This window comes from Crotalus tigris, unplaced genomic scaffold (genome assembly GCF_016545835.1).
Source record: "Crotalus tigris isolate CLP2741 ecotype Arizona unplaced genomic scaffold, ASM1654583v1 scf7180000024310.2302065, whole genome shotgun sequence".
Taxonomy (NCBI): domain Eukaryota; kingdom Metazoa; phylum Chordata; class Lepidosauria; order Squamata; family Viperidae; genus Crotalus; species Crotalus tigris.
In genome coordinates, this window is record NW_024100482.1 from 1 (window position 1) to 287,824 (window position 287,824).

At 41.2% G+C, this 287,824-nt stretch overlaps 4 protein-coding genes across 8 annotated transcripts; 2 read left to right on the top strand and 2 right to left on the bottom strand.

The window, feature by feature from the left end:
* Nucleotides 1–2,357: 2,357 nt before the first annotated feature.
* On the bottom strand, nucleotides 2,358–120,213 carry EPS8 (epidermal growth factor receptor pathway substrate 8). Of its 3 annotated transcripts, none has more exons than XM_039324907.1 (14): nucleotides 119,982–120,213; nucleotides 40,288–40,366; nucleotides 35,589–35,662; nucleotides 24,015–24,082; nucleotides 23,667–23,828; nucleotides 22,611–22,760; nucleotides 18,354–18,436; nucleotides 16,899–17,035; nucleotides 15,623–15,696; nucleotides 10,930–11,056; nucleotides 9,008–9,096; nucleotides 7,417–7,491; nucleotides 5,975–6,123; nucleotides 2,358–3,801 (listed from the first exon to the last, which is right to left on the bottom strand). In XM_039324907.1, the coding sequence occupies exons 2-14, from the start codon at nucleotides 40,347–40,349 to the stop codon at nucleotides 3,552–3,554; spliced, it is 1,500 nt and encodes a 499-aa protein (XP_039180841.1). In that variant the 5' UTR covers nucleotides 40,350–40,366; nucleotides 119,982–120,213; the 3' UTR covers nucleotides 2,358–3,551. The 3 variants fall into 3 exon arrangements, with proteins under 3 accessions (XP_039180841.1, XP_039180843.1, XP_039180842.1); XM_039324909.1 differs by lacking the exon at nucleotides 119,982–120,213 and adding an exon at nucleotides 119,166–119,305; XM_039324908.1 differs by lacking the exon at nucleotides 119,982–120,213 and adding an exon at nucleotides 92,950–93,005.
* Nucleotides 120,214–147,443: 27,230 nt separating this feature from the next.
* Nucleotides 147,444–152,257, bottom strand: LOC120299771 (zinc finger BED domain-containing protein 5-like). 3 transcript variants are annotated; one of them, XM_039324917.1, is made up of 2 exons: nucleotides 151,992–152,257; nucleotides 147,444–149,400 (listed from the first exon to the last, which is right to left on the bottom strand). In XM_039324917.1, the coding sequence occupies exons 1-2, from the start codon at nucleotides 152,248–152,250 to the stop codon at nucleotides 147,581–147,583; spliced, it is 2,079 nt and encodes a 692-aa protein (XP_039180851.1). In that variant the 5' UTR covers nucleotides 152,251–152,257; the 3' UTR covers nucleotides 147,444–147,580. The 3 variants fall into 3 exon arrangements, 2 of the variants coding, with proteins under 2 accessions (XP_039180851.1, XP_039180852.1); XM_039324918.1 differs by lacking the exon at nucleotides 151,992–152,257 and adding an exon at nucleotides 151,475–151,519; XR_005554478.1 differs by lacking the exon at nucleotides 147,444–149,400 and adding an exon at nucleotides 150,514–150,571 and having other exon boundaries at nucleotides 151,992–152,126.
* Nucleotides 152,258–152,260: 3 nt separating this feature from the next.
* On the top strand, nucleotides 152,261–167,063 carry LOC120299772 (serine/threonine kinase receptor associated protein). The gene is made up of 10 exons (XM_039324919.1): nucleotides 152,261–152,527; nucleotides 155,835–155,970; nucleotides 156,118–156,199; nucleotides 156,396–156,468; nucleotides 157,594–157,690; nucleotides 160,145–160,282; nucleotides 161,201–161,337; nucleotides 163,526–163,675; nucleotides 164,810–164,875; nucleotides 166,093–167,063. Exons 1-10 carry the CDS (start codon nucleotides 152,416–152,418, stop codon nucleotides 166,152–166,154), a joined length of 1,053 nt encoding a protein of 350 aa, XP_039180853.1. The 5' UTR covers nucleotides 152,261–152,415; the 3' UTR covers nucleotides 166,155–167,063.
* A 3,855-nt stretch (nucleotides 167,064–170,918) lies between these two features.
* On the top strand, nucleotides 170,919–224,303 carry DERA (deoxyribose-phosphate aldolase). Its single transcript, XM_039324930.1, has 9 exons — nucleotides 170,919–171,074; nucleotides 174,306–174,403; nucleotides 177,453–177,600; nucleotides 178,949–179,044; nucleotides 180,913–181,047; nucleotides 190,503–190,631; nucleotides 214,619–214,731; nucleotides 220,534–220,683; nucleotides 223,898–224,303. The coding sequence occupies exons 1-9, from the start codon at nucleotides 171,044–171,046 to the stop codon at nucleotides 223,952–223,954; spliced, it is 957 nt and encodes a 318-aa protein (XP_039180864.1). The 5' UTR covers nucleotides 170,919–171,043; the 3' UTR covers nucleotides 223,955–224,303.
* The last annotated feature ends 63,521 nt before the right edge of the window (nucleotides 224,304–287,824 follow it).

The following is a 287,824-nucleotide window of genomic DNA, read 5'->3' on the forward strand; positions in this document are numbered from 1 at the left end:
TTTTCTTGGTAAGAACAAGACATTTTGTAGGCAATACTCTGAGTTAGAACACATTGATATTTTTCCGCCATTCGATCATGGTACACACGAGATGTCAATAAAAAAATAAAAAAGGAAAGCTAGAAAGCTTTTGCACTGGTAAAGATGGGTTACAATCATCATATACTATTAGTGTGGTATGATTAAGAGAATTTATGCTTATTTCTTTCTCCCATCCAAGAATCGAATTGAATAGAATAGAATAGCATAGAATGAGGGAATAAGGGAATAGAATAGAATGAGGGAATATAATATAATATAATATAATATAATGTAATGTAATGTAATGTAATGTAGAGTAGAGTAGAGTAGAGTAGAATAGAATAGAATAAGAGTAGAGTAGAGTAGAGTAGAATAGAATAGAATTAAAACAGAAACAGAATTGAATTGAATTAAAACAGAAACAAAAACAATATAGAACACAATAGCTTTATTTGGCCCAGTGTGTTTAGACACACAAGGAATTTGTCTTCGGTGCAGCAACTCTCATTGTATATGTGAAACATAGTTCCCCAATTCTCAGATAATCTAGAATGTGGATGGGAAGTATGGTTGTTTCAGTAGAAGAGACAACCACACCTTAAGGGAGCAGGTGGAAGAAATCTCATTCAAATGTTGGAAAATCTGTGTGTATTTGAATTAGGAGCTCTAGAACTGCAACTGTCCAGGTCTCTTTCCTATCAAAACAAATAGCAGACGTTCATCATCTTGACGTCACTAAAAAAAAAATTCTAATACTTTTTTGAAAGTATTGTGAAACCTAGCAAAGCTCTGGAACTTTTGGGGTTGTGTGTGTGTGTGTGATAGTTAGAAGATTTGAGCTTGTGTTATCTAAGACTCTGAAAATATATTCTACAGTTTGATAGCTCTGTATTAAACTGCATCAAGCCACTAACAACAACAACAACAACAACAATAATAAAGTTGGAAGGGACCTTGGAGGTCATCTAGTCCAACCCCCTGCTCAGGCAGGAAATCCTATACCATTTCAGACAAATGGCTGTCCAGTCTCTTCTTTAAAACTTCCATTGTTGGAGCATTCATCGCTTCAGGAGGCAGGTTGTTCCACTGGTTAATTGTTCTAACTGTCAGGAAGTTTCTCCTTAGTTCTAGGTTGCTTCTCTCCTTGATTAGTTTCCATCCGTTGCTTCTTGTCCTACCTTCAGGTACTTTGGAGAATAGCTTGACTGCCTCTTCTTTGTGGCAGCCCCTGAGATATTAGAACACTGCTATCATGTCCCCCCCTCACCCTTCTCTTCATTAAACTAGACATATCCAATTCCAGCAGCCGTTCCTTATATGTTTTAGCCTCCAGTCCCCTAATCATCTTTGTTGCTCTTCTCTGTACTCTTTCTAGAGTCTCAACATCTTTTTTACATCGTGGTGACCAAAACTGGATGCAGTATTCCAAATGTGGCCTTACCAAGGCATTGTAAAGTGGTATTAATACTTCACGTGATCTTGATTGTATCCCTCTGTTAATGCAGCCTAGCACTGTGCATCTACTGTAAGCAGTATTATTACTCAGCACCTACCCCCAATGACGCAAATTCAGAACAACGTTCTTCCTGCCCATCAAAATGAATGAATAACTTGCTGCAGCTGTTCTTAGAAATGAATAGAATATTAAGGATTTCTTCCTCACCAATAGAAATTGGATAACCATTATCTATCTAAATGTAATTGCCTTTGAATTGGCGTCACAATCAGGCAGCTTGAACAAACACGGCTGTTTTAAAATTCAGAATAATTTACCTATTTATATAGTAAGCATTTTCAAATAAATAATACTGTACTTATATTATTCCTGCCTCTCATTTCAAACCTTGCCAAGCTTATTTTTTATTTACTAATTTATTTGTAAATAAATTTATTTATTTTATCCTGCCTTTATTATTTTAATAAATAATTAAAGATGAAGAAAATACAGAATACTCCTTCTTCCTCCTATTTTCCCCTTGTATTTTCCCCACAAACACAACAACAACCCTGTGAGGTAAGTTGGCTAAGACAGGGCATGAATTCACAGTCTTCTGCTTTCTATCCTGGTGCCTTAACTACTAGACCAAACCTATGGGGGAAAGAGATCTTAAAAGCTTGCAGAATAACAGAATTGGAAGGTCTTCTAGCCCAACTCACCCATGTAGGGGACCCTATACCAGGGGTCTTCAAGCTTGGCCCTTTTATGACTTGTGGACTTTAACTCCCGGAATTCCTCAGCCAGCATGCCTGGCTGAGGAATTCTGGGAGTTGAAATCCACAAGTCATAAAAGGGCCAAGTTTGAAGATCCCTGCCCTATACCATTTCAGACAAATGGCTGTCCATTCTCTTCCTAAAAACCTCCAGTGTTGGAGCACCCACAACCTTTGAAGGCAAGCCGTTCCACTGATTGTTTTATTATGAGATTTCTCCTTAGTTCTAGATTAGATCTCTCTTTCATAGGTTTTCACCCGTTACTTCTTGTCTTGCCCTCAGGTGCTTTGGAGAATAGGTTGACTTCCTTTTCTCTCTGAGAGCCTCTCAAATATTGGAAGACTGCTATCATGTCCTTCTCATCATCAGAGACTTCATCAACATCATCAGCAAAAATCTGACCATAACCAAGTGTTTTAGATAAGCAGAATATGGAGCCCATTAGCCCCATCCTGATTATAGCTTGGAATAAAAATGCTTTATTTTTTAAATGCATAAAAAAGCAAAATTGCCTTCTAGTCCAGTTCAAACCCTGGCAACCCATATGGATGCATCCATGAAGTTTTCTTGGTTTATGTTTGTCTTATTGGGAATATTTTTTTCAACTTCCCAATCTTGTTTACAGTCCTGCATCAGCTCCATCCCACCCGTTCTATCCCCGTACCACTCAAGGCTGCATGACTTCTCAACCAAGCTCACTTAACTGACCTTAAGACACAAATAAATAAGTCTGAGATTAAACAAACAAACAAAAACACACTGTTTTCTCCCCCAGAGGGAGAAGAAATGACTAAGGGAGGGAGATGATAACAGGTTGCTCTGCCTTGTCAGGTTGAATTTAATTTCCTTTTCTAACCCTGTCAAAAATAACTGCCCTGTTCGCTCTGAAGGAGGTAAGCACATTTACTTTGGATTTTAATCATAAACTAGGCTTCTCAGCTCAGTGCCTCCAGACACACCATGCTTGTTAGGTCGCAAATTCTCAATGTGCTCAAAAACTGTAATCCATCTAAAAGGTGTCAGGCTGCAGAAAGCTCCCACAAAACATCACACAACGGTCTCAAGAGATTCACAAGACAAGCCACGCATTGGCATATTGTCACTCGTCAGGTAGCAGGTGCTATGGCACAATACCATGTGCTGGAGTGAGATTCTGAAGACTGAGAAGGGCTTTTTTAATGACTCAAACCTCAAGATAGTTGAGCATTCTTGCCAGAAATCTTGTGAAGACTTGCAAGGTTTGGTGGCCTTCTGATTTATATAATTTTGGGATTCCATAAATGCCATCCAAGGGGTTATTGTAAGTGCCACACTGTTGCTAAATTGCCTGTTCCTGACATAAGCCCATCCTGCAGATGAGAACAAAACATATTGCTTTCCATACCTCTGTGGACAATCTTTTCATCTCTTGCTTCCTCTGCTGTTCCGCCACGTTGGCCACAGACTCGGCTAACTGGTTGAGTTCTTGCTCATTTGGGGCTCCCATGAAGCTCAGCAAAGGAGGCTCCCAGCCATTCCTGAATCGTGGCATGTAGGGTGGGATGAAGTGGTCCTTGGGCCACTCAGCTCTGCGATTAAGACAAAAATAACACCATAATTTAAAACCTTTACACTAGCGGGGATAAAGTGACAGATTACAAAACAGCAAACCACACATACATTACATTATACAAAGCATTGTTCTTTTTTCATGATGACAACCTTCCCTTACCGGATGCTCTCTAAATGTGTTGGACTACAGTCCCTGTCACTTCCAGCCATTAGTGGTCATGCTGGTTGGGTGTGGAGAGAGCATTAACCCAAAAGATCAGGAGAACATCAAGCTGGAGATAGCAACTCTACTCATCCTATTTCCTACAGAGGACTCGGACCAAGAGATAAGGGGATTCTGAATTCAAGCTCTCTCACATACACAAAGGACTGGAGACATGAATTCCAGCCTATCTGAAGCTCCAAATAGTATTTTGGAAGCAAGCAAGAGAACACTAAGGAGACTGGCTCCAATTTCTTATTACAAATGTACAGGTAGTCTTCGACTTACAATCTTTCATTTAGTGACCATCTGACATTACAACGGCACTGAAAAAAATGACTTATGGCTGTTTTTGACACTTAGGACCATTGCAGCAGCCCCATGGTCATGTGATCAAAATTCAGCCATTTGGTAACTAATTCATATTTATAGTGGTAGCTGTGTGATCATCTTTTGTGATCTTCTGACAAGCAAAGTCAATGGAGAAGCCAGATTTGCTTACACACACACACACACACACACACACACACACACACACACACGTGATATGGAAAGAATTTAGCAAGGACACCTCTGTGACTGAAGTCTTCCAATATTACAAACTCTATGCACCTCTGCTGTACTATATCATTAGATATTTTGGAATGGAATGGAGCTTGAATGCATTGGAGCAAAAAATACAGGATGAGTCGAGAATGTATGCTGATATTCATTCTCAATTTATGGGAAAAGAAAATGTGTACAGCCAAAAGAAAATGTCTTTGCTTTTAGAATGGTCCCCTTAAAATGAACTTTCAATCTGAAGGTCTCAAAACAATTCAGATTCTCCCCTCAATAATCCACAGCTGTGTGCATATCCTTCAGCAAGGCCTTCCCTAACAGACAGGTTGGGACTGCAACTCTCCAAATTCCAAGTGCCACACTAGCCTGGAATTCTGGAACATTCCAGATCAATGTATCTGGAGGGTAGAGGTTGGGGCAGTTTACCTATCCTCCCCCAATGAGGATTTCTGCAGGATCTCTCTGTATTATGGACAGTATTCTGGCCAGTATTCCATGCCTTTTCCTCTCAGGGGATGTAACTTGGCAAGCACATGGACAATATAACAGTGGATTTTTTTTTTTTTTAAAAAAAGAAGCATTATAGCAGTTCGTTTAGTGCAGGGGAAGGCAACCTTGGCTCTTTTATGACTCCCAGAATTCCTGAGCCAGCCATGCTGAGGGGAAAGGGAAAGGTTTCCAAGCTGAGCCATGCTGACTGAGGAATTCTGGGAGTTGAGGTCCACGAGTCTTAAATTAGCCAATAGAATAAAAGGGAGTAGCACAGCTAAGGAAAAGGGAGAAAAAATGGCGGATTGCGTTGTTTGGCGACCCTCGTGAAATGGTCGTTTGACCCCAAATGGGGTCCCGACCCACAGGTTGAGAACCACTGTTTTAGATATCCTCTTATTTTTTTTCCTCTACAGAAAACTTCATACGTTTTCGCCCGTGTTTCTTGTAATCATCAGTGTCAAGAATGGATCTATTTACAACACCCTCAATCATTTCAAAATTTATTAAGGGCTATAATTATGCATGGATAATTATCTCTGAATGGGCGTGTTTTAATGCAGGCTGACAATCATGTAATTAGGATCACTGATTTGTGTCACTTTTCAGCCAACCGGATTCACTCTTCATTATAGAAGCTTTCATCATCAAAGCTGCTCAAAATGGCTATTGACTTGTAGGATCAATTAACCAATAATGGCAAAGTATAAGCAGCCCTTTCCTACTGAGAGGCCTTGCCAAGAGTCTTCTGAATTCTTGCATCAAGGAAAAAAAAACAAGGAAACTGAAACATGAATAACTGAATACAAAATCCAAGAATATAAAAATTTTCTTGAGCTTATACAGGAAGTGCACATTGGTGGAAATAAACCAACATGGAAGGTACGCCCATGAAGTTTAACACAGTTCAAATATAAAACACTCAACTCAAATGTTACCTGGCTTTGGTCCATGCGTTGCCTAGGGATACCCAGAGTTGTCCTTCCTCACTTGTGACAATGCAGCGTAAGAACTCAATGGTGTCTTTTGTCAAAAGAGGGCTGAGCACTGTGCTGGCAAGCTCGGGGCCTCCTGTTGTTTGAACCACCTATGAGAACCAATAAATGCACACTGAGATAACATGGTCGCTTGCAGAATAGAGCTGGTAGTGGTATGCAGTGAGAATCAATGCTGTGTTATTTAGCATAGGCCAGGGGTAGGCAACCTTGGCTCTTTTATGACTCATGGACTTCAACTCCCAGAATTCCTGAGCCAGCCATGCTGAGGGGAAAGGGAGAGTTTCCAAGCTGAGCCATACTGGCTCAGGAATTCTGGGAGTTGAAGTCCATGAGTCATAAAAGAGCCAAGGTTGCTTACCCTGGCATAGGCAATGGGGTAGGATTAATACCATTTCTGGTTCCTTTTAAAATCTATGTGCATCTATACAGATTATATAGCCGTGGTGGCGCAGTGGTTAGAATGTAGTACTGCAGGCTGACTCTGCATTCCACTGCCAGCAGTTCGATCCTGACCGGCTCAAGGTTGACTCAGCCTTCCATCCTTCTGAGTTCAGTAAAATGAGGACTCAAATTGTTGGGGGCAATTTATAGCCCTTAGAGAGGGCTGTAAAAGCACTATGAAGCGGTATATAAGTCTAAGAGCTATGGTTAAGTGCTACTAAAATTATAATTTTTGTACATTTTTCCATGTATACAGGTAATCCTCAATTTACGATCGGTTGTTTAATGACCATTTGAAATTATGACAAACTCCAAAAAATGTTACTTACATACAACCTGTCCTCGAAGTTACAACTTCCGTACCACCCACTATAGTCACATGATCACATTTTACACTTTTTTTCCGGTAAAAATCACCTATTGGATAAGCTGGATTCAGACTTACAGTCACGTGATTTGCTTAATGACCAAAATGACTTGCTTAACAACCATTGTAAAATGGTCATAAAGTTGACTCCGATCACTTGATGACTTGACTTATCACAATGACCTATGACTGAAATTCCAAGCTTATGGAATATTCTGATTGATGACCAAAATTCCAAAACTCAAGGACTATTTGTGCTCTGTAGATTAAACATGCATTTTGAGCTTTGGAATCTAGTGTAACTCCTTCTTGATTGACTACTGTGGGACAAATAAAATAATTGGAATGGATAAAATTGATTAAAATAACAGCAAGGTTTTTAGAGCAGATGGTGCTTTTTATTTCAATATGAAATGGAGTAAGCTAGCTTTAAGGAAGCTAATAAAAAGGAAGTATTTTTTTCTATGATACACACCCTCTACTTTCAACACTGTGAATTCATCATGGATTAAGTTTTGATGCACTCAGAAAAATAAACTGAGCCCCTAGATATTAAATAATATTTCAGACTTACCATATTTAGAGGAGTAAACAGAAAATGAATCAGTTCAGGTGCACTGGGATTCTGGATGTGTGACTTTAATTTAGCCTGTAAAAGGTAAAATAGAGAGTATGGAGTATGAGAATACAGTTCAGCAATTCAAAATGGCATTGAAATATCTCAAACACAGTTCATGCCATAACCCAGTTATTAATAAAAGATAATTGCATTTATATAATGATGCCAGCTAAAATCCCAAAAGTTTAAACAACATTTTAAACAAATTTTGTTATAAATAAATAAATGAGAGATAATAGATAGATAGATAGATATGACTAATCCTCTAATCAATCTAATCTACTCAATCTAATCAAACAATTTCTTAAACTAAATAAGGATGCATTTAAGCCATAGTTTTCTGAACAAACCAAAGCCAATCTTTTAAATGAGCAATGAATGCAGTCATGTCCTGTTCATTGCTGATGTTTTTTTTCCCTCCCTTTATTCTACATTATCCCCCCCAAAAAAAAATGAGTGGGTAAAAAGAACTAGATGTAAGCCACAAATAAATAAGAATTCTTGACTTATATATGAAGAAATGAATGGCTTGTGCAAAGAAACATTCAGAAACTAACAAAGGCCATTTGGGGGTCATATCATCGTGATGCAATAAGTATGTTTTAGGGTCAATTTCTTAATAAACATTATTTAAAGATTTATTTATTAAATTCAAGATTTTATTATAAAAATGTTAAAGATTTTTCAAGAGTTAGTCCTGGTGTCTCCCTTAGCGTTCCAGGTTTTTTGGTATCCATCCTGCAAATTCTAAATTAGGCATTGACACATAGATTAGAAGCAGCAGATGTCTAAGATGATGCAATCATTGTGACATTACTAAAATAGTCTCCTTTCTAACTATTTCTATGCTCTAGAACAGGGGTCTTCAAGCTTGGCCCTTTTATGGCTTGTGGACTTCAACTCCCAGAATTCCTCAGCCAGCATGCCTGGCTGAGGAATTCTGGGAGTTGAAGTCCACAAGTCATAAAAGGGCCAAGCTTGAAGACCCCAGCTCTAGAATCAATAACATAGTTATTCAATCAATAATCATAGTTTACATGCTATGATCCGTGTGTCAACCCGCCCACCCCCAAATGGAGTTATTGGAAGCTTGCAGAAAAAGGAAGAAGAGAGCGAAAGTAGGAATATATAAACACATTCCTGATATACTGTCTGAAGATTGTCCTTAGCATCCTAGAAAGATTCTTGTGTTTGTAACTTGAAAAAAATCCAGCAAAATCATTACAGTCCTGGAAGTTGCCATACTTTAGCTGAGTGTGATGGGAAAAAAAAACTTTTAACATATCTCTAAAGAAAGTGAGCTATAATGCCACTATTTGATCACTCTCTTAGTTCATTTCCCTTTTGTTCTAAAACAAACAATTCAGAACAGTTTGTACAACTGCCAAGTGTATTTAGTTAAGGAAATCTAAGTTGCAATTTACAGGAAAGCTGGTGAAATTCACAGTAGCAGATTGTAACAACAGATTTTAAAAAACAGACCATTGATGCCAAGCTTCAACAAAAACCTGGAATTGCTTGGAGTAGCCAGCTCAGACTCACTTACCAAAAGGTTGAAACCATGCTTAAATTTTTGCAAACAGTCCACAAATTCATCTGCAGATGGAGGTTTTGCACGGAGAGTTAAGACCCCCTCTGGTGAAAAATAGAACAGTGAAACCAAAATCACTTAGACGAGTACCTATAGAAATATTTTCATCACTGGCAAAGGAGGAGGATCAGATTCTACACTGACTCGGATGTATAAATGGGCTGTATAGCTTCAAGGATCATTTTGAATGTCCTCAATAAATTATAGAAGCATGGGTCCTAGCTCAGTTCTTTGGCTAATGGATAAAAGTGTTATCAGCAAGAAACTTTTAAAAGTTGGTGGCCTTTTCTTCATGTAAATTTATTCTCCTGCAATTCACTCTGTAGAATGCTAATAACCAATCTGCCCCCAAAGTGTTATGCTCTAGGTCAGGGGTTCTCAACCTTGGCAACTTTAAGACTTGTGGACTTCAACTCCCAGAATTCCTCAGCCAGCTTTGCTGGCTGAGGAATTCTGGGAGTTGAAGTCCACAAGTCTTAAAGTTGCCAAGGTTGAGAACCCCTGCTCTAGGTGCATTGAAACTACATCTCCCAATTCCCATGATTGTCATATTCCCCAGTCTCAACACATATCCACTCTTGAAGACATAAGGAGAGAGGGAGAGAGGGGGGGAGGGAGAGAGGGAGAGAGAGAAGATCAGCCCAAGTCAATCCAACAAAGGATGAGGGTCTTTTCATTGAAGATTATGGACGTTATCCATTACAGTGTTTCTCAGCCTTGGCAATTTTAACATGTACTTCAGTTCCCAGAACGCTCCATGTACTTCAGCTCCCAGAATTCCTCAATCAGCATGCTGGGCTGGAGATTCTGGGAGTTGAAGTCTACATAGCTTAAAGTTACTGGGGGTTGAGAAACACTGATCTACCACACGGGACTAGTGTGGGATGATAGATAAGTAATTTTCCACTTTGGTCTGTGGCTAAAAGTGAATGATTGGCAATTAGCACCTTTGCATCAATCTCCTCCATCCTGTACTTTTGCAATAGTAATAACAATAGCATTTAGACTTATATACTGCCTCATAGTGCTTTACAGCCCTCTCTAAGTGGTTTACAGAGTCAGCCTCTTGCCCCCAGCAATCTGGGTCCTCATTTTACTGACCTCAGAAGGATGGAAGTTTGCGTCAACCTTGAGCCCTGTTAGGATCGAACTCCAGGCTGTAGGCAGAGTTTACCTGCAATATCGCATTCTAGCCACTACACCACCAGGGTTCCCACACCAGTGGTTCCTTAACCACAATACCACACTGGTTGTCTCACACACACACATGGGGGAAAATGCCTAATACATCAAGATGCAAATTATTTTGTTCTGAAATTTTTTGCAAATCCCACTTCAAAAGCAGGAAACACAAGCATGTGATGGGCTGTTTCAAACATTTTTGAAAATGTAGAGTTTGAAAGAGATAATAATGTCTGTTCCCGGCTCAAAAAGAATACTTCCAAAACACTTGAAAGAGCCCATTTTGCACTTGAAATGGAACATTTCACAAGATTTCATACTCCAAACTAACACACCCTTAATCCAGACAAAAGAATTAATTGACTCAAGACGCCTGCCTTACTGAAATTCCATTTTTTTAAATGTTGATTCATACTCTTTTCTTTGTTCTACTGAGCATGTATACAAACGAATGACAGAATAGAGAAAAGATCATCTGCCTGTTCTTGTCAACATTAGCCAAACATTAAAACATAAATCTAGCCCAAAACATGACTCGAGTGTAACAAACAGAGAATGACTGAATGGTAAAGTTTGTTGAGCTCTGTCCAATGCAAACTACTTATTGAACTGAACAGAGGAACTCTTAACAGTTCAGCGAGTGAAATGTGATCAGAAAATACTGGAAAAAAAAAAGAAATGGTTCTGATTCTTACCACCTGGCCCTTTCTTCTTATTTTTCTTGCTTTTCTTCCGCTTTGAAAGTTCTGAAAAAGCTTCTGCTGCTTTTTGAAGCTTGGTGACAAAATATTCAATGTCATCCAGAATATGATTCAGGATTTGCTAAAGGAAATAGACAGTGGGTGTCATTTATGAATGTAAGGAACGTCACCCAAGATGTTGTATTGTTAGTTACGAAGAATGGGAATCGCTGCAGAGAACCTGTGCATTTATCTACAAAAAGTGACGCTTTGTAAAATGAATTAGGCTGTTATTACCATATCACTTGGGTCTATGTTTCCCTTTGTTCTCAAGCTAGCATCAGTAAATGCTCTGTGCTCGGTAAAGATTGGAGCACAATTATTTGAGTAAGGTCTTCCCACACAAGATCTTGGCTTAACTTTGTTCTTTCTGGAGTGCTAGGGAAACCTTTTTTTTTAATAATTTTTTTTTTATTTTCCATTTATTCAACATACAAAATACAATTTACAAGATAAGATAAATTCATAACCATTGGTGCCGCTTGCCCATTCCCCCCAGGCTGCGTCCACCCTCTCTAATACCTTCCTTACTTCCCTCCTCTTTCTCTCCTCCCCTCCTACTCTCTTCTAGGGAAACCTTTTTTTAGCCTTATCTTATAGCAAGCAATTATGAACTTATAAAACTATTTCTGCTCTAGTTCCTTCCCCCCCCTCCCCCACAATTATGAAATGAGAGTCTGGATCCATTTAAAGTATTTTTAGCTCTTAGTACAAAGAGATGTTGAGGGCCAGTTCCAAGGTACGTCCAAATATAGTCTTAAAGTTACGACTCCGCCTTCTTTATTTTCATTCAGTCCTGAATTAAGCTTCTATAGCAGTGATTCTCAACCTTTCTAATGCCGTGACCCCATAATACAGTTCCCCATGTTGTGGTGACCCCCAAGTGGGTGTGGCCACCAATAAGAGGGAGTAGGACAGCTAGGGAAAAAAATGGTGGACAGCATGGTTTGGTGACCCCCGTGAAATGGTCATTCGACCCCAAATGGGGTCCCAACCCACAGGTTGAGAACCACTGTTCTATAGGCTCCAAATAGCTATCTCAGCCTTAGTCTATCAATCTCCTTTTCTGATTCATGACCCTTAGTAGGATAAAGGTCAGAGGAGGAGAGAGGATGTGTAGCCTTCCAGATATTGTTAAAATATAATGGTCAACTAGGCTAAAACTGTTGGGGGGTGGTTTGGCAAGGCCTTGATAGACACTCTTCCTTATTCCTAAATCCAGAAGGTCCTAATTGGCTGAGCAGGTTTATGTTCATCTTTAGATCATCCAGGAAGCACAATGTGCATTATCTTGAATGTTATTTTTTAATAGCTAAGGAAGTTCTTATGAGAATAAAATGGAGGGGGAAGAGGAGCTGGTGAGGAAAATATTCCCTGTAATCCTAACAAAATGGTCAGTAACAACAATGAACTTCTTCAAGAATAATATTAGTAAATAATATTATTAATGAGCAAAGATAGTACCAATAGCAATAGGTGTAATCCCAGAACAACTTGAACACCATCAACACTGATAGAAACTATCATTAATCAATTGCAAAAGGCATGTTTTACTTGGAGCAACTTACATCCTGTGATGGTCCCTTTAATACAGTGTTTGTCAACCTTGACAATTTTAAGGCATGTGGACTTCAACTCCCAGAATTCCACAGCCAGCAATGCTGGCTGTGGAATTCTGGGAGTTGAAGTCCACATTCCTTAAAATTGTCAAGGTTGAGAAACACTGCTTTAATAACAAACATCTGCCTATCCCAGGTCCTTGGGAAGGACTCAATAGGTGGATAAAAATGCCAAATCCAGTCTAAACATCTGGCTGACTTTGCAACCAGCCAACCATAATAATAATAAGGCATCAGGCGAGGATTTGGGAGATCATGAGTTCTATTCCTGCCTTAGACACAAAGCCAGCTAGGTGACCTTGGGCCAGCCACATGGAAAGGAGGATATGGCAAACCACTTCCTGCCGAGAAAACTGCAGGAACTTGTCCAGGATTCAAAAACTGACTTGAAAGCACAAAACAAAGGAAACCAAAAACCCCACAAATAAATTGTACCATGCTGTTCCTTAAGGCAGTAAGTTTTCAATTGTTGTTGTTGTGGGAATCCTATGGAACTTTGAACATTTATCAGGAATTTTTTTGAAGTACGGTAAATAATCAGTAATAATTGGCCATTTCCCCCCCCCACACACAAACACTATACAGATCTTTTTCTGAAATCCACATCTGCAAAAGGGAATTGTTATAAATCATAGATTGCATTCCCAATTCATGTGGCAGCACCCTAAGTATACAAAGGTTCCCAGTTCATCTTAAGTACACAAAAAAGAACATGATTCCAGGATTATCAGCAACATGCAAAAGTGTCAACACTGCTAACATTGGATGTTCTTGCTTTGACAACAGATGAAAATGTAGCCATCTTTTCTCTTTCACTTTTAGAGTTAGTTGATGCTGGGAGGGGGGAATGTGGATGAGAGTCCAGCTAGTCATAACAATAATAACTCAGCCCTGGGAATCCAAGCTTATTGTGCCCAGAGTTGATAAAGATTTGGCAGGCTGGGGAGAAAGCCCACACTTCAAGCTAATTGGGGAATGTGATTTATGACTGTAAATTGGAGGAGGGAATTGTGCTTTGCTACTTTGTGCCCAGGGGAGGGGAATTCAGTTTTTGGCTTCAACTATTTTGTTTCTCGAATAAATGATTCTTTAAGGAAAACAATGCCTCAAAGTTCTTTTGAAGAGATTCATCTGTCGGAACCATGACAAAAGACTTCCAGGGCAGATGCTGGGGAAGATCCTTGTGATAAGCTCTGATATGAAAACCAAGGTAGAACATACAGTAGCTATCTCAGTCTTAAAGAACCTTTTTTTCAATATGCTCTCATAATTGTTTTTGTGCTACAAACTTCAAGACCACTTCCCCTTATGTTAGCCTAAATAACGTCAGATGTTATTTTAGCTACTTGTCCAGGGGAAAGCACTACACTACACCAACCTATTGTGTGAAGTGGAACTCTTCAGACATAGATGTTCTCCTTAGATGCTGTTAGTGGGAGTTGAACCCTCAGGTGTTGCACTTGTTGACTATGCAGGGCATTTTGTGGTCATGTGGTGCCTCCTACTGGTCAGTAGTTAATATAGCATCTTGGTCTTTCCACTTCTAATACCCTCTGCACCAGGGGTCCCCCACCTCCGATCCACGGGATGCCAGAAACTGGTGGCATGCAGGCAGCCCGCTCTGGTCCACGGCAAAACTCTCTCCACGGAACCGGTCCCTTGTGCCCAAAAGGTTGGTGGCCTCTGCTCTACACATCCTTGCCATGCTTATAATCCTCCACCTCACTCTTCCCTACCTCTACTAACCCCCTCCAGGCAGCCATTTCTTAGTTCTGAGAGGGTGCCAGACAACCACCTTGCAGTTGCTAGGCAACTGAGGGATGTATTTCTCATCTGAATCCCAGGGTTGCTTCACACTTTATGAAGAAATTATGGCAGGGGCAGACAGCCTAGTAAACATAAAACATGAAAAGCAGACACACTTTCCCAAACTTAACCAGAAATTATGCAAATCAAGATTCCACGCCTTCTTTTTTTTTTTACACACTTGACTGCTGAAAAACTCAGCTTTAATCAAAATCAACACAAATCATAATATTGCCTGCTGTTGGACTTTTCTTGCAATCTGGGAAGAGATCGCTTGCCTCCCATTGCTGGCCAGAGCTTAATGAAATGGAATCGGAGTATAAAAACCTCACCGGGGCAATCATAGGCCAGCAGGAGATGCTGGAACTGATTGAGAAAAATAAAAATAAAAATAAGGCATGTTGCTCATTAGGGAAGAGGCAGGGAAGCACCCAGGACCAGTAAATGCTGAGCAGAAGCCAACATGAAGAAAAGGAAGAAGTGGCAGGTGTTTATTAAAACTCCTCTCCATAACTGAAGTATTGGGCAGATGGAATTCTGGAATAAATGAGCGTAGTTGATGGATCTGGCCTGACGTGGTCCCTTAGGAAATAAATACTCTCGACTCCATTAGTAGCAAAAAAATTACTTTTACTAAAGATCACTAAAAGCCAAATGGTTGCAGTAGAGCAAAGCCAGAACTAAGAGTTTGCGCACAAAGATTCCTTAGTTAACTTTCCCTTTCCCATTCCACCCCACCCCTCTATCTCTCCATTGTCCAGTTATATTAGAATAAGATGTTTTGGTAACTGTCCCTGCAATAGTTGGATAGATGGAGAGGTGTTAATTTCATTCCCAGATTCTTGATCTCAGAATGTCTCAGGACGGCATAAAGCTTCCTTTTGGTTTCCCTCATCTTCCCAGAGATCCTCCCCCTATAGCTTATGACAGACTGGCATCTAGAGAAACATAGTTGGGAGCGAAGGATGGCAGCTCTGACATTCCATCTTCCCACTGCTCCCTCCTCCCCATAGCTTAGGGCAGACTGGCATCTAGCAAAACATAGTATCCAGCAAAGGATGGCACTCTGACATTAGTCATCATTAAATGTTTTCTTATTTCACAGCCCTGAAATTTATTACTGGGAGAAAAAATTGTGAGTGGAACTTAATGATAATATCAACTGCTCCACCAAATTTGAGGAACATCAAAACCTCTCACAAACAATCTCTTTGGCCACTTACAACATCTCGGTCAATCTTGGCTGCCATCATTTCAGCTGTTTCTTCATGCTCATGATATTGCTTTGGTTTCTCACCTAAAGAAAGAAGGAGATGAACAGAAGCTTCTTCAGGGGAGAGACACAGTGGCTGTGATTAGACCACCAATTTGAAAAATGTAGTGTTCATATTTTCACAACATGTTAAGATTGATTGGTTTTCCTATGAATGAAACAAGAAAGTCTGTTGCATTCAACAGCCAACAAATAATGCATGATTTTGAAGGTATTTTTTTTCCCAACTGTGTTGTGATTTGCAGCTTCTTCCAGCTCAATAGGTCATTGTGGGTTTGGGTATCATGGAAGTTTTCGTCCTTGAATTTTTCAAGGCCATCGTTTTGATGAAATCTTGGCCACTAATGCCAAGTGTGAAAAATGTAATGACTTGGCTTAGGATTTTGTGAGAACCCAGGTGGTTGGGTAAGCTTAACATTCAATCTATGGTGAGAATTGGAAACCCAGTAATGAATGAAACAGTGTGCCTATGAAACCTGAAACAAAACATCAACATTTATATATTTGGAAAATGCAACACAGTTGCCTGGAATTGGAAAAAGAGAGCAGGGTCACACCATCCAGAATATATACCCCTTATTTAGAGGACTATCATGATAGAGGCCCTTGGTCCTATTATACCTCCCAGGGAACCTCAGATATTGGAGGGATACAGGAACCATTGTACATAAGGACCTTGTAATCATCTTGAAAAAAATAATAGCAACCTATTGTCAATTCAAAATATGTACTTAGCTTGCTAAGGCTACAAGCAACTGTCTTGCTAATATTCTTGCAAAGAAATCCAAACATTTCTATCTTTTAAACATGAATTGGAATGATGCTCCCATTATTTTGCTAGAAACCCAATTTTAATCTCTTTACGGCAGGGGGGGGTCAAACTGCCGGCCCATGGGCCGGACGCATCACGCGGAAGCTGCGCCCATCCCATTACCGGCAATGGCAAAACCGTCCCGATACGTTGTGCGATGTCATGTGACATCGCGAGTTTGACATGTCTGCTTTATGGAGTGACCTCCCAGATGTGGGTCAAAATATTTTTTTAAAAAGTAAACTAAAACAATTGTTGAAACATAAGCTAAATGAGAGTAGAATACCTTCAATTTATTCTGCCAGGACATTTACTGTAGGATAATGAGTCATATTGCCCTAAGGCAAGGCTCAATAATGTCCAGAGCAGAACACTCAGTCTTTGAATCATATCTCAAAATTTCAGCAATACTCACAATCTCCCTGTTCAGCTGCCCACGCGGACCAAGCTGCCACCCGGCTGCGGACATCCACCTGTGTAACAGTCCCTGGGGGGACAGGAGCTGGGGCTCTGGGAGGTGGAGGAATGGCACTCTCTGATCTGGAAATCATCCTAAAACAGGAAAAAAAATGATATAACACTGAAACACCAAGAAAACACAATCTTCTATTTCAGATGTTTATTATTGGCCAGTTTGTATTGCCATGCCTCGCCGTCGGAAGTGGCATATAGCAACAGCGATCAATTGTAGTCTGTCCATCTGTCTGTCTGTTCATCCACCCACCTTGTGGTGAAGCTGAGTTTTACCAATAGCTATAGGATTTAGGCTTATATACTGCCCCATAGTGCTTTACAGCACTCGTTGGGTGGTTTGTAATGAAGAAGCATTATTTGCAAGTTGCCTGCAACAGTCTGGGTCTTCATTTTACTGACCTCGGAAGGATGGAAGGCTGAGTCAACCTTGAGCCCTGTCAGGATCAAACTCCAGGCTGTGGGCAGAGTTTTCTGCAATACTACATTCTAACCACTGCGCCACCAAAGTTTATATGTTCCATAGTAGAACCATCTCAGCACAAAAATATAGAAACCGTTTAATTTGATTTGAATAGGTATCAAGGTTTGGTGTCAACTCTTTGTGATCACAAAAACAAACCTTCTCTGTGATGAGAGAGAGAGGGGGGGGGGTAATGTAATAATTTTGTAAACCTCTGGGTTCTCCCAAGTGTGTTTCTTAATTAGTTACTTTTGGACATATCTAGAACATAATAAGAGCCATCAGGAATCAGATCAAAAATCTATTCATTTTAGCATTCTATTTATGTGACCAATTAGGCACCGATAGGAAGCCGACATGCAACACCCGAGAACAATATATTCTCCTATTCAAGTTCTTAGCAAGTAGGATGAAAGATCTACAGCTTCTGTTACTGGAGGTTTTACATACACCCAGGATTGTGTGAAGCTCTGAAGAATTGCCAGTTTTTGATGAAACTTTGGATCAAACACTATTCAAAGCTGCTTCAGCCCTGGTTGAAGTGCTCCCATGCTGAGTTGCTTCAGCAAATGCTCAGCAGCTTCAGTGTGCCCAACTGTGTGGCTGTGGCACACATTGCTACGTGCAGACCCAAAGCTATGCGCAGATTTGGAAGCACTTCGGCCAATGCGTTGGGGAAAGGATTGAAGCCAGCCTTCTGCCACGCTACTGATCTGAAATAATTGGAGGCCAGCTGAATTCCTTTATCGAGATAAATGGGCTGATCTCTTCGCTCCATCAGAGCGAATCATGTTCCCTTCACAGCCTGAATCACTTCATCAAAGTGAATCTGTGTCACTCTGTGCAGGCAAATCTATGGCCCGCATGACCAGCTTCTTAATGCACGCCCTACCCAAACACTAGGAAAGAGTTGCAAGACAAGGCTCCCGCTTTTACCTGAGGGTTTCAAGTCGCTGCTTTGGTTTCCCTCCTTTGCTATCGCTGATGGCACTTTCAATATCTTCATGGATAAAGTTAGCCTGAGCAGAAGCAGAAGCAATTAATTTGATGCACTGCTGAACGCTTGAGCAAGCCATCTATTGAATGCAACGAGGCTTTACAGGCAGAGCTGCCACCTCGTCGTATAGCAGCAAATTCCACAAAACTTTCAACTTTCCACCTGTACTTTCTTCACTCCATTCAGAGTGAAGGCCAATCAACTTCGTTAGATGATTTGGGAATTTAAATAACATAAGATGCAGCAAAAAAAATCTTCCCTTTCACATTTTAGACAATTAAAAGATGGCTACCCAACGCTTTTTTTTTTCTACCCAGGTTGAGTTATAGCCTTCAGTTAGTGGATTCATATGGAGGAGTGCAGTGATAAGAGCACACAGCATACAGTCAGGTACGATTCCAACTCAGAGGAACACATTCAAATGATGAAAAAAAAATCTCAGTCTAACACAGTGGTTCTCAACCTGTGGGTCGGGACCCCATTTGGGGTTGAATGACCATTTCACAGGGGTTGCCAAACAACACAGTCCTCCGTTTTTTCCCCCTTTCCTTAGCTGTGCTACCCCCTTTTATTCTATTGGCTTTTGAAAGCCAATAGAATAGACTCTCTTGAATAGAGTCTAATTCTATTGGCTTTCAAAAGCCAATAGGAATTGTCCAGGCTGCCCTGCTGAGCCCGCCAAAAGTCCCATTCTGCAAACGGTGCTGCACCAGTTAAGTAGTCCTCGACTTACGACCGGTTGAGTAGTCCTCGACTTACGACCGGTTGGGGGGTCGCGGCATTAAAAAGGTTGAGAACCACTGGTCTAACAGTTTAGGGATCAAATCAGGGCAAAGTGTAATAAGCTAAATGGATATGTGTTACCAGTTATGGCAAATTTCTGTGCTAGCTAATTGGAAGGCATGTGCTCGGTGCCCTACAATATGAGAACACAAGGAAGCCTTATTGAAGCTAGCCAACAGCCCCCTGCCCCATTATTCTATGTCCTACAGTGTCCATGTTAATGCATTCACATAAAAAAAATAACAAACGTCTCAGTTAACAACAGAAATTTTGGGCTCAGTTGTGGTCGTAAGTCGAGGGCTACCTTTTTTGTTATTGAAAGCCATCTTGAGTTTATATAGCAGCAGAAGAAGGGAAATGAATTTAATCATCACCACCATAATCTAAATTGGTAACCCAGCCAAGGCCATAGTAGCCAAATCCTGAGGCTATCAATTTCTTGCACAGCATAAAAAAAATTACTTTATTTTCCCCATCCTGAATCTCTCAGCATTTCGTTTTGTTGGAGGGCTCCTAGTTCTAACATTACGACTAACCCCCCCTCATCCAAAAAAATCATGATTTTATATTTCTAGCGTGTCTCTCCTTTTCCCATTTTTGTTCTGAAGTAAACAATTCCACTGCTAAAATCATTTTCCCTAATCACTTTGGTTGGCCCTCTTTTTATATACTCTTTTTTATCACTGTAAAATCCTTTGGGGAGTGTAGCCTCACCACGGATTTATATAAAAGCATTAGAGGTGTTATTTTTAATTAACATTCTAATGATTCCATGCATACATTTGCCTTCTTTACAATTGTGGCACACAAGATTGATACTTTTGCCAAGATTTCCATCCTGAGTCCCAGGTCCTTTACTGATCAGTCACATTACTGTGATTCATTATCTTTTACTTCCATTTCAAAATGGACTTCAGGGAAAACTAATTGCTGGCCAAGCTTTTAAGGAATTCCTCCACATTCATTTTGGAAGGGTTCCACTGGCTTCTAAAGACCTACTTATTTAATATTTGTATTTCTTTACAGAGCTCAATTATACTCCAAATGCCACTCATTGCTCCAATTCATTTATGCACTAAGTTATCACAGGAGGATTATTATGCACAGAAATCCATAATATTTATGGATGCTGGTTGGCAGGAAGTCAAATACTATTCAGGATTATTGGCCATAAGCAACAACATGGGCATTTGTATTTCCAAATACAGGCAGAATAACTATTCTTTTTAAAAATAAGAATTTGAATATTAAGTCTGCTTAGGAGCTGAAATTATTACATGGCCAACTAGACCTTTAGCATCTCAGCAAGCAAGTCATGTTCTTAAAAGCCAAATCTATACATCATTATGCTTTCTCTGGAAAAGAAAACTGTGGAAATAGGTCTCCAATTGCAGCATCCTTATCAATTCCCCGCTATTGTTTAATCATCCTTTTATTTATGTGTCACTGAGCCACCGCAAGCATTTTCAGAACAGCTTTTCTCAAAACGTTCCTGAAGTGTCACACAACAAGCTGATTAAGTGTAACCTAATGTTATGAAAAGCTCATTAATTATACAAGGATGATCATAAATGCTGCTATCAGTTTCCTGCGAAAGGCAATTACTGTGCAAGATGGAGGGTGATCACGTAATCAATCAGACAAACAAACAAACAAATGTATTTGCCACCCACCTTGTGATTCAGGACACGCTGAGAAGCTTCCCTCAGGATAAATGACATATAACCATGATTATACATATGAAAGTGAATTAAAATTACAAAAATGGCAAGGAGTTTAAAAAAATAAATAAATAAACCAGGGGTATAGAGGGGAGAGGTGGGATGCCTCCTCAATTAGTGCCTCCTCTATTTGTGTATCAACAAATACGGCAGCTTCTCCTTCAGGACCCCATGCCAGCTGGCATGTGAACTGAAGAAGCTTCTTGGAGGAGAAGTGAAACATTTTCAAAGGGGAAAAAACACCCATGGAAGTCCAGTTGCCTTTTGGAAAAAAACACCTTTGGGACAACCATGACCTGGATGATTGGGAACCTCCATAGATAGGTTTAAAAAAACTTTCTTGAAGACTAATAGAGAAGGGTTGGATCTCACCTTCTGCGGTAAGGTGTTCTAGAGTGCAGGAACCCTCATGGCCAAACTTCACATGCTAAAGACATACCTAACAGTTATTAAAGCAGGCTGCTAAATAATGCCTATGCTTAGAACTCTGCTTAGAACTCTGAGGGGACAAACATACCAACAGAAGAGACTATTTGGAGCTCAGGGTTGAAATAAGGAGTCCTTGCTGATCTCTGAGGGTTGTTTTATTACCCAACCAGGTCGCATCATCAGTGCTTGGCACTGGTTAAAGGTATGAAAAAGATTTTGTTCAGTTCTTATATATCAGTGGTTCTCAACCTGTGGGATGGGATCCCATTTGGGGTCGAACGACCATTTCACAGGGGTCGCCAAACAACGCAGTCCGCCATTTCCCCCCCCCCTTTTCCTTAGCTGTGCTACTCCCTTTTATTCTATTGGCTTTTGAAAGCCAATAGAATAGACTCTCTTGTATAGAGTCTAATTCTATTGTCTTTCAAAAGCCAATAGGAATTGTCCAGGCTGTCTCTGCCCTGCTGAGCCCGCCAAAAGTCCCATTCTGCAAACGGTGCTGCACCAGTTGAGTAGTCCTCGACTTACGACCGGTTGAGTAGTCCTCAACGTACGACCGGTTGGGGGTCGCAGCATTAAAAAGGTTGAGAACCACTGTTATATATGAGTGGCATATTTAAGTTTTCCATCGCCTACCAATGATGGCGAACCTTTTAGAGACTTGAGTGCCCCAAAAAACCCCGCCCCCACCCACCACTTTTCTGCCCCCTGCCTACCCACTGCCTCCACCTTGCCTACCCACAGGGCCACCCACTGCTTCCACGGCCCACTGCAACAGATTGCTCAGGCAGCCCTGCAGCACCATGGTGGCCACGCCCTCCACCTGCACCCTTCAGCATCTCCGCACGACGGGGTGAGGGCGGAGTCTTGTCCTTGCTGCCTGGCTGCCATGTTCTTGGCTGCACTGCTCCACACGGGCTGCGCCCAAGACGACTCTCCTCTGGGGGAGGCTGCTGGTGAGGAGGGGCTGTGGGGGGAGGCAGGGCTCGGGCAACAGTGCGCGTGCCCACAGAGAAGGCTCTGAGTGCCGCCTCTGGCACACGTGCCATAGGTTCGCCACCACTGGCCTACCATCTTCCTAGTGCACTGATGCTACAGCTCCTAGAATTTCCTGCTAATTCAGAATTTAAGATCCAGCAGGTCTAGAAGGTGACAGATCGAAGACAGCAGGGTAAGATTATGGGACGAAATAAATAAGTAAGCAAATAAAAAAGAACTCATATATTCCAGCTCCATGTGTTCAGCTGCAGTATTTTGCCCTACCTTCACTTCATCACACTGGAAAAGATGGAGATCTGCTTTGCTCTGGGATGGCTCTTTGCACACTAGAGCAAGGATGGAGTCGTAGTTGCACGAATTCATCACCGCCTGGCAATGCTGTATGGTGTTCAAGGGGAAGTTCTCAAGTTCATTCTGAAAGGCAAACGGGAGGAAGAAGCGGGAAATACAAATCTTCAACATGGTTAAAATCCTTCTCTTGCCTCCCCAATATATTGGTACCCCCATATATACTATGGCTCAAGATGTGTCAACAGAGAAAAAAGGAAAAATAATATAAAACTGGTGGCCAGAAGGATGGATTCTCCTGATTTCCCCCCCTCCATTTCTCATTGTTATTTCATAAAGGAGAATTAGCTTTTGACAATTTTTCAAAAGATCGGAGGCTGGAGAATTTCTTCTTCCCTGGTGAAATTGAAAGAAATTGTCCATAAATCCAATTTCCCTGCTCAGAAATTGGTTGGATAACCTCCATCCAGTGGTGGCGAACCTATGGCACGCATGCCAGAGGCAGCACTTGGAGTCCTCTCTGTGGACATGCACAGTCATCACAGCCCCACCTCCCCTGTGGCCCCCTCCTCACCAGCAGCCCCCCCGGAGGAGAGTCACCCCCCAGGTGCGACCCACGCAGAGCAGTGCAGCCAAGGACATAGCAACCGGGCAGTAGGGATAAGACTCCGCCCTCGTGCCCTGTCGCATGCAGATGAAGTTGCAGGACGCGGGCAGAGGGTGTGGCCGCCATGGTGCTGCTGGGCCACCTGGGCAATCTGCGGCGGGCCGTGGAGGCGGTGGGTGGCCCTGTGGGTGGGTGGGGTGGGAGTGGAGTGTGGGGCAGGGGACAGGGGGCAGAGCAGGGGCGGGAGGGGGGTGGGGAGGTTTTGGGTCATTTGGTTTCTAAAAGGTTTGCCATCACTGCCTTCATCAGTTAATATGTGCCAAGCTCTAATCAAAACTCTGAAAATGGTCTCCATTTTCTCCCCACCTTGCTTAAGACCTTCACCCAACTCTGCCAACACGTCAAGCTTATCACTGAGTCTTTACCTTGGATTCTAAGTCCACTAGTCTGACAGCTTTGTCATCCACATGAAGAATCATATCTTGTGTCCAGACCTTGCCCTTGGCATCCAGGAGTTTCAGCTTCCTTATTCCATCATCAACTGTGATCATGGCTTCTTTCCGATCCAGAATAAAAGTGGTCAGGTGCTGAAAAGGTTGGCAAAAGAAAAGAAGATGTGTGTTTACCAAAGAATCAGCAGAGCAGGTACTTATACAATTTGGAGAGATTATTTTTGAAAAAGCAAAACACGTTGCTTACAAAATAAAATGGAGAGAATAGAAAAACCAACTATATCTGAGGTACATAAATAAAATAATAAAAAAAAATCTTACCTCCACATGATATTGTGTTATTTCTGAAATGCTGCTGATGCTGTCTCGTGCATAATTCTTCCTTTGCTCTGATTTTTATCAAGGATGGAAAAAGAAGATATTAGAATATTTAATTTATTTAAAAATATTAAGTACTAGGTACTTTAAGTATTAAAAACACAATACTAGGCTGCATTAACAGAGGGATAGAATCAAGATCACGCGAAGTATTAATACCACTCTTCAATGCCTTGGTAAGGCCACACTTGGAATACTGCATCCAGTTTTGGTCACCACGATGTAAAAAAGATGTTGAGACTCTAGAAAGAGTACAGAGAAGAGCAACAAATATGATTAGGGGACTGGAGGCTAAAACATATAAGGAACGGTTGCTAGAATTGGGTATGTCTAGTTTAACGAAGAGAAGGACAATGGGGGACATGATAGCAGTATTCCAATATCTCAGGGGCTGCCATAAAGAAGAGGGAATTAAGCTATTTTCCAAAGCACCTGAAGGCAGGACAAGAAGCAACGGGTGGAAACTAATCAAGGAGAGAAGCAACCTAGAACTAAGGAGAAACTTCCTGAAAGTGAGAACAATTAATCAGTGGAACAGCCTGCCTCCAGAAGCAGTAAATGCTCCAACACTGTAAGTTTTTAAGAAGAGACTGGACAGCCATTTGTCCGAAATGGTGTAGGGTTTCCTGCCCGAGCAGGGGGTTGGACTAGATGACCTCCAAGGTCCCTTCCAACTTTACTTTACTATTATTATTATTATTATTATTATTATTATTATTATTATTATTATTATTATTGATAGGTGGGGATCTGTGCTGGCACTGGCTGCCTATCCCTGAATTAAGATTATAAGATAATAAATATCACTCAATAGGCTTGTAATCTATTGTAACTGATTCAAATTTAAACCTCAGACAATGGACTGATTCACCAGCCATAAAGTGGTTACTATGGTTTTGGCTTAGTATGTTAAGCGAAATCAGTCATGATGATAGTCACTAGTCTGAGATGGTATAGGTTCTCCTGCTTAAGCGGGGGGGGGGGGGAAGCTGGACTAGAAGACCTCCAAGGTCCCTTCCAGTTCTATTCTATTCTATTCTATTCTATTCTATTCTATTCTATTCTATTCTATTCTATTCTATTCTATTCTATTCTATTCCATTCCATTCCATTCAGATGTGTTGACTTCAACTCCCAGCATTCTCCAACTAGTATAGGAATTCTGAGTTTTGGGAGTTGAAGTCCACATATCTTAGAGTTGCCATGGTTGAGACCTGTAAACTATTCAGAACTTAGCATAATGGCTAAACCCAACAAATTGGGGCATATTCAAAAACTCATAATTAACTAAGCCACAGCTTAGCCAGATGTGTGAACTAGATCGCTCTGGTTATCTATCGAACTTCCTGATTGACTTAAGGTGGTAAACCAAATCTCTGGCTATACTCTGCAGATTGTCTGCATATCTGAGTTTGCTTGGTATGGACAAAGTTGGAGCTGTCCATTGTGGCAGGCAACCAATTATATTCATGATGAAGTTCTTCTCCTTTAAATTTCCTCATGCTATTACAATATTCCCATTACAGGTAGTCCTCGACTTACAACCATTCATTTAGTGACCCTTCAAAGTTACAACAGCACTGAAAAACAAGTGACTGGTGACCAGTTTTCACATGACCAGTGTGGCATCCCCTATGATCAAAATTTGAGCACTCGGCAACTGGCATGTATTTATGACAGTTGCACTGTCCCTGGATCATGTGATCACCATTTGTAACCTTCCCAGCTGGCTTCTGACAAGCCAAGTCAATGGGAGAAGCCAGATTCATTGAATGACCACCTGCTTCACTTAATGACTGCATGGATTTGCTTAACAAATGGGAGCAACTAATTTAACTGCCTCGCTTAGCAACAGAAATGTTGGGCTCAACTGTGGTCATAGGTCGAGGTCTACCTGAAAGAGCTTTCGGAAGTGGACAATGATAATTAAAATCCGCCTGCTAACTTTTTCACCAGATTCCAGAGTAGATTTCATCTGGTTTCCAGGCACCTGCCTTATGAAAACAACTTATAACAGTGTTTCTCAACCTTGACCATTTTAAGGCATGTGGACTTCAACTCCCAGAATTCCACAGCCAGCATTGCTGGCTGTGGAATTCTGGGAGTTGAAGTCCACATGCCTTAAAATGGTCAAGGTTGAGAAACACTGACTTATAATGATATCTGCTTTGCTTTAGCAGTAACATCACACCATGCTCCTTCAGAAAGTCCCGGGATTGCTTCATATACAGGAGCTGTAAACTGATTTAAAGGGCCAATTTTCCAGGTATCCTCTTGCCCCTTAATCAAAAGCTAACAGCTCTCCAGATTCAGAGATAGGCAACTCAGCCTCCCAAGATCACTGCCTTTACATAAGCAATGAAAATAGCAGTCTTCGCACACATAGCACATAACTTGAGAAGAAACACTCCATTTGGGAGGGAAAAGGCAGAAGCAAATGACACCGCAAGCCAATCACTTTTACCATTTTATCTGAAATCACACCACACACTTAACCCTAATCCTAAATTAACCAAGCACAGTTGCTGGGCCTGCATAATATACTATGCCCAAACAAATACATGTAAAGCATATATCACTGCTTAATAGAAATGCCCGATTCACACAATCTGCCATTAGCATTTCTCATAACATACTGAATCACAAACCATCATGCCTCATTTTAAATTAGGGTGTGATGAGAAGTCAGCCTTAACATTAAGGGCAAGGTTGCAAATTGAAAAGTTTAATATCATAATATATATTCTTTTTTGCTTCCTTACGGTGGGAAAAATATTTTAAGTGGGAGACTACAACTGCAGTATAGCAGTCAAAAAAATGCCAAGGTGCAATCAGTCAGACTGGTCTGTCTGAAAAACTTTCTGTATATACTCCCTTGACTCGGCTGACAAACAGGGGAGGAGAGCCGGGTGGTTAATACAACTGCCTAGCATGTAGGCTGCCTAGGTTCAAATCCCATAAAGGATGTGGCTAGCTGATGAGGGCTAATGAGCCTGAAATAGCTATACTAGTCTCCCACTTAATTTTCTAACTCTATGTGAGCAAAACGAAATCTGAATTTGTAATGTATCGCAGTAGCGACTTGAGCCTGCTTAATGCCCCTAGTATGGGGGGCTGCAAGGCAAAAGACCTACATACAAATACCCGCAAAAACCTCAGAAAACATATATATATATATGGCAAAGAATAAAATGAACACCAGGGTAAAGATAATACCATAAAAGTTTAATTAAAAAGCGCCAAGATCTTCAGGATTCACATCGCGAATCTCCCCCCTCCGTCTTCCCCTTCGTTCTGATCTATTCTTTTCTTTCTCCCCAATGGCATTCACGGGTCCATCGCTAGTTACACTTTGCAATTCCCACTGTTTTGCGCACGCCATGCTACGGGTAACCGGTCTGGGGGGGGTAGTGGTAGCGAGACTACATTCCCCTTGGTTGCTACAGTACTTTTCTCCCATTTTCCTTTTCTTTCCTACGTTGCTGGTGTCTACGCAAGTCTCACGGAGGTCTTCGGGGTTCACAGATGGGGGGCGTGATGGTCCGGTCTCTTGCACCTCGTCGACCTCGCGAATCTCCCCCCTCCGTCTTCCCCTCCGTTCCGATCTATTCTTTTCTTTCTCCCCAATGGTATTCCCGGGTCTATCGCTAGTTACATTTTGCAACTCCCAAAACAACTAAATACAACGACAGCTAGAAAACCGCCCCCCCCCCACAATTAAACAACTTACCTCCCAACCTCAGACCATCATTATGTCACATTCAACTCGGAATAACTTACAAGATCACCCGGATGAGAGTTGTGTAGAAAGTGAAAGCATTAAAGCCAAAAGAGAAAGTCACCGCAAAAGGAGCAACTGGGTAAAGGATGATTGTGAAAAGAACATGAAATGTATATTGCCATCTGAACCCGGGGGGAAGGAACTAAAGCATAGAGACCACCGAAATAATAGAGACTCTTATCCATTCACCCCAGGGTTAAAAGAAGGTAGGATGGACGAGGAGAGACACGTAACTGAAAGGAACAGGAAAGAACAGACCAGCTTTGTGCAATTGAATCAATCTGGCCCGGTGACGAGGTCGAGGAGCCGCGCGCAGGCTCTGACATACCTATAAAAAGACTCTCACACTTCCTGGCGCACTAGCCCTGAGGATTCCGGCAGGTGACGGCGAAAGCTTGGCGCTTTTTAATTAAACTTTTATGGTTTTATCTTTACCCTGGTGTTCATTTTATATTTTTTACTATGAATATTCCCAGGGCTCATGTTTTTAATTTTCTTAGTCGTGAATATATATATATATATATATATATATATATATATATATATATATATATATGTTTTCTGAGGTTTTCGCGGGTGTTTGTATGTAGGTCTTTGGTTGTTCGGGTTTTCTCCCGCGTAAAATTGGAAGTGTCTTGGCGACGTTTCGACGAAGTCCCATTCGTCATCTTCAGGCTGGTGTTTTCAGCTTTGTGCTTCGAGCAGCAATGTGTGGTCTTAGCTGTTTCTTCCTTTTCACTGCCAGTGGGGGTATGAACTGATTGGGTGGGAGCTTGGCTGTGTTCTGATTGGGTGGAGGTGTGTTCTGATTGGTTAGGGGCTTGGCTGTGCTCTGATTGGCTGGGGGGTTGGCTGTGCTCTGATTGGCTGGGGGAGTGTTCTGTTTGGTTGTGCTCAAGTTAGTCTGAGTTGCAGAGGGGTTTAAGATTTTTGGCTGCCTTGCTATTTTTTGGCTTCGCGTTTGTGGTCGTGCCTCATTTTCATGGAGGGTGTCAGTTTGCTTCGTGTATGGATTGGAGGGCTTTAAAGTGGCTAATGATGCAGCTCTGGTCTGGCTTCTGGTTTGTGGTCGTGCCTCATCATCGGTGTGGCTGTGGGTTTGCGTTTTGCGTGGATGTGTGGTGGTGACATCCTGGGTGGTTTTTGTGAGTGTGGGTCTGGTATCATTTTTTGTATTAGGGAGTCGTTTGTCAATAAGGGCGGGTTTCCAAATGGCTGGTAGGCGGGAGGTATCATCTCTCTTGTTCATGCTGTGTGGGCGTTTTTCTATCTCGATGGCTTCTCTGATTAGTCTGTTATTAAAATGTTCACTTTTGGCAATGGTTCTGGTATTTTTAAAGTCAATTTCGTGTCCTGTGGCTTTAAGGTGTTGGACCAGGGAAGATGTTGGTTCCTCTTTTTTGACTGAGTTCTCATGTTCTTCAATGCGTGCACTTATTCTTCTGTTGGTTTGTCCGATGTATGTGGTGGGACAAGTGGTGCATGGGATTTCGTATACTCCCTGATTTTCTAATTCAATTTTATCTTTGGGGTTTCTAAGGATGGTGGATATTTTTCTGTTTGTGCAGAATGCTGTTTTGATGTTGTGTTTATGGAGGATCTTACTGATTCTGTCTGTGGTGCCTTTTATGTATGGAAGGAGGGCTTTGCCGTTTTCTTGTTCTTTGTCTTGGATTTTAGTGGGGGTTTCTTTTTGGATTAGGTTTGTAATCTTATTTCGATGGAATCCATTGGATGTTAGTACATTGGTGAGAGTGTGTAGTTCGGTTTTTAGGTGTTGTTCGTCAGCTAAGCGTTTTGTTCTGGAGATGAGTGTCTTGGCCACAGAGTTGATCTGTGCTGGGTGGTGGTGTGAGAGAGCGTGCAGATAGCGGTTTGTGTGTGTTTTCTTCTGGTAGATGGTGTGTCCTAGGGAGCCATTGGATTTCTTGTAGACTAAGACATCAGGAAGGGAAGTTGGTTGTTAGCTTCTGTTTCCATGGTGAACTGTATTTTGGGGTGTAGGCTGTTGAGGTGTGTGAGGAAGTTGTCCAGTTTTTCTTTCCCATGTGGCCAGATTATGAAGGTGTCGTCTACGTATCTGAGCCAGAGTTTGGGTTTGTGATCCGATTTTTCTAGAGCTTGGGTTTCAAAGTGTTTCATGTAGAGGTTGGCAATGACAGGTGAGAGGGGTGATCCCATGGGTGCTCCTTCTGTTTGTTTGTATTTTTGTCCGTTATAGATGAAGTAGGTGTTGGATAGGCAGTGGTTGGTCAGATCTAAGATGTGTTTGGGGGGGTTATATTTGTTTTGAATAGCTGTCAAGGCTTCTTTGATAGGCACTTGGGTGAAGAGGGATATGACATCAAAGCTCACTAGTAGGTCACTTGGCTGTAAGTTTTGTTTCTTTATGATCTCTATAAACTGGAATGAGTTTTTTATGTGTGAGGTGATGGATTCTGCATAGGGCTGTAGTTGTTTGGCGAGAAATTTGGCTAGGTTTTGTAGAGGTGAGCCTATAAACTCATTCCAGTTTATAGAGATCATAAAGAAACAAAACTTACAGCCCAGCGACCTACTAGTGAGCTTCGATGTCATATCCCTCTTCACCCAAGTGCCTATAAATAGAACTGCAGTATAGCAGTCAAAAAAATGTCAAGGTGCAATCAATCAGACCGTTCTGTCTGAAAAACTTTATATATATCTCAAATGTTATTAAGCAAACAACTAGAGAAAACTTTAAGCAAAAGACACTGATTTATAAAGTATATATTCATTGTCTGCATGTGTATATGTGTGAATATGTATATGTGTTTCTCACAGAACACCCAGAACGGAGTTCCGGCACCTTTTTTGGATGGAACCTTGTAGGGTAGGCAAGTCGGGTTGTATGATGTATGTGAGTTCCGGCATCTTTTTTTTTTTTTTTTTTTAGAAAAAAAGCACTATGTGTGTGTATGTATGTCTGTACATATGTATATGTACACCTCATTTTGCAGAATTCAGACCTTGAACCTGGGCTTGTCAGCTTCCAGCTGACAAGCTTAGCATCTTTAACTGAGCCATCATGCCCCTATATATGGAGTATATGAGCGTGTGTGTGTATTATATACATGAACACACAGTATGCATGTGTTTGTGTATGCATAAATGCTCCTATATAAGCCTTCAGTGAAGTCTAGCCATATTTCATTACATGATCCATGCCTACTGAAAGTTAATAAATGATTCTTTCACCAGTTGCTATAACATCAATTTTGCAGGCCTTAACCCTAACTCTTACTTTGTTATTTCTGATCCATTAGTTCATTTATTAAATTTATCACATCTTTTCACCTCAGCAATCATAGCAATTAATAATAAAAACAGGTCAATAGTGGAGGATACGTTCACGCAGACAAAAGACAGGGTTTTCCTAGATATTTTCAAATTAAATTTGCCATAATTGAAATGGAGGGTACTAAACAATACTCTGAGAAACAATGGGTGATGACAGAGGAAACCGTCTCCTAGTTTCTTTTCAATATATTAGAAGGCAATGACAAGAACCCATCAACAATTCTGTTGACATGTGAATCTTACCATGTCCAACATTTTTAAAATCTTCATTTTCCTCCTAGATGAATAATATAACTGAAGTACATCTTTCCAGGAAATAGGTACTTATTTTTTTTTTTAAAAAAAACAGCCTAGTGAAAATAATTTCCATCACAAAAGCTGAATATAGATAGCATTTAAATGTCCATTACTAAAGGTGGTATAATGATTTTCTAAAAATGACTTCCTTCCTGTCTTGGGGAAGTCAGTTAGTGACAGTGAGATACAGATAGTCCTCAACTTACAACCATTAGTTTAGCTACCGTTCAAAGTTACAACCATATTGAAAAAAGTGATTTACAATCATTGTACCATCCTCATAGTGACCTGATCAAACTTCAGTTGATTGCCATTTGCGGCCTTCCCAGCTCACTAATTAAAAAAAAAAAAAAAGTCAATGAGAGCAGCCAGATTCACTTAACAACATCCTGGCTTGTTTAACAACTGCCTTGCTTAGCAATGGAAATTCTGATATATATGCTTTCCAGTCACATGCGACCTGAATATTGTGCTCTTTAATTCATTCTATCAGAAATATTTTTACAGCTTTTTTTTAGCTCAGTTCTTAAGGGGTGCTATATTGCTACCTTCCCCTCATTTCAGTTAGGCATTGAGATATAGCCACTTATCCCAAGTGCCAAAGAATGCCCATATGTGTGGTATTCACATTTTCTAAATGTAAGATGGCCATAACCTCTTCATACTTTATGAGCTTCTAGATTTTTTTCATAATTTACTGTCCTAGATTTGTTTAGCTATAATTCTCTTCTCTATAATGCTCTTCTCCAAGTATAGTATGGCAATAGCCCCCAATCTTTTGGGCACCAGGATCCAGTTCTGTGGAGGGAGGTTTTTCCAAGGGCTGTGTGTGTTTGTGTGGTTTTGTACACTGCCTGGATCTTGTGCATGCACCAATGGGGCTTCGCTTGCTTGCTTTGCTCAGTTCCTGGCAGGCAAAGGACCGTTGCTGGTCTGTGGCCCTGGGGTTGGGGACCTCTGTAACATAGGATGTGATAGCAATTTATATTCAGATCATAGCATCTGATCTGGACAGAATGTTCTTGATTATTATTTTCTGAAAAGTATGGCATGCAAAGGACTTAACATAAGCTTCCCCTACCTACTCACTGGTGGTTTACAAGAGCTTCACTATCAACATCCTTTCCTGTCTCACAGATACATTTTGGAAGCCCAAATGTGTCCCATTGGAAAGTACCTCAGTTATTTTTGTGTCCAACAATCCATTACTAAACATTGGAAGCATTTGATTGTGTCAACATATTGATATATTTTCACTTGCGCAGCCTTTTTTTTCACCCTAAAAGATCCGTACTGAAAATATGCATGCATACACGCTCGTGCGCGCATGCACACATGTACATACACAACCAGAACAGCAAAAGCCTGTTGTCATCCGCTACCTTTTTTGGTTTTTTGCTTGGATGACGATCTGAAGAAATAAAACCCATCTGCTCTTGAGAATTATTATTTTTCAAAAGAAAAGAAAAGAAGTAACATTTAGATCAATCCTATACCCAGTGATTACTTCCATTTGGGAAGATATCAAGGCAATAGTGTTGACATATAGACTTGCAATGAAAAATTGGCTGTCACACAGAATACTAAAGAACAAAGAAAAGAGAAGAAATAAAGAAAAGAAAGCAGAGCTTTATTAAATGCAACATTCAGACACAGGCTTTTGATAAGGATCAGTTTGCAGATCAAATAGAAATCAACCTGTGTTTGCTAAAAACTGTGCAGTCAACAAAACCGGGGGCTCCATAACTGATTTGACATTTCCTGTCTTTTACGAGTCATTACATTTTTATCTGTCCTTTACAAAATGTTGCTTGTTTTGAAATGGAATAGCCTATATATATATATGCATGAAGCCGAAAGCACCAGCCTGAAGATGACGAATGGGACTTCGTCGAAATGTCGCCAAGACACTTCCAATTTTACGTGGGAGAAAACCCGAACAACCAAAGACCTACATACAAACACCCGCGAAAACCTCAGAAAACATATATAGACACACATATATATGTCCTTAATGGTTGTAAAAATATGAATCCCGGGCATATTTGTTCAATGATGCAATCTTCGATCTCCGGGAAGAGTATACCCTACAGATGCCCCCCTTCATAGCTGCCTATAATCCATTTGCTCAGCTAGTAGCAAGACTGCTCAGCAGTTTCCTATCAATGTACACAAGATCCCCAATTTAGTTCTTCTGTTCCATTTTGTCTAGATTTCTGAAGGTTGGGAAATAAAAGGCAGCATTTGAACTTTCATCTATATGCACGTAAGGATCTAACATCAAATCAGGAGAAAAAGGGGCAAAGTTATCTGCTTATAAGAAGTCTTCCAGGATCAATTTAGGCCTGGTTGTTCCTTACAAAGCCCTATATAGTCTAGCATCAGGGTAAATCAAGTAATCTCTAGCCAAAATTAAATTCATCTGTCTAGTCTCATTCGTCTTCAGAAGACCTGCTGAGAATTATCTCCCGATCCAAGAAGTGTATGAGGTATGGGCTAGATCAGTGGTTCTCAACCTTTTTAATGCCGCGACCCCCGACCGGTCGTAAGTCGAGGACTACTCAACTGGTCGTAAGTCGAGGACTACTCAATGGGTGCAGCACGGTTTGCAGAATGGGACTTTTGGCGGGCTCAGCAGGGCAGAGACAGCCTGGACAATTCCTATTGGCTTTTGAAAGCCAATAGAATTAGACTCTATTCAAGAGAGTCTATTCTATTTGCTTTCAAAAGCCAATAGAATAAAAGGGAGTAGCACAGCTAAGGAAAAGGGGGAAAAAATGGCGGGCTGCGTTGTTTGGCGACCCCCATGAAATGGTCGTTCGACCCCAAATGGGGTCCCGACCCACAGATTGAGAACCACTGGGCTAGATGGTAGACTACTGTTGTGGGCCTAAAGTACCTTTAGCTCTAATTAATTGTTGGATGGACACTCATCCTGTGAATGGGAGAAAGAAGGAGGTAGATTAAGCTTCCTCTTGCTGCTATGTATTCAAGATGAACAGTGATTAATATGTATATGTATTTATATGTAAGGGTGTAGGTATATATACATGTATGTATCTAGAATGCTGTATGTTACACCCTGTTACCCAAATATGGGAGAGAGAAATCTTTTGGGCAACAGGGTGTAACATACAGCATTCTAGATAACTCCTCCCCTGTTTCTTCCCTCCCTAACACAGCTGGCAAAAGTGAGACAGAGCCTATGGCCTAGAGGTTATTACAGCTGCCTAACATGCAGAGAGCCCAGGTTCGAATCTCAGAAGGGTATGTCTGGTTGAAAAGAGCTAAAGAGTTTGAAATAGCTATTCCAGTTCTCCCTTAATTCTTTGCTAGCAATCCAAATTTTAGACATGTATGTATATAGCATGTCTATATACTGTATGTGTTATGTGTACACTTTTGACAGCAGGCAATGGAAATTCATTTTTAATGTGTGCCAGTGTGGCCACAGTACATGACAATAAAAGTTGTCTTTGTCGTCTTGTCTTGTCTTGTCCTGTCCTGTCCTGTCTGTATGCTTTGTATATTTGCTGTACAGGTAGTCCTCGATTTACAACCACAATTGGAAAAAGAATTTCCATTGTTAAGAAAGCTGGTGATTAAGAGTGTCACTCATGATTTTACAATCTGTTTTGTCATGGTTGTTAAGTGAACCACTGCAGTTGTTAAATGAATCTTGCCATCGTTAAGAGAATCTAGCTTTCTCCAATGATTTTGCTTGTTGGGAAGGTCACCAATGATAAACATATTGTATTGGCTGTCATAAATACATGTGGTTGCCAAGTGCCCAAATTTTGAACATGTGACCATGGGAACAGTTGTAAGTATGAGGACTGGTCGTAAGTCACTTTTTTCAATGCCGTTGTAACTTCAAACAATAGTAAATGAATGGTTGTAAGTTGTGGACTACCTGTACACAGTGCAGGATCTTTAAAATGGCATGGGTTAAATAGATAAATGAATAGCAACTTAATTTCTAGATCACACATGCAGATTATATAGAATACAGTGGCTGATGGCTCTAAATCATTTCTCCATTAAGTTCAGCTCACCTAGCTTAATTAAGACTTTGCATTCATGATCCAATTATAAGCTCAGTGTCAACTAGTGAATCTTACCATACAAAGCTTTTGCACTTGTCTTTGAACTCTGATCCTTGTCCCTTGAAGAAAAGGTTGGTGATCCATATCCACTGCAAGGCAAGAAACAGGTTGCTTAAGTGCACATTTTTCCAGAAAAGTCAATCAATATACAATCAAGCTTAAATTGAAAGACTAACTGCACGGAGTACAGAATTCAGGAATATAAGGATTTTGGCTTTCCCGTTTCTGGTTCATGTGGATCAGCTTAGTAAGTGTGAAGGAATCTACACAAAGTGGTTGGTGAGCAGAAATTCCAAAAACTAGGAATTATATGTTGCCATTCAGCTAGTTTTAAAAAATATGCAAATGAGTGGGTTTGCAGACTTAATCACCAGACAATTTAAGGATCAACCCACCTTTAGAGAGATAGATGCATAATGTGCCCTAAAACTTATTTTGGATCTGGAACTGGAAAGAAACCTAAATAAGGACAATGAGCTATAATTCCTCTGATATAATCTGAAACAAACTATATTTTCTAAATGGTTCAAAGTCAACTAGAAGTCAGAGTTGGGGAGCAGTCAAAAATGCTGAATGAAGTGAGAAGTAATTCTAGAGGTCATCAGAATCTAAAAACCTACTTCAAATATCTCAGTAACATTAGATTGCCTAACAACTGTTCTATTTTTTCTTTTCAAAGTCAGGCACCTACACTACTACTTCACACACTCTGTTTGGAAGCCTTCTTGTTTCAAAACAAGTTGTCAAAGTAATGGCTGCTCTTGAGAAGTCTGTGCCCCTTTGGACTTCTCAAAGAAGGTGACCATCTTCTTCAATCTGGCATGTCTAGATTGAGAACTATGGATGTTGAGGACCAGCAGATAGAAAATACTAAGACAGCCACCTTATATACTAAATGATATTTAGAATTTACATGGCTAGTTTTAGAACTAAGTGGGCCTATCTGTCTTTAGTTCTGTCTTTGAAAAATATGTATCAAATAATTGGAGGATTTCAGATGCTCTTTATACAACATTTTTCATAGAACATGGAATCACAGGGGTCTCAGAGGTCTTCTAGTCCAACCTCATGCTTAAAGAGACCTTATACCATCCCGATCAAGTGGTTGTCCAGTCTATTTTTGAAAAACTCCAGTAATGGAGCACCCACAACTCTGGGAGACAAGCCATTCCACTGATTAATTGTTCTCACTGTCAGAAAACTTTGCTTTCCTTCTACGTTGGAGCTCTCTTTAACAAGCTTCCACCCATTGCATCTTCTCTGGCCCTCTGATGCTTTGGAGAATAAGTCAACCCCCTCTTCTCTGTGATAGCCCCTCAAGTACTAGAAGACAATTGTCATGTTCCCTCCTAATCTTTCTTTTTGATAGATTAGACATACCTAGCTCATTCATCATATGATTTAGCCTCCAGACATAAACTTGAGAAATTCACATCCATATGTCACGAACAATAGCTTTGCAGATTCTGAAACTATTAATAGAATCTCTTCCCCAACACTCATGATAATAGAGACCATACTTTGGCATTTTCCACATAAATTTACAAATAACTGTTGCTGGTTATTTAAGCGAAGATCAAATAAGTTTTGTTTGAGTACGCTTCTAAGCAGCTTGGAAATGTGTTTAACATTAGACAATCTGAAGTTCTTCTTTTAAACCCAATTAATATATACAGATAAACCATAATTGCTAAGCCAGCATTCTAAAGTTTAGCATGAGCCACCCACATATGTCCATCTGTTCTTGTTTTCTGTGTATAAGGAAAGCTTCTCACAATTATGGCTGTTGTTCAAAGAAGAAGAAAAAAAAACAAAAGCCCATGCAGCTTGTTCTGCTAAATGCATAGAAACAATACATGTAATAATCATATACCTGAAAGAAAAAGAATCTCAGCTTTCTGTTTATTTTTTATTTGTAAACAACTTTTCCTCTGCTTCATGAAATACACAAATAAATTACATATGGCTTTGGCTTCAACAAACATCACCGGTTTCATTTATAAATCTGTTCAGATGCCAAAAATCAGCATTAGATCTCCCCTGTTTAATGAAAAGGAAAAAAAATAATCTTCTGGCAGTTTTCTAAAAAGTAGGAAGTTGCCATCAGCAACTGATAGCACGTTATCAATTGCTATCCATCCAAGTGTACAGAAACTAGTAAGGGAGTTGTTTCTTTTTATCTATCAATCAGAATAGAGCTAGAAGAGATCTTGGGAGGTCTTCTAGTCCAACCCTCTACTCAAGCAGGTGGCTGTCCAGTCTTTTCTTAAAAACCTCCAGTGACCAAGGCAAGCTGTTCCACTGGTTAATTGTTCTCATTGTTAGGGAGCTTCTCCTTAATTCCAGGTTGCTTTTCTCCTTGATTAGTTTCCATCCATTGTTTTCCCCCCCCCTTCTGGTGCTTTGGAAAATACATCGACCCCCTCTTTTATTTTATTTTATTTTATTTTTTATTTATTTTTTATTTTACTTTTTTTATTTTCTCTTACTCTGGAGATAGCATTGCCCAAATCCTGGCATGAACTGTTGTTTCTCTTCCAGCTTTGAACTCAGCTGCTAGAATTCAAAGCCGCAACCGCAAATGATGATCACCCCCAATCTTATCTGATCCCTTTTTATTCTTGAAAACCACAGAGGATTTAAGCACCTGGGTCAGTCCTCCAGTTGTAACTTGATAGACTGAGCTGAACTTCAGTTCCTTATCATATCTGCCTCTTTGCTGTGTGTAAGATGGTTCTTTGACTTTCATTACTACAACGAGATCAGATGACAATACATACGATGAAATCTATAACAGGGGCATGAAAAAATAGTGGGTCTCTAGACTTACCAATTGGTAAGTATACTTACAACCTGGTAAGTATCTGGTATCAGATGTGTTGTGGCTACAAAAATCAGTACAAACATTCTGGAAATGTTGGTCCTAACATAGCTAGAGGCCACTAATTGGTAAGGCTGGGTTAAAGGAACAGTGTACATGTGGATCTGCATAATATGATATTTGCATACACAGTTTGTGGAATAAGGAAGAAAATGTTTGATTAAATATCTGGGATTTACATATTTTTGCTACTTGCTTGTGACCATGACATATCATTAAATTGCACTAACATGGTTTTATCTGATGTTATAAGATACGTTTGAGATCCTCAGTTGACTGAAAAGGTAGAATATAAAACGGTTTAAATGAATATAATATTAGGTACAATAATGAGAAATTAATCTCGGGAAATAGTGGATAAAAGGACCGGAAATATGTACTTTTTTTTTTTTTTAGAAAAGAAAAAAATGTATGAAGAACAACTGGAGAACTATATATGTTTAGCCTGGAGGGGGAAAAATACTGTGAGGCAACACGATACTATCTTTAAATATTTAATTTGAAATTTAAAAATTAAATTTAAATTTTCAAATTTTTAAAATTTGAAATGCTATTCTATAGAAGGTGGGTATTATTGTTCAGAACTGTAATAGAAGATAGAAGAAAATGTGTTTTATTTAAAGAAAGTAGTTTCCAGCTAAAAACCAGAAAGTAAATAGTGATAGTTGTTCAATGATGGACAGACTTTCTTGGGAGATGGTGGACTCTACTTTTCACTGTTAGAGTTTAATCATGGCCATCTGTCAGGAATACTACAGCAATGGATTCCAGCACTGAGCAAGCCAGTTGGGGGACTCTGGGAGTTGAAGTCCACACACCTTAGAGTTCCCAAGATGGGAAAACACTGAATTAGATGTTCTTCAAAGTCATTTCCATACATTACGTTGTAAATTGAGTTCCATGGAGATATTATCAAAGAAAGCTCATAAGAGATGGAATCATATGCCACAACATACATATTCACAACTTTTGCAAACTGGTCCAAACTTGCTCAGGAGCAACATCGCGTCAACCTTAGCTAATCATAAAAAGCGGAGTGACAACTGGTTAGACCAGGGGTAGGCAACCTTGGCTCTTTTATGACTCGTGGATTTCAACTCCCAGAATTCCTGAGTCAGCATGGCTGGTTCAGGAATTCTAGATATTGAAGTCCACAAGTCATAAAAGAGGCAAGGTTGCCTACCCCTGGGTTAGACATAAGAGAATGATCTCAAGCACATTCCCAGGCCATCTTACCACAGGGTAAATTCTGGGTGGCTTATAATCATAAAAGATATACATTATTGTATGCGATCCAATTACAGATGGGGAGGGTGGAGGGGCCGGTGGGGGGAAGAGGTGGGATATGTTGTTAATCGATCAATCATCTCCACTATAATGCTCCTCCATTGGGCCCGCAAGCTAGCTGGCAGAGCCAGGTCTTTAAGCCCTTATATGGAAGGTCACGTGGCTTAGGGCCAAGCTCATACTGGGGGGCAAAACGTTCCATATGGCAGGAGCAACCGCAGAGAAGGCCCTTCTTCTGGACTCTGCTAGCCAGAATAATCATGCCTCCTCTGCCAGCATGGGTGGCACAGCCAATCCCAGATTGAAAGTGGTCAACAGCAATCCATTTCTGTAATATTGCTAAGAAAACTACATGGATGTGATTGTGAAGTCACAAAGGATCAGCCTTGACTGAAGAGAGAATTTACTTACTTCACTTCAAATATCAACTATTTGTAGGACGTATCTTTTTTTTAAAAAAATTAAAGGACAAAGAAAGTACACAGTATTTTCCCCCCCACCATTTTATTTTTGATAAATTTAGGACAGAAGGTATACAATACTTACTTTACTTGAGAAGGATAATTTCCGTATACATTGGGATGGGTGTTTGAAATATGCCCATTCATTATGATCACCACTACTTCTGTGGGAATAAAAACAGGGAAAGGATGGGAAAAAGAGAGAATCATTTAAGACATTCCGTACAATAATTCCAACAAACACTTATGAAAGCCTACAGAATTAGCCAATTATGACTGTGGGAAAACAGAGACCTTTTCAAAATAATGGTTTGCGAGTAATTTTCCACAGTATGTACACACACAGGCATGCCTGTACACACACACACACACACACACACAGAGAGAGAGAGAGAGAGAGAGAGAGAGAGAGAGAGAGAGCGCCAGATAGCATTCATTTGCTATCTCAAGGAATAACAGTTCCCCCAGCCAAGTGTGTTTGTCAGAGTGGGAAGCAATTGTGAGATCAGATCCTGCTGAATTCTTCTTTATTTTACCTCCAAAATCAACATGATTACCAACTAATATTTATCATTCCTACTATATTCACACTTTTATAATCAGACAACATAGCTGAGTTTACAAATGTCCCTCCCAGGTACAGGTAGTCCTGACTTATGACCACAATTGAGCCCAAAATTTCTGTTGCTAAGTGAGACAATAGAATAGAATAGAATAGAATAGAATAGAATAGAATAGAATAGAATAGAATTATGGGGTAGAGTAGAGTAGAGTAGAATAGAATAGAATAGAATAGAATAGAATAGAATAGAATAGAATAGAATAGAATAGAGCTGGAAGGGACATTGGAGGTCTTCTAGTCCAGCCCCCTGTTCGAACAGGAGATCCTATGCCATTTCAGAAAGTGACTGTCCAGTCTCTTCTTAAAAACCCCCAGTGATGGAGCACCCACTGTCATGGTTCCAATAGAGGAAACCCTTCAAAAGAACTTCAAGGCATTGTTTTCCTTAAAGAGTGTTTTATTCGGGAAGCAAAGTATCGGCACTATATAGTTGAACCCAGAAACTAAATTCCCTTCCCCCTGATACAAAGTAACAAAGTGCAATTCCCACCTCCAATAAACTGCCATAAATCACATTCCAATTAGCTTAAAGCCTGGCCTTTCTCCTTAGCTCCACAGCCCGCCAAAATGTTATCAGCTTGTCCTTGGGTTCCCACCACAGCGTTATGTAATGCTAGCTGAGCTTATATTCCAACCCCCCCTTGCTGCACCTGATCTCTAAAACAAGAAAAGCATTGTAAAGGTACAGAGAAAATGGCTGCATTTTCATCGGCTGTCGAAGCGGGAACATCCAATGTTAGCAGTGTTGACACCCACAACTTCTGAAGGCAAAGCTGTTCCACTGGTTAATTGACCTCACTATCGGGAAGTTTCTCCTTAATTCCAGGTTGCTTCTCTCTTTGGTCAGTTTCCAACCATTGTTTCTTGTCCTGCCCTCTGGGAAAGACCTTTCTTGCCACAACTGTTAAATGAATCTCTGCAATTGTTAAGTTAGTCGTACAGTTGTTAGGTGAATTTGGCTTCCCCAGTGAGTTTGTCAAAAGGTTGCAAAAGGTGATCACATGACCCCGGGACACCGCAACAATAATAAACATGAGTCAGTTCCCAAGTGTCCAAATTTTGATCACGTGACCATGGGGATGCTGCAATAGCCGTTAAGTGTGAAAAACAGCCATAAGTTACTTTTATCAGTGCCGCTGTAAACTTTGAACAGTCACTAAACGAATTGTTGTAAGTCGAGGACTACCTGTACTTAAGAAGCATCTCTCCAGAAGATCTTCAAGTTCATCAAGTTGATGGATTGAAATTCATTCTCTTAATTAACTACTAAGTGTCTTCATGCAGCTGATCAATCAGGTACTACATGACCATTTATACAAAGGGGTTTTGGTGTATCTTGATGACATCCCGCTGTTCTTTTATATACAAGGGCTTAGCCATCACATTGCTACACTTGTTTATATTATGATTCAAATAATAGAATGCTCAGAGTCACTGGGAGTTGGGCAGCAAATAAATTTAATAAATAAATAATAAGATCCCCCTTATGTGCTAACAAAGATGAAAAATTGCCACCGTTTAAAAATGAGCAAAACCAACTGTCACGTAGATTTTTATTTTCTGTGAGTCAATAAGGGGAATCAGGGGAGATATAACAGGATCCTCTCAGGAATAACTATGTCTTTAAAAAGGCTTGTTAGTGTGTGTCACCCATAGGAACTGTTAAAAATTTATGAATATTGATCTACCAGTCCTGTTAGCTTAATATTGTCTGCTTAGCACAGACCCTTGAGGAATTCAACAAAACAGCCTTTACGTTTTTCTTACTACTCAGTGACTTTTCAATGTCATGGCTCTTCAAATGTGAATAACTGTACAGTATATAAACCAAAACAGGATGAATTTGCACAGCATGTTTAAAAACAAAAAAAACATGTTAGCTTAATATATCACACGAAGGAGGTATTATCATTTTTGCTAGATGTACCAGTCTGGGGTTTGAAATCTGCTAGTATTCTAATGGTCAAATGGTTTAATACCATCTATGTTCCTTTTAATTATTATTTTAAATATTATTTTTAAATGTTTTTTAAACAATTAGCTTTCCCGAATGTTTGCAGAAGAGCAAAATGGTAGAAATCAAAATAATAAATACATTTACAGACAAAGCTTTGCTGTTCCATGAAATCTCAGTCCTGGCTGACATGACTCTTAAATCCATCAAAGTCCATGTTTTTCAAAATAATGAGGATGCCCAGAAATTGCTAAGTCATGTGCTCCCTTTATTTATTTTTATTTGACAATACATGCTAAACTTTAAGAGGATTTTTTTTTGCTACATTATGCTCCCAGCTATGTCCAAAAGCATACTCTTTAAAAATATTGGATATGTAAACTGTTAATACAGTTGCTAAAAATGATGCCAATCAAAATTTGTCAACTGAAAATATTACCAATGAACCCATACAGGTAGTTCTCGACTACAACCACAGCTGAGTCCCAAACTTCTGTTTGCTGAGTGAGTTTGCCCCCATTTTACCATCTTTCTTGTCACGGTTGCTAAGTGAATCCCTGCAGTTGTTAAGTTAGTGATACTGTTGTTAAGTGAACCTGGCTTCCCCATTTGACTTTGCTTGTCAGAAGGTCACAAAAGGAGACCCCATGACCTCAGGCTACTGCAACTGTCATAAATATGAGTCAGTTGCCAAGAGTCTGAATTTTGATCATGGGGATGCTGCAACGGTCGTAAATGTGATAAATGGTCAAAAGTCACTTTTTTCAGTGCCGTTGTAAGTTTGAATAGTCACTAAATGAACTGTTGTAAGTCGAGGACTACCTATACTTTACTGGAGACTCTGTTAGGCCAATCAACAGCCAGCGATGGTCTTTGATTAAAGGTTGTCATTAAAACGAAATAAACCCTCCTTGCTGATCCTATTATTTAACATGGAATTATTTGTTTTATTTTGGGCAACGGTGCATATAATCTTTGGAATGAATTGTCCTAGTGGAAAATCACTTAAATATGAGCCAGCAGTGTGCTGCTGCAACTGCCAAAAAGGCCAACACAGTGCTAGGCTGCATTAACAGAGGGATAGAATCAAGATCACGTGAAGTGTTAATACCACTTTACAATGCCTTGGTAAGGCCACACGTGGAATAGCCACACTTCGAATACTGCATCCAGTTTTGGTCACCAAGATGTAAAAAAGATGTTGAGACTCTAGAAAGAGTGCAGAGAAGAGCAACAAAGATGATTAGGGGACTGGAGGCTAAAACATATAAGGAATGGTTGCTGGAATTGGGTATGTCTAGTTTAATGAAGAGAAGGACAAGGGGGGGACATGATAGCAGTGTTCCAATATCTCAGGAGCTGCACAAGAAGAGGGATCAAGCTATTTTCCAAGGCGCCTGAAGGCAGCGACAAAAAGCAAGGGTGGAAACTAAGCAAGGAGAGAAGCAACCTAGAACTAAGGAGAAACTTCCTGACAGTTAGAACAATTAACAGTGGAATAACCTGCCTCCAGAAGCGGTGAATGCTCCAACACTGAGGTTTTTAAGAAGAGGACTGGACAAGCCATTTGTCCGAAATGGTATAGAGTTTTCCTGCCTGAGCAGGGTTGGGACTAGATGACCTCCAAGGTCCATTCCAACTTATTTATTATTATTATTATTATTGATCATCGCACAGTCAGCAGATGTTCAGACTGGATTTGGCATTTTGTCTACCTATCGAGTCCTTACCCAGGACCTGGGATAGGCAGATGTGGATGTTTGTTGGTATTACAGATATCGTCGCAGGATGAAGCAGTTCCTAATAAGGCCGCCTTTTGCAATTGACTAATAGCGAATAGTAAGTGTGGCACATTTGTCCAAGCCAAACTCCATTACAACATCTTGGCTATATATACGGACAGTGTTGAGCAGCGATTCTATTTCAGATGATGTTTTTCCATACAGCTTCAGATCATCCATGTAAAGGAGGTGGGATAGTCTGGCAGATGTTTTTGATGTTTGATAGCCATGTCCTGAGTTATTCAGTATTGTTGACAGAGGAAACAGTGCAATAACAAATAGTAATGGTGATAATGAATCTCCTTGAAATATTCCTCTCTTGATATTAACCTCTCCCAGCTCTCACCATTGATCTGCAACTGTGTCTTCCATTGTGCCATCGATCTTTGCACAAATTTTCTGATGTTTCTACTGACTCCTGTTATTTCTAGGCACTTATTATCCAATCATGTGGCAGAGAGTCAAATGCCTTTTTGTAGTCAATCCATGCCACATTCAGGTTGGTCTTCCTTCTCTTGCAGTTTTCCAAGATCATTTTGTCTATTAGGAGTTGATCTTTTGTTCCTCTGCTATTGGGGCGGTTTCCTTTCTGCTCAGGTGGAAAGAGATTGTTTTCAACTAGATGCTGTTGTACTGCATCAGCTACCACACCAGTTAGTAATTTGAAAGTTGTTGGTAAGCAGGTAATTGGCCTGTAGTTACCTGGTGTTGCCCCTTTTGCTGGATTTTTCATTATTAGGTAGGTTTTCCCAGTTGTTAGCCACTTTTCAATTTCTCCTCCTTGTAGTATATTGTTGAACTGCTTGGCAATGAGTGGGTGTATAACAGTTAGATGTTTCAACCAAAACCCATGCAGTTCATCTTCACCTGGTGCTGACCAATTTTTGATTTTCCTTGCTCTTTTTTCTACCATTTTTGTTGTTATTACTAGTTCTTTCATTTCAACTTCTGTTTTATTTGCATCCACCTCTTTTAACCAAGCCGCATCCTTGTTGTATTTCTTTGGGTTATCCCATATCTGCTTCCAGAACTGCACTGTTTCTTCCTTGTCAGGTACTGACTGATTCCTTGTAGTTTCTCCATTGATGGATTGGTAGAAACATTTCTGATTGGATTGAAATTGGAGGTTTTGCCTATAGTTTGCAATTCGAGCTTCATATCTACTGATTTTCCTGGCTATAGCTGTTATTTGTTGCTTTATTATTTCCAATGCTTCCTTGATCTTCCTTGTTTCTAAGTGGTATTTCTTGATTAGGTATTCTTTGGTCTTCTTGTTCTTCAGCTTCTTTTCTTTCATCTGTTCTAGCTTGCTTGCATGTGATCTTAACTTGCTGATCTTATTTTCTAGTCTAACCTTCCATTTTTTGGTGCACTGTTTGTTTGTTTTTCTTCTTTGTTGATTTTGCATCCCAGGTATTCAGTTATAACTGCAGCTGTGCTGTACATTAGTTGGTTTGTTTCTTGCAGTGAATTGGTGCTTATACTTGCTATTGCAGTATTTGCATCTTTTAATGCTTGTGCTAGCTGTTTCTTTGAAACAAGCTTCAATGCAGGCAGCCTTAGTCTGTTGTTTTTGTGCTGTTCTAGATGCTCAGTTATTCTTTGTTTCAATTCTTTTATTTCTTTAGTTAGAAGGTTTTGTTCTTCCTGAGGAATAGGCGCCTGGTTTCCAAATGAGAACAGTTGTATATCTCTACTGGATTCTTTCACTGCCAACTCCCCCTGGTTTGCCTCTACATTCTGAATTACTTCTTGTAAGGCTTTGATTTCTTTGCCCTGGGTAAACCTTTGCAGTTCGTCCAATTCTGTTTCTGTAAATACTTTATTTCGTGTTATAAATCGGCGTTGATCTGCTAGTCTCTCTTCTGTTATTTCTGATTCTGGATGTTGTTCTTTCCAGAACTGGTGCATTCGTTTTAGATATCCTCGTCTGTTGGACTTGATCTGTAGTAACAGATCATTATTTCTTTGTTTTCCATCACTGTGTATCTGCGACGGGTAAAACACCTTTCTTCCAGTAGTTTCTGCATGCTGCTGGCCCTGGTTTTGCTCAGCCAAAGTCCTGAGTCCTGTAACCCATTTTTCACCAGAGATCCAGGAACTCCAAGATCTAGCGCGGATCTTGTTAACCCGGGTCACATCCGGGCCGGTATGGCATTCTGAAATTTAAGTCTCACCATATTTTTTTATGGGAGAGACACTCTTTGTCTGACTCCTCTGATGAGACCTGTCCAGTATGGTTGAACCTCTGGCATAGCTCTCATCTTCCTCAGAGTACACAAGCCCCACAACCACGTCAAGGTAGTGCCTCACTGGGGGTTATTATTATTATTATTATTTACAAATTGTGTTTTGGAAAAGAGAACGAACAGTAGCTCTCTATTATTTTAGTTATAAAAGTAGCCTTTTACTTTCAACCAGCTGCGTAGTGATGGTTCAAAGTTACAACAGGCCCCTCCCAAGGTACTTATGACCTGGTTCCAAAGTTCTGAAGGCCGAGTCACGTGCTTAACAGCCAGCAGCCATTTGCAGCATCCCATAATCCAGTGACTACGATTTATGATGTTTTTGCCAAAAAATGTTTCCTTTCAGTTTTCAGCAAAAAATGCCCCATAGCAAACAATGGATTCGCTTAATAACCATGACAATCACTTAACAACTGCCACAAAAAAAATCATAAAATTGGGTTGGCGGCATGATGACCAGCTTTATGACAATATGTTACTACTTGTGACTTTAATGGGCAGGTTTCGTTACAGTTGTGAGTCAAGGACTAACTGTAATACCTTTTTCAATTAATGTGTCCGGTAGAAGTTAAGGACTCAAATTCCAGAATTCTCAGGATTGGCTGGCTGGGGTATTCTTGTAGTTGAAGTCCATACATTTTAAAAGTTGCTAACTGTGAAAACCACTGATCTAGATAATGCCCAAGCTGGAGGAGATATCTTCATAGAATATCAGCAGATTATGGGGCAACTGAATGCAACATAGCTTAATGCAAGGCGAGGTTCCTTTATTACAGTGAAACTGGGCTGAACAATAGCATGGCTTCATAAAGATAATTTGGAGCCCATGGAATAGGGAAGAAGATGCAGGGGAAGGAGTGGCAGAACCTGTGGGCGGAGTTAAAAGAGGGAGCAGTCTAGAATCCCTACATAGCCACAAGGGAACTAAGTCCAGCCCCCCTTGAATTCCATTGACCCTTATCTAACTCTTAGCACTTGCTAACTGTTAATTGACAATATTCCTGTGCATAGGCATGAATGGCAATGAATCAGTTTAATTGGACCTTCACTGTGGATCTGATCTTTCCAGTCTGTCAGAAGGTAATAATTTTGAACTCTGAAGGCTGCTATTTTTTCAGAGTGAGAAGGAAATTGCACTAATATAGAAGGTCATTCAAACAAGAATTCAAGAGACAGGATTCTGACAGCCCAGACTTACATGAATTCCTCTGAAAGCTGTCACTGAATAATGTTTAATAGTCTAATGTAAAACTCAAGAAGGGGGTGGTAATAGTGCAAATCTTAGAAGCAATGGGGAATATAAATCAATCAACATGTTCATAAATAAAACTGAAATAATATTGCTAATGTCATTTGATGAATTGAATGTGATTTGATTTTCAATTTCAATTAAATCAAATGGAGCTATCTCTCTGTGTATTTTTTTTTTTTAATCATAGCCCCATGTAGGCATGTCTGCCGAGGGCAAGATGGCAGTCAAAACAGTGTGACTGAAACTCTGCCTCTTTTTTATGTGCAATGCCATAATAAATGGGCAGACCTTGATCATACCATTATGGCCACCATCTTGTCTCTTTTGACCATACTTTGTCGACACCCCTGAAAGCTCTTCAAAGCAAAATGCAGTCCTTATTTGGAAAAGCTAACATACCTCTGAGCTGTACTGGAGACAGTAATAAGGAGTATTACAAATATGTATCTTGATATATATTAGAGCAATTTGTTATAGAGGTTAAGGAGACTGTGAGTTCCAGTCCCACCTTAGGCATGAAAGCCAGCTGGGTGACTTTGAACCAATCACCAAGAGACTGTGAGTTCTAGTCCCACCTTAGACATGAAAGCCAGTTGAGTGACTTTGAACCAATCACCAAGAGACTGTGAGTTCCAGTCCCACCTTAGGCATGAAAGCCAGTTGGGTGACTTTGAACCAATCACCAAGAGACTGTGAGTTCTAGTCCCACTTTAGGCGTGAAAGCCAGTTGGGTGACTTTGAACCAATCACTAGGAGAGAGACTGTGAGTTTTAATCCTGCCTTAGTCATGAAAGATAGCTGGATGACTTTGGATCAGTTTCTGTCTCTGTCTCTGTCTCTGTCTCTCTCCCCAGCCCACCTCACAGGGTTGTTGTGGGTAAATGGAGGATGGAGTAATATTAGATACCGTATATGCCGGTGTACAAGGCGACCTGGCATATAAGACGACCCCCATCTTTGTCGCCGAGACGCATTCCTAGAACGTCGTCTTATATTCCGGAAACTACCAGTATTTCCGGCATATAAGACGACCCCTGTCTTTGGCGCCGATTTTAACGCTTGCGGAAGTCGCCTTATACGCCGGCATGTACGATATGTTTGCCACCTTGAGTAATTTTTAAAGATAATAAAAGTGGGATAAAAATAATCTAAAAAATATGGTTAATAGAATGCATTAATGAATCTTAAAGATGAGGTGATGAGGATCTTTGTTCTTGTTTGGGTTGTTGGCCCAGGTAACAACTATAAAGGGCCACGTGTATGTCCAGATAAGGTTGTACTTATTGTACATAGTATTGTCAAAGTTTCTCAAGGATTAACTTGCCTACTCTCAACCTTGTTATTATGTACACATTTCATCACAAAATAAAGCAAAGAGGAATACTATTATGAGGTCCTTTTAGGAATTTGTATAGTGCCTGGCAGAACATTGAGTGATATGTCCCATTCAAGCAAGCAAAGAAGGCAGCATTTATTAACTATTCAATAAAACCACCAGCTACATAATTCACACTGCAGACTGAAATTTCAATGTTGTCTCAAACAACACTACAGCCCATGTAATCCAACTGGGGTGCCTTTTTATGACTTATAGAAATTTCCAAGACAACTAACCCATTAATACTTGGGTTTTGTATATCATCATTGGTGCTTCATTGGGAGCCATGCCTACATTGTAGCTTTATGAGTTATGATTCACAGAGCACCACAATGTGTCCTTCACATGCTCTTTTCCTGGGGAATTTTCCTCTGTGCTGGTGTTTCTCAACCTTGGCGGTTTGGAGATGTGTGGACTTCAACTCCCATAGCTGGCTGGAGAATCCTGGGAGTTGAAGTCCACACATCTTCAAACTGCCAAGGTTGAGAAACATTGCTCTATGCCATAATTTAGTAAAAACTACTCTATCAAAATTTCTCTCCTAATTTCCCTTAAGGTCTTCTTTCATTCTAAAAGACTTTTTTTTTTTGTGACCTGTTGCTTTTGGAGTTCTTTTGGTGATGTAGATGAGTTACTTTACTGACAAGTGGTACAGGCAATCCATGACATATACCCGGTTGCTTAGCAACCTTTGAAAATTATGACGGACCTACCCTGGGGCTACTTATGACCCTGACTTCAAGTTTCGATGGTCCGTCCCCTCCATGGTAAATAGTTTGCTATTGTAGGACTATCTATATGGCAGGGGTCTTCAAACTTGGCCCTTTTATGACTTGTGGACTTCAACTCCAGCCAGGCAGGCTGAGGAATTCTGGAGTTGAAGTCCACAAGTCATAAAAGGGCCAAGTTTGAAGACCCCAATCTATGGGGTTTCTAGTTTAGTCCTCCATTGATTTTTGGGATGTGGGGGGCTTAGTCAGGTCCCTGCAGTTGTCTTGGCAAGATTTCAAAAGTGGTTTGTCGTAGCTTTCTTTCTAGGGCTGAGAGAGAGCGACTGGCCCAAGGTCACCCAGCTGGCTTTGTGCCTAAGCTAGAACTAGAATCAGGGCCTCCCCAGTTTCTAGCCTGATACTTTAACTACTGCACCAAACTGGTCTCTAACCCTTGATTGCCAATCTTTTAAAAGTAGCCAGCTTCTTATTTGAACCAGGTTACAGATAAAGAGTGCAGAAGTTCTGGAAAAATCCTTTTCTTTGCAGGTTTTAGCTACTCATTGCAATGTGCACCCTGTATCAGGGCAGAACAGCTGAACTGCAGAATGAGATTTTTTTAAAAAAACAACAACATTTTGTTTTTTTAAAAAGGAAGATTAAAAACTGATATAAATTAATGTAAACCAAGAAAAAGATAGAAAGAGAAAGCTAAAAGTGCAAGAAAGGGGGGAAAGTGAAAGAGTCCAAAATCAGAAAAGGAAGAAGAAGGTTATAAGAAGTGGCTCCTTTACGGCATTACAATTATATTATTATAACAATTATCACTTTAATTTTTACTCTGTGGTTACAGTATAACTCTCTTCTTTCTATAATCCATTCTGTCTAATCATCACAACCGTAAATCATAAATTCATTTTCTGTTTCACACACACACAAAAATATATAAGGAATTTCCAGTTAGCAATAAATATAGATAATTGTCTTTTCTCTAATCAAAAAATAATAATTTAGCACCTCAGCTAAGTTCTGCCTTGTTTACCAGCCATTCCTCCATTGTGAGTAATGCTGAGTCTTTCCATCTTTGTGCATACAATAATTTGACCGCAGTTATGACGATTGACCTAAAATCTCTTTTGTTATTTGGATGACAAGTAATAGTCAAAGAGCATTTTATGGCTCAGCTCCTGGGCACGATGCCAAGGCTGCTGGCTCTTGTTCAAATCAAAATGTACTCTTTCCTCGAGTAATTAAAAATCATTTGCTAAATAAGGCTGGAAGCATTCTGGAATAGAAGTCCAGCAGACCTTGGAGTTTCCATAATAGCACATTAAGTCAGAAAATTACAGCCATTTAGTTTGTCATCTCTCTATCCAGGGCAAGAAGAAATTGCAGGGATGGGCTAAACAGAGAGGACACAAATAATTTTAAACTGTAAATCTGTAGTACAAGGTCGGGAACCCAGCGTGGCTTGAAATATTTCAAAAGGGAAACATCTACAAGTACCATTTCTCAAAGCAAGATGAGAATCTTTCTAGGGAGTTCCCATTAATCCCATTGCTGGGCAGCAGATTCGCTGTGTCAAAACTATCAACTGTTGGGTTGACTCTTTCGTGAATCAACAAAAAAAACCAACCAGTTTTTAGTGATGATGGACCAGGTTTTGAACCCCATCCATTATATCTCCTGAACTCTTTATAAAGTACTTAATCTGTAAGATGTCAGAAAGTGGAGCTCCAGTTTTTTTCTGAATTGTTTCACTTTATAATTGTAATGGGACAGACTCTCCAATCTGAGCACCTCTACTGGTACGTCCCTCAGCTTCCAAAATACAAGAGCCATGCCAGTTGGGAAGCTGAACCCATACATCCGAACTATATATACTTCCATTCAAGCTGGATGATTTAGTTGAAGACCTGCATTTTTAAAGCATGTTTCTGATTACAGGTAGTGCTCAACTTACGACTGTTCGTTCATCGACCATTCAAAATTATTATAGCACTGAAGTGACTTGTTGTCCTTGCTTCAGGTTATAACCAATAAGGCACCTCTACAGTCACATGTTCCAAGGGTGCTTTTTTCTAAGAAAAATGGTAGGACCAACAGCAGCAAGGAGAGTAGACTTATTTATAGCGGTGATGGGTTCTCCTCTTGAACCCTTGAAAGACTTAGGTTGCGGATAGATTCCTCCTGGAGAAAAATCTGTCTCTTGATGGCCCATAATAAATCAAATCAAATCCAAGAAAGAAAGAAAAGAATTCCTTCATGTATATGGACAATAACGTCAACATTGCACTCCCTTGGCACAACCTTTAATTTGCACAACTTGTGCTTGAGATATTTATTTTACAATTCTGATTTGAAGTAATAAAATACAATAGAATAACCAAGCTTCCTTAATTTAAAAGATTCTGACTTGCCCAAAACGGCAAAGTCATGATACCTTTATTCCTAAAGTGTGTCCTTGAATTCAGGAAGTACCAAGCAAGCCAGCAATTTGTGGTTAAAGGCAGTACTTTCCTGCTCATAAGTATGCTTTCAAGTGTTTCATGCTCTGTGTTCTTCAGAGGTGAAGTTACCCTTGGAGTTCCTTATTTGTTGTTTAAATATACTGGATAGTAGTGCACATAATTTAAACTGGTCAGGTAAGTCTATAGGATCTAGAACAAGCTGGGTTTTTCAGCTCTTTTCCAGGCTGAGAAATGCTTGGTTCACAACACAAGAGAGGCAACTGGATTAATAAGATGCCATATTTAGCTCTCTGTACTAATTAAAGATTATTACTGTGAATTTCCTGTGCCTTGATGAGTAGTAGTCCCTGAAACTCAAAGTGACTTACTGTTAGGTAAATGTGAAATCTAAGGGTGGACTTAAGGGCACATTAAATCCCAAAGAAGGTCTTCAGAGGTGTCTTAATGGCCCAAGCAAATGCATGCACCTGCACAACACATGCACACACATAGAGAGAGCAAAACAAAAGACACAGCTGCAACTCATGAGAACAAAACACAGCTTCCTAGAAAACCATCTTCCCCCAAAACCCACACATAAGTGCAACTTCTGCATAAATGTCTCTCCACTGAACTATATAATATACAGATGGGAACTTAATTATACACATATAAACTCTCTCACCCATTTATCATTTGTCTGGTTTTTTCTCTCTCTGGCTCCTGGTATCCTCCTACCAAGAGGATACCCAGGAACAAGCTACAAGGATCCCTGTAAGATCTTGTAAAGTCTCATTCACTGGATTAGAGCAGACATGTCAAACACAAGGCTCGGGGGCTGGATGCGGCCCGTGAAGTGGTTTCATGTGGCCCACAAGCCATCTTGGAAACAATGAGGGAACGGCTCCTGCTGCCTTGGCCCTGGCTCAAGTTGGCCGGGAACCAATGTACAATTTTGTGCTGGTCATTTTGGCACTTGCCCCGGCGGACCATGCCTTGGCACTTGCCCTGATCCCACCCCCTTCTGCCAGAGACCCTCAGATCTGTCCCACTCCTGCCCAGGCACCCATAGGCACCCTTGATGTGAATGATGAACTGGCCACACCCACCCAGTAGGCCACACCCATTCCATCCACGCCCACCCAATAGGCTGCATCCACTCAGGGGTGGGACCAGGGCAAGTGCCAAGGCATAGTACACCGGGGCAAGTGCCAAAATGGCCACCACAAAATTGTACATTGGCTCCCGGCCAACCTGAGCCAGGGCCAAGGCAGCGGGGGCCGTTCCCTCACTGTTTCCAGGATAGCTTGCAGGCCACATAAACCACTTCGCGGGCCGCATCCGGCCCCCGGGCCTTGTGTTTGACATGTCTGCTCTAGGCTGATTCCTCTCGACTTTTACCACCAGGCTCTGCCCCTCCTTCTCCTACATGTATCCATTAATGCACTTTTTATAATTCTCTTCGATTCAAACATATGGAATCCAAATATGGAACAATGTGAGTGTTGTTCCTTTTTTGAGATCACATTCATGACAGACATGTTTAGAAAGATAGAGTTGTGATTTTTCACATAAATAATATCCCCACACCAAGATTGCCATTCATGGTTTTTTAGTATTTTAATAGTTCTAGGAAGTAGCAGCTGTACCTCTGAATTTCAGTTTTTGGTGGCTGCCAAACAAAAGCAGGATTGGCTTAATATCACCATCTGTTGAATAGTACATGTAGGAAGTGTGTCATCTCAATAAATATAAAAGGGCTTGCAAAAAATTGAGAAATGATTTGTATCGGCTCCAGTTTTATGTTACTCTCCACATCAAACTACATGTATAATCTATATAAATAAAAATGTAAATGTTCATTTGTTCAAAATCTTAAATCACCGAAAGTTCTTCACCAATTGCTTTGAAATTTTGACACAACGTTGCATTCGAATATGTGCGTGTTTTTATGTACCTATATTATATAGATGTCACACCTGTGACAGGTAAAAACATTCTTTTTTTGAAAAACAGGTAAAAACATGCTTTTTTGAAAAACAGCGTCATCTGTTGGACGTAATCTCTATATCTGAGCATACAATGGAACAACAAAAAATATTGTATTGTGAAATTAAACATATTACAAACGTGTGCTTTCTCTTTTCTTTCTTGAGCCACAGCAACGCGTGGCTGGGTACAGCTAGTTAAAAATAAAACAAAGCATGCAACTCTGCATACAGTACTTAATTTTTACTCTATTCAACAGGAGGTTCAGGAGGAAATCTGGAACTCCTTCAAACATGTAAACCAGTGGTTCTCAACCTGTGGGTCGGGACCCCATTTGGGATCGAACGACCATTTCTCTTGAATAGAGTCTAATTCTATTGGCTTTCAAAAACCAATAGGAATTGTCCAGGCTGTCTCTGCCCTGCTGAGCCCGCCAAAAATCCCATTCTGCAAACGGTGCTGCACCAGTTGAGTAGTCCTCGACTTACGACCGGTTGAGTAGTCCTCGACTTACGACCGGTTAGGAGTCGCGGCATTAAAAAGGTTGAGAACCACTGATGTAAACGATATCCTTCTGTCCATTTTAAGTGAGAAGTATTCCAAAGTTTGGAATACTTGTGGAATTCTGGGAGTTGAAGTCCACATGCCTTAAAATTGTCAAGGTTGAGAAACACTGATGTAGGGCAATGCTCTCCCTTCCATCCAGATCTGAAGCAACCCAAACAAAAGTCTCTCAAAATAACAGAGAAACAAAGAAAGGACAAGAAGAACAAATTCATGCAAGAGTCAAAAAAAAAAAAAAAGAGTGGGAAATGTATTTTGATGCTCTAATTACTATTCTTATTAGTACATCTTTTTTTTTAGCACAGAAAATAGACAATCTACAATCTGTAGGCCACAAAGGGCCCTTATATATCTTTTTTTCTGAAGACCCTAGAACAGGCATATCAAACTCGCAACATCACATGACGTCGCGTGACGTATCGGGACTTTTCCCCCATTGCCGGCAATGGGGTGGGCGCAGTTTTGGTGTGACGCATCCGGCCCGTGGGCTGACAGTTTGACATGCCTGCCCTAGAAGTTCCATGTTTGCCTTGCTCCTTTTTTCCTGATTTTAGGAAAGCCCCAATACTGACATATGGACATATCTTTTAACATCTCAGAAAATAAATATAGTAGGTATTCAGTAATTTTGAAAAACCTTCTTCCAGATCCTCAGAATGATGCCAACAGCATCATGCCTTCCTTATACTCATTTAGCATTTAATTGCTGCTTTAGCATTATAGCTAATATCCAGTGTCTGGTGCCCCACAAGCATCACTGAAAGTATGTTCACCTAAGAACAGATACGTGTAAGAGTTATTTTATAGCCCTGTGGTTCAGTTTTCCTGAGACTTGGAATTGGAGATATCTGGAAGGCACTTAGCTGGGAGTTTGAAGAACTCTAGTCTAGTCTAGGCCCTAAGTTGGTCTGTAGACAAATCCATCAAAGAACAACACCTCAACATCTGTTTTGTTGCCACAGCAGCTAAATTAAATCCACATGTTTAGAAAGAGGATAGCTGATTATGAAATTAAAACATTGAAAGGCCACTGCCTTTGTGCTTCCATGGCAACCCATGGATGGAAAGAGTTGGGCCTTGATCTAAGCCAGGGGTAGGCAACCCAAAACACTCAAAGAGCCACTTGGACCCGTTTCCCACCAAAAACAAAACACTGGGAGCCGCAAAACCCTTTTGATATCTAAAATGAAGATAACACTGCATATATCCTTTCTAACCTTTATTATAGGTGTGTGTATGTGTGTGTGTGTGTGTGTATGTGTATATGTATACACACACACACACACACATACACATTAAAAATAAAAGTAAAAATATGACTCTTGGGAATATCCATACTATTAAAACAATGATCACCAAGAGAATGCTTTCAGAGAATAAAATTACATACCCACACAGGTAAAAAAAGGATATATGCAGTGTTATCTTCATTTTAGATGTCAAAAGGGTCTCTCCCTCCCTCTCTATCTGCCCTTGGTCTGCCACTCCTCTTCCCCCACTCTCTCTCCCTCTCTCTCTCTTTCTCTCTCTCTCTTTCTCCCCCCCCTCCTATCTGCTGCTCACCTGGCAAGCTTCAAGCTGTTGTCCAACAACCTCCGGGTAGGCAACCTCGTCTCTTTTATGACTCATGGACTTCAACTCCCAGAATTCCTGAGTCAGCCTAGCTGGGCTAGCTAGCTCTCTCCTGCCCTTCCTGCTTCCTGCTTCCTTCAGAGACGCAGCAAAGGGAGAAGCTCCGCCCAGAAAGCTTTTCAGCTCCTCGGAGAACACTGTGAGTGCACTCTCTTTTACACACACACACACACACACAAAAAAAAAAAAACACACACACACACACACACACACAGAGAGAAGCAGGGAAGTGCAATTGCCTCTCTCTGTCTCTGTCTCTCTCTGCAAAGGCAGAGGAGGCTGGGAGCCACAGGGGAAGGCTCAAAGAGCCGCATGCGGCTCCGGAGCCGCAGGTTGCCGACCTGTGATCTAAGCCATCAAGGCAGTTCTTAAAAGCTTTGGCATTATTTGTAAATCATCATTTTGCCTTGAAAAAAAATCAGGGGAGGGGAAGACTGATTGGAATGTCGGTAATAGAGATCCACTATAGGCCAAAAGAGGTTGACATTCAAGCGGGACAAATGAATAACACAACCAGCTATGCCTTTAAATCAGGTTGGCAAGGCTGGCCAGAGACTATCTCTAAGGTTTTTGGAGGACAAAGAGATGCAGAAGGAAGGCTGATGGCCTGCAGAATAAGCAGGGTGCGTGAAATATGTGGAAGAGAGCTGGTATGGTCTAATGCAGGGGCCTTCAAACTTGGCCCTTTTATGACTTGTGGACTTCAACTCCCAGAATTCCTCAATCAGGCACGCTGGCTGACGAATTCTGGGAGTTGAAGTCCACAAGTCATAAAAGGGCCAAGTTTAAAGACCCCTGGTCTAGTGGTTAAGGCACCAGGCTAGAAAGCAAGAGACTGTGAGTTGAAGTCTCACTGTAGCCATGAATGCCAACTTGCAGACTTTTGGCCAGCCACAGCCCAACCAATCTCACAGGTTTATTATGAGGAAAAGAGGAGGAGGAAGGCATGCTGGATATGCCTGTTGCCTTGAGTCAGTAAAATAACAAAGGCAGGATACAAATATATAAGAAATAGACTCTTCTGGTTCAGATGGGGGGGGGGGGCTCTTGGTTGTTTTATAGGCCACTGTTAAACCCAGTGGTGGGATTCAAATATGTGAACAACCAGATCTCTGTGTGGATGCCGCTTCCGGAAGTCCATTCTGGGCTTGAGCAACAAAAAATTAGCTACCGATTCTGCCAAACTGGTGCGAACCGGCTGAATCCCACCACTGGTCAAACCTATTTTAGGCTGCCATGTCTTTCTTACTCAAAACATTAGGCAATCAACCCACAGGTGAAAGAGTTCCCTCAGGCCATCCAATGGGAACTTGGAAGCTGCAAAAAAAAACCAAAAAAAAAAACCATGAGAGCTGTAAGCCGAGAATGGAAAACATCCTTCTATCACCACCGCAAGTGTTGCGTCTTTCAAGGCATCCATTTCTCATGGTGTAACATTCATTGGTGAGATTACGAAGAGCAGGTCTGTTTACCCTTGTCATCGTGATTATCTCGAATTCAGAACCAACACTGAACAGAGGCTGCAACTTCCTGAAGCTGTTCAAACGGATACCACTGTGACGGGAGTTAATATTTGGCTTAGAAATAATTTAGTTATGTATTTAGTTATGAGACTTATATACCGCTTTTAAGTGCAAGCACTCTCTAAGCGGTGTACACCAGTAAGCAATGTTTATATATATTTACATTGCCCCCAACAATCTGGGTCCTCATTTTACCTACCTCGGAAGGATGGAAGGCTGAGTCAACCTTGAGCCGGTGAGATTTGAACTGCTGACCTGCTGAACACAGTCAGCTAAAGTGGCCTGCAGTACTGCACTCTAACTGCTGCGCCACCTCGGCTCATATATGTCTTTGTCCCTCAAATCCAGTTCCACAGCTCCAATCCAGAAGGAAGATTTTCATATTTTCTTCATATCTAAATAGCGGCTTTGTGTTTTCTTTTTAAAAAGTCTATTTTTCCTACTACTCTGTGCATAGAGACTTCCCTTGATCCAACTATGGACGTTAAGCGGCAAGGCCCTGTCGACATATTGCATTATCTGTTTCCGTAAGCTTTTTTTCTGTTTTTTTGACTCTGCTTTCTTCTGCTCCCCAAGTGATTCCAACTGCCATTTCCTAAGGCTGGTTTTTAAACATTCATTGGACGACAGGAAATAATTAGGCTTCCCCCACAGATCATTTCACTCAAAATAGCAGAGGAAAAAAGCCAACTTAAATCTCGTGTATTTATATCCATAATGAAATTGCTACAATGAAATGCTCTGAGATTTCTCTACAAGGGAAAGGCAGAGAGCTTTGATAGTGAAAAGGTCCTAGGGCTGGGAAGTGAGAGAAGAGAGGTGAGATGGGAAAAGATTTGGGACAGATGTTGCATCGATGCCCTGAAATAAATGCTAATTGCTCAACATCTTAGGCATTTTCTCTTAAGACCTAAGCATAGGTGTTAGATCTTTGATGCTTCACAAGTACAGGTCTAGGTACAGGTCTAATCCCAGTCCAGAAAGAGGTGGTAATGTACACATAGCATGCCTTCGGGAAGGAAAAAAGTCATTTAAAGAAAAAGCAAGAAGTCACAGCAAAGTTCCATTCAGAAATGAATGTATTTAGTCAACTTTTACAAAACGCTAAACCCATCTAAACACTATCATTGAAAGGCAGGGGAAAAAAAAATAAAAGAGAGTTTAATTATTTGTTCGCATGTGAACAGATCTGCTCATAAAGATGGAAAACCCATTTGGATTCAGATCCGATTTCATGCAATTCACTGAAGACTGAGCAGGCTTATGGAAAACTCTTATATATCACACGGAATAGTGGAATTGCCCCAACACAACTGGAAGACACCAGCAAGTCTTTTTTTTTTTTTCATAAAAGCCAAAGGTTTTACTAACTTAAAGCACTTCTGTGACCCGACACCAGGAATACTAGTAACACCTTCTGTCAAATGTTCTGACCTGCCAATGTTCTCCAAGAAGATAAGATCAACCACAATCCTTTATCTGTATTCCAGATTACTTCCTAAAAAGAGTCACACTTATGACTGGCTCAGCTTATTGTTTTCCTGAGGCAATGGAAGCTGCCCTGACATTTGTCTCCTCTGTTTCATTCTCTCTCTGTCTCTCTCTCTGTGTATGTATGTGTTTTTTTCCTGGTTTATTTGTTTTGCACACTATTCCTCTTCCTCCAGCTCTGAAAAATTATTGTGCTTAGTAAGCTTAGACCGCAGGGCAAAACTGATCAAGCTACCAAGATTCTTCTACAGAAATCCTGTCAGCACTTTTAACACCTGCCCTCAACTTCTCCAGAGTACAGCAGAAAGCCTGTATGCATGGTTAGGCTTGTTGGGGGAAATGTCGCAGAAAATCCCAGCAGCCAGAATTACAATATAGGGCTGCGTAGGCAGCGATTGGAAAACATGTAGTAGTGATTGTAACAAACAAACAGTAGGAGTGGATATGCCAACATCTATTCCACACAATTGGTAGTTTTGCTCTAAGTAGAAAGAAGAGGGTAGCAAGGGAAGTCTCTGGCGGTGGAATATGTCAGTGGTGGCGAACCTATGGCACGGGTGCCAGAGGCGGCACTCAGAGCCCTCTCTGTGGGCACGTGCGCCGTCGCCTCAGTCCTAGGCCTTCAGCTGGGTTTTATAAAATCTTTTCGCTTTAGGCCTCCGCCACTGTGTGCAAAAAAAAAAAAAAAAAAGGTTCAATCAGTCAATTTCAACTTCTTGCGGGGGAAAAAAAAGATCTTGCAAAGTTGGAATTCATTGATTGAACTTTTTAGTCCCACCCAGTCTGCCATTACCACCGCAGCCACACCCAGCCAATGGGCCACACCCAGCCAATGGGCCACATCCACCCGGCACTCGACACTGCATAAGTGGGTTTTGGGTTGCAGTTTGGGCACTCGCGATCACTGGAATATGATGTGGGTTGCATTTCCATAGGGACAAATCATGAGAGACGTAATGGGAGGTGAGTGAGAAAATTGTTCCAGCTGATGGACGACCTGCAATTTGGTACCATAAGCAAATGCTATGGTCAGAAGCTCTGAGGTGCTTCTGGATTGAAAGGATTAGCCGGTGATTTCAGTGTTGCCCGGGGGATGCCCAGTTGGGGGCTCCTTTCATGTCCCTGGCAAAAGCTGGAGTGAAGGACAGGAGTGCAACCCCACCCCACGCCAGCACTCGGATCTCAAACGCAGGATCGCTAACCCCCAACCCAGCATCCTAACCATGCAAGCCACTATGCTCCTTTTGCAATTTGGTAAGGTCTATCTTTCTAACCCACAGCCTCAATCTGTCGGTCAGGGTACAGGATTGCTGTTTGCCATTACCTCAAACTCCTCACCATGACCTCAACCTTCACAGAGTTGTATTCAATAAGATTTTGTTCCTCCGTGATATGGAGTAAGTGGTTTTGATTTCATTGGACAAGAGAAGGGATGCACTCTCTCCTCTAAGTTTTCCCATCAGGACTTTGGTGGCCTTGATACCAGGGCTAGGGTGATGACTGCTTGTGAGACTCTGGCTGTGGACACAAGCGTTGCTTCTGTGTTGCATTAGGCTTTAGAGACAGGATGAGCTTGCCTGATTACTGCAGTAAGTTTTCCTGAACTCCTGGATGTTATAAAAATGCTGGTGGTGAATCCCTTACGTCTTAGTCTCCCAACCCTGGAGATCACGATCTGGATGGGCTTGGGAGCTTGTAGTATCCATGGTAGCCATGTTGTCTGCCCCAGATTTTAGGAACAATGCATGTTTACTTCAGGTAATGGAGGGCATCCTCCTCAAGAGGATTTTGTGGTGTATCTGCAAACTTGTATCCAAACTTGTTCAAAGAACTGTAGCTTATTTGCTTATTCTGCTTATTTCCCCTGCAGGTTCCATGTCACATCTGCACAATTCCTTGCAGATAAAACCTTTGGCATGCTTTCAATATTGAATACCACATTGTTTAGTGTCATGAGACAAGCCATGGTTACTTGAGATTCTTTTGAGCATGAGGAGACTGGAGATGTAGCCAAGGCTCTCCACGACAAGATGGAAGCTCAACTCATGCCACACCTTGCACACGTGGACAGAGTATCTCTGGCTAGATTCAAGGAAATGATTAATACCTGTTTGAAATATTAATCATTTCCTTGATTAAGGAAATCTAAGCTACGCTGACCTCTGCAGGGGACACCTCTTGATGCAGCCATCTTAAACAGCTACTGGCTAATTCTCACCCTTTCCTTTTCAGGAGAAGATTTTGGAGAAGAACTTGGAGGAAAGAGATTGTCTAGATCCCTTCAAATCAGGAATCAGACCCAGGCATGAGATTAAAACAGGAATGGCTGCCTTGGGGTATTACCTCTACTGCAACCAGGATGGAAGATGTATGTCTTGACTAGTTCCACCAGTTTTTGATACTATGGGCTATGAGGTCCTACGGAACTTTCTGTTAAGAATTGGGATTTGGCGTCACAGCTATGCAGTGATTGTGCTCTTAAATAGGAGTGCCCACATACCACTACAACCCCATCCTATGAATTCCTGTAGAGAAGGTCCACAGAGGATCTGCACCCTGCACAAGGTAAAGAAACAGAGGGCCCAATGACATGTCTTCTCCGTGATTGCAGGTATACTTTGCCACACCTTGTCTCTCACCTAGCCACACTACCTTTAAAACTTGGCTATTCCGCCCACTCCATTGCTGGCAATCGCAAAAAAGTCACGATACGTCGCAACACATCACTTGACATTGCCAGTTTGACACCCCTGCCATAGAGGAACTGGACAAAATCATATCAGGGCTGCCTTTAGTTGTTTAACTAGTGCAGTGTTTCTCAACCTTGACAATTTTAAGGCATGTGGACTTCAACTCCCAGAATTCCACAGCCAGCATTGCTGGCTGTGGAATTCTGGGAGTTGAAGTCCACATGCCTTAAAATTGTCAAGGTTAAGAAACACTGAACTAGTGGAAGGTTCTTTATATTATATACCATATATTATGTTTTCTATGCAGATATGTTTTTGCTTAATTCTAAACTGCTTTAAGTCCCAAAAAGTAGGCAATATATTTTTAAAACCAATAAAAAAGACACTGAAAATGAGAGCTTCTTTTTGTTCTTCTTTCCTAACACTTCTCTCTAACGTCTAATTAATTCTAAAATAGTCCCTCCTTCTCTCAGAACATTTCAGCCTTTTCCAACCAATCTACAGATATCATATTTTCCCATTTAATACAGCAATGGCCTAACTGCATATTTTACGTATTGGGGTTCGCGGCATTGAAGCGAGACACAAGTTGTTAACCAAGTTCTTCCTTTATTCGTTCCACTGTACTGCTCAGCAAACAAACAGGCGCGCAGGCCTTTTATAGTCTCCTAAGCTCAACCAATCACAAACCCCCTTTTTTGCGCCTTGCGCATGCACGCAAAACCGGCGCCAACCAGTCTAGTCCCAGGCAGCTTTTAGGTCGCCCGGGACCATTTGCAACATTTCTGCCCCTTAATTGTCTGTCTCATTTGTTTAAATGATAAATTCCGCACGAGGATTTTTATTATTTTTAATCTGAGTGACTTCGGTCCCCAATGCAAAAGATCAAAATGAAATTCAGTTTGCAACCTTGAAACATTCCAGAAATGGAACTGCTTATCCTCTTATCAGCTGTCACCATCATCTGTTTATACAGCGGTTTTTATTATGCAAAACTTTTCAGCATCTTTCCCACTGTGGGTCTCCAAACAGGAGGCTGCTCATGAACAATCTCTGCTCTTTGCAAATCCTACATTCAAGCTCTGGAAGCAGTTTAAAACAACACAGGTGGAGCTGTGTTGTTGTAAAGTCAGTAGCTAGTCAACACACACACAATTAAAACACACCTACACAGGACTGCATTTCAACCTTATTCAAACTGAGTGCGAGGGATTCAAATTTGGGAAAGACAAAAGCAGGAGTTTGATGTGGATTTCTTGTATTTACATCCTGCATTTCTTACATGATACTCACAGAGGAAAAAAAATTGGAATATTGATAATACGGAATATTATCAAACTTGGGACTTATTTTATTAATGGCTAGAGGAAAGAATAAAGGATTAAGATTTAAATATGTATTAGCGAATGTAAACTCAGACAGCCGGTTGGTTGAAAAATTATTACTGAATGTACAGGAAAAAAATTAATAAAAACTTTTACAAAAAAAAAAATTGCTCTCCTCCAGCCCTTGATTTTAACCTTTGCACTCCTCGACCTTTTTGGACTTTGAAAATAAGTTGGTTGGTTGACTGATTGATTTGCCACCTTCTTCCCTCCAAGAATTCAAAGTGGTTTCCAATTCAAGGAGTTCCCCCTTCCTGTAATCCCCATCTTGCTACTTCTATAAGATGGGCTGGCCTGAAAAAGACAGCCTGGCCCAAACGCAGAATAACAGAGTTGGAAATGACGGTGGAGGTCATCTAGTCCAACCCTTTGCTCAGGCGGGAAACCCTATACCATTTCAGACAAATGGTTGTCCAATCTCTTCTTAAAAACTTCCAGTGTTGGAGCATTCACCGCTTCTGGAGGCAGGTTGTTCCACTGATTAATTGTTCTGTCAGGAAATTTTCCTTAGTTCTAGGTTGTTTCTCTCCTTGATAAGTTTCCCCCTATTCTTCTTGTCCTGCCTTCAGGACAATAGGTTAATCCTCCTCTTCCTTTTGGGGGTTAACCTATTCAAATATTGGAACCCTCATCCATTTGTAAATATCCTTGCCAAAAAAAATTGCCACTCTGAGGGACTGATAAAAAGTAACACTGAATTACAAAATACTTATTTATCACAAAATGACTTACTATTGCCTGCAGTCCAAACATTATCCTTTTATGGGCCTACTTTATTAAACTCTGATGGTTTTTTTGGGCAAACTTCTAAACACAGCAATGGATTACAACCATCCTTCATTCTTCACATCTAAGAAAGCTTTGAGGACTACATTTGCTTTGTAGCATATCTACTTTTCTTTTCCTTTTTTAAAAAAGAAAAATAATGGTAAAACCTCAGGTAGCACAGAAGCCTGTTAGTTGCCATGGTTACTTTGACATCCCTCAATATCACATTTGGGGCCTCGGGATTATAAAGTGAAAGCTGATTAGTGGTCCAAGACAGCTGAATAAGCTTTCTGGTGAATGAGGAACTGAATTTAGGCTATAGTCCTAAATATAGGATATAGGTAGTCTTCAACTTACAACAGTTCATTTAGTGACTGTTCAAAAAAAATGAGTCATGACCGTTTTTCACACTTATGACCATTACAGCATCCCCATGGTCATGTGATCAAAATTCAGATACTTGGCAATTGACTCATATTTATGACGAATGCAGTGTCCTGGGATCATGTGATCATCTTTTGCAACCTTCTGACAAGTAGAGTCAATGGGGAAGCCAGATTCAGATAGTAACCTTGTTATTAACTTAACAACAGTGATTAACTTAACAACTGTGGCAAGAAAGGTCATAAAATGAGGGAAAATGCATTTAACAACTGTTTCACTTAGCAACAGAAATGCTGAGGTCAATAAATCGAGGACAACCTATAGCATACATGTCAAACACAAGGCCCGGGGGCCGGATGCGGCCTGCGAAGTGGTTTCATGTGGCCCGCGAAGCCATCCTGGAAACAGGGAGGGAATGGACCCCACTGCCTTGGCCCTGGTCCAGGCCGGCTGAAAGCCAATGCACAATTTTGTGGTGGCCATCTATGCTGAAACGCATTCAGTCTTAGCTCCATAAGCCCTCCCCCTGCATGGCCTGAGAGGAACAGTGAGGCTCTTCCAGTGGACCATGCCTTGGCACTTGCCCCGGTCCCACCTCCTTCTGCCAGAGACCCTCAGATCTATCCCACTCCTGCCCAGGCCCCCACAAGCACCCTTGACGCGAACGGTGTGGAGCTGGCCACACCCACCCAGTAGGCCACACCCACTCCATCCTCGCCCACCCAGTAGGCCGCACCCACCCTGGCCACACCCACCCGGTCCCCTGAGGGCAACCACAATGCTGATGCAGCCTTCAATTAAATTGAATTTGACTCCCCTGACCTATAGTTTAAGTGGTCCAGGAAAGGTGACAATGACTAGGAAATTGGCCAGTTCTAGTATCAACGTATTTAGAGGTTAGCCAATTGGGAAAGACCATCCCTATATTTTTTCCAGATGTTCAGGTTGGGTGATGTCATGATGTTTCACTCATTGTTGATAATGGCATTTTCATAGTTTTAGAGAGGGAGGCGTGAATCTGATCCCAGGGATGAATGGAAACTGAAATTGAAAACATGCAATAAAGAAAAAGAAAAGTGACACAAGGAAAGCAAAAGGAGGGATTAAAAAAAATGAGCCTGGAAAAGTTCACTCATACACATTTGAAACGTGCTACATTGAGAATAAGTATGAAGGGGTTAAATAAAAGAGCTGGTAGAAAAACTTCTAAGGAAGCATTAGAAGGAGAAAAATGCTCCTAGATATATATCCAGGAAGAGAGTTCTCAGAAAAAAAAATCTTTTTCTTGGGATTGAGAAAAGGCATCTGTTGGACAGCTGTGGACAGCAGTGAAATGGAGGATACAAGCAATGACATATGAGGAAGGACGGGACAGAAAATAAGCTGGAGCAAGGAAAGCGAAGAACTTGAACAATAAGAGACAGCAACACCCCTCAGGTTAAATTGAACAGAATCTTTGCAGTTTTCTTGGCAGTATTATGGAAACAACTTCCTTGTCTTTCCAGCAACCAAGTGGATGAATAGGAACACGATTCAAGCTCTAACCAAAACCAACCAAGATCAGAGATCAGCCAGGGTTAGCTAAGAGCAGAGGCAGATTTATGCCTAAGAAGAAGTTTTCCAGTTGGTAATCCTTAAGCATCTCAGGCCAGCAAAATGGCGACTTGTAAAAGCTTAACACAATCTAAAACTGATAGAATGAAGAAACTGCAAAAACAGGCCCACTTTTATGGACTTTGAATTATTGTAATAAGTGTTTTCTGGTGAGACCATCTATCAGGGCAACCTGGTCTACCCTAAATATGGGACGGAGCATACTAGTTCTGCTTTCAGCCCCAATCTAGGAGCCTTCACAGGCAGTGAAGTGTGTCTCAAATTTAAATTTACCATCAACAAATTAAAGGGAGACTAGTATAGCTATTTCAAGCTATTTGGCTCTCGTCAGCTAGCCACACCCTTCTGAGATTTGAACCTGGGCCACTTGCATGTTAGGCACATGTATTAACTTATTAAATTATTGTAATACTTAACTACATAACTAGTTAGAAGATTTATAGGAAGTTCAGGAATGTTGTCAGATTTTCCTCTGCTTAATTTACGTTAATTTTACTTAATAAATATAAACAGGGCATAAACCTAGGTCAGCCTAGCGTGAGACTCTTCCAAAATGCTGGATTGAAACTCTTAATCTTCCTATTTATGAGGGCCTTGGGGGATGGAGGGGATGAGAATTACAGGTGATGTTGACTTACAACAAGTCATTTATGGACCATTCAAAGTTACAGCGGTACTGAAAAATGTTTTACAGACTTACGACCGTTGAAGCATCTCTACAACATGATCAAAATTCAACTACTTGGCAACTGACTTATATTTATGACACTTGCAGTGTCCTGGGGTCATGTGATCCCCTTTTGCGACCTTCTAACAAAAAAGGCAATGGGGAAGCCAGATTCACTTAACAACCATGTTACTGATTCAACAATTGCAGTGATTCACTTAACAACTGTGGCAAGAAAGGTCGTAAAATGGGGCACAAGCCCCATAACAAACATCCTGCTTAACAACAAAAATTTGGGGGTCAATTGTGGTCATAATTCGAGGACTATCTGTATAGTCCATTGTAGTTGGGACATGGTTGAGTGGGGACAGGCTACCTTAATGTTTTATGGAATAACTATACAAGGCAATAGAAGTCATTGTTTCAACATGTTACTTGTGAACAGTACAAGATGTTCTTTGATCAGAGATAAGTAGAAACTTGAGGATGGGGAATAAGTATGACAGGAGGAATTTTTATGGCAGCAAATTCTCAAGTATGATGGACTTTGTTTTAAATTCAGTACTGAATTATTGCTGCAAGCAGTAATAAACTAGAGAATCAATTAAGTAACTGAAACGTCATTGCTGCACGTCATTAAAATTCAAAGATCTGGGTTTTTAAAAAGGTTTACACAAAGATCATCTCAAAAGGAATAAAAAGAAAGAAGAACCAATGTATCAATTGCTATGTCTGCTGGAATCACAGAAATATACGGACCTCTGAGGTCTTCTAAACCAGGGCGTTTCAACCTTTTCACCCATTGTACCACTTTTAGGATATGGCAATATCCGAGTACCACCAGTCGCCTAGCAAGGTGTCAAAAACTTAATGACCCAAAAAAAAAAGGAAAAAAGTGATAAAGTACAGGTAGTCCTTGACTTACAACAGTTCGCTTAGTGACTGAAGTTACAATAGCACTGGAAAAAGTGCCCCCCCAAGGCACAGCCGAGCAAGACACCTGCCTGCGGTGCTCTTCCTCCTGTCCGAGGTTTTCATTGTTATGAGGCATTTCTGTTGAGGATTCACAGCGGAGGTGGGGTGGGAGGGTGTTTGGTTTTTATTCCCCCCATCTGCTGGGTGGTTGCAGCAGGTTTTGGTCACTTCACATGACCCTGGGACACTGGGACCATCATAAATATGAATCAGTTGCCAAGCATCTGAATGTAAATCACAAGACCCTGGAGATGCTGCAACATTCCAGTTGATTGGTGCTTCTTCTGGGCTCAGTGGAAGCGCCAGGATCAGTGCTGCTTTCCAGCTGATCAACGCTTCTTCTGGGCTCAGCAGAAGCGCCAGGATCAGTGCCGAGCTCCAGCTGGAGCCTGGGGGTGATCCTGGTGCTTCCGCTGAGCCCTGACAGCCCCGAAGAAGCATCGATCAGCTGGAAAGCGGCACTGATCCTGGGGCTTCTGCTGAGCCCTGTCAGCCCTGCAGCTCCAGCCATCTCTCGCTCAGGCTTATGCGGTACTGCCACCAGTTCAGCTCATTCCCCTCCTCCGCTACCACTTTTCTAGGATGGTTGCGTACCACCTGCCAGGTGCCAATGTACCACAGGTGGTACCCGTACCACTGGTTGAAAAGCCCTGTTCTAATCTAACCCTCTGCTCAAAGCAGGAGCCTTATATCATTCCAGTCAAATGGTTGTCCAGCCTACCATTTGTAGCCCATTTGAAAGCAAGTCAGGTCTCTGTCCTGCAGTATGGAATAAATTAGAACTGTAAAGAAATGAAGGCATGATGAGATTACTGGATTTAAAAAAAGAATAATTATTGGGCAAACCAAGAAGGGAGTTAGCTCCATAACTGTAAGCAGACAAAATTATAAACTCTAGATCAGAGGTCCTCAACCTTTTGGGTACCAGGGACCGATTCCATGGAGAGAGGTTTTTCCACGGACCGGAGAGTGCATGGTTTTGTGTGCTGCCTGGATCCTGTGGATAGGGCTTTCCTTCTTTGTGCAGCCCGGTTGCTGGCATGCCACAGCCCGGTACTGGTCCAAGGACCTGGGGTTGGGACCCCTGCTCTAGATAATATGTTAAGGCTGCTGCATCTTGTGGGTGAAGCGATCCTTCAAATCTTTCAGAAATTGGGATGTCTCTTATAGAAAAACAGTGACTGGGCACATACAAAAATATATGTAGAATATCTCTGCTAGCTGTAGTTCGATGAAAACTACACCTTAAAGGAGGTGATAAGAGTTTGGGGATCATTATTTGATTGGCAAGACTTCCAATATCTCAGGGGCTGCCATAAAGAAGAGGGAATCAAGCTATTCTCCAAATCGCCTGAAGGCAGGACAAGACGCAACGGGTGGAAACTAATCAAGGAGAGAAGCAACCTAGAACTAAGGAGAAACTTCCTGACAGTGAGAACAATTAATCAGTGGAACAGCCTGCCTCCAGAAGCAGTAAATGCTCCAACACTGGAAGTTTTTAAGAAGAGACTGGACAGCCATTTGCCCAAAATGGTGTAGGGTTTCCTGCCTGAGCAGGGGGTTGGACTAGACGACCTCCAAGGTCCCTTCCAACTTTACTACTATTATTATTATTATTATTATTAAGACCTCTTTTGCTATAACATGTTATGTGAATATTAAGCCACAATTAATTAAGCTTCCTACTAAGCCATAGGTCTTTGCAATGAATTCTTTATTGAACTTCAAACGTTTGGTTTTTTTTTTTCGAAGGACATAATTTGATATGAGGACATGGACAGAACTGATGAAGTTGCATGTCTCCCAAATTATTGATACTGTGAATCTACAGTCCGTGTCCAGTCTGATTTAAATCTGATTTATAGGACAAATGCAAGCCACAGTGAATATGAAAAAAATCTAGTTGAGTGGAACATGCTGTGGGAAGAAACTCATGCTGATCCAAAGCTTGACTGCATAACTCCTTGATTTATTTAATGCTGGATACAAACTAATCGATTAAGTTACACAATATATTGTTAAAAAGGCAGAAATCACAAACAGCTAAGGACCACTTGCAATACCTAAACTGTATTTGGAAAAAAAAACGAAAGAAAGCCTGGGACACATATCCAGCAGAATTACAGAGTAATGGATTTGTAAGGGACCTTGGAGGTCTTCTAGTCCAACCCCCTGCTCAAGCAGGAGACCTTATACCAGGGGTAGGCAACTTTGGCTCTTTTATGACTTGTGGACTTCAACTCCCAGAATTCCTGAGCCAGCCATGCTGAGGGGAAAGGGAGAGGTTTCCAAGCTGAGCCAAACTGGCTCAGGAATTCTGAGAGTTGAAGTCCACGAGTCATAAAAGAGCCAAAGTTGCCTACCCCTGACCTATACTGTTGAGTCCTTGGCGAAAAGCAGACGCGAGAAGCAGTTGTAGTTCTCAGGTTTCCTTTTATTCTGTGTTCAGCTTACAAGTGAAGGCTTCAGCAACGCCCAAAAGCTCCTAGTCTCTTATATAGGCAGTTCCCGGGTAATTGTGTTACTTTTCCCGCGCCAGCACCCGCGCATGCGCACAGGTGCTGGCGACAGCCTGTCTGGTCCCGGGCAGCTTGCACCTGCCCGGGACTGCCCGCAAACGCCCCGAGCCCGTTTGCAAGGCTCGGGACATAACATATACCATTTCAGACAAATAGTTGTCCAATCTCTTCTTAAAACCTCCAGTGTTGGAGCACCCACAACTTCTGGAGGCAGGTCCTGATTAATTGTTCTGTCAGAAAATTTCTCCTTGGTTTTAGGTTGCTTCTCTCTTTGATTAGTTTCCATCTGTTGCTTCTTGACCTGCCTTCAGAATAAGTTGACCTATTTTCCAAAGAGTGCAAGGCACAATAATGAAGATGGGTTTTTCAAAACTCCTCTACTGGACTTCTTGTAACAATAATAACAAAAGTTTTCAGACAATAGCTAGGATAAGATTTCCGTCAGATATTTCTCTTTGCAGAACTCGGTTTATATGGAGAAATACTGAAAATCAGAAACATTACCAACTATAGACGAACACCATTTTATTCCCACTTCCTACTTGCATAGCTGAAATCTAAAATCGGATATAACAGATTTAATACGTTGTAGCATGTTAAATAGGACCAGGTTAGATATTATATAGACTTCAAATGATGAAAACCTAATATTACAGAAAGAATTTCAACTCAAAGGAAAACAAAACGTAGAGTTACGGGTTGCGACCGAATAAATGGCTTTGCTTCTACTTCTTCAGATTTTCACTTCTTTGAAAGTCAAAGCAGATGCACTATCCTTGTTCAAATTCACTGTGTCGAGGTCTTAGTCCAATTTTCAGGTCAACAAAAAGTGAGGAAGAATGTTCCCCTCCTGTGGATTTACAATTTTCAACACTCCTTACTGATGGTAGCTTGGCATTTCAAGTCTTACCTCCTACGTGGTCGCATATAGATAAAATAACCTTCCTGCCTACTAATAGGCTTTTAAAGGTTTCTTTGCACTGGTGCTTGGAGAGTATTTTAACAGGTTTTGGAAGCACCTTGCTCTGGGTAATCAAATGTTATAATTGCCAGCATGTCTCTATATAACAATTTGAAAAAAGGTGAAGTCAAGCAAGTCGCAATTATTAGTGAAGGCTCACCAAGACCAATAACCTTGCAGAAACAGATTGAAAAATGAATATTTCATACACCCTGCTGCCCAGTCTCTTGAAAAATTAGCATCTAGGTGCAAAGGCAAGGAGTTTTGAATAAGGTTACTACTTCAGTAGAAGATCTCCAGAAAATCTCAGGGTCATAGGCTAGACTGAGAACTGGTAAAGCATTCCAAAAGAAGTCCATTTGCAAATCAACTCCAGATTATTGCTCCAAAAACTCTATGGAGGCATTATGTATAAATGAGTCTTAAATTCAGGATCCAATCTGGGACAGTCACCGAGACCAGTGGTTTAGTCTTCTGAGCTTTCAGACTTGTTCTGGAGCCCATCCCTGGGTAATTTCTCTCTAGAAAAATGTGTTAACAGGTGTTCTGGAATGTGTTACACACATTCTGCTAGAGAGAAGTTCCCTGAAGATGGGCTCCACAACGAGTCCAAAAACTCAGAAGATTAAACCTCTGGTCCCAGTGACCGACCCAGATTGGATCCTGCAACATTATTCCGGGACACGTATATTAAATTCAGTTTGAAGGAGATGCTATCCTCTCTTTTTCTGGTTACAAAAACACATCAGAAACCTGTGCAGGGAGCCTGTGAAATTCCACATTTGGTTAACAGTAAATATAAATAGAAAGACTATACAGGTAGTCTGTGATTTATGATTGTTCACTTGCCAATGGTTTGAAGCCAGGGGTCTTCAAACTTGGCCCTTTTATGACTTGAGCACTTCAACTCCCAGAATTCCTCCACCAGCATGCCTGGCTGAGGAATTCTGGGAGTTGGTCCACAAGTCATAAAAGGGCCAAGTTTGAAGACCCCTGGTTTGAAGTTACCATGACTTACAAGCTGTCCTCGAAGCTATATCCCTTGCACTATCTCCACAATCATGTGATTACAATTCAGACGCTTGGCAACCGGCTCAGATGTATGACAGTTACCGTGTCTTGCAGTCACATGATCATCATTAGCGACCTCAGTTGTCTTCAGACAAAATTCAAACAATTGAGGGAGCTGGATTTGCTTAACAACTATGTGACTTACCGAACAACTGTCATAAACAGGTGGTAAGAGCCGTGGTGGCATAGTGGTTAGAATGCAATATTGCAGACTAACTCTGCCCATTGCCAGGAGTTCGATCCTGATGGGGCTCAAGATTGACTCAGCCTTCCACCTTTCTGAGGTCACTAAAATGAGGACCCAAATTGTTGGGGACAATATGCTGATTCTGTAAACCAGAGAGAGGGCTGTAGAGCACTATGAAGCGATATATAAGTCTGAATGCTATTGCTATTGCTAAAAATGGTTGTAAAATCAGGCTCGGTCACATGGTGTCTTGCTCAACAATCACATCATTTAGGGACAGAAATTCTGGTCACAACTGTGGTCATATGCCAAAGACTACCTATATTTAGAGACCTATCCCGACCTTACAGCAGGATTTCCCTCTGCCCATAAAATGGTTAAGGGGAGATACAAAGAGAACTCACTGTTCCTGAAGTGTAAATACAGGAAATACTTGATTTCCACTACAATGTGCTACTTTTCAAGCTGACTGATTTATGAAAAAAATATATATACTTGTTAAAAGCAGATCATTCAAGGACATCTCCCAAGCAGAGGAGGGATCCTATGAGACTTTGGAAGATTGTTTTTCCTCTTTGTCAATGAGAGTAAACCTTTTTATAAATGCTTATTATTTTTTCCATGGTGAACTGTCAATCAACCACAGCTTATATTACTGATTTGTATTTTAAATCAGAGGTCCCCAATCTTTTGGGCACCAGGGACTGGTTATATGGAGAGAGATTTTTCCGTGGAATGGAGTGGGTGTGGTTTTGTGTGCTGCCTGCATCCTGTGGATGGGGCTTTGCTTGTTTGTGCGACCCGGTTGCTGGCATGCCGTGGCCCGGTATCAGTCCACAGACCGGGGGTTGGGGACCCCTGTTTTAAATAATCATGTTACCATAGTAATGGTATCGAAAAAGCAAGAATTCTGGTATCAGCTTAAGGTAAATGCAAAACTTGTAATTTTCTTTGCTTCCAGCTATATTCTCTCCCACCCACAATTAAATTGTATGCAGAAAATGGCAATTTCCTGAGATGGAAATTAATTAAAATACAGAAAGAACTCACTTTAGCCATGACTTCCTTTGCTGCTTCCTGTATTATTGATATATTTAGGCTACAAATTGCTCATGATAACTAAATCCCGCATTTGGATGTGTGATGAGCAATGCCATATTAAAAAAAAAAACTCCAGATAATAAACAGGGCTGGGCTTTGAAGAGCTGCTTCCATCTGACAGTGTTTTGAGCAAAACAGCCCTTTGAAGTGGTTTTGCAAAATAGTGCGGACTCTTCTCTGAACAGCAAAGCTAAACTAAAGGTACCGCGCCCTTGAAGTATTGGAGAAGTCTTCAGAAGGCATTCAAAAGTGTCCAGGGAGCTAAATCACATCACTGCCATGCCTTGCGAGTACCCAATAGATCAGTGGTTCTCAACCTTTTTAATGCCGTGACTCCCAACCAGTCGTAAGTTGAGGACTATTCAACCGGTCGTAAGTCGAGGACTACTCAACTGGTGCAGCACCGTTTGCAGAATGGGACTTTTGGAGGGCTCAGCAGGGCAGAGATAGCCTGGATAATTCCTATTGGCTTTTGAAAGCCAATAGAATTAGACTCTATTCAAGAGAGTCTATTCTATTGGCTTTCAAAAACCAATAGAATAAAAGGGAGTAGCACAGCTAAGGAAAAGGGGAAAAAAATGGCAGACTGCGTTGTTTGGGGACCCCCGTGAAATGGTTGTTCGACCCCAAATGGGGTCCCGACCCACAGGTTGAGAACCACTGCGATAGATAAATGTTCACATTTACACATCTCTGTGGGATTCCATTTGTCAATGGAAATGAAACAGTTCGAAACCCCTTTGAATTCATAGAGCAATTGAAGATGTGGGTGATGAATCTGAGGTCAAAGTCAAGAAAACCTGGTGTCAAATACTAACTAGGCCACTAATCCAATGGGATAAATACTGTATATAATGGGATAAAAAGCAACAGAAGAGGAAAACTTGAGCAAGGCATTGATGCATCATAATGTGTCATTCAATGGCCAAATGTAGTTCAGAAGTTCACTAAGGTTTTCTACTGTCATCTTCCAGTAAACATGTATTGAAACATGTGTCCCTGGGAGGAGAGGCCAAGGACACAAGCGCCACCATGTGCATCATGGTGTCATCATTCAAATGGTATGGACTGGGTAGTTTTATATAATTCATACCATTTGTAATTTACATTAAAATTACATAATTCACATCATCAAGTATTAGTTATATAATTACTGTTGAGTTATGATATGAATGCCCATCATGTCTTCTCATGGATGCTTGTGTGTATTTAAGATGCACGGTCTTAAACTGCCATCAAGAATAATAACCATTAATCACCCAGCTCCTTTTCAAAACCAACTGAAATTGGTGCTTAAATGCCAATTTAATGATAACAATGGTTTATGGCTTAGCCAAATGCATTAGCTAAGCTAAATCAGTTTGGTATGTGGTATAAACCCAGCCATTATCTCTCTGCCATTGGAAAATGAAACATGAACTAAATCCACTGACACCTTAGAATTCAAGATAGGATACAAAGATCCACAATAATATCACAAATTTCTCCATTCTTACATTGAGCCTCAAGTCTCCCTACCTTTTTCCTTGCTGCCAGGAACTCCAGTTAATCCATCTTACAAAAACAATTTTCAGAGCTCTATCAAGCTCTCCTGCAATTACTTTTAGGTAAGTAACTATTTGAAATGATTCTTCTCTTTAGCTTCCTGGATAGTTCTAGGAGAAAATCTTGATTACCTTGTGGTGCCAGTGTTGCATAACAGCTCATTAATGTCAAAGCTCACCTTTTGTTCAGCAAGACAGCCTCTGCCCAAGAGTCAACTTTGGTATTCTTTGCCAAGGAAACTATCAGACTGAGAGAAAACAAGTCCCTTGAGAAGCAGTGAGGTAGACACTGTTAACCAGAGGCTGAAAAAGGACCAGCTTAATAGATAGCAGAGAGGTGTGTCCGTCCAGATTCTGACATCACTTGTCATCCCATAACCCACATCATCATCAAGAGCCTGGAATTTGCTCCTCTCTCTGGCCAGCAGTCCTGCATGGAACGGATCTTAGTCTTCCAAATAGCTCAGATCTTCTGCTTGGGGGGAAGTCTTAGTATCAATTTTTTCACTTCCAGTTAAAGAATCTGGCTGCTAATGACGAGAAACAGTTCTGCTGAAGAATGTGAAGAGTTACCACACAGTACCTGACTTGATGGATAAATCAATAATAGTGAACTAAAGAGGTAAATTATCTGATAAGCTTTAAAGCTGTTATGCTGGCATACTTAGCCCTGGATACTGTCAGGGATAACTTACTTGAAGCTGGATTCCATAACATGCTCAATTCAAGATCTACCTTCTAGTTTCCTGAAAGATTTCTAGCTCCACTAAACAGGCTTATGTATTTCTATTTTGGTCTTGGATACTCTTGACTAAGAGCAAAAACTCATTGTTAGGGCTTGGAATTTTCTTTCCAGAACAAACCACACTAACTGTGGATAATTTTTTCTTACATAACTTTTTTAGAACAAGGCGTGCTTTCCAGTGCTCTTGATATGGTCCACTCCAGGAACAGAGTTTTGCACAGTCCTATTCTTGAATAACTGTAGAATTTCCTTGGGTGGTACTATTTGAATTTGCTTTATTATTTCACCAGGGTGCTGCTATGTTTCTTATTACATATCCTTCTCCCAACTTACATTCACCTGGACTGACCCTGCTTTCTGATCTGAAAAGAAAAAAAACCCACAGGAGGACTCCGTTTAGATTTAGTAAGGTGGCAAGTCCAGGAGGTTAAGAATGCCAGAGAAATGATTATATAAGGAAAACATTCTCACAAAAGTCTATGTATTATGGTCAATTCATGTGGTTGCAACCTATTGTCACAACAATAAACTGATTAATTGTTGCTATGGTCAACGCACTCGACCTATGAGTGTTGGACTTAGACATACTTCTCCTTTAAAAATAAAAATTCAGTAGCCATTTATTTTTCAGCACGTTGAATGGGATCAGTGAACCATGCCAAAGCAATATTCAATCCAGCAATAAGGAAGTTGTTTCATCTGCTTTAATTTTAGCCTTCTTTCTGCCATTTTCTGCTAAAAGAGGAAAGGAGCAAAATGCCAGGCGAATCACAATACTCTTCCCTACTTTTTTTAAGCATTCAAAATCCAGCTGCAAACCTCTTTGGATTGGGGTCGTTATATTTGTGGGAATGCACAGCAGTACAATTACAGAGTAGACCAACAGAATGTGTTAACGTATCAGGCTGCTGAACAGAAGTCTCAACCCTTAGCTAACGGTTGCAAATTGGATGAGCTCTCACTTCTGTTTTTCAGACTGTCATTATATGGACGGACGCCATGGTTTAGTATATTTTCAAGCAGTTAATCCGGAATAAGGGTGATGAGTAGGGGGCTTGTACAGGCAAAGCCAGAGATCCCTGACTTTAGTGGTCTTTCAAATGTCACTTCCCCTTTGGCTGCATGGCGTCACAAATAGGCTAGGTCTGCATTCCCTCTCTGCAAATCTGCACACACCTACTTTCTGAAGCCGGCTTGTAAACTAGCTGAGATGCACAGACTGCAGTGCAAACTAAGGCAATCTCTTCCAAGACATGACAACTGAGAAGCCGATACACCATGCCCAAGGGCCATTTCATAATAGCTTTCCATATTAGATCAAAGGATTCTTATTTTACAAGCTTCTTTGGCTCCATAATTTATTAAGTAGGGATTGTTTCAGCATATAATATGAAGGTGGTAAACACAGCTCCCATTCCAAACTTTTGAAGGACCCAAAGTTAATGAACATTGATAGATTTACCTCTTTTCAAGTGCTTCAGGTAGCTGTATTCCACCAGCTGTTGCAACATCTTCTATCCTTTGGACTGACTGGCTTGCGTAATCTTGTCTTAAAACTCAGCAGGTCTTCCTCTTCAAGCAATATTTGAAATTAAACTCCTTGGAAGTATGTGCTATTTTATTAATATTTAATTAACTTATTTTGATCCTTTGATTGAGCCAGAAGCAACATGAAGCAAGAGGCATCCCCTGAAGGTTAACTACGTGGTAGATAGAAATGCCTAATGAATTTGTTTGGGCTTTTACTGCAACATCAATCTCCACCCTGTAGCAGAATACTCCTTTTGAAGGAGTCAACACATAAAAATGCTTCTACCTGTATCTGAGCTGCATAACAGAAAATAGAAGCAGAAGTACCAAGAATATGACATTGGTCATCATTGTCATCTAAGAAAAAAAATTATCTAATAAGAGCAGGTCTTGAGACTAGGAGAGGGTAATGGAAAACCACTTGGGTACTGTTATCAAGAAAATGACAGATGTGTACAAGAAGTCAGGAGGAATCTAGCTCAGCTTGAAAAAAAAACCCCTCTTTTACAATCTATTGCAATTGCTGCCTGAGACTCTTATGGAAAATGTGACATTTCCATTATTTGACTGTTTTTATTCACCTTCTCTAGGATTTCAAAAGTATGGCGTCTACTTAAGAGATCAATGAGCTTCAAAGGAACTGATCTCTCACATTTAAAGTACTGCAACAGAAAGCCACAGTGGCATGTGCTTCAAGGTCTCCAATTATACAGTAGACCTTGGCTAGTCTTGTTCGTGAGTCACAAGGATCACAATCACAAACACTCTTAAAACCAAAAATGTAAAACTACTGATTCAAGGCCCTGATACTTGAATGCAAAATATCACATATGATTTAATCTTGTCATATTTAGGTCTTGAACATTGATTTGCGGGCTTCTAAAGATACATACATCACTGTGTCACCAGGAGCCCTGGTGGTTAGAATGCAGCATTGCAGGCAAACTCTGCTCACAGCCAGGAGTTTGATCCTAATGGGGCTCAAGGTTGACTCAGCCTTCCATCATTCCAAGGTCAGTAAAATGAGGACCTAGACCCATGGTGGTGAACGTATGGCACGCGTGTTACAGGTGGCATGCAGAGCTCTCTCTGTGGGCATGCATGCTGTTGCCCCACTCCTAGGCCTTCATCTGGGTTTTATAAAACCTTTTTGCTTTAGGCCTCCACCGCCATGTGAAAAAAAAAGGTTCAATCAATCAGTCAATTTCAACTTCTTAAAAGATCTCGCAAAATTGGAATTGATTGATTGAACTTTTTAGTCCCACCCAGTCTGCCGTTACCACAACCTCGCCCACCAAATGGGCCATGTCCACCCAGTACCCGACGATACATAAGTGGGTTTTAGGTTGCAGTTTGGGCACTCAGTCTCTAAAAGGTTCGCCATCACTGACCTAGACTATTGGAAAGCAACATGCTGGTGTTGTAAATTATCCAAAGAGTACTTTCAGGTGGTAGATAAATTTAAGTACTACTGCTATTGCTATAAATATCAAAATATGCGTTTAATTTAATTAAAATTACAATACACTGGAATGTCACTGTTGCTTGGGTTATCTTTTAAGCACAGACAATATTCAAAAGGCCAATTCCTATAGCCTAGATTACTACAGTAGCTCATTGCAAAAAAGATCCAAATCGCTACGGTGGACACCATAATTAAAACAGCACAAAGTTCCATTTCTCTGAATTCTTTTATTATTCCATTTGCCCAGTTGTGGCTATTGTTCCCATTGCCCTGATCAGGATGGCTGGAGGAGAGAGGTGCAAATACCTTGCTAGAACAGCAGGTATTCGTACTTGCATAGAAACCGACGTTGATCAGTTCAGCCTTTCTACTCAAGAGAATGAAGACGTCACATGTACAGGAGCAGCTCATTCAGCCCCATGGCAACCACACCAAACAAAAGGGCAAATCAATTCAAGGAGTCCTGTTCTTTCAATGAAAAGGACAGGAGGAGGAAGTCTCTCTCTTCCAACACCATCCTGTCCAGCACTGGCTACCATCCCATAATGCTGGATATCTTGGCTGGCCTGCTTGGGGAGGGGGGCGGTTAATGTAGTGGGATTCCTGAGCTGTAATTGCAGCTGTCAAGCAATCGCCATTTGCCAAATGCACGTTTATTCGATCAAGGGAAGGCGATACAGCCACCTAATAAGATTTTGGGTTAGTGGGCTGTTACTGTATTACACTGACCTGATTTGCAAGGCATAAGGTGGTTAAGACTCTAAAACCAGGCTGTAGGTTCAAGTATGTGGTTAAAACTTGGGGACTGTGGTTTGTGGTAAGTTTACTCGCCTACATCACAGTCATCCCAATTCAGATGGTCAATTCATTTCCCTTTCCGGTTTCCTGATTGAGAGATGGGGAGAGGCAAAGCTGAAGACTGCATTTATTTCTTATTTGGTAAAGCTGCATTCCACATTTTCTCTAGAAAGTTAAGAAAGCATCAATCCTGTGAGGTCAACTTTGCTGAGAGCAACTAGCCCAAAGTTATCTGGACTTGAACGTGGATGATCCCAAGGCCTGGTTCCAGACCTTCACTGCTATATTACAATGGTTCTTGATGGTACCATCTAGCTGCAGGATGGCCACCCTCCCTTGGTATTTACTTCCTCGTCATCACAGCTTCCACAAGTGTGTTGAGAGTGAAATTTCCAAAATGTCCAAACAGCACATCCTCTGATAGGTGAGCATTAGGCACTGTAGCGAGTGGTGGCGCAGTGGTTAGAATGCAGTATTTCAGGCTAATTCTGCTCACTGTCAGAAGTTCAATTCTGACCGGCTCAAAGTTGATTCAGCCTTCCATCCTTCCATGGTCGATAAAATGAGGACCCAGATTGTTGGGGGGGGGGCAATATGCTGAATCTGTAAACTGCTTAGAGAGGTCTGTAAAGCACTATGAAGCAGTATATACCGTACTTTCCGGCGTATAAGACAACTTTCTAAAGCGTTGAAATCAGCGCCGAAGTCGGGAGTCGTCTTATACGCCGAGTCATCTTATACGCCGGAAATAACGGTAGTTTCTGACGTATAAGATGACTTTCTAGGCATGCAACTCAGCGCCGAAGTCGGGGGTCGTCTTATACGCCGGGTTGCCTTATACGCCGGAAAATATGGTAAGTCTAAGTGCTATTGCTATTAGGCGCTGTGGTTCCAACACATAGAGATGCTGCCAAGTTGAGGAAGGCTGTGTTAATACTTAACTCTGTGCAATTGTGCAATTTCCTTCTGAATGAGAGCTTGGAAAATCTGGTTAGCCTGATTATTGCTTCACAGATATTGCCGGAGACTATGATTAAAAAAATAAAGGTGAAGTAGAATGTTGGCTAAAGCCAGCAAAGAAAGGTGTGAATTTAGGGTAGGAAGGTGAGGGAGCATAGTATCTTATGACTGCTACTTACAACAGACCTTAATAAACACATTGTTCTCTACTCCATGCAAACCAAATATTATTTTGCCTTTTTTTTAAAAAAAATCTTTTTTTTAAAAAGAAAAAATCTTTTAACAGATCACCTGAATCACAAAGCTATCAGCTACTGCTTCTTTGTAAGGATGGAGACACTCAAGTTAGTGAATTACAGGATTTGCTGCAAAATCTCACTTCTAGAACGGAATTGCACACCCACGGCCAATAAAAGTGTTGTGCTACTAGGCAGATTCATTACCTGCAACATATCCTTGGTACATAACCTACAGACAGAGGGCAAAACTTTCTCTTTTTCTCCTCTAAATGAAGCAGCACTTTAGTATGTCTCCTTATATAGCAAAAACTTGGGAGCTTGTTTGTGTTTGGCAAGAGACAATGCCAGAAAGCGCAATTGTGTACAGGAGGAAAAAGATAAAGGAGAATAGCTAATGATGACAATCAACAGTAGCCTGTACAAAAGTTTCATACATGCCTTGAGATGTTGCGCTGTGCAAAGAGAAGGCGGAAACTCTTGATTTGGGTAATAATACAACTTTATTGCCTAGGAAGACATTTGCCTCTGTGAAGTCTTTATAGCTGTTAATTATGTGTGTGTAACATACTAGAAGCCCAAGATCTTCCCCTTGAGGGCATTTATAGCTTTCTAAGTTCCATTTGCTACTCTAAGTGGTAAATATAACAAGATTGACCAATATTTCCCCTTACAAATGTGTGCCTTTGAACTAGTTGGAGTGATAAGGACATTCTCTCTCTTTTATTCAGACATGTGCTCTCCACCATTGTATAAATAGATTGGTATTTATGTTGGTTTGTTTATGGAAGAAGAAAAAATCCAGCAGCCAAATTCCTTCGTGATACTGAATGAGGAAGAAGAATGATTTAGAAACCTGTTATTCAATCGGAATATTTTTTCTTCCTCATTCAGTAGCAAGAAAGAATTTGGCTGCTGGATTTTTCTTCCATAAACAAAGAAACAGACAAACATAAAGATCAATCTATTTGTGGTCATAAGTTGAGGACTACCTATAGATCAGGATAAGGCAAAGGAAATCCAAGAGTCAGACAAATAAACTAGCAAGGTATGTCTGTGACGCAGTTAGATTTAAGTGGGGAAAGTCTTTAACCAAACGAGAAGCAAAAGAGGCAGGTTCGACATTTGTTTTCAGAAATCCAGGGTTTCATGGAGAACCAGTTAACTCTCTCGAGACCAATTAAGCCAATCCCAAATCACGTCCAATAGAGCTGGAGTTTGTTTATACATCAACAGTATGCTCTTGTGTGTGTAAAAACAAACACCTTTCCTGGCTGCTTGATTTTGCTAAATGACTGGCAGAGCGTCCTTAAAAGGCAAATATATCTGGAGACTTCCCGTGCATATCAAAGAGGAAAAGCTGAAAAACCAACTTTTACCTTACGCTGTTCTGCCTTTCATATGTTCAGATATGCCTATTTCTACTGAATTTAGATCTTTCTTCACAAATACCTTATGCGGGCCAGAAAGAACGACTATATCTTTTTCTCCACAGGTGCAAACCACAATCCACACGCCAAGCTGAGAGGAAACCCACCAAGTTGCAGGTGGACTTGGCTTAATGGCTGCCCTGTTTAGAGACTGTTTGAGGTTATGATGGCTCTGAAAAAGTAACTTTACAACTCTATTCTCACACTTACAATTCTTGCAGCATTCCATGGTCATGCAGTCGCCATTGGCACACTTCACAAGAGACTTCCAAAGAGCAAAGTCAATGGAGAAGTCACCAGTGAAATTGTTAGTTTTGGTCCTATGATGTCTCACTTAATGGCTGCAGGTGTTAAGTGGAAGTGAGGTCATAACAGAATAACAAAGTTGGAAGGGACCTTGGAGGTCTTCTTGTCCAACTTCCTGCTCAAGCAGAAAACCCTATGCCCTTTCAGACAAATGGTTGTCCAGTCTCTTCTTAAAAACTTCCAGTGTTGGAGTATTCACAACTTCTGGAGGCAGGTTGTTCCACTGTCGGGAAATTTCTCCTTAGTTCTAGGTTGCTTCTCTCTTTGATTAGTTTCCATCCGTTGCTTCTTGTCCTGCCTTCAGGCGCTTTGGAAAATAGCTTGACTCCCTCTTCTTTGTGGCAGCCCATGAGATATTGGAACATTGCTATCATGTCCCCCCTCGTCCTTCTCTTCATTAAACTGGACATACCCAATTCCAGCAACTATTCTTCATGTTTTCGCTTCCAGACCCCTAATCATCTTTGTTGCTCTTCTCTGCATTCTTTCTAGAGTCATAAGACCATTGCAATCATGTGATGCCTCAATCAATAACTGTGTCACTTAGTGAGGGACTTGCTGGTTCCAACTGTGTTTGTGAAGTGAGAACTATCTGCACATTACAGCTTAGTGCAAGGCATGTAGCCATGAGCCCATCTCTTTGCTTACCAAACCAATACAGTCAGGAAAACTTTGTTTGACAAGACTTTGCTTGATGCTGAGGTTGCATTAAGCTAGGCATGAAACATTTTTGTGGCCAAATGCCACATTTATACATTCAGTGGCTGGGGGCCAAGAGTTGCAAAAGTGGCAAGCGTATTTCTTTATCAATCAATCATTAGATTTATATTCTGCCTTTATTTTCTACAACTCAAGGCAGTGAACGTTATGCTCTCTCCCATTCCCCCCACAGTACCAATCCTACGAGGAGGATTGGGCTGAGAAAGAGGGACTGGCTGAAAGTTACCCAGGTAACTTCCATGCCTAAGGAAGAACTAGAATTCAGCCTCCCAATTTTTAACCCAGCACCTGAACCACTACACCAGGGGTGTCAAACTCAATTTCATTGAGGGCCGCATCAGTATTGTGGTTGCCCTCGGAGGGCTGGGTGGGTGTGGCCAGAGTGGGTGCACCCTACTGGGTGGAGTAGATGGAGTGGGTGCGGCCTACTGGGTGGGTGTGGCCAGCTCTACATTGGTCGCATCAAGGGTGCCTGTGGGGGCCTGGGCAGGAGTGGGATAGATCTGAGGGTCTCTGGCAGAAGGGGGTGGGACCAGGGCAAGTGCCAAGGCATGGTCCACTGGGGGAGCCTCACTGTTTCTCTCAGGCCATGCGGGGGAGGCTTATGGAGCTATGACTGAATGCGTTTCAGCATAGATGGCCACCACAAAATTGTACATTGGCTCCCAGCTGGCCTGGGCCAGGGCCAAGACAGTGGGGGCCATTCCCTCACTGTTTCCAGGATGGCTTCGCGGGCCACATGAAACCACTTTGCAGGCCACATCTGGCCCCCAGGCCTTGTGTTTGACATGTCTGCTATAGGTTGTCCTCGATTTATTGACCTCAACATTTCTGTTGCTAAGTGAAACAGTTGTTAAATGTGTTTTGCCTCATTTTATGACCGCATCTGGCCCCCAGGCCTTGTGTTTGACATGTCTGCTATAGGTTGTCCTCGATTTATTGACCTCAACATTTCTGTTGCTAAGTGAAACAGTTGTTAAATGTGTTTTGCCTCATTTTATGACCGCATCTGGCCCCCAGGCCTTGTGTTTGACATGTCTGCTATAGGTTGTCCTCGATTTATTGACCTCAACATTTCTGTTGCTAAGTGAAACAGTTGTTAAATGTGTTTTGCCTCATTTTATGACTGCATCTGGCCCCCAGGCCTTGTGTTTGACATGTCTGCTATAGGTTGTCCTCGATTTATTGACCTCAACATTTCTGTTGCTAAGTGAAACAGTTGTTAAATGTGTTTTGCCTCATTTTATGACCGCATCTGGCCCCCAGGCCTTGTGTTTGACATGTCTGCTATAGGTTGTCCTCGATTTATTGACCTCAACATTTCTGTTGCTAAGTGAAACAGTTGTTAAATGTATTTTGCCTCATTTTATGACCGCATCTGGCCCCCGGGCCTTGTGTTTGACATGTCTGCACTACACCAAAATGGTACCACATTTATAAGAGTTCCCAGTAGAAAGAGAAGTAATTGGGGTGTTCTTGGTCTGATTTTTCAATTCAAATATCCCTATTTTAGGTTATATGCTAAAGTATCCTAAAACCAGCTCAAAATGGCAGGAAATTTTGCTGTTGTATTTTAGCAATCATGACATCCAGACTGGGGGTCTTGGGGTTTTGGGCTTAAAAACTGTCCTTGATTCTGGGGCCTCAAATTACCCATCATGCTTTAAACCAATTTATTACAAAGCCCAAATTTTAAACCTGCTTCAAATTAGAGGGCATATCAGAGTTTAAGTAACTCTGAACTATGATTGAAGCAATGCCGACCCATGCCTAAGAAAAGTGAACGACTGAGCTAGTTAAGCATTGCACTTCAGTCATATTATTATACATTAACCTGGGATCGGACAGGCAATTGTGCTGCTGGTTTTTCAAAGTTCACTAAAATCACAACCAATGCTTTCTGTCAGAAGAATGTCCCAGTGTTCAGTTTCAAAATTGTACGAGGATGTTACAGATAGTCCTCGACTTACATCCATTCATTTACCGACCATTCAAAGTTACAACGGCACTGAAAAAAATTGATTTCCAACAGGTATTCGCACATACGACTATCACAGCACCACAAAGCCATGGGATCAAAATTTGGCTGCTTGGCAACCAGCATGTATTTATAACCATTGCTGCACTGTGGGTCCATCTGATTGCCATTTGCAAGATTTGTTTAATGAGCCAGATTTGTTTAATGACCGCACAATTCACTTAACCACTGCAGTGATTCACTTAACAACCATTGTGGTGGTAAGTCGAGGACTGCCTGTAGTTAACAACCAGGCTTGGATTTCAAGAGGAAAAGAGATAGCCCTTCCCTCTGGTAACCAGGCTTGTTTTGGAAGGACCGAGAGGATGAAGGTTTAGTACTGGTTTAGTAGAGCATTGAGGAACAAAGGGACAGATTTCATTCACGAATGTGGGAGACAGTACACATTTTTCTTGATTTCCTTGCCAGTTGCTCTGGGTGTGGAAGACATTAATGTGCAACGGCTTGCATGAGCAAACCACTAGACAGCAACAAGGAAAAAGGAATAAAACTGTGTGGGTTGCTTGGCTTAAACATGGTATCCTTCTGGAAAGTTGCTAACTTGCATTACATAATGAGAAACAGGATATTCTCAGAGTAGACGGATGCAAAGATATAGTCCTGTTTCAATTAACTCAGAGGGAGCAAGGCACCAACAGAAACTTTTAAAACTGTGACATATAGAATACATGGTCACAAAAGAGGTATATTTGCATTTGGGGACATGGTGATAGCAAGTCAGACCACAGGCAATAATCCAGCAGAGCAGTATTTTTCAAACTTGGGAACTTTAAGATGTGTGAATTTCAATTCCCAGAATTCTGAGAGCCTAGGCCCAGGGCAGGGGTAGGCAACCTTGGCTCTTTTATGACAGAGCATAGCTGGCTCAGGAATTCTGGGAGTTGAAGTCCACAAGTCATAAAAGAGCCAAGGTTGCCTACCCCTGCCCTAGGGCATTCTGGGGGTTAACATTCCCGTATATTAAAGTTTGAGAAACCTGGTTCTAGAAGCGGCTGAAGTTGAAATTCACATATCTTAAAATTGCCAATTTTAAAAAATACCAGAGACACCCTGTATCTGGACAGACAAAGGAGGACATGGACAATTGGAGAGGAGGACAAATGGAAGGAAAGGAGGACACATAAACTTTTTAACTTTAAGATCTGCAACAAAAATTATAGTGCAAAACTGCCAAAAAAAGAAGTACTTAGGCCGGCGCGTATATGAAATTATTTCTTCCTCTCTCTCCAGAAGGACTGATTTTTCAATCACAATATTTTTCCAACAGATCATTATTTTCAAGAACGTATGCGAGCAATAGTATAGGCTCAATGAGGATGTGCTTTTCAAATTTCACCCTTGAAATGTGCAATGAGTCATGAGATCTACAGATTACAGTGACTGTGTATTTGAAGGGGCTAGATCAGTGTTTCCCAAACTTGACAATTTTAAGGCATGAGGACTTCAACTCCCAGAATTCCACAGCCAGCGTTGCTGGCTGTGGAATTCTGGGAGCTGAAGTCCACATGCCTTAAAATTGTCAAGTTTGGGAAACACTGGGCTAGATTGAAGCTGATTGCTGAAATCAGGGGGATAAATAATGTAAATCGAGGCTGTTGAATCTGCTGACAATGGAGGAAAAGAAGGAAGCAGGCCATTTACAAGATCTCCAAATGTGAAAGTTTGAATCACTCTGAAAACATTCCAAATAAACAGCAAGACACTCAAAGAACCAGGCAATATCCCATAAGTTAGCCAGATGGAAAACATGAGGATAAAACAGAGGACATGGCCTCCTTTTGCCAAACATCTGGTAATTCTATCTGGAGACACCTCACCCACCGCCCCCATTTCTCGAGGGGGTTCCCCTGTTCCTCCCTCATTCTCATGGGCTTCGTCTCCACCTTCTATCCTCACTTTCTTCCCTAAACAGACTGGGAAAAAAAAAATCTCTATATTTAAACATTTCAGTGAGTGTTAATGTTCTACAGAGCAAATCTGCTAATGTGCACAGCATCTTTCTCTCTCTTCTTTAAATGAATTATTGAGGGACTCCAGGTATTTCTTTAATTGGAGATAAAAGTGGAGCAAACTAGTAGCTTTTGCAAGCTTTGGATCCTGCAAGGCGTCACTGAATTGGGAAGGATTTATTGCACAGAAAAGGAGTCACACACTGACTCCAAGCCTAAAGAAAGTAAAACTGCTTGCAGATGTCATTGCCAGGATTTCAAAATGCACTTTATGTTCAAAATAAGATGCAACTGCAACTGAATCTGAATGAAAGATTAAGAACCCGAGAACTACATTCTGCCATCACCAGAGGCTGAACTTTTTGGTTTTGGATTAGAGTCAACAAAAGCCAAATGCAGTCTAAACACATTTACATTAAGGTTTATTTTTGCAAACACTATAGAAAGTTTGCATCAGTAAATATGGGTGATTTGCTGCCAAATTTCTTAAAGCAAACTTGCAGTATTCCAGGGTTCACAGAAATGAAGCTGTGTGTATAATATGTACAGTAGCCCAACAGTCATAAGCTATGTTTGCTAACGGTGCAAGCAACAAGAAACTGAATCAATTGCTTATGCTTCATTAAGCATTTACAGGTATTCCTTACTTATTTACAACCACAGCTGGGACCACTATAAGTCACTGTGGTCATAAGTCAAATCAGACTTAACTTTTATGACAATTTCTACAGCAGTCAGTAAGCATGTCACGGTTATTTAGCAAATCACACAGTTGTTAAGTGAATCATATGATTGTTAAGCAAATCCAGCTTCCCAGTGTTTGCCAGAAATCAGCAAAACAAGGTTGAAAATTGTTAACAGGTGAACAGGACACTATAACTAGTTGTAAATGCATAGTTGCCAGGGGTCTGAATTGTTATCACATAACCATGGAAGGTGATATGACAGTAGTAAGTACACATTGTAAGTCACTCTTTCCAAGGCCAGTGTAACTTTGAACTGTTATGAAACATCTGGCTGTAAATTGAGGACTACCTTTATACATATTTACGCTGTAGGAACCATGGACAATAAACCAATTGCAGATTCATTATGAAATAGCATTTGCATCTTTAAGACTTCAATCTTACCTAGAAAAGATCTGAGCCTGTTGTTGCTTCTTTCTGTGTGTGTGTGTGTGTGTGTGTGTGTGTGTGTGTGTGTATAAGAAAGAGAAAGAGTGTGTGTGTGTATGTGTGTATGTATGTGTGTGTGTGTGTGTATCTATATCAGGGGTTTTCAAACTTGGTCCTTTTATGACTGAGTGCCTGGCTGAAGAATTCTAGGAGTTGAAGTCCACAAGTCATAAAAGGGCCAGGTTTGAAGACTCCTGATCTATATCCATCCTTGGTACACAGGGTCATAATATAATAATTTGGAATACTTGATGATGATAATAACTTAGACCACATGATCCAGGTATACTTGCTTTCTTCCAAGTAATCAAATCTCTTGATTTAGTTTATTGTTTCAAGATTCCCATCCTTTCAATTTGTCCTATATAGGAATGTATTTATTGCATCTGTACTCATTGGCACCTCATCTCCATTTACCATTATTCATTCCATTGGTATATCCCGAATTTTCCAAGGACCCCACCTATTTATAGACATGTTTCAGGCATAAAACATCTACAGTAAGTAATAAAACAGCAATATGCCAATTAAGATACTGCAAAAATGACAACACTCATAATGCAAAAAAATATTGTAACAATCAGGTCATCATCATATTGCCAGAGCAATCATTAACCAACATAATAAATTAACAATGAGGGCAATATGTTACAGAGGACGTTTTCCCAGCAATAAATCCCATCTCTATCAATTTCTCTGTTTACAGGAGGAAATGCAGGAGTGCCCATCAAGAAAAAGCTGCTGAAAGAGAAAGCTCAGAGGCAGCAGAATTAAACAATAAACTTTTTGTTTCTCTGGTGTAACTCAGGAGGCCGATTCAAGAAGCACCCATTTGCATTCCAACTGGAAGGCAGAGGAAATAAGATTTCAAAGTATAACCTTTCTCTCTCCCCCAGTCAATTTGAAATATACGTCCTGAGGGTTGCTCTATTAGCATTTTACTTTTAGACATCAGTGTGTGTCAGTAAATTTTCAGTGGCCTCTTGCTAAATCCCATAATCGCTGCCAGTGTCTTAATTCATTGATTCTTTTGCAGACACAACTGGGTTTATCTATGTCACAAAGGACAGATTAAGGTCAAAACACATTTTGCCAGCACCACTGATTAATTCGCTGCTCACATGCTAACATCAATATGAATCCTGTTTTTTTTTTATTTTAAACTTTTTAGGTTTTTTTGTTAAAAGATGGCTTTGATCAGCTCAAGAGAAGAGCAGTTATCAGATTGGGAATGTAATCCAATATTAGTATAAGCGAGAGTTTTTATAGTATAATAGTGAGACTTGATATGTGCAGAGAAGAACAACAAAGATGATTAGGGGACTGGAAGCTAAAATATACAAGGAATGGTTGCTGGAATTGGCTATGTCTAGCTTAATAAAAAGAAGGACTAGAGGTGACATGATAGCCGTGTTCCAATTCTGTGGGGGCTGCCACAAAGAATAGGGGGTCAAGTCAGGACAAGAAGCAATGGATGGAAACTAATCAAGGAGAGAAGCAACATAGAACTAAGGAGAAATTTCCTGAGAGTTAGAATAATTAATCAGTGGAACAACCTGCCTCCAGAAGCAGTGAATGCTCCAACACTGGAAGTTTTTAAGAAGAGACTGGACAGCCATTTATCTGAAATGGTATAGGGTTTCCTGCTGAGTAGGGGGTTGGAATAGAAGACCTTGAAGTTCTCTTCCAACTGTTATTACCTGCATGTTATTGTGTTATCTCTGGATAGATATCATCTGAGGATACAAAGTATGCTCCAGTAATTAGCAGGGATCACATAGTGCATTTAAATGCATTATATTTGCATCTCTCTCTAGTTCTATTTCTGTATAACAGAAAACAGCAGTCTCATCACATGTTGTCTATTTTCTTTGCAGATGTCATCAGAGTGACATTGGGAAGGGAGGAGGGATCATTTGAGGCTGGCTCACATCTCTGGATTCTGGTGGCATATTAACACAAGGAAAACATTCAGAAATAAAATAAAATACTGCAGAACATTACATCAAATTGAGATGAAGAAATTTCCTGATAGAACAGTTATTCAGTGGAATGTTATGGGTACTCCATGATTAGAGGTATTTAAGATGAGATTGACAGCCATTTGTCTGCAATGGTATAGGATCTCCTGCCCAAGCAGGGGGTTGGACTAGATTCTAGAAGATCTCCAAGGTCCCTTCCAAATCTTTTATTCTGTATTCTATAAAAGACTTTTGTACAAAATCTGCATTGGTAAAGTTACCAACGGGACTGTTTTAAAAGAGTCCTTCAGTTCACTGACACTTTGATCGAATCTCCTTCCTTGAAGGATATTTGGAAATCAAAGTTGGGACGTGCGTCAAAGCAACAAATTGAATTAGTTTATTTTGGAGTTTTACAGATGCAATGGCTTTCTGGGTGTCTTCCAAGCAATATGTAATGCTGCAGCTTCAATTCCATATTTGGAGAAAGTTTTTTGGCCATGAAATTCTCTGCCTTCCAAAGTCTTCACGGCATTGGTTTGAATCCACTTTCTCAACTCTAAACGTCAAGAAATGTTAATGTAATGATACATGTTGGTGTTGGTTTTGACAACACAACACCTACAGTTCAGCTCTCAGAATTCTGCATATGGCCTCAATGCAATACCTGCTCTGGGTTCAAACCTTACTTTTAAATTCTGTGTAATTTGAGTGAACTTAAACCTCTCAACAGTGAGTGAGTCAGTTTGCTAATGCTTACAAGAGCTGCTTGAAAAACAAAAATAGGGGTGACGAGTGACAAAACTCCAAATGATTTGCTCTGTGACCTCGCTGTTTATGACACTGGTCCCTTCTGATAGCTAATAGAATATGGCCAGCAAGTCAGGATCCTGACACAAAACAACTCCTGCCGGTGATGAAATGGTCCTTTCCAAGAGGGACCAACCTTTCAAATAACTATGCCAACCTTCTGGGCCAGTGTTTCTCAACTTTAGCAACTTCAAGATATATGGACTTCAACTCCCAGAATTTCCCAGCCAGCTATGAGTTGAAGTTCACATATCTTAAAATTGCCAAGGTTGACAACATTGCTCAGGGCACTTCAGAAACCCCAGAGATCAGAGGAAGTAAAGTCACCAGGGCAGGTCAATGAGCATGCTTTCAAATCCTGCTCCGAATAGACCAAGATTTACAATGGATTCTGGCAAGCTCAAGTCATTCCTAGCAGGTACCTACAGTTTTTCAATGCAGAATGCCTTGGACTCAATTCATAACACTTTAGCCTGATGTCATAGTTGTTACATAGCTTACATCCTGTAGTTCCTCTGCATTACTATTTCAGCATGGGTATATGCTCACAATATCACATGTGCCTCTCTTTGCAAGGATACACTAGAATCCAATTGCTAATCCCAATGGAATCTTAAGGAAGGAACTTTTCAATATACAAAGTGAGAAACTATGTTGATTTGTGCAATGAAACAAGAGGAGGACAATAGAAGTCTGTCTGTCTGTCTGTCTCTCTCTCTCTCTCTCTCTCTCTCTGTGTGTGTGTGTGTGTGTGTGTGTGTGTAATAGGCAGATTTTCTCTTTGACTAATACAAAAAATAAGACTATTAAATTATTTCTGAGATGCTTTTGGAAAGACTTAAAGGATGGCTATCGGTTATAGGACATAGGAATATCTTTGTATCTGGCCAGAACACATTTCCATCAATATTTATTAACTATATCTAGTGCTCATAAATTGGAATTTAGCAGCCAGGAGAATTTCCATGAGAACTGAGCTCCTCCCCCCCCCTTATCTTTAAACATGAAATGCATATACACCAATCATAACTTTGCACAAAGCATTACATTCAATACTTTTTCTTGTTTGCTTTCTTTTAAATAAGAACAAAGGGAAGAAAAGTGGTCAGGAGTGCTGAGAAATGGAAATTACAAAAACATTCATCAGGCAAAAGGTAAAAACAGACCTTCAAAGAAGAGCTCAGCTGTTCTATCAGGTTTCACCTGGTCCCGTGATCGTTATGCAAACTAACTTTGTCGCAACAGGGATTGATGCACTGAGGAAGTTTACACAAGTCATGTGTTTCTTGCACAGCAGATTCAGGAATCTAAGTTCAAGTACAGAGGCTTGGGAAATCAGAGTGCATTTTTATGTGCAAGTGCAGAGGGGGAATCAAAAGTCCTTGTGTTTTGTTTTTTTTTAAGGAGGAAGAATTTTTCTAATATTTGAAAAACTTTCTTCTCACCTAAGGTGCATGTATTGTATTATCACCTGGTCCAAGGCTGGGAGAGAGAATGTTTCTTTGAAATATTTATACCTACATCACCTACAGCACTACATCACCTGTCTTCATACTTTTAAGCCTAAATTCAATCCCTGATAACCTCGACATTCAAATATGTCACTTGATAGGTTAAAAACATTCTTTCCCACAAGAATGAAACTTCAAACACAATGGTGTTTGAACTCAGAGGTTTTCTATAAATTATGTCAGTGGTGGCGAACCTATGGCACGGGTGCCAGAGGTGGCACTCAGAGCCATCTCTGTGAGCATGCACGCCGTCGCCCCAGTCCTAGGCCTTCAGCTGGGTTTTATAAAACCTTTTCGCTTTAGGCCTCCACCGCCGTGTACAAAAAAAAAAAAAAAAGTTCAATCAGTCAATTTCAACTTCTCGCGGGAAAAAAAAGATCTTGCAAAGTTGGAATTGATTGATGGAACTTTTTACTCCCACCCAGTCTGCTGTTACCACTACAGCCACTCCCACCCAATGGGCCACACCCACCCAGCACCCGACAATGCGTAAGTGGGTTTTGGGTTGCAGTTTGGGCATTCAGTCTCTAAAAGGTTCGCCATCACTGAACTATGTTTTAGGGCAGGGGTCTCCAAATGTGATAACTTTAAGACTTGTGAACTTCAATTCCCAGAATTCCTCAGCCAGACATGCTGGCTGGGGAATTCTGGGAGTTGAAGCCCACAAGTCTTAAAGTTGCCAAGTCTGAAGATCCGTGTTCTAGGGAGCAAACTCTAGGCCAGGGATGACAAACTCACTGTGTCACGTGACGTGTTGTGACGTATCATGACTTTTTTCCCCTTGCCGGAGCTGGGGTGGGCATGGCTTCCATGTGACGCATCCGGTCCGTAGGCCAGCAGTTTGAAACCCCTACTCTAGGCTTCTTCTTCACAACCTTCCAAATTAAGGTCCTTTGTGGCTTTCTTGAAGGACTTGAGAGGTGGCTGAGAGATTTTCTGTAACGGCTTCATCTAATTTAGGAACCATTGGTTTCCGCCTCACCAGTCTCATCTCCTTATCACATTCATGTCAGAGAGCTAGTCATAACTATGAGCTGTCATATCAGCTCATAGTTCATACTCTAAATCAGGGAGAGACAACCTTTTTGGCAGGTGGACAAACTAGAAATTTGGTAACATCTGTGGCTGCACTCAGAAGATGGATGCCACTGAAGGCCATTACAAAACATCCATTAACCAGGAAGTAAATTAATAAGTTTTACTATTTACTTTTTGCAGTTTGTTCTGGATAGAGGGAAACAAAGAGAATTCTAAGATATATCCAGCCACAACTTTTATTAGATATCTCTAATAAATCTATCTCTAAGACTATCTATCACCAGAATATACAGCAAATATGTTAACATTTTCCACTGAACACTTAACTCTTCCTGCTCTGAACTGTAGGATGAAATTGCCATTGAATTAGTTAAAACTTTTCTTTCAATATGCCAAAGCTTTCATTCCCCAGATATTCTGAATGTGCAAATATTTCATTTTTGTTCATTCACTTTAACTGACCTAACACTTCCAAGAAAACCCACACTCTGGCCATCACCAGGACACATAAACCACAAACACATTTTGCAAATAGGGATGAAACAGCTATTGTAAGAAAACATGGAGTGATTCGGATTAAGCATAAGGAGAACATAGGTCATCACCAGCAGGGCAAAAATGCAAAAATGGAAGAACATATGTTAGACCTGCTCTCCACCATGGATTCCCATGATCTTTAATGACCCAATACTAAGATGATGAGGTAATATGTGCCACGATGTTCCGAGAGATTCATAAAATTTCCTCTCCAACTGTTTATCGTTTCAACTGAGCATGTCAAATTGGAATGAGACAGAAGAGGAGAAAGGACATATAAACAATGTATCCAGAATGTTTGGTCACTGTATCCCTTTCCTCAGCAAATATAAGTTAATCCAAGGCCAGGTCCTAAGAGAGAAAAAATAAATAAATCCTGAATCTGTCAACAAGGTTTTCAGAACAAACTTTGCTAACCCAGAAACCCACTACAAGGCTGATATATGAGCCTGTCACCATTTGAATGTCAAACAATTTAACATTTCTAAACAGTAGACAGCCAGTTTTGTCCAGTGGTTAAGGCACCAGGCTAGAGACCATGAGTTCTAGTCTGTCCTTAGGCATGAAAGCCATCTGGGTGATTTGGGGCCAGCCGCTCTCTCTCAACCTAACGCACCTTACAGGTTTATTATGGGGAAAATAGGAGAATGAAGGAGAAAAGAAGGTGTGTTTCGTGGCTTGAGTTACCATACTTATACCAAGTAATGAAGGTGGGATAAAAGTCTAATAAATAAATATGGCCATCAAAGATATATGGCCATCAGTGTATATGCACAAGCCCTCCAACAAGTTCAGATCTTGGCTAAGGGAGAGAGACCGTGGTTCGGTGTGCAATATGCCACGCTATCATATTGGGGAGACCCGGGTTCACATCCACCCTTAACCATGGCAATTCATGAGTTGACTTGGGCCAATCGTTTATTCTCAGCCCAATTAACTCACAGGGTGGTTACAGAAATAAAATGTAGATAGATAGATAGATAGATAGATAGATAGATAGATAGATAGATAGATAGACAGACAGACAGACAGACAGACGGTAGATAGGTATAGACCAGTGGTTCTCAACCTGTGGGTCGGGACCCCATTTGGGCTCAAATGACCATTTCACGGGGGTTGCCAAACAATGCAGTCTGCCATTTTTTTCCCTTTTCCTTAGCTGGGCTACTCCCTTTTATTCTATTGGCTTTTGAAAGCCAATAGAATAGACTCTCTTGAATAGAGTCTAATTCTATTGGCTTTCAAAAGCCAATAGGAATGGTCCAGGCTGTCTCTGCCCTGCTGAGCCAGCCAAAAGTCCCATTCTGCAAACGGTGCTGCACCAGTTGAGTAGACCTAGACTTATGACTGGTTGAGTAGTCCTTGACTTACGACCGGTTGGGGGTCGCGGCATTAAAAAGGTTGAGAACCACTGGTATAGACAGACATATCACTACACATTTGATTAAAAGGTGTTAATTTTTTTAAAATTGTCCAGACCTTTGCAATAAACTTTTCTAAATTGTGCTCCTTGAATGCATATCAAATCAGAACATAAATTAGAATCTCAGCCACTTTGACTGGATAGAGGACCAAAAAAACCCACCTTCAGGTGGATTTTTTCCAGGTGCTTTAACAAGAGACTGAAAGGGAAGAAATCTTGTGTGCATACCGTGCTCTGTAATCCTGCACTAAAGCATTTTCTCTATAGCTTCAAGGATTTTTTAAGCCATTCATTTGGTATGGTGAAATATTAAGGTTTTCCCTTATAACATCAAGGATTTTAAAGCCATAAATTCAGTATGGGGAATTATTAAAATATCCCTTATCACACAAAGGATTAAATGGCTGAATGCACCACCCTTTAATCCATTCCCCTAAATATAGGCCTTGCAATCACATCATGGAACAGAACGGCAATGAAACGTATGGGGTGAGGAGGGGAAAAATGACACACTTTTCAGAAGGTTAAATGTTAAGCCAAAAACAAAACAAAACAAAAAGAATCAGGGATACTTGATGCTTCTCTTCCAATGCAGGAGCAGAGTGGATGTCCTGTTATAAACTGAAAGATAACTGGTATATATGCTGCCAAAGCAAACACCAAACTTTACAAAATACAAGATAACAGAATTGAAAGGGACCTTGGAGGTCATCTAGTCCAACCCCCTGCTCAAGCAGGAGACCGTATGCCATTTCAGACAAATGGCTGTCCAATCTCTTCTTAAAAACCTCCAGCAATGGAGCACCCAGAACTTCTGGAGGCAAGCCATTCCACTGGTTAATTTTTTCTAACTGTCAGGAAATTTCTCCTTAGTTCTAGGTTGGTTCTCTCTTTGATTACTTTCTACTTATTGCTTCTTGTCCTTCCTTCAGGTGCTTTGGAGAATAGCTTGACCCCCTTCTTCTTTGTGACATCCCCTCAAAGATTGGAAGACTGCTACCCTGTCATCCCTATTCCTTCTCTTCATTAGACTAGACATACTCGGTTCCTGCAACCATTCAGCGTATGTTTTAGCCTCCAGCCCCCTAATCATCTTTGTTACTCCAAGAAGGAGAATTTAATTTCAATTAAATAATTGCACCCTGCCTTAGATGGTTATATGCATTATGGCAGATAGATGAATAGAAAATTAGGCAAAACACTGAAAAAGACAAAAGTGCAAATAATGACTGAGTAACATCCAGAAAGTCTGCAGGTTCTGGAAAGTCCAACTGAACTGGGTTAAATCCAGGGGAAGAGACAGCAAAATTTGTTTCAGTTCCCCCTAGCAAACAATTCCTTCCAAGCTCAGGTTAATACATCACAAATCAAGCAACTTTGCTTTCAGATATCGAACTGATTCAAAGTTCCCAAGCTTCTTGGCTCTCTTTCTCCTGTCCTTTTGCTGCAGAGAGATGCCAATCGCTCCTCACAAGGTCGGTCAACCTGCACTTGGGTGTTGCTTATGTAACAGCTCCATAATCAATGTGGAAAACCCACTTTTACACACAGACTTTGCCCTTGGAAAACGCCTGGCAGAAACAACATGCTACTCAAAGCAGAATTAATTAGAAATTAATACCACTAGGAAGGAAGCTATATTCAGCCCCATTAGAGAGGTTTGTTTGAGAGCTTTTTTGCATTAAAGGAGTGTTAAAGCCCTTCCATTCCTTTCCTCCCTCCCTCCCTCCCAGGAAAGCACTCAGTAATAAGAGGACAAATAAGGGTGTGACATTGTCATTGAACTTAAGCAGGTCACCAACTGCACAGATGTTCTTCTCTATCCCACCCCACCTCGTCCCACTCCACTACATCCTATAGTCATTCCTAACAGGTAGGGACATGTTTGGGAAGAATGCATTTGCCTTCTTCCTGTTCATTTCCACCAGACGTTTGTATACGAAGAGACAAAATACTCATACAATATTAAAACTTGCTCCAAGGAAGTGAGAATGTATTTGCACTCAAACCCATGTGCTACATCTTGCAAATTCCTAATTAAGGCTATGTGAAATACTGTTCGGTTTTGGTCAGAGAATATTGAAAGCAAAGGATGGGGAAGGGAGGAGAAGGGGAGGAAATAAGATCTTCTTTACCACTCTAAGTACAATAACAGGGAGTGGGGGGGGGGGTCGCTCCCCTCTCCCAAACTTCCTTTGGCCTCCTTAACCACGGAGAAGCTTTTGGCAAGGACGACAACTGACAACACACACAGAAACAGGGATTCTTTCTGGATTAAAGATGCCACTGTCTTTCTAAATTTAACAAATGTGAATTAGCAAGGTGCTTGACATTCACCTTTCCATGAGCAGAGCCAAAATAAGATGGAAAAGTCTGTAATGCAATAGTTGACGTAAGGATTTGGAAATGCCATGATCTGAAAATTGGACTTAAGGACTGAATATATGACAGGAAGAACAGACTATCTGTAAGCTTGTCTTACAAGCTCAGCATTTCTAGAAGATTTCCAGGGTACAAACCTTTATTTAGTTGTTTGCTATTTGTTCAATTTATATGACCACCCATCAGTGATTTAATCAAATCATTCACACCCCTACCAGTCTCCTTACACTTTCGATTGTGGGGGAAAACCAGCCAGAGCCATTCTGGAACCAGGTGACCCCCAAATCTAATGAATAAAACAGAAATAAAATAATACAATAAAATAATACCATTCCTGCACCTCTAACGGTGGCATCCAAATCAGAAATTAAGCCAACCATACTCACTGCCATTCTCTTAGAAAAACATCACTACTGCTAGGGTTTTTTGAGGTTCAGGCATTTTCCACTACAATCACCAGACAAATAACCTGCACAAAAAAATAACCCATCTGCAACTGTGCATGTGCATTTATCATTGCTTTTAACCCACATTTCATCTAGAATCTCCACAACCACAGTACAGTTGCCAGATGCTATAGATCAGCGGTTCTCAACCTATGGGTTGCGACCCCATTTGGGGTCGATCGACCATTTTACGGGGGTCGCCAAACAAGGCGATCCGCCATTTTCCCCCCTCAGGGGGCGGCGCCGCGCATGCGCGGCATGTTTGTGTGACAGGGGTCGCCGTCACACAAACGTTGAGAACCACTGCTATAGATGTCTTTAAGCTAGCATTGCCTCCTGCAAAATTAATTTATCTACAAGCTGAAGAAACTGGCAAATTAACATGCATTTGCTTATTGGAGTTGAGGTTGTTGCATTCTTTCTGGAGAGCCTTGGGTTTAACGGGCCTCTAATCTCCCTGGCTGTTGTGTTCTAACACAGAGTTAAATTAGCTTTGTAAAACCGCAGGTCACATTTTACTCTTCCACTCTTCCATCCCATGACTTGGATAATGCTGGAGGTACTTCTCTCCTATAGCATTCTTTGCTGGGTGAAAGGAAGACCCAGGATATTTATTTAAATTAAATAAAGTCCTTTATTGCTAGCCCCTTTACTCCTTTGCATTAATTCTATGCATTTGCCTGCATGCAGCTTCGGATCACCTATGGAGATGATGCTAATGCTTAAATACAGCACTGGAGTTAAATGTTTAACGCTTCAGCCTTGCAGTGTCTCCTTTCCACTTCCCCCCTCCTCTGAAGTTTCCACTATGAGAAAGATTAAAGGCTAAGCCCACAACTTGCTGAGCCTGGAAAACAACTGGCAGCCAGCATGGAACTTTCAATATTAAGAATGACACATAAGATAGAATAGAGTAAAATAAGCCAGTAACTCAAAGAGGCACAATGTGTGCGCTCCCCATAAAGATTTGAAGGTAGCTCCCCTCAAGCCCATTAAAGAATTATCACCAAATATCACAAGGCAGAGAAATAATTAACTACATGGGGAGCTAAAACGTCAACGGTATGATCATTAATTCGGTTTTAATTCAGCTTTTAAAATAAAATAGGTTTTTCCTCTTGCTGGCCTCACCCAGTGCCAAAGCACACTTCGTTCACAAATGTTGCACTTACCTACAAAAAGCTTCTCCTTGTTGCCATAGGCAGGCAACTCATGTTGGCATTGGGCAAATATCATCCAGCACCTGGGTGTCAACTGAGAGCAAACTGAAGCAGATGCTAAGGGATTCCTATTAGCTTTCCATTCTAGGTTAGACAAGGCCCAGTTACAGTACAAAAGTGATCCTGGCTTGGCAGGGGAAACCTCACAAGGCTACCATCCCACCTTGGAGGACCCCCTCACTTATCCCTGTTTGACCCTTCCTGTTCCCCAGTTTCAGTTTTATTTATTTAGTCCATTGTTGGGGCTGCCCAACTCTTCAATAGCTCTGGGTGGCTTACATACAAGAAAGAAAAATCATATATGTATATATCTATACATGTAAAAAAAAAACCTGGCCAACTGAAAGAACAATACAGGTAGTCCTTGTTTAGTGACCATTCAAAGTTACAACGGCAGTGAAAAACGTGACTTAGGAATGTTTTTCACGGTTACGACCTTGGCAGCATCCCCATGATCATGTGATTAAAATTCAGATGTTTGGCAACTGGTTCATATTTGTCTGAAATAGTACAGGGTTTCCTGCCAGAGCAGGAGGTTGGACTAGAAGACCTCCAAGGTCCCTTCCAACTCTATTATTCTGTCGTTCTGACTATGCCCCAGCTTTTTATAACATCAAACGGTTTGCAAAGGTATCACAAAACAACCCGGAGCAAAAAAAGCATGCTTAGAAATGCCGAAATGCAGGGGAAGAAGACCACAGCACAGATAAATTTTGTAACACCAGTGAGGAAGGAGAAACAGTTGGCAGATCTGCCCAGCTTGCTTGAGTCAAGACAGCAAGATTAACATGGTAGCCAGCGTGCTGAAAGAGGACTAAATGGATCAAAGTTCAAATCCCCACCTTGCCCCAAAGCTTGGTGACAGATTTGGGGTCAGGTACTCTTCTCCCCTCTTGCAAAATAGTTATGAAGATTAAAGGAGTACAAAGAACTACACACTAACTATCACAACGAACCACATCTGCAAGAGGAAGGAAAAGTAAAAAAAAAGTCAAGATGGTGGAACCACATCTGGATGCATTCCCCCACCCTTTTGTATATACACGGACAAAAGGAACAAGGTTAGACATGCATCGCAGTGTTGATCTTGACTTTTTTATGGTTTCCTGTGGTTCCAACTCTTTGAAAAGTAGAATTTCGGGATAAATGAAATCAGAATCTGCAAAAAAGAGTTGCATTGCTATAGCTAAGTCAGCCCTTCAAGACTGAGCCAGACACTATTTTGACTAAGGATTATTGAAACTGAAGTCCACAATATTTTTTTTAATCTATCTGGTTGGGGGAGGACGATATAAATGAATAGGCATTATTATTCTCAGGAAGTAACCTTCTCTATACAGTACAGTATCCATAAAGAAGATATTTACTGCTAGGTCACAACTGGGCACTGACAGATTATAGCAGAAAGCCCCCTTAAGCTGGCTCTTTAATCATGACTTCTAGAGGATCGATTTAAGTATTTTTTTACAGTTAACATTATGGCTTTCATCCAGATGTCCAAAATAGCTCTAAATTAGAAAGAGAGAGTTTTCAACACTTTTTAATATTCTGTACGTATATTTTAGCATGTGCTTCTCAGATATCAAACCTTTGAAATACAACACTTCTTATCAGTCATATGTTTTTCTATTCTTTTGGCACCTTCTATTTTTTAGTGCTGTAAATCTAATGCTGAGGTAGATGAGTGAAGCTTAATCATTCTCCTTGTTACTGATTCGGGAGTCCTTGACTTACAACCATTCGTTCAGTGACTGTTCAAAGTTCCAACGGCACTGAAAAAAGTGACGTAGGATGGTTTTTCACACTTACGACTGTCACAGCATCCCCATGATCACATGGTCAAAATTCAGAAGCTTGACAACTGCTGTGTATATATGATGGTTGCAATGTTCCAGAGTGATGGGATCACCTTTTGTGACCCACTGACCAACGAAGTCAATGAGCAAGCTAATTTCACTTAACAACCGTGTTACTAGCTTAACAACTGCAGGAATTCACTTAACAGCTGTGGCAAGAAAGGTTGTAAAATGGGGGGGGGGAACTCATTGAACAACTGTCTTGCTTAGTCACAGAAATGATGGGCTCAATTGTGGCAATACATTGAAGACTACAATTGTAATGTAGAGCTTCCCAAGGCAAAGGCCCCAATGCAGGCTGTCAGTTGTTGAACTTAGGGATTTCGGTGTGCAACTCTCTGTTCCTGCTATGCACTAGTACCAGGGGCAGGCAACCTTGGTCTTTTATGACTCATGGACTTCAACTCCCAGAATTCCTGAGCCAGCATGGCTCAACTTGGAATCCTCTCCCTTTTCCCTCAGCATGGCTGGCTCAGGAATTCTGGGAGTTGAAGTCCACGAGTCATAAAAGAGCCAAGGTGGCCTACCCCTGCACTACTGCAATACACTTGACTTCTAATAAAACTAGTAATGACTCGAAACTGATGAAAGAAAACTATACCGTTTTCAACAAATGGACCCAATGATCGTTTCTATTTAGAGCAGGGATGTCAAGCTCAATTTCACTGAGGGCCGCATCAGCACTGCGGTTGCCCTGGGGGGGCCGGAGGGGGGGGGCTGAGTGGGTGCAGCCTACTGGGTGGGCATGGCCAGTTTTACATCATTCACGTCAAGGGTGCCTATGGGGGCCTGGGCAGGAGTGGGACAGATCTGAGGGTCTCTGGCAGAAGGGGGTGGGACCGGGGCAATGCCAAGGAATGGTCCACTGGGCCAAGTGCCAAGATGGCCACCACAAAATTGTACATTGGCTCCCAGTTGGCCTGGGCCAGGGCCAAGGCAGCAGGGGCTGTTCCTTCACTGTTTCCAGAATGGCTTCGCGGGCCACATGAAACCACTTCGCGGGCCGCATCCAGCCCCCGAGCCTTGTGTTTGACATGTCTAATTTAGAGGATTAGATGGAGGCACAGGCTAAGAATGATCAAAACTGCAGTTTACCATAGCTTTGAATCTACCTAGATTGTTAAAGCCAATTCTATTGTTAAAATGAAACAGCTACTTGGGGCAACAGACTGGAAGAGGTGACAAATTAAGGACTAACCTTCTTTTACTGTGTTCCAAGCCTTCTATGAAGAACAATGACTAAAACTGTTGAGTCCTTGGCGCAAAGCAGATACGAGAAGCAGTTGGAGTTCTCAGTTTTCTTTATTCTGCGTTCAGCTTACAAGTAGATGGCTTCCCTTAAACTTCCCAAACGCTCGCAGCCTCTTATATAGGCAACTCCCAGGTAAATGTGTTACTTTTCCCGCGCCAGCACCCGCGCATGCGCACGGCGCTGGCGACAGCCTGTCTGGTCCCGGGCAGCCTTGCACCTGCCTGGGACTGCCTGCAAACGCCCGAGCCGTTTGCAAGGCTCGGGACATAACACCCCTTTCCCCCGGGCTGAAACTACTACCAACATATAATCATTTGTTCTATACAGCGTTCCGCTCCCCAGTACTTCCACTGTTTGCTGGCTTTTGCCTTGCCAGCAATGTTATATAATCCTCTAGGTACTTAGGAGATTTCTTTGCTCTCTGTGACCTTCTCAGCTCTGGTTTACTAGCAGGAGTTCCCTGACTGGAGGGAGATGTGAGCCTGTTCTCCTTATTTTGTCTTGGTGCCTTCCAAGGGCTGTGCCCTGATGCCTGGCCTGCTTGCTCGCCCACCGGGCTCGTCAGGCCAGGGCTTCTGTCACTTTGTGACCTGGTTGACCTGCCTAGCTGTAGACCCTCGGGCCCCCTGAAGTGATAGCCACTGCTGGGCGTCTCTGTTGAACCTCCTAGGTCCGTCCAAGACCTGTCAGGAGGTTGTCCATTCCCTGAACCCCGTTCTGTGTCCGGGCTTGTGTGGGTTTCTGTACTTTCCCAAAACTCAGTTACTCCCTGATTTGGGCTAGAGGTGTTGTAGTCGGGACTTGGTTCCTCGACCACCTCCCTGTATGTTTGACCCCCTGTAGGATTTGGGGTAAGGTCAGGCCAACCTTGGGGATTGTGTGCCAGCTCTCTTGCGGGGAATGATTTGTTGGGATGCCCCCGGGTATCCTCCGTGACTGGAGTGCTGTGTGATATGTGTGGAAAGTGAGTATGCCCCCGGGGTGACTCCCTGGCTGGAGTAGGCGTGGATGCCTGGTAGTTGGGTAGGCTCATAGAATTCTTGTTCGGAGCTCTCGCGGAACCCTGGAATGGGCCGTTTGTGGCTCCATCAGTGGAGATGGGCAGCAGCTCGTGCCCTTCCCTTTGCTCCAAAGGGTCCCCCTCCCCCCCTGGAAAAGACCCAGGAGTCTCAGCTGGAAGATGCCGCCTAGGGCGGAGTTGGTCGATGTGCCTGCGCAGGACACGACCGTTGTCCAGAGCTACCTCGTAGGATAGAGGACCCGTGACCCTGGAGACAGAAGCGGGGACCCATGTATGACCAGGCCCGTAATTGCGAGTCCAGACCGGGGCACCCTCAAGTAGTTGTCTAGGTGCCCTAGGATGTGAGGTAGATGAAGGCAATCTGTCCGGATGCAACCGGTCAAGTTTAGTAGTAAGTTGACGCCCCCAACGAAGTTCAGCTGGACTTCTCCCTGTAGAAGTGGACGGTGTGGTGCGATAAGAAAGGAGAAAGTCAGCCAACCTGTGATGCCAGTCCCCGTAGGTGAGTCTTTTCAAGGCGTCCTTTGTGATGCGCACCATGCGTTCAGCCATACCGTTGGTGGACGGGTGGAAAGGCGCAGACGTGGCATGACGAATCATGTTAGCCTGTAAAAAAGCTTGGAATTCGGAGGAAGTGAATTGAGGGCCGTTGTCGGACACAATGACATCTGGCAGCCCGTGTGCAGCAAAAATCCCCCTCAGTACCTGAATAGTCTTTGCAGTGGTGGTGGATGAGACAGGTACAACCTCAAGCCATTTCGAGTGGCTGTCAACAAGGACCAAGAAGAACTGGTCCTGAAAGGGCCCAGCGTAGTCAATGTGCACCCTAGACCATGGGGACTGTGTTTCCTCGCATCTGTGCATGGGAGCTTGGGGCATCTCTGGGCGAGATCGTTGGCACAGGTGGCATGCATGCACCTTAGCCTCAATATTTTTATCTAAACCAGGCCACCATAAGTGGCTGCGTGCAAGAGCGTTCATACGAACAATGCCAGGATGACCCTCGTGGAGGGATTCCAAGACCCTAGTCCTCATTGAGGTGGGAATGACAACTCTGTTTCCCCAAAGCAAACAACCCTGAGAAAGGGACAGCTCGTTCCTTTTGGACCAGAAACTCTGAAACTCAGGACTAGGGCAGTGCTCAGGCCACCAGACAAAACCCAGGAACGGACACGTGAAAGTGTGTGATCTGTACCTGTTTCAGCGGCAACATCCCTGGCACTAAGAGGGAGCTCGGGCAAGGCTTGGATTGATAGAATGTTGACAGCTGGCGCAGGGTCAGCTTCTACTACTGGCAGAGGCAACCTACTGAGGCCATCAGCATGGCCCATTTCTTTCCCAGGCTTGTGGAGTAAGAAAAATCATATGCAGACAAAAAAATAGACCACCTAAGCATTCTAGGGGAAATGATTTGGGGAGTCTGCTTACGTGTGGTAAACAGTCCCAGCAGAGGCTTATGGTCAGTGAAGACCGTGAACTGCCTGCCATATAGAAAATCATGGAATCTTTTAATTCCCGCAACAACAGCCAGAGCCTCCCTGTCTATCTGAGCGTAGTTGCGCTCGGCAGAAGACAATGTTCTTGAATAATATGCAACAGGAACCTGAGTTCCATCAGACCTGAGGTGGCTCAGGACAGCCCCAACCCCGTAAGGGGACGCATCACACGCGATGCACACAGGAAGAGACTCGTTGAAATGTGCAAGTACACTGTTAGAAGTGAGCAAGGCCTTGACTTCGTTAAAGCAGGCCTCATGCGTCTGTGACCACCGCCACACAGCTTGCTTGTCTAGTAGCCTGTGAAGAGGCTCAGCTACACTAGCTTTATGTGGAAGAAAAGAATTGTAGAAATTCAGGAGACCCAGGAAGGCCTGAAGTTCGGCCTTGGACTTTGGCCTAGGTGCTTCTAAAATGGCAGTTAGTTTGGATTCAGCAGGGTGAATTCCAGCAGCATCAATTTTGAATCCCAGAAATTCAGTAGAAGGCACCCCAATTTTGCATTTGTCTTTTTTGAGCTTGAGGCCTGTTTTCCTGAACCTTAACAGAACAGCCCTTAGCCTTTCAGCTAGAATGTGTGTGGAGTCTCCTGCAATTAAGACATCATCAAAGTAGGGGCAAACCCCCGGTATGCCCCGTTGTGTGTTTTCCATTACGCTTTGGAAAATCCCAGGAGCGACATTCACTCCAAACTGTAGCCTTTTTACCTTAAAGGCTCCCCTGTGGGTCACAATAGTCTGAGCTATAGCAGCATCATCATCAACAGGCAGCTGTTGATATGCTTGAGCTAGGTCAAGCTTTGCAAAAACGCGCCCCCCTTGAGGGAGGCCAGAATATGACTGACCACAGGAACAGGATAGGCATGTTGCTGCAATGCCTTATTCAGAGTGCATTTGTAGTCAGCACAAATGCGAATGTCCCCATTTGCCTTTAGAGGCGTGACAATGGGGGTCTCCCAAGGACTGGAATCAACAGGTTCTAGGATTCCCTGTTGAATCAGTTTGTCTAACTCAGTGTCAATTTTACTCTTTAAAGCAAAAGGGACCCTTCTTGCTTTAATTCTAATGGGAGTGACAGTGGGGTCTAGCTTTAAGGACACAGGGGGTCCTTTGAATGTGCCCAGCTGGGGGCTGAAAACATCTGCAAATTCTTTGCAGACTTCCTGTAGGTCGAGTGTTTGTAAACTGTTGAGTCCTGTGACGTGTATTCCCAGGGCCTCAAACCAATCGAGTCCTATGAGACTCGTTCGTTCACCCCCTACTACTAATACGTCTAGTGGACCTTCAAAACTCTTGTATTGCACGTTAAGGGTGGCCTCCCCCTTAACACACACTCTTGAATTTTGAAAATCTGTTAACACAATGTCAGAAGGCCTTAACTTGGCCTGAGTTCCACTACCGGAACAAATCTTCCTAAATGTATGCAAGGAGATGATTGAAAGGGCAGACCCTGTGTCTAGTTCCATAGTTAATGGAACCCCTTGTAGCTTCACCTTGAGTGACAGCTTTTTCTTAATGGGCTTGTGTGTGCCTGTCCTAAGGATGCTTCTTCGCGAAGCGCAAAACCCTACCCTATTCTGGCTGGGGAATCTGGTACCTTTCAGGCGCAGTTCTTCCTGAGGTTGTACCTTTCGTCGGCCCAGACACACAGCTGCAATGTGTGCTTGTTTGCCGCATGCCCGGCAGGTAGCGGAGCGGAACTTGCAGTCGGTTCTCCTGTGGCGACCTCCACAGCCGATGCACTTGAGCGGAGCTGAAGAGCTTCCCTTCTGATTTTCTTCCTTCGTGGGGTGGAGACGGTCGACTTCCTCGTCCGGATCCTCCTCGGAGTTTCTTTGGACGTCTTCCTGGTGCACGGATGCAACCTCTGGACTGTTTCTGATCGGCCGCATGTTCTTGACAGCGCCGCCTGCTGCTTCTTCTGCGGTGACTTCCCTTAAGGCATCTTGGTAGGAAAATTCTTCTTTAGCGAACAGTCTCTGTTGTAGAACTCGATGCCTTAACCTGCACACAAATCGGTCCCTCAGTCGTTCTTCGAGGTCTTTGAACTCGCAGTGCTTGGCGGCCTTCCGTAATGCGGCGATGAATTCTTTGGCCGACTCACCGGGCCGTTGATCCCTCTGCTCGAAGGTGTGGCGCCATGCAATGACGGACATCTTGGGGTGGAAGTGCTCCTTCAATAGCTTCTTCAGATCTGCGTAGCTGACAGACTCTACTGGAACAGGTGCTGCAAGGTTTTCTGCGATGTCGAAGGTGTCTTGACCGCAAACACAAAGCAGGGTGGCAGCCTTCAAGCTCTCTTCCCTCACTTGGTTTGCCTTGAAGTAGTTCTCCACCCTGGCTACGTATGACTCCCACCGCTCTGGATGTGAGACGTCGAATTCCGAAAGCCTTCCGATTTTCGCCATCTTCAGGAGACGGGTCTATCAGCCAGCCTACCCCCGAATGCACACTGGATTGGCGGGTAGCTGCCGAGTCGACGCCGTTCCGCCGCTCAGGACTCACTTGGGTAAGCTTACACTTCTTCCTTTCCAGGCGGTGTAAGGCAATCCCACCCTCGTCACCAGTGTTGAGTCCTTGGCGCAAAGCAGATACAAGAAGCAGTTGGAGTTCTCAGTTTTTTTTATTCTGCGTTCAGCTTACAAGTAGATGGCTTCCCTTAAACTTCCCAAACGCTCGCAGCCTCTTATATAGGCAACTCCCAGGTAAATGTGTTACTTTTCCCGCGCCAGCACCCGCGCATGCGCACAGCGCTGGCGACAGCCTGTCTGGTCCCGGGCAGCCTTGCACCTGCCCGGGACTGCCTGCAAACGCCCGAGCCGTTTGCAAGGCTCGGGACATAACAAAAACCATCATTGCTTTGATTCCAGATCAGTGTTTCTCAACCTTGTCAATTTTAAGACAGGTTGACTTCAACTCATAGAATTCTGGGAGTTGAAATCCACCTATCCTAAAGTTAAAGTTGAGAAACACTGCTCTATACTTTTCATTACAGGAAGAATGGTGTTTCAGACTATGCCAGAAAGTCCCTCTAGCACATCCCACCATCAGTGGTAGCATCAAATAAGCGAGGAAACATACATCTTTCACAAGTCATTTTCAGACAGTTGGAAGATCAGCCATTTCATGCTCAAGAACTTCCTTTACAAGGACTTCTGGAGACTGTTTACACCAGGTGAAACTCTTCATTATATGACTTCCTGAGAGTTGTGGACTTCAACTCTTAGGAATTCTGGAAGTTGAAGTCCACAGGTCATAAAGGGGCCATAGTTGCCCACCCCAATCTAGACTGAAGCATTCTAAATGTATAAGCAGAGGGCATAACATGGCAAAATCTTCTCCAATACAGGGGGGGAAAATCCTCATGTAAGAACTCATCAAGAGAAATTGGCTGAGTAAAAATTCTCCCCAACATATAATTTTCTCAAAAGATCCTTTCCCAGAGAGGTTTAATTCATGCCAGACCTCATTTCCAGTTCAAAGTATATTATGAACAGGCACAAAAGTATGTGATGGGATTCACAGTTTATGCTAATATGTAATTATTTTTAAAAAGATTTATTGAATATAAAGTATTGGTTGGGTTTATACATTATATGTATAAAAGTCAAAAGTCACGTTATGGTTCAATTTATTATACCAACCAAGCCACTGTGGCCTAGATCAGTGGTTCTTAATCTTTTTGAATGAATTGCCCCCTTGAGCCAATGAGGAAGTTGTCATTGCCCCCCTCCCCCAACATAACCTCTCAATCACAACATAGGAAATAATTCTTCAATTTATGCAAACACTTTTTTTGTTTTCTTTAAAATTGTCATCAGGACATATCGATGCAAATAATTTATTTCCAGTCTTTCCCCCCATATCTCTCATATTCTGGCCAATGGCGTGCTACTGTATGGGTAGAGGCTGCTGCGCAATGCGCATGAAGATAAGCAATGCGTCTTCACATATGTACGGCGTTCTGTACTGAAGCTAGCTGGAGGAACATTTGAAAACACAATTCAATCCACTAATAGCGAGCGATCTGATGTTTTTGTACGACAGATATACAACGATTCACTGTACGAAAAAGTCTCAAAAGTGTCCCCAAAACCTCTCGCTCCATCGCCCCCATATTGCCCCCTTTTCATTCCTTTACCCCCGTGTCTCCCCTTTTCGTTCCATCGCCCCCCTGAAAAATGAAATTGCCCCCTGGGGGGCAATTTCGCCCAAGTTAAGAACCACTGGCCTAGATGACCAATAATGACCTAACATCTGCATGATTTTAAGTAAAGACTAATCCATACATACAACATACTAAAGCAACCACAGTACATTGTCATAGAGTGATACTTAAAGTGGGTGAATTTACACATTAAAGTAAGTCATAAATCATGACTTACAAACCATAAGAGGTAGCTCATAAAAATAGTGTTCTGATTTGCATCCTGCACCAACCCATGATTTTCAGGGTCACCTTTTATTGTAAACTGAGCTCAACTCTTTTCTTCCTTGTTCCTTTCCATTTAATATTTCCGTTGACTTCAGAAACACAAATAACCACTTCAGACTTCCTTCAAAATCAACTTGTCATCTTCAGTTCCATTCTTTAACAGTGACAACTGTTCCAAAGACATATCTTTGTATTTGATATGTCTATCTTCTTTTCTACTTTTTTTCAGGTCCAGGGATTCAAGTTTTAGGGTGAGAAGCGGTGAGCACTCTACAATGTCAGCTAAGCCAGCATAAGCAAATGGGTTGGCACAGAACCAAAGCTAAACTTGCATCTGTATTTTATCTAAATTTATGCACATTATATATGGAGAACGTGATTACCTCCCCATCTACTTAAGCATTTTCTCCTCCTGTTATGTCAATGTTACACTTCAGCATTTGGTTTTTGAGAGGCTTTGAAAGTCACTTTCAAAGCTTATATATGGGAATGACATGCAAATCAAGGTTTTAGGTTGAGCATCAGTGTTAAAGATTATTTACCACGGTCAAATTTCTGTCCTATCTCTTTATTTTGTATCACTGAAAGGCAGGCTTTTCTACCCAACAAGTCTTTTAGACTAGATCTCTGCAATTTTAATAGAAATAGCACCAGCCTAAATGAGGGATGTTTGGAGAAACAAGTTAACACACATAAGCACACAAAGTGATCATCACAAAATCTATTTCCAAACTAAGAAAACAGTGAACATACAAACAGCGAACAAAAGTGCTATTTATGGCCACTGACCAACTCATCTCCATGCTGTTTTGGACAAACCACATTCATCCAATGTTGCTGTACTGGACTGATAGGGAGGCTGGCTGCATGAAAAGGCCTAGTTGCATTCAGACTCTGGTATCTGCCACGGCTGTATGCTTTGTTGATAAGACAACACTGCCCTCTTCTCAGGGATCCTCTGCCTTGGAGAGTTGATCACTGTATTTCTCAGAATTGCAAATGATTTTGTTGTGCTATAAACAGTCTAGATGTTTCCAGCACAATATACTTGGAAAGTTAGAGCTGTCAATCAAAACAATTATATTCCAATAGAAGTGAATATTTGCAGCTTAGAGTGGAAGTGTAAAGTTCTAGAACAGGGGTGGGGAACCTTGGCTCTTTTATGACTCGTGGACTTCAACTCCCAGAATTCCTAAGCCAGCATGGCTCAGCTTGGAATCCTCTCCCTTTTCCCTCAGCATGGCTGGCTCAGGAATTCTGGGAGTTGAAGGCCACAAGTCATAAAAGAGACAAGGCTCCCCACCCCTGTTCTAGAAGCTCTCAGAGCTTGGTTGTTTGTCTGCAGATGTTTTGTTACCCAACTATTTAACTCCATCAGTGTTAACTGTGGGATGTGTTGCACATCCACCCTAATATTAACTAATTGGGTAAAGAAACATCTCCAGGTAAACACCTTAGCTCAGAAAACACCAAGAACTTCACAACAAGTTATGTACGTATCACATAATCTTCAGGATTTTTCTTTCATGAAGAATTTTGAGTGAAAATGTTTCTACTGTTGCAGAGAAGTCTGTTTAGGGTCCCTTTAAAATAGCCGGAAAGCTTGGTACTGACAACTCCAGAGGACACCAAAGCAGCTCAAAGCATTATCTGAATATCAGTTGGGTAGATAAGCTGTTAAGTGTGTTCTACTGCTATTCAACTACAATGGTCTAAACCAGTGGTCTTCAAACTTGGCAACTTTAAGACTTGTGGACTTCAACTCCCAGAATTTCTCAGCCAGCGTGCCTGGCTGAGGAATTCTGGGAGTTGAAGTCCACAAGTCTTAAAGTTGCCATGTTTGAAGACCACTGGTGTAGATCAATGTTTCTTAATCTTGGCAACTTTAAAATGTATCAATTTTAGCACATCTTAAGGTTGCCAAGGTTAAGAAAGACTGGTCTGGACACATGTGCCATGGACTACACTCTTTCCAATAAAACAAAAAGTCACCCTGGGCCATCAGCAGAGGGGTTGAGAATGTGTGGAGAACCTATGGTCATATGTGGGCTTCCATGTAGCAGTTGGGACTTTCCAGGAACTTTCTACACCAAGATTTCATGTTATACTTAATCAGGGTTGGTCAAATGAAACACACTGGATGCGGTCATACAGCATGCTAGGTCTCAAGCTATGATCTACAAACAACAATAGTCCAATTTGTGAATAGTGTTGAAGGAAAAACAAAGAAACCGCCCAGTGGCTTTGCATGTTTGTGAAACTAAGCTTGTCTTTAGATGATGGACTGATATCAGCTTTTTGAAAATTTTTACATAAAAGAACGTGGAAAAGTGGAAACACAATTCATAACATCAGTTCCTCTCCTCTCCACCCACCATCAGCTAAAGGAAGTTTCAAGTCTCCTATGAGATTCAAATTTTGAACTGGGTTTGTATTTCATAACCATGGTATGTTTACATTGTTAAACAAGCCACAATTGCAAAATGCAAAACCAAAATAATTATAATGTATAATATACGTATAAAGTGTGAACTAATCCTAACGAAGTGGGGTAGTAAATTGGACATTGAACTTGAACAACAGCGATGCAGACTGGGTTCACCTATAAAATTAAGCCGTGGTTTGCTTAATCATATTTTACCCGGTTAAATGCAATAGGCTAGGTTTATACAATACTGGTATAAAACTGATCTATAAACACAGCGGCTGTGTGTGCATAGTACACTGAGCTAAAACCAAACCAATTATGTTACTGTTTATTTTGGCAAGAGAATTAGGATTTGTTGTTCTCATTCATATGGAAACAACGTGTACATGGACACTCAGATAGACCCACACCTAGATTCAACTTCTCCCACCTCCAAGAGAAATCAACATGTCAGAAATATTGAATTTCTAAAAGACCAGGTGAATGCTTCGATAAGGCAGACCTCGTTAACACAATGCATCCTAATTGCTTCTGAAAATAAATCCATTTCCTTCACATGTGTGACCATAGCTCAGATTTCTTTCTTTTTTTTTAAAGGCTACAGCCGATGCCACTTAAAAGTTGACATTCATTTCTCCGACCCTGATGGAGGAGCCTGCTGGCTCCAGAGATATCCGTGGATGTCCTCTTTTGCTTTTTTAGTTTTGTTGCTCAGAGCTGGGATGCTGATTTGGAACAACCAGGTTAAAGAAAAGAGCTATACCTTCAGAGATAAAAAGCAGACATCATTGTCAAGAGGAGTGGGAGATCTTTGCTCAATTGAGCTAAACTCCAGAAAGAACCCCGGAAAGAGATACCCCTGAGAAAAGGGGAAAGGAAATTAGAGAAAGGGCTGTTGTAGTAGGAGTTACCACTGTTGCCATGGTCATAAGAGGATAACTTGAAGTAATGTTTCTCAATCTCAGCCACTTTAAGATGTGTGGACTTCAACTCCCAGAGTACCCCAGACAGCCATGCTGGCTTCAGTATTCTGAAGTCCACACATCTTAAAAAGGCTAAGGTTGAGAAACACTGCTTTGGAGACTAAATCCAGGCATGTCCTATTCCAAGAGCTCCATGAAAATCATCATTCTCTTCCACTTTGCTCATGACAATCCAAGCAAGTCTCGCCCCGTAGTCTCAGAAAGCCTGGATGAGGAGCTTCTTCCGGGAATGGGAAACAGCCAAATAAATCTCTGTATTAGTCAAAATGAAAACAATCTTCATGGAAATTTGTTTCCAACAGCTCTACAGTAGGGTGCAGGAAAATCAGGTTTTGAACAAAGTACTGACATTTCCAGTATTAAAAGAACACCATTGCTCTGGCAGAAATGTTCCTTTTCAAATAATGTCAGCACATTTTATCTGTCAGTTTAGATCAGTGGTTCTCAATCTTTTTAATGCTGCGACCCCCAACCGGTTGTAAGTCGAGGACTACTCAACCAGTCGTAAGTCGAGGACTACTCAACTGGTGCAGCACCGTTTGCAGAATGGGACTTTTGGCGGGCTCAGCAGGGCAGAGACAGCCTGGACAATTCCTATTGGCTTTTGAAAGCCAATAGAATTAGACTCTATTCAAGAGAGTCTATTCTATTGGCTTTCAAAGGCCAATAGAATAAAAGAGAGTAGCACAGCTAAAGAAAAGGGGAAAAAAATGGCGGACTGCGTTGTTTGGCGACCCCCGTGAAATGGTTATTTGACCCCAAATGGGGTCCCGACCCACAGGTTGAGAACCACTGGTTTAGATTATACTCATATAAATCAACATTCTACGTATTTCTCTTGTTTAGCCTGCTCTGTTCTTCATGTGGGTAAAATCTTATATAGTCTTCAACTTACAACCATTCGTTCAGTGATCATTCAAAGTTACGGCACTAAAAAAAAAAAGACAACTGCTTCTCACATATGCAACTGTTGTGGTATCCTCACAATCAACAGTATCCTCACAATCAACATGATCAAAATGCAGGCGCATTTATTTATGACGTCTGAGGTGTCCCAGGGTCATGTGATCACCGTTGGTGACTTCCCCAGCCAGACTCCGACAAGTGAAGTCAATGGGGGAAGCCAAATTCGCTTAACAACTGCCCGATTTACTTAACAACCGCAGTGATTTGCTTTACAACTGTGGCAAAAAAGGTTATTAAATCAGGTATTACTCACTTAAGAGCCATCTTGTTAGCAATGGAAATTCTGATCCTAATTGTGGATTTCAGGACTATCTGTATAGGTCAGGGGTAGGCAACCTTGGCTCTTTTATGACTCATGGACTTCAACTCCCAGAATTCCTGAGCCAGCCATGCTGAGGGGAAGGGAAAGTTTCCAAGCTGAGCCATGCTGGCTCAGGAATTCTGGGAGTTGAAGTCCACGAATCATAAAAGAGCCAAGGTTGCCTACCCCTGGTGTAAGTGTTATGTGCTATACCTAACAAAACAAAAACAGAAACAGAAAAAGGAGAAAACTGCAAAGGATGGATAATTACAGGTATATTAAAACTACCCAATTCTTTTAGAAATACTGACTCTTACCTTTTGGGAAAAAATAAAGAACTGGCTTCAAAAGAACTCAGTTCCCGCTCTTTTTCCCCAGAAGAATTGGGTACTATTTGCAAGCTATCTGGCACTCAACAAGTGGAGATGAAAAGTGCCATATTACCCCAAAATCAGTATGGAGATTTTCAAGCAGTGCTCCTTCACTGATTTTGTTCTGGAACAATCATGACAAAAATTGCAGCAATAGCATCTCTTCTTGAGGAACAGCTGCACCATATTTCAGAGGGACTGAATAAAAGCTTGTGCAAAAGAAAGTGAAACTACACAAGGAAGATTCCCCGTTGATGGATCTGAGTTGTTGGGACTGGTCCGAAATAGAATGGGACAATAGAATAAACCTCACAGTTAACGGAACTCTTATCCAAAGTGAAAATTAAGAGGGTGGGATGGGATGAATTTTTTTATGGGAAGTTATAAGAAATACCAGCTCTGGAGGTTAGCCGCTAGAAAGTTCAAGAAGGACACCTGAGAAGAAGGCATTATTGCATTATGGTTATTTTCTTACTAATATGGATACTTCTGTGCAGTCTTAAGAAGATGAACTCAACTCAGAATTTACTTGCTTCCCTTGAGTGGACAGCAGAATTTTAGGCAAAGATAGTTGGGGTGGGCAGAAAAATGCTTTCATAGATAATAGATTGCAGGCACTATTCTATTCATGGTCTCTTTATTATAAGAATCAAAATCAAAAGCGTTAACCCTTGGCATTTCTCTACGGACTCAGGAGTCTAACATATGGACAACCCTTCTCCACCATGGACTGAAGGTCAAATGTACAAGGTTGATCTTTTTGAAAGGCAGCATACATAAACAACAAAAAAATATCTTTTAGAAGCAAACAAAAAGTTTTGGAAAACAAGAATACAACAGTTCCCATTCAATCTGGCGGATCCGAAAGTTGTTCAGCCTTTCAAAAGGCTACGTAATAACTTCTTGAGATCTTTCATTAGTGCAAGGAAGCAGAGAGACTGTGATGTTCAAAACGACTCAAAAGCAAGGCCGTCAGTCTAGCACATAAAGGAACACTCCATGCAGATTCCTGTTAAATGTCTCTATGCATTTATTTTACATTCATGTGGGAACCAAGGAATCCATGAAACATTTATCCACAGTAATATTCTTCCCCGGAATATTTATTTATTTAAATTAATTGGTTGCCCAATTCCAACCCTTCAGCATTCACAACAGAGCACCAAGCCGCAGAAGCTGAATTAACAGGGCGATTGATGTAGCGCTGATGTAAGCACCATTTCTAAAAATGGGGCAAGAAAGCAAGCTGATGACAGCCAGTTTAACAAGAAAGATGATAGAAAGCAGAAATAAGCAAACACATAGAACCTCCCTCCCTCAATTTACTTAAAGTAAGTCAGGTATCAACAGGGGTGCAGACAAGGGTCACTCAACAGATATTCTAAACTTGGATCCGCAGAACACCTTTCACAAAGTGTGAAAGGCATAGAATCAAGATCACGCGAAGTATTAGTACTTCTTTATAAAACCCTAGTAAGACCACACCTAGAATACTGCAACCAATTTTGGTCACCATACTACAAAAAAGATGTTGAGACTTTGGAAAAAGTGCAGAGAAGAGAAACTAAAACATATGAAGAACGGCTGCAGAACTTGGGTTTGGCTAGTCTGAAGAAAAGAAAAAATAGGGGTGATGTGATAGCAGTATCCCAGTATTTGAGGGGCTGCCACAAAGAAGAGGAGGTCAGATTATTCTCCAAAGCACCAGAGGGCAGGACAAGAAACGATGGTTGGAAACATATCAGAGAGAGAAGCAAGCTGGAATTAAGGAGAAACTTCCTAACAGTGAGGACAATTAACCAGTGGAACAGTTTTGCCTCCGGAAATCGTGGGTGCTTCATCACTGGAAATTTTTAAGAAGAGACTGGACAGCCACTTGTCTGAAATGGTATAGGACAGGTTCTCCTGCTTGAGCAGGGAACTGGACTGGAAGACCTCCAAGGTCCCATTCTGTTCTAGTCTAGTCTAGTCTAGTCTCTCAGCCATAATGGAATAAAAAGAGAAGAGTTCCCTTGAATTAAAGAGTTTGGTGTAGTGGTTAAGGCAACAGGCTAGAAATTGGAAGACCGTGAGTTCTACACTCAACTCACTTTAGGCATGAAGCCAGCTGGGTCAGTCCTTCTCATTCAGCCCCAGGAAGAAGAAGACAAGGGCAAACCACTTCCAAAATCTTGCCAAGAATACTGCAGGGACTTGTCCAGGAAATTGCTAAGAATCAACACTGACTCAAAAGCATGCAGTTCTCTTTGATTGGCAACTGCAGATAAAGCAGGAAATAAAAGGAATAAATGGACAACTGTCATCCTGATAAGAAGTGGATCCTTGGGATTAGCCCAGGAGAAGGCAACAAGGTGCTTGTTGCAAGTGGGTGTGGTGTCAGACCTCTTTAAATGAAAGGTGCATTTTTCTGGGCTCCCACTGCAACTTACCAACCAGTACAGTATGCAGTGCATACTCGCAATCCACTTTTCAAAGTCAAGCACCACACCTCCCTAATAGAGAAAAATGGTGTTTTTTTTTTTAAAAAAATTCTTGTCTCATGATTTAGAACTTGGGGTCCTCCCTTGAAACTGCAGGAAGATCGAGGAGTGACGGAAATACTTTTTCAACCACAGCATAAATTAAACTGTCACATTGGCTTCCAGGAATTGTAAGAGTTTGGAGGATCAGATTAATGCATGATAACTAAGGGCTGTTTTCTATCTCTGGAAATACTTTAAATACAGACTGTTGAGAAGCAATGATGATGAAAAGACGCTACTTGGTTCCAATCCAGGCCGGTAGAGATTGGTTACAGAGTGAGCCAGCAAAGAACTTCTTCAGATTTTGTAAATTTCCAAGACATCCCAAAGACGTCATCCGATCGGGATTCCCATGATAAAATGGGATGGCAAGATTATCTCAGTTAAAAGATGGGATGGAAGTAACATAGAAGGGCTGGCTGGGAATTTTGAGAATTGAAGCCCACACATCTTACAGTTGCCAAGGTTGAGAAACACAGCTCTAAGGCACTGTGCAAGTTCAGCAATTGTGATAGAAAATATGTGCGTTAAGAGAAGGGTCTAGTTATACTGTACATACAATTATCATACCAATTATATCTGTACATACCAATTATTGTACATACAATTATATTATCAGTTGAAGTGTTGTTTTTGTTTCCTAATCACAAGCCCTTACATAGGAGACAAAACACAAAAACCTCACCCATAAATAAGGTTTATTATGACAACCCTCCAGGCCCTACTTCACCAGTCGTAGAGTATATCTGCACAACACAAATAGAATTCTACCCATTTTCTGGATCTATACAACCCACCAAAGCATCACCTATTTATACAGATGGGAGTTCACATTGGGCAAAGCTAGGTTAACTAGCTTGTGGTTTTGTGAGCTGTACATACACAACCAGCATCAGCTTTGTGGCTGGATGAAGTGGGACTTGCTATTCAAGAAGATGGGTGGCATATAAATTTAATACGTAAATAAAGTCAGATGGATGTTTCTGAAATTGGGAGATAGTCTCGTATTTAGCCAAACAAGAACACTGAGATCCAGTTTATATTGTTGCAAAACCACACCATGTGCCAGTCCTTAATTTCAATAAACCCACAATTGGCAATACATTAAGCTGTTAAACAGGGTTTGCAGACCATAATGACAGAATTCACAAAAAGCAATAAGCCCCAAACCAAAGAGATCCAATGAAAACTTCACCTGTTAGGGTATTCCAACCTTGTTACCCGCCTCTAACCCAGATTAGTTGTACACCAACCACGCTGGTGAAAGATTAGGGGAGCTGAAATTCAGCCCCCCCCCATGGGCAGGAGTGTCAAGGGGGCCGGTGTATCAAGCCACAGCGCAAAGCCAACCCTTTCTTTGCAAGAAGAAGAGAAGAAGAAGAAGAAGAGAGAGAAGAAGAAGAAGAAGAAGAAGGAGGAGGAGGAGGAGGAGGAGGAGGAGGAGGAGGAGGAGGAGGAGGAAGAAGAGAAGAAGAAGAAGAAGAAGAAGAAGAAGAAGAAGAAGAAGAAGAAGAAGAAGAAGAAGAAGAAGAAGAAGAAGAAGAAGAAGAAGATCGAGTTGGGAAGACCAGCGACAGGAGTGACTACTGAATGCTCAGGTTACAGAACAGAAAAGCCACAGGTAGAAACTCCCACAGATTCTGGCTTGAGAAACACACACACACACACACACACACACACACACAATCACCCCCCCCACACACACACACTCTCAAAAATACCCCCATCCCGCAGCTCATCGACAAAAGCCCAGGTGAGAATCACCAACAAATGTCCCCCCCCTTTTTTCACCCATGAGAATTCACCATCCCCCTCCTGCTGCTTTCGCCCGAGGAAATCGGAGATGGGATCGAAATGGGGCCATAGGATTCAGCGCAGCCGCCCCACCACCACCATCACCATAGGGCGCCCGCGCGCGCGCAGAAAGCAGCCTTCAACCCGCGGGAGGGGGGGGCTGGTCTCGCTGGAGGGGGGGGCTTAGGGGCAACCCCCGAGCCGCGCCGCAGCCTACCTTTCTCGGCTCCCCTGTTGCGCTTCTGCTCATCCACAAGGCTTTTTTTTTTTTTTCGCCCCCCGCGGGAGGCGGTGGGTGCGCCAAACCGGAGGAAGGCTACCAAACCCCGCCGCTTCTGGGCCGGGAAGTGCGGCTGGTGCGCCTCGGCGAAGCCCTTCGCTTCCCGCAGGTCATCGGAGCCAAGCGGAAAAAGCCGCTACCGCCGCGCAGGGTAAGCGAAGTGCAGCTTCGCCTTCCAAAGTGCCCGCCTCTGCCTCGGCCCCGGCTGTGGCTCTGGCGCTTTCGGTGGCGCCGGTCTCCCTCTAGCGACCCACCTGGGCTTTGCTCGATCAGAAAAGGCTGCCGGCCACCCGGTTCCCACGTGCCTCTGACCCCAGTCGGGTGGATTCCCCTGCACGACGCTGGCGGGTTCGAGTCCCTGTACCGAGCCGCTAAAGCGGGTGTTTCGTTTGGCGAAAGGGGTGGCTTTGATCCCAGGCTTCGTGGGGTTTTTTTTAAGACCGTGTGCATTATGTGTTGGCGCTTTGTGGGTGAACCGAGTTGTGGTGGGTTTTCAACCAGCTGGGATCATGGCTTAGCCAGATTGGGCGATTTCAGTCGATGTAAGCCAAAACTGTGAACTGACCTGTAACTTAAGTCGGTGTCCATGCAGGGGTTCTCAACCTTGGCAACTTTAAGACTTGCGGACTTCAACTCCCAGAATTCCTTTGCTGGCTGAGGAATTCTGGGAGTTGAAGTCCGCAAGTCTTAAAGTTGCCAAGGTTGAGAACACCTGACACATGGGAGTAAAATTCCTTCATTTCCATTCAGCTTTCTTCTGAAACTGGGCTTCTAATTTCATCACGTCCTTGCTTGTTTAATCATAGTTGCCTTGTGTACTGGGCCATCAATCATTCACAAACCATAGTTTGTGCCCATAGCTATAGTTTCAAAGCTAGCCAGGTCCTCTTCCTGCCTTCCTGCTAAATAAAGGCTTTGACCAACATCTAAGTTAAAAATCAAGCAAGCTGCTTTATAGCAATGGTATCATATATTTAGTAAATCCAGTTATTGTAGTTTATGCTCCAAGAGGTATAAATTCAACCTGTGTTTTTTTAAAACCAAGATGTGTATATTTGAGTGTGTTGTGTATGTGAAGCTGTGGAAGCTTTATATATAAAGTCAACACTATCCTTTTGTTATCCCCAAATTTGGGGAGCAATACACACACACACACACACACACACACACCCCTTAGCTCCAGAAACTGGATTATTTTCCTTTTTGTGGTAAGTTTAAGGAACAATATGATCATCTGTGATGCTACCATTATCCTCTCCACAGGATCAAAAAATATTAGCTTCCCCCATTTTGGTGATACCATATTTTTGGCTCCAATTGCCATCAAAGTCCAAATAAAAATGCAGAGTTTGGTCACAAGAAAATTGCCCCTCCCATCTTCAGGAGTATGAATGTTTCACTTTGGATCATTTGAACCCATGCATAGGAGATCAAAAATAAAACATAGGTGATTCTCCTAAATTCAGCATGAGAAAAGCAGGCAGCAATATGCACAGAGAAAGTTTTTAAAAAGCCAAAACAGTAAAATATGCAAAAAGAGACAGGTCTTGGATTACACAGCTGCAGCTGACATCTTGACTTTTTTCTTCTTATTACACCGTTTTAATTTATTAATATAAAACAAAAGTTGTACATTGCATTATCTGGATACAGTTATATTTATACAGTGATATGTATACAGTGTTGACTGGAGGTTATTAATAGTACTCTGATGTTTAAATAATTTAAACCGTTAAAAAAAGTTTGCCAGTATTAACTATGATTTCTATTATTTAATGTTGATAAACTTAAGGTGGCTTCAATTTTACATCTAAAGCAGAATGTGGCATTGATAAACAAATGCAGAATACATTAAATTATTTGTATATAGTAAAGGTTCCAATGTTTGAAACAAGCTTGGAGAACACACTGCAGAGAAAATCTAAAAACCGAGCTACAAGTATTTTCTATTATTTCACAGTTCCAATGTCTCTACTGCATTGTTACTGATTGTTGTTTATGCATGTTAAGAAAAAAATAATAGTAATAACAGAGAAAGTTTAAAAGGCCATTTGGTTTCTTAACATCTCCTCCTGTTCCCTTCTTAGTTTATTCTCTTCGTCATTGTTTTTGTCTTGTGATGGTTTCGTTTTTTGCATTGTTATCTGTGTTTTAAACATTTTAACAATTATAAACTACCCAGAATCACTGGAAGTCAGGCGGCATATAAATTGAATAAATCATTACTATTATTATTAAGATCTGCCGCAACAACATGAAGTCACGGCTGCCAGTTCTTTAGCTGGTATTGACCTTCATTTGCATTGAGTTCTTTCTAGCCTGTCATAATGTATTAGCATAATGTATGTGTGGATCCAAGCAGGGTGGCCTTTTGTGATTGACGGATGGAAATTTTGTCAGTCAATGCGCAGATTTTTCTAATTGCAGTCCAAGATTTTTTGGTTGTTAGTATGGTTCATCGCACAGTCAGCCAGGTGTTTAGACTAGATGTGGCATTTGTGTCTGCCTATCGAGTCCTTCCCAAAGACTTGGGATAGGCGGATGCAGATGTTTAATGGTGTTAAAAGTATCATCACCGGATATAAGCCATTCTAAGTAAAACTGCCTTTTGTAATTGACTGATGGTGAATTAGTCAATGTCAATGATATTATTTAGTTATTTATTTCTTGGGACTCTAGCAGTTTGCAGTGTTTATAACATTTAGGCCCCTTTGCAAACCAAACTATGTTTACATGGCAAGTATAAACCATATTGACTTTTTTGTTTTAAATCTCCCCTAGGGATACTCATGACAGAAAACTGCCTTCAGTTGAGTTAAATATTACAACTGGCTCTGGTTTAGAGCTAGTAATATTTTGCCCTCAACTATTTTAAACATATACAGTGTATGATCTCTTGGCCACCAATGGCTCATAAAAGTTTTGAAGGTACTGAAGAATTTTTAATCCTTACCAAAGTGTAACTATTAATGAGATAAATGGGGAAAAACCCATGTATTTCAGTACAATAACTATAGTAACTGCATTGACTTTAGTTTGATTCTCATTCATCTGAAATTCAGTAGCACCAAATTCAGCTTTTGTCCTGGCTTTGTCCTTCTCTTATATAACCATGCCCACTTTGGGAGCATGTGACATCCTTCATATACTGATTGGCTTAGGGCAGAGGTCCCCAACCCCTGATCCCTGATCCAGTGCTGGACCGCAGCCCATTCAGAACCAGGCCGCAAAGTGGTGGGCAAGTGCATGTGTGTGTATGCACACGGGTGACACTCCATTTGTGAACGCGATGTGTGGGAAAACATCCCGTTCCCCACCGCCTCCACCAGTCCGCTGACCCTAAAAGTTTGGAGACCACTGGCTTAGGGTAGGGGTCCCCAATCCCTGGTCCGTGGACAAGTACTGGTCCATGGCGTGCCAGCAACCAGTCCGCAGAAACAAGCAAAACCCCATCTGCAGGATGCAGGCAGTACATGAAGCCTCCAGTCTATGGAAAAACCTCTCTCCACGGAACCGGTCCCTGGTGCCCAAAAGATTGGGGACCTCTGGCTTAGGGTACCCTGGCAGAAAACAGTTGCGTCCCCTCTCATCTAATGCAGGGTTGTCTATGGAGAATTAAAAAATGAAGCTGAGACACACTGTGTTACAAAGAGTATTTCTCAGAACGAAAGCAACTTTTCTCTGCAACATTTCTAAAAGATTATTATTGTGGAGCATTAAGGAAAAGATGTTTTTGAAATATGAACTTTTTATTTTTGACTGTCTCCAGGAAGAGTCTCTTGGACATGATCCAGTCTTTCCACTCCCTTCTTACCCCCATGAAATGTACACAAAGTTCCGGCATTATATATATATCTAAAAACTGGTTTATTTATTTTTTTTAAAAAATCCAGAACAAGATATTACTCAACAACAACAAAAATATAACATAACACAGTGTCTTCTTGAACGCAAATACTATTTTTGACTTCAAACTCACAAAATGTTCTCAATAGTCTCCAACTCCCTCAGTGATCCAATCCTGCCAGGAAAGCATATTTTATGATTTCACATAACTTGGGTTGTACTCTGTCCATTTTTCTGCTGTGTTAAAATAAACCAACTGTTTGGTCTGCTGTCTTCTTCAACTTTTAAAATGTAGTGCTTGGTGAAACATCATCTCGTGGGGCTCAATACATTGCATCGTTTGAATTTCCCACAATGCCGTAGTAAAAAAACTGCCATGGGGCATTATGGGAAGCGTTCTCATGCTACCAGCAGAAATTGAAGGTGGATATTGAAACCAAATCTAGAAGGTTTATAAAAGGGCTTGATCAAGGAGAGAAGCAACCTAGAACTAAGGAGAAACTTCCTGACAGAACATTTAACCAGTGGAACAACCTGCCTCCAGGAGCAGTGAATGCCCCAACACTGGAAATTTTTAAGAAGAGACTGGACAGCAATTTGTCCGAAATGTTATAGGGCAGTGGTGGCGAACCTATGGCATGTGTGCCAGAGGCGGCACTCAGAATCCTCTCTGTGGGCACGTGCATCATGCCCGGGAGATGACAACCATCTCTCTTCAACCAGCCTCCTGCTAACTCGCCGAGGTCTCACGTGGCCAGATGCATCCCGGCATGGCTGGTTTCCCTCCCTCCTGTACCATCCTTCTTGATCTTACATGGTCTCCTTTTCCTGGGCACAACCCACTGCATCGCATCCTCAGCCGTTGGCCAGCCATCCAGCTCAGAGGTGGCTTTTTTGAACTGCTAGCAGAAGGTTGTGTAGCCCTAGAGTGTGCTGACTGAGGGGCCGGCAAGCTGTGGCTGCTGACGGACACTGTCGGCCCCCATGTGCTCGCTGGCCTCTGTTTGCGGGGTCCGATGGTGTCTGGCAGCAACCACCCCAGCCCTTGCCTTGCCCCATGGCAATGGCACCCTGCCTCACCTCACCCCATAGGACAAAGCCTCCTGCCTACCGCCCCACGTGCCAGAGACCCTCTGGATCTCCCCCAACCCTGCCCATCCCCCACAGGCATCCCTCCCCATGAGCAACATTGAGGTGACCATGCCCACCTTGGCCACACCCACCCAATCTGCCATGACCACCACAGCCACACCCACCCAGTGGGCCACACTCACCTGGCACCTGGCAATAAATAAGAGGGTTTTGGGTTGCAGTTTGGGCACTCAGTCTCTAAAAGGTTCGCCATCACTGGTATAGGGTTTCCTCCCTGAGCAGGGGGTTGGACTAGATGACCTCTAAGGTCCCTCCAACATCATCATTATTATTATTGTTATTATTATTATTATTATTTTATTTTTTCAATCCTGCAACAGAGGAAGGGGAAATATTTTTGCTGAAAAAAAACTGTCTAGCGATGAATTTGTAGTTTTCCTTCTAATCTTGAAGAAACACATTACCATGCTTAAGATCTTAAATGCAGCTTAATGCATTTAGACCCTGTTAGACTCCAAACTGCAGGGAGAGAGAGACCTCTTTAGTTGGCAACGAATATTGTTCCCTCGTTTCCTTTAAAATATAATCAGCCAAACTCACTGTGGTGGTAGGAGATTCACCTTGGGAGTGAATCCTTGGCCTTCTGCACAACAGCCTTTTCTGATGTCACCCTGCATGATGGATACAAATCCAGTCAAGATGGTTTCTGTAAAGGTTTGTTGCGCTACCTCATCCCTCCACGGCAGCAGCAACACAATCAAATCAATCCCTTGAACTATCCTTCTCCATTCATGGTCCCCAGGCCCACTGACAAAATGGGCCTCTTGGAAAAACAACAGGGTGGGAGTCAATCATACCTGGTGGAAGGAATAGAGAAGACACTAGCAGTGTGAAGGTCCTTTTCTGTGGTCCCACCAGATATAGGTAGTCCTCAACCTACCACCACAACTGAGCTCAACATTTCTGTTGCTAAGTGGAACAATTGATAGGTGGAGTTTGGCCTCATTTTACCATGTTTTTTGCCACAGTTGTCAAGTGAATCACTGCAGTTGTTAGTAATATGGTTGTCAACGCTGCAAATATTGTATATTCTTGCTTTGACAATATGTAGAACTGTCTGGTATTTTGGGGGCTAATAAAGAGCAGAAGGGGGGTGGGGGTAAAGCCCAGGAGAGAAAGAGGAAGGAAACCTTTGACCTTCACACTAATTGGATAATGTGATATATGACAGCTAATTTAGGGAGGGAACATGCTGATAATTTAACTGCTCAGAGGAAGAGAACTTAGATCTTAGCATAAACTTCGTTATGCCTGTGCCGACATTTTGAAGCAATAAGACACTTTTAGGGAAATCAATGCCTGGAAGTTCTTTGAAGTGTTTTATTAGCCGGAACCATAACAATGGTTGTTTTAGTGAATCTGGCACTGACATTGCTCCTCATAAGGTTGCAAAAGGGGATCACATGAGGCCCAGAACACTGCAACCTCATATAAAGATGAACCCTTTGCCAAGCATCCGAATTTTTATCATGTAACCATGAGGGTGTTGCAACACTTGTAAAGTGTGAACAGTGGTATAAACCACTTTTTCCAGTGCTGTTGTAACTTTGGTCCCTAAATGAGTGGTTCTAATTTGAGAACTACCTGTACATCCCTAATGGACGGGATCTGCAACGCGCCCTGCTTTCCTATCCAGGTGGGTCAGGTGGATGCAGTAAGGGAGAGGCAGCCCTTCCCTGGCCTGCCCTCAAGTCATCATGCAGGGCTTTAAAAGTGACAATCAGCACTTTGAATTGTACCTGGAAGCAGACTGGCAGCCAGTGCAGCTCCTGCAAAAAAACGGTGACCTATGTATAAGTCTAGCAGATATAAAAATAGTCTGGACTGGTTGAACGACACACCTTCAGCCTAACTGGGTCCCTTGTTCTCCTGCAATTGCTGGAAAGTCCCAACAAATCCACAAATGTTGGCTGAAGTACCAGATAGTTATCAGTATAATAACAGCACCTCCAGTGGCTATTTGCTTTAATAGATCTGTTCACAGCTCAATGGGAAATAATTTCCTTTGCCTGCAGAAAGTCCCAGGGTGAATTCCTAGCTGCGTCAATAGAACATCATATCTTCCAAATAAAGAAAAATGCAGGCCTGGTTCACGCAAAGCAATAGTATCTTATTTTTATTTGATAAGTGTTTATACCAGCGGTTCTCAACCTGTGGGTCGGGACCCCATTTGGGGCCGAACGACCATTTCATGGGGGTCGCCAAACAACGCAGTCCGCCATTTTTTCCCCCTTTTCCTTAGCTGTGCTACTCCCTTTTATTCTATTGGCTTTTAAAAGCCAATAGAATAGACTCTCTTGAATAGAGTCTAATTCTATTGGCTTTCAAAAGCCAATAGGAATTGTCCAGGCTGTCTCTGCTCTGCTGAGCCCGCCAAAAGTCCCATTCTGCAAACGGTGCTGCACCAGTTGAGTAGTCCTTGACTTACGACTGGTTGAGTAGTCCTCGACTTACAACCAGTTGGGGGTCGCGGCATTAAAAAGGTTGAGAACCACTGGTTTATACTTAAGTGTGGTACAAGCAAACAAAACAGGAATCTTAACATGTATAGTTTTAAACCAATTATGAAGCTCATGCTATAGTGATATTACGATATTACACAATATTTTTGGAGTATTAATGATAAGTATCAACCTCATCTGAAACTCAAGAAAATCTGACTGATACCTCTATGGCCACTCTGTTCATACACTGTATTAAAACATAATTGACTTACTTTGTTTGACTGATTATTTTGCATGAATGCCATCATTGTAATTTGTTAGCTATGGCCTAAGTGTGTCATGGGAACCGAATTGTGCTTTATTTGTAATTGATGTAAACCACAGCTTAGCATGGTACACAGTGTGTGGCTTGCTTGTTTGAGCTTTAGTATGCTACATGAGACGTCACCCTGCCAACAAAAGTGCATATAGTCAAGGCCATGGTTTTCCCAGTTGCAATGTATGGCTGTGAAAGTTGGACCATAAGAATGGCTGAGCGCCAAAGAATTGAGGCCTTTGAACTATGGTGCTGGAGAAGACTCCTGTGAGTCCCCTGGACTACAAGGAGATCAAACCGGTCAGTCCTAGAGGAGATCAACCCTGACTGCCCTTTAGAAGGCCAGATCCTGAAGTTGAAACTCAAGTACTTTGGCCACCTAATGAGAAGGAAGGACTCACTGGAGAAGAGCCTAATGCTGGGAAAGAGTGAGGGCAATAGAAGAAGGGGACGACAGAGAATGAGATGGCTGGATGGAGTCCCTGAAGCAGTAGGCGTGAGCTTAAATGGACTCCAGAAGATGGTAGAGGACAGGAAGGCCTGGAGGAACATTGTCCATGGGGTCGCGATGTGTCGGACACAACTTCGCAACTAACAATAACAACAATGCTACATGAATCCAACATGCATGAACCCAACCATGCATTAAAAAAAATAAAAATGTAAATATTTCCCCTGTCCAGTCATGTCTAGGGGATGTTGTTTATCTCCATTTCTTAGCCGAGGGAGCCTGCATAGTCCAAAGATGCTTCCATGCTCACATGGCCAGCATGACTATATGCCAAGATGCGTGGAATACCCTTACCTTCCCACCCATTTATAGTGATGCCTATTTATCTACTTGCATTTGCATGCGTTCGAACTGCTAGAGGCACGAATGGGAGCTCACCCTGTAATGTGGTACTTGGGTCTTGAACTGCCAACCTTCTGGCTGACAAGCCCAAAGTCTTAGCTACTAGACCAGGGCTTTTCAACCTTTTTACCCATTGTACCACTTTTAGGATATGGCAACATCCGAGTACCACCAGTCGCCTAGCAAGGGGTCAAAAACTTGATGACCAAAAAAAAAAAAAAAAGGAAAAAAGTGATAAAGTGCAGGTAGTCCTCGACTTACAACAGTTCGCTAGTGACTGTTCGAAATTACAATGGCACTGAAAAAAGTGCCCCCCAAGCCACAGCCGAGCAAGACACCTGCCTGCCCGCCCAGCGGCGCTCTTCCTCCTGTCCGAGGTTTTCATTGTTGTGAGCATTTCTGTTGAGGATTGGCAGCGGGGGTAGGGTGGGGGGGTGTTTGGTTTTTATTCCCCCCATCTGCTGGGTGGTTGCAGCAGGTTTTGGTCACTTCACATGACTCTGGGACATTGTGACCGTCATAAATATGAATCAGTTGCCAAGCATCTGAATGTAAATCATGAGACCCTGGAGATGCTAAAACATTCCAGCTGATCGGCGCTTCTTCTGGGCTCAGCAAAAGCACCAGGATCAGCGCCAAGCTCCATCTGGAGCCTGGTGCTGATCCTGGTGCTTCCACTGAGCCCTGACAGCCCCCCAAAAGCGCCGATCAGCTGGAAAGCAGCACTGATCCTGGGGCTTCCGCTGAGCCCCAACAGCCCTGTAGCTCCAGCCCTCTCTCGCTCAGGCTTATGCGGTGGTGCCACCGGTTCAGCTCACTCCCCCCCCACTACTTTTCTAGGATGGTTGTGTACCACCTGCCAGGTGCCAATGTACCACAGGTGGTACCCGTACAACTGATTGAAAAGCCCTGCACTAGACCACTGTGCCCTCTAACCATGGATTAATAACCATTTATAAACAATGACTTATGTTTTACAGAATTCTGTGGTTCCAGTAGTTGTGTGCCAATTTGCCCACCTAAGAAGGCATCTCCAGAGGATGCTGAAATTTCAGCCCAGCATTGCTTTGGGTTCCTAATTTGCCCATTGTCTGGAATTCCTCTAATGTCCTTAACAGAGAGCCTTGAAGATGCTCAGACAGAAGATGGGACAGGCAGATTGCAAGGAGGCTCCTGATGATCATATCCAAACCAGACACATTCAGGGCTATTCCTCTTCTTCATAAGCAGATTCTGCTTCAGCGAGCAAAGCAAAAGGGCATGGCCTGCAGTTTCCCTGTGTCTCTTATCTGTAAGGTGACCAACTTTTTTACAATGAAAAGGAGGACACAAATAAATTGAAGAAAAAAATATTGTAAATAAAAGAAACATTTTATTCATTGCAGCAATAATATAGACAACTTGCATGTGCAAAGTTTGCCAGCCGGGTGTTTTGGCGTGCTCAGCAGCAATTCCTATTGGCTTTCGAAAGCCAACAGTGGGAGTAGCACTGCTCATTCAAAAGTTGAAAACAAAACCCATCAAAAAAAGGTGCCGGAACGCCATTCTGAGCATTCTATGATGGGGAAAAAAAGCCCTGCAGCTTAATCTTCAAATATTGAAAAGGAGGACATGAAGGAGGACACTTTTTGAGGGAGGACAGAACTTACAAAAGGAGGACTGTCCTCCCTAAAGGAGGACGGTTGGTCACCTTATTATCTGGGCTCAACTGAAAAAGGCTGTTGAATTATTCCTTGCCCTGCCTTCCATTCTCTTCCCTTCCTGGGTCCTGAAAGAGATTTTTTTTTTTCAGTTTTTAGGGCACATTTAGCATTCCTTTCCAAATCAGTATGGCAGCTCTGGAATCATAAAACAAGAAGAGTTAATTGAAAATTGTTTTTGTCAGGCAAAGAACTCCAGGCCAGAGAAGGTGAAGCCTCCCACTCCATGGTTTGATTGAGGTTCTGTCACATTTAATATACATATGTTAAGTTCCTGCTTCCTGCTTCCCTCCTCTCTCTCAGTCAGAGGACGCAGACTCTTGTTTCTTATTTGTTTTTAATCATCACAGCTGTCATTCTGATGGTATCTGTATCGCAGTGAATTGCCAGGTGTAGAACACAAAACTATCTTTAACGAAAGCAACTCTAAAATATGAAACAGAGATTATGAAGTTGGAAGAATGCATGAGGAGGAAATGAATAACAATTTAGACCGAAAGAAATCCAGAGCAGTTTATGTCACAATCTGTTAAAAATAAGTCTTGTCAAGTTCAGAGGGATCCAGGCTCTGATTTTACAGGATGCAAATGGATTCTTTTGTTTTTCTTTTAGGCTTGGGGCATAGTCACCAGCTGTACTCATACCGCACACTTTTCCATAATTAACTTTAGAAAATTAACCCATTTTTTTGTAACCCATGGTTCATGTTATCCAGAGAATTATAAAGCTAAGATCATGGGATGGATTTACCCTGAACATACTAAGCTGAATATCTTTGGCTGGTTCAGTGGATCTCAGGAATGCTGCTTCACTGTAAGAAACATGTCAGACATGGTTTCGCAGATCATGCCCAGTTTGCTTAATCATATTTTACTGAACAAACCGAAGCTGAGTTGCCACATCCCATCAAGCCCCAAACTATAATTTACAAACCAGTATTGACTGAATGTAGATATCGCCCTAAGTCTAAGCAGACAAGCAAAGCAAACAGTGGCTTAAGTATAGGCCCAATGTTTAATTCCCCATGACAGAAAAATGGGTTCTTGAAAATTTCTGGGGAGGAAGTCAAAGCTAAATCACTGCAGGGATCATCATCTAAAACACGGGTGTCAACCTCGATTGTGTCACGTGACGTATCATGACGTATCCCGACTTTTTTGCCTTTGTGGAGCTGGGGTGGGTGTGGCCTGTACGTGACGCATCTGGCCCGGGGGCTGCCAGTAAAAGACCCCTGACCTGGAAGACCTAGAAGACTATACAATAGTGGCTAAAATTGTGGAAAGCTTTTGGGAAAAGTGTACAGTAGAAATGCCACCTTTGGTTAAGATTCCACCAATTTTTCTTCTCCTTTCTTTATAACTGTAGCCTTGTTCACTTAATAATACTATTTTACATCGCTTTCTGGGCAACCAGTCAACTCTTTGCATCATTACTTTAATTTTATTACGTTTTACAAGCTCACTAAATGAAAGAACACAAAAAAACCCCAACCAACTTGATAGCCATCACATAACACACTGACAAATGTCCTCCTCTCAGCTTCAGTACATGACATCAATCCCTGAATCCTACTGTGATCTGATTGGCTCATTGCCAAAACAAGATGACACCTGATTGGCTCTCTATACACTCATGCTCATTGGCTACAATCAGATGAAGGAAAGCTACCTGATATCAACCTAAGCAAGTTGTGCTTCCTTTTTCTGGTTATTTGGCTATAACTTTTCTTGGAATACAGTGCAGATAATTGAACAAACTATGTTGCACTACATTCTTGATTAAATTATCTTTCCATTGATATATAATTTTATGGTAGTACTCCCCCAAAAAGTGGTGTTATTATCCATCAAACCTCAAAAATACACTTTTCCCAAAAGGTTTCCACAATTTTGGCCACTACTGGAGTGATCCATAGCAGATTTGCTGAGGAGGGTGAGAATGAGGAATTAAAACTTTGATCCAAGCTTCTCTGCCTGAGATCTTGCCATATAGTATTTTTTAAAAAAGAAAATACAATAGATGTAAAGAACATATATTCACAAGTTACTGTATTTACCCAATGGCAATTTTTTTTTGAAAGGACAAACAAACAAAACATGGAGATCAACTCAACTTGCAGCAGAGGAATTTCAACATGCCAATTCTCTATTCCTCAAAACTAACCACCTTTGTTCTTGTCCTTTTGAGTTATCTCATTACCTTTCGCCTTGGTGTTTTCACCACGTTACAAAGTGGGAGGACATCAGGACCCTGGACAGCTCCAACAACTTACCTGCTGCCTTCTATCTACTGCAGGGGTCTCCAAACTTGCCAACCCCTGATCTAGTGGGCCAGATATCTTTTCTTGGCTCCAACTTATTTTTAATGAACAACAGAGTCTCAATCTTAAAGGGACAGTTCTCCAGTCCGAAAGCCTCCACCCTTCCACTTTGCACTGAATTCCTGGGAAGTACTGTGTATTCTGATGTTAAACGTTGCAGAGGAACCTGGGCAAGCTGGATCTGGATGTGACAGATGAAAAGTAGTCCACGGGAAGAGAGACCCCAGCTTGATCAGCCACCTCAGTAGCAGGTCTTTGAACCAATAGCTTCTTCAGCTCTTACAGTACATCACAGTCCTGACTATTGCTCAAAATCAGATGGCAGCCTCTTCCTTGCAGGAAAAAAAAAGCTTGATTACAGCAATCAGTGAATATCTGAAAACTCTTAGATTATCACAGACAAGGGGGGACATGATAACAGTGTTCCAATATCTCAGGGGCTGCCATAAAGAAGAGGGAGTCAAGCTATTTTCCAAAGCACCTGAGGGCAGGACAAGAAGCAACGGGTGGAAACTAATCAAGGAGAGAAGCAACCTAAAACTAAAGATAAACTTCCTGACAGTTAGAACAATTAACCAGTGGAACAACCTGCCTCCAGAAGCGGTGAATGCTCCAACACTGGAAGTTTTTAAGAAGAGACTGGACAGCCATTTGTCTGAAATGGTATAGGGCAGTGGTGGTGAATCTATGGCATGGGTACCAGAGGCGGCATTCGGAGCCCTCTCTGTGGGCACATGTGCCGTTGTCCCAGCCTCGCCTCCACTCACGACCCCCTCCTCTCCAGCAGCCCCCCTGAAGGAGAGTCACCCCTGAGCGTGGCCCACATGGAGCAGCGCAGCCAAGGACATGGCAGCCAGGCAGCGTAGGCAAGACTCTGCCCTCACATCCTATCGTGCACAGTTGATGCTGCAGGGCACAGGCAGAGGGTGTGGTCGCCATAGCACTGCTGGGCTGCCTGGGCGATCTGCAGCGGGCCATGGAGGTGGTGAATGGCCCTGAGGGCAGGCGGGGCGGGAGATGGGGGGGTTGGGGCAGGGGCAGGGTAGGGGGTGGAGTGGGGACGGGGCCAGTTTTTGGCACTCGGTCTCTAAAAGGTTCACCATCACTGGTATAGGGTTTCCTGCCTGAGGAGGGGGTTGGACTAGATGACCTCCAAGGTCCCTTCCAACTGTATTATTATTATTATTATTATTATTATTATTATTATTATTTGCAAGAAAACTGTTTTCAGCTAGGATGGGCATTGATTGCTCTTATGTCCATTCCAGGCCTGTGATTTTCGAACTCTTGTGACACTAAAATCATGGGAGACTTTTAATCCCCTAAAAATTCATCACCAAACACTGATATCCACCAAAACAAAAAACAAAAAATCCCGACACACACAACAAAACCAACCACCAAAAAAGGCAAGTACTGAAAATGGACAGTCTCTAGAGATGTTTTTGGAACTGTTTACTTTTTAACTTATCAGATTAAGACAATTTGGCTATTAAACAGATTAGCTTAGCCAAATTTCAACATCGTAACCACAATGCATTCTTTCCATGGCCCTAAATAGTTTTAACTAAAGAAAGGAAGCAGTTTATGAAATTAGCTCTTAAATCCTTAAGAAACAATTCTGAAAATCTAATGTTGCATAGATAATATTTATATATTATTTTTTCTGTTCCTGACCCATCTCCTTTTAAAAATAGAACAAGCACTCAGAGGAAAAATACAGGAAACAGAATAACAAATGCATAACCACTGCTACAGCATAGGAAAAAAAGTATAGCGCATGGCTGGATCTTATCCTAAAACTGTAAGGGGACCAAGAGAAAGAAAAGAGTAGAATGAGGCAAAATTTGATTTGGTTGTAATTAAAATTAAAAATAGACTATATTGGTGGCAATACTTAACTGACCTCATTTGATCTGAAAAACTAAGCAAAGTTGGACTTAATTGACCTTGGGAAAACAGGCCACCAGGGAAACTGGACCATTGGCTGGACTAGGAAATTGGGAAACATTTAAAAAAAACAATATGAAAAAAACCCTAAAGCAATAAAATCATTTAAATGTTAAAAACTTGAAAAATGAGATTGAGATTTGGGAGGATTTGCTAAATATTAAGGAAATAAAGAGCAAGTAACAAGTCTGAGGGAATAGAGTGTATGTATGCATGTGTGTGTATGTATATGAGTATGTACAGTATGTATGCATGTATGTATGTATGTATGTTCCAGCAAGATGAGATTCTGCCATTGGGGGAGCATCTTCAGGAAGGTCTCACTTGTAGATCTTCGTGGCTGGGGTAATTCATAATGGGAGAAGCAGTCCTTCAAATACTCAGGCCTTAACCAGTTTAAGACTTTCAAGATCAGGAAAAGAGTCTCCTTCAAATTGAATTCAACTGCTGGTGACTTCACTTCCATGTAGATTTAGTTTGATTTAGTTTGGTTCTGCAACCATATAACACTAGTTTTCCATTGCCTTCCTCTGGGGGAGATATATATATATATGCTGGGAAATTTGCATAAAAATACGACTCCTGGGCATGTCTATGGTACGAATAAAATATGGTACGAATAAAATTATCCTGGTGTTCGTATTTTATTCGTACCATATATATATATATATATATATATATATATATATATATATATATATATATATATATATATATGTTTTCTGAGGTTTTCGCGGGTATTTGTATGTAGGTCGTTGGTTGTTCGGGTTTTCTCCCACGTAAAATTGGAAGTGTCTTGGCGACGTTTCGACGAAGTCCCATTCGTCATCTTCAGGCTGGTGCTTTCAGCTTCGTGCCTCGAGCAGCAGTGTGGGTTTTCGTGGGTATTTGTATGTAGGTCTTTGGTTATTCGGGTTTTCTCCCGCGTAAAATTGGAAGTATCTTGGCGACGTTTCGACGAAGTCCCATTCGTCATCTTCAGGCTGGTGAAGCTGAAAACAACACCCTGAAGATGACGAATGGGACTTCGTCGAAATGTCGCCAAGACACTTCCAATTTTACGCGGGAGAAAACCCGAATAACCAAAGACCTACATATATATATATATATATATATGTATATATGTATATATGTATACGTATGTGTATATATATATATATATATATATATATATATATAGAGAGAGAGAGAGAGAGAGAGAGAGAGAGAGAGAAAGAGAGACTTCACAATCTCACATCTATTTCCAAGTATTAAACAGATCTATCTTGCTTTTTTTTTTTTTTTAGATCAGCCAAGTTTAGCTCCATGCTGCCATCTAGCGATACTTAAAGCTCACTACCAATATGTCTGCGGAGATTCTCAATCATCCAGGTCATGGTCATCCCAAAGATGCTTTTTCAAGAGACAACTGGACTTTCCTGCTTTTCTTTGAAGATGTTTTGCTTCTCATCTAAGAAGCTTCTTCAGCTCTTCTTCAGAATTCAGTTGTTGTCATGGTTGTCCCACAGGTGCTTTTTCAAAAGGCAACTGGACAGTTCAGAGCTGAAGAAGCTTCTTGGATGAGAAGTGAAACGTCTTCAAAGAAAAACAAGAAAGTCCAGCTTTAAATACTTTAAATTCTGCCTGTAATACAACTGGCGATCAGTATGGATCTTTCCTGCTAGACATCAGGCGATCTCTGAACCTTGCACAGATGTTTGCATTGCCACTTGTTGCTTACACACGGAACTTACATATTTACAAATGTGTATGTATAGTGCAGCCCTAAGTGTAAACATGCCCCTCCCTGATTCAAGGTTTCTCTGTATTTGCATGACTAAGAATTCAGGATGTGACTGACTAGATCAGTGATGGCGAACCTTTTGGAGACCAGTGCCCAAACCACAACCCCAAACCCACTTATTTATCACAAAGTGCCAGGGCCGCATTGCATTGTGGTGTCCTCAGGGGGGGCATGGGGGTGTGACATACTGGGTGGGCGTGGCTGTGGTTGTCACAGCAGACTGGGTGGGCATGGCCACCTTGACATTGCTCATGGGGGGATGCCTGGGGGGGGCGGGCAGGGTTGGGGGAGATCCAGGGGGTCTCTGATGGGTGGGGCAGTGGGCAGGAGGCCCAGCATAGATGGGGGAAGGTACACAATCCTAGCTGGGACTGGGGGGCCATGGCACCCATGGGGATCTGGCTTTCCCTGCTCGGGGTGGCCTTTGGCTTGCTGGGTGTGGGCTTGCTCTACCACCTCTACTTGAGCTTGCTAGCTGGCTGCTTCGCCTTTGTGCTGGGTGGGGCTGCCGCTCTGGGCAGCAGCCTAATGGACCTGCGCAAGCTGCTGGCAGCGGCAGCACACATGCCCACAGAGAGGGCTCTGAGTGCCGCTTTTGGCACGCGTGCTATAGGTTCGCCACTACTGGAATAGATGGTCAAATCCTGTGGTTTGAAAGAAATACAGATGCCGCCTTTTAATTTGTTGCTGAAAAGAGAAATAAGAGTCAATTCATCATATTCAAGTGATGAACACTACATCGGTGTACAATAAATCCCTGCTCACAGCAAGTACAGGTAGTCCTCAACTTACAACAGTTCATTTAGTGACCGTTCAAAGTTACAGCTGTCCTGAAAAAAGTGACTTACGATCGTTTTTCACACTTAACGACCATTGCAGCCTCTCCATGGCCATGTGATCAAAATTCAAAATTGGCAACCGACTGATACTTATGACGGTCACAATGTCCAGAGGTCACGTGATCCCATTTGGCGACCTTCTGACAAGCAAAGTCAATGGGGAAGCCAGATTCACTTAACAATTGTGTTACTTACTTAACGACCGTGGCAAGACAGGCCGTAAAGTGGGGCAAAATTCACTGAACAACTGAAATTCACCTAGCAACAGAAATTTTGGGCATAAGTCAAGGACTCCCTGGATCTTGGGTCACTAATTTTTCTCTGATTTTTCGCAACCAGTTGATTAATACAACTGGCTTTGGCTCTAGCTTATGGTCATTTGTTTAATGACCATTTGAAATTATGTCGCTGAAAAAAGGGACTTACCATCAGTCCTCGGAATTACATTTCTGTAGTCACCTGATCAAAAGGTGGGTGCTTGACAACCAGCATTAATTATGAGGATTGCAACTTCCTGGGGTCATGTGATTGCCATTTGCAACCTTCCCAGGGGGCTTATGACAAGCATATTCAGTGGGGGAAGCCAGATTCACTTAAGAACTGTGTGATTTGCTTAATGACCAAACAATTTGCTTAAAGACGGCAGCAAAAAAGGTCATAAAATCAGGGGTAATTCGCTTAATGACTGCATTGCTTTAGAAATGGAAGTTCCAATCCCAATTACAGTTGTAAGTCAAGGACTATCTGTAAGACATTAAATAATATTCCACTGAGGAAATCAAGGAAAGCTACAGGCCTTTAGAGTAGATGAACATAAAGATCCCTTTTTTCCCTTGAGCACATAAAAAGGGCACACAACTCTTGCTAAACAAAATAAAACAAGGAGGGCTTTTTCAAAATTGTTTGTGCAGATGAGAGCTTGTCCCCCATACAATGACATTCTTCTTCCAGTAAAAGCACAATATGATTTTTTCCTCCCGCTTCCTGTTTAGATTAGAATATGCCCATGGTTTGCTCCAGCCCAACTCTTTCAATGGTGGCACCAATGATGGAATCAGCTGCAACAGAAATAAAAAAAGGCCAGAATGCCTATTTCTCAACTTTCTCCATTTACTTCAGCCTATCACTGGGAGAGAGAGAGAGAGAGAGAGAGAGAGAGAGGGAGAGAGAGAGGGAGAGAGAGAGGGAAAAGAAGAAGAAGAAGAAGAAGAAGAAGAAGAGGAGGAGGAGGAGGAGGAGGAGGAGGAGGAGGAGGAGGAGGAGGAGGAGGAGAGGGAGGGAGGCACGCAGGCAGGCTCCATTTACTTCAGCCTATCACTCGGAGAGAGAGAGAGAGAGAGAGAGAGAGAGAGAGAGCGAGAGAGAGAGAGAGAGAGAGAGAGAGAGCATCTTTTTTGTGATAAGGTGACCAAAATTGGCTGCAGTATTCCAGGTGTGGTTTTACTAGGGTTTACATTTACAAGGGTATGTTACTAGGATAATGTTACTTACTAGGATAATGTCGCAGGAGCCAATCTGGGACCATCACTACGACCAGAGATTTAGTCCTCCAAGTTTTTGGCCCCCTGCTGGAGCCCATCCTCAGGTAACATCTCTCTACCAGAGTGTGTGCTTTGGGTTATTCTATGTATGGCATTTATATGGTGTCTGTTGTGTGTGGCTTTTAAAATGTTGATTGAGTCTTAATGGCTAGCTATTAAGTCGTTAGCTGTTGTTTCCTTGTGAAATATAGTGGAATATATGCTAGCATTTGTTACCCAGCTTGGGGCTACAGAGTATACTAAAATGAAAGCAGACAGCTACATTATGCACTTACGTAGTATAGGAAAATAGATAAAAGATATATCATTATTTGATAGTGCTTGTAGCTGAGAAAGGAGCCAACTGTCAGGTGCAAAGGTTCAGGATCATATGTTGTTGCCGTTCAAAAAATGTATTGCTCAAGCCTCTACCCGAGAATTTGATTAACTAAAGTTCAATATTATGCTGGCGCCAGATAAGAGTCAACAGAATTCAGGAGGAGTTGGCTTTGGGCTGTTTATGGCAATGTAACAATTCTAAGCTGATGGCACACTTAACTCTGCCCCCAGCTCTGCCTGCTGTTTTCCTACATCAGCTGATGGAAACCCCTAGCATACTGTACACCTGCCTAAAGTAGGCAAGCAAGTGAAATGAACTCCAGTGATAAAACTGGAGGAATGTGAAACAAATTAGTATGCCCTGAATAATTTGATTCAACCTATACAATCTTGTTAGTCAAGAGGAAGACCAAGTGTATGACTTCACACTGTAGAGAAACTACCTCCCCACCATCCTGGCTGAATAAAAGTTATCTGCATGCAAGATGCCAAGTTGCACAAGACACCAAGATGAAAGCCTCCTTGTCTTTTCTCCTATTTCAGTTTTCTCTGCAGAGGAACGTGCCTTGCAAAGAGGTGCAATCAGGCAAAACTCAAGATGCTGTTGCATCACCTTATCTATAGCTAGTATCAGTGAGGCATAAGGACCATATGTCTGTTAATGCTTCTTGCTACAGCAGCTGTCCTTGCCCATTACAGAGATTAATGGTGCAGAATCTCTGAAGCAAAATAGCTCAGGCTTTCTAGTGCAATTATCTTGTGAGTATCTAGTGCTAATCACCACTGGAAAGACAGGTCCTAAGATAGACATGGCTGTAGGGAGTGTCTTCTATAACTGAATGGACACCATCATCATCATCATCAACAACAACAACGATTCTACGATAAAATCCTTACTTTTCAGTTTGGGGTCAACATATACTGCTCAAAAAAAATAAAGGGAACACAAACATATAGGATCCTATACATTTGTGTTCCCTTTATTTTTTTGAGCAATATATTTAACGAATTCCTCCCTGTGAATGTTTGGTGCCAGCCTTCCCCATTCACATCTATCCAAATTCCCAGATAGCCTGGCTATTGGCATTCTCAGGCCAACATTCCAGGAATTGCATTTCCAACAGTATAAACTGAATAGAATCCTATCTATCCTTTTTTTTTCTCTCTCTTTGGACGAAAAGCACCCCTTGCTCTAAGAAACAAGGAGACAAAGAAGCAAAAAGAACAATATTCTCTCTGTCTCCCTAACCTGAACCCAGAAGTTCTCTATTTGTATCTATCTTGCATCACACTAGGAACAAAAGTTTAACCCAGTGTTTCTCAACCTTGACAATTTTAAGGCATGTGGACTTCAACTCCCAGAATTCCACAGCCAGCAATGCTGGCTGTGGAATTCTGGGAGTTGAAGTCCACATGCCTTAAAATTGTCAAGGTTGAGAAACACTGGGTTAACCAAATGAGGAGCCCTATTATTGGACCTGTTCAGCAGAGAAAAAACTCCCAAGCTCATGTAGTTGGTGGTCAACAAGGCAAAAAAATAAATAAATATCCATCTAGTGGCAAAATGTGGAAATGCAAGTATATTACGAATATTCTAACTAGAGAGCCAACTTGGTGTAGCAGTTGTTAAAGCATCAGGCTAGAAAAAGGGGGATCAGGAATTCTAGTCCCACTTTAGGCCTGAAGTTGATGGCTTGTCCTTGAGCCAGTCACTTTCTCTCAGCCCTAGGAAGGAGGCAATGGCAAACCACTTCTGAAGCTTTGCCAAGAAAACTGCAGGGACTAGTCCAGTTAGCCATCAGGAGTCAAGACTGATTGGAAGGCATCAGCTTCATCATCATCATCATCATCATCATCATCATCATCATCATCCTAAACGCTTCTTTGCAGTTTCTCCGAACAGTAACTGCAAGGCGACCAAACCGGTCAGTCCTAGAAGAGATCAACCCCGACTGCTCTTTAGAAGGCCAGATCCTGAAGTTGAAACTCAAATACTTTGGCCACCTAATGAGAAGGAAGGACTCACTGAAGAAGAGCCCAATGCTGGGAAAGATTGAGGGCAATAGAAGAAGGGGACGACAGAGAATGGAGTGGCTGGATGGAGTCACTGAAGCAGTAGGCGTGAGCTTAAATGGAATCCAGAAGATGACAGAGGACAGGAAGGCCTGGAGGAATGTTGTCTATGGGGTTGCGATGGGTCGGACATGACTTCACAACTAACAACAACAACCGAACAGTAATTTCCATAGGAACAAATGTAATAGTGGACATTGGCTGTGGCTATGGGGAAGTGAAGGGGCTGGTAAAGATTGGTGGCAGATGGACTGGTGGGATGCACGACGCTGAGACCTTAAAGGATAAAAGTATTAATGGGATTAAAATGAAGAAGAGAAAGATTTGGAACATTATGGGGGAAATGAGCAAAGGAGCCAGCTGTATATACCATACCGTGAATTTTTCAGTTGGAGGAACAGAGGGGGGCAGTGCATACTTAGCTTTGCTTTACTCATTGATGCCGTTAAGGTAACAGATGCACATTTTCCACTTGAGTCGATTAAACTGAGAGTTTCGGGTATTTGAAAAGCTACGTTGAAGGAGACAAGAGTCCTTAGAATGAATACACAGATATTTCAATTTACCCAGGAAAAAGGAGAGTTGGGCTCTGGCTGCAATTCCATCAGACAAAAGTCACAGAAGACAAACAAGGGGGGGATAGATAGTCCATTGATTAAAGCAGAAGGAAGGTAAGCCTCGCCAAGGATAACTTTAACAGGAAAAAATTATTTAAATGAATTGAGATAACCTCTGGCCCCAGGTGGCAAGATATAGCCCTACTCTTAAGTAGGATGAGGTGTGAACCCACATGATGGATCTGCTGTAGGATGGATGACCTTTGTTAAGTTTCAAAAAAAGGGAGATCCCAGGCCCATGGTCAAGAAACCTTGATACCCCTTGACAATTCCTGGTGGGATTAAAAGGACTGGATTGGAAACAATTGATTCTGATAGAAAGTCATAAATCTCTTCATTTCTCATCGTGTTTTTGCTGTCTCCCTCTCTCCCAAATTTCGTTCCTGGATGAAATATATCACCAGAAGTGGAATTTTTAGGGCTATATGGATATGCTATTTCTGGAGAAAACCAACACAACATGTCAAATGATTAGCATTAAGATTGTTGTGTATTGTTTGAGGATAGTTAGAATCTTAGTATCTTAGATTCATCATTGAAGGATGGATGAACCAGCTGAGAAGCTCAACATCTTTAGCTGCTGAACCATCCTGCCCTCTTTGTTTTCTAGTAGAATTACTTTATTTATACGCATTTCATTTGCACATTACCTAGAAACAATTAGTTGTACAATTTAATTTATCTTTAAATATATCATTTATTGAGAGATGTTACTTGGTCTGTTTCATGGAGTAGATACTTCCTTTCTATGCTGACCAGAATTAACTATTAGACATAACAGAGTTCTAATTTCTGTCTGAGCAAGCAACCTAGAACTAAGGAGAAACTTCCTGACAGTGAGAACAATTAATCAGTGGAACAGCTTGCCTCCAGAAGCAGTAAATGCTCCAACACTGGAAGTTTTTAAGAAGAGACTGGACAGCCATTTGTCCGAAATGGTGTAGGGTTTCCTGCCTGAGCAGGGGGTTGGACTAGATGACTCCAAGGTCCCTTCCAACAACTTTACTACTATTATATATAATAATAATAATAATAATAATAATAATAATAATAATAATAAGAAGAAGAAGAAGAAGAAGAAGAAGAAGAAGAAGAAGAAGAAGAAGAAGAAGAAGAAGAAGAAGAAGAAGAAGGAGAAGAAGAAGGAGAAGAAGAAGGCTGAATTTGGGAGGCCTTTTATACTATGGATTCTAGACCTTGCTCACTGGTCCAACTCTAAAAGAACTTACTTCCAAGTAAGAATAGAACTGCAGCTAAAGTTCAGGTCCCACTCTTAACGAATCAAGTCATTTGCGGCAGGCTCTCTGCCAAATTACCGTAGATCCAAATCTCGACAGCTGTTTGCAAAATTGCAAAGAGGAATCCTATCAAATTAAGCAGTAATAGCATCATTTTAATAGGCTGAAATTAGCTAAATAGGTGTGGGGTTTACTGCATAGCTCAATGTTAATAGCCCTGATATCTCCAAGGACTTTGCCAGCTCTAGATTTCCAATGTCTTTGTGGTATTTATGACTTTCCTTTAACCATTAGAATGTTTATGTCTCCCCAACTGGATATCAACTGGATTTGCTTTGCATAAAGGGCAACTTATAGGCCAATTGTATAAAAAAATTAAATTAAAAACTGAGAGCAGGGAACAATAAAGTGAAATGCTTCTCAAGAGCACAGCTTGTCTGTACATTTCCATGGCTGTTCAAGCTGCATGGATATTATTTCATTAAGCATGGTCCAACTTTTTCTACAAATCCAACTTTCTTCCAAGGTTTTTTACAAAGTCAACTCTGGCGACCTTGGATTTTATTTGTCTTTATCATGGGCTGTACCACCCAATCTTTCCATCACAATCAATTCAGGAGCCTTTCAAAATAAAAATAAAACCAGTTCTCTTAGTTAAGTCAGATGAAATGCTCCTTCAAATTAACAAAAATAGATTACTTTTGCCAAGAAGCTCAAGAACGCACTGGAAAGAAAATGCTTCCAACATTACACAATAAATACTAGATGATAATGGAAAGGAAAGCTTAAATATATTTCTTATAGCAGATTGCCACTCAACTCTGTTCAGAAATGAATTACAATGAATTAATTAATTCCAAATAGACAGCGGACCATAGCTTCTTAAAGGTACAATTTTAAGATGACTACAACAAAAATATTTGCAATACTGTCTTGCACAAAAATCTGGTAAGAACATTTTAAATGGAGCACAATAACAAAAAATATAAAGACTTTAAAAGTTATATGTATTCATTGCCTTTATTCAGAATTTTCTTTGAAGATATACAAGTGCCTAAACTTAAACTAATAATAATTAGAATAAATAGAAGTATTTCCTAAAATGAAATGTTGTAGTAGACATGTTTAACCCCATTCCATCTGGTGTCTGATGATCATGGTGTCTTTTGATTCTAGGCTGTTCTATAGATCAGGGGCTCTTCAAACTCGGCCCTTTTATGACTCATGGACTTCAACTCCCAGAATTCCTCAGCCAGCATGGCTCAGCAAGTTATGAAGGAGCCATTGTTTCCCCATGCTGGCTCAGGAATTCTGGAAGTTGAAGTCCACGAGTCACAAAAGAGCCAAGGTTGCTTACCCCTGGTCTAGGAGGTTCACCGCTTAGAACAGGAGCTCATGGCTCAGCTTGGAAACCTCTCCCTTTCCCCTCAGCATGGCTGGCTCAGGAATTCTGGGAGTTGAAGTCCACGAGTCATAAAAGAGCCAAGGTTGCCTACCCCTGATCTAGGACTACCATAACTTACAAAGTCCAGGGGACCAGTGGGTAGAGTATCTCTCTATCCTGATGACTTTGAATTATTTGAATGATCTAGGAAATGTGTCTTCTTTGTTAGGGCATCTGTCCTTTGCAGTAGCATTGCTTCAGAGATCCATAAGACTCCCTTCCTGACGATATTCCCAAGGTATTTGAAAACCCGGCTGTTATCCCAGGCTTTGGGGCAGGGTGGCTGTTCAGTCCTTATAAATCTTTTTTCGTTGTTGTTATTTTTTTTCTGGATGTCTGTGATGTTTCTTATTTTTATTCTGCTAGCTTTTCAGGCGCAAGCTGCCCAGCATCTTTCGGGGGTCAGCAGCTTCTTAAATAAAGACAAATTGGCAGCCTAGTCTATATTCTATTAGATTTAGTAGGTATAATTGCCTATATCACCATTACTGGTAAAGTCACATGTTGTTGCTATTGTTATTATTAGCCTGAATCTGCAAGATGCAGGCATGTTCATTGAGGTTTATGAACTATAATCTACTTTTTAGTCTAGGGCTAAGAGAGCAGGATTGGCTCACACTCAGCCAGCTAGCTTCCACGCTTAAGGGAAAATAAAATCTAGGTCTCCCTTTATCAAATAATTGGGGACAATCCCATACTGGGGACAATCCCTTCATTTGCAGTGGTGATACTATATTTTATCTAATTTCAGATTGCAGGTTACGGATCACATTTGAAAACAATTTGAGAAATCTTAAGAGACAAATCTTCCTCCCATGACATACTTATTAATTAGAAGTTTGGAACAGATAACCACCATTTTGGGTTTGTAATCCCCCACTTATTGATGCAACAGTTGCTGTAATTGGGTATGTCTAGTTTAACGAAGAAAAGGATGAGGGGGGATATGATAGCAGTGTTTCAGTATCTCAGGGGCTGCCCCAAATAAGAGGGAATCAAGCTATTCTCCAAAGCGCCTGAAGGCAGGATAAGAAGCAACACATGGAAACTAACCAAGGACAGAAACAACCTAGAACTAAGGAGAAACTTCCTCACAGTGAGAACAATTAACCAGTGGAACAACCTGCCTCCAGAAATGGTGAATGCTCCAACACTGGAAGTTTTTAAGAGACTGGACAGCCATTTGTCCAAAGTGGTATTGGGTTACCTGCCTGAGCAGGGGGTTGGACTTGATGACCTCCAAGATCCCTCCCAACTTTATTATTATTACTACTACTACTACTACTACTACTACTACTACTACTACTACTACTACTACTACCATCATCATCATCATTTTTAGGCAAAAGATAAATTTGTTCAGTATGAGGAGTGGGAACAACGTAAGTTTTAAAGGATTAAAAAATTTGTTATTGATGGACAATCTGTTACTGCTGAATAATATGCTGGTCACAAATTTGTTTGACATGAGAAGAAAAGTCAAACTTTTGTTTCAAATGAGATATGCCAAATAATTCATTTGTACAATTAGCAGATCTTACCAAATATGACCATATTAAGCCCAGAATGTTTTCTTGAAAATCGCAGGCTCTGGAAGGAACATTTTGGATTTGATCTTGAAGATTCTTGGTAAAATGCTTTTTAAACACATTTTCACACATTATTCACAACTGATCAGAAGATAATATGCAGATGTCACAATTAGCATACATTGTCATTTTCTTTGGTGATAACACCAAATTAATCATTTGTTTTGGTCAAATATTTCTGAAAAAATCCATTTCCCAAAGATATATATGGCTCCTATTCTCTAACACAGTGTTTCTCAACCTTGACCATTTTAAGGCATGTGGACTTCAACTCCCAGAATTCCACAGCCAGCATTGCTGGCTGTGGAATTCTGGGAGTTGAAGTCCCCATGCCTTAAAATGGTCAAGGTTGAGAAACACTGCTCTAACAGGTCGAGAAGTTCACAATACATGGCTCTGCTCCCAGGCTTGGGGTTATATTTTTTTGTGGAGCATTTGTTGGGTTTATCTTAATATTATTTTTTGTTATCTTGTTTGGGCAGTTTTGTTATGTTTTTAACAGTCTTTTCAATACATATTTGATCGTTTATAAACCACTCAGAATCTTTTTGGAGCTGTGCAGCCCTGACATATCTAATAATAAAGAATACAAGAAAATCACTTACTAAGCAATCTTTCATAATGAACCTTTGTGCAATTAACTATTAATTAACAATGATAATTTGAATTTACTGTCTACTCCAGTGGTTCTCAACCTGTGGGTCGGGACCCCATTTGGGGTCGAACGACCATTTCAAGGGGATCGCCAAACAATGCAGTCCGCCATTTTTTCCCCCTTTTCCTTAGCTGTGCTACTCCCTTTTATTCTATTGGCTTTTGAAAACCAATAGAATAAACTCTCTTGAATGGAGTCTAATTCTATTGGCCTTCAAAAGCCAATAGGAATTGTCCAGGCTGTCTCTGCCCTGCTGAGACTGCCAAAAGTCCCATTCTGCAAACAGTGCTGCACCAGTTGAGTAATCCTCGGCTTACGACTGGTTGAGTAGTCCTCGACTTACGACCGGTTGGGGGTCGCGGCATTAAAAAGGTTGAGAACCACTGGTCTACTCATTCTAGGGACCTAAATCAATAAAACATGAGAAGCTTATCCAAACTATTTGATTCAATATATACCTTCATTCGTTATGACTTCAAAATACTGGAAAACTAAACTGCCTTTTTGTTGTTACTATAATCAGTAAGGCAGTGGTTCTCAACCTTCCTAATGCTGTGACCCCCAGCCATAAAATTATTTTCGTTGCTACTTCATAACTGTAATTTTGCTACTGTTATGAATCGTAATGTAAATATCTGATATGCAGGATGTATTTTCATTGTTACAAATTGAACATAATTAAAGCATAGTGATTAATCACAAAAACAATATGTAATTATATATTGTGAAATATTTATTTCTAATTACAAATAAATGAAATTTTGTCTTGAAGCATGGTGTAGCAAGGGTAACAGTCTTAATATAACAACAGTAAACTACATTGCCACATTTTGCGACAGTATGCGTAAAAAACCAAAGTCAGTGCGAAGGTTGAGATTGCTTCTTTCTCACCAGATCAGAAATTCTCGGGGCAGTCTTTGCAAGAGCACAACGAAGATCATCTTCCACAACAAGTCTACTTCTGTATATAGACTTGATAACCAACAAGCTGGAAAACCCTGTTTCACAAAGAGATGTTGTTGGAAATGGAAGAAGAAGGCGCAACACAGTCTCAGACAGAATAGGATATGACTGCAAACACTTGATCCAGAATTTTGTAACTGGCATTGTAGAGAAATCAGTTCTTGCTGCATCACTGTTAATAAGTTCAATGAACTCCTCTTGTGCTGTCTCAGGAACATTTTCAACTTTGACTGTGAATGGGTTTCTGGCAAGTGCAAATGGAGTATCAGGTAGATTTGGAAAGTACGATGAAATTTCGTCTGCAAGCATGTGCAAGTGTTCTTTCACAGAAATTATCATCGTAATCTTTTTGTCTGGTTCAATGTCATGTTCCTCAAAGAAAGCAGATAAGGTAGGCAACATGTAAATTTTATTTTCATCCAATTTTTTTTGCCAAAGCTGAAGTTTCATTTGGAATGATTGGATCTTTTCAGACAAATCGAGGCACGTTGCATTTGGTCCTTGCAGTGATAAATTTAACTCATTCAAGATGGCAAAGATGTCAACCAAGTAAGCTATTTTCTGCAGTTCACTTTTATCGCTGTAAAGTGCTTCAAACTGTGGTCTTGCTTTCTGATTAAAAAACATTTTGAGTTCATCACGAAGCTCAAAAACACGTTTTAAAACTTTTCCTCTCAACAACCATCTCACTTCAGTGTGAAATAGCAGAGCATTGTTCGGCGCATCCAACTCGTTGCACAATTGCGAAAACAGTTGACTGTTTAAACTGCTCGCCTTTACAAAATTGACAGAACTTATGATGCTTTTCATTATTTCTTGTAACTCTTGTGGCAGTGTCTTTGTTGCTAATATTTGCCGATGAATCATACAGTGAGTTCCGATGACTTTTGGTGACTCATTCAGTACCATATGTTGAAATCCAGATCGACATCCTAGCATGGCTGAAGCACCATCTGTGCAAACACCACAAACCTTTTCCCAAGAGATGTTATGCTCTTTCAGAAATGAACCAACTGTGTCAAATACATCACGTGCAGTAGTTGACGTTTCAAGAGGTTTGCAAAAAAGAAATTCATCTTTAAATTCGCCATCATTAATATACCTCACGTAAACCAGTAACTGCGAACAGTTTGCAACGTCTGTAGATTCATCAAGCTGGATACTAAATATTGGAAGTGGAGCAGATTTGATTTCTTGGATTACCTGATCAAGAATATCAGCAGACATGTCATCTATTCTTCTGCGGACAGTGTTGTTAGATAAGGAAATTGCACTCAAATTCGTAACAAATTCGTCTCCGATTATAACTCGAACAATGACTTTGAACGCTGGCAACAGTAAATCCTCAGCAATGGTGTGAGGTTTCATAGCTCTGGCGATTCTGAGTGCCACCAAATATGAAGCTTCAATGGCTGTTACGTTTTGTTTGTGGTACTTGACACCAGTGTCAAGTCTGGGTTTCTTGTGTCCATCAGCTTTGCTTCTAAAATAGTTGGTATCCTTGCTGGTAAAGCTCGGATGATTGGTATCAAAATGGCGTTTTAGTTTGTTCGGCTTCATAGATTCGGCTGATAGAACTTTACAACAAATAACACATTGTGGTTTCTCAATTCCCTCTGATATTATTGAGGTAAAACCATACTGTAAAAAATCCTTATTATATTTTCTTTTCTTAATGTTCTTCTCTACACGATCCATTGTCATGGGATGGTTTGCTAATGAAAATAATATATAACAATAGCTTTAATAATACAACAGATCAAACATGGCATAGTTCAGTCAATACAATTCATTAAAGTTTCCTATGATTTACCATTCTGTGTTGTTTTTTTTACACTCCTGTTACTATCACAAGGGGGCAGTATTCACATCAACCACAGCTGAATATAAAGACAGAACAGCATCCAGATTAAGTTCCCACGGTACAGACATTATGGCACCAACCCTGTCACATACACCTGTATTTGTACGGGGTGTATGTGATGGGGTTGGCACGATGATGTCATTACGGCGGGCACTTGTATGTGGGCGTATCTGCATGTGGGCAGACCCGCCTGGAGACGGATAGAGGAGTGGTGTCTCGGTTCCTAAGACCATCGGAAATATTGTTTTCTGATGGTCTTAGGCGACCCCTAAGGGGTCGCAACCCACAAATTGAGAACTGCAGCAGTAAGGAAATTGCTTTGGCTGTAACATTAACATTGCATAATTGAAGAATTTTAATGAATTCTATAACGGTAGAACACTGTTCTATTCTTCATAGAAATAATGAATGTGCACAGAAGAGTCAGAATTATGTTGGACTGAAGGCATTGGAGTAGCACTGGAAAGACCCAGGGTTAAGTCAACCTTTTCCTATGGAAACTTCCTGAGTGACTTTGTACCAATCACTCTCTCTCTGCCCAACCAACCTTACATACGCCCAATGAGATGGAAGGAAAATCTTCCAATGTAATTTGCCTAAGAAGATGGCTGTAGTGATTGTCCTATTATATTAAAACACCTGCATTTCCCTTTAAGATCACACATGTACTTCCAGGGAGCAGTTTGGTACAGTGTTTAAAGCACCAGGTTAGAAACTGGGAGACTGGGAATTCTAGCCCCATCTTAGGTACAAAGCCAGCTGCAAGGCCTTGGGCCAGTCAGATTCTCTCAACCCTAAGAAGAAGGCAATTCCAAACTGATTTTTCCTGGAGGCTAAAACATATGAGGAACGGTTGCTGGAATTGGATATGTCTAGTTTGAAGAAGGACGAGGGGCGACATGATAGCAGTGTTCCAATATCTCAGGGGCTGCCACAAAGAAGAGGGAGTTAAGCTGTTCTCCAAAGTGCCTGAGGACAGGACAAGAAGCAACCGATGGACACTAATCAAGGAGAGAAGCAACCTAGAACAAAAGAGAAACTTCCTGAGAGTGAGAACAATTAACCAATGGAACAACCTGCCTCCAGAAGTGGTGAATGCTCCAACACTGGAAATTTTTAAGAAGAGACTGGAAAGCCATTTGTCCAAAATGGTATCAGGTACCTCCCTGAGCAGGGGGTTGGACTCGATGACCTCCAAGGTCCCTTCCAACATTATTATTATTATTATTATTATTATTATTATCATGGATCATTGCACAGTCAGCCAAATGTTCAGACTGTGTATCTGTGTACAAACAATACTGTATATAAATATTTATATTAGTATGTGTGTGTGTGTATACACACAATATATACACAAACTCCCATGGGCAGTATATACATTTAATAAATAAATACATAAATAAAAAGAATCTCTAATGCAGTGGTTCTCAACCTGTGGGTCAGGACCCCATTTGGGGTTGAACGACCATTTCACGGGGATCGCCAAACAACACAGTCCGCCATTTTTTCCCCCTTTTCCTTAGCTGTGCTCCTCCCTTTTATTCTATTGTGAGGGAAGTTAGCCCAAAGAAGGAAATATTAAAAAGGCAGAAAAATATATTTTTCCTCAAAAGGACTTTTTAAAACCAAACCTGGCCACAAATCTATCTCTCTGCCCCAAGCAAGACTTTAGCCCCATACAAATGCAGATGTAAAACCATCAGAAAGTTGGAGCCAGAGCAATCAAGAAGACAAAAGAAGATCTGCGTACCCCACCCAAACTCTAGGAGTCATTAGCCCCATCACCTGGGAAGCAGGATATGATAATAGGATTAAACCACAGATATCAAGGCCTAGACAAACACTCAGAAACACTCTCAAGGTTCATGCCACAGGAACAGGAAACTATAACAAACAAGGCTAGAGGGGGTATAAAAACCTACTGCCCATGTGCTCAATCTCTCTCTTCTTCTCTCCTCTGCACTTTCCTGAAGAACCATCTTTCTGCAATAAACTGTAACCTTCTTCCCAAAGCAGTCACCATGTTTGCTTATTTATTCCCGGCTTGGATGAACCAGGATGAAGACTTTACTTCTAATAGACTCTCTTGAATAGAGTCTAATTCTATTGGCTTTCAAAAGCCAATAGGAATTGTCCAGGCTGTCTCTGCCCTGCTGAGCCCGCCAAAAGTCCCATTCTGCAAACGGTGCTGCACCAGTTGAGTAGTCCTCGACTTACGACCGGTTGAGTAGTCCTCGACTTACGACCGGCTGGGGGGTCGCGGCATTTAAAAAGGGTCAGAACCACTGCTCTAATGGGAGATCAAGCCTGGCCTCCCTCCGGGGCGGGGCCGGAAAAGGTCCCTCCTCTTAAAGAGACAGTCACCTTTTAAAACCATGCCCGAAAGAAGCTCAGTGTTCTTTCGTTTCGCGTTTTCTCCCTCTCCCAGAGGAAACCTACCAACTGACAGGTCGAGTAGGACGATTTGGAACGTGTCCGGCAATAATTTCCCTTCTGCGCTCAGCTCCAGTGCGGAAAAGCCGCCCTCGGAAGGAAGGCGCCACGAGCAGGAAAAGAACCCGCACCTTCGCGGAGTCTCTACGGCAGAGAACTTCAACCAACCCTGCACCAATTGGATCCCCATCCGGAAGTGCCTCCAAGACCATAGAGCCGGGACGGAAAGAGCTCTCGTGGTGAGGAAGCTTCCGGCAGCGACCATTCTTTCCTCTCCCCCTCCTATTTCCGGCCGCGGGTGCCGTCCGTCCCGTCACCAGGAGCCAGGCCGTTCGCGTGGCCGTGGGCGAGCGCTGCCTCCCCTTCACCCTCCCGGGCTCCCCCTTTCGTTGCTCCCCCGGCGGCTCCCTGCTCTCTCCCGACCGGCGCCATGGCGATGAAGCAGACACCGCTGACGTGCTCCGGCCACACGCGGCCCGTGGTGGACCTGGCCTTCAGCGGCATCACCCCCTACGGCTACTTCCTCATCAGCGCCTGCAAGGGTGAGCCTGGAGGGTCGTCTCGGCCTTGGCCCGAAGCCCCTTGGCAGAGATCGCCCCCTTTCAACGCCCGTCCCCCGCTCTCCTTAACGGGGCTCATCCGAGCCTGTCGGACTGCCTCTTTCCTGGGATCGGGGCCTTGCTTTGCGGATCAGGCTATAGAGATAGAGCGGGGGTTCTCGGCCTGGGCATAGGGGGCTCTACCCCAGAGGTGACGAGCTGAAGAAGCTTCTTGGATGAGAAGCGAAACGTCTTCACAAGAAAGACCAGTTGCTTCCTGGAAAGGCATCGTTGGGACCCCAAAGATGCTTTTTTCCCCCAAAAGGCAACTGGGCTTTTTTTGGGGGGGGGGGTTCCCTCTTTGAAAAGGTTTCGCTTTTCATCCACTTCTCCAGTGAAGAAACTTCTTGGATGAGAAGCTAAACATCTTCACAAGAAAGACCAGTTGCTTCCTGGAAAAGCATCTTTGGGATCCCAAAGGTGCTTTTTTCCTCCAAAAGGCAACTGGACTTTTTTTTGGGGGGGTGTTTCCCCCTTTGAAACTATTTTGCTTTTCATCCACTTCTCCAGCGAAGAAACTTCTTGGATGAGAAGCGAAATGTTTTCCAAGGCGGGGGGGTGGGGGGGGGGAAAGGGGGGGAAAGCCCCAACAAAAAAGTCCAGTTGCCTTTTGGAAAAAAAACCATAGTTGCCTTTGGGAAACCATAGCCTGGATGATTGACAGTGGGCTTATAGTCTTTATGGATACAGATTAGTTTAATGACCAGTGCGGATGGTGAAATACAGGTAGTCCTCAACTTACGACGGTTTGTTCTGTTTGAACAGTAACTGTTCAAAGTTACAGGGGCACGGTCATAAGTGAAAAATGATCATAAGTCGTTTTTTATGACTTAGGATCGTTTTTCACACTTAATGACCGTTGCAGCTTCTCCATGGTCGAGTGATCAGAATTTGGACACCTAGTAACTGACTCATATTTATGAAGGTTGCAGTGGCCTTGGGTCATATGTTCACCTTTTGTGACCTTCTTACAAGCAAAGTCAATGTGGAAGCCAGATTCACTTAACTGCAGTGATTCACTTAACTGTATCAAGAAAAGACGTAAAAGACAAAATTCACTTAACAGTCTCACTTAGCAATAGAAATTTTGGGCTCAGTTGTGGTTGCAAATTGAGGGCTATCTTTATTTTTTTTCCCAGTCAACAGTGACTGGGAGAGGGATCAGTATAGAAGGTGCTGATTTGGGGCACTTTAGCTGTGCTGAAGTGTGTCCACTCTGTTTCTTTATCCCTTTTCCTTCCTTCCTTCCTTCCTTCCTTCCTTCCTTCCTTCCTTCCTTCCTTTCTCTAATACTTCCTTGTGACTGTAAGTTGTTACCTTTTTGAAATAAGGCAGTACTAGACATTCCTCTAAAATGATAGGTGACAATATAAACTCAAATCTTATGTGAATATATAATGTGATGATTATGCTAATATTCTTTGTTAGTCACTTTATCGGTTTTATATGGTGAAGAGAAGATAAGTGGCCAGTGTATAATTATTCTCTCTGTTGCTTTGCAAGTACATTGAGTGCTTCTGTATCGGAGACAAATTCCTTGTGTGTCTAATCACACTTGGCCAAATGATGTATTCAATTCAATTGCCAAATGACATTCATGTTACTTTTCTATTCACATGTGATGGCCATGTTGTGAAGGTGTATGTGATGTACAGTAGGTTGATTGCTGTGGTAGCCAAATAGGGTTTGAATGGGTCAGTTCCTGAGAGGAAATACTCAAGTTTAACATGGAGGAGAGTGGGGTATCAGAAAAACGAGTTACTTCATATCAATGAACTTAAAACTTTCAAAACTGTATTGTGAGATTACTTATACCACAAACATTCATTTTACTGCCTAAATTGCTCATATGTACAAATTTGATGTTAGAGAAAGAGAAATCAACCTGCCAAGGTAATTAATTGGGTTTTTAATCTTCAGTATTTAAATTATTTAAAGGAATCTGCAAAAGTGTTTGATTTTGAAACCATTTACAATTAATCATTTTTTAAAAATATTATTTTTATATATTTATGTTGGTGGGTTATTTAGGCTTCTATAAAAAAACAACAAATTTAATGGTCGTAGCAGGTAGGGTAAAAGGATCAGAAGTATTTGCTGGCATGTGTAATAGCCCATCATATTTCAAAAGTGTATTTGCATTTTGGCCTTCAATAGCATATATAATAATGGCAATAAGGGATTATTTTTCCAGTTTAGGAATGCTTAGCTTAATCAACTGTTGGAGGTTCAAATGCCCATACTGAGTGAAGAGTGGTTGTGTGGATATGCAATAAGCAGACAAGCTGCCATATGCTGAAGTTCTTGGATCACAGCTGAAAAATGACCCAAGGCAGTTTTTATAAGACTTTGTCAAATATTAGAATTCCTTATTTGTGTACATGGCACTTTTTACCACTGGTAGTCCTTGACTTAACAACCATTTGTTTAGTGATCATTTACAGTTAACAATGGCCCTGAAAAAAGTAACTTATGACTGGTCCACACATTTACAATTATCGTAGCATCCCCACGATCACATGATCAAAATTCTGTTGCTTGGCAACCAGGAACTATTTACGATGGTTGCAGTGTCCCAGGGTCACATGATCGCCATTTGTGACCTTCCCAATCAGTAGGGGAAGCCAGATTTGCTTAATGGCTACACGGTTCACTTAACAACTGCAGTGATCCACTTAGCAAGTATGGCAAAAAGTTCATAAAATCAGGTGCAACTCGTTTAATCGCCTTGTTTAGTGACGGAAATTCTGGTCCCAACTGTGGTTATAGGTCCAGGATTGCCTGGATGGTCTGTAGCCTTTTCCTGCATTTACATTTATCTATAACAGTGGTTCTCAACCTGTGGGTCGGGACCCTATTTGGGGTCGAACGACCATTTCACGGGGGTTGCCAAAGAACGCAGTCCACCATTTTTTCCCCTTTTCCTTAGCTGTGCTACTCCCTTTTATTATATTGGCTTTTGAAAGCCAATAGAATAGACTCTCTTGAATAGAGTCTAATTCTATTGGCTTTCAAAAGCCAATAGGAATTGTCCAGGCTGTCTCTGCCCTGCTGAGCCCGCCAAAAGTCCCATTCTGCAAACGGTGCTGCACCAGTTGAGTAGTCCTCGACTTGCGACCGGTTGAGTAGTCCTTGTCTTACGACCGCTTGGTGTCGCGGCATTAAAAAGGTTGAGAACCACTGATCTATAAACAAATATATGCTGCATGATTGAGATTGTCTTACAATTTTTCTTCCCCCCCTCCCCCAGATGGTAAACCTATGCTTCGACAGGGGGACACAGGGGACTGGATTGGAACATTTCTTGGTCACAAAGGAGCAGTCTGGGGAGCCACGTTGAATGAGGACGCCACTAAAGCCGCTACAGCTGCTGCAGATTTTACTGCGTAAGTGAGAGTTGTTGCATACGGAAATACTTCCAGCCACTTTAAAGCTTATATCGAATCATTAAGTTCAAACAGTAGCAAGAAAGCTAAGATAAAGGAAGTTTGCTGCAAATACCATGTCATTAGCTGAGTCCTCTTTTGTTTCAGCAAAGTGTGGGATGGTGTTTCGGGAGATGAGCTCCTCACTCTGGCTCACAAGCATATTGTCAAATCTGTGGACTTCACTCAGGTAAAAAAGAAAAAACAAGTACAAATGTCATTTTGTCTCTCTTGATTTTCGAGATTTTAAATCTGCCTTTGCTATTCTGAAAATAGTCGGCATATTGCTAATTTTACTGATATTTTTTTTAAACTAATACGATTTAAAAAGGTCCGGCATATTACCAACTGTCTTAATAAATGACAATGCTAATTTTCTCTTCTAGGACAGCAATTACTTGTTGACAGGTGGACAAGATAAATTGTTACGTATCTATGATTTAAACAAGCCAGAGGCAGGTGAGTTTTTTTTTTAGTCGTATGAATCAGTAAAATGAATTATCAGATGTTACTAATATTGCTGTGCTAATTTGAAGGCCCGGTAAACTGACTTTTTCCACCTGGTTTTAATATATTTTTTTGTGATTTGTAACTGGCCAGAATAAGAAAACTGTGATTAAGAAAAACCACAAATTCCAAAAAAATGTTTGCAAAGTCTTCTGTTCGCCGTACCAAAATGCAGGAAAGGACAGAATATGATCCTGCTTTGAACAGCTGATTTTATTAATTTTGTAAATAAATTGGATTGTCTTTTTTTTATCATAGTATCACCAAAGTGGGATCTTCGGACAGGAGTCCATGGCCCCACTCAGTGGAATAGGCAAAGGAGGGAATAAAAGTAGTAGAAGTGGTTTATCCCTTCTTGAAGTAAGCAGGGTAAATGGATATGATCATCTAAGGAGGACTTTTTAAGCCCAAAGTTGGCAAATGAATTTAGCCAAATGAAATCACCTCTTTTGGAAGCAAGGAGAAATATGATATATTCTTGATTTGGAGACTAAAACATACGAAGAACGGCTACGGGACTTGGGTTTGGCTAGTCTAGAGAAAAAAACAAATAGGGGAGAGATGATAGCAGTGTTCCAGTATCTGAGGGGCTGCCATAAGGCAGAGAGGGTCAAGTTGTTCACCAGAGCACCAGAAGAAAGAACAAGAAATAATGGTTGGAAACTGATCAAGGAGAGAAGCAACCTGGAATTAAGGAGAAACTTCCTGACAGTGAGGACAATCAACCAGTGGAATAGGTTGCCTCCAGAAATCGTGGACGCTCCATCACTGGAGATTTTTAAGAAGAGACTGGATGTTTACCTGTCTGTGACAGTATAGGTTCTCCTGCTTGAGCAGGGGACTGGACTAGAAGACCTCCAAGGTCCCTTCCAGCTCTATTCTATCTGTTTTTATTGTAACTTTCATTGTATGCATGGGAATACCCTGAAAGATCTGAACATGCACTGTACTCTCTAATATACAATAATTACTTCCATAATTTTTATTTATCAATCACAAATGTAGTAGGAAATACAACCTTAGCAAAAGAAAAGAAGTTTTTTTTAAAAAATCCAAAATATTTCCTTTACTTTTTAGACCCTGAGGTGGTCAGTGGTCACACGTCTGGTATTAAAAAGGCTCTGTGGAGCAGTGATGATACACAGATCCTTTCGGCAGATGACAAAACAGTCAGGTAAGAAGTAATCAGTGCCTCTTCCCTTAGCGCTATATAACATCCCTTAGCGCTATATAACATCCCTCAGCGCTATATAACATCCCTCAGTGCTATATAACATCCCTCAGTGCTATATAACATCCCTTACTGCTATATAACATCCCTTAGCACTATATAAGAAATGGATGGTGGAGCTGTGCGGCTTTCATCTTCACTATAAAACTACATTTTGAATTTGAGCATATATGCTTAGCTTTCCAAACATTGGACTTTACCATGCAAGTAAATGTCTTTCACTATAGGTAGTCCTCGACTTACGATCGTAATTGAGGCTGGAATTACGTTGTAAGTTGTGATGGTTCTTTTTAATGTGACCTTATGTCAGGGGTCCTCAGCTTTGACAACTTTAAGACTTGTGGATTTCAACACCCAGAATAAGCTGGCTGAGGAATTCTGGGAGTTGTAGTCCACAAGTCTTAAAGTTGCCAAGGTTGAGGACCCCTGCCTTATGTGACCAATTTTACGACCTTTTTTGCAGCAGATGTTAAATGAATCCATTTTATTCAATGACTGTTCTGTGCCGGAAACTAGAAGTAAACACTGGAACCTGGTCCAAAAAATTCCCAAAAGTCATGTTCATGTGACCACAGGATGCAGCAAATCGCTGTAAATGGTTGCCAAGCATCCAAAATATGATCACATGACTACAGCGGGGGCATGTGAGAACTCCAGAAACAGATCTTAAGTAGTTCTGGGGAGATCCGTCGTAATTTCACATGGTTGCTAAGCAATCGGTCTTTTAAGCGAGGACTACCTATACGGCGATTCAGGTTCAATGTAATTTTTACTTGGATTCCGGTATTCCTCGGTTGGAGCCAAGTGCAAAAGGGTGTCTGGGAGTCGGGAAAAGTTGCATACAGTATTTAATTTTAAGAAACATGGTGTTTGCACATGTTCAAGCTGTAATGTATTTTCTTTGGAACAGCTGACCTCAGCTCTTTTCATTTTCCTTTCTTAGTCTGCTCCCAAATTGCATTCATCTATCTTAATTTTAAGAAGCAAGTCTAACCATGTTGTGGTTTTACTGGTTGGGAGACAACCTGCTCTACTGCAGTGCTTCTCAATCTCACGGCCTTTAAAATGTGTGGACTTCAACTCCCAGAGTTCCTTGCCAGCCATGCTTATAAGCAGAGTTTCAGAGTATTAGTATTAGCTGGCTGGGGAATTCTGGGAGTAGAAGTCCATCCATCTTCAGGTTGCCAAGGTTGAGAAACACTGGGTTAAGACTCCTGGTTAAGGCTGTTGGGAAAGTACTGTTGATCATTTTATTTATTAAATTTCTATGCCACCTTCTCCACTACAAGGGGACTCTGGGCAGGTCATATAGGAAGTCCTCAACTTACAGCAACAACTAGAATCCGTATTTCTGTTGTTAAGAGAGTCACAATCAATTTTACTTTTTTTTTTTACCATGGTTGTTAAGCAAAGCATCGCAATTGTTAAGTGAATCACACAGCTGTTACGGGAATCCCGCTTCCCCCATTGACTTGGCTTCTCGGAAGCTGACTGGGAAGGTCACAAATGGGGATCACATGATCCCAGCACTCCGCAGCCATCGTAAGAACATGTTGGTTGCCAGTGCCTGAATTTTGATTATGTGACTGTGGCAATGATGCTATGGTCGTAAGTGTGAGGACTGGTTGTAAGTCACTTTTTTCAGTGCTGTGGTAACTTCAAATGGCTACTTTACGAATGGTTGTAAGTTGAGGACTGTCATCTTGTCAGGCACTGAAGGGATTGCGTGCGTAGCTTCAGGAACTTTTGCTGATGAGAAGTTAAATAGTAAAGTGATTTAAGACTTTGTTGCTCTTCCATTATCAACCCGACATTAGAATGAGTTTCAACATGTATGATTTCTTAGGTGAAATACGTCTTGTTTTCTCACTCTTTTTCACATTCAGTGGGTTTTGCGTTCATTCACTCTCAAAGCCGGGGAATGCATAACTGGAGTATATATAAAATATTTTTATTTTTGTGTAACAGCAATGACAATTAAAAAAAACAAGAACACTTGATGATATGCTTGAACCAGTGGTGGGATTCAGCTGGTTCGCACCGGTTCAGAAGAACCGGTAGCTAAATTTTGTAGAGTTCGGAAAACCGTCTGAACCCACGCTGCTTCCGAAAGTCAGTTCTAGGCCTCGGAGGCCTAGAGGAGATCTCCCAGGCCTAGAACGGCCCACAGGAAGTGCGTGGATGTCACTTCCGGATGTCCATTCTAGGCCTCAGAGGCGCAGGCCTGCATCCATGCAGAGAACCAGTTGTTCAAGTATTTGAATCCCATCACTGGCTTGAACTGTACTATAAGTAGGTTGAGAGATTACCATGGTAGTGAAGAACATTTTATCCAGGAGCGTTTGGCGTTTTGCAGTGATGAACTAAATAAATTTTATTCTTGTCTCTCCACTTCAGACTCTGGGACAGAAATACACTGACAGAAGTGAAGGCGATCAACGTTGCCATGTCCGTGAGTAGCATGGAATACGTGCCTGAAGGGGAGCTAATAGTCATCACCTATGGCCGGACCATTGCCTTTCACAGTGCGGAAACGTATGTTTGTTTTTAACATGTGTGCTTTATTGATCAGGCCGAACAGACAAACTGGTCAAATGTAGAATAGCCTAAAGAGACAGTGTGCGTATCATGATACCAATCTAAATAATTTCTATACATTAGTACATTAATACATTAGTATATGTATTCAAACCTACTTGTTTTTGCTAAAAAAGAGAAAGAATGTTTAGTTGCTGGCAGTGAAGGTTTTAAAATTTATAAAGAGGTTTATAACACCAATGAAGAACTAGGCATGTGATGTATTTAAACGACCTTCAGAGCATTTTTTTTTTTGCTAAAAAGGTTTGTTTGTTTCTCTTTGCTGTAATAGTTGTTTCCTGGTCTGTGTAATAGTTGCATTCATCCTCCATTGTCTAGGCCAGGGGTAGGCAACCTTGGCTCTTTTATGACTCGTGGACTTCAACTCCCAGAATTCCTGAGCCAGCTGTGCTGGCTCAGGAATTCTAGGAGTTGAAGTCCACGAGTCATAAAAGAGCCAAAGTTGTCTACCTCTGGTCTAGGCTACAGTGCAAAAGGAATTGTGTTATCACTGCTACCCCTGGCATTTTGCTGGTGCGCGGATGTGCGCGCACGTGCATCTGCATCTAAGGGAAAATCCCTGTATCTGATTGTAAATGATAACTATCATCTCAAATGATTTTATGAGTACAGGAGTTTCTTTCGGTTTACTTTCACGTGCGCCCTATTTTTAGTTTGCAAAATATATTGCAAAAATAGAATGGTAACTTTCTAAAAATGGATCTCTTTTTGTTAACGGGCACTCATCTTCCCGATAGGCGAATTTAAATAAGAATCCTTATTGTGCTTTCTTTTTTGACCTGTTTTAGTGTTTTGTTCAATACAGGATTTTTGTTTTTTAAATAACTTTAGCGCTTTTTGTTTTTTCCTCCATAGACTGGAACAGATTAAATCATTTGAGGCACCTGCAACAATCAATTCTGCATCTCTCCATCCGGAGAAAGAATGTCTAGTTGCTGGTGGTGAAGATTTTAAACTTTATAAATATGATTATAATACCGGTGAAGAATTAGGTACGTGATATATTTAAAGGACCTTCAGAGCACGTTTGTCTGAATTTCATGGCTGTTAAAAAAAAAACACAACCAGCTTGTTTGGGGGGATTTTTGCATCGCTCATATTGCGGACTGTTATATGCTTGTACGTAGTCCCAATTGTAATTAGCAGAATACTCCGTGCTCATGTCTTTGTATGGCTGAAATATAGAAGATTAAAAAATAGACTAGAGCAGTGGTTCTCAACCTGTGGGTCGGGACCCCATATGGGGTCTAACGACCATTTCACGGGGGTCGCCAAACAAGGCTGTCCGCCATTTTTCCCCCTTTTCTTTGGCCACACCCCTGGCACCCGGTGATGTATAAGTGGTTGGGGGTCACCACAACATGGGGAACTGTATTATGGGGTCGCGGCATTAGAAAGGTTGAGAACCACTGGACTAGAGTAAGATTCCTGACTAATTCCTTTTTTTCTTAAAGCGAGCCGATAACTCACACCATTTTTTTCAGTGCTATTTGTTGCAAGAATTGGGTGCAATTACAGGGGCAAAAATATATTCTCTGTGGCAGGAAAGATAAGGCAGTTCAGAACTCCCGCCATTAGGTATGAAATGTTTGGGCAAGATTTCAGGAGAAGGGATATTAATAGACAGTTGGAGCAAAACCAAATAAAAAATGGCACCTTAAAAACCTGAAATGTGTTCAGTATTTAAAAGCTATTGGTAAAGCCGAGTCTTGATCATGCAAAAGTTCAAAGGTCATGAGTATAGGGGTCACTAGTTCATTTTGACTGGACTAGATCCATACTAATAGTCCTTCACAGCCAATAAAACCCAAACTTGGTAGGTCAAATACAGAAAGTTGGTTATTTTTACTTCCCATAGCTTTTGCCAAAGTTCTCTTGGTAGTTTTGCTGGAAAAATTGCAAATTTCCTTGTATTACTTCCATGCCAGAAAATATTTGTCACTCATTAGCCCTTGGCCCTGTGATTCTGTGACCCACTTGGGTATAGAGCAGTGGTTCTCAACCTGTGGGTCGGGACCCCATTTGGGGTCGAACGACCATTTCACGGGGGTCGCCAAACAACGCAGTCCGCCATTTTTTCCCCCTTTTCCTTAGCTGTGCTACTCCCTTTTATTCTATTGGCTTTTGAAAGCCAATAGAATAGACTCTCTTGAATAGAGTCTAATTCTATTGGCTTTCAAAAGCCAATAGGAATTGTCCAGGCTGTCTCTGCCCTGCTGAGCCCACCAAAAGTCCCATTCTGCAAACAGTGCTGCACCAATTGAGTAGTCCTCGACTTACGACTGGTTGAGTAATCCTCAACTTACGACCGGTTGGGGGTCACGACATTAAAAAGGTTGAGAACCACTGGTATAGAGGTAACAGGTAATTTATTCATTAGGGTCACATTCCACTCTTGGTTTAGGAACTCAAGAAGACATATACACTGCTCCAGTCTCCTGTTTTTCCCTACAGCAGCAAACCCTGTAAAATAGGCTGGGCTGAGTGAGAATGATTGGGCCAAATTTCCTCAAGAGCTTTGGTGGTTGAGGGTGAAATTCAACCGGGGTCTTCCTACTTCTAGTCCAACACCTTAACCCACTCTACACTGTACTGGCTCTTTAGATTAGGGCAGTGTTTCCCAAACTTGACAATTTTAAGGCATGTGGACTTCAACTCCCAGAATTCCACAGCCAGCATTGCTGGCTGTGGAATTCTGGGAGTTGAAGTCCACATGCCTTAAAATTGTCAAGTTTGGGAAACACTGGATTAGGGAGACACTGATATTGAATCTTAGTTCCTCGTCCCTGCAGTGACCCTCCGGGAATTTCTCAGTTTAAGATAACGTCCCTGAACAGGGATAGAAATAATGCTGAGTGTGAGCTGATGCTGTTTTTGTCTTCACTTTTAACAACAAAAGTCTTATCCATATAAGTCTGCAATGCCCCCAAATCTCATTTCTTTTCTGGTGGCAAGTTCAGCTCCAGGGCATCAGAGGACCTTTTTGTTACATACGACAAGGGGTGCTTCTAAAATTTGAGGCCTCCTTAATGTTGTGCCAATAAAAGAAGGCTGAATTTTCTCCTTGAAGCCCCATTGCAGGGCAAGCTCTCTCTTCGTTATTTTCTTAAAAGCTTGAGCTGAATCTGTTTGTACCCATGCTTTCCCTCGCATTATCGATGTGTTACAATTTCTTTGCAGAATCCTACAAGGGGCACTTTGGGCCGATTCATTGTGTCAGATTTAGCCCAGACGGGGAATTGTACGCTAGCGGCTCAGAGGATGGAACGCTGAGGCTGTGGCAGACGACAGTCGGGAAAACATATGGTCTCTGGAAATGTGTGATTCCTGGTAAGACGTGTCTTTTCTATCGGGACCGAAGTGTTCACTGACTTGTTTGTTCTCTGATTTATGAGATAATTATTACAGAATTGTACTGAAGCCCAAGTAGTTTTTGACTTAACGACCATTCATTTGGCTACCGTTTGAAGTTTGGTGCTGAAAAAAGTGTTGCGTTGTCCTTACAGGCATGTGATCAAAATTCGGGCACTGGGCAACTGGGACGCATTTATCCCAGCTGCAGGGGTCAGGGTTGCTGTCTGCAACCTTCCCAGTTGGCTTTCGATAAGCAGAATCAGTGTGGGAAGCCAGATTTGCTTAACGACCATGGCAAGGTCATAAAATTGGGCATACTTAACAACTGCCTTGCTCAGCAACTGAAATTCTAGTTCCAAATGTGGCCAAAAGTCAAGGACTTAACCTGCATTTCCTTTGACTTTGCTGCTCAGTAACTTGCTGACATCTGATCAGATTGTGTATCAGTAAAAGATTGGGCCGTGTGTTTTGATTAAAACTTTGCCACTAAAATGCTAATCCTGTATTGTACCACTTCATCTGGCCCCGTTGGGGTTAAGTGATGCTCCGTATGAAAGAAACAACCTAAAATCATCCTTGAGAAAAAGCTAGGTGGAAGTTTTCCTTCAGGCATCAAGAATGGGGTAGACCAGGGGTAGGCAACCTTGGTTCTTCTATGACTCGTGGACTTCAACTCCCAGAATTCCTGAGCCAGCCATGCTGAGGAGAATCCAAGCTGAGCCATGCTGGCTCAGGAATTCTGGGAGTTGAAGTCCACGAGTCATAAAAGAGCTAAGGTTGCCTACCCCTGGTGGGGTAGACTGAAGGCTATCAGAAGGAGGTAGAGCTCTCTCCCACTAACTCCCATGGTCCCCTGAAATTGAAAACTTTTGCTTTTCTAAGGCTAGTAATTGTAATTGTATTCATAATACATATCTATGCAAGAGAATAGATAAATCGTCCCAGCTTAAACCAGACAACCTTATCTGAAAAAAAAAAAAACATATAGAACAGCACTATAAAATGTTTAGTGCCTGGCAGAATGCTGCTTTGTTTTGTAAATGTTTATGAAAGTGACAAGTTGAATGACGTAAAATGACGGTATTGTGCTTTCCAATTCTCTTTCTCCAGAAGAAGAAGGTGGAGAGCTGGCGAAGGCTAAAGTCAATCTTCCAGGAACTGCAGAAGAAGAATTAGGTAATGATCTAGTGGTAAAATCTAACCACAGTTAGAGGTTAACCTTAAGGTGTGTAGGATAATATCGCAAGGAAGAACTGAACCGATATAAGAGAGCCCATATAAATTGCGTTAAACCAGTGGTTCTCAACCTTTTTAATGCTGCGACCCCCAACCGGTCGTAAGTCGAGGACTACCCAGCCGGTCGTAAGTCGAGGACTACCCAGCCGGTCGTAAGTCGAGGACTTTCCCTGCCTGGGAGCGCCATGCATGCGTGGTGCTGCCCCCTGCGCCGGCCGAGGCGTAGCTGGCAAGCGGCAGAGATGGCACAGGCCAACCACTGGCTGGGCCACCAGCTGGCCCAGCCGAAGGGAGGTAAGGCACCCGCCGGGCCCCACGCGCGCCAGCAACCCTTCCTGCGCCTGCCGACCTCCCACCCCTGGCCCTCTTTTACTTACATTTTTAGTAGTTGCTCAGCAGGGAGGGGTGGAAACTTCCAGACAGCTTGCCTTCGCGGCAGACAACTTGCAGCACCGTTTGCAGAATGGAATTTTTGGCGGGCTCAGCAGGGCAGAGACAGCCTGGACAATTCCTATTGGCTTTTGAAAGCCAATAGAATTAGACTCTATTCAAGAGAGTCTATTCTATTGGCTTTCAAAAGCCAATAGAATAAAAGGGAGTAGCACAGCTAAGGAAAAGGGGGAAAAAAATGGCGGACTGCGTTTTTTGGCGACCCCCATGAAATGGTCGTTTGACCCCAAATGGCGTCCCGACCCACAGGTTGAGAACCGCTGGTATAAACAGTGTTTCTAAAACCTTGGCAACTTTAAGATGAGTGGACTCATACTCCCAGAATTCCCCTGGCAGCTGAAGTCCAGCCTGTGAAAACTGAGGGTACACTATGAAACTGTGGTTGTTAATAGAGGAAGTCCTCTACTTACAACAGTTTATTTAGTGACCGTTCAAAGTTACAACGGGACTGAAAAAAAGTGACTTATGACTGTTTTTCAGTTACAATCTTTCCAGCATCCCCGTGATCATGTGATAAAAATTCAGATGCTTGGCAACTGTGACCAGATGCTATTTCCAGCAGCAATAGACTGCTGGATCTGTAGACTGGAATAGAAACTGAGTTATGAAGTGGAATACAGGCATAGTAATACGTATTTTTAGATCGACCTCTGCTAAAAGTTAACGGGGGATTATTGTTTCTTCTTTCCTTATGCTCAACTTGGCAGAAGACCTTGGCTCTGAAAACACAGATTCCATCTATAGCACAACTCCGGAGGTTAAAGCTTGAGCGTCACAGCCGTTAAGGACAACACACGAACACGTCAATCTCAAAAAGAAAAAAAATGGAAAAAAAAACAGTCATATGCAGCAGCCTCCCAGGGTGCAACGTGAACCGAAGGTCAATAGGGGGCAGTAATTGATGAGAATGGGTAGGAACAGGTTGTCAGGAAAGATGGAATAGAGACAAAAAGTAACGGTTTGGCTGTCTTTTAGCGTCATTGCCTTTTGTAAGTCTGAACATAACCAGGCGCCAAGATCCTGTTTCTCCAATGTTGATTAAGTCATTGTAGTGTTTTATTATTGAAGAGAAATGTAACGGTATCTTGGTTAGAGTATGTTCTCTGAAAGTGGGAAGGGTGACAAAAGGCGGGGGTCATTTGGTTAAATAAAATACTTGTGGTCTAGGGGTTTTTGCCCCCCCCCCACTTTTATTGTACACTGCTTCTGTTTCCAATCTGTTTCCAAAATAAAATGCTCCCACGATAGCACTCCTAGAAAAGTGTACCAGGTTAATTCATCTGTTTCCGAACAGTACTGAATAGTCTGGGACTTTGAAAAAAAAAGGGGGGGGGCTAAGGTTTGGGGTGGTTTTTGCACGATAGGTGGTTGAATGCCCTACTGCTTGAAGCTTGTTGTTCTCCTCCAATAAAACTTTATATTCAAAAGTCTCTAAAGGATAACACGTGGAGCATCCCTGTATTGATTGCCTCTGGTCAAAATTGCTCACATACTATCGGAATTGACGCTCTGTAAAAATGTACCTACTTAGCCATTGTATTTCTTCTGGACTTCTTTTAAATGGAAGCAGCAAAGTATTTCTATATAATTTTTAATGTGTTTTTTTTCAAAACCGAACTGTATGTATACATCAAATAATTCATATGCTGCATAAGAATAAAATGGTGGTTTAAAGAATCATCTGTATTAACTGAAGAATAAATATAAGGTTAGCCATTGACGTTTATAAATGGTAGCACGTGTTCAGAGTACACTGTATCCAGCATAAAAGGAAAATAAGCCCATTACTGTAGAACAGCTTTGCCCATCCTTTCTCTTTAGGTATCTTTTGAGTTGCAGTAAATTGTCTTACACCCATATCCATCAGCCATTTTGACTGGCAATCTGAAAAGATGCAGTTCACCTGATACAATGTTGAGGAAGCAACTCAGCTCTGTGACACACTGATTCTTTGGAGGTAGTAAAATGCTTGAAATATTAATGCAGTTATGATAAATTTGTTAAAAAAAATACATCTCCCTCTTTAGTAGAAAAGGATGTGGAGAAGATGAAAGTGTGCCCCTTGAATCTACAGTTATAATAGGAGCATGCATTTAGCAATATGTAGAAGTAGTGACATTATTACCGCATTTTGACAACGGCTAACAAGATCAAAAGCAAATAAGACGGGAAGAATAACTGCAGCCTAGCCTTCTATACTGGTTTTTTTTTTTTGTAGATGGTCTTCCAGTGGGAAGGTTTGAGAGTGTTAACTTTCCCTGCACACAAAACAAGATTGGAACGGTATTTTATAAATCAGCTGATTTTAGAGTTCCGGTTCTCTTGGTTGCTTATAAATGCCGTAATTTTTTTCCCCTGTGTCTTTGTGCCCCATCTTTTTTGCATTTGTTTCTGGCAGTCGTTTTTGCTTGAACCCTCCATCTATCCGCCAGTACTTGTATATGGTTGTAAATTAGCTGAATCGTAGAAAAAACATAGAACGTTCATTTTCCTATAAGAAAAGGACTTTCCATTCTCCCTACTGAAATGTTCAAGGATAACTCTTATTAACGGGTGGTCCTCGACTTAACGACCACTCATTTAGCAACCATTCAAAATTACAACGGCACTGAAAAAAGTGACCTCTAACCCTGGCCCTTACTCTTCATGCAGCATCCCCATTGTCTTGCGATCAGAATTTGAATGCTTGGCAAACGGCATGCATTTACTACAGTTGCAGTGTCCCAGGGTCACTTGTGACCTTCCCAGCTGGCTTCCAAGAAGCAATGGGGGAAGCCCGATTTGCATAACAATCACGATTCATTTAACACGGGTCCTCAACCTAGGCAACTTTAAGACTTGTGGACTTCAACTCCCAGAATTCCTCAGCCAGCAAAGCTGGCTGAGGAATTCTGGGAGTTGAAGTCCACAAGTCTTAAAGTTGCCAAGGTTGAGGACCCCTGAACAGCTACGGTGATGACAATCATGGCAAGAAAAGTAAAACTGGGCATGACTCAATAACAGTCTTGGTTAGCAACAGAAATTCTGGTCCCAGTTGTGTGGCTATGAGTTGAGGACTCTGTGCTTTTCTAAACCCACACATACCCTTCAATTTTATCACATTCTGAAATATCTTGCATTTATATTGTGACAAGTGTTGGTAAAGGATCACTGCAGCACGATTAATGTTCTGGTGCTTCATCTTGGGAGTAATAAAAGAAACTGCAGGTTTGTTGGCACCCTTTGTTTCTGTACATAACGGCTGCAGAGTCACTAACCTACTCCATTCCCCGATGGCTGGCCTTTTGCTCTCAGCTGATAGAGCAGTGGTTCTCAACCTTTTTAATGTCGCGACCCCCAACCAGTTGTAAGTCGAGGACTACTCAACCGGTGCAGCACCGTTTGCAGAATGGGACTTTTGGCGGGCTCAGCAGGGCAGAGACAGCCTGGACAATTCCTATTGGCTTTTGAAAGCCAATAGAATTAGACTCTATTCAAGAGAGTCTATTCTGTTGGCTTTCAAAAGCCAACAGAATAAAAGGGAGTAGCACGGCTAAGGAAAAGGGGGGGGGGGAAATGGCGGACTGCGTTGTTTGGCGACCCCCATGAAATGGTCGTTCAACCCCAAATGGGGTCCCGACCCACAGGTTGAGAACCACTGTGATAGAGGATTATGGAGTGTTAGTAACCTTTGCTTGCAATTCAAACTCTTTTGCCAAGACAAGGGGTGATGCCGTAAACTTCAGACATCCTAATAATCAGTTTTGCCTTTCAAAATTGGCAATTCCCCTTGTTACTTTCTTCACACGTTCACCTTCACCACATTTAAGACAAGAAAGTATTTGAAAAAATGTAGGTGGATCCCAAGAAGTTAACATTCGTCATCGGGTGGAACTCAATGACATCTCTAGTGAAAGTCAGGACTTTTTATTATGACTTTCAAAGGAAGGACGGCTTCCCAAAGCAATTCTATTGACTATGAGAAGAAAACCTTTGACCTCAAGAACAGCGGGCAGATGCTATTATTGACACAACTTTAAAAACAACTGAAAATCCACATTTCTTGACACTTCCGCAGGGAGAAAATGACAGGGCTCTGAGCCCTGCCTAAAAGTTTTGTACACCAGAGGTTGCTTTGTCAAAAACCCAATAAATTCTGAATGGCTCTGTAGCTTCCTTGCCAGATTCCAAATGCGACATTCATTTCCTACCTTTTCTCTGAGAAGGCAACATGATGGACTCTTCCCCCTATCAGTGGTGCAATATGTTGACCTTATTGGTTGGGGGAGGGGGGGAGAGAGGCCTTTAGCCCTTAAACTCCATGATCAACAAGGGGCGCATTTAGACCTGTGATAATTGTACCCTGAGAGGCTGTTTTTAACACTGTCCAGTCTGCAACGTTGATTTAGCTGGATGATATAACTGTAAATCATTAATGAAGAGTCTCCTGGTCGTAAAATCAAGAGAGGCTCAATCACTACAGTACTAATAGGGGCCATTGCAATTTATGAACCAAAAAGCAGCGGTGAGCGCATCAATCATTTTATCTTTGCTGTCCCAACAAATGCGAATACAAGTTTATATGAATAAGAGTTCATATTAAGCATACCATGGACAGGGCCATGCATGCATTTACTACTATTACTACTACTACTACTATTACTACTACTACTACTAATAATGATAAATATGCATCAATATGATAAATCTTCAGAGTCAGTTAAACCTACAATACAATGGAAACTAATTGAATAAAAGAATAAGTACAATTGGTAAGAGTCAGGAAAAGATAACATAAAGGAAGTAAGATAAACATATAGGCAAAAATAGCTGGGTCTGAGAAAGGAAGAAGAGAAGCCATAAAAAATATATATAGCTGTCAAAGGAAATGGCTAGTCAGGAAAGACAGGTTGAATTGGAGAATAGGAAACTAAGCTGAATAAGATAAGAGGAAAGGCACACTGAATTGAAAAGCAGGAAAAGAACTTATTGTTTAAAATGGGGACATAAATATTTACAGAGTTTCAAACAACCATTTAAATGTCTAATTTTTCTTATTATTACTGTATATGTGAATATGATTTAATATGTTATCAGGAAATGTGTATAAGCGGACGGAAAGAGTGTAACCTCATAGTACCTCAGCCAATGGGGAAAGAGAGGGATGTAACGGCCGGTGAGAGGAATGAATAAAAGAAGGAAATATTTTAGGTTAAAACTTTGGAGAGAACCAAGCTTTGATAGCTTCTCTCCCGGCTCATTGCAATAAACGAAACAAAAGGCCTTCACTGTGTCTTGGCTGGTTATTGGTCAGGCGAGCTTGCTTCTGGTCACGAAGGAAAGTAGCCAGGAGCACATAACAACAACAACAACAACAACAATAATAATAATACCAAGCCCTTTGGCTCTCTTTTTCTTTGCTCACTACCGGGCGCGGGGATCCGCTTTGCCTTTACAGTCTGCAGAATCGCAGGCCCGCTTTTTGTTTGCCGTTTGCAAGCGATCGCCCAAAAGTGATGCGAATCCGATCCGCGTTTCTCTGCCCCGGGGGCCCTCCTGGAGGGGAGACGGCAGGAGGAGGAGGAAAACGGGGGGAGGGAAGAAGGGAAAGGGCGTAACCAGGAAGCGCCGAAAGCGCCTTGCCCTGGAAGAGCATCGACTTTCGCTTCTCCGCCGATCATGGCTGCTAGCAACCCGGGCACCGAGCTAGGTAAGCCGGGCCGGCAGCGGCGGATTTCGTGCAAGCTAAGGGCGCGTCTGAACAAATGGTGGTGGACGGAGCAGGCGGGGGTGGGCTGGGAAAAAAGAAGGGGTGCTTTGAACTTGGAGGTTTTCCCAGGCTCCAGATGTGCCAGAGGTTTCTGCCGGTTGAGCGCGATGCCAGCTGTAGACCAGCGGTTCGGGGAGAAGAGCCCGGGCCTCTGAAATGCACGGTCCTAATTACTTACTTCTGATGGCATTTCTTCTACGGGGCCTACTTGTTTAGCCCAAACCAGTTTACTCTTCCCGGGAAGGGAATTGGGCAACGAAAGCCTGCCAGTTGCTGGGGCAAATAAGAGAGCAGTCCCTTTATGTCTATGGAGATTCTGAATCATTCCGGATCATAGTTGTTCCAAAGGTGCTTTTTTTCCCAAAAAGCCACTGGATTTTCTTGATTTCTTGGATGAGAAGCGAAACGTTTTCAAAGGGGAAAAAAAAAAATCAAGAAAATCCAGTGGCCTTTAGGAAAAAGCAGCTTTGAGATGAGAGCAGTTCCTTTCCTTACATGTACTGCACACAATAATTGCCTTCTCACTGCCCAGTTCCTGCCTTGGTTTTTCTGGCTGGTGTCAATATAAAGAAATTGGCAGTGCCCTCCCACCTGGGATGAGTTAATGGACACACTGGGTGGTAGGAATTTGAAGGTGCTGCAAGAAGAAACAAGTGTATAAGTGTGACAAGTTTGTTTATTCATTTACTTGATTTATAGTGGGGGGGGGGTTTTCAAACCTGGCAACTTTAAGATGTATGGACTCCAATTCCCAGAATTCCCCAGCTAGTTATCTAGCTAGCTGGGGAATGGCTGGCTGAGGATTTCTGGGAGTTGAAATCCATATATCTTGCAGTTGCCGAGGTTGAAAAACACTGATTTATAAGGATCAGGGAAAAGGAACTTATAGGAGTGTTAGAAACATAAAGTCACTCAAACAACAATGCAGGGAAAGATAAAAACTTAAATTCAAACACTTCAGTGGATTCACAATTCATTCTGGGCCAAGCATTTGCTGGAAGGGGCATGTTTTTAAAGCAGGGGTCTTCAAAGGTGGCCCTTTTATGACTTGTGGACTTCAACTCCCAGAATTCCTCAGCTAGGCAAGGCCTCAATCCAAGATGAATTTATGATGGCCCTGGTAATTGTTGGTATTTGGACATCCCCCCCCTCCCCAAACTTGAGGTGCATACTTTAAAACAAAGGAATCAACATTGAAAACCATCTTTTATACCCAGCAGAAAAAATCCAGACAGCTCAGAAACCTAGGGGGACTCACAACCACTGAATGGCAAGGTTTTAGAGACATTGAGATCACTGGAGTGACTGTAGTCTAACGTAGCTAAAGGGTGCTAAATCATACTTGACAAATCTCATATCAGCTGATAAAACCAGTATTAACAAAAGATGGTTGGAGGGCTGCGTGAAAGGAAATATAATCCCAGCTGTTAGCAAACATGGGCAGCCAAGAAAGTTCAGAGGATCTGGGCCTGCAATTGAAAAGTCATTTTTCCTTTCATTGTGGCTCTGGTACGGACTACCTATGACTGGTCCTTTGGAGTCTATTTGAGGTTACAACAGACAACCCCGTCCCCAGTACCGGTGATTTGGTTCTGAAGTCCTGATGGCTGCCCTTCTTCCATGATCATGTGACCTCAGGTTGGGCACTTGGCAACTAGCCCTCATTTATGGCTGTTTGTAGCAACGTGCAGGCACGTGACCATATTTGCCAAAAACACATTTACTTCCCATTTGGGGCAAAAACAGCCCATAATGAACATTTTAGGATTGGAGGCTTCATTACAAATTACCTGTAGAGGAATTTATGATCTGGCATTTCCCGCTTAATACTTTGGGGAGATGTTTCTTGGGAACATTTCTAAGTGAAATGCTGTTTTAGACTGCCTAAGAAAATAAATGTCTTCTTAGGGCCTTGGATCTGATCTCCAGAAAGTATCCAAGTACAGGAGTAGAGTTCAAAGCACTAAAAGTTTATTATCTGCTACCGATACCTAAACATTTGATTTATTAATGGCCAAGACAATTTTTTGCTAGATAAGGGTCAATGGAATTCATAGGAGGCTGGACTTAGATGGGAATGCAATGACTCCAAACTAAAGACCCATTTAACTTGGCCTTAAATTCATCTGCTCATCTCCTACACAAAGTGCTGCTTTGAAGAGCATGGAGGTAGCCCCTTTAAAACAGCCACACTTTTCCCAGCATCACAACTACAGAGGGAAGCTGTGCAATCCTGGCAATGTTGTTGTTTAGGAGTTTGTAGAAAAGGCTTTCTAGCCTTGTTTATGCTTTCTAGCCTTCTTGAAACCTTTTAGAAGTCCAGGTCCAAAGTCTTGCAATGCACTGTTCTAGCGTGATTTTGGTTTTGGCTTAGACCAAATATGCAGTTGGACCATAAGCCAAATATACTGAGTGTCCTGGAATCCAGCAAAATTGCAATTTCCAGAGAAACAACTGAATACAGTTTTGAAGGCAAAGCTTTGGAACATATCTTCAGATGAAACAAAGCAGATTTTCATCCCCCATCCCCCCAGAGGGAGGATTAAAGAAAGTTGGCTAATTATCTGTAGTTTAACTACTTTAATTACTTTGATCCCCGAAGCCCCATGAATATTTGATTGGAACAGATGACATATTAAAAATGGTATTATTAACACTCCCAGGTTTAATGAATTGAAACGTCTTTGTCTTTCAGCAGACATTCAAGATGATTCAGACCTGTTCTTTCCCAGATGTGCAATCCAGTTTTCCTTTTTAGAGCCAGTGGAATATTTATTACTATTCTGTCTTTCCTTCAGGAACTCAGTATGGCATGCATGGTGCTTGTATCGCCATTTCCCCCCCAAATAGCAACCTGAGACTGAGAAAGAGGGTGGAGCTGGCCTAAGGTCATTGGGATGTAAATTGATAAGAATAAAAATAATAAATATTCACAGGCCCTCCATTTTCAATTACAGTGGGTCATCTACAGCAGTGTTTCTCAGCCTCAGCAACTTTAAGATCCATGGACTTCAGAGTGAATTCTCCAGCCATCATGTGGATAAGGGAGAACTTACTACAGACTGACCTCATTAGCAAGTTCCTGGGATCAGGGGCATTGAGAATCCAGGGATCAGGAATTGATTTTGAATGTAAATGCGATGGAAGTAAATGGATGTTTTTTTCCTCTAGATCTCACATGGCTTGCACGAGTTCGGGTGAATCATCCAGCTGTTCTAAAGCGGGCAGGGCAAATTCAAATGAAACGGGCCATGAAAAAGAATTGGCAGGTGAGAAGGTCCCTACTGTTGGGTTTCCAAAAGAGACAATCTTTTCCTGTGAATTTTAGCACAGTCTTCTGTTCACGATGTTTGATGCTTTTGTCATCAAAACTCAACAGTGACAGTGGGCCAATGAAAGGTGATCTGTTTATCCAACTCAGTTTCAGACTTGGAAGGCCCAAAAAACCCCAGCTAAAATACACATGTTTACATCAAGAGTGAAAATTTGGCAGCTATGTACCTCTATGTCAAGGGTAGGCAACCTTGGCTCTTTTATGACTCGTGGACTTCAACTCCCAGAATTCCTGAGACAGCATGACTCAGCTTGGAAACCACTCCATTTTCCCTCAGCATGGCTGACTCAGGAATTCTGGGAGTTGAAGTCCACAAATCATAAAAGAGCCAAGGTTGCCTACCTCTGCTCTTATGTTTTTATCTTGCCATTAGAATGGGGGGGGGGAAGTGTTGTTTTCGAAGGGGTTAGTTAGAGAAATGAAACCTTTCCAGTTCTATGGAAGCTTGCTAAAAGTCCACAGAATGGAAACCTTTCAAGGACATTCCAGCAGGTATGAAGAAGATAGCAGACAGATACGTGGTTATCTGGTTGTGGGGATTGGCTGGGAAAGTTATTGTTATATGCTATGGTCTGATGCCTTGGGATTTTAGTGTTAGTTTAATGTCTGTAAGATTATCTGGGGCACTACACATCCCCTTCACGACCTGTTTTCCTTGCTACCTTCTGGGAGGAGGCTTCGTGGGATCTGTAGCAGAACATCCAGATTCAGCCATAGTTTCATTCCATACAGCATTAACCTTGTGAACTCTCAAGCTTCCTCCTTCCTTATGTATTCAAGATGGACAGCATTTAATATTTATTTGCTATGTATATATAGGGATGTGGGTCTATACATATGTTGTACATAGTATGTTTAGGTATGTGTCATGTATGTGTTTCACTTTGAGAGCGGGCAACTAAATTTCATTATTGATGTGTGCCGTTGTGCCCACAGTAAAAAAAATGACAATAAAGGTCATCTTATCTTATGTCATCTTCCAGCTGAAGTACCCTAATAAAAATCCAAGAAAATGTTCTTTTCTGAAAAGCTTACTGTTTATTGAATACCTTGCTTGTACCAATAATATATCAATAAACAATAAGCTTTTCGGAAATGAAAATCATCCTGGACTTTCAGCTGGATAGATGTCTTGCGGGACAAGTTGGAAATGCCTTGCTTCCAAATGCTCTGAATAAAGATCACATTTTTCAGGAATTACATGCAGTCCTCAAGTTAGCAACCATTCGTTCAGTGACCATTTGAAATGACAATGGCACTGAAAAAAAGAGGCAAATGACCGGTCCTCACACTTAAAACCATTGCAGTGTCCCCAAAGTCACATAATCCAAATTCAAACACTTGGCAACAGGTGTGTATTTACAACACTTGCAGCATCATATGGTTGCCTTTTACAATCTTCCCAGTTGGCTTTTGACTGGCAAAGTCAATGAGAGAGGCTGAATTCACTTACTGTCCACATGATTCACTTAACTGTAGTGATTCATTTAATAACAGTGACAAAACGGTCGTAAAATTGGGGCCGATGCACTTAACAACTGCTTTACCTAGCAACAGAAATTCTGGACCCAAATGTGGTCATAAATCAAGGATTAGCTTTACCCAGTTAAGTTTTCAGGGCAGGACCCCACTGATAAAAACAACTTTCCAAATGATTTTTAAAAAGCTATTTATCCTACTGCCTCTTCAGTTCAAACTGAGTCTTGGAATTGTTTTCACTGTATTTGTCTTTACACTTTGCAAACGAGACTAGAATTCCCTTCCGAGCTGCTAATTGTATATTCTTTTCTATTTCTTATAGATAACATGGGGATTCAAGTAGATCCCTTTTCTACACTGAAAAAAACTTGCTTTAAATCAAAACAGAAAAAAGAGTTGCATACTTTTAATAATGGTGTGGAGTAGGAGAATAAGTTGAAATCTCTCTTTTTCTGCTTTCAGTAATGGTATGGTACCAGTAAATATACAAGGTACCAAATGATGTTGGCAGATACATATCTTAACTAATTTGACTATTGTTTATGCAAAACTAATACCGTATATGCCGGCGCATAAGGCGACGTCCGCAAGCGTTAAAATCGGCGCCAAAGACAGGGGTCGTCTTATACGCCAAGTCGTCTTATACGCTGGAAATACTGGTAGTTTCCAGTGTATAAGACGACGTTCTAGGCATGCGACTCGGCGCCAAAGACGGGGGTCGTCTTATACACCGGGTTGCCTTATACGTTGGCATATACGGTAGTTGCTACTTAATTTGTGACTTGTTTAAAATCAGAAGCAGGCAGATTAGAAGAAGGAGAAATATGACAGACTAGAGCAGGGGTGTCAAACTGCTGGCCCACGGGCCGGATGCGTCATGCCAAAATCGTGCCCACCCCAGCTCCAGCAAGGGGGAAAAAGTCATGATACATCACGACATGTCACGTAACATGGTGAGTTTGACACCCCTGGATTAGAAGCTGCTATTGGTCTAGGACTGAGGTGATCTATGTTTGTGTCTACTCTTGACCGTGAAAGACTTTGAATCAGTTCAATCACAGTTGTGGTATTCTGGAGATATAAACAAGGAAAGCCACCATGCACCCCATGGTTCTTTCTGTTGTTTATCTGTCCTGTGAGAAAACTTAGCAACCACCAGATGGCAGCAAAACACATAGAAAACTCTTAGCTGCCTTCTGCTGGTCATCTGTGGTTGCTCTAATCAAGGATCCAACCACAATTACAGGTAGTCCTCGAATGAGATTGCTAAGCAAGATAGTTGTTAAGTGAGTTTTACTCCATTTTACGACCTTTCTTGCCACAGTTGTTAAGTGAATCACTTAAGTGTGAACAATGGTTATAAGTCACATTTTTCACTCCCGTTGTTCTTGTTGAATGTTCACTGAATGAACGGGTGTAAGTCAAGGACTATCTGCACCAACTGTGTAGCTCAATTGTAAGGACATTATTTTGATAATTTTGGTGTGTGTGTTTTTAAAATAAAGGCAGCTTGGCTTTTGAGAGCCGTCACCTGCATAGACCTCACCACCCTTTCTGGAGATGACACCCCATCCTATGTTTGCAGATTGTGCTACAAAGCCAAACATCCCATCCGAGAGGATTTGTTACAAGCCTTGAAAATGCATGATAAAGGTACTTTGTGGTTATGAAACCTTGGCTCTATCTGAGTAAAGTGTACTGATAATTTTTAATGTTCTTGTCCTTCATCACACAGAGAAACAAGGTGAGTAGAAATAGCTGTGTTAGCAATGTGATATGCAATGTGAAAATGGAAGAAAAAAGGGGGGAAAATATGGAAAAGTATATTGCAAATACAACAGCACCAGAGCAATTGACCCAAATGGATCAAAAGTCCTCTTGAAAAACAAAACAAAACAAAAATGGCAGGAGAATTGCTTTGATTTGCTTTTTTTCTGTAGCTTCCCCCAACAATTTCAAGTGCTGGACGAGGCTAAGTGGAGGCTGTGAGAATAAGCAAAGCACTTGATCAAGGTAAATGGTGGTGTCTCTTCACAGTAATGCAAATTGCATTAAGGAACATTAAAACTGCCTTGCACAGGTTTAGAGTGGATCAATCCTACTTCTGTGGCATAATCACTCTTCAAACCATTCCCCAAGCATGGAAAATTCACAGCGCTTGAGGTCCTGATAAATCTCAAATATTAAGGATATTGCCAAGAAGAATAGAATAGAATAGAATAGAATAGAATAGAATAGAATAGAATAGAATAGAATAGAATAGAATCTGGAAGGGACCTTGGAGATCTTCTAGTCCAGCCCCCTGCTCAAGCAAGAGAACATATACCAGTGGTGGTGAACCTATGGCACGCATGCCAGAGGCGGCACTCAGAGCCCTCTCTGTGGGCACGCGCGCCATGCCCTGTAGATGGCAACCGTCCCTCTTCAACCAGCCACCCACTAACTTGCCGAGGTCTCACATGGCCAGATGCATCCCAGAATGGCTGGTTTCCCTCCCCCCCCATCCCATCCCTTCAAAAGTCTTTCAAAATAATGTTCAACTTGCTGCCTCTGCAAACATATGGGAGAGGACTTTGAAGGCAAATTAAATGCTAGGGACTCCGTCCCAAGCTAGATGGGCCGATCATGGACTCTCATAATCCCTACATGGCTGGGGATTTGGGGAGTTGAAGTCCATCTATGCAGAGTGCAAAATTAGGGAAGGCTCCATTGGAGGGACTTAGGTTAGTGGACAAGAGCCACATGAAGATAACGGAGGGATCCTTAGCGCTCGCTGAGCTTGGTGGCTTTCTTGCAGATGTTTCATTATACCCAAACTAGGTAACATCAACAGTGCTCAAGCAGTGCTTGAGTTCTGTTGAAGTTACCAACTTGAGTAATGAAATGTCTGCAAGAAAGCCTCCAAATTCACAGAGCACTAAGGATCCTTCGTTTCAGTTCTGAGCTGCAAATATTCTCCTTTATTGAAGATAACAGAGCTTTGATGATGGTTCCTTTCCAGGCATTACCACAGCAGCAGTTTGTGTCTATCCGGCTAGAGTAACCGATGCAGTTAAGGCTCTCAAATCTGTTGGCTGCCACATCCCCGTGGCTTCAGGTAAGCTCTCCGCCTGAATTTCAGAAGGGGAGATTCAGAATCGTATGCTGATTTTATTCATTTGGTTCCTTAAAGATTCTGGCTGGAGTGGCATAGTGGCCTAGAGGTGAAGACGCTCACCTCCCACTCAGAAGGTAGAGAGTTCAATCCTAGGCAGCAACAGATGTATCTCTATCAGAGCATAAAGAGAAAATATCTGCTGGGAACTCCGCATAGGCGTCAAGGAGGGCATCCAGCCAGCAAATGCTCAGCTCCATTTAGTTGCTCGGATTCCACCCCAAATCAGAGAATCACAGGGTCATAAAAAGAGGGGGAAAAATCAAAGATTCTGTCTTGTTCTCAACTGATGAACAGTCCCATATGTGCCATATGGGATGCCATATGTTACTAGAAGCTAACCTTGATGCAGCTCTGAATTGAAAAGAAACGTTGAGCCCTAAAAGTCTATGATCAAAATCAAGGCCATGAAATGAAATGAGATGTATTTGTGCAGTGTTGCTACTTCAGTGCTGCTTCTGTTTAGATCCAAAGGTGATTCAGAAAGTCCACCATGGGTCGCAGGAGCGATTAATTTAATAAGGAAAAGAACGCTAAAGAAAGCACATGCAGGCATTCCTCACTTAACAGCCACAATTGGGATGAGCAACTCAGTAGCAAAGCAATAAGGTTGTAAAATGAGACGTCACATGACTGTGACAGGCATAAAACCTCACTTCTGCAGCAGTTGTTAAACAAATCACCTGTGGTCATTAAGCAAGACCTTACTACTTGTGATTTTACTGCCGGCTTCTCCTTTGACTTTGTTGGAAGCCGACTGTGAAACACACAAATGGTGGTGAAATGATTATGGGACACTGCAGTGGTTGTAAGTTGTAAGGTTAGTGGGCAAGAGCCACATGAAGATCAATTGTAAAGTTAGCTTTTCAGTGCTGTCATAACTTCAAATAGTCACTAAAAAGCGCCGCTGTTAAGTAAGGACCACCTGTATTTAGCTTCTTTTCTTATCCCCAAATTCTCAAAGGAAAAATCACAGGGAAAGTGAATCTGTCTGTCTCTCTGTCTGTCTGTCTCTCTCTCTCTCTCTCTCTCTCTCTCTCTGTGTGTGTGTGTGTGTGTATCTGTCTCTGTCTTTCTGTGTGTCTGTCTCTCTCTGTGTCTCTGTCTCTGTCTCTCTCTCTCTCTCTCTCTCTCTGTCTTTCTCTTTGTCTATCTGACTTTCTTTGTCTTTCTCTGTCGCTGTCTCTCTGTCTCTGTCTCTCTCTGTCTCTCTCTCTTTGTATGTCTGACTTTCTCTGTCTTTCTCTGTGTCTCTGTCTGTCTGTCTCTCTCTCTGTCTCCTTTGTCTGACTTTCTCTGTCTCTCTGTCTCTCTCTCTTTGTCTCTCTCTCTCTGTCTCACTCACTCTCTGTCTCTCTCTCTCTCTTTGTCTCTCTCTGTCTGATTGTGTCTGTCTGTCTGTCTCTCTCTCTCTCATATCTATGGCTTGTCATTTTGCCCCCATCTCACAGGGGTGGGTGGGAACTCTCAGCAAGCCTACCTGCACTAGCAACTGCATGAAACAGCAGTATGGTCTGGAGCCAATGTTATTAGATGCTTACTCATCAGTAAATCAGTCTCCGACAAATTTAACTTGGCCTTGGTTTGCTCCATTTGGATCCTCCCAGAGACTCCAAACACTAGTTCAAAACTTCCATACCACTTACAATTTGCTCAAGGAGGGGTGACATCTGATTGTGACCATGACTGATGGAATCAAAAGTTGCTGCGAGGTCTAATAGAAGTCCTATATCTAGGTCCTGTTACAGTATATTGCCACACTATTTTAATATCCCTCATGTTTTTAATGGATTTTGTTTTTCTGTTCTTAGTGGCAACTGGATTCCCGGCAGGACAGACAGCTCTGAAAATTCGTTTAGCGGAGATCCAGCTAGCTGTGGAAGAAGGGGCCAAAGAGATTGATGTTGTAATTAATCGAACCTTAGTACTGACGGGCCAATGGGAAGGTGAGCATTTGCATAGTCTTAAAATCAAGATCACGTGAAGAATTAATATCACTTTATAATGCCTTGGTAAGACCACACTTGGAATACTGCATCCAGTTTTGGTCACCACGATGTAAAAAAGATGCTGAGACTCTAGAAAGAATACAGAGAAGAGCAACAAAGATGATTAGGGGATTGGAGGCTAAAACATATAAGGAACGGTTGCTGGAATTGGAAATGTCTAGTTTAACGAAGAGAAGGACGAGGGGGGACATGATAGCAGTATTCCAATATCTCAGGGGCTGCCACAAAAAAGAGTCAAGCTATTCTCCAAAGCGCCTGAAGGCAGGACAAGAAGCAACGGGTGGAAACTAACCAAAGAGAGAAGCAACCTAGAACTAAGGAGAAACTTCCTGACAGTTAGAACAATTAACCAGTGGAACAACCTGCCTCCAGAAGCGGTGAGTGCTCCAACACTGGAAGTTTTTAAGAAGAAACTGGACAGCCATTTGGCCAAAATGGTATAGGGTTTCCTGCCTGAGCAGGGAGTGGACTAGATGACCTCCAAGGTCCCTTCCAACTTTTTATTGTTGTTGTTGTTGTTGTTATTATTATTATTATGGATCATCGCACAGTCAGCCAGATGTTCAGACTGGATTTCGCATTTTGTCTACCTAGCGAGTCCTTACCCAGGACCTGGGATAGGCAGATGTGAATGTTTGATATTACAGATATCGTCGCAGGATGGAAGCAGTTCCTAGTAAGGCCATCTTTTGCAATTGACTAATGGCAAATTTGTCAGTGCCAATGGTGTTCAAGTGGTATTATTATTATTATTATTATTATTATTATTATTAAAAATCAAAGTTCTAGGGTAGATTCCCTCCACCTCCCACTCCCATGTCAGCCCTGCTGGATAAATCAGTCAGGAAATTTAGCTAGATGAGCCAAATCTACTTTACTGTAAGGCTACTTGAACAGAATCTTGCCAGACTGAAAGTATAAACTTCCCACCCTTCACTTTTAACTGCTTGCTCCATTTGGGTGGGTCCTAAGTCTCTAAGGTGAAAAAAAAATATTTAAGTTTTTAATTCTCAGCTCATTTGAAACCATTTGCTCAGTTGCTGGTTGCCAGACATGATCAGAAATTCCCTGCAGCTAGTCCTCGGTTAACGACCATAATTAGGACTGGGAACTCCATCTCTAAATGAGACTGTCATAAAGGGGAAAAAAATCACCACACAAGTTTACGATGATCGTTCCAATTGTGGTTATGAAACAAATCACTCATAGTTAAGTGCAAGATTATTTGATCTCGGCTTCCGGCCAGCTACCCCATTGGCTTTGCTTGCTGGCAGCTGGCTGTGAAACTTGCAAATGGGGATCATGGAACCGCAGGACCCTGTGATTGTCATAATTTTGGGCCAGTTGTCCAGTGCCTGAATCGTGATCACATGACCGTGGGGATGCTTCCAATGGCCATAAGTGTGAGGAGCAGTCAGAAGTCACTGTTCAATGCCATTGTAATTTTGAATGGTTGCTAAGTGTGAACACCTCTACATGCCATTGCCTATAATATATGCAGAAAGGTGGACTAACATAGATGTTCAGCAAGTTGGTAGTGGAGATTTATTTACCTTTCATTTGCCTGCTTTGAGAATAGTCTTATTTTCTTAGCTACTGGCTACATTTTGGGCACAAACATTTTGCTGTAGTTATAGTTGGCCAAGAGTTTGCAACTGTGTTCAGCGTGTTCAAAATTTCCAAGTGATTCTTCAGAAATTTTGAACCTCTTTTTTTGCACGCTTGCAGGTGGTTGCCTTTTTAAAAAAACCTAAATGTGTTTACGGCTGCCACAAATTTTGCAAATACCTCTGGTGTGTGTGTGTGTGTGTGTGTGTAAAAAATAAAATCGACATTTTCTGCAAAACTATATTGTGAAAATTCAATCCATCCACACTGTTCTCTAAATTAAGAGCCGGTGTGTGTGTGTGGGAAAAGAAAACTGGTGGGGTGCTAGTGTTCTAATTCTTTGTAACACAATTGTTAAAAAGAATTTCAAAGAGGTTTTTTTTTTTTGGTTTAGGTGGTATGTCATGTTTTAAAAAAAATGTGTGCTGGATTCTTGACAACAAAATCTGTATTTTCTAATTGGTTTTCACAGAATTTCAAGGCACATGTGTTACTGTTTAGATTGCTATGGCTAGTTGTCTCCCTAGAATGCTATTAATTAGTAGATTTTAATGCCACAGGAGATATCTTTTCTCTGTAATTGGGTTTTCCTTAATGTACCTTGAATGGTTTGCCTTTAAGTGCTGACAGAGCTCCCAACAATTGGATTCTGGGTAGAGGGGGAAAAAAGGATGCAATTAACATACATGCATTAAAACACAACTTTTTCCTCCCCGTTGTTTTGGCTGAATGATATAGTGATGATAACCTCCACCTCTTTCATAACAGCTTTTTTATTATATTTTATTATATTTGTGGCCAAAAAGTCTTTCAGAGTAGGTTGCAAATCACAGTTCTTGCTTTCAAGGCAATATTTAGAAGAAGGCAAGCAAGGAAAGAGGGCTGAGCCAAAGTTTTTCTTATTAAGCGAGAGATTTGTTAAATGAATTTTGCCCCATTTTACAACTTTTCTCTCACCATAGTTGTTAAGAGAATCACTGCAGTTGTTAAGTTAGTATCAGGGTTGTTAACCAAATCTGGGTTCCCTATTAACTTTGCTTGTCAGAAGATCACAAAAGGTGATCACATGACCCTGGGACACTGCAACATCATAAATATGAGTCAGTTGCCAAGCATCTGAATTTTGATCAGTTGACCATGGGGATGCTGCAACGGTCATAAGGATTGAAAATGGTTACTAAGTTACTTTTTTTAGTGCCATTGTAACTTCAAACGGTCACTAAGTTGAGGACTAACGTAGTTCAGATTGCTTGATGGAATTGCTCCAACTGAGTGTGATTTGAGAGAGACAAAGGACAAATGATTTCTCAACGTAACTGTTTGCTTTTTCTGGTGAATGAATTTTGTCCTAGCTGTGATTCGGAGCCCTAAAAGAGATACTGGATTTGCCCTCTTTTTTTCTTGATAATTTTCACTGGAAATGGCTTGTAAATTGCTTTTTGGATATTGTGAACCGTCAGAATGAGGCATTTTATTACCCTGGGTGACTGTCCTCCAACTCACATTAAAATAGAATTTACGTAAGTTTAAAAGTTAAAGAAAACCTTTTTTATTTGGAAATAAGCAGCAAAAGGGCGATTAGAATGGGAAACTTTTTTAAAAGGCTGGACGCGACACTTTGAAAAAACAAGAATACTTTCTGTAGTTTGTTTAAAATCTTATTAAAAGTATATGAAGATTTTGAGTTTATGTGTAAGAAATCTTTCCCTGGGAAAATGTTGTGGATTAGAGAAAAACAGTGTAAGAGGAGATTTTGAAGGTTGGTTACTAGAAGCAACCGCAAAAAAATCTAAAGATTATAATTAAAGGAGAAGATCTGCTGATACAGAATGGAGAAAAGTATTTTAACTCTGGAAAAATACAAGGATATTTGGCAGTATTCAGAAGTTTCTTTTTAAGATTGTTTCTTATTATAAAAATGGGTTCAAAAGAAGAAAGAGGAGAAGATACAAGTGAGAATCAGGCTGTTTTGGACATGGATTTAAAATTGACAGGATACAAGAATGATACTGACAAAGATGTTATACAGGATTCACAAATGAAATCAATTAATTTTTTAATAGCTAAAACAGACACACAAGTAATAAATGGGAAGAGTGACTTTGATTGTGAAGATTTCAATTCAGAAGAATGACTAAGGTAACTGTTTTATTTTGGACTTACAAAAAATGTTTTACATCTCTGAGGGAGTTTCTGAGAAAAAATTAAAAGGGAATTAAAAAAAATCATTTCTGGAACCTACTTAAAAGAAATAACCATCAAGATTTTTAAAAGTAAAAATAAGATATATAAAGTTGCTTTCTTCGATCAAGGTTAAAATGTATTTGATGGGGTTTTTTTTTCCTAAGGAGCTTTTAATGAGTTTTTCTTGACCAGGATTAAATGATGAGGCTTTAAAGATTTGTCTATAGATAAGATATGATAAGAGAAGATTTTTTTTTGTAGTGATAAGCTGTGGTATTAAAATGGCAGGAAAGTGTTAAACTTGTGAAAAAGTTTCTAAGAAGTATGAAGAAAAGATGATAAGAAATTAATTTGTGGGACATGATTTGATGGGATTAAATTTCAATATGGTGTTGTTTCTGGTAGCTCTTAATAGAATTTTTTCTGATTAACCTTAAATGATGAGACTTTAAAGATTTGTTTATCAATATGAGATAAGACATGAGAAGAGAAGATATTTTTTTTGTATTTTTAGAGAAAATGATAAATTAGTGTGTAAAATAAATGAAAGAAATATGGAATTGATTTACTTGTTTAAGATATATTATTTCTGATAGCTCTTAATGGACTTTTGGGGATTAAAATTGAATGATGAGGATAAATTATTTGCTAATAGATAAAAATAAAATATGAAACAAAAAGATTTTAGGTTGAAATATTAAGGTGATAAGTTATTGAAATGGTTTGTACTTGTCTTAATGAAGTCATTTCTATATATTTTTTTTCTTTTCTTTTATATATATTTTTCTTTCTTCCCTTATTTTTTTCTCTGTGCACTTTTTTGTATTTTTTCTTCTTTGGGTATGTGTTTGAAATTGACAGGATTCCAGAATGATAGTGACAAAGATATTATAAAGCAGTGTTGGGCTCCTTAAAAACACATGGACTACAATTCCCAAAATTTGCTGGCTGGGAATTCTTAAAGTGGACCAGGTTGAGAAACACTGTTATAAAGGATTTACAAATGAAATTGATGGATGTCTTAATAGCTAAAACAGACACACAAGTAATAATTTGGAAGAGTGACTTTGAATGTGTGGATTTGGATAATAACTTTTTTATTTCGGACTTACAAAAGAGGTGGGTTATACCACTGAAGAATATTTTATTGTATTTGTTTTTTATCTTTGTATTTTTAAACTTCAGTAAAAAATACATATATGAAAAACCAGCATATGCACTCCACAGCACGGTACTATGTTAAATTTATCTGCTGCTATTCCTCTAAGACAGCATTTTCCAATCTTCCCAGCTTTAAAATATGTGGACTTCAAAACCCAGAATCCCTTGGAGTTGAAGTCCACGTACTTTAAAGTTACCAAAATTGAAAAGCACTACTCTAAAAATTCAGGAAATCTTTACACTGGTATCCATAACACTTTCCTATCTAGTTTTATCCCCATAACAGAATTTTGAGCAGTTGGGTTGAAAGACAGAGACCAGTCTAAAGACAACAGCGAGTTTCCTTAGCTGAATAGAATAGAATAGAGCTGGAAGGGACCTTGGAGATCTTCTAGTCCAGCCCCCTGCTCAAGCAGGAGAACCTGTACCATCTCAGACAGGTGAATGTCTAGTCACTTCTTTAAAATCTCCAGTGATGGAGCGCCCACGATTTCTGAGGGTAAGCTGTTCCTCGGGTTGATTGTCCTAACTGTCAAGAAGTTTCTCCTTAATTCCAGGTTGCTTCTCTCTTTGATCAGTTTCCAACCATTGTTTCTTGTCCTTCCCTCTGGTGCTTTGGTGAACAACCTGGCCCCCTCTGCCTTGTGGCAGCCCTTCAGATACTGGAACACTGCTATCATGTCTCCCCTATTTCTTCTTTTCTTTAGACTAGCCAAACCCAATTCCCACAGCTGTTCTTGATATGTTTTAGTCTCCAGGCCTTTGATCATCTTAGTTGCTCTTCCCTGAATTTTTTCCAAACTCTCGACATCTTTTTTGTGATATGGTAACTTGAGAGTGACTTGAATCTGACTCTCCCCGTTTCCTGTGCCTCTCCCATATGGGCCCAATAGGAATGCTAGATAGCTACACCCCGCTGTCGTATTTGGACAGGTATCCAATTGGCCAAGAAAGTCTTATGTTTGGGGCTGCAGTCCCAGGAACTGTATCTGAAAGGATAGTCAGAAATATGTCACCATTTTTGTTCTAGTAAATGGATGCCTTGTGACTGGCCATGATAAGCAGCAATTTTGTGAACAGACTAGCTGGTTTCTCATGGCAGCCATCTTGTGAATAGGCAATAGACAATAGAGCATGATGTCGCGTGATGTATCGGAGCTTTTTCTCCATTGCCAGCAATGGGGTGGGCGCGGTTTTGGGATGACGCGTCCGGCCCACGGGCCGGCAATTTGACACCCCTGCAATAGAGCTTAATTCAGTCCTGTGTGTTGCCCATTTCTGATTATTTTTCCCAGTTGAGAGGTAGCAGTCAGAGCTGTCCATACAGATCAAGGGTGGCAAATCTTTGGTGGCCACTTAGACAGGACTGAAAATTCCAGAGGGGTTAAGAGTTATACCAACACAATTTGGAGAAGATGAAATTTTTCTTTGTTTTTTAACTATACTTATTTGAGGGCTTACATTACAACTTTTATGTGTTTCTCACCTAAAAGCAGCTGGAAATTGCTGTCACATGGTTGGAGATCTTCCCAGGACTGCAAAAACGAGATCTCAGACCCCCATACCGCTTGTGGCTGCTAGTTGCCCATCCATGATAGAATGTCAGTAATGGACCTGGTAGCTTGCAAAGAACAAGAAGTTGAGGGAAATTACAATTGAAAATTTAAAATAGGACAAATGATGCCAGGGAAGAGAGGGGACATAAAGGCAATAAGCTGCTCAGAATCACTCAACAGTGAGATGGGTGGCATATAAATGTAATAACTAAAAATAAATAAATAGAAAACTGAAGACAATGTCATTCTTTACTTGGTGTACTTAAATTTAGAGGACAACTGACATTGCATTTAATGGTTTTCACAGAAATGGCGAGTTTGAGGTGGCATTTGAAGGATACTATATGGGTAGTCCTCAACCTGTGACCACAGCTGAGCTCAAAATTTCTGTTGCTAATCTACACAATTGTTAAGTGAGTTTTGCCCCACGTGACAACCTTTCTTGCTACAGTTGTTAAGTGTATCATTGCACTTGTTAAGATAGCAACACAGTTAAGTGAATCTGGATTCCCCCTTGACTTGGCTTACCGAAAGATCACAAAAAGGGATCACATGACCCCGGGACACCACAACCGTCATAAATATGAGCCAGTTGCCAAACATCTGAATTTTGAGCTCATGACCCTGCGGATGCTGCAATGGTCATAAGTGTGAAAAACGGTCATAAGTCACTTTTTCAGTGCTGTAACTTGGAATGGTCACTAAATGTAAGTCAAGGACTTTCTTTAATGTAAAGAACAAAGATTCTGGACACATCTGTTGTATTTTCTTTGCTTCCAAGTTAACCGTGTCTACGTATTTGTAGTTGAGATAGTCCACTAAAAAGTTGATTTGTGATGGATTGTGAATTAGAGAAGCGATCAGGTGCATTTTGAAAGGAATGGCCTTGGATGTTCCTCTCTCTCCTTCAGGCACAATCTCCTTTCCATTTTTTTTTTTAAAAAGCTCTGTAAAGAGCTTGTGGCAAAGTTGAGGGTTATGTTTGATGGAAAGCCGTTGGGCTCACTCAACACTCTTTCAGCATTGAATGCAACTCTAAAATCACTGAAAATGTTAAGTACTCTAACGTACAGTATGTCCAATTATGCTCATCTCTAAGTTAAATCTGCTGTTACCTATTGTAGTGTATCTGCATAACACTTGAACTATAATTTGTCTAAGCCTGGGCTTTAACAATTATTTTAAGTGTTCTCTTAATGGATTGGAATATAAAAGCAAGGTATTGTGAGCACTATATCCCCCCCCCTTTTTTTTCATTTAGGAATGGAATCCTTGCATTGGAGTTACAAAAGTCTTTTTTTTTTTATGCACAGCTTTTTGCTACCTGAGTTTTATTCATACTTTGGGGGGGGGGGAACCTACTAAAATTCTTGTGAGTTTTTTTTTTCTCTAAAAGTATGTCATAAGCAATAGGAAAGGATAAAAGCTGTGTAAGTCTTGGAATCTGGTCTTGGATCCAAAAATACTTGAAGATCAGGGAAGTCCTATGATCCCTGTTACCAAAGTTCAATCAAAGCCCTCCCAGCATATTCAAAGATAGACTGCCCTTGAAAATGGAAGAGCTATTCAGTCTCTTATATACCTGTTAGTCTTCTGGGATAAGGAGGCTTTCACTGAAATGATCAACATGTGATAAAACATACCGTATTTTCCGGCGTATAGGATGGCTCGGCGTTTAAGACGACCTCTGACTTCGGAGCCGATTTGCATGCCTAGAAAGTCGTCTTATATGCCGGAAACTACTGTAATTTCCGGCGTATAAGACGACTCAGCGTATAAGACGATCCCCGACTTCAGAGCTGATTTGCATGCTTTAGAAAGTCATCTTATACGCTGGAAAATACGGTATTAGAAAAAGGGATTTTTGTTACCTTAGTTGGGCTCCCCGTGAATACTGTTGGGTCTTCAACTGGTTTCCCACTGTGCTGTGCGGTGACAGACTGCCATGAACTGTGGGGAGGGGGAATGACGAGGGGAAGGCTTGGGGGAAAATGAAAGTAATGGCTGCACCTCTTTGAGATGCTGCCTCAAGGTCACCCAGCTGGAAGAAGAAAGGAGCCACAAACCAAACCTTGTTTGGACTGACTGTTACGAAAACATCTGCAATACATGTGACCTTTAATATACTATACCTTTTTCAACAAAGGGGGCTAAGGATCATTTCTGTTTAGAGGTTTAACTTGTGGCAAGTCTGAAACCCACCCTGCCTTTTATTAATAATAATAATAATAATGTCATCATGGACACTGGCATGGCACATAGGACCAGCATTTAACTTCATCTTTATTTGCAAATAGACCCCTTTAAATATTTTTAGAAAACAAAATGGTGGTAGCAGTCCAGAACTTTTAGCAAGAGTCCCAATTGCTTCCTTATTATTTTGATCAGCAATTGGCAAGAAAAACCCAGTATGGACTTGATGAGATCAGTTTTGAATTTAATCCGTGTTTGTTCGTTTTTCACTGTTTAAATCCAAACTGGAAATCTGATGATAAGATAAAAGATGCCAGGGAGTCCTTGGTGCTCTCTGAGATTGGTTATTTCCTTGCAGAAATTTCATTACCCACCTAGGTAACATTATTGATGTTACCTAGTTAGGTAATGAAACCTCTGCATGCAAACAGCCAAACCTAGATGGCACCATTGTTCAACCCTGAGCTACATATGTCCTCTTCTATTAAAGTAGGCATGTCAAACTCACAGCGTCAGGTGACGCCGTGTGACATATCGCGACTTTTTCCCCATTGCCCATTGCCGGCAATGGGGTGGGCGCGGTTTCGTCGTGACGCATCTGGCCTGCGGGCCGGCAGTTTGACATGCCTGTATTAAAGGATACTAACATGATTTACCCACCTACTTTTATTTATTTATTATTCTTCCTAGACCTTTATGAAGAAATCCGTCAATTCCGCAAGGCCTGCGGCGACGCTCATATGAAAACGATCTTGGGGACAGGAGAGCTGGGATCGCTTACAAATGTCTACAAAGCCAGCCTTGTAGCCATGATGGCAGGTAACTTCCACATCTTTGGATCAGGTCGTGTTTGCAACAGATTGCTGCTTTGTGGGATGCTTCAGTTGTGTAAACTAGCCAGCCATTTGAGCTTTCTAATAAACTCCATTCCATTTTTCCTGTTCTCTGTTTTCTTTCTTTTTTTTTCTTTAGGCATTCGGCAGTTCTTGCCTTCGATACATTGAGCTTTCATGGAACTGTTTTGGATCATTCTCTCTGCCATTCCCCCCCCCCGCATATTACACTAAACCAAAATTCATTTTATTTTGTTTTGCTTTACCATATTGGTTCTAAAGTAAGGGTGTCAAACTCAGAAGGTCACATGACGTATTGTGACTTTTGGGGCATTGTCGACAGTGGGGTGGGCACAGTTTTGCTACGATGCATCTGGCCCACGGGCCGGCAGTTTGACACCCCTATTCTAAACTGACTATAGTTCTGGTGCATTATTTAACAGGTTGTAGTTTATAAGCTGTGGTTTGATGGCATTAACTGCTATGTGAACGGTGGCATTTGGTAAGGAGTTACAGGTAGTCCTTGTTTAGCAACTGCAATTGAATTTAGCAACTATGAAGTGAAACCACCACTGTGCTTATCTTTTATTCAGCTTTCCTTTGCTTTACAGAGCTGTGCAGGTCATAAATGTGAGGACTGGTGACAAAGGTTACTTTTTGATCACTATTCTAATTGCAAACAGATGCTAAGTGAGTCAGACATTGAGCAAAGATTACCTGTAATCAAACCATGGTTTAGGCCATTACAAGAACCGGATGAGTTAAGATTGAGTCAGTGGTTGAGTTGGAAGCTATACTCTTAAGTAGCTGGAAAAAAAAAGATGGAAACTTTTCTCTGAATCTTCTGCCTAGCCTGACTCTAGAAGGTATACATGCTCTAACTCAGGGGAGTGCCTGGCTGAGGAATTCTGGGAGTTGAAGTCCACAAGTCATAAAAGGGCCACATTTGAAGGCCCCTGCTCTAAGTAATTGCAGAAATATTGAGAGCTGCTTAAAATTGTCTAAACGTTCTTCCCATCCACTCTATTAGTTTCAAGGGAAGGGTATTAGATCTTAGTAGAGTTCTATATCCATTTTTCATTTAGAATTTCAAGGGATAAATACATTACCCTTCATCCTTTGTGTTTCCCCATAACAATCTGAGATAGGTTTTGGCAGAGGTCTGTTCACTGAGCTTGCTGTTTAGCTCCCAGACGTTTTCTTACCAAACTAGGTAACATCTTCAGCAGGGGGGTTGGTTGAAGTGTCTTGAGTTTTTGGGTCAAGACACTTCACCCCAAAACCCCACTGAAGATATTATCTAGTTTGGTAAGGAAATGTCCGGGAGCTACACAGCAAGCTCGGAGAACAGACCCATGACGAAGCCTACAACCTAAACTACAAATATTCTCAATAATTTCTAATCTGAGATAGATTGGGCAAAGAGCAAGTGATTGACCTAAAATCACACAAGGAATTTTTGTAGTTGAGGATAGAGCAGTGGTTCTCAACCTTTTTAATGCCGGTCGTAAGTCAAGGACTACTCAACCGGTCATAAGTCGAGGACTACTCAACTGGTGCAGCACTGTTTGCAGAATGGGACTTTGGGCGGGCTCAGCAGGGCAGAGACAATTCCTATTGGCTTTTGAAAGCCAATAGAATTAGACTCTGTTCAAGAGAGTCTATTCTATTGGCTTTCAAAAGCCAATAGAATAAAAGGGAGTAGCACAGCTAAGGAAACGGGGGGAAAAATGGTGGACTGCGTTGTTTGGCGATCCCCGTGAAATGGTCGTTCGAGCCCAAATGGGGTCCCGACCCACAGGTTGAGAACCACTGGGATAGAGTAACATTTGGTTCTTCCTGCCTTTAGTCCAACACATCACACTGGCTCATTGGCAGGAACTCTTTTGGATGGTGCATCTAAAACACGGTTGCTGTTTTATTGTAATATTTTCTCAGAAGCAGATGCTATTTTTAATATATATATATTAAAAATAGCATCTGCTTCTGAGATTTTATATATATAATTCCATTCATCCAATTAGCTATTCAAAGTTTCATTTAGGATTAAAGTTAATTCCTCTACAATTTTAGTGCTGTAGTTTCATTGAAATACAGCAGATGGCTCTGCTGTTTACACAATTCCTTCTCCTTTTTCAGCACGCTCCACACACAGATACACATGCAAACATACAGAGGTGTTGCTGTGTATCCTTATAAAAATACTTTTTTAAATGTAACAATATCTACCCAAAAAAGAAACCTTACATTTTTCACCCTAAATAATTTAATTTTAAACAGAAGGATCCTTTTAGGTTTGCTGAGTATATAGTAACGACGCAAATGAGATGACCTCTAATTCTCCTTTGAATTATGATGACTTACCTTAAATTGTAGTTGTCTTCCATTCAGGTAAATTTGGGGTTATAATTTTCAATGGTTTGTACCTTTCTCGGCATTCATTATGCTTAGACTATATCAAATTAGGAACCAAATGTTTCTGACCATTAATTTCATTTATTAGATTTTATCCCACCTTTAAAATAGGTAACTCAAGGCGGTGAACATACATAATACTTCATCTTCCTCCTCTTTTGAGGTGGGTTGGGCTGAGAGAGAGACTGACTGGGCCAAGTCACCCAGCTGGTTTTGAGACCTAAGATGGGACTATAACTCACAGTCTCCTGGGTTCTAGGCCAGCACCTTCCCCACTATACCAAACTGACTCTATAAAACCATGTTTTGAAAGCAGAGCACCTCTTTGTCTTCAGAAATTTTGAGGGACTAAACTCTGTCTCCTACGTTCTAAGATCATAATACTGAGAATTACGGGTCTTCTAATTCATATTTAAAAATTAAGTTCATAATGCTGTTTTTGGGTTCAGTGAAAGTATAGAAACAGTGTTCAGGCCATAATTTATACTAAAATGATTAATACTTAACCTTGCCACAAGTGTTTCATTAATTAATGCTTACTAAGAAGTTGTTCTCTTCCCAAAGCACCTGTCATCAGTGTGTGGGTTTGTGTGTGTATATTTGATTTTATAAGCTAAAATGCAGATCTTTCCTGATATCTCAGCTATTTTATTTTATATTTCTCATTTTTAAAATGTATATTTATTATGAATTCAGGAAGCCCCATACAAGAATCTTTCAGGTAGTTTGGCATTTTTGTTGTTCATTCCCAGTTTGCAGAATTGTATGCAAATATGCCATGCCTAGTCTTCCTGAATATTGGGGAGATGGAGAATGATGGGATAATGAAAGATTTTTCCTTCTTTCTTTCTTTCCTTCCTTCCTTCCTTCCTTCCTTCCTTCCTTCCTTCCTTCCTTCCTTCCTTCCTTCCTTCCTTCCTTCCTTCCTTCCTTCTTTCCTTCCTTCTTTCCCTTCTTCTCTCCCTCCCTCCTTTTTTATTACAAAGGGATCCTTAGTTTTTAGTGACATAGTAGGAGAAAACTTCCAAACGTCTGGAGGGTCAAGGAACAAGTAAATATAGTGAATGACATTTAATGTAATCTAAATAAAATTAATTAAATAAATGCTATTAATATAATGTATTTGTATATCTATCAGTATTTCACTTCATGCTGGGAATTTATTTCAACTCCTGGACATTTTAAGGGTACTCCTATGTATCTTTAGTTATGTGCACCTGATGATGGTTCAGTAGAAGTTCTAAACCTTATGCTAATAATGCTGCTCCCTACCATATATAAGAACTTCATTTATCTGATTTTAAACGCATTTCTGGGTAGGCTTTGTGATTTCTACTTAATGTTACTTCTTTCAGACAAAGACTCAAAAATATTTTCTCAAGTCTGCCACTTTTGTGTTACCATCTGTATAATACACCACACCATTAATGAAGTTTGGAACTTCTTATAATACTATTTTTATTCTGTTTTAGTTTATTATATTTGTTCTTAATTATGTTTTAGATTCTATTCTACTTATTGTTTTCACATCTGTCTGTCTATCTATCTATCTATCTATCTATCTATCTATCTATCTATTTATCTATCTATCTCTTTTCAGAACTGACGAAGCATCTTGGATAAGAAGCAAGATTCTATTCTACTTATTTTCATATATCTATATAACTCTCTCTCTCTCTCTCTCTCTCACACACACACACACACATATATGTTTTCTGAGGTTTTTGCGGATGTTTGTATGTAGGTCTTTGGTTATTCGGGTTTTCTCCCACGTAAAATTGGAAGTGTCTTGGCGACGTTTTGACGAAGTCCCATTCGTCATCTTCAGGCTGGTGTTTTCAGCTTCGTGCTTCGAGAAGCAATGTGTGGTCTTAGCTGTTTCTTCCTTTTAACTGCCAGTGGGGGTATGAACTGATTGGGTGGGAGCTTGGCTATGTTCTGATTGGCTGGGGGGTTGGCTGTGCTCTGATTGGCTGGGGGAGTGTTCTTTTTGGGTGGAGGCTTTGTTGTGCTCAGGTTAGTCTGAGTTGCAGGGGGATTTAAGATGGTGGGCTGCCTTGCTATCCTTTCCAAAGGATTCAACTTTGCAGTCGCTCCCAAACACATCCCCACTGAAACCATTATATGTGGAGTTGAAACCAGCCTGACCAAAATCAACCCCGATGACGCTAACAGAATCAGACATGAAATCACCAACATCCTCTGCACCAGCAAGCCACCCAAAAGCAACTTACCCAAAGAAGAACAGACAGCACTACGTAACCTGAAAGAAGACACCAGCATAATAATCCTACCAGCAAACAAGGGCAACGCCATGGTGGTTATGAACACATCTGACTATCAAACCAAATTAACCAACCTATTCCAAGACTCCACATACAAACCCCTAAACACAGATCCCACCACCTACCTGCCAAAAACCACCAGATCCAAAATAAAAGCCTCCCCCATTGGCGAAGAGATCCAGCAAAGAATCATTCCCAGAGAGAAATCATCCAGATGCCCTAAGCTCTATGGTCTCCCCAAGATACACAAAGAAGGAACCCCACTTAGACCCATAGTCAGCTCTATAGGCTCACCTCTACAAAGCCTATCCAAATTTCTCGCCAAACAACTACAACCCTGTGCAGAATCCATCACCTCACACGTAAAAAACTCATTCCATTTCTTAGAGATCATAAAGAAACAAAACTTACAGCACAGCGACCTACTCGTGAGCTTCGATGTCATATCCCTCTTCACCCAATCAAAGAAGCCTTGACAGCTATCCAAAACAAATATAACCCCCCCCCCAAAACACATCCTAGATCTGACCAACCACTGCCTATCCAACACATACTTCATCTATAACGGACAAAAATACAAACAAATAGAAGGAGCATCCATGGTATCACCCCTCTCACCTGTCATTGCAAACCTCTACATGGAACACTTTGAAACCCAAGCTCTAGAAAAATCTGAACACAAACCCAAACTCTCAGATACGTAGACGACACCTTCATAATCTGGTCACATGGGAAAGAAAAACTGGACAACTTCCTCATACACCTCAACAGCGTACACCCCAAAATACAGTTCACCATGGAAACAGAAGCTAATAACCAACTTCCCTTCCTGGATGTCTTAGTCTACAAGAAATCCAATGGCTCCCTAGGACACACTATCTACCAGAAGAAAACACACACAAACCGCTATCTGCACATTCTCTCACACCACCACCCAGTACAGATCAACTCCGTAGCCAAGACACTCATCTCTAGAACAAAACGCTTAGCTGATGAACAACACCTAAAAACCGAACTACACACTCTCACTAATGTACTTACATCCAATGGATTCCAAAGAAATAAGATTACCAAACTAATCCAAAAAGAAACCCCCACTAAAACCCAAGACAGAGAACAAGAAAATGGCAAAGCCCTCCTCCCTTACATAAAAGCCACCACAGACAGAATCAGTAAGATCCTCCACAAACACAACATTAAGACAGCATTCTGCCCAAACAGAAAAATATCCACCATCTTAAGAAACCCCAAAGATAAAACTGAATTAGAAAATCAAAGAGTATACGAAATCCCATGCACTACTTGTCCCACCACATACATCGAACAAACCAACAGAAGAATAAGTGCACGCATTGAAGAACATAAGAACTCAGTCAAAAAAGAGGAACCAACTTCTTCCCTGGTCCAACACCTTAAAACCACAGGACATGAAATTGACTTTAAAAAGACCAGAACTATCGCCAAAACTGAACATTTTAATAATAGAATAATCAGAGAAGCCATCGAGATAGAAAAACGCCCACACAGCATGAACAAACAAGATGATACCTCCCGCCTACCAGCCATTTGGAAACCCGCCCTTATTGACAAACAACTCCCTAACACAAAAAATGACACCAGACCCACACTCACAAAAACCACACAGGATGTCACCACCAAACATCCACGCAAAAAACAAACCCAAAGCCACACCGATTATGAGGCACGACCACAAACCAGAAGCCAGACCACAGCTGCATCATTAGCCACTTTAAACCCCTCCAATCCATACATGAAGCAAACTGACACCCACCATGAAGATGAGGCACGACCACGAACGCGAAGCCAAAAAATAGCAAGGCAGCCCACCATCTTAAACTCTCCTGCAACTCAGACTAACCTGAGCACAACAAAGCCCCCACCCAAACAGAACAATCCCCCAGCCAATCAGAGCACAGCTGACCTCCCAGCCAATGAGCACAGCCAACCCTCCAGCCAATCAGAGCACAGCCAAGCCCCTAACCAATCAGAACACACCTCCACCCAATCAGAACACAGCCAAGCTCCCACCCAATCAGTTCATACCTCCACTGGCAGTTAAAAGGAAGAAACAGTTAAGACCACACAAACTAGCAGTGAAAAGGGGCGAACAGCACTCCCAGATATGGGCTCATATGGCGGAATTGGGCCACCGCTTTAATTTTAATGAGGTAGGCGTCTTGGCAAGTGACAGTACAAAGGGAGGCCGCTTATTTAAGGAAGCATGGCTCTCCAATAGTAACTCTATTAACCGGCATATTGACCTCTGCCCGGCACATGTGGCACTAAGATCATGGAGTACGACTAACAACCCATCTCGCTACCATTGGCCTGACAGCAAGTCCAACGGAAAAACCAAAGAGGATGTGCCAACCCCCCAATTAGTTTGGTGTGACCCAGGAGAGGAAGAACAACGGCTGGGAATCCCCACCACCCCCACAATATTGACACGTTTTCAAAAGACCAGGAGGGCGATGGAAACCAGAGCCCAGAACCCCCATACCACAGACATTTTAGTTGGTGTGCAAGGAGACGTGGTGGACAGGGATGGGGGGGGGATTGTTAAATCTGACAACTCATCTGCGCCTGGAAAGAAACGGGACGATCGACTCGAGGTGGAAGAGGCGACCCCTCCGCTCCGCAATGCCAACTGAGTTAAGAACACCTGGAGTGCAGGACGAGGTTGACGGCGGGTTGACGGAGGTTCCGGAGAGTAAGGAGAGGAGTGAATCCGGACGGAGGAGCGCGCGAGGGGGCGGGGCTTGTGTGACCAGCTTGCCGCGCCTGACAATTCATCTGCGCCCGGAAAGAAACAAGACGATTGACTTGAGGAAGAAGAGGCGACCCCTCCGCTCCACAAGACCAGCTGAGTTAAGAACATATGGAACGCGGGACGAGGCTGATGGCGGATTGACGGACGTCCCGGAGAGTAAGGAGAGGAGTGAATCTGGACGGAGGAGTGCGCGAGAGGGCGAGGCTTGTGAGACCAGCTTGTCCCGCCTCACACCCATAGACTCCAAAGACTTCTGTTGCACGCGCGCAAGAGCGAGAAGTATCAGAGCGAAGAGGAGGGCAAAAGAGGAGCACTGTGACGCTCGAGGGGATCATAACTTCACCCCCCCCAGACCGAGCCCCCAGATCACAGCGCGCGTGAAAAGAGCGCAGAGGGCGAAAGAAAGGAGGGGAGGAGTATGACGGTTGGATATAGCCACAGTTATGAGGCTACCCCCATAGATAAACAACCCACCGAACCACCCCAGATCACCACCATATCCCAGCCAATTTGGAACATCGCATATGACCACCTCGATAACAGTTGGACACGAGGGGGAGGCATTAGGGACGAAAGGAAAAACATTCATAAAGGAACAACTGTGTGGATAGTGATTGGGAAAAGGAGAAGGAGAAATGCAAATTACCACTCAAACCCAATGGGGGGAATGGATTAAAGGATAGGAACAACCAGAGAGGTAGGGAGCTTGCTCTGCCTACCCCAGAATCCAATGAAAGAAGGTAGATGAGGATATACACGCAATTAAGAGGAGCTGGAAGAAACAAACCACCAAAGTACAATTTGACCAATTAGGTCCGATGACGAGATCAAGGAGCCGGGTGCAGACTCCGGCTTGCTTATAAGAGCCTCTCTCACTCCCTGGCGCTCTTGCCCTGATGATGCCGGCAGGTGACAGCGAAAGCTTGGCGTTTTTAAATTAAACTTTTATAGTTTTATTACCTTGGTGTTCTCCTGGGCATGTTTATAGTATAAATAAAAATGCGACCACCAGGAGAATATAAATATAAAAATATACTTTATTAAAAGCTGCCGAGGTTTCGTTTGGGAACTCCAAACATCATCAGGGCTAAGAAGCCAGTAAACAATGATGACTTAAATGGGTTTGGCTGACATTTGCACCCGGCTCCTGGACCGCGTCACTGGTCCCGGCCGGTCAATTTGTGTTCCAGATGTTTCTCTGTTACTCTCCTTGCACCTCCTTCTAGCGTTCCTTCGGATCACTCCTCCCACTCCTCCATTGCTAGCACCCATCTCCTCCAAAACCCCTTCATCTCCTCTAAAACCCCTTCATCCTTCTTTCCTCCCATAATATTAACTCTCATCCCCTTCCCCTTTTCATTGTCCACGCTGGATGCCGCGAAAACCTCAGAAAACAAATACATACACACACACACACACACACACACTCATTCATTCATTCAGAACTGAACAAGCATCTTGGATGAGAAGTGAAACACCTTCAAGGAAAAACAAAGTCCAGTGGCCTTTTGAAAAATCACATTTGGGTCATAGGGTTAGAAAATGCTGCTGTGGGAACCTGAGCCCCCACAGTATTCTGTGTTCATTTAAATTCACTGGTGAATAATTTAAAGGATCCTGTTTACTTTTTAATATAAGGGAGAGATATAAATTGTCTTTGTGTGGGTAATGTTAACGTACAGCTGCCAGTGAACAGATGCTTGGAGTTCTTAAGTGGATATTTTAGTCTACCAGAAGTTACAGAAGTGAAAATCCAAACTTTTTTCTCCCTTTCATTTACACTCCCACCCATTCTTTTAAAATTGATTTTCTGACAAGATTAACACTAAGCCTGTCTCGCTATTTTTATGTAGTTCCCCCACGTGTGAGAATTCCTTATAAATACTTAATTTACTTTGTGCTAATTTTTTTGTGGTTTGGGAAGGGGGCAGGGACTGAGTGTTCATGATGATTGATGGTGGTGGTGATGATGATGGTGATGGTGATGATGGACTATTTTAATATAAAGGTCTTAAATAAGCTTCATTTATTCTTCTGAGCCCAATTCATTCCAACATTCACCCCTCTATTAATATATTAATACAGTTGTTACCCAGGTGATCAATCTAAAACATTAATATGTATAAAGTAAGAACTACATAGAGCCTACAATTTATTAGATAAGATGTAAATATGTAAATATTTGCTTTCATCAGAGCAACATAGTGCTACTGTAATCGTATCAGAGCAAAGGTCCCACTTAACAAGCCACAAGTAGGATCTGTCACTTTGGCTACTGTGAGGTCCTTGGTGCTCTCCAAGCTTGGTTGTTTTCTTGCAGACGTTTCATTGTCAAACTAGATAACATTATCAGTGCACTGATGATGTTATCTAGTTTGGTAATGAAACATCTGCAAGAAAATAACCAAGCTGAGAGAGCATCAAGGACCTCACAGCTTCAAATATTCTCTTCTGTTTTTGACTACCCTATTAAAACATGCTCTGTAAACATGTACATTTTTATTCACACGCACAGATCAAAAAGGAAGAAAAAAATGAGTGTCCTTTTCCTCTTCAACTGGATGAAAAGGGTTTGGGAGATTTCAAGGAACTCTTTATGGGAGAACCTTAGCTCTTCCAGTGCCATGTTTTGAATATTATTTGCAGATCATTGTGTCTGCAGTGATTCTCACAAATTTTCACACTTGGTTCTGGCTTTTCAGTCTACTTTTAGTGTGTGATTTTTGGCCATCAGTCTGTCTTCCCATTTCCCAACATTCATGTTGGGGCAAAAATAGGAGAAGGAAGGTGTATTAAGTATGTTCACTACCTTGGGTTACTTATAAAGTAATACAGGTGGGATAAAAAACTATCAAATAATGGGAGTGAGAGAGAATAGAATAGCGGAGTATAGAGAATAGAATAAAGACTGAGTATAATGTATATGTATTTCATATCATAGTGGCAAAGATTTTGTTGCTGTTGCTCAGTATCTCATATATATCTATTTCTGCCTTTCCTGTGTATTAGTGGATCATCAGCCCCAATCTTATCTGAATGGCTGGTTTGACTTAGATAGTTGATGTGATTCAGTGATTTGAACTGATTCAGAAAATAGAATTGCATTGTTTCTGTCTTCCAAATCACCAAGCCTGTTCAACGACATTTGCTTCAGTTTTTTGATTCAGAGGATTGATTCTTTTGAAATTGAGCGTATGAATTGAAAACTTTGAACAAGCTAGTGGGTTCACTGCTGCTTCTTGGCTTCTGCTTTCTGTTCTTCTGTTCGGTTGTTGTTGGTTTCATGCATTTGTTTTCTTTTTAGCAAAATCTCAACTGTACAGATCTCCATTCAGCAGTCTATGTATGTAATGGACAAAATCTGAATTTGCCAAATGCAGCTCCTTTTTCAGAGTTTTGTGCTCTGCACATTGCAGAATTTTACCAATATTTATTTGCTGATAGGCACCAATAGAAGTCACAATGATGTAAAAATCATGAAAATGGTAGAAATTGCTTATTTGATACTTAGTTGATTTGATATGTAACCTGTGTTATTTGTGTGGTAACTTCATCACACACACACACACACACACACACACACACACACACACACACACAGAGTCTCTTGTTCTCCCCTGTAGATGCCCAGGCAGTCACTCTCTTAGATTGTATCTCTGAAATTAGGTGGCCAAAATTCTTTTCCTCTTTTTCTATTTTTGTTAAAAATAAGCCTTCATAGCCATTTTCCTTAAATTTCTTCATTTCTCCCAAACTGGGGAAAAAACAGTCACAATCTGTGTATTCCCTAGAAACCAAACGAATAATGCAGTAATGAAGACAAACATGTGGTCTGTGACCTCATAATATTTGTTCATTCTTGGTGTAAATCAAGATCTCAGAATCTTCCAAGAACGTGACTTCGTGTTTTATGTTTGCAAGTGTGCTTTCACAATCCTATAGGTTCTTGCATTTCTAAGATGATGGATAGAAACACACATACAGGCAATAAACAAATAAACATTGCCTGGTCAATGTTTTGACCAGTCTTATAGTAGGGAAAGTGATGTCAAAACAGCCCTCAGTCTTTGGTTAATCTGTTGTGGTACCAAAACTGTAAAACTTGGTAGATTGTGGTTTATAATTCTAAGCACTGTTTATAATTCTAGCATTATTCCAATATTTGAGGGGCTCCTAACAAAGACGAGGGAGTCAAGCTATTTTCCAAAGCACCAAAAGACAAGACAAGAAACAATGGTTGGAAACTAACCAAGGCGAGACGCAACCTAGAACTAAGGAGAAATTTCCTAACAGTTGAGAGCAGCTAACCAATGGAATTGCTTGTCTTCTGAAGTTGTGGGTGCAGAGATAGCTCAATAGACTTCTTTGATAAAAGAAAAAAACACAAGTATGTTTGTTGCTGCTTAGAAACCGCTTCTGGACTTTGTGCTTGAGGTGAAAAAAAAAAGAAACCTTGATTTTGGATTTTACTGATTAGATAGATCGTTGTTGGAGAAATGACTAGTTTATACTATTATGTAAAAGTAAAAAGTTGAGGTTTGATGTTACTATTTTATTCTATTGCACCAAAGGGAGTCGGAAGTCAATGCCTTTTCTTCCTTTTCCCCTTCTTTTCTAAAACTTTTCCCTTTTTTTCCCTATTATTTGCTTTTGTATTTTATATTATAATAAAATAATAAAAAGGATTAACTTTGGGGAGAAAAAAAAATAAAGAGAAGTTGTGGGTGCTCCATACTGAAGGCTTTCAAAAAGAGACTGGATAACCATTTGTCTGAAATGATATAGGGCAGGGGTGTCAAACTCAATTTCATTGAGGGCCGCATCAGCATTGCGGTTGCCCTCAGGGGGCCGGGTGGGTGTGGCCAGGGTGGGTGCGGCCTACTGGGTGGGCGTGGATGGAGTGGGTATGGCCTACTGGGTGGGTGTGGCCAGTTCTACATCGTTCGCATCAAGGGGGCCTGTGGGGGCCTGGGCAGGAGTGGGACAGATCTGAGGGTCTCTGGCAGAAGGAGGTGGGACCAGGGCAAGTGCCAAGGCATGGTCCACTGGAGGAGCCTCATTGTTCCTCTCAGGCCATTCGGGGGGGGGGGCTTATGGAGCTAAGACTGAATGGGTTTCAGCATAGATGGCCACCACAAAATTGTACATTGGCTCCTGGCTGGCCTGGGCCAGGGCCAAGGCAGTGGGGGCCGTTCCCTCACTGTTTCCAGGATGGCTTCACGGGCCACATGATACCACTTCGCGGGTCGCATCCGGCCCCCAGGACTTGTGTTTGACATGTCTGATATAGGGTCTTTTGCTCAAGCAGTGGGCTGGACTAGAAGACTCCAAGGTCCCTTCCAATTATTCTACTATGTTCTAAGTGTAAACCTCCAAACATCACTCAGATCCCCACCTTTAAAATCCATCTTATCTAAAACTTAGAAATGAGGGCTAAGAGAAAGCATATGCCCTCTCTCATGCCTCTATTACTCTCCCCACATCTGTTCCAAAAATGTACCTATTTGGAGCTAGTCTCTCTAGCTATGTGAATCTGTAATAAACTGAGTGGGTTGAAAGCTCTATTAGAATAAGTCACAGGGACATAACATTTGCTTTTAAAGTTTGATTGTTTATTCTGAGCAAAAAAATGAGCCTTTTTGGTGCAGGCTTTGAAGTTGGACACAGAAGTGTTTGGGCATTCAAACTTTAAAGCCGAAAGGTTCAAATCCCAATATATTTCTGTCTTCCTTTAAGGCGTGCTCTTTTGCTCTCTGTTCAAGTGCTTTTATTGGGACCTATTGAAAAATACACTGAAGTTGACATTGAAGTGTGATGATCTCAGTTGCGTGTATGTGTGTGTGTGTTTTTATATCCGCCTTTTTAAAAAGTTATGCTTAAAATTCATAGCACTTTCAAAGCCTGATAAAGGAGCCTAATTTTCCTGCTTGCTTTGTTCAGTGTAATATATTTTTCTCAATCCATTTCAAACAGCTTGTTTTTCCATTTCAGCAACTTTCCTGCAAGTTTGGTAGACAATAGGTTTTTTATTAATAAAATTACTTAACAACTTATTGCTGACACTGGAAAGTAGCAAAGTTAAATCGGGTTTCTGGAAATATCTGTATCTTATACAATATTACTTGGGAGGAGTGGGAGGGGATGCTGGAAAGCATTTGATGCTGCAGTTTTGTCAAAGCTAAGCATTGGTGTATTTTGTTCAAAATAAAATCAGTATTTTGATGGGAGGCCAACGGAAACCATAATCATTGGATTGGAGAAAGGGGTGTTTCACTTCAAAGCAGTGGCAAAATAGGCAAATAATAACTTTATTTAATACATATACTGGGAGGTCCTTGGTGCTCTCTGAGCTTGCTTGTTTTCTTGCAGACGTTTAATCACCCTAACTAGGTAATATCATCAGTGCTAGTAAAGGGTGCTGTTTGCTGTCAGGTTATATTCGGGTGTCTTGCCCTGTCTGTGTGGGTGGGGGTGGTCTTAGAGTCTTTGGTTCTGCTATTTACTAATGGCTCTTTGGAAGTTTCTCGATTGGGGTATTGCTTACTTGATTGTTGGTCTGAAGGTGACCTTGGAGTTAATTTATGCTGATCTGAGTGCTGATTATTGGGGGAGAGATGCTGGAGTCTTTTTCCTTTTGGGGTTGCTTGATTGTCTCTTTTACATAATCTATAGATGTTGTTAATGTCTGTGTATCTATTGATAGCTGGTTTGTCTGAGTGCCAGGCTTCTAGAAATTCACTGCCATTTTTGGATTTGGCATGGTCTAGGATTGTCACGTTTTCCCAACTGAAACTATGGTTAAATCTGTCTATATGCTGTGAAATTAAAGCATTTTCGTCCAAAATTAATAAATGAAGAATTATTGAATAAGAACAGAATATAGTTGAGAAATGTAAGACTTTAATTACGGAAATAATATGCTTAAATAAGAGAAATTAGGGGCACCCGGATAGTAAATAATATGTCTGCCTAAGTTTAAATATTTGGAAATTAATAAAGCTAATGAGGGAAGTTAGCCCAGAGAAGGAAATATTAAAAAGGGCAGAAAAATATATTTTTCCCCAAAAGGACTTTTTAAAACCAAACCTGGCCCCAAATCTATCTCTCTGCCCCAAGCAAGACTTTAGCCCCATACAAATGCAGATGTAAAACCATCAGAAAGTTGGAGCCAGAGCAATCAAGAAGACAAAAGAGAAGATCTGCATACCCCACCCAAAGGAGTCATTAGCCCCATCACCTGGGAAGCAGGATATGATAATAGGATTAAACCACAGATATCAAGGCCTAGACACTCAGAAACAGCCTCAAGGTTCATGCCACAGGAACAGGAAACTATTCCAAACAAGGCTAGAGGGGGTATAAAAACCTACTACTCCATGTGCTTATGTAATCTTCTTCCCAAAGCAGTCGCCATGTTTGCTTATTTATTCCTGGCTTGGATGAACCAGGATGAAGACTTGACTTCTAACACTAAAAACAGGATTTTATTGGATAGATAATGAGTTGTTGATAACTTTTATTGGTTAATGGAATTTTTATTTAGGAATGTGTTAACGAATGAATTTAATTTGGAAATGTATTAACTTGATTATACTATTCTAACTGATAGAGAGGGAAATCTTGAGGAGTATTATTTGAGCTGTATATTTATAATGTTATTGTATTTAATCGATTACCCTATCTCCACGTTGGTTCTTAAATGTCGGTGTGAAAATGGAAAACCAATAAAATTGTTTTGGGGGAAAAAAAGCATTTTCATCCTGCCTTTTGATGAAAGGCACTCCTTACTAGCACTGATGATGCTACCCAATTAGGGTAGTAAAACGTCTGCAAGAAAACAAGCATGCTCAGAGGGCACCAAGGACTCCTCATTTCAAGCCTGATCTACAAATTTCTCCTTCATTGGTAATACACATACTGTAATAATAACAATTTTTCTTTCGTTGCTTTCATCTTTTAGATTGCAATGATGCGTAGGGGATATTTATAATGGCAACAATAGTAGTTTGTAGTGAGTTTGATTTAAGAGATAGCTTCACCATTCTGTGTAAAGAGTGCCCAAAATAGTTTTCATAAAAATCATAAAAAAGGCTCCCCCATGCCAAAAATTTTAAAACCATGACACCTAAAGAGAAAAAAAAGTTTGGGGTAACCAAGAAAACCCAGCCACCAATTTTTAAAGGCATACAGATAGTCCTCAACTTTCAACCATTTATTTAGTGACCGTTCAAAGTTACCGTGGCACTGGAAAAAAGAGACTTTTCACATGACCGATGCATGACCGATCCTCATGGTCACGTGATCAGAATTTGGATGTTTGGCAACTGGCATGTATTTATGACAGTTGCAGGGTCCCAAGGTCATGTGATCACCTTTTGCGACCTTCTGACAAGCAAGGTCAACGGGGAAGTCAGATTCACTTAACAACCCTGTTACTAACGTAACAACTTTAGTGATTCACTTAACAACTATGGCAAGAAAGGTCATAACATCAGGCAAAACTCACTTTACAACCATCTTGCTTAACAGTGGATATTTTGGTCTCAATTGTGATTGTAAGTCAAGCACTCCCTGTATAGTGGCTGTCCTACTGGTAAAGTGGAATGGAATCATTCAAGGACTGGGAGAGATACACAGTCTTTTGGCAAAAATTGTAAGCCACACCGAGTTGCTTTGGATAGTGAGATGGGTGGCCTATAAATTTAATAAATCAAATCAAATAAGAATAAAATAAATTCAGGAGCTGTTGAATTGATACGGCTTAAATTACATTTACTTCTTGTCCTGGATTTGACATGGAGTATAGTCTCCAATGTCCAACTTTTTGTCTCTATCTGTCATGTTCCTTGACTTCAGCAAATATTTCTGTGCACGTGGATTGCACAGGCAGAATCCATCTGGGAATCACACCGAAAACCAGACCCTAAGCCATAGAGCTCACTGTAGGAAATACAGGTAATCCTTGACTTACAACGGTTCATTTAGTGACCGTTCAATGTTGCAATGGCACTGAAAAAAGTGACTCAAGTCCACTTTTCACACTTACGACCATTGCAACATCTCTGTGGTCACGTGTTCAAAATTCAGACTCTTGGCAACTGGCGTGTATTTATGACGGTTGCAGTGTCGCTTTTGCGACCTTCTGACATATAGCAAAGTCATATGGGGAAGCCAGGTTCACTTAACATCCGTGTTACTAACTGAACAGCTGCAGCAATTCACTTAACAACTGTGGCAAGAAAAATTGTAAAATGGGCCAAAATTCTCTTAACAACCTTTTTGCTTAGCAATAGAAAGTCTGGGCTCAGTTGTGGTCATAAGTCGAGGACTACTGAAAACCTGCTGTCTCTTCAATACCTAAAAATGTTTCAGATTTGGAACAGCCACAAAATGATGACCTCCACTTTAGAACTCCTTCTTCCTTTGTGTTTTATTTTCCTTTCTTCCACCATGTTAGGCCCTGAACGAAGCCTTTCCTTCGCACAGTCTGGCAGAATACAGGCCTGTTAACGCTGGGCCCACCAAATTTGGATTTTCCTTAGAGAAATTGGAAGAGATGCCAAGGTGATAACATCCGGCTGGTCGCTCTGCATTATTTTAAATTGCAGACTTGGTTCTTATTCTTTATTAAGAGTAAAGCAATGGAATCATTCAAGGACTGGGAGAGATACACAGTCTTTTGGCAAAAATTGTAAGCCACACCGAGTTGCTTTGGATAGTGAGATGGGTGGCCTATAAATTTAATAAATCAAATCAAATAAGAATAAAATAAATTCAGGAGCTGTTGAATTGATACGGCTTAAATTACATTTACTTCTTGTCCTGGATTTGACATGGAGTATAGTCTCCAATGTCCAACTTTTTGTCTCTATCTGTCATGTTCCTTGACTTCAGCAAATATTTCTGTGCACGTGGATTGCACAGGCAGAATCCATCTGGGAATCACACCGAAAACCAGACCCTAAGCCATAGAGCTCACTGTAGGAAATACAGGTAATCCTTGACTTACAACGGTTCATTTAGTGACCGTTCAATGTTGCAATGGCACTGAAAAAAGTGACTCAAGTCCACTTTTCACACTTACGACCATTGCAACATCTCTGTGGTCACGTGTTCAAAATTCAGACTCTTGGCAACTGGCGTGTATTTATGACGGTTGCAGTGTCGCTTTTGCGACCTTCTGACATATAGCAAAGTCATATGGGGAAGCCAGGTTCACTTAACATCCGTGTTACTAACTGAACAGCTGCAGCAATTCACTTAACAACTGTGGCAAGAAAAATTGTAAAATGGGCCAAAATTCTCTTAACAACCTTTTTGCTTAGCAATAGAAAGTCTGGGCTCAGTTGTGGTCATAAGTCGAGGACTACTGAAAACCTGCTGTCTCTTCAATACCTAAAAATGTTTCAGATTTGGAACAGCCACAAAATGATGACCTCCACTTTAGAACTCCTTCTTCCTTTGTGTTTTATTTTCCTTTCTTCCACCATGTTAGGCCCTGAACGAAGCCTTTCCTTCGCACAGTCTGGCAGAATACAGGCCTGTTAACGCTGGGCCCACCAAATTTGGATTTTCCTTAGAGAAATTGGAAGAGATGCCAAGGTGATAACATCCGGCTGGTCGCTCTGCATTATTTTAAATTGCAGACTTGGTTCTTATTCTTTATTAAGAATAAAGCAACGTTAAGCAATCTGAGATTATTGGGAGATAATGGCATCCTGAGGGTGTTTAGAGCATAACTGAAACATAAAGATTGCGATTACACCATGATTGCTATGCTGTTTATTATTCTTTACTGCTTAATAATGACTCTCTAATATTGTTCTTGTCTATAGCCAGCTAAATACTTTGCTCCAGTTTTAATCACATAAATGGTTGCCATTTACACGTTCCAGAAATGCTTTTTTTAGTTTTTTCCCCTTTTTTCCTTATTATGCTGGCAGCAAAAGGAAGTGGTAACATGGAGCATACTCTCATATGGATTTTCTTAATAGATGTTGCCTATCAACATTTGTCTTTTCGATTGTTACTTCCAGTCCAAAATAACTTCCCAAAACAAGTCTGCTTTGGTTGTGGTACAGTATCAGAAATAGCAAATAATCTGCATTTCCTTCGCTTGATCTTTCCTATGTTTTGGCAGCTTTTACCTCTCATTTTAGGATGTTGTTATATTGTTAAGGCATCAGGCTAGAAAGTGGGAGACTCTGAATTCAAGTCCTGCCATGGCCATGAAAACTGGCTGGGTGTCTTTAGGCCAATCACTCTCTTTCAGTCCAACCTATTTCACAGAGTTGTTGTTGTGGGAAAAATAGGAAGAGGAAGATGTGTTGGATATGTTTGCCGCCTTGAGTTATTTATAAAAATAATAAAGGCGGGCTACAAACAAACAAACAAAAGGATGAATGGTTGCTGGAATTGTGTATGTCTAGTTTAATGAAAAGAAGAACTAAGGGTGGCATGATAGCAATGTTCTAATATCTCAGGGATTGCCATAAAGAAGAGGGAGTCAAGCTATTCTCCAAAGCACCTGAGGGCAGGACAAGAAGCAACGGATGGAAACTAATCAAGGAGAGAAGCAACCTAGAACTAAGGAGAAATTTCCTGACAGTTAGAACAATTAATCAGAGGAATGGCTTGCCTTCAGAAATTGTGGATGTTCCAACACTGGAAGTTTTTAAGAAGAGATTGGACAACCATTTGTCTGAAATGGTATAGGGTTTCCTGCCTGAGCAGGGGGTTGGACTAGAAGTCCTCCAAGGTCCCTTTCCATCTCTGTTATTCTGAATGAATGAATATTCTCATTATATGTGGTAGAATTAATTTCTGATTCACTGGTAAAGCCAAATCCTTCAAAGCCATGGAAATTAAAAATGGCCTGTTGACCTGACATCAAATGGACTTTTGAAACAGAATCTCCTTGACTGAGTTCTGGTCTCAATTATATCTAGGCCAGATTGCAGCCACAGGATAGTTTAAGGAAGACTTTGGGAAGATATTTGAAGCTCTAAAGCTTGACCTACGAACTCAAGACAAGAGTTGGGTGAATCCACTAAATCAACGGAATCTGGCTTCCATAAATGAATAGTGCAACTCTCCTGCAATCAGCTGCAATACGGTAGTTTGCAGTAAGCCTGGAAAAAGTCATATAGAAAGCCTGCCAAGTTTTTAAAAAATCCTGTCCACTGAAATGAGAATGTTGGAGAGAAGACTTGGAGAGTAGCTTTCCATACACGATACCATTTTTGATCTGTTGAAGACATTTCTGATTCACAAATTCATAACTAGAAAGAACTTGTGACTTTTTCTTAGGTTGGGGCTCTAGATTTAATTATTGAGGCTTCCTGATTACATGCCTAGGTATTCTTGCTTTTTGAAAGGATAGCTTTCCATCTGAAAGTTTTTCTACGCTCGAGTTCGCAATAAAGATAAAGATCTGTTAAAAAAAGAAAGTAAAACACCTTGAAGTTGCCTATCCATATTTAGCACCTGGCTAGCAGACAAGCACCTAGTTTCAAGGGCCAGGTTGGCACACTCTCTGAGCTATGGTATATTTAACCCTTGCTTATTGAATTAATCACAATTGCCTGGATTTGTACAACATGCCAAACTAGGGGTAGGCAACCTTGGCTCTTTTATGACTTGTGGACTTCAACTCCCAGAATTCCTGAGCCAGCATGGCTCAGCATGGAAACCTCTCTCTTTCCCTCAGCATGGCTGGCTCAGGAATTCTGGGAGTTGAAGTCCACGAGTCATAAAAGAGCCAAGGTTGCCTACCTCTGGCCTAGGCCACCTTATGACTCATGGACTTCAAGTCCCAGAATTCCTGAGCCAGTTTGGCTCAGCTTGGAAACCTCTCCCTTTTCCCTCAGCATGGCTGGCTCAGGAATTCTGGGAGTTGAAGTCCACAAGCCATAAAAGAGCCAAGGTTGCCTACCCCTGTGCTAAACCATAAACCCTGTTTAAAACTGGCTTGTGTAACACAGTAAACTAAAACAAACTATGTTTTGGCATAGCATGCTCATTAACCCCTCCCCAGTCTCTTCAGTATGATGAGATGCATTATATTTCAGATTCAGTTATGGAGTTTATTTTCCAACATGCTTCTGTGCAAATACGTTAATATGTGTACTTTTAAGGTAAATCTGGCTTCTTTTGTCCTCCTTTGTGTGATGCAGAGTTTTTGTTCTCAAAATACCACCTTATTATGTGCCTTGACAGGTTGGGTTTCATTTGATGTTATTCCCAGTCTTCACTTTTGCTCTCGATACATAGAATTTATGTTGCTGCTAATCACAATGGCTTCCCACAAGGAAATCAAACTTTGACCCTTTCTTCTTTGCCTAAACTTTGTTCTTTTTTTTCTTACCAACCTGAGAAAAAAAGAAAAAAAACATTGACAGGTGAATTATATAGTTAGAAACACCTTATTTATAAAGCTAATATGAAATATGTTTAAGAGCCTCCATTTTAACAGCAAAGCTTCCTTTTCTCTCCCTCTCCCTGTTTTCATTAGAGAAATATAAAATGTTAATAGTACCTTTATATTGTAAAGCTCCGTGCCAGCATCCATCTTCAGAGTTCTTTACGGTATTCTGCTAGGAAACTCTCGCTTGAATCATAAATAGAATTTGTTCCATAAAATAAAATAGACCATTGTTTTCATTGTTAGAAGATGCTGCTAAATTGGCTGTATTTTGATAATCACATCGAAGCCGATTATTCTGTTAATAGCCTTAAGATATTATTTTATTTTTAAAAATAAGTGTTTCACTATAATCCTAATACTACTATTTAAAAAAAATCCTTTCTTGTTTCTGCAAAGTCTGAATGAGATTTTCAAAATTGAATAATAATTTGATCCGTTAATCTTTCGAAGCTAGTAATTTTATTTTCCCCTCTTTGCAGTCTCCGAGGCTTGCAAATGAATAGAGCTTCATTACTGGAGCCTGCATTTAATAACCTTTATCCATTATCTTGTAATTAAGACTCCTTGTAACGAATCATGAGGACAATGCAAAAATACATAGTACATTTCTTTAATGAACTGGAAAATGTTCATCTTGTTCTATTTAGTAATGAGTTGCTGAATAGTCGTTAAATCCACTGGAGAATACAGCGAGATGGATTTTGAAGACTATCCTGAGTTTGTGGTTAATCTATTAGAATTAAAATTTCATCTTCTATTTTTATCAACAGCCGATTAGAAGCCCTTCTGTTTGACCAAATTGATTATGAGACCCCTATACAAGGGCAGATGTTGTTTAATGGAAGTTTTTAATGAAACCATACCATTGAGATTTCTAATTATCAGAATTATAAAAGCTTTGACTTACCTTACTCCGATAGGAGGAAGTGGGAGATAGAGGTGGGAGACTTAAACAAAAGGGCTTAAACTCTGCAATTTTTTTTTAAAAAAAATGAGGGGAGGGAGAACATACGAGTTGATGCAAAGAAGTTTGCTTTTCCTTTCTAACGAGGAAACTTTCTCGTTTCATCCATGTTAAGAAAAGCTCAGCAGGGCAGCCAACATAGCGAAGAGGTGGAAGACATGTTTTGTATACCTAAAAATCTCTGGCATAACCATGCAAAATAAGTATTTCAAATGTCAATGATATGGAAGGTCTTACCGGTTTAGAAAATATTGGGATTGAATCTAACATGGTTGTCTGTAGCATTGGTTCTCAAACTGTGGTCCGCAGGCCAATAGGGGGGGGGGGCAGTGGATAATGTCATCACAGGGGATCTGCAAAGGCTTGAAAAAAACGTTATGATTTAAATCTTGAGTTAAGTTTTGGGTGTCCATGGCCATGTTCCATTTAAGGTATTTAAAGGGGGTCCGTGGTGAAGAAAAGGTTGAGAACTACAGATCTATAGCCCATGAGCCGTGGTGGCGCAGTGGTTAGAACGCAGTACTGCAGGCTACTTGTGCTGACTGACAGCTGCCAGCAGTTCTGCAGTTCGATTCTGACCTGCTAAAGATTGACTCAGCCTTCCATCCTTCCGAGGTCAGTAAAATGAGGACCCAGATTTTTTTGGGGGGGCAATATGCTGACTCTGTAAACAGCTTAGGGAGGGCTGTAAAACACTTTGAAGCAATATATACATCTAAGTGCTATTGCTATCTATAGGATTCTTAGGAAAGTTGTCTGGATAATTTAGTTGTCAGAAAGTTAGCTGGATAATTTCTGAAAGTATATCAAAGACAAAAGCAGCAAAGTTAGTTCCAGGTTCAGTCAGATGACGCTTTTTCTTTATTAGACTTCTCTGCTGTAGCTCCTGTCCTCTGGAACATTCTTCCTTCAGAGATCAGGATGGCTCTGCTAGCCTTTTGTAAGGCTGTGAAGACCTGGTTATGTGCCCAGGCCTGAGATCTCAGTGTGTTTAGGGCCCCATTTCCTGGTTGTACTAATGTTTATGGTTATAATTTTCTTGGTTGAAAAAAGCACTGATTGTACGGTGTTTGGTGTTAATGGCTTTTACAACTGTGCATCCAAGTTTTGGTCACCACGATATAAAAAAGATGTTGATACTCTACAAAAACTGCAGAGAAGAACAACGAAGATGATTAGGGGACTGGAGGCTAAAACGTATAAGGAACAGTTGCCGGATTTGGGTATGCGTAGTTTAATAAAATGAAGGAGTAGGGTTGACATGATAGCAGTGTTCCAATATCTAGAGTGCTGCCACAAAGAAGAATAGAAAATAGGCGTCAACTTATTCTCCAAAGCAACTGAAGGGTGCTTTGTTTTGATTTCCAATGGATGGAAACTAATCAAGGAGAGAAGCAACCTAGAACGAAAGAGAAATTTCCTGACAGTTAGAACAATTAATCAGTGGAACATCTTGACTTCAGAAGTTGTGAGTGCTCCAACACTGGCGGTTTTTAGGAAGAGATTGGACACCCAGTCTGTCTGAAATGATATAGAGCAGTGGTTCTCAACCTGTGGGTTGGGACCCCATTTGGGGTCGAATGACTATTTCACGGGGGTCGCCAAATCACGCTGTCCGCCATTTTTTTCCCTTTTCCCTAGCTGTCCTACTCCCTCTTATTGGTGGCCACACCCACTTGGGGGTCACCACAACATGGGGAACTGTATTATGGGGTCACGGCATTAGAAAGGTTGAGAACCACTGATATAGAGTCTTCTGCTTCAGCAGAGGGTTAGACTAGAAGACCTCCCAGATCCCTTTCAACTCTGTTATTCTGTTATTAATCACCCAGAGTCCCTTGTCTGAGACAGGTGGCTGTAGAAAATAAATAAATGCTGACTTTTGAAAAGGAAATCAAAATGGAGTAGAGAAAGATTTTTGGCTGGCAATTCTGAACTGAAGCGATTTTCCGTCACAACTTTTATTGCAAATTCCATTATTTCCTGCCTTTTAAAAGAGAGGGGAATCAGTGTTGAAAACAAACCTTAAATCCAGGAGTTCTGATACTATATTTTGCTGACATAAAGTTTTCTCCTCCTTCTTTTTTCCAAGGTTCTGATTTTATCAAGACATCTACAGGAAAAGAAGCGGTTAATGCTATTTTCCCAGTAGGCCTGGTCATGGTGAGAGCTATCAGAGACTACTACTTGAAAACTGGCTATAAGGTAACATAATCGCTCATCGTTTTGAAAACAGTTTGCTCAAAAAGAAAAAAAAAGTGAAATGTTTAAGGTTTTTAATAAGACTTTTTCATAAGATTTTTCGTTATAAGATTTTTATCCTTCCCCTCTTCTAGGGATGTGTTGTTCTTCCTCCTGCATTTTAGTCCCCGAATGCGTATCTTAGGCTGGAAGACAATGGTGGGAAGACAAAATAAAATAGAACGCCTTGGAAAAAATTATTTTTCTGTGTTGCATACATCTTTCCCATGTTTTTCCCACGTGCATCCAGGTAACCCTCAACTTGCAACAGTTCATTTAGTCTTCATTTGACTATTCAAAGTTAAAGCAGCACTGGAAAAGTGACTTATGACGGGTTTTCAGACTTACGACTGTTGCAGCATCCGCATGGTCACGGGGATACTGCAATGGTCATAAGTGTGAAAAATGGTCATCAATCGCTTTTTTCAGTGCAGTGTAACTTTGAACGGTCACTAAACAAACAGTTGTAAGTCGAGGACTACCTGTAGGCCACTGAAAGTCAGCCATTTTCTTGCCGAAGTTTGGTAGTATTTCTTGGAGTGTTGGAAAGCTCTTTATGGTCTCATGGCATAGAAGAGGAGGACTCCTTTTCTACATACATGTAACATAGCTTTCTTAAAGAGGCCAATCAAACAGGCTGTCAAAGCAAGGAAGAGATATGAGTGGTCTAGGAGCTATAGATCAGTGTTTCTCAACCTTGACAATTTTAAGGCATGTGGACTTCAACTCCCAGAATTCCACAGCCAGCGATGCTGGCTGTGGAATTCTGGGAGTTGAAGTTCACATGCCTTAAAATTGTCAAGGTTGAGAAACACTGCTATAGAAGTTGACTACCAGCTTTTTGCTGCATCTTGTGATGATGTTAACCTGTGGATTGTCTTTCTCCCCCTAAATTACACAAATGTGGTCACTCCTGAGCAAAATTGGAATGGAAGTTGTTTCACACTAGCTACCTTTAAGCCAACCTCGTGCACTCATGATATCTCTGTTAGGACTTCACGTAGTTCTCCACATCTCAGCAACAATGCATTTCAGGATAAAATACCTGACCCCATAAATGATTCAACGGAAGATCTTAAGCATTTCTCTTCCTAGAATCTTTGGCCTCAAAATTGACTGTTTCCAAGAAAAATAAAACAAAAAATCCCCACCATTGGGGAAACCACGCACGATAAACATGACAGTTTTGAAGGATTAATCACTTACAAAGATACATATTTCCCGATCAAAGAAGTGAAGCTAGACACACGGCCATTTTTCATTCATTTTGTTCATGCATTTTTCATCCAGAATCCATTGAGAAAGCTTTTACAATTTTGGCCTAGTTGGCCTTACAAAAAAAAATCACTTAGATTGCCTATTTGATATGTGAACAAATGACACCTGAGGACCATACTCAGTGGCATCCATTACAAGACACAATTATCTCAAAATGTCTTGCGTGGCAGGTCACTGCATAAATGACATCACGCTGTGCACATAATTCCCCTCATTCTTCTGTAGATACCTATGTTCATGGGGCAGTTGTTCTTTATCCTTTGAGCTGTGGCAGAGTGATGCACTTATGAATTGCTTCATACAGATAGTCCTCGACTTACATAGTTAGTGACTATTCGAAGTTACAATGACATTAGAATAGGCAGATAGATAGAGAGAGAGAGAGAGAGAGAGAGAGAGAGAGAGAGAGGGAGGGAGGGAGGGAGAGAGAAATACACAGAAATACAGGAATACAGAAATACAGAACAGAAATACAGGACACATGGATAGGGTAGGGTAGAGTAGAACAGAATAGAATAGAATAGAATAGAATAGAATAGAATAGAATAGAATAGAATAGAACAGAATAGAATAGAATAGAATAGAGAGATTGGAGAATAGAATAGAATAGAATAGAATAGAATAGAATAGAATAGAATAGAATAGAACAGAATAGAATAGAATAGAATAGAATAGAACAGAATAGAATAGAATAGAATAGAATAGAATAGAACAGGACCTTGGAGAACTGAAGAAGCTTCTTGGATAAGAAGCAAAACGTCTTCAAGTAAAAACAAAGAAAGTCCAGTTGCCTCTTGAAAAAACACCTTTGTAATGATTCCATTTCTCATTCACTTAAAAGAGGATTCATTGGGCAGAAATTTAAAGTTCTCTTAACCAAAAGAATCCAGTGCATGTGCTCACTCTGGAAACAATAATAATGAGAAATAGTTGTAAACGGAGTTTATATCCTTTTATTAGACAAAGATCATTTTATCATTGACAAGAGATGTCTAAATGCTTTCTTTAACAAACCAATTCGGCTCCCACACAGATGCTTTTCTACTAAGGCATTGGCTAGTAAAAACAGGTTAATGTAGAAATTAAACGTCTCGCAGGGATGGAAGTGGGCTGCAGACTAACATTTATTGAATGATAAGCTGTTGCAGCAATATAGAAAGTATTTGGCATAATAGGAAATAATCTCTTTTTTTTCCCCTGTCATCACTGAAGGACACACACAAATTGGTTTTTCTGTTGGGGAATTCCTAGCCCAGAGAAACTTATTACTTTTAATAATATAAGGTGATGAGAAAAAAAAATCCCAGGCAGATGAACTTATTAAACAAAATAATGAAATGCTGTGAAACCGCATAGAAATAGTAGCCAAATCTTTTATGGTTCTAGGACAAAACATGCCATTACAGTATGGATAATGGCTCATTTGGGGAGAGGAGAAATGGAATTATTTGTGGGAATGTGAATGTTTCAGGTGGCAAAATAAGGTAAGGTCAAGTTCCAAGGCCTTACAGGCTGAGTTGCCATTTTATATATAATACAGATGCAATGTACTATTAGTACTACTAAGATCAGTTTACTGCACCACACAAACAAAATTTACGGATATTTCAGAAGCAGCTTTGTATGCAGGAGCAAATGAAAGAAAATCCAAGTTACATGCATGAAGCCTCTTCTACAGGGGAAGGCAATATGGCAACTTTATGACCTGTGGACTTCAACTCCCAGAATTCCTATGCTGGCTCAGGAATTCTGGGAGTTGAAGTCCACAGGTCATAAAGTTGTCATATTTACCCACCCCTGCCGAAGACAAACCATAGATGTATTTGAACCATGTTCTTCCTTCTGCCTCCTTTTTTTTTTTTTTAAGCACTTTGTCATCTCTTTTTCTGAAATGGAGGCAGTGGTGGGATCCAGCCGGTTCGTACCATTTTGGCAGAACCGGTAGCTAATTTGTTGTTGCCCAGGCCCAGAATGGACTTCCGGAAGTGGCATCCACACAGAGAACTGGTTGTTCACCTATTTGAATCCCATCACTGCATGGAGGCTACCATTTCTTACAGGCCACCCAGTGCATTCAGGGATAAAGTTGGTAAGAAGTGGAAATACAGAAATTCAGATCAAGGGTTGATGTTCATGAAGGTTATTTATTGTTTCCGAGAGTAGAAGAAGCTTGGCTTCATTGGCCGGCAATGGGAACAAAAAGCTTTCTCCTTTCGTTGAGCTTGTTCTTTTTAGTGCAGTTGAAAAGGATGTTGGGAGTTGTAGTTCAATAGGGACTCATCTTCATGTGCTGCTTACTAGTAGAATAAAGATGCTTTAACAGCTGCTTTTAAGGGACATGTCCTTGTTATGTTATATATGACTCACCTATTCTGGAAGCCTAGAGGGCAAAACCACCAAAGATAGCCCTTCAGAATTGGAGCAGAAGGACCCACCTTTGTTGAGTCAATGAAAGTACATACACCAAATCCAGAAATTATTTTGCAGACTAGAACTTTCCTTTGGATTGATTTATCGCTAATAAGAGCAGAAAAGAGAAGTAGCTTTTTGTACTCATGTCAGAAGCACCAAGGTGGCTCCAGGTTGAAAGGATTTGCTGGTGAGGTCACCATTGCCTTGAAGATGCCTTTCATGTCCCCAGCAGGAGCTGGGGGGAAGGAGGAGAGCTCAACCCCGCCCCACAGCAGTTCTCGGGTCTCAAACACGGGCTTGCTAACCTCCTGCCTAGCGTTTCAACCACTCAAGCCACTGTGCTCCTTAAGAGAAGTAGTAATGGCAATCTAGTAGTTTTGGTTCTCTCTCCTCCCTGAGGAATTCCGAATTTCGGAAACTGGAGGATTCATAGGTGCTCCAAATCAGAAAAGAAGGGAAATTTCCAACTCTTCATCTTCTGGCTGGTGGTGCCGTATTCTTTTAATGCCTCACTGCTGTCTGGAATATTCTTCTACTTCATATCTCGGAGTCCTACTGGACAATCACCTAAATATGAGCCAGCAGTGTGCTGCAGCTGCCAAAAAAGCCACCACAGTTCTAGGCTGCATTAACAGAGGGATAGAATCAAGATCATGTGAAGTATTAATACCACTTTACAATGCCTTGGTAAGGCCACACTTGGAATACTGCATCCAGTTTTGGTCACCATGATGTAAAAAAGATGTTGAGATTCTACAGAGTACAGAGAAGAGCAACAAAGATGATTAGGGGACTAGAGGCTAAAACATATAAGGAACGGTTGCTGGAATTGGGTATGTCTAGTTCAATGAAGAGATGGACGAGAGGGGACATGATAGCAGTACAAAGAAGAGGGAGTCAAGCTATTCTCCAAAGCGGCAGAAGGCAGGACAAGAAGCAACGGATGGAAACTAATCAAGGAGAGAAGCAACCTAGAACTAAGGAGAAACTTCCTGACAGTGAGAACAATTAACCAGTGGAACAACCTACCTCCAGTAGCGGTGAATGCTCCAACACTGGAAGTTTTTAAGAAGAGACTGGACAGCCATTTGTCTGAAATGGTATAGGGTTTCCTGCCTGAGCAGGGGGTTGGACTAGATGATCTCCAAGGTCCTTTCCAACTTTATTGTTGTTGTTATTATTATTATGATTATTATTATAATAATATTCAGGAGGTTATTACTATTAAGTGCCTTAGATCAGAGTTCCCCAACCTTTTCAACTTTGCGGACTGGTGGGGGCAGGAGAGAGAGGATAGTTCCGTGTATGTGGTGGGCAAGTATGTGCACACGGCTGCCCACTGCTCACACGAGTGGGGATGCGCGCACATCCATGCTTGCTCGCCAGTTCCAAAAGAATCAAGGCCCGGTAGTGGGCCGGGGCCCAGGGGTTGGGCACCCCTGCCTTAGATGTCTACTGTGAACTTTCACCTCTGCCCTAGGTGTGAACGCCACGTGTGAGTTTTATTCACTCTTTCGTTCCCCTCACTTTTTAATATATAGTTCATTCCAAATCTTTTAAATTTACTGCAATTTTATTCGTTGCATTTAAATACTTCTTCCCAGCTAACTTGCTGTGCCATTTTTCAAGATTTTCAATATTAGAAAGATATTTCTTCTTTAAAAGTAAACTCTCTGGTTCCCCCCCAAATTGGCTTTGAGGCTTTTAGTGCTCATATAATACATGCTGTATCTCTCCCCAGATGTCTGGAGCTCCATGGTTATCAGGTTCTACTCTCTGCTTCCATTTATATTTTTAGTGATTTTCTTTTATTTAGTTGTGTGTTTCTTCTTGTCATTATATTTTATTACCCTATAAGCCACTTTGTGCACCTGCATTTTGGAGAGAGAAGGCAGGAAAGAAATCCTTCTGTAAATTAGACACACACACACACACACACACACACACACACACAATGTTTAGATAGATGCATGCATTTATATGCAAATTCCTATTTGCTGTACACCTGCAATGACTTCTTTGGAGTCTAACATAATAGTTATTTCTTTTTTTTTAAAAAAAAAAATCTTTCCTAAGGTTGGATTTAAACCTGCAGGAGGCATTCGCAAAGCCAAAGAGGCCTTGATCTGGCTTTCACTGATGAAGGAGGAATTGGGAGAGGAATGGCTGAAACCAGAACTCTTTCGCTTGGGTGCCAGTACTTTGCTGGGAGACATCGAAGGAGAGGTGAGATTCGAAGCGCTGCCTTTCAGCGGGAAGGTTCAGCTTACTCAACGTGTTTAACCCTTAATCTGGGCCAACATAGCACAATTGTTGGCTTAATAGAAAGTATGAGGGGCTGCCACAAGGCAGAGGGGGCCAGGTTGTTCACCAAAGCACCAGAGGGAAGGACGCGAAACAATGGTTGGAAACTGATCAAAGAGAGAAGCAAGCTGGAATTAAGGAGAAACTTCCTGACAGTGAAGACAATTAACCAGTGGAACAGCTTACCCCCAGAAATCGTGGGTGCTCCATCACTGGAGATTTTTTAAGAAGAAGTTAGGCATTCACCTGTCTGAGATGTTATAGGTTCTCCTGCTTGAGCAGGGGTCTGGACTGGAAGACCTCCAAGGTTTTGTCCTGTTCTGTTCTACTCTACTCTTCTCTTCTCTTCTCTTCTCTTCTATTCTATTCTATTCTATTCTATTCTATTCTATTCTATTCTATTCTATTCTATTCTATTCTATTCTATTATTCTATTCTAATATTCTATTCTATTATTCTATTCCATTCTATTAATTCTATTATTCTATTCTATTCTAATATTCTATTCTATTCTATTCTATTCTATTAATTCTATTCTATTAATTCTATTATTCTATTCTATTCTAATATTCTATTCTATTATTCTATTCTATTCTATTCTATTCTATTCTATTCTATTTACTACTACTATTATTATTACTACTACTACTACTACTACTACTACTACTATATTCTGTCAAGAGCGAAAACCTGACAGCTACATGCCTTATTGTTTTCATCTTGTCATTAGAGTTAAGGTGGGGGGGGGGAGATGAGACTTCAAATGGGTTGGTTAGAGAAATGAAACCTCTCCAGTTCTGCAGATATTTATTGAGACAAAGGTTTATGGAAACTTTTCAAGGACATTCTAACTGCTGTGAAGAAGGTTCTCAAAACAATGCGAAGGGGACATCTGGGAGGTTTGGCAGGGAATGTCATTGTTATGTGCTTTGGTTAGATATCTTGGGATTTTAGAGTTAGTTTTCCTTTGCCTATACCATGTCGTGTATTCAATAAAACAGTAGGATTTTCAGAAATGAAGGAAATCCTGGATTTTACTTGGATATTCGAGCTGGAGGCTGACAATGTATTTGCTCGGATTAGTAAAGCAGTACAGAGCTGAGAGGCTTTGAGTGGTCAAAGGCAACCATACAGCCTCTTGACTTCTAGGGAGGAGGCAGTATTGATATCCTCGATTTATGACCACAGTAGAGCCTGGAATTTTGGTCATACGTCATTACTGTCATAAGTTGAGGCACCAAGTTGCTAGATTCGATTTTACAATTTTTTGTGAAGGTAAGTGTAAAGTGAGTCATTAAGCGTGGGCATTTTTTTTTGCTGGAAACTAGCAAAACTGGCATGGCCATGTGATCATGAGATGCTACAGCCAGTCATCAATGAGAGCCAATTGCCAAATGCCCAAACACAATCATGTGATCACTGGTAGGGAGGGGGGCAATCATAATTTCAAGGATGGGTCTTAAGTAGCTTTTTAAAAAGTCCATCATACCTGAACGGTCATTGTTAAATGACAGGTCATAAGTGAAGGATTACCTCAATGGAAATCCAACAGTTGCTTTGCTCCCCACTCCAAAATCTCCCCAAATCCCGGAATGGCTTTGAAGCTTTGGGCCTTCCAAGTAGGTTTTCAAGTATGGGGAACCCATTTAGAAAGCGGAACAAAATCCCATCACGGAAATCCAGTCGTTTGCTGCCAAACTTTGAAGGAGAAAAAGGTGGATGGCCATACAAACGGTGGAATCAAGAATGTGACTATACTATAAGGATGCTTTAGATCAGTGTTTCTCAACCTTGACAATTTTAAGGCATGTGGACTTCAACTCCCAGAATTCCACAGCCAGCAATGCTGGCTGTGGAATTCTGGGAGTTGAAGTCCACATGCCTTAAAATTGTCAAGGTTGAGAAACACTGCTTTAGATCTTGATACGAATGGCAGACAAATAAAATAAATGAACGCTTTCACCCAGTGTTTTTCAACCGTGACAATTGTACGAAGTGTGACCTTCAACCGACTGGAAAATTCTGGCAGCTGAAGTCCCCACATCTTCAAATTGGCAAGGTTGACAAACATTAGTTTAGTCCAGGCGTAGGCAACCTTGGCTCTTTTATGACTCGTGGACTTCAACTCCCAGAATTCCTGAGCCAGCCATGGCTCAGCTTGGAAACCTCTCCCTTTCCCCTCAGCATGGCTGGCTCAGGAATTCTGGGAGTTGAAGTCCACAAGTCATAAAAGCGCCAAGGTTGCCTACCTCTGGCCTAGGCCTAGGCCGCTTTATTACTCGTGGACTTCAACTCCCAGAATTCCTCAGCCAGCATGGCTCAGGTTGGAAACCTCTCCCTTTCCCCTCAGCATGGCTGGCTCAGGAATTCTGGGAGTTGAAGTCCACGAGTCATAAAAAGAGCCAAGGTTGCCTACCCCTGGATTAGTCAAAGCAGAAATCTTGGAGGTTCTGCTGAAAATGGAAGAAAAAGCTGAACTCAGCTGGCTGTCAGTGCAAGACACTCCACTTAGATAGGGCTCAAAATCAAGCTTTGCTTTTCTCCCAGCTAGATTAGCATAGACATTAAGTCGCTAGTCTGGCATCATTGTCTTTGGACAATGCTCCCTTGGCTAAGACATAGAAATGAACACTGCCCCCTAGAGCAGGATTCCCCAACACCAGGTCTGTGGACCTGTACTGGGCCATAGTATGCCAGCAACCGGTCCGCACAAAGGCAGCACACAAACCCACGCCTCCTCCGATCCGTGGAAAAACCTCTGTCCACGTAACCGGTCCCTGATGCCCAAAAGGTTTGGGACCTCTGCCCTAGAGTCAGAAACAACTGGGCAGGTGAAACCTTTATCTGTAACCTAACTGTACATGATTGTTGTGAATTAGAGAGAGTCCTACATATCCCATTTTTCATGGAGAGAGAAAATTGCCAAATAAATGTAAGATGAAGCATACCAGGTGAAACAAAGAGTATCAGCTCATATTTCCTTTTTAAAGAGAATGGCTTTAGATAAGGCATGTTCTTAATCAGTGTGAATAATTAAGTGTCTATCCGCTGGGTCCATCTTTGCATTAACCTACCCATGATTTGCCAGTTTTATTATACTGGTTTAATTTCTGCTCTCTTTATTTCCATTGCACAGATTTATTATCATGTGACTGGCAGACATCCAGCTTCCTATGACCTGCCCATGGCTTAGACCAGTGACTGATTCGTGCTGTGAAAAAGAGAAAGAATGAAACAAACAATGTCCTGGAATTTTTTTCATGATACCTCGTCCTTACTAAGTGCTTACAAAACGGATTAAAACTGTGGTGCCTCCATTTTACAGTTTCAGTGTTCTTTGAATGTCCCAAGGCCCAGGTGAATAAATGCAGGAAGCTTTGAATGTTGAAAATTTGTACCGCTAATTTTGCTGTAAGGGCATACGTTGACTTCAGTCTTGATTTCAGAAAACAACTGAGAAATGATTATTTTGGTGTGAATTTTGTACTTAAAATTAAGCATTTGTGAATTGTGATATATAAATAAAGTATTCCAAAACATGATGGTCAGTATTGGAATGGATCTTGATAAAAGCACCTCAGTGGTTCAGAGTTTTAAAATTATGATATTTAAGTTATTAAAAAGTATATGAATCCAAACTGGTGTATGTTATAAGGGAAGGATGTAACTGCACACCAATCTTGCAGTCCTGACTAGGAGTGTGGTCAACCAATCAAGCCTTCTTCACATTAAGAAATAACAAATAACGATTATTTAAATAAATTATTTAAAATCTCTTCTTTCTTCTCCCCTCCACTGAATGAGTCATCACCACAAAGCCTTATGGTTCCTATAAAGATCCAAATTTAGTCCCTTGCTATTAAAGTAGTAATTCTTACAATTGCTGATAGGGTGATGATGTCTGTGCTAATTTGGCCCAGAAAATATCTGACGCTTTTTCAGTACCGTCACGTCCTGCTTGTTGTATGTATGAGAGAATTCAGACAACCGGCTACCAGAATCTCAGATAACTGGCTATGTTGGAGGCTGTAGGGAACAGCTCTTGAAAGGTTGATAGTTTATGGCCTCTTCCAGTTTTAACTTTTTGGATTAAAAATTCCCATCAGTATCATGCATTTGAATATAACCAAGTCAGACTATTTGAAGGATTGTCTTTTCCTGGTCATATCTACCCAACCCAGAGCAGAGAAACAGGGATGCTACAGGTCGCCTCTTCCAAGATGGTCCATCAAGCAGGATCAAGAAGAAGGGCTTTCTCCATAGTGGCTCTCTCAGTGTGGAACATCATCCCCACAGAGATAAGATTGGCCTCCACTTGACACTGAAAACCTGATTTTGCCAACGGGTCTAGGGACTTCAGAATGGGATGGAACCTATCAAATGGCACATCTGATTGTTGTCGTCAGGGAAGTGGAGTGGGGAGGGTTTATTGCCTTTTTATTATTTTTATATTAAGAGTGAATTGGACGGCCATTTAAGTTTTCTTAAATAAATAAACTCTCATCCTTGGGCTACAAGGTTTAGCATGGGCCAGCCAACCTGGCCACCCATACTATATAATAATGGGGGCTATAGTCTAGCTGCTGTAGCCAGGTTTTTTGGGGGTGTGTGTCAGCCCTCATGCTTCCAACTGTTCCAGTTTTTCAAGCCAAATGGAAGAGGCACAGTTTTCACAGGTAAGTTTTGAAGTTGTGAGCAGTTGAAATTGTATTAGTTTCCCAGCTATCCATAAGTAGCTACTTCACATTCTACAGTCAGATATAAAGGAATCTTTGCCTATGGGAAGCTTCAACACGAAATAGCTTCCCTGTTCTTTTACTTTTTGAAGGATGCTCCCTATATATAAGATGAGAGCTTCTCAGACTTTGATATGTAAACAGAATTGTAAAGAGTTCTGAAATTTAAGCAAAACAATAATTTTGCACAACACAATGAATAGGAAACAGGACTGTTTGGGCCAGACACATACATTATAGTCCAGAGACTTGGTTAATAGATTTGTTGTCAATGATGAAGAGTTTTGAAATTAATAATAATAATAATAATAATAGTAAAGTTGGAAGGGACTTTGGAGGTCATCTAGTCCAACCCCCTGCTCAGGCAGGAAACCCTATACCATTTCGGACAAATGGCTGTCCAGTCTCTTCTTAAAAACTTCCAGTGTTGAGGCATTTACCGTTTCTGGAGGCAGGTTCGGTAAATGCTCCAACACCGGAACACCCCCCCCCTCCCATTTCAAATTGAACTGCCCTATTTCATGTGCAAACAGCTGTTTTTGAGTGTGAAAAAATGCTGAAAACAGCTTGTTTTGCTTTTGGAGCAGCTGTTGTACATTGAAAACAGGCCCTTTCACACTTCCAATTGGGATGTTTTGAATTACACATGATTGACTTGCGACTATTTTATAGATCCTGACTTTTCAAAAAATTTTACATCTTGGTGGACTAAGGAAAGAAACAAACAAACAAACCCCGAGTAGAACTACAAGCAAACAGCTTGGATCTGAGCCTCTTTATCTCTTGCTGAAAACAGAAAAGGGCTCCTTTGTGAATTTTGGTTACAGCCCTGACGTTGTAAAATAAATTGCTTGACATTTTAAGAACATATGTTTAAATGAAAGAATAATCTGTGCAAGGGTTGTTCTCCCATTTCACTTGAGATTAATTACTGCCTGCACGCGACACAACTAAAAATAATATTTGAATCATTACCTTTCTAAAGATCAGGCTACAGGAATTCCACGCCTTATTTTGTCAGGCTGTCTGTTAAGGAAATGTGTTTTTTGTTGTTTTTTTAAAGAAGGCCACCATCCTATAAAAACAAGTAATTCAAAGGAAAACAAAGGAGCATTTCTTCTTATATTCATAACATAAAATATTTGTGTGATTTTGTTTTAGAAAAGAAGGATGCACATTGTCAGGGCTATTCCCTAATGTTAGATGTATGGTGTTGGGCAGAAATTACTCAGGCCTAATGGAAAAGCACTGGATGCTTTCAAAGGACACGCTGTGTGTTCTGGATGTGGCTTGTTACTGGAAATAAGTTTGAGATTGATCTGTAAGGATTTTTTTTAACTAAACAAACAAATGAACAAAAAATAGCCCCCCCCCAATACAGGTAGTCCTCGATTTATAGTTTGTTTAGTGACTGTTCAAAGTTACAACACCACTGAAAAAAAAATGACTTATGACCATTTTTCACTCAGCATCCCCATGGTCACGCAATCAAACTTCAGATGCTTGGCAGCTGACTCACATTTATGACGGTTGCAGTGTCCCAAGGTCAAGTGATCCCCTTTCCCCATCTTCTGACAAGCAAAGATTCAATGGGGAAGCCAAATTCACTTAACAACCGTGTTACTAACAACAAATGTGGCAAGAAAGGTCATAAAATGGAGCAAAACTCACTTTAAAATGTTTCACTTAGCAACAGAAATTTTGGACTCAATTGTGGTCGTAAGTTGAGGACTACCCGTAGAATTCAAAATAATGGACTGCTTTAGGCCACTCTTTTGAAGACAGCAAAGTCCACTTTTTGGACAGGGCTGCTGGTTTGAAAGAGGAGTCAAAGAGCCATCTATGTCAAAATTGAACAGTCCTCTCTCAACAGAAGGGGACAGATACGACATCATCTACAAACAGGGGTAGGCAACCTTGGCTCTTTTATGACTCGTGGACTTCAATTCCCAGAATTCCTGAGCCAGCATGGCTCAGCTTGGAAACTCTCCCTTCCCCTCAGCATGGATGGCTCAGGAATTCTGGGAGTTGAAGTCCAGGAGTCATAAAAGAACCAAGGTTACCTACCCCTGCCCTAAGCCCTGGTTTGAGGGAGGGGAAATCAATCCATTTCCCCCAATCTCCTGCTAGTGGCTACTGAAGAATCCCCTCCATTTCCTGATCAGCTAAGTCCCAAATATTTGACCATGAAAAGATGGGAAGGAGATCTTTGAGAACTATGGTCAGAATTTTTTCATCTACGACCCTTTTCCTACATCAGGTTGGCAACTAAAGGCAAGGAAGGACAAGCTTTGTTGACATCTATTTTATGATGACGCTCTTTTTTCAAAAGGCCGTTCTTTCAAAGACAGCAAAGTCCACATTTTGGACAGAGAGGACTGCTGGCTTGAAAGAGGGGTCAAAGAGGCCATCTATGTCAAAACTGAACAGTCCTCTCTCAACAGAAGGGGACAAATATGACATCATCTATCTCCAGTCTACAACACAGTCCTTTCAGCAGTTCCAAGAAGGCTCCACACCCATTTGCAACACTCAGGTGACCCTGAGGACACAGATAAACCTCCAAGTGGCTTCAAGGACTCTCTGAAAGAAGGCAAATGACCAACTGTCTGCAAGGAGTATAAATCCTTCCCTTTCCCCCACCATTCAGTCAGAGCTGAAGAAGCTTCTTAGGTGAGAAGTGAAACATCTTCAAAGAAAAAGAAGAAATTCCAGTTGCCTCCTGACAAAGCACCTGTTTCATTTACAAGCAAATAGATAAAAAGAGCGTTTACATGTATAATATATGTATGTGATCATAAGGAAAAATATAAGCATTTTAGGCATTCCTATTCAACATTTCTGCCCAAAATGAATTTTATGAAGGTAATCTAGTAAAAAAACATTGTTAATCTAGTTAAGAGACCAGTAAATTTATCCTTCTTTGTAGGATTTCTCAAAGTCTTTTTCTATCATTATTTTAAGCCAGAGCAATTCCCTGTAATTTTGAATATCGCAAATGGCATGAAAAATATTTTGGGTGTGTGGGGGGGAAGGGTGTTTTTTTGTGTTTTGCAATAAGAAATGCTAGCAGTTAACAAAAAGTAATTGAGTAAAGGGATTATATTACATCGGTCTATATGCCTTAGGAAATATGGCAATAAACAAGAGGATTTGTTGTAAAAAGTTAGTTTTCTTCCTTATTTCTTTTAACCCAAAGGAGATTGCCACCAATATGTGTCAGATTTATTTACCACTCTCCCATCATAATTTGTAATTTTATCATATTGTCACATTTGAATTATATTCCTGGTCAGTTCCTAACTACTTGCTGAATTCACAAAGTCCTGATTGTCCCAAAGCTACTTTTTCAAAAGGCAACTGGACTTTCTTTGTTTTTCCTTGAAGATGTTTCGCTTCTCATCCAAGAGGCTTCTTCAGCTCTGATCTGTCCAGTTGCCTTTGAAAAAGCACCTTTGGGACCACCATGACCTGGATGACTGAGAATCTCCATAAACAAATACTGTACTTGCTGAAATGGACAGTCACAGAATTTTGGTAGGGCTTTTATCCAATTTAGATTCCAGATCTGAACTTTGGGAGAAATCTTGAACCCTTGAAGACCCCCAAGATAGACTACCTTGCTTAGTATAGTTCAACTGGATTCTTGGTGATGTCAAGAACAGGTGGTTTTCTTGGCAATTATTATAGATGGATTTGTATTGCTTTCTTCCAGAACATTTTTCTGGTTTCCCAGTCTAACAGCCCCGATAATTCTGGGTAGAATCTCATCCGAATAGTAATTAAATCCGACCTCACTTAGCTTTTTGAGTTCAGACAAGATTGGTGAACTGCTTCTTCCTGCCAAAGCCATCCTTAATATTAATTGTGAGGCATCGTCATGTTGACTTTTAGTGAGCACATAGATTTTTTTTCCGGGAAGCTTAATATAACATGGATGAGATTCGCTTCTTATTAGATGAAATCATTGTTAGAACTTTATGGGGTTTGGAAAGGATTCAGAAGTGGTTTTGATCTTGTATAAGAGCTATTTATTAAAATCGCTTGGCTTGTTTTACACTTTGGCATGGGGGGGTGGGGGGTGGAAAGCATCAAGAGCTTTTCTTGAGACTCATGTGGCATGGAGAAAAATTTTAGGCTACGTTAATGAGTACTAGAAAGGGGTTGTGCTGGCCTAATGTCCAAAGCAGCTCATTTTCAGACTATCCATAATTTTGCACACCCTGCCTACACTATTCTTAAATGTTACAAATAGGGCTGAACTGGAGAAACCCAGATGATTTTCAAAGCAATGGCTGAATCTGAATTCATTCGGCACAGGTAGTCCTTGACGTACAACCACAACTGAGCCCAAAATTTCCATTGCTAAGCAAGACCGTTGTTAAGTGAGTTTCGCTTCCTTTTATGGCTTTTCTTGCCAGAATCGTTAAGTGAATCACTGCAGTTGTTCAGTTAGTAACACAGTTGTTAAGTGAATCTGCTTCCTCATTGACTCAGCTTGTCAGAACATTGCAAAAGAGGATCACATGATCCCGGGACACTGCAACTGTCATAAATATGAGCCAGTTGCCAAGCATCTGAATTTTGATCACGTGACCATAGAGATGCTGTCACTAAATGACTGGTTGTAAGACAAGGATCAAGTACTTTGGCCACCTAATGAGAAGGAAGGACTCACTGGAGAAAGGCCTAATGCTGGGAAAGATGGAGGGCAATAGAAGAAGGGGACGACAGAGAATGAGATGGCTGGATGGAGTCACTGAAGCAGTAGGCGTGAGCTTTAATGGACTCCAGAAGATGGTAGAGGACAGGAAGGCCTGGAGGAATGTTGCCCATGGGGTCGCGATGGGTCGGACATGACTTCGCAACTAACAACAAAGACAAGGATTACCTGCATTGAGTTGGTCCTTATGGCCATTCCTTGCAAAATACACTCAAATGGGCTTCCATCAATGATTATGTAATTCTATCCAACCAACTGTCTTCCTATTCCTTGCACTGAACATTTAAACTCAGGCTTAAAAAGGAAATGACCCACAAATGGAGAAAGAGAAATTTTGGGAGCCAAAATTGTTTCCACCTTTGATGCAAATTTAAATCAGTGTTTGGAATTGTAAGCTGTAATTTCTGAGGGCTGGAGAGGAATGGTCCTTCAACACCAAACATCAGAGCAGGGATGGTCAACTGAACAGGGGGTCCATGGAGGTGGCCAACAAAATTAAAAAGGAAGTCTATCCGTGCAAAATGTGTCGCATATATGATGTGTGCAGAACCCAAAGCCTTGGATGTGGCTTTTAAAACTGGCCCTGCCCAGAATCGGATTTAACCCCACCAATTATGGATAAAGGCTCTCTGCAGAAGCAAAGCTGTGCAGAATTCTACATTCACACACCCAGGGATATTGTGCGGGTGATTATTACAGGTAGTTTTCGACTTACAACTGTTTGTTTAGTGACTGTTCGAAGTTACAACAGCACTGAAAAAAGTGACTTATGGCTGTTTTTCACACTTACGACTGTTGCAGCAGCCCCATGGTCATGTGATCAAAATTCAATCGCTTGCCAACTGACTCATATTCATGACAGTCGCAGTGTCCTGGGGTCATGTGATCACCTTCTGCAACCTTCTGACAAGCAAAATCAAGTGGGAAGCCAGATTCACTTAACAACCATGTGACTAACTTAACAACTGCAGGGATTTACTTAACAACTGTGACCAGAAAGGTCATAAAATGGGGCAAAACTCACTTAGTAACTCAGCAACAGAAATTTTGGGTTGAATTATCACAAGTCAAGGACTACCTATATTATTTTGCAAAGGTTGACTTGAAGGTGTAAAAAAATAATACTTATCTAGACATCAGTCCAGATCAATTCAAGTTCCTATCTGCATCTCCTCATGCATCACATCTAGATAGCTTCTAATCCTAGGAGCCTGAGAACAATTTTAGTGGGGCTGGTAAGGGAATTAGCTTAGCAGATGGGGCTTAATTTTGCCTGTTGGCTGTTCTTCCTGTCCAAATCTTTGTTCTGAGCAATAATTTTCCTTTCCCCAACATAAAGCTTCCTAAGTATTGATCCTCCCCCAACACTTGTCAAATCAATATGTTGGAAGAGATGACTGATAAAAGTCCAGGACTCAGAAACTGCTCATGATGGACGGGAACCCCATTCGCCCTTGGCAAGCTTTCCGTATCTTAATTTGTTCATTTGTAACTTTGGTTCCTTGTTTCCTAAGAAGAATAGACTTAAGTTTTATCCTGCTGATCTTGTGAAGATCAGAGCTAACATCTGGATAAGAGATAAAATGTCATGGGTAGGATTAAAAGGGAGAATAATTTTTAATTAAATGCAACCTGTGCAGGGAGACAAGATTAAGGAGGGGGATGAGAGTATTGGAAATATCTCCATCTGGTCAGTTGTTTTAATAGGGCAGGCAGCAACCAAGGTATATTAACTCGCCAAGCAGACTGCTTTAAATGCCTAACGGCCATTGGAACTAACATCCTGGCTATTCTAAATTCACAGGGCAGTCTGTCTGTCTATCGACACGTATTCTGCTCATGCACTCTACATGAATTATTAGTATAGATTTCAGTTTAAGAGGTGGAAGCATTTTTTTCCCCAAAAAATAAACTTTGGATGGTGTGATTAAGAAATAGTTTAAAAACAAAATGCATAGTGCTGAATTTTGTTTTTAAAAACAAGTTTTATTAATTTTCCATTTTTACACAGCTTCAGATATTAAGGAAGCAACATGGTGATTGGGTAATTCATAGTCCAATAACAAGCTTTTCCATACATACGTCAATTTACGTCATCAAAAATTTCCTCTCTGTTTCCCTTAGTTATTATACCACATTCAAATTAATACATTGCTAGTTATAACTCAATCATTTAAAACATTTATCAATGATTTTTGACTTATATATCTCCAGATCCTGTTTTTAATTTTATCTGATTTCAATTACAGTATTCCAGTTAGCTTAATGTCCATAGTATTAGGTTTTGGATAGCCCATGGTTCCCTTAGTTCATTACAAAATAGTTATCATATCTAAAATACACTTATTATTTATTCAAATAAATTCTTAGTTTATTTCACAGTCATATTCTACTTCTCATTCTAATATCGTCACTTACTAATAAAATAACCTTTGTCCTCTGAATCCATCTTCTATATTATAATTCAAAACTATTATTCTAGAATTTTGTTTTTAAACTGTTCCTTAATCACACCATTCAAAGTTTCTTTCTTTCTTTCTTTCTTTCTTTCTTTCTTTCTTTCTTTCTTTCTTTCTTTCTTTCTTTCTTTTTTTGGAAAAAAAAATGATTCTACCTCCTAATGGAAAAAGACTTGGGGAAAAAAAATTGGAACTTTGATGTTATATATGTTGATGGCAGCAAGATTACTTTATGCACAAAAATGGAAGGATGCAAAAGCTGATGGAGTTAGCAGAGATGGCTAAATTGACTGCTTTGATAAAAGAAAAAAAACATAATTACTTTTGTTTCTACTCGGAAACCATTTCTGGAGTTTGTGCTTGAGGTGGAAAAAAATGAAACTTTGATTTGGGTTTCACTGATTAGATAGATCTGTGGTTATAGAAATGGCTACTTTATATTATCATGTAAAAGTAAAAAGTTGAGGTTTGATGTTACTATCTTATTCTACTGCACCAAAGGAAGTTGGAAGTCAATGCCTTTTCTTTTTTTTTTTTTTGCTTCTTTTTTACACTTTTCTCTTCCCTTTTCCCTCCCCTATTTTTCCTATTATTTGCTTTTGTATTTTTCTATTTAGGGGAAGGAACTAGGAGTGTGCCTAGCCTGGTAGGATGGGTAGATGGAAGATGGTCCTGAAGACAATCTGGCCCTGTGCCATACAGGACTTTATAGGTGATACTCAGTACCTTGAATGGCACCCAGAAGGAAACTAGGAGCCAGTGCAGCTCACACAACAGAGGTGTTACGTGGGTAAACCTGGGGGCACCCATCACTGCACGTGCCGCCACATTCTGGATCAGTTGTAACTTCTGTGTAATCTTCAAGGACAGCCCCATGTACAGTGAATTGTAGTAATCCAAATGGGAAGTGACCAAGGCATGGTCTTGACCTCTGCATCCTCCTCCATGTAAGCGGATAAAAACGCATGAGTCGATAGAACAAGATAGCAAGCAGATTCAAAAGCAGACACCAAGCTGGCAGGATTAGCCAACACTCCAGAAGACAGGCTTAGGATACAGGAGGATCTAGACAGACTTGAACACTGGGCGCTACCTAACAAAATGAAATTCAATGGTGAAAAAAGTAAGGTTCTACATCTAGGCAAGAAAAACCAAATGCACGGGTATAGTATAGGGGATACCTTGCTCAATAATAGTAACTGTGATAGGGACTTCGGAGTCCTAGTGGACAATCACTTAAATATGAGCCAGCAGTGTGCTGCAGCTGCCAAAAAGACCAACACAGTGCTAGGGTACATTAACAGAGGAATAGAATCAAGGTCACATGAAGTATTAATACCACTTTACAATGCCTTGGTAAGGCCACGCTTGGAATACTGCATCCAGTTTTGGTCACCACGATGTAAAAAAGATGTTGAGATTCTAGAAAGAGTACAGAGAAGAGCAACAAAGATGATTAGGGGACTGGAGGCTAAAGCACATAAGGAAAGACTGCAGGAATTGGGAATGTCTAGTTTAATGAAGAGAAGGATGAGGGGGGACATGATAGCAGTGTTCCAATATGTCAGGGGCTGCCACAATGAAGAGGGAGTCAAGCTATTTTCCAAGGCGCCTGAAGGCAGGACAAGAAGCAATGGATGGAAACTGATCAAGGAGAGAAGCAACCTAGAACTAAGGAGAAACTTCCTGACAGTGAGAACAATTAACCAGTGAAACAACCTGCCTCCAGAAGCAGTGAATGCTCCAACACTGGAAGTTTTTAAGAAGAGACTGGATGGTCATTTGTCTGAAATGATATAGGGTTTCCTGCCTCAGCAGGGGGTTGGACTAGATGACCTCCAAGGTCCCTTCCAACATTATTATTATTATTATTATTATTATTATTATTATTATTAAAGTAAACTGAGGGACTTTGGCAAAGGGGTGGAAAACCTTGGAAAACCTGAGTCAAAGGGGAATGAAAGAAAACGGGAAAGATCTTAAAGATTTGACTGGACAAAGGAGGGAGATGGGCACAGGACAGAAATGTACAAAGGGAAGGGAGGCTGCCATCCACGTGCTGATGTGCAATAATAAAAGTCATCCTGCTGTACAACAGAACCACAAAATGAAGCTGGCTTCCGTCCATTTGGGCAATGTACAGAGTGAGAGTGCTTTATCGTGCCATTTTTAAACTCTGAACTAATGGGTACTTTGGCAACAGCTTCCAAGCCTGAAATCATTATTAATTCCTTTAGTACTGTAATAACGTTGATGGAGACGAACTCTTATAACATTGAAATAGTATAGTATTTAGCAGTAATTAACGTCCTCTAATTAGGAAATGTTGCCAAGTAGTTTTTCTCTGCTGGCTCCACGAGTAGTTAAGTGCAGCTGGATGAAAATTAACCACAAAGGGAACAGCTTGTGTTTTATGTGAAGTTTGCCTTTGATTCCAAAAGATATTTGTTAATATCTCTTCATGATCAGAAAGGGAACACCGAGTTATTAATGTTAGAGAGAGCAATGAGCATCGGTGCCCTACCACACAATTAGGCTAACTTGATGAGGTCAGAAGCTAGAAAATTCACCAACCGGTCTTACTACCTGGTTACTCTTTCCAGGGTAGGAGAAATGGAATTTAATATAGCTGTTGCCATAGGCCAGGGGTAGGCAACCTTGGCTCTTTTATGACTCGTGGACTTCAACTCCCAGAATTCCTGAGCCAGCTATGCTGAGGGAAAATGGAGTGGTTTCCAAGCTGAGCCATGCTGTCTCAGGAATTCTGGGAGTTGAAGTCCACGAGTCATAAAAGAGCCAAAATTGCCTACCCCTGCTATAGGCATTGAAACGGAGCTAACCAATAGATTTGGGGAAAGAAGTTATAACTTTCATTTGCATTAAAATGAAAGACCTTGGGGTGGATGGGAGATGGAGACCATTGATACTAGACTGCCATCTTGGGACCGGCTAGCATTGGCCAGTCACACAGGCCAATCATAATTGCCCTTGTCTTTTCCACTGTGACAAACAATCACGTTGTCAATTGGCTGGTGGAGACATTAAAACAATAGCTACTATAATAGGTTCTGTCATTGGGATAGCTGTACAGGTAATTCTCTACTTACAACCATTCGTTTAGTGACCAAAGTTACAATGGCGCTGAAAAAACTATTTATGACTGTTTTTCACACTCATGACCATTGCGGCATCCCCATGGTCATGTGATCAAAATTCAGAAGCTTGGCAACTGGCATGTACCTATGAAGGTTGCAGGATCATGTGATCAGCTTTTCTGACCTTCTGACAATGGGCAAGCCAGAGTCATTTAACAACTGTATTACTAACTTAGTGATTCACTTAACAATAGTGGGGCAACACTCACTTAACCACTATCTTGCTTAGCAACAGAAACTCTGGGCTCCATTGTGCTCGTAAGTCGAGGACCGCAATACTTTTTTTTTTTTTTTGAAAATTTTTATTTTTTAAAACATACAATCATTTATAAAAATACAATAAAATTTTAAAATAGAGAACCCCCCCTTACCCTCCCTCCCACCCCCACCCCCCCTCCCTTCACTTCCCAGAGCAGAATACAGGGTTAAGAAAAAAAAAGAAAAAGAAAATTATAATAATTAAAAAAAAGAAAAAAAAAGAGAAAGAAAAAAAATATCATAATTAACCTTTAACTCCATAACTTATAAAACAATTCTCTATAATATTTGATATTCATTCATAAAATAAATAAAACTTTTTAATTCCATATTTTTTCTGAATATAATCTATCCACCTTCCCCATACAGTAATATATCTTTCTTGTGTATGATCCTTTAAATAAGCAGAAATTTTTGCCATTTCTGCAAAACTAGATACTTTAAATATCCATTCTTCTAAAGTAGGCAAGAATCTTTCTTCCAATATAGACCTACTAGTAACCTTGCTGCAGTTAATAAATTCAACATCAAAGTAGTTTCTTTTTCATTTAAATCAACAAAAATACCAAGTAAAAATAGTTGAGGAGTAAACTTTATCTTCTTTCTAAAAATCTTTTGAATGTTCCACCAAATCATAATCCAAAAAGCCTTTACTTTTTTACAATTCCACCAAATATGAAAGTATGTCGCATCATTATTGCCACATCTCCAACATTTGGGCTGTATGTTGGAATACATACAAGATAATTTTTTAGGATCTAAATGCCATCTATAAAACATTTTATAAAAATTTTCTCTCAAATTTTGAGCTTGTGTAAATTTAACATTTCTTATCCAAATTATCTCCCATAAATCCAATGAGATCGGCTCCTGTATATTCTGAGCCCATTTAATCATACAATCTTTAACCATTTCTGTTTCCGAATCTAACTCTAATAAAACATTATATATTCTTTTTATATGAGCCGGACCTTGGTTTTTAATCTGAATAACCAATTGTCTATCTTCTAGTGTTATTCCCTCTTTCTTGTCTACAGTCCATCTATCCATTATTGTAAATATTGAAACCATGACTGTAGAATATTTTGCTGCCTTAATACATCTAGGGATTTCAAATGCCAATTCGAACCAGAACAAATTAACAATTCTTTATATGAAATTTTATCAAAATTTGTCCCCTTAGAGGTTCCCTCAATTGCATGTCTGGGAATCCCCCAGATAGGTATTTTATAATTTAATCTATAATAATACTTCTTCCAAACACGAAGTAAGGCATTCCTCAAAATATGTGATTTAAAAGTCCGATCAACTTTCTTATTAAAAATTAAATATGCATGCCAACCATATATTAAATCCCAACCTTCCAAAAAAAGAATATCCATATTTGTTAAATTAAGCCAATCACTTAACCAAGTTAGGGCGGCTGCATCATAATATAATTTCAAATTGGGTGCCTTAAGTCCCCCTCTTTCTCGAGCATCCTGTAATATCTTAAATTTAACCCTTGGTTTCTTCCCGGCCCATATAAAATTATTGATACCCTTTTGCCATTCCTCCAAATTTGCCTCTTTTTTAAGAATAGGTATCATCTGAAACAAAAAAAGAAACTTTGGTAGAACATTCATTTTTACAGCTGAAATTCTCCCCAACAATGACAATTGCAATTTTTTCCAATCTATTAAATCCTTTTGGACTTTTGCCCATAGTGGTTCATAATTGTTCTTGTACAATTTTCCATTTGATGGAAAACACAATACTTGAGTTGGAAAAAATTGCATTATAGCAAACCAAGCAAATGACAGGATTTATTGCGATAGGAACACTGGTCCATGTACAGTAGAAAGATTTGTATCTTTAGTGTATTCATCAATTTAATAATAATTATTATCCCAAGTATCAAAACAAGCCCATGCATTAGGTAAGCTTGCCAAAGACATAATTCCACACACCCCCGTTTTAAAAAAATGTTATTTGATAACATTACTACAAATTATGTCAGATTCTGCACTTTTTAAATATTCACAGCTAATGCTCTAAAATACTTTTTTTTAAAAAACCTGCAATTTAACCTTGAATATATTTAACAGCAGGCCGTTGGATCTTGCTAAATCTCCCCCCCCCTTAAAATCTTTTTCCCCTTACTTAATGGCACCCCCGTGGTATTGTGTAGGCCAGACGAGGTTGGAAAAGAAATCTATGGAATAATTAGCTGATATGGATGTAACGGTAAAGTAACTGTTAGCAGCAAAGGCTGAAATCTTTGGGAATTTCTAATGCTGTCTGGAACACTCTTCTTGGTTCATTGTGAAACTTCAGAGCATATGGTGCTTCTGCTGGTAGGTGTTATTTCAAAGTTTTCAAATCACACTATGAGACAGTCCCTCTGGTGAGCTATTGGAATGCTTAGCAACTGTGAATTGGAAGTGACAGAATAGAGAAAGAGGGACTAAAAAAAAAATCAAGCCAACGATATGTTCTGTTTCCAAGAAAAGAGTACAAAATGAATCTATAAATTGAGGCAACTTTACAAGGGGAAAAAAGAGGCCAGTGTTCCAAATTGGGGGGGGGAAGGAAAAATAAGATTGTTTTACCCCCTACTCCCCTCCCTGCAAAAGTCATCTAAAAGTTTAAATCCAAATATGGTCACTTTCTCATGCTGACACGGTGCAGTCACATGTACATTCAAGCAACTGGCAGATAAAATATGGAGGCGCTTAAGATAGCTCTCAAGGGCCAAGTGGCTTTGTGGAATGAGGAAAAAAAACCCCATCTTTCCGTTCAGTTCGACTGGGCAGAAAAATCTTTGCTCAAATAATTTTCTCACGTTCAAAAATCAGAAGGAGTCTGGGGGCACCTTTTCAAACTGACAATTCTTATTCAAAGGCATAAGCTTACAGGGGCTACAGCTCCCTTCATTGAGTGCCACGAAGGGGCCTTTCACTTTACTATTTGGGCCTGTCTAGTATCTTTGGGGGGGGGAAGGCAGGACTCCACCATTTGAATTGAATTGGGTATGGCCAGTCTAGAGAAAAGAAGGACTAGCAGTATTCCAGTATTTGAGGGGCTGCCACAAAGAAGAGGGAGTCAAGATATTTTCCAAAGCACCAGAAAGCTGGACAAGAAGTAACGGATGGAAACTAACCAAGGAGAGAAGCAACCTAGAACTAAGGAGAAATTTCCAAATGATGAGAACAATTAACCAGTGGAATGGCTTGCCTTCAGAAGTTGTGTTCCATCACTGGAAGCTTTTAAGAAGAGACTGGACGGCCACTTGGTATACTATAGGGCAGGGGTCCCCAACCCCAAGTCCGTGGACCAGTACCGGGCTGTAGCATGCCAGCAACCAGTCCACACAAGCAAGCAAAGCCCCATCCGTGGGATGCAGGCAGCACACAAAACCACACACTCTCTGGTCCGCGGAAAAATTTCTCTCCACGGAACAAGTCCCTGGTGCCCAAAAGGTTGGGGACCTCTGCTATAGGGCAATGATGGCGAACCTTTTAGAGACCGAGTGCCCAAACTGTAACTCAAAACCCACTTATGCATCATCGGGGTGTTCGGTGGGCATGGCCAATTGGGTGGGTGTGGCCAATTGGGTGGGCGTGGCTGCAGTAGTAACAGCAGACTGGGTGGGACTAAAAAGTTCAATCAATCAATTCCAACTTTGCAAGATCTTTTTTTTTCCCCGGCGTGAAGTTGAAATTGACTGATTGATTGAACCTTTTTTTGCACATGAGGGCGGAGGCCTAAAGCGAAAAGGTTTCATAAAACCCAGCTGAAGGCCTAGGATTCAGGCGACAGCACGTGTGCCCATAGAGAGGGCTCTGAGTGCCACCTCTGGCACTCGTGCCATAGGTTCGCCACCACTGCTATAGGGTATCCTGCTTGAGCAGGGGTTGAACTAGAGGACCTCTAAGGCCTCTTTCAACTCTATTCTGATTCTGATTTCCTATCGAGAGCACAATTCATTCTTTGAAACAATTGGATGGACCTATTGCTTTCATTCAAATGCTAAAAGTAGTTGGTATATCCTTGTTATTTCAATATTTTGGGCTTTTCTACTTAGTCCCACTTTCTGGGGTCATTGATTGCAGAGGATAAAAGAAATTATAGCATCATAGGATGCAAGAAGCACAAGAACTCAGAAAGGATCTGCCCTGGACTTCCTGCAGTTTTCAGTAGGTCTTAGTGCTTCTTATTTATCACTAGTGAGCAACCTAGTGAAATTGCCTCTCACCCCTTCGTAATATTCCCCTCTCCTCTCATCTCAAGGAACTTGAGATGAGTTGGAGTAAAGCTTGATCTCCAGAATTTGATCTCTGGGATGAAAATGCAGATCACCAGAATCTGATCTCTGGGCAGAAGACCTTGATCTCCAGAATCTGATCTCTGGGTCAAAAATATTGGTCTCCAGAACCTGATCTCTTGGCCAGAAGGCTTTAATCTCCAAAATCAAAGCTCTAGATCAAAGATCTTGGTCTCCAAAACCTGATCTCTGGGTAGAAGATCTTGGTTGGTAGAATCTGTTCTCTGAGCAAAATCTATTTCTGTCATTGCAATCCTCAGATGCAAGTTATTTCTAAAATAGGATGCGTTTCTTTTCTTGTTTTCAGGAAGAAAATGGACCAGGAAGATTGGACAAGCATCTCTTTCTACTGGTGGGCTGTCACTAGAAAGGTTACATTCCAGAGGCTCCAATTATACCATTGCAGAGAGTTCCACAGAGTTATATTTCCCACTGTCAACATTGGCAAGCAAGAGTAGAAGTAGATGGTCAAAGATGATCAAAGGCCTGGAGACTAAACTATATGAAGAACGGCTGCAGGAATTGGGTTTGGCTAGTCTAAAGAAAAGAAGAAACAGGGGTGAAATGATAGCAGTATTCCAGTATTTGAGGGGCTGCCATAAGGAAGAGGGGGGTCAAATTATTCTCCAAAGCACCAGAGGGCAGGACGAGAAACAATAGTTGGAAACTGACCAAAGAGAGAAGCAACCTTGAGTTAAGGAGAAACTTCCTGACAGTGAGGACAATTGATCAGTGGAACAGCTTGCCTCCAGAAATCCTAGGTGCTCCATCAAGTGGAGATTTTTAAGAAGATAGTAACTTGTCTGAAATGGTATAGGTTCTCCTGCTTGAGCGGGGGGCTGGACTAGAAAACCTCCATGGTCCCTTCCAGCTCTATTCTATTCTAGACTTCAAAAAGAGGTTTTCATTGGGGTAAAAGTGAATAATCAATCCTCTTTTGCCAGCCTAGAGTCAACATAACTAGTTCCCTCTCCCCTCACCCACTGAAATGAATAGGAGGGAAAGGGAAAATATTACTATGCAGTAGCAAAAGAAAAGTTTGATTGATCTCAACACACATAGAGATACCCATACATGGGCAGAAGGCTTTGGGCCTGGAAGGCAAATTACCATTTTGCACACATACACCTCCATTTAATCTCCATTAGCACCGCACACTGTAAGCTTTTAAGAAAAAAAAAACAATCTGAATTAACTTGCTACACTTTTCTTTTTATAAAGCTAATTTGGAACCAATCCCCATGCAATAATTAAATTTTCAAGTTAAAATGGAACTGAAAGTACAAAACAAAACAAAATAACTTGATTGCAATAAGAGCACTCAGACAGAATTAAAAAAAAAGTCATTCAGCGTGTAGTTTTGGCAAAATACATCAACAGCTAATTCTAGAAACTAGGCATTTAATCTAGTCTTACCTGGAGAAGAGCTTTGGAGCTATAACCAATAGGAAGCTGGTTTCTCAATATAATCAGCATATTTCTATTTTTGACAGTCATGTCAACCAAGATAGCTGGTCACCAATACAGGTACTCCTCCACTTATGACCACACCAGAGCCCAACGTTTGAGTTGCTAAGCAAAGCAGTTGTTAGTGAAGTTTGCCCCATTTTATGGCCTTTTCTGCCACAATTATAAGCAAACCACTGCAGTTGTTAAGTCAATTCATGTGGTTCTTAAGAGAATCTGGTTCCCCACCCACCCAATTGGCTTTGTTTGTCGGAAGCCAGTTAGGCAGGTTACAAATGGGAATCATAATGGTTAGGATTCCAGGTTGGTGTTCCCATGGGCTCTCTTAAGAACATGAAAGTGTGGGTTATTCTGGATTCCAATAGAAAAGACTATTTGGCTAGAAAAGATGTTGGGAAAGCATGTAGATTTTAAGCCTGAACTTTTTTTTTTTACTAGGTATAATGCCAGAAAAGATCGATAAACAAAGTATATACTTGACTTTATATGTGATAATAGCGGCAAGAATCATATTCGCAGAATATTGGAAAAATGAAGAAATACCCTCCGAGGAAGAAATAATTAAAAAAAAATACTAGAATGTGCGGAAATGGCAGCCTTACTATCAGATTGAAAGAAAAAGAAGAAACAGAATACTTTCAAACTTGGGACTTATTTTATCAATGGCTGGAAAAAAGAATAAAGGATTAGGAATTAAATTTGTATTCGTGAATGATAAACTCAGACAACACGTTTATTGAATAAATACTACTGAATTGTATGAAAAAAAATTAATAAAAACTTTACAAAAAGAAAAAAAGAAAGAAAAGACTATTTTTACATCAGGGTTGAATTGTGGGATCCTTGATGCTGTCTGAGCTGGGTGGTTTTCTTGCTAACATTTCCTTATTAAACTAGGACATGCTAACACTGAGGATGCTATCTAGTTTAGTAATGAAACGTCTGCAAGAAAACAACTAAGCTCAAAGAGCATCAAGGACCCTCAATTATTCTTGATCATCGAAGCTTATCATTGCACTGCAGTTGAAAAAACAGTAGCATAAAGATTGCATTCATACAGCCCCTAACCCAGCGGTTCTCAACCTGTGGGTCGGGACCCCATTTGGGGTCGAACGACCATTTCACGGGGGTCGCCAAACAACGCAGTCCGCCATTTTTTCCCCCTTTTCCTTAGCTGTGCTACTCCCTTTTATTCTATTGGCTTTTGAAAGCCAATAGAATATACTCTCTTGAATACAGTCTAATTCTATTGGCTTTCAAAAGCCAATAGGAATTGTCCAGCTGTCTCTGCCCTGCTGAGCCCGCCAAAAGTCCCATTCTGCAAACGGTGCTGCAAGTTGTCTGCAGCGAAGGCGAGCTGTCTGGAAGTTTCTACCCCTCCCTGCTGAGCAACTACTAAAAATGTAAGTAAAAGAGGGCCAGGGGTGGGAGGTGGGAGGCCGGCGGCCACAGGGAGGGTTGCTGGCGTGTGTGGGGCCCGGCGTGTGCCTTACCTCCCTTGGGATGGGCCAGCTGGTGGCCCAGCTGGTGGTCGGCCTGCGCCGTCTCTGCCGCTTGCCAGCTATGCCTCGGCCGGCGCAGGGGGCGGCACCACGCATGCGCAGCGCTCCCAGACAGGGAAAGTCCTCGACTTACGACCAGTTGGGTAGTCCTCGACTTACGACTGGTTGGGTAGTCCTCGACTTACAACCGGTTGGGTAGTCCTCAACTTACGACCGGTTGGGTAGTCCTTGACTTACGACCAGTTTGGGATCGTGGCATTAAAAAGGTTGAGAACCACTGCCCTAACCCTAGCTGAAACCAAAACAAATCACATTAGGACTTGGTACAATGAATGAACTCAGCTGCATTCTTACTTAAAGTGTTGTAATTATTTATACTATTTGTTAAATTTTCATCCTGTTTTCCTCCAGGAGTTTAAACAGAAGAAGTGAATCTTTACATTTATATTTCCCCCAATTTCTCCTTTTTTTCAGTTTATGATTTTTCCCCCCCTCTAGATCTAAAAATATGCTAGGTATAGTTCCTTGGAGAAGAATATTTTTTAAAGTAACACAAAATGCTGAATTTATTTTGATGTAAATTTCTCTGATGAATGCCTTTTTGCTTACAGTTTTACCTATGTACAATTTTGGGGGTAAAGTTCCCAAATATTTTTTAATTATTGACAATCTGCATTGCCCTTTGAGTTCTTATTTTAATTTCCACAAAGTTTCATTTCATGTGCAGTCATAAATTGAGTCAAACTCATTTTTACAATAATTTTTACGCCAGCCTTTAAACAAATTCAGCTTCCCCAATGGGTGCTTTTTTCTGGTTTGTGCTATAAATTGGTCCAAAAAAGGGTTAGGAATCATGATCACGCGATTGCAGGGTACTGCAACTGGTTGCAAATGCGAGTCAGTTGCCAAACACCCAAATTATGACTATTTGGCTGTGAGGGTGATATGACAGTCATAAGTGCGAGTAAAAATCATAACTCCCTTTTTTCCAAGGCCATCATAAAACTTTGAACCATTGTTAAACAAACGGTCATAAGTCAATGCCTACTTGTATTGGTTCAAAAATGCAGAATTAGACCCTTATGTATTTTAATGCTCACTAAATTAGCTAATTTCTCACCCACTGCAAAGATATCTAGCACTCTGTTCTCCAGGTCCATTTTCCTGGCAGCAGTCCTATGAGGTGGCTTAACATGAGAGATGCCTGGTTTAAAATGGGTGCTCCAACACTGGAAGTTTTTAAGAAGAGATTAGACAACCATTTGTCTGAAATGGTATAGGGCAGCGTACCCTAACCTTTTTGGGTTGTTGGCTCGGATGTGGAGGGGAGAGAGGGAGGAAGAAGGGATGGTTTTGTGTGATGGGCAGGAGCATACACAAGGCTTCATTTGTGGGGCTGCAAGCATACCCATGCCAGTCTGCTGCTTACGCAGCCTAGTTGTGAATAGGCCACGGCCTGATAGTAGACTGTGGCCCACAGGTTGGGAACACCTGGTATAGGTTTTTCTGCTTCAGCAGGGGGTTGGACTAGAAAACCTCTAAGGTCACTTCCTGTTATTCTGTTAAAATCAGCCATTAAATCGTCCCTGCTGAAGATGGCTTTGAACTCACTCCTTAACTACTGTCTCTCAATTTAGCATCACTTTGTACAAATCTGATTTTCTTATGCTTTTTGGGGGTCTGGAGTGGTGGTGATATTTTTTTTTTTAACATTACAAGTAGAGCACAGAACTAAATCAGATCTGGAATGGATCTTTAGAAACGCCTTAATAGATCGGGACTTCAGGTGAGACTTTGGAATGACCACATAACCCAGGGGTCTTCAAACTTGGCAAGTTTAAGACTTGTGGACTTCAACTCCCAGAATTCCTCAGATAGCCAGGGCTGTCTGAGGAATTCTGGGAGTTGAAGTCCACAAGTCTTAAACTTGCCAAGTTTGAAGACCCCTGATATAACCCCCTCTCTGGTTTGCTTTCCTTATAAAACTTCTTCTGCATCCATCTCGCCTCCTTTGTGCCTTCATTCCAGACGTGGAGCTTTGATGGCAGCTGTGCCATTTTAAAGTTTTATCTCTGCTGTAATTAAGAAATGGAATATTCAGCAATACTTAAATTTTCACATAGGCCAGCTGTATCTACAAAAGAATTGCTATTTCAGAAGTACAGGTCCTCCTCCCTCCCCCATTTTTGCAAAATCTGATGATTGTTCAGATTTATTTCTTCAGTTTTTATTAAAGGTAAGCTTGTCTATTCCCATATGTAATTTGTAGTCCTTGATTTTGTAAAATTCATTACGGAATGGAATGTCAGTTTTCTCTTATACTATTCAGTTTAGCTCCTGTTAGAACAGACATGTCAAACACAAGGCCCGGGGGCTGGATGCGGCCTGTGATGTGGTTTCATGTGGCTCATGAAGCCATCCTAGAAACAGTGAGGGAACGGCCCCCACTGTCTTGGCCCTGGCCCAGGCCAGCTGGGAGCCAATGTACAATTTTGTGGTGGCCATCTATGCTGAAACCCATTCAGTTTTAGCTCCACAAGGCCATCTGGAAACAGCAAAGGACCAGCCCCTGCCGCATTGGCCCCACCCCCTGGGTGCATGCTGGGGAGGTGTCACCCTTTGTGAGGAATGAAGAAATGCACCATCGCCTGGAAGTGGCCAGCAAATGGCCCTCGCCTACTTCACATATCCGGCTTGATGGGCTCTGGGGGAGGGGTTTCAGCAGCTCTTCCAGTGGACTAGGCCTTGGCCCTTGCCCTGGTCCCATCCCCTTCTGCCAGAGACCCTCAGATCTGTCCCACTCCTGCCCAGGCTCCCACAGGCTCCCTTGACGTGAATGATGTAGAGCTGGCCATGCCCACCCAGTAGGCCACACCCACTCCAGCCACGCCCACCCAGTAGGCCATGCCCACCCTGGCCACACCTACCCGGTCCCCCCGGCCTCAATGTTGATGTGGCCCTCAATGAAATTGAGTTAGACACACCTGTGTTAGAATATAGAATAATAAAAATTGGAAGGGATCTCAGAGATCTTCTAGTACAGTGGTTCTCAACCTTTCTAATGCCACGACCCCATAATACAGTTCCCCATGTTGTGGTGACCCCCCAACCACTTATACATCACTGGGTGCCAGGGGCGTGGCCAAAGAAAAGGGGAAAAAATGGCAGACAGCTTTGTTTGGCGACCCCCGTGAAATGGTCGTTTGACCCCAAATGGGGTCCTGACCCACAGGTTGAGAACCACTGTTCTAGTACAACCCCCTGTTCGAGCAGGAGACACTATACTGCTTCAGAGAAATGGTTGTCCAGTCTCTTTTTGAAAGCCTTGAGTGATGGAGCGCCCATAACTTCTGAAGGCATGCTATTCCATTGGTTGATTGCTCTCACTATTAGGAAATTTCTCCTTAGTTTTAGGCTGCTTCCCTCCTTGATTAGTTTCCATCCATTGTTTCTTGTCTTGCTTTCTGGTGCTTTGGAAAATAGATTGACCCCTCATCTTTGTAGGAGACCCTCAAGTATTGAAACAGTGCTATCATGTCACCCCTCATCCTTCTTTTCATTTGACTAGACCAGGGGTAGCCAACCTTGGCTCTTTTATGACTCATGGACTTCAACTCCGAGAATTCTGGGAGTTGAAGTCCACGAGTCATAAAAGAGCCAAGGTTGCCTACCCCTGGACTAGGCATACCCAATTTCTACAACCGTTCTTCGTATGTTTTAGCCTCCAGCCCCCTAATCACCTTTGTTGCTCTTCTCTGCACTCTTTACAAAATCTCAACATCTTTTTTTTACATTGTGGTGACCAGAACTGGCTGCAATATTCCAAGTGTGGTCTTACCAAGTTGGGTTCACACATCATATTAACTGCAGTGGTGCCTTCCAAACCCTGGTTTATAGTTGAAGAATTGTGTGAACTTAGTTGGGGCTTCTAAAAAAACCCCCATAATTAACACATAACATCAAGTGTCAACCAAAGTTTACAAACTACAATAGCTGAGTGTACATATTATGCTAAAGAGAAAGCAAATCACATTATTGTATATCATAAAGCTCAATCCAACTCAATGAAAAAAAAATGCAGAAAATCGTAGGAAAGCCAAACTGATTATGTGCTATCAACTCATTGTTGGCTTTTACTGACAACATAAATAGACCTTTTTAGTGATGATCCATCTCCATTGGACTTTCATGCAGAGCACCCCCGTCTGTTGCAATAGAATCCTTTCCCCTTGTGGGCCGGGGTAGGCAACCTTGGCTCTTTTATGACTCGTGGACTTCAACTCCCAGAATTCCTGAGCCAGCATGGCTCAGCATGGAAACCTCTCCCTTTCCCCTCAGCATGGCTGGCTCAGGAATTCTGGGAGTTGAAGTCCATGAGTCATAAAAGAGCCAAGGTCGCCTACCCCTGAGGCCTTGCCGGTAGTAATTCTCTTTTTCTCTTTTCTTGATGCTGCTCATCTTGCTGTTCAGAGTGATTCTTCCATCTTGCCTGATATTATAGATTTTTCAAGAGAGATATTATAGATTTTGACATAACACATCCAAAATACACCACAGATAGTCTCAATTTACAACCACAACTGAGCCCAAAATTTCTAAGCGAGACAGTTATTAAGTGAGTTTTGCCCCATTTTATGATATTTCATGCCACAGAGGTTAAGTGAACCACTGGAATTGTTAAGTGGCTTCCCTATTGACATTGCTTGTCAGAAAGTCTCAGATCACAGGATCCCGGACACTGTAACCATCATAAATATGAACCAGTTTCCAAGCATCCAAATTTTGATCACATAACCATGGAGATGCAATGGTGGTTAAGTGTGAAAAATGGTCATAAGTCACTTTTTTCAGTGCTTTTGTAACTTTGAATGGTCAGTAAAGGAACTGTTGTAAGTTGAGGACTACTGTATGCTAATTTGAGACTGAGTAGTCGTACATTGTTTTCTTTGCTACTCAGGAGACTTTTCCAAGCCCCCAAGTGTCAGTACTTCAAAAGTGTCAATGTTCTTTTCTGCTTCTTCAGAGTTCAAAAATAAAGTCACTTGCCTCCTTTCTGAGACTTCTTAATGATCTTTGCATTTTCCTGAATTTCTCAAAAGTAACTTTTGGAGTCAGGTCTTCCTACAGAACATTGCAGCATTGTGGTTTGTGTGACTGTGACTTAGCACGTAGCCTAAATTCACCATTACTGTTTTAGGTCTTGGCTTGTGTCTTTGTGCATGATGTGAACATAGTCAAATGTGGTTTATTCAACAGATCAAGATCCAGATAAATAGGCACAACCTCTAACTTTTTTAGAATTTAGCATATTCCCTGATAATTGTGTTTCTTATTTCCTGGGACTAGCATACCTCCTTAAGTGAAGAGAAGAGTGGACACAGGAGAGCTAAAAACATACTTTCTTACACTTTTCTGTTCCATATATCAAGAAATGGGTTGAGATGTATGTTTTTTTTAAAATAAAAGCATTGGGGGCTTGGTAACCAAGGCAACCTTTTTGGGGTGGGGGTTGCCTCAAGCCACATTTTTGGATTCCTGTCTCTTGCTATGCCAGTAATTGTAGACTGCTTGTTATGAAAGGCAATTAGCACTTGAAAGAAAAGAACAGATTTAAATAAATGGGGTGGGGGGGGAGGAGAGGGAATTGAGTGGTCTGCTTCTAAAAAATGAACTAGGTACTTTTTTGGGGGAGTGGGGGAGAAAGGAAAAAAGATACAATGGTTTTAGTGTTGACTTCCAATGAGTCAAATTTCAGCTAAATACAGTTTGACTCCAAAGAAACTTCACTAGGATAAATCTAGGGCAGAGCAAAGCAGTAAAGAAAAGGAAAGAGTTGTCTGGAAGAGCAAATATGCTATGCCAAGCTCTATTAGCTTGCTGAAGCTGGGGCCAAAGGGTCCTTTTCTAATTTTTTTTCTATTTATCTTATTTAATAAATGTATATATCATCCCATCTTCCTGTCCAGCAACTCTGGACAGCTTACATACCTTAGAACAGTGGTGGCGAACCTATGGCACGGGTGCCAGAGGCGGCACTCAGAGCCATCTCTGTGAGCATGCACGCCGTCGCCCAAGTCCTAGGCCTTCAGCTGGGTTTTATAAAACCTTTTCGCTTTAGGCCTCCGCCACCGTGTAAAAAAAAAAAAGTTCAATCAATCAGTCAATTTCAATTTCTCACGGGGAAAAAAAAAAGATCTTGCAAAGTTGGAATTGATTGATTGAACTTTTTAGTCCCATCCAGTCTGCTGTTACCACTGCAGCCACGCCCACCCAATGGGCCACACCCACCCAATGGGCCACACCCACCCAATGGGCCACACCCACCCAATGGGCCACACCCACCTGACACCCGACGATGCATAAGTAGGTTTTGGGTTGCAGTTTGGGCACTCGGTCTCTAAAAGGTTCGCCATCACTGCCTTAGAAGCAAAATATATAATAATGAAAGTATTTTAAAAAAACAGCATTACTGTCAAGCACAAGGGAAGTCTGGTGATCCAGGCAGTTCGAATGGGTATAAGGATTTATGACAAGCTTAAGGTCTCTACAAAAGAGGTCCCCAACCTTTTGGGCACCAGGGACCAGTTATGTGGGTTTTTCCGTGGACCAGAGGGGGCGTGGTTTTTGTGCTGCCTGCATCTCACGGATGGGGCTTTGCTTGTTTGTGCGGACCAGTTGCTGGCATGCCGTGGCCCAGTACCAGTCCATGGACCGGGGGTTGGGGACCCCTGCTCTACAAGAATCTGAACTACTAATGGTTCAAGCAAATTGGTAGTGAGATGTTTCCCTTAGAGCAGAGTTTCCCAAGGTTTCCAGCTTTGTGGATGGGCGGGGGTGGGGGGAGGTGATGGTTCGCGCAAGTGGCTGGCAAGCATGTGCAAGGCCATGCAGCTCCATTTATGTGAGTGGTGTGCATGCACGCCTGCTGCTCATGCAAATAGAGTGTGCTTGCCTGCTGCTCACACAATTGAGGATGTGCATGCATGTGAGTGGGCCGTTTCCACAGCCCAGTTGCAAACCCCTCACGGCCCACCGCTTGAGGACCCCTGCCTTACAGCTTCCTTATAATCTCAAACGTGCCAACTTTAAGATGTGTGGACTCCTTTAATGGTGGGCTGGAGAATTTTGGGAGTTGAAGGTCAGATATCTTAAATTTGCTGAGTTTGAGAAGCATCCTTTTACTGCATCTTCTAATAAGCATCCACTCAGGCATGGTGCCTAGAATACTTCTGTGAATGGAATTACTTCATCCAAAGTTGAACACATCTAATATTTGCTTTCCTTCTTAAGTACTGAGATTATGATAGTTCATTGTAACAAATTGTTTTATAGATGTAGATCAGATCAGATTAGTATTGTTTTTCTATTATTCCAAAAGGGACAAAAAGAGACAGCGGGATCCACATAGGCAAATGGAGCTGTGTCGGTGGGTGCCATTTTCCTGCTCCCTTCCTACTATCCAAGCCATTCCATCTTCTCCAGAATAGTATACAGTTGTGGAATCCTGCTGAAGGAGCTAGAAGAAATATGGATGAATCAGAATAACAGAATAACAGAGATGGAAGGGACCTTGAAGGACTTCTAGTCCAACTCCCTGCTCAGGCAGGAAATCTTATACCATTTCAGACAAATGGCTATCCAATCTCTTCTTAAAAACCTCCAGTGTAGGACCACCCACAAATTCCAAAGCCATTCCATCTTCTCCAGAATAGTATACAGTTGTGGAATCCTGCTGAAGGAGCTAGAAGAAATATGGATGAATCAGAATAACAGAATAACAGAGATGGAAGGGACCTTGAAGGACTTCTAGTCCAACTCCCTGCTCAGGCAGGAAATCTTATACCATTTCAGACAAATGGCTATCCAATCTCTTCTTAAAAACCTCCAGTGTAGGACCACCCACAAATTCCAAAGCTATTCCACTGATTAATTGTTCTCACTGTCAGGAAATTTCTCCTTAATTCAAGATTGGATCTCTCTTTGATAAGTTTCTGTCCATTACTTCTTGTCTTGTCTTCCGGTGCTTTGGGAATAGGTTGACCTCCTCTTTGTGTCTCAATTATTGAAAGTTTGCTATCATGTCACCCCTAGTCCTTCTGTTTGTTAGACTAGACCAGGGGTTCTCAACCTTGGCAACTTTAAGACTTGTGGACTTCAACTCCCAGAATTCCTCAGCCAGAAAAGCTGAGGAATTCTGGGAGTTGAAGTCCACAAGTCTTAAAGTTGCCAAGGTTGAGAACCCCTGGACTAGACATACCCAGTTTCTGCAAGCATTCCTCATATGCTTCAGCCTCCAGCCACCTAATCATCTTTGTTGCTCTTCTCTGCACTCTCTGGAAATGCTGTCTCAGCTGATTACAGCATAAATATGCTGAAAAGAGTCTCAACATCTTTTTTTGTATCATGGTGATCAGAACTGGACACAGTATTCCTCCCCCCCCCCATATATTTTATTGATTTTTAAAAACATGAATCACTTAATAGTTGGTAAACAGTGTATTTGCTGGATTTACATTTGTAAAGAAAAATCATTAACAATTGGTTTCTATAATCCATAATCCACATAGCACATTTAGTTGATTTCCCCTTTTCCCCAAAATGTCTTCTTTGCAAACCTTGAATTAATACAGTTATTATTTTGATTAATAATAGTTACATATGTGATTTCCCCCCCAATATTCCTAGAAATAATGATCACATCAATATAATATTTCTTTTCTATCTAATCATTCTGGTTGCCTCATCTTATATCCTGTTACAGTGCTTATTTAGATTTGTTTCTCCCATGAAGTTCAAATTATTCTTGATGGTTAAGATTTTCTCAACAGATAATTACATTTAAAGATTTAAATCCATTTTTCCCATATAAACCATCTCAACACTTTTACATTTCTTAAAGAATAGGTAAAAACAGTAAAGAAAAGGAAAAAAGAGCAAGAGTAAAGAAACATAAAAAGTAAAATACTACTAAGCTTATATATACATATACATATTCGTGTGTGTGTGTCTCTGTGTATGTATAATAATTGGACACAGTATTCCAAACATTGTCTGGAATGGAAGCTAAAAAATATAAGGAAAGGCTGCTGGAATTGGGTATGTCTAGTTTAACGAAGAGGAGGACGAGGGGGGACATGATAGCAGTGTTCCAATATCTCAGGGGCTGCCACAAAGAAGAGAGAGTCAAGCTATTCTCCAAAGCGCCTGAAGGCAGGACAAGAAGCAATGGATGGAAACTAACCAAGGAGAGAAGCAACCTAGAACTAAGGAGAAACTTCCTGACAGTTAGAACAATTAACCAGTGGAACAACCTGCCTTCAGAAGCAGTGAATGCTCCAACACTGGAAGTTTTTAAGAAGAGACTGGACAGCCATTTGTCTGAAATGGTATAGGGTTTCCTGCCTGAGCAAGGGGTTGGACTAGATGACCTCCAAGGTCCCTTCCAACTTTATTATTATTATAAATCAAGCAAATAATCTTTCCTGTGTGATGTTCCAGTCATGGAACTGCTTTGCTTCTTTTCTTGAAGATCCCTTCTGTTTCTTCAGAGCATCCTGGACTTTGTCTTCTCCTTCATTTCCTGACACAATCTCAGAGATTTTATTTATGCTCACTTCACTGGATGAAAGAAAGCTAACTGTTAAGAGGAATTGCTTTCAGGAAATAACTCTGCTGACTCTCCTTTTGTTTTCAAGGATAAATAAGCTGCCTCAATTGGTTATAGCACCTAGCCAATCTTTTTGGCTTTAAAAAGTTAAGCAGAGCTTGACTGGTGTTTGGATGGGATTCCACTTCAAAATTCCAAGGTCATTGGTGAAATTGGGTAGTCAAAAAAGTCTGAAGCCTGAAAGACGGTGCAAACTACTTCCATGTTGTTGCCAAGAGAACCGCACAGATGTGCCCATGTATTCCTCAGGACTTGTCTTTGACTTAAAGGTGACCCTTTAAAGGTTATCCTCAACGTAATTGTAAACAGTCTGCCAATTGTGGTAATCTCTGGAGGCACTTTTATATGTCTCCAAACCAGTGAGATATATCTAGCTGGGATTATAGAAAAGACTATTTCAATGGGATTCAGAATTGGAGGCAGGGAGGTGTGTTTCCAGATGTTAATGAACTAAAGATTGAGATGTTCTTGGTAGGTTTGCCTGTGGTTAGGGATATAGGGACTTATAATTCAGTAACAATTGGAGAACCCATATATTCTCTACCTTCAGGCTAGGATTTGTCTGGGCTCATTTTTTTATAAAGATATCTATTACTTCTCTTCATTAATTATACAGTATGTTAAAAGTGAATGAAGATCAAATCAAAAGGATGTTTTAGGAAGAGACTATGTAAGTTTAATTTACAGTTGTATCCTCATTGTGTTCTGCAATTTCAGTTGCTCTTGTGGCATTGTATCCTGCTTCACTATAAATTTACTAGTGGTGCTATTAATACATTATTATTTGAACTCTAAGCTGCAAGAAGGGAAGTTATTTTTTTGTGTGTGTTAAAAATCCTGGTTTGAGCCCCACTTCCCCTGAAACCCCTCCAGTTCAGGATGGTTCTGTTATTAAAGATATCTGAACTACACTTTACACCTTTAGATTAGCCTACTAAAAGTCTATGTATTTATATCACTAGCCAGAATCTCTTTTGGAATTGCATCTCTAGGTCCAATTTTCACTAGCTCAGAAAAAGGACCTGTATATTTTTGAAAGCATCCTGCATAAAGTGGAGGATGCTTATTTATTCTTAGAGTTACCATCTTTCTAAAACCTTAATGTCTGTGCTGTCAAAGTTGGTTCTTCCTCCAAATGCCTTCTCTGATGCTCAGTGGGTGTGAGTTGCATTAATAGCTTCCCAGAATAGAGTTAATGTTTGTAAGTTTCCACTGTTGTATGCCTACAGCTAATCATGGAACCTAGCAGATGGTGCTTATGTGTTTCCTAATGCAATGACTTGTATCTGTGCAGTTGTCATAACTAAATAATGGCTCCCTCCACCCACTCATGGAACAACAGTCCAGAGATGTAATTCTGAAGAAAGTGAAAATGAATATTTCTTGTGCTTCTCCTAGGAACCTAACACACTGAAGATGTATCCCATATAAATGAACAGAATCTCATCTCTTTCTCAACTCTTTGCGTCCTAGGTTAAATGGAACAAATGCATGCAATCTACAACATCCAGCAAGCATTTTATAGATGGAAGAACTGGATACAGGTGGCATGTTGGCTACTTCTGTGGAAAGAAAAGGAATTGGGCACTTGGCTTCTTTGAAGTTCTCAAGGGAAAATGGATTTCTTTAATACTTTTTCAAGGGCAGGGTTCCTTCTAGTGCTGATGATAGATCCCTATGTGAAAAAAGTTCCTGGGTGAATCCTCTTGATGTGTTCCCTTTAGGATTTGAGAAACCATGGAGGTTACAAACTGGAAAGGTGAGAGTATAATGAAAGGCCAGATACTCATACCCCTTAACCACCTTTTACAGGTAATCCTCGACTTACAACAGTTTGTTTAGTGACTGTTCGAACTTAAAATGTGTTGTGATTCCTCGCCAGCCAGTGGACCCGGCAGTTGAGTCAGAGGAATCAGAGGAGGAGGAGGAGGAGGGGCCTGGAGTGACATCAGAGTCAGAGGAAGGCTCTGAGGAGCTCCAAGGCTTACAGTCTGACGAGGAGCCTGGCCCCTCTACTCGTGCTCAGGCTGAGACACAGCTGTGCTGGGAGTCTGAGTTGGACAGTGACGAAGAACAGCTGGGACAAATCCCGGATGCATGAAAGTGCAGGTAAGAGAAGTGAGTAGGACAGAGGAATGCAATGGGGCAGCTCCAAAGGCAAAGGAGAAGGCATTAGGAAGCCACGCCTTGGCTGCATAATAAAAGGGAAGGTGTGGGAGGTGCTGGTTGCCGAAAGCAACCGTTCGTGTTGAGGATGGAGTTTCCATGAACTCTGTTTGTTTGTCTTGGACATTAACTCAGGTCTGTGAATAATAAAAGATGATTGGTTTTTTCCTGCGGTTCCAGCCTGCTTGTTGGAAGCGGGATTTCTCCTTATGCGATTAACAAGGACTCACGTAGGCTGGGACAGAACAAAATGGTACTGAAAAAAATGACTTGTGACCGTTTTTCACACATACAACTGTTGCAGCATCCCCATGGTCATGAGATCAAAATACAAACGCTTGTCAACTGACTCATATTTATGACGGTTGCAAGTGTCCTGGAGTCACGTCATGACCTTTTGCGAACCTTCTGGCAAGCAAAGTCAATGGGGAGGCCTGATTCACTTAACAGCTGTGTTATTAACTTAACAACTGCAGTGATTCACTTAACAACTGTGGCAAGAAAGGTCATGAAATGGGGCAAAAATAATGGTGTCATTGAGCCACAGAAATTCTGGGCTCAGTTGTAGTTGCAGTTGAGGACTAGGTGCCATCTTGCAAGTTCAAGGAACGCCATATTCTACTCATGAGGATTTCCCCATAAATAATTTACCAGTACAAATTATTCTTCATCAAATCAGATGAGAACTTCTAAAAAAAAATACATAAGAAATTTTTTTATCTGGCCTTAATATGTAGCCACAAATACCAAGTCTTGAGCCCAAAGAAAGGTTGGTTGACCAATTTATAGATCAAGAGTAGCAACCTCAAAATCCACTGAATGTTTCCCAGTGTAATGCCTGCAGTCTCTTCTGTTTGCCCAAAGTGGTTGGGAGAGCACAACTTTGTGACAGCAAGACTTTGCATAACACTGGTTGTAAATCTTAAAATCCAATCGCCTGATGTTTAGCATCATAAAATATGCCATGGAAGCAAGAAAGCAGTGACCTGGTAAATCTGAAATATCGTACAGTATATCAATCCGCTAAAAAGCTTAGTTTACAATCAAGGTTTTCCTCCATCTCTCCCCTCCTTCCCATTAAAAAATTTTTAAGCAATATGAAAACATTTTAAATAGATGAATATCGTAAAAGAAAACCTGGTGTAAGTCGCTGCTTCTTGGGGCCCAGACCAGAAGAATAGCCTTATGTTCACGTTTTGGGATACAATCATTTCCCAAAGTTGAAGCACAATATAGATTTTGTACAGAGGAATCCATGAGGCGAGAGCATCATCTTATATTTCATTATACCCTGAATAAAGAATTTTTGGTGACAGGAAGCAGTCACACTCCAATCAATCAGAGGAGTTTAACTTTGATTCTCAAATTAAAATATTTGGGCTTTTTTTTTTCCCCTGAGATACAATTAGTCACCTTCAGTGGAATTTTGGATTCAGAAAAGAACCTAAATAATTTGGGTGGGCGTAAGAAGTGAAATCCTCTTTCTTCATCCTAGTTTACCTTACTTTAAAGCAGGGGTTCTCAAACTTTTTAATGCCGCGACCCCCAACCAATCATAAGTTGAGGACTACTCAACCGGTTGTAAGTCGAGGACTACTCAACTGGTGCAGCACCGTTTGCAGAATGGGACTTTTGGCGGGCTCAGCAGGGCAGAGACAGCCTGGACAATTCCTATTGGTTTTTGAAAGCCAATAGAATTAGACTCTATTCAAGAGAGTCTATTCTATTGGCTTTCAAAAGCCAATAGAATAAAAGGGAGTAGCACAGCTAAGGAAAGGGGGAAAAAATGGCGGACTGCGTTGTTTGGCGACCCCTGTGAAATGGTCGTTTGACCCCAAATGGGGTCCCGACCCACAGGTTGAGAACCCCTGCTTTAAAGTAACTTTTATCAAACTCTCTTTTTTTGGGGGGGGGGAATGGGGAGGCACATAATCTAGAAAGGACAATTTGAGAAGATAAGATAAAGAAAGGATGGCTTTCACTTTTCATCTGCAGATCTCTAAAATGAACCCTATTTCAGATTTACAAATCAGGGACATATATGTATTTATTTAGCCTCTGTGTGGCTGGTTTGGCTTAAACCTTAAACTCAGCAGGGCTGTGAAATATCTCCCCCCTCCTTCCCTAATTTAGACTGTTTCCCACGTGGTAATTGCAGCTATTACTCAATAACTTGAGGATGTATAACTGCTATCATGGGTCGTTTATCACTTGAACATTGTCTCTCACCCCATTAGGCAATTACCAAACAATAGGATACAAGCTGGAACAAGATTAGCTCTTATTTAAATTGAACCTGTTCTGACATATATTAAACTTTCTTTCCTGATATTCCTTATAATCTAGAGGGGTTTTTTTTTTCATCTTTCCTTCTTTCCTCTGAATCCTTTTAAGTTGTTAACATTCGATTTGAACAAGAGAGTGAGAATACACTCTGCCTTCAGCTCTATTTTTCCAGCGCTGGCAGAAATAAAGGTAAGTTTTCTTCTTTCAGGAAATTTAAAATAAGGTTAGGGCATTTTGAGTAATTACAGCCTAGATGGCCATCTCGAAGCAGAGACAGAAGTCACAAGGAAGGCACTGATTTAACCCAACATTAAATCACTAGGAGTGGAAGAGTAACCTCCTAGCCATCCTCAAAGTAGTCTTGGCTTTTTCAAAATGCGTCTTCTAAATGATTCTTTTTTTTTCTTTTTTGATCAAGAAGTTTAAAATTTATTTTTGCAGCATGAGGAGGAAGCCAATGGGACTTTCTTTCCAGTGTAAGACTGTTAAGTGATGCCTCAATTTGGGAATTGTGGAATATGATGTCTACTTTCTCCATAGCAAATGTGGTCGACCAACTACAATCCTCTCTCTTTGCTACATGGTTAATTTTGTCTAACCTCAATCCTACGGGCAAGGACTTGAAGGGATTACCCATCTTCTTCCGCACTAGAATGTAGACCGGATGTAAGCAGCAAGGGCTCCACAGAAAGAATGGTATGCCTACGTTTTTGTAACACACTTCACATAAACCCTAGGCTAAAAATGGACATGTTATCGGGAGCCTAGCCTAGTTTTTTTTTTGTTGGTTTAGTTTTCTTGTTTATTCATTTATTCAAAATGTTTACTTCTCACCTTTCCTTTGTGAGATCAATATGGTTGACAGCATCACTGAAAATATCAACTTAACGTGATTAAATACATGCGACGATGACTTGGATCATGTAATGAAACCACTGGTAAAATTCTAAAGCAGCAAAGGGGAAGGGAGATTTTGCTTTTAAATTTAAAAATGACCAAAGATAATCCAGCCCCCACATTTTAGTTCATTTCCAAAAGGGAGCAATGGTCTAGTTTTCCTCCCATCCTACAAATTAATAAATTAATAAATTTTATTTGGCCATCCCTCACAAACCTACGACAAACTCTTCCTCTCCTTTCTCTTCAGTGTCTGTTTTTGTCTCCCTCCCCCCAAACACACTTGAAACACATTTGAATGCACTGAAGATCAAAACTGCAACTCCTAGCTAGCCAGCGTTTTCTTATCTGCAAAAGACCTTGCCTGAAAAGAGAGAATAGAATAGCATAGCATAGCATAGCATAGCATAGCATAGCATAGCATAGCATAGCATAGCATAGCAAAGCATAGCATAGCATAGCATAGAGCAGAACAGAATAGAATAGAATAGAATAGAATAGAATAGAATAGAATAGAATAGAATAGAATAGAATAGAATAGAATAGACAGATTGGAGAATGGAATGGAATGGAATGGAATGGAATAGAATAGAATAGAATAGTGTTATGGAGTAAGAGTAGAGTGGACTGGAGTGGACTGGAGTGGACTGGAATAGAATAGAATAGAATAGAATAGAATAGAATAGAAAATATGGAATGGAATGGAATGGAATAGAATAGAATAGAATAGAATAGAATAGAACTGGAAGTGACCTTGAAAGTCTTCTAGTCCAGCCCCCTGCTCAGGCAGGAGAACCTATACCATCTCAAACAAGTGACTTTCTAGCCTCTTCTTAAAAACCTCCAGTGATGGAGTGCCCACGATTTCTGGAGGCAAGCTGTTCCACTGGTTAATTGTCCTCACTGTCAGGAAGTTTCTCCTTAATTCTAGGTTGCTTCTCTCTTTGACCAGTTTCCATTCATTTTTTTACTTATCCTGCCCTCTGGTGCTTTGGTGAACAACCTGGCTCCCTCTACCTTGTGGCAGCCCCTCAGATACTGGAACACTGCTATCATGTCTCCCCTATTTCTCCTTTTCTTTAGACTAGCCAAATCCAAGTCCTGCAGCCATTCTTCGTATGTTTTAGTCTCCAGACTTTTGATCATCTTAGTTGCTCTTTTCTGATTTTTTTCCAAACTCTCAACATCTTTTTTGTGATATGGTGGCCAAAATTGGCTGCAGTATTCCAGGTGTGAGGATTGCAATAGACAGAGACTTGGGCTGGTTTTACATTTGTAAAGAAATGTGTGGAATCCAGTTTAGGGTCCTCTCCAAGTTGGGTAGTTCTTGAAAGAGAATAAGGCATGATGGAAAAACTTCTCGACTTCAGTCACCGAGAGTGTCTGTGACATCTTTTGCTCTTCCTGATGAGTTGAATGAGAAAGTTAAAAGAGGAAGCCTTCTCTGTTCTGGGCACCTGACTGTGTGATAATGCTAGTCCACGGTGGCAGCTGGTGAGTGGCGCAGTTCTCTGTGACAAGTTGTATGCACGTGGGGTGTGTGTGTGCAGGTATACCTCACATACATACATCACCCTGTTTGAAGTTTGTCACTTCATGTGTGTGGCTTTAAAGCGTGGCGATGTTGCCCCTAAATCAGATTTAACAAGGGATGATACAGAGGATGCTGGGAAGGATTCTGTAGATTATTTATTAATTGATTTATATCCTGTCTTTATTATTTTTATCAACAAGTCAAGGTAGTCCTCAATTTACAAAAGTTCATTTAGCGACCAAATTTACAACAGCACTGAAAAAAGTGACTTATGGCTTTTTTCATACTTATGACTATTGCAGCATCCTCATGAATATGTGATCGGAATTCAGACGCTTGGCAATTGATTCATATTTATGACGGTTGCAGCGTCCCGGGAGTCATGTGATCAGTTTTTGAGACTTTCTGACAAGCCAACTCAGTGCGGAAGCTAGATTCACTTTACTGTGTTACTGACTTAACGAACTTCAGTGATTTCATTTAAGAACTGTGGCAAGGAAGTTTGTAAAATGGGTCAAAATTCACTTAACAACCGTCTTGCTCAGCAACAGATGTGGTTGCAAGTCGAGGACTCCCTGTACACACAATACACCTTCCCCCTTTTATTTTCTCCACAATAACCTTGTGAGGCGAGTTGGGCTGAGAGAGAGTGACAGGCCCAAAGTCACCCAGCTAGCACTCAAACCTAAGGCAGGACTAGAATTCACCGTCTCCTGGTTTCTAACCTGGTGTCTTAACTACTAGACCAGGGGTAGGCAACCGTGGCTCTTTTATGACTCGTGGACTTCAACTCCCAGAATTCCTGAGCCAGCCATCCTGAGGGGAACGGGAGAGTTTCCAAGCTGAGCCATGCTGGCTCAGGAATTCTGGGAGTTGAAGTCCAAGTCATAAAGCGGCCTAGGCCTAGGCCAGAGATAGGTAAGCTTGGCTCTTTTATGACTCGTGGACTTCAACTCCCAGAATTCCTGAGCCAGCCATCCTGAGGGGAACGGGAGAGTTTCCAAGCTGAGCCATGCTGGCTCAGGAATTCTGGGAGTTGAAGTCCAAGTCATAAAGCGGCCTAGGCCTAGGCCAGAGATAGGTAAGCTTGGCTCTTTTATGACTCGTGGACTTCAACTCCCAGAATTCCTGAGCCAGCCATGCTGAGGAGAAAGGGAGAGGTTTCCATGCTTAGCTGGCTCAGGAATTCTGGGAGTTGAAGTCCAGGAGTCATAAAAGAGCCAAGGTTGCCTACCCCTGTACTAGACAAAATTGTCTCTTTGGTTGTTTTTGCAATAGGTTCCTATGGGAGAAGATATTCTTTCAAATAACCAAAACATAAGAATGAGGTTGGAGAAAGTTTTACCTTTTCAAAGATCACTTACAAGACTGAAATTCTTTGAGCGCAAAGAGGTTCTTTTGAGCCCAATCTATGAGCATGAATATGTTCCAGATCTCTGGCAGAGAATTTTCTTCTAAAAACATCACAAGCAACAATAGTTTATTTTTTAAAAAGGTTAAAAATGTCCTGCAAAAAATAAATCATTAGATTCTTTTTTTGTTTGTGTGGCGGTGTTGGTGTTGGTGACTCTTTTTCCAGACGTGTGTGTTACCATAAATATGCAGTGACGTGCTCTTCTTTACCATTTTATACCTTCTCTAGCAGGCTGTGTAATCTGTTTACAAAGAACATGAATCAGACTGGTAAAAAATAATTGGGGTGCATGTGTATTATAGTAAAGCTGTCAAAAAGTTCTTCTGGTAATGAAAAGCTTTGTTGTTATGACAATTGCATTATCTATTTCCACTCTTGAAGGTGCTTGCGGCGTTCCGTGCGATCGGCAAAAAAAAAAAAAAAAAAATCAAAAAACTCCCAGCAGGAATAATTAAAACAAATGGCAAATGAAGGGGAAGAAGGGAACATCTGCAAAGACAGATCTCTGACAGAAAGCTTTAAAGCCACACGTGTGAAGTGACAAACTTCAAACAGGATGATGTATGTATGTGATGTATACCTGCACTCCCCCCCCCCCTTTGCACAAAGGACTCGTCACAGAGGACTTCGCCATTCAACAGCTGCCACCACGGACTAACACTATCACACAGTCAGGTCCCACACAGTACAGAGGAGGCTTCTTCTTTCCTCTTTCTCATTTAATCCATCAGGAAGGGCACAAGATGCCACAGACACTTTTGGTGACTGAAGCTGGAGAACTTTTTCATCATGCCTTATTCTCTTTCAAGAACTACCCATGCTGTTTTTATCACAAGAAGTCCTGCAAAAAAAAAAAAAAAAGCACAGCGGGAAATGGGGGAATCGAGACCCCTGCAGGATAGCTCTGCCTTCCGGACAGACCTTTGGAGTGGAAATGCAGGGATAGGTTTGGAGAAGAACAAGGCATGATGGGATCGGTGTCAGGCCCTAATTGGCCATGGGAGGTGATATGGAAGCTGCAGCTGGTACAAAGCATCGTGTGTCCATGAGTGGCATACAAGATCACTCGTGGGTTGCTATATTTATCAAACAGGATACCATTTAGGTCCTGGGCACAATTAGACAAAAAGCAGACAATTGTTCCTGCTAAGAAAATGGTCTTTAGGATTGGAAAGCACTTACCAAATGGAAGGATACCTATTTTTCTACACCTTTGCCATGTTTAGCTATGGAATGATAATAGCTATGCATTTATAACAGAATAACAGAGTCGTAAGGGACCTTGGGAGGTCTTCTAGTTCCTGCTCAAGCAGGAAACCCTATACCAGGGGTAGTCAATATTGGCTCTTTTATGACTCGTGGACTTCAACTCCCAGAATTCCTGAGACAGCATGGCTCAGCTTGGAAACCTCTCCCTTCCCCCTCAGCATGGCTGGCTCAGGAATTCTGGGAGTTGAAGTCCACGAGTCATAAAAGAGCCAAGGTGGCCTACCCCTGCCCTATACCATTTCAGCCATTTGTCTTTGTGTTAATTTTTCCCTAGATGCATTGGGGTCATAACCCCCAGAATATCTCAATCAATATACATTCCAGAATTTGCAATTCTCAATATTTCTACAGCAGGATTGGTTTTTTTTTCAAACTGTCACTGGGGGTTTGTGAGAGACTAAACTCACTTCTGCCAAGTTCACCTAAACTCAGCCAACAGCATCCATAAAAAATGTTTTAAGCCTTTGAGGGGGGGGAAGGTATCTCCATGTTCTGCCGCCATGCTTTGTGTCTTGATTGGGGGTTCTAGAAATTTTGAAAACTTCCTTGCTAATACAGTTAAGCAGGTCAACTAGAGATGATCAGTGGAGGTAGGAAAAGTGATTGTAACTTCAAGTTCAATTTCTATCTTCTTTTGGGACTTCCTCCCCCCCTCCTCACTCTCAATTCCTGATGCTTTTTTTTGGCTTATGACTTAATATGCAGTACAGCGTACATTAATGATACCATGGGCTCTTTTAGACAAGAGTCTCTATCCCTGTAAGGATCAGGATGGGTGTTCTGGAACTCTTATGAGATGGTAATCTTCAAATATGTGAAGGGCTGTCACACATAAAAGAGACAGGACTTATTCTTCTGTTGCCTAGAAGACAGAGCCACAACCAAGCGTTACACCTAGAAGGAATAAGGTACAACAGGAGGACTTTTTGTACTAGAAATCATCAAACAGAGGTGGATGTTCATTGGTCACTCTGCTGCAGTGTTCTCAAGGTTGGCCACTTTATGATGTGTGGACTTCAACTCCCAGAATTCCTCAGCCAGCATGCTGGCTGAGGAATTCTGGGAGTTGAAGTCTACACGTTTGAAGTCAACTGCAAACTGATTGAAACTACAATTTTTACTACACAGTTGAAGTCTACAGATCATAAAAATCAGCAAGGTTGAGAATCAAGTGGATTCTATACTGCGCTACAGACTGAATTAGATGACTACCTTCGATCTAGCTCTGTGGCTCTTTGCTTACATTTCAATGTCTGTGGAGAGTCTCAGACATCCAGGTCATAGTTATCCCAAAGGTGCTTTTTCAACAAACCATCAGGACAAGATTCAGCAGTCCATCTGCATTTAAAAGACAAAGGCCACTCTTTTGAAGATAGCAAAGTCCACATTTTGGACAGAGAGGACTGCTGGTTTGAAAGACTGATCAAAGAGGCCCTACGTCAAAATTGAACAGCCCTCTCTCAACAGGGGGAGGGATACGATATCATCTATCTTCGGTCTTCAACACAGTCCTTTCAGCAGTTCCAAGAAAGCTCCACACCCATTTGCACTACTCAGGAGACCCTGACAAACCTCTAGGTCAGGGGTCTTCAAACTTGGCCTTTTTATGACTTGTGGACTTCAACTCCCAGAATTCTGGGAGTTGAAGTCCACAAGTCATAAAAGGGCCAAGTTTGAAGACCCTTGGTATAGGGTTTCACCTGCGCAGGGGGTTGGACTAGAAGACCTTCATGGTACCCTTCCAACTCTGATATTCTGTTGTTTGCAGTAGTCTTGTGGCCATGTGTGATGACAATTGTGCTGAAAACCAGCACTTACTTCAGCAAAACCATGCCCATAACAAACCACTGGTTTGCTTAAGGACCACAGCATTTGCTTAATGACTGCGGCACTCACTCAAAAACCACGGAATTCATTTTACAACTGCTGCAAAGATTGGTCATAATGTCATAAAACCAAGTTGGTCAGATGACTGACCCATTTTACGACCTACAGCCATAATGAGCAGGCTCCATTGCAGTTATAACTTGAGGACTCTGCTCCATGAGTGAATCCTGGCATTTCTGAATGAGCAGTTAATTCGAAGCTCAGCTCTTCTGATTCAGTCAAGATTAGCGCTCATGGAGAACTGACAAGTGCCCAATGACTGCCTACGATCAATAAATTTGCACTGCATCTTATTAGTCAGATTTATTGCAAGAGAAAAGGGTTTAGGTTAGAATACTTAGAACTCGATATATGTACTTTAACCCTTATTTATTATTGAGAATGTTAAAGACCTTTTGGGTGCCTCTGATCTTCTTCCCAATTGCCCCTTGATACAGCAGAGGTGCTGTTACTCATTTGTCTGATAGGAAGAAAGGAATTTACATCTCCTGTAATCTTGCAATATTTTGCAAATATTCATCCCCCATTCCCAGGCTCCCGAGTTGTCCATTGAAGCCAAACAGCCCCGATTCTTTCAAATCAATAGCTGAGCATGAACCATAATCCAGATATCACTCAGCTAGTATTCTCCAATATTTCAGGGAATATTGAACTGTAAGTATCCCAAAAATGCTTATTCACGAGGCAACTGGACTTATTTGTTTTTCTTTGCAGATGTTTCGCTTGGCACCCAAGAAGTTTTTCCAGCTCTGACTGAATGGTGGGGAATGGAAGGATTTATACTCCTTGCAGACAGCTGGTCATTTGCATTCTTTCAGAGAATCGTTGAGACCACCTAGAGCAGGGGTCTTCAAAATTGGCTCTTTTATGACTTGTGGGCTTCAACTCCCAGAATTCCTCAGCTAACCGGTTGAAGTCCACAAGTCATAAAAGGGCCAAGTTTGAAGACCCCTGCCCTATACTGTTTCAGACAAATTGTTTGTCTAAACTCTTTTTGCAGCTGTGTTTCAAGAGCCTGAAGTGAGTCATGTCACCAGGGGATGGGTGGGACTTCGGATCCAGGTCCTAAGTCCCCTGCTTCAAGAATATTGCAACTTTAAACAGTCACTCTTTTTTACATCAAGAACTACCCATATTTTGCATGCAGATGATGCCATGTTCATTGCCCATTCTATCCAGTGAGTTCTAGAAAAGACTTCTCTGTAACTGTACAGAACTGCCGTAGAGAGACAGTATCTAGATAGTTAGACGGCTGTCTAACTTCACATAAGATAGCTTATTGTGGCTCTTTAATATTTACCTTAAGAGGATTGCTCGGGCATTTTCCCCTAGACCGCATCCGATTGAGAAGAAGAGGAGAGGGATAAGCAAGTAGAAAGATGGAGGAGAGAGGGAGGAGAGGAGGAGAGTGAGAAAGAAAAAGGAAGGGGGAAGTGAAGAGATGAGAGGGGGATGCGGCTTGGGGGGAAATGGGTGAGCAATGCCGGAATTTGTGTGTTGTATTTTAACTTGTTATGTATCTGAATTTTTTTTCTTATGATTGTAATGAAAATAAAATAATAAAATTTAAAAAAAAGATAAAAAAATATTTACCTTAAGTGTACAGGTAGTCCTTAACTTATGGCCACAACTGAGTCCAAATTTTTTTCAGTGCAGTTGTAACTTCGAACCAACCAACGGTTATAAATCAAGGACTCCTGGTATTTCAGTAGCTACATATTAATGAGTAAAATACAACATTGGACACAAGGTGGTGCTGCAACAGTGTTTGCCAGGCAAGTAAATAATCGAGCTGGTAAGAGAGAGGAGAGAAAGGAAGAGCCAGAGAGAAAGTTATTTTATAATCATGTGCTGTTGAGCTCAAATTAATAGATGGTTTTAGATTTTAGCACTCTTGTCCAAAGTAGAGATCATCAAGAACTACTTATGAAGACATCTGCGTCCTTAGCCAGACATTTCCCATCATTACACCCCATTGCTGAGAAACAGAGACAGATATTGGAAAAGAGAGATAAAGTACAGTAGCAAAGAACCTAAAAAAAGAACCGCAGGAAATAGACGTTGTTAGAAATGGTGTTCACAATTCATGGAGGTCCGTTTGCAAAGAGATGTGCCCTGACAATTCCTAGGACACAAACCCAAAAGATTAGCCCATTTTGCTGGCTAACAGGTCCCACTGTATAGAATCAGCAATTGGCTGGAAATCAAAATAATTTACTGGAATAGCCACAAGCAGTCGGAATCATCAGAACAGCTGTGTGATGATCCTGAGGTGTTTATTGTTTTAAAAGCATGGATAGCCTGTTTTCCTGTCGGAAAGTACGGAAAACGGCTAAGTGTAATCTTGAGCAGGGTGAATGGCTCAAAGAATGATGAAATTCACTCCCCGGGCGGTAAGCTTGACTGGAAAAGCTTAAAAGTCCAACGCAAACCACTGTTATTTGGTAGCCAAGAAAAAAAATCACATGCATCCTTTCCAACTTCAGAAATGTCCCAGCTGAATCTCAAGCTGGATTTGAAAATGGGAGATTGGATTGTTGGAAGTGAACATTTCACACGGAGATCCCGAGTATGGGTAGTCTTCGACTTACAACAGTTCATTTAGTGACCGTTCAAAGTTACAACAGCACTGAAAAAAAATGACCATTTTTGACACAACCGTTGCAGCACCCCCTCGGTCACGTGATCAATATTCAGACGCTTGGCAACTGACATGCATTTATGACGGTTGCAATGTCCTGGGGTCACGTGATCACCTTTTGCGACCTTCTGACAAGCCAAGTCAATGGGGAAGCCTGATTCACTTAACAACCCGTGTTACTAATTTAACAATTGCAATGATTCTCTTATCAACCGTGGCAAGAAACGAGGCAGAATTCACTGTCCTGCTTAGCAACAGAAACGTTTGGCTCAGTTACGGTGATAAGTCGAGGACTACCTGTACAGCTTTCTCATATTATATCCCCTCTCCAATATCCGTGCATGCACATGTGGACAAGCGCATGCACACACACTGGTTTTCCTCTGCAAATGCAAGAGCTTCAGCTCTGATTATCTAATCTCCCGGGAATCACATCCACCAGCGTTCCAGAGGCACTACTAGGATCTCCTTCGTTCTCTCCCTTGTAACTGCATTAAAGACAGTTTGTATTCCAAAGGTTAACACTGTTGTGAAACGCTCCAGACTCTGACAGCCTGCTAAGAGGTCTGACAGAGCTCTAAATGGGTGTGTGTTTGCTCCTTGCAACTCCCTCTCCTTATACTCCCATAGGTGTGAGTCAATCTGGAGTGTCTGAAGAGAAGAAAGAACACTTAAGAAGCCAATTAAGAGAGAAAAGCTGGTTGTTTTTTTCTTTTTCATGAAATCTTTGCTTTACGCCCCAACTGTTTTGTCCCCTTCTCTTCCCCCGGTTACCACCACACCACCATCACGCTCAGCCTGTCTCTAATGGCACACTAATTACAGAGCAGAGAGGGTCACGGTTTGGCTTTTCAGGTGAACGTTTAATAAAGTTTTCAGGCCAAAATCACGCTTTGTCATCTCAAGATCACGTGAAGTGTTAATACCACTCTACAATGCCTTGGTAAGGCCACACTTGGAATACTGCATCCAGTTTTGGTCACCACGATATACAAAGGATGTTGAGACTCTAGAAAGAGTGCAGAGAAGAGCAACAAAGATGATCAGGGGACTGGAAGCTAAAACATACAAGGAATGGTTGCTGGAATTGGGTATGTCTAGTTTAATGAAGACAAGGACAAGGGGGGATATGATAGCAGTATTCCAATATCTCAGGGGCTGCCATAAAGAAGAGGGAATTAAGCTATTTTCCAAAGCACCTGAAGGCAGGACAAGAAGCAACCGGTGGAAACTAATCAAGGAGAGAAGCAACCTAGAACTAAGGAGAAACTTCCTGACAGTGAGAACAATTAATCAGTGGAACAGCTTGCCTCCAGAAGCAGTAAATGCTCCAACACTGGAAGTTTTTAAGAAGAGACTGGACAGCCATTTGTCTAAAATGGTATAGGGTTTCCTGCCTAAGAAGAAGAAGGAGAAGGAGAAGAGGAAGAGGAAGAAGAAGAAGAAGAATTTATTTTGAAAATATGAAGCAGAAATGTATATTTGAAAGGTCCTGTTGAAGGGTTGACAGATCCTCATAAGAATGCCAGTGTTGGTTGGTTTGGTCCAAGATAGCAAAATAAATAAATAAATAAATAAAACAGGTACTATTCACTGATTTTCAAATCATATTTTTCTGAAGAAGCTATACTTAGCTGAACTTACGCCACACACCAAACTCACACTCGTCATTTTAAACCCACAAACCAAACCGCTGTGATTTCTAAACATTCCTTCACATTTTGGTGTCATTTATGACTGTATTCAATAAAACATGATTAAAAATAACAGGTTGCCAAGCAGTATACAATCCATAACCCAGAACTTACATAAAATTTCTAGTCCCTTCAAAACACCCCATGATTTTGTTATCAAAAACCCAGCAGCAAAGCTTCAAACTTGGAGGGCATAACTTTCCGGGGTTTTTTTTTCCTGAAGAAATAACAAACAAAAAATGTGTTAAGGCTCAGGTAAGCATGATATAACATATATGGCAGATGTCCTTGCATGATTCCACATACCCCAATAGCCCTCAAAGTCAGGGAAAAAAAGATAATATCCTAGTAACAGATTCATCCAGGGTTGTTGCCATGCCTTCCAGCTCACCTTTAATCTAATCCAGGTTACAAGGAAAAGGAACATTTCAAATCCACTGAAAAATACATTTCACCTGCCAGGCTGATATGATGGCATGGGCCACTGCAGCCATTTTAGGCTTCTCAGAGGTTTGCTAATACTTTTGATCATCTTTTCTCCGTCTCCACCATCTCATGAGCAATCTGTCACCCTTATAAACCCATAGTCATATGCATACTGATGCCTATCATCAAATTTATGGACAGTGTGTAGAATCTAAAAAATGTGTTGCTCCTCTTTTTGTGACAAGAAGGAAGGACCTGCGGAGAACATTAGAAGCTCTGAATGTGGAGATTCTCACTCATCCAGGTCATAGGTGCTTTTTTTTCAAAAGGCGACTGGACTTTTGTTTTTTTCCTTGAGAAAGAAGAACAAAATGTTTCATTTCTCATCCAAGAAGCTTGAGATGACAGGTATGGACAGTTGAATCTAACCTTCCATCCCCTCCCACCATCACAGCTGACGAAGCTTCTGGGATGAGAGACGAAACGTTTTGTTCTTCCTCAAGGAAAAAAAAACAAAAGTCCAGTTGCCTTTTGAAAAAAGCACCTTTGAGACAATTAGGAGTTTTGTGAGTAATACACTCTGCAACTGGCAACTTTGAAGAGAGGAAAGTAAAAAGGTTTTTTGCCTAATTGGTCAACTCCTGGCCAGCTGTACTGGAGCCTTCGCTGGTTGAAAGCTCTGCCTGTGCACTCAGATCTAAAAGTATTTTTACTCTGTAGAAAATGAGGACCAAGTACAGGTAGCCTTTGATTTACAAACATTCATCCGGTGACTGAAATTACAGCAGCACTGAAAAAAGTGACATGACCATTTTTCATACTTATGACCACTGCAGCATACCCCCCCAGTCATGTGATCAAAATTTGGATGCTTGGCAACTGGTTCATATTTGTGACGGTTGCAGTCATGTGACAGGGTCTTGTGATCACCTTTTGCAAACTTCTGACGAGCAAAGTCAATGGGGAAGCCAGATTCACTTAACAGCCGTGTTACTAACTTAACAACTGCAGTGATTTGCTTAATAATCATGACAAGAATGGTCATAAAATGGGGCAAAACACATCCAACACATGTCTCGTTTAGCAACAGAAACGTTGGGTTCAGTTGTGGTCCTAAGTTAACGACTACCTGTAGGAAAATCACATTTTTTAAAAATAAAATAAAATAAAATATACATTGGAAATAACCTGTAAATGGCATGGTGGAACAGAGTTCTAAGTTACCTTCTCTAGAATTCATTCTGTGGTTATCATATTCTCTTTACAATTCTTCCTCCAAAACATGCAACTTCTACAATTTTTATATTATAAATAAATCCCTCCTCTAGTTGATGATGGACACGCTTGAACAGCACATATCTGAGTTTTTTTTGTCTTTTGCATCCAGTATTAACCTATATCCGTGGTGGCGAACCTATGGCACGTGTGCCACAGGTGGCACGCAGAGCCCTCTCTGTGGGCACGTGCACCGTCGCCCCAGTCCTAGGCCTTCTTGCAGGAAAAAAAGATCTTGCAAAGTTGGAATTGATTGATTGAACTTTTTAGTCCCAGTCTGCCGTTACCACCGCAGCCACGCCCACCCAATGGGCCACGCCCACCCGGCACCTGACGATACATAAGTGAATTTTGGGTTGCAGTTTGGTCACTCGGTCTCTAAAAGGTTCGCCATCACTGACCTATACTATAAATCATGCATTTTTTTAAAAAAAAAAAATGGAGTGGGATATTTTCAACAAGTTTAGTTTCTGGGTGTTCTGTATTTTAGCTCCGCTCCAAAAATATATTTGCTAATATTCTAAAAGTAAGGAAGAAGGGAGGTAATAACAATGTCACTAACTGCAGGTACACTATTAAACTTCCTATGTGGTGCTAAACCCACAGCTGCTTTTTAAAAACAGATGCTCCCTGGAATAAAGAGAAGTCACATTAACACACAGCACAGGTGGTATCTGTGATAATTCTGCCCCCCCACATGTCTTTGGGGGGGGCTCTTGATGCATATGTTGCTGTTATTTATAGCCCCCTTCTCTGCCTCTCCACTTTATTTAGCACTTGCCTTGATCAAAGCACATAATCATTCTCCTCCCCTGACACAGGCAGATTCCAGGTTTGGGGGGGGAAAAGGTGCTTGACAATGAACTTTGGTAATAGGAGAGGAGATCCCTTACCTCCCACTTATTTGCACTGGCAGTTCGTTAGGTAGATTCTGGACAGACCCATAGAGATATCAGAAGGTGTCTTCCAGGTTTTTAAATTTGGCAGAATGCAGCTAGAGATGCATCACTTTGAGCCGAGAGGGGGGGAAACTTGCAAAGCTTCATGCCAGGGAGAGGACTGGGTGATAACCTGTTCCCTGAAATGGACAATTGGACAACCCTTTGTCTCAAATGGAAAAGGTAGTCCTCAACTTACAACAGTTTGTTCAGTGAAAGTTACAACAGCACCGAGGAAACTGACTTAAGACCATTTTTTCACACTTCAGACTGTTGCAGCGTCCCCACGGTCACCTGATCAAAATTCAGATGCTTGGGAGCTGGTTCATATTTGTGACAGTTGCAGTGACCTGGGATCACGTGATCCCCTTTTGCGACCTTCTGACAAGCAAAGTCAAATGGGGAAGCCGGATTCACTTAACAACCGTGTTACTAACTTAAGAACTGTGGTGATTTGCTAAACAATCTGTGGTAAGAAAGGTTGCAAAATGGGGTAAAATTCACTTAACAACTGTCTCACTTTGCAACAGACATTTTGGGATCAGTTGTGGTTGTAAGTCATGGATTGCCAGGACCAGATGGATTACACCCCAGAGTTCTCAAGGAACTGGCAGATGTGGTATCAGAGCCACTGGACTATATTTTTCAAAGATCCTGGAACACAGGGGAACTACCAGAGGACTGGAAAAGAGCTGATGTAGTTCCCATCCTCAAAAAAGGAAAAGAAATGGATCCAGGAAATTACAGACCTATCAGCCTGACCTCAATACCTGGGAAAATCCTGGAAAAGATAACCAAACAACGAATCAACGAACACCTAGAGGCAAACAAAGTCATTACTAAAAGCCAACATGGGTTTGTCAAAAATAGATCATGCCAGACAAATCTTATTGCATTCTTTGACCAAGTGACAAAATTAGTGGATCAGAGGAATGCTGTGGACATAATTTACTTGGACTTCAGTAAGGCATTTGATAAAGTAGATCACAACCTACTACTTGACAAGATAGAAAAATGTGGGGTAGACAGAACCACCACCAGATGGATCCGTAGCTGGCTGACCGGCCGTACTCAGCGAGTGGTCCTCAATGGAACTGCATCTATATGGAGGGAAGTGTGTAGTGGGGTGCCCCAGGGCTCTGTTCTGGGCCCAGTACTCTTCAACATCTTCATCAACGATTTGGATGAAGGGATAGATGGGGAACTCATCAAATTTGCAGATGACACCAAGCTGGCAGGAATAGCCAACACTCCAGAAGACAGGCTTCAGATACAGAAGGATCTGGACAGACTTGAACACTGGGCACTAACTAACAAAATGAAATTCAATGGTGAAAAAAGCAAGGTTCTACATTTAGGCAAGAAAAACCAAATGCACAAGTACAGCATAGGTGGCACCATGCTCAATAGTAGTAACTGTGAGAGGGACCTCGGAGTCCTAGTAGACAATCACTTAAATATGAGCCAGCAGTGTGCTGCAGCTGCCAAAAAGGCCAACACAGTGCTAGGCTGCATTAACAGAGGGATAGAATCAAGATCACGTGAAGTATTAATACCACTCTTCAATGCCTTGGTAAGGCCACACTTGGAATACTGCATCCAGTTTTGGTCACCACGATGTAAAAAAGATGTTGAGACTCTAGAAAGAGTACAGAGAAGAGCAACAAAGATGATTAGGGGACTGGAGGCTAAAACATATAAGGAACGGTTGCTAGAATTGGGTATGTCTAGTTTAACGAAGAGAAGGACAAGGGGGGACATGATAGCAGTATTCCAATATCTCAGGGGCTGCCATAAAGAAGAGGGAATTAAGCTATTTTCCAAAGCACCTGAAGGCAGGACAAGAAGCAACGGGTGGAAACTAATCAAGGAGAGAAGCAACCTAGAACTAAGGAGAAACTTCCTGACAGTGAGAACAATTAATCAGTGGAACAGCTTGCCTCCAGAAGCAGTAAATGCTCCAACACTGGAAGTTTTTAAGAAGAGACTGGACAGCCACTTGTCCAAAATGGTGTAGAGTTTCCTGCCCGAGCAGGGGGTTGGACTAGATGACCTCCAAGGTCCCTTCCAACTTTACTACTATTACTATTACTATTACTATTTCCTGCTTGAATAGGAGATTGGGCTAGAGGACCTCCAAGGTCCCTTGCAACTTTATTATTCTGTTAAATGCTAATTTCACTTTTTTTTTAAAGAGCATTTCTTGACAGGTGTGTTCTAGACCAGTGTTCCACAACCGCAGCAACTTTAAGAAATGAAGACTTTCAATCTCAGAATTTCACAGTCAACATGAGTTCAGTGCCTTTTCATTTTAGATACTTACTTTTGCCAAAGGGGGAAGACCTGTGAAAGCTCAGATCTTTAGTGCTGGGTTTGCAGGCACCTTTCAGTCCTTCAAAGTAGGCTACATCAAGACATACATTCCATAAGAACTACTGGATCTCAACACTATACAATCTTGAAAGCCTTTCATAGTTTTTTTTCCTCTCCTAATACTAAAGAGAATCAAGATGGGCCAATACTGAGTTTCTTTCTCACCCGCTGCTCTCTTTCAAAGCTATGCTGTTGTTTATTTAATGGCTTTTCAATTGCTTCTTCAATGTTCTTGCTGTACTTCACTCCACTACAAAATACAGTTACCGATACGTTTGGTAGAGTTAGAAGTAAAAGGAAACCAGGCTGTTAAAGAACACAGTGGCTGGACACCATCAAGGCTGACACCAGTATAGAACAACTCAAAGAAGTAGTGCAAGATTGGAAGATGTAGAGAGACCTGGTCCTTAGAATCACCCAAAATTGGACATGATTGAATGGATAACATCATTGCCATCACTACACTGGAGAGTCTGCAAACAGCTTTTCCTTGATTGCAGTATGCCTTCTCCAAGTAGTGAAGATCCAGAACAGGCTTAACTGGATAAAGCCATACTTGCAGATGGTTCAATTTGCCTAAGTCTCAGTTGATTATATCATTCCTACAGGGTGAAAAATTGATGTAGCTGAGATTACAAAGCTACGGTTTGTGCATACCACCCCCTGGAACACTTGAAACCGGATGTCATGAACTGGGAGTGAGATTTTAAGTTTTGGCTCCCACCTCTGTGACATCCTATGGTCTACATAAGAAGAATGGAGAAATATCTGATCCTTGGTTTTCATTCTGATTTTGTTCCGTGCCCTTGGCAGACTTGAAATAAATTGTTGAACGGATGCGCTGCATTGCATCACATTGAATTATAACTTGTCCTCCTGGGAACTTCAAAGTGGTTCTAATATAATTGATTACATTGCTCCTATAAACTTCCTCCAAGGAACTCAGGATTGATCATACAGGTTTTTTTTTTTTACCATCATCTTAACTTCATCTGGATTTTGGGAATAAGTCTCATTGGATTCAGGAGGATTTATTTCCAAATAGCAGAAATAGACTGTAAACCAGCTTGCCTCCTGAATTGTGCATGACAAAAATGCAGTTAGCAATCTATGATACAGGAATGGTAGTCGTATTGGATTACAAGTAGTCCTTGATTTACAACCATTCATTTAGTGACTATTCAAAGTTACAATGGCACTGAGAAAAGTGACTTATGAGTGTTTTTCACACTTAAGATTGTTGCAGCATCCCCAGGGCCACAAGATCAAAATTCACATGCTTGGCAACTGGCTCATATTTTTGACAGTTGCAGTGTCCTGGGGTGTGTGTGTGTGTCATGTGATCACCTTTTGCGACCTTCTGACAAGCAAAGTCAATGGGGAAGCCAGATTCACTTACCAGGAATGTGGTGGTTAGAGTGCAGTATTGCAGGCTGACTTTGCCCACTGCCAGTAGTTCGATCCTGACCGGCTCGAGATTGACTCAGCCTTCCATGAGGACCCAGATTGTTGGGGTGGGGGGGGGGCAATATGCTGATTGTAAACCGCTTAGAGAGTGCTGTAAAAAGCACTATAAAGTGGTATATAAGTCTAAGTGTTATTGCTGTTGCTGACAGCCTTGTTACTAATTTAACAGCCAAGGTGATTCACTTAACAACTGTGATAAGAAAAGTCATAAAGTGGGGCAAAATTCACTTATCAACTGTCTTGTTTAGCAACAGAAATTTTGGGCTCAATTGTGGTCATTAATTGAGGACCTACCTGTATCGCATAGGCTGGTTTTGTGCAAGGAAAACGTGGGACATTTTAAAAGGGAGACTTTCCTGTCCTGTATGATCAGAATGTGGTATGTTCACACTGGAAGTGTGGCATTGATTCAGCTGTTCTAAGAAATGTACACCGATCAGGAAAAGGAGCCAATTCTTCTTCCCGCATGCAAATTCACTGATATTACCAATTGAAAAGGGCAAAGTGTACATAAGAACAAAAAAAATAGCTGAAGAATTTTCTTCTGAGCTCAGAGGCATCATAAAACTTTAGGGAAGGTTATGGCTTTATGTACAGGGGGGAAAAGGGGGTCTCTCCACCACCGCCCCCTCCAATAAGCCTTATAAAGGTCAGCAGTAAAATTAAATAAAATATGATAGGTGCTCAAAATCTGTTAATCAAAGCGATATCTCAGAATTGATAAACTCTTCTTCAGTAAGACTCTTTTCCTACTTGCTTCTCCCACTCCCCATGTGCAGAAGAGCAAAGCAACCTCCCAACGGATTTACTTTTAGGAGTTTTGATCTCAGTGTGAAACTGGGTCTTAACATGATTTATGTTGACAGTGTCGGCTCTCCCTTTCTTCCTTTCCAGATGGAAAATGGCTTCAACTAGGTAATGCCACTGCGAAATAGTACAGGGGAAATTTCATCCCTTGGATGAACTTATTTATGGGGATGGATGTGTGCATGGGGCGCACACAGAGAGAAAAGCACAAAAGGAATCTGGCCCCAGATTAGAAGGCCATTTCTAAAATACAGACCAAGGAAATTAATACTAAACTCTAAAGCCTCCTCCTTCCATTATGTATTCAAGATGTAAAGTGATTAATATTTATATGTTACTTATATGTAAGGGTGTAGGTTAGGAGTAGGCAACCTTGGCTCTTTTATGACGTGTGGACTTCAACTCCCAGAATTCCTGAGCCAGCATGGCTCAGCTTGGAAACCTCTCCCTTTCCCCTCAGCATGGCTGGCTCAGGAATTCTGGGCGTTGAAGTCCACGAGTCATAAAAGAGCCAAGGTTGCCTGCCTCTGGTGTAGGTCTATGTTGTATATAGTATGTTTAAATGTGTGTTATGTATGTGTACACTTTGAGAGCAAGCAACTAAATTTCATTTTTAAAGTGTGCCATTGTGCCCACAATAAAAAATGACAATAAAGCTTATCTATTAAAGGAACTTTAAATCCAAAGTGAAAGTTTGGGCTTTGTTAGTAAATTAATATCTTTATGCTCCAAGCAAGAGATTGGGGTTGGCAATATTCATCTTCCTGGGACCATTTTTTTTTAAAGGGAGGAGTTAAGTTGTCCTAAGCATTACTAAAATTCCAATTACAGATAGTCCTCAACTTACAACAAGGCATTTAGTAACCATTTGAGGTTGCAACATGACTAAAAAAAGTGACTTACAGCCATGTTTTACACTTATAACTTATGGTAAGGTGATCAAAATTTGGATGCTTGGCAACTGGTTCATATTTATGACGGTCGCAATGTCCCGGGGTCATGTGATCACCTTATGCAAACTTCTGAAAAGCAAAACCAATGGGGAAGCCAGATTCACTTAACAACTGTGTTACTAACTAAACAATTGCCATGTTTCACTCAACAAATATAGCAAGGAAGATCATAAAATGGGGCAAAATTCACTTAACAACTTTCCCACTTAGCAACAGAAATTTTGGACTCAGTTGTGGTTGAAAGTCTATATTAAAATTGCATCTACCCGCCAAGCGGGATGGAAAGAGAGAGTATGCTGTGGGTCCCACCTATTATGAATGTACAACTGGTGGGACCACAAAAAAGAGTCTTTTTGGTGGTGACCCCTTCCCTATGGAACATCATTCCTCAGAGGTTCAATTGGATCCTATCTTGTTTCTTTTCCAAAAGGGCCTAAAGATGTGGTTTTGTCAGCAAGATGAGGGATCCTGAACAGAGACGGAGCTGATCAAGATTAATTGTGTTGTTGCTGCAATGGATAGGGTGTGGGGGCTTTTATGTTCAGGATTTTAATGTTGTAAATTACCTGGAGTCACCTGCATAAGAGTTTGGTGGCAATATACATTTGTTTAATGAACAAACAAACATATGATTGAAGGTGGTGGTAATGCCTTTGCCTTTCTAGGTGCTTTTTATAAAATAGATAATAATCCCAGACCTTACCCATAGAAGAATGATTCATGCAAATTATGATTCAGTGTTTGAAAAAAGAATCTGATAGAATAGATCTATACATTCCAGCAGTAAAACCATGACTTAATGCTTGGGCATATCATCTTTTGGGTTTTCCACACACTGTTGTATTTACTGGGCCATTGACTGCAATGAAGAAAAACCAGCGGAGGAAAAAATTACACTGAGAGTGAGAAGCAAAGGGAGGGGAGGGTGATCAGATAACAATGGATCAGAATGTGAAAAGACTCTACAAAAACAGGATTTATTTTCCTTACTGAGCGAGCACCCATCGAAAGCAGGCAAAGCACTGAGAACAATTTGCTTGCAGAAATCTGTTTCCTGGTTCATAAACATATTTTCTCATAGAATTCAAGCAATGATTCCCCAATCCAGCAAACCATCACTTGTACTGTTTCACGGCACTCAAGAACCCAAGGGCTGCGGCTGATGGGAGCAGGAGCATAATACTTCATGCTGTTGGAGTATGTACTTCTTGACTTACAACCGCAATTGGGAATGGAACCTCTGTTGCTAAATGAAACAGTTGGTAAATAAGACGTGGCCAATTTTACAACTTTTTTTTCCCCTTGGTTTTTAAGTGAATCACCCCAGTTGTTAAGTCAACCATACAGTTGTCTGAACGAAGCACACCTTTATTAAGCGAATCTGGCTTTCTCCATTGACTTTGCTTGTTGGAAGCCAGCTGAGAAAGTTACAAATGATGATCACAGGACCCCAGGATGTTGCAACTGTCATAAATACATGCCAGTTGCCAAGTGACTGAATTTTGATCACATGACCAGACAGATGCCGTGAGCAGCTATAAGTCACTTTTCTTCATTGCCATTGTAACTTCAGACAGTCACTAGATGAACGGTTTAAGTTGAGGAGGAGTACCTATAGACCTGTGTTTTTCAAACTTCAACTTTCAGATGTACAGACTACAACTCCCAGAATTCCCCCGCCAGAAGTGTGGAATTTGAAGTCCACACATTGTAAATGTCTATGGAGATTCTCAGTTATCCAGGTCATAGTTTGTTCTGTCCCAGCCTACGTGAGTCGTTGTTATGCTCACAAGGAGAAACCCCTCTTCCAAGAAACAGGCAGAACCACAAGAAAAAACCAACCCCTTTTATTCTCACAGACCTGAGTCAATGTCCAAGGCAAACAAACACAGTCCACAGAAATTCGATCCTCAACACAAACAGTTGCCTTCGGCAATCAGCACCTTCCACACCTTCCCTTTTATAATTCAGCCAAGGCGTGGCTTCCTAATGTCTTCTCTTTTGCCTTTGGAGCTGCCCCCATTGCATTCCTCTGTCCTACTCGCTTCTCTTGCCTGCGCTTTCGTGCATCTGGGATTTGTCCTAACTGTTCTTCATCACTGTCCAACTCAGGCTCCCAGCACAGCTGTGTCTCAGCCTGAGCACGAATAGAGGAGCCAGGCTCCTCATCCAACTTTTAGTCTTGGAGCTCCTGAGAGCCTTCCTCTGACTCTGATGTCACTCCAGTCCCCTCCTTCTCATCTGATTCCTCAGACTCAGCTGCCAGATCCACTGGCTGGCGAGGAATCACAACATAGTTATCCCAAAGGTGCCTTTTCACAAAGCAACTGGACTTTCTTGTTTTTCTCTGAAGACGTTTCACTTCTCATCCAAGAAGCTTCTTTAGCTCTGACTGGATGGTGAGGAATCGAAGGATTTATATTCTGTCTGCAAGGAATATAAATCCTTCCATTCCCCACCATCCAGTCACCATTCCCCACCATCCAGATTTCTGCCTGCCAATCCTACTCCCCAACATTTCCACTGAGTTAGAAACAATAAACAATAACAATGTCAGCAGTGTGCTTTTGCTTTTCATCAAACCAGGCAAAACAGCTGAGTAGCCAAAGGAGTAAAATAATCCAATCCTTCCTCAGTTGATCATTGTTATTGTTTATTGTTTCTAACTCAGTGGAAATGTTGGGGAGTAGGGTTGGCAGGCAGAAATCTATGCAAAGATCTACCCATACACTAATTCTCCAAAAAGTTGGACAACCGTTTGTCTGAAATAGTATAGGATCTCCTGTTTGAACAGGGGGGGGTGGACTAGAAGACCTCCAAGGTCCCTTCCAACTCTGTTATTCTGTTAGACTAAAACTAAATCTGAGGTGGGAAACTAAAGGCAGAATTTTAAAATGGGCTGGATCCAGAAAAAGAAATCCATTAAAAAAAAAATCTTATGTAGGTGAGGCAGCTAGGCAGTGTTACTAATTTACGAACGGCAAGTGATTCACTTAATAACAGTGGCAAGAAAGGTTGTAAAGTGGGGCCAAATTCACTTAACAAGTGTCTCACTTAGCAACACAAATTTTGGGCTCCACTGTGGTCGTAACTCGAGAACTACCTGTAAAGATAAGATAAGTGGCAGAAAAACAAACGAACAAACTTCTCTTATAACTTACCCGATTCACCTCTTAGGCAGGACAAGTACATAAGATGATAATGTATAACCATCATCTGGTCTGGGCTAAGCAGCTCTTATCTCTGGCTTTCTAATGTGAGTATCAATATTGATCAATGTGTTATGGGCCTTACAAATGTCTTTCTTTTGCTTATCTACAATAACAGTGATAAAGAGTATACGTAAGAGGCATAAAAGAGGCTATAACAAGAGGTTACTGGAGAACATCCTTTTTTTTCTTTTTCTTTTTAATCAATAAGATGAACAGGATGATGCTGGGGTTGTTTTGCCCTGGTTTGAGAAAGAGAGTTTTCTCTCCTCACTCAAATGGGATATAACTGAATCTGGCCTCTCTAGTTCTTTTAAGTGGATCATTCTTTGTGTTTTCTTCTTTGCATTTCAACATTTGTAATTATATCTCATCCTTCTAAGCCATCTGTAGGTAGAAACATGGAGAAAGCACAAACTACTTTAAAAAAAATTAGCAGGATGTGTAAAATGTTTATGAGCGGTTTCTCCTTTTTCTACTATTTATTTCCTTTTTATTGCAACATAAGAGATGCAATGCTGCAATGAAAAAAAAAATAGACAGCATCACTTATTTTTCACTGGCTCTGATTGTTGTCCATGAAATGGGAGTTTATGATTTAAGACATATGTAGCACTGTAGGTAAAGCTAAATGCATATTATGTTGAATGACTGTGTTATGGATCCTGAAGAAACTGGGAGATTTTTTTTTCCTTTTTTTTTTTAAAGAGGAAGAAAAATGAATCTGAAACAAGGCTCTAGGTTGGGAAAGAAGCATCTTGATGAGCAAGTCTTTTTTCTATTCTGAGTTGCTCCTAAAACTCTGATATAGTCTGAACAATTGCAACAATGCAGCTGAAATTACTTAGAAGTTATTCATGCCCAGGTATGTTTGCATTAGAGATTGAAAATGTTCACGCAACACTTTTCACCAAATAACTGAATTGATGGATTTGTTTACCCCTCAGATTCATGTAGAACAACACTGACAAGCCTGGTATCTTATGTACATGTAAGTAAATTACAATCACAGGTTTGTAATTCCCCTGGGTTGTATGAAGACAGCTATTGGGGATGCTTTACATATGAATTGACTTAAAAATAAACTCTGAAAGCAGGTTTCTATTTTCTTCTGCTGTTGAATGCAAAGCAAAAGCTATTTCAGGCATTCTGGAGTTATAGTGCAGATGTGTTCTAAAGTGTGGCATTTGGAGCACAAGTGTGAAGATGACAGAGCAAGAGAGAATGGCCGACTGATCATGTCTAATCAGCGCTCTAAACAGAGCATTACTATCTCTGTTTTTCTGTTTTAGTTTAGCTTTGTTTGTTTTTTAAATCCTGCCTTTATTATTTTTTATAAGTAACTCAAGGCAGTGAGAATACCTAACATTTCCTCCTATTTCCCCCATAATAACAATCCTGTGAGGTAAGTTGGGCTGAGAAACTGACTGGGCCAATGTCACCCGGCCAGTTTTCATGCCTAAGATGGGACTAAATCTCATACTCTCCTGGTGATTGCCACCAAATCATCCAATTGCTTTCATGTGTAAGGTGGCACTAGAAGTCCCAGTCTCCTGGTTTCTAACCTGGTGCCTTAACCACCATGCAAGATACTGATAGCCTTAGCTGATAGTGATGTTTGTTCAGGACTTAAGGAGGTTGGAGAAGGAGGAAGAGACTGCTATTCTTTTTCTGAATTCTGTATCTCCATTTATAGAGGCTTTCTAGAACATGTACAAGTCTACTTTTATAAGCATCTAGAATAGAATAGAGTTGAAGGAACCTTGGAAGTCTTCTAGTCCAGCCCCCAACTCAAGCAGGAGAACCCATACCATTTCAGATAAGTGACTGTCTAGTCCAGGGGTAGGCAACCTTGGCTCTTTTATGACTTGTGGACTTCAACTCTCAGAATTCCCTGAACCAGCATGGAATTCTGGGAGTTGAAGTCCACAAGTCATAAAAGAGCCAAGGTTGCCTACCCCTGGTCTAGTCTCTTCTTAAAAACGCCCACAATTTCTGGAGGTATGTTGTTCCACTGGTTAATTGTCCTCACTGTTAGGAAGTTTCTCCTTAATTCCAGGTTGCTTCTCTCCTTGATTAGTTTCCACCCATTGTTTCTTGTCCTGCCCTCTGGTGCTTTGGAGAGTAGTCTGATGCCCTCTTCTTTGTAGCAGCCCCTGCGATATTGGAACACTGCTATCATGTCACCCCTGTTTCTTCTTTTCTTTAGTCTAGCCAAACCCAAGTTCTGCAGCCGTTCTTCATATGTTTTTGCCTTTAGGCCTTGGATCATCTTAGTTATTCTTCTCTGAACTTTTTCCAAAGTCATACTTTTTTGTAGTATGGTGACAAAAATTGGTTGCAGTATTCCAGGTGTGGTCTTACTAGGGTTTTATAAAGTGGTACCTAATACTTCATGTGATCTTGATTCTATGCCTCTGCTTATGCAATTTCCTACTTCAGACCCACAAGCTTAATATGTGGTGTAATGGGGATAGAGACAATAGGTCCAGCAAATAGCTTTCATGGTCCTTCATGGTCCTCCTCAAATTCAGTGGAGAGTATTTACAGGTGATGAACTGAGCTACTGGTTCTTCAATTGGCACCATCTATCTATGTTTGGTGGCTCTGCATCTCACCTTTCCATTCAAGAGCTCATGGTGACTTCCACAGAGTTCTTCCTTGATATTTTCTTTCCCACAACTGCAACCTCATGAGAAAGACCGAAGGATAATGCTTGGCCCAAAGCAGTCAATTGAGTTTTTGTGTCTTCTGGAAATGAATTTGGATCTCTCAGTTTTAGTCCAACACATTAACTAGAATCCCACTGTGGTGTATAAACAGGTAGTCCCTAACTTATGACCACAATTGAGCACCAACATTTCTATTGTTAAGCAAGGCAGTTGTTAAATGAATTTAGCCTCATTTTATAACTTTTTTGCCATAGTTGTTAAGTGAATCATATAGTCGTTAAGGGAGTCCTGTTTACTTTGATTGTGGGAAGCCACAAGCTTCCCCAAGCTTGTGGTTACAAAATATGATCACATGACCCTAGGACAGCGCAACTGTGATAAATACATGCTAGTTGCCAAGCGTCCAGTTTTGATCACGTGACCACAGGGATGCTGCAATGGTCATAAGTCTGAAAAACAGTCATAAGTCATTTTTTCAGTGCTGTAATAACTTCAAATGGCCATTAAACAACTGGTTGTACGAGACTACGTGTGCTCTGCTGAAATGCAGACAGGAAGAAGTATGCAAAGTCCTCATTTGTAAAAGGAAGGGATGGCTGCAAAGCTATATCTGAATTATAAAAATAGGGTAGCCTTTTTCAGGAACTGTTTGAACTAGTGGCTATTTTCAAACAAGTGATTTAACATTGCCACTTGAAATGATTTCACCAGGCGTGGTTTTGCTCCAAGCTATTTACAATTAAAATTCAAATAAGGTCAGGTATCATCAGCTATTTATGAAAAAGAAAGAATCTTAATTTTTGTTTTGTTTTGTCAACAAGCCAAGTAACGAAAAAGATCCTCAATTCTTTTAATTGCAGAAGTGGTGGTGGGGGGTTGGAATTACGACAGCTGGATAGAATAACAAAAATGATCATTATTCATTTGGGCGCTATCATTACACACTGAAATTAAGGTGCTCTCCATTCCAGAAGATATTTCTTTCTAATCCCATAAAAGTATCTGTCTTTGATTTCAAGTGGAATTCCTGCTGTGCAGGTTGCAATGCAAATCTAATTTGTGTGCAACAAAACCAAATGGGTTGAAATGAACTCTGCATTCCAAAGATGTTTTTGTTTAATCATTGCTTTTCCTCATCTTTATAATGAATGCACAATCAAGTTATACTTCAAGGGGGGGGGGAAATAAGAGAAATAAAAGAAAAATTGGACAATGAGGGAATGATAATACAAGAGAACATTTGCTGCTAAGGATTGTTGTCTGTTGCTGGCAAGAAGCAAAGCATAGGAAGGACACAGGATGCTCACCATTGTGCTGAATTATTTGAGGAGAAAAAAACAAACACAAAGGGAGAAATGCTGAATCGGATCAGACCAGGTGGCTGTCTAATTCAGCATCCTGTTTTTACAGTTTTCATACCTTCTCCGGTGATCTATGCTGTGTCCTGAGCCTGCAAATGCAGGCTCGGGAGATAGCAAGGGTCCAGGGCTTTGCAAAAGCTGCCTGGGACCAGACTGAGTGGCGCCGGCTTTGCGCGCATGCGCAAGGCGGGAAAAGTGCCTTGTTATGTAACCATGTTGTCCGGGGATCTGGGCATATAGAAGGAGGCCTGCGTGCCTCTGTGGTTGTTGGAGTTTTGAAGGAAGTACAATAAAGAGAGTTGCTGTACAAGAGATGTGTCCTCTTTCTTCACCCTCGTGTCACGGACTTAACAATCTATACCTAGATAAGCAGGGATTAATACCAGACAAAAATCAAGCAGAAAACAATACCCTAATCAAGGAACTACTAAGGATCACACAATCCTGAGATACTGCAATCATTGTAAATAGGTGTCAGTTACCAAGCACCTGGATTTTGACCATTTGTCTATGACGATGCTACAACAGTCGTAAGTGTGAACTTAAGTTATTTTTTTCAGTTTCATTGTAACTTCAAATGGTCGCTAAATGAACAGTTGTAAGTCAAGGACTAATTGTACTTGTAGGCATTTAGAACTCGAATGACAGTGATAAACAATACTAAGGCACAGGAGGTCACTGAAAATTCTCAATCACCCAGATCACGGTTGTCCCAAAGGTGCTTTTTTCAAAAGGGTTTCTTGGGGTTTTTTTTCTTTCAAAACATTTCACTAGTCACCCAATAAGTGAACTTCAGTGCTGGCTTGGTTTCTTATTTCCTTGAAAACATTTTGAAGGTTTTGGAAAAAGCACTTTTCAAACAAGGCACAAGATGTACAGTTTGAAATGTTCTTTAAACATTATGTGGTTACTCTGTGACTTCCTTTCACTGGATATGATTTGGTCTCCTTTAATTTTCTTTCTCTTTCATTCTTTTTCTCTGCCTTTTCCACTTTGTCTTGAATCAGGATATGGGATTATTAACCATGTGGCACTTTTAAGACCCAGTTTTTATAAGAAATTGGAAATATATGCAGATAGTATATACACAAACTATACAGGTAGCCCTTGACTTACAACCTGTGGGGAGAATCCAGAGAAAGAAATGTTTTGGGAAATATTAAAAATATATTTTTATTTTTATATTTATATTTCCCCAAAGAATTTTAAAGGCAGAAACCAACCCCCCCCCCAAGTCTCTCTGCCCCAAACAGAAACAGGTCTGCAGAAATGGAGATGTAATAATCTTGTCAGAAAGATTGGAGCCAGGAAGCTGAGATTAGAAAGAAAGATCAGCGGTCAGCGGTTCAAATCTCACCGGCTCAAGGTTGACTCAGCCTTCCATCCTTCCGGGGTAGGTAAAATGAGGACCCAGATTGTTGGGGGCAATGTAAATATATATATACATTGCTTACTGGTGTACACCACTTAGAGAGTGCTTGCACTTAAAGCGGTATATAAGTCTCATAAATAAATAAATAATAAATAAATAAATAAGATCCCTAGAATCAACAATTCCTCACACCAAAAAATCCATCAGTCATCAGTCACAGCCACAGCCACAGTGAAGCAGGATTGACCTTTGGGACATAATAGGATTAACCCACCACCATCAGAATACCAGAAAGGCACACTCAGACTCAGGTCAAAGTTCATGCCACAGGAACAGCTCCAGGCAAAAGCTCAAAAAGGTATAAAACCCCAGCACTCCCTGCTACATATGGTCAGTTTTTTTCTAGAGCCATCTTTTTTTCCAGAGCCACCTGGCTCTCCTCTTCAATAAACTACAACCTTCTTTCTAAAGCAGTCTCCATTTTGATTATTCCCAGCTTGGACTGGACCCTGGTGAAGATTTTTCCTTCAACAAACCATTTGTTTAATGACAGTTAGAAGTTACTATGAACCCCCATGGTCATTTGATCAAAATTTGGACACTTGTCAACTGGCATGTATTTATGACAGTTGCAATGTCCCTGGGTCATGTGATCCCCTTTTGCAAACTTCTCACAAACAAAGTCAGTGGGGAAGCACTTAACAACTGTATTACTAAGAACTGCAGTGATTCACTTAACCATTGTGACAAGAAAGGTCGTAAAATGAGGCAAAACGCATTTAACAACTGTCTTGCTTAGCAATAGAAATTTTGGGCACAACCGTGTTGTAAGTCGTGGACTACCTATATCAGTGATGGCGATCCTTTTAGAGACTGAGTGCCCAAACTGCAACCCAAAACCCACTTATGCATCGTCGAGTGCCGGGTGAGTGTGGCCCATTGGCTGGGTGTGGCCAATTGGGTAGGCATGGCCAATTGGGTGGGCATGGCTGCAGTGGTAATGGCAGACTGGGTGGGACTAAAACGATCAATCAATCAATTCCAACTTTGCAAGAACTTTTTTTTTCCCGCGAGAAGTTGAAATTGACTGATTGAACCTTTTTTTTTTTTTTTTTTTTGCACATGGCGGTGGAGGCCTAAAGCAAAACGATTTTATAAAACTCAGCTGAAGGCCTAGGACTGGGGCGATGGTGTGCGTGCTCATAGAGAGGGCTCTGAGTGCCGCCTCTGGCACCCGTGCCATAGGTTCACCACCACTGATCTATATAAATAATATATATATCAATAAATGTTTTGTATCTGGAGATATTTCGTATATTAAATACATATAGGTAGCACTAGTACATGCCAAGTATTGTGTTATTTTTCATTGAACATTATTCATATTCAACTGTTTCCTAAACAACTCTTTTGAGAGTCAAGATTAGAAAATAAAATCCAAAACAGGTGCAGGATAAACCTTCAAAAGTCCAAGTTAAACAATGTTCTAATCTGCTTTCCTGCTATGTTATATTTTCCAGTACAATTGCAACCTGGTGTTAGAAATACAAAGTTAAAAAGGCAGGGGAATGGAGAGGGAAGCGAGACGTCGTGAACGTATGTCTAGAAGTTTAATAAATGTGTCAAGGCAACGTTCAAGTTCCAAAAAAAAGCTCATCTTTTGAATCATTTTATTTGTTGCCTTCTGAAATCCACTGGGTTTAAATCAGTCCTGCAGAATCCAGGTTATTTTCTTTGCCTGCTCAGACAAATGTGTTGCATTTGAATACAACCTGAAGAGTTACATTTAAAAGACAGAGTTCTATTTAAAACATTTCAAGAGAAAAAATAAAATAAAATAAAAAATGAGCCCTGAATTTTTAGGGACTCTTGAATTTTCTATGACATAAAAAACAGCACATTTCTCAAATGAGTACAGAGAAGTGGAAATGACAAACAACAAACTTTAGTTTAGCTCTTTTTCCAAACAAACTTATGAAAGCAATTCCCCAGATAATGCAAAGTTTGTACCCAGGTAAAATCAAAATATTGATGTAACATTTAAAAACCACAATCATTCCCATTGTCACTGAGTTATTTTGGCATTCATTTAGTTCAACTCCTTTGAATACTCTCAAATCCACTAATTTTATGAGAGATCAAATGAAAT

What these genes read in the sequence shown, in the direction of transcription:
- EPS8 (XM_039324907.1), bottom strand. Translation starts at nt 40,349, where the DNA reads ATGAATGGGCATATTTCAAACACCCATCCCAATGTATACGGAAATTAT. An exon ending in TAGTGGACTTAGAATCCAAG is followed by an intron (nt 22,761 to 23,666) that starts GTAAAGACTCAG and finishes TTTGCCTTTCAG; the next exon opens with AATGAACTTGAGAACTTCCC. An exon ending in TGTTTACTCCTCTAAATATG is followed by an intron (nt 6,124 to 7,416) that starts GTAAGTCTGAAA and finishes TGGTTCTCATAG; the next exon opens with GTGGTTCAAACAACAGGAGG.
- LOC120299771 (XM_039324917.1), bottom strand. Translation starts at nt 152,250, where the DNA reads ATGGTCGCTGCCGGAAGCTTCCTCACCACGAGAGCTCTTTCCGTCCCG. An exon ending in CCTACTCGACCTGTCAGTTG is followed by an intron (nt 149,401 to 151,991) that starts GTAGGTTTCCTC and finishes TATTTTCATTAG; the next exon opens with CAAACCATCCCATGACAATG.
- LOC120299772 (XM_039324919.1), top strand. Translation starts at nt 152,416, where the DNA reads ATGGCGATGAAGCAGACACCGCTGACGTGCTCCGGCCACACGCGGCCC. An exon ending in TTTAAACAAGCCAGAGGCAG is followed by an intron (nt 156,469 to 157,593) that starts GTGAGTTTTTTT and finishes TTTACTTTTTAG; the next exon opens with ACCCTGAGGTGGTCAGTGGT. An exon ending in TAATACCGGTGAAGAATTAG is followed by an intron (nt 161,338 to 163,525) that starts GTACGTGATATA and finishes ATTTCTTTGCAG; the next exon opens with AATCCTACAAGGGGCACTTT.
- DERA (XM_039324930.1), top strand. Translation starts at nt 171,044, where the DNA reads ATGGCTGCTAGCAACCCGGGCACCGAGCTAG. An exon ending in CCATGAAAAAGAATTGGCAG is followed by an intron (nt 174,404 to 177,452) that starts GTGAGAAGGTCC and finishes TTTAAAATAAAG; the next exon opens with GCAGCTTGGCTTTTGAGAGC. An exon ending in TGGGAGACATCGAAGGAGAG is followed by an intron (nt 220,684 to 223,897) that starts GTGAGATTCGAA and finishes TCCATTGCACAG; the next exon opens with ATTTATTATCATGTGACTGG.